The 288,358-nt window shown below is 32.3% G+C and overlaps 2 protein-coding genes across 12 annotated transcripts; one reads left to right on the forward strand and one right to left on the reverse strand.

The window, feature by feature from the left end:
- Positions 1–246: 246 nt before the first annotated feature.
- Positions 247–131,311, reverse strand: LOC143222803 (mitogen-activated protein kinase kinase kinase kinase 3-like). 11 transcript variants are annotated; one of them, XM_076449852.1, is made up of 29 exons: positions 131,032–131,311; positions 99,036–99,093; positions 80,476–80,566; positions 76,263–76,327; positions 69,438–69,584; positions 68,615–68,687; positions 67,645–67,839; positions 66,981–67,062; positions 66,476–66,583; positions 55,458–55,536; positions 54,960–55,012; positions 52,581–52,625; positions 49,082–49,158; positions 47,888–47,926; positions 36,563–36,616; positions 33,404–33,446; positions 30,757–30,880; positions 28,827–28,993; positions 27,459–27,500; positions 26,266–26,350; positions 20,047–20,126; positions 18,123–18,183; positions 16,027–16,132; positions 15,479–15,641; positions 10,469–10,566; positions 9,804–9,970; positions 8,897–8,989; positions 5,808–5,934; positions 247–4,893 (listed from the first exon to the last, which is right to left on the reverse strand). In XM_076449852.1, the coding sequence occupies exons 1-29, from the start codon at positions 131,134–131,136 to the stop codon at positions 4,806–4,808; spliced, it is 2,715 nt and encodes a 904-aa protein (XP_076305967.1). In that variant the 5' UTR covers positions 131,137–131,311; the 3' UTR covers positions 247–4,805. The 11 variants fall into 11 exon arrangements, with proteins under 11 accessions (XP_076305967.1, XP_076305965.1, XP_076305966.1 ...); XM_076449850.1 differs by having other exon boundaries at positions 28,827–28,999; XM_076449851.1 differs by having other exon boundaries at positions 30,757–30,883.
- Positions 131,312–221,753: 90,442 nt separating this feature from the next.
- LOC143222805 (neural cell adhesion molecule 1-like) lies at positions 221,754–277,544 on the forward strand. Its single transcript, XM_076449860.1, has 13 exons — positions 221,754–221,997; positions 236,760–237,086; positions 239,786–239,896; positions 241,610–241,813; positions 243,002–243,298; positions 244,733–245,023; positions 247,447–247,734; positions 248,202–248,498; positions 259,918–260,043; positions 260,480–260,507; positions 262,853–262,962; positions 266,715–266,857; positions 277,299–277,544. Exons 1-13 carry the CDS (start codon positions 221,928–221,930, stop codon positions 277,446–277,448), a joined length of 2,442 nt encoding a protein of 813 aa, XP_076305975.1. The 5' UTR covers positions 221,754–221,927; the 3' UTR covers positions 277,449–277,544.
- The last annotated feature ends 10,814 nt before the right edge of the window (positions 277,545–288,358 follow it).

Here is a 288,358-nt window from a genome sequence, read left to right on the forward strand (position 1 = left end):
TTAAAGTTATGTAGGTATAAGTGTGCAGTTGCCAGTTCATAATCACTTAATGTTCTTGAAAATAAAATATTTTTATACATCATTGGAAATCTCCAGAAAAATTAATTTTACTGAAGTACTAACACCAAAATTTCTTGAAAAACTTAAAATGTTACAGATTAAGCCAGTCTTGTCTTAGAAAAGCCTGATTCCTCACATAATGTTGTTAGAAAGACAGTACATACGTAGGTAACAAAAACAATTATCTGCATCTGCAAAAATTCAGTTTATTCTTTACATCAGCATTTACATATACATTTTAAATATAATGAGTACACATCTCGTAACTAATATGGTTGTTCATTAAAAACACTAATTTACTAATGTATAACTATTTAAATTATTTTGTTGAAAATATATTTAATTATATTTTTAAAGATACCTATATACAACCTGAAAGTTAATACAGAATAAAATTATCTCAGCCATTGGTCAAAGTACTGACATTCATGTTGAAACAGATGAGTTTGTTTTTTGTAGCATTTGCAACTTATACTAGATATTCCATGAATAAAATTCTACCTTAATCTAAGACGTCAATATTCTTGTTCCCTGTTACAACAGATACTACATATTCTAAGAGAACTGTTTACAATTAGTCTAGTAAGTGCTAACATTTTTACTTTTTCTTGCTAATGACAGATACAAATGCTCTGAAAGGAACATTCACAGGTAATCTCAGGAATGTCATCATATTTCTTCTGTTCCCAATTAGTCTAGTAAGTGCTAACATTTTTACTTTTTCTTGCTAATGACAGATACAAATGCTCTGAAAGGAACATTCACAGGTAATCTCAGGAATGTTAACATATTTCTTCTGTTCCCAGTTCTAATAGGTAACTACATATTCTGAAATTCATATTCACAACTACAGAATTTGTTTTATCAAGTTCAGTTTTGCTAACTTAAAAGTTACCTCCATTGAAAATCATGACTTTTGATAACTTTTTAGTAATTACATAAAAAAATTTATATCAATAAATTATATTATATATATTTATATAAATGTAAATTTTTAAGATTTGAAAAACAACAGAGATATTATGAAATAAGGGAAAAATCAAGCAAAAATCTGCATTGTCACTTGAAGTAGCATTTGGACAGTACTAGTTTGAAAAAGTTGCTAAAATGTTTCAATATACTGTGCATTTCAAATTTTAACTAACTAAAAACAATCTTTGCATTTCATATACTTATTTATTTTTGTATTGCATTTGTCATTTTAGTTAGGAGAAATCCTCATTTCATAAAGAAGCCTTATTTTCAAATGGGTTGTATTTAAGAAATTCCATTCCAGATAAACTCCAAATAGTAAAAAAAACCCAACAAAAACAAACAACTATGTTGGTGTTAAAAAATGAAACCTTTTCAAAGTTTTATCAATATGTTCTAAAACAGTAGTTGTATTCTACACAAACAAATAAATTATACTTAACATTTTCAACATTTGTTGATAGAATGAATTACTATTTTTGTTACAAGTAAATCCAACAGTTCTTAACTGTAAATGACACAACAGATGATCAAATATGTTTGTGATTGCACTTTTCTGTAAAAGATGTTTCTCTTAGTTATTAAACTTAAATCAAATAGTTTAATGTTCATCTGATACGGCTGAACTACAAGTGACAGAAGAATGAATACTAATTAACTCTGGTGAATACTATTAGAGAAACAGTATGTTTTTAATTCTTTAAGAAACTATTGCAAGGTTTTGAAATGACTTTCAAAACTAAATAAGGAATAAATCCTATGGTATTCGATAAATATTAATAAATTAAGAGTTATAATCTGATGAATATACAGTTAATAGGTCAAAATTCCTATTGGATAAATATCTAAATAGTAAGAGATTTGAATATAATCTATTTATTGTATTCACACTCTGTTACTGTTTAAAGATTTTGTTGTTAATTATAAATTTTATAATTGCAGCTAGTTTAAAAAAAACAACCCATATTTTAAATGCTTTTTAACAAGCTACAAATTTGTTTAATAGAAAAACCTCTAGTCTCAGAATAATTTCCATACTTGTAAACTATTATACTTAAGATAACAAAAAATACTTTGCAAAGTAAGATTAACACGTTTACAAATTATTCAATACTAGTACCTAATAAACATAAATCTATAGTATGATGCAAGAATGTTTGACAACTAAGCCTAAAACATACAATCTCAATTCACACACAGCTAAATAAACAAATTTCCAGATATCTAAATAATAGTTTATAACTTAATTTTTCTTAAATATAATAGAGAAGCAACTGGGTAAATATTTTTAACATTAAAATTTTCAATATAACTGTTGGAATCTATTAGCAGTTGGTTTTAAACCTGAAGGCAAAAGTAGATTATAAAACCTTAACCACGCACTTAAATTGAATAATGTCTTGTCCACAAAAGTTGAAAAACAATTTGTGTTTGGTTAACTTATGTAAAATGGTACAATCATAAAAGAAATAAAATATGTATCATACAAAAAGTGATCAATCTTTTATGAAAATACTGAAATACCAAAGCTAAAAGCACTTGCAATTTTTTCTCCAGTTAAATGCACTATAAAACATAAATACAATACTGACACATGAATAGTTTTTTTTTCTTTTCAAAAAGCAAACCATAATATTAATCTTTTACCATCAATAAATGTTTTTGATCAGTTTTTAGAAATAATTCAAGGAATATAATTCAAAAAATAGTATTTCTAATTTAAATCATTGGCATAGGTGAGTATTGTTTTCTGTTACAAAATAAGCTGTTTATTATAAACTTCACTCTAAGACATCACTACTTTGGCAGCAACATTTAGAAAACCTCACAAATGTTTGTTTAATAAAAATTCTTCTACTGTTGAACCCTCAGGTGATTAACACATTACAGTTTCAGTATTTGAAGCACACAGTTTTCAAACATTGAGAAATGCAACGTTTATTCTTTAGACATTAGATTGTGTCATATTCAAACACAACCACAGATATGCATCATTACTAAAGCATCCAGAATACCAGTTTAGCTGTTCTTTATCACATTCCTAGCTCAAGGATCTCTTTTGTTTACTTAAGTAGTATTTCAGCATTATACAAATAATCACAACATATATAGTTTTCATAAAATAAAAATACATCTTTTATAAACACAAAAATAAATTACATTTTTATATGTTTATCAAAATGCAGGAATCTTAAAATGTAGAAAGACACTGAAAGCATGGTAAACACAGTCAAAAAAACATTTATAAGTTCCTTCTATCATGATCTATTAAAGTTTGGAGGAAAATTAAGCAGGTTAACACTTCATAGAATTAAATGTAAATTTAAACAGATTATCCATTTAAAATATAATTGACATTCCTCAATGACATGTAGCTGTAGTTTAATAAAAAAAAATGTATAACAGATCTTACTACCTATGTTAACAGAAATGAAAATGGTAATTATGTTCACTATGTAAAAAAATTCCATTTTATATTGTACATTGAACCTAAAAATAAAGAAATTAGTAATCAAGTATACATGTCACTTAACAACCCTTTCAACTTAACTTAGGAGCAGCAATCTAACCATTGTACCTATTCACTTTCAATTTAACACAGGTATGTCTTGTGAACTCAATGTTTATTGTAATTTAGCAACACTTTCAGTTTTAAAATATAGGACTGACATATGTACAGCAATTTGACATCATAAAGCCCATTCAGATGCTTTTTTCACTTTAAAATGAGTGTAACTCATCAACAGATGTTTTATTTTATGGGATCCAGAATTTTTAGATAAAAATGAATATGTAAGGTACATGTAGATGTTTCAGGTCATGTTAACTACTTACACAGCACTTTTAAATTTAGAATTTTGGAACAAATTATGAAATGAAATTTTAGAGATGGTGCCCACTCACAAAATAAATTCAGTTTGAAATCTGGAAATACCTCATAAAACAAAATTTCATGCTTAGATCATACCCCCTCACACAATACCTTGTTACAAATTTTGTAATTCACTATGAACAAGAATTTCAGATCATCATACCCACTTACACAATACTTTCATTTTAAAATCCGAGTGTTACTTGGGTTCGTAGTCATGGTATCTACTCACAAAATAGTTTCAGTTCAAAATGGGTGTAACTTTTGAACATATTTTGTATCATGGTACCTAATTTCATAATACTTTCAATCTAATATGTGTTTGTAACTAACAAAGTTTTAAAATCATGGTATCTACTTGCGAGACACTTAATTAAAAATGTGGACATGCAACTTAGAAGTAGACACTTTAGATCACGGTGCTTATTTAAACAGAATTTTGACTTGAAAAACAAAGCATAAATTAATAAACATTTATACTAACTAAAATTTCATTTTATGAGTTAAATCCAACCTCTGAATGATATACACCAGAAATTATGTTTAAAAAGCAGCTAAAAAGGTAGTTTAATAAGACTTCAAGTTATCAATGATGTAGGATAAGTTTATTTATAAGCAAAATAAATACAAAGGTGTTCATGCTGTAGGGTATATAAACACAGCTAGGTCATTCACAGTTTCCTTTTAGATACCAAGTCTAAACATTAGTATGATATGGTTACACATCCTGTTTGTCAGCAAGCAGTAAAAGATAAACACAACACTAACCACCAGTGATAAGTGTCTGACTGCAGCTTTCACTGTAAGATTGACAGAACAATCACATGTTTGTTGCTCATTCCAGTATATAAAGGTTTATATGAAACATTTAATCCCATAATACTCGATGGCACCACTGTCTTCAATAGCTATTTTCATGACCAGCTAATATGTACAGGTTGGAAGGAGTGTTGGGTTCATCAGTAGGCCTACTTTCTAACACCACTATCCTAAAAGAGAGAATGAATTTAATTAAAAATCATTCCCAACATAAATGCTGAGTTCTTACTGCATGTACATCATATAAAAAAAAAAAACATTAGTTACATGAAACACAGATTATTTAAAAGTAATTTAAATGAGTAATTTGACTTATTTTTCAGAAAATTTAATGATAAAAAACATAAAAGTGATAATAGGAAACATTTATTAAGCATTTTGGAATCCTCACAATTCCATCATCTATAATCTAGAGATACAATACAAACAAACAATATCTGTAATTACAACAGAAATATATACAGAAGAAGTAAACAATCTGAATATACAAATAAGTAAAAAAACAAACAAAAATGTGGCACAACTGAAACACACAAGTTTAAATCTAGTGAAGACAATGTAATATTTAGGGATGGAAAGAGTTTCATGTACAATGTTTCTTTTATAAGAAGTTCAGTACTGTGATTGGCTGCCGAGAGAATTTTGAAGTATTTAAAGGAATTATAATGATTTTGAAACATCTAATAAATGCTTTCTATTATCACATTTATGTTTTATCATTAGTTTAAATGAAAAGTAAAGATTAATTTTGGTAAATGTTTTGTGTTTAGTTTCCTACTACAACTTGAAAATACGTGGAAATACTATCATTTGTTTTAGGTCAGTGTAAGTATAAGTTAGCCAGTTCAAAAACCAACTCCCTGCACAGTAATATAATGTAAAATAGACAACCTTAAATAGTAATGTGATGTACAACACACAGAATTAATCAGTAATGAGAGGTTCAGCATATGTAATCAGAATGTCAGTACCGACATATAAAACAAACAGTTACACCAATCATTAAAAATAACGGATAATTTATAAAGCACATTTTCAGCAATAACAAGTATCGTAGATACAAACTCAAATGAAAAATATTTACCTATCTGATCCCAACAAGCGGAATATCCGTGTGTTGTCATTGATTTCTTGAACTACTTCGTTGTCTTTGAAACTACGACCTTGCATACCATGTTCATGAAATGCTAAAACACTATCTGTTAGACAAACTGGAAAATAAAGCAACACACTTCTTATCATTCTAAACTTGCTATATGTTAATAAATCATTTAAGAAATTAATTGATTTAATCATAATTTTAAGTCAAGTTGTAACAATTCAAGACGATAAGACTAAATGCATTTTTATTCATGTCAAAAGTACATATCATCATCATCAGCAAGAAAAACTAAGTAAAACTTTCACTTTACAAATATACAAAAAATGAAGCATATATACCTAGATTTAAGAATTTTACTTAGCTTTTGATAACAGAATAACCAGAAACACTAGGCTAAATAAATAAAAAGATTTAATTACATCCAAGAATACTTCAATCATTAAAATAAAAACACTTCACATATCTCTAGAAAAAACAAAAGCTAAGTAATTACCTTAGTTACAGTTACCAAGGAAAGGTAATAATTCTTTTTATTTTGTTAGTTAGTTCATTTGTTACTTCACCCCCCATAATTAATTTTTTCCATGTCATAAGGTTTTATTGAATTACATTCGAAATTTAATTAAACTACTTATTACCATGGTAGATGAATACACTTTGCATCAAAACATAGCTAGTAAACTGGTTTTTTAATACAAGTTTTACATTTTTAATTTTATAAGGAAATATTAAACAAAAAATCTTCAGTCTCTCCTACTGTGAAAATTGTAACACTTGCCCTCTAGATCTTCCATCTTCTCTAAATAATTTACCACCTAGTTGATAAGTGAGGAATTTAAAGTAAACTATGCATTATAACCATGATTAATCAGGCAAATCATATTTTATACAAACTACAATTTTATTTGGTTAAAGAGCCATAAACTAAAAACCTATATTATTTATAACCAATAGAAAGCCAACGTTTTAACCTACAAGATGATGCATTACAGTATATTTTTTTCTGTATACAGAATTGTCTTTCACATACAGTTTACACTTTTGTTCTTGCAAAATACACTGACAAGTTTAGCTGAATTTTTAACAGCTCTTTATTACATAGTTAGAAAGCCAGAAATATCATGAAAGACATATTATTCTGTGTTCTTAGATGCATTACTTAATTAAATAAAGAATCATTTGATACATTAGTACCATCAGTACAAAAAAGCCATGATAAGTTTCACCAACATTCAACAGTAAAAACAGTAAAGACATTCCAGATACGTACTATATTTCATTTTTGTACATGTATTCTTTATTATTATAAAATAAGTTAAAATGAAAAAAAAACACTATAACTTATTAGATAAGGTAAAATAAAAAAATATATAATAATAAAACTTTTTACATTATCTAACTAGATAAGGTAATGTAAGCTACAGGTTCTCCAAGTGATGTGCAATGTGTGTGTGTTGGGATTATTAGTTATATACAGTTCAAAGAGTAAAAAAACAATAAAATTTAGTAATATACAGATGTATGTAGTTACAAACTTGAAGCTATTTATGATAAACAAATAGTTTACATTTGAAATCATTCTAGATAGAGAAAAAGGGTGATTTAGATTTATTCCATTTTTTTTTTTTTATGGTGGTTATGAGTTGGTCAATTTGACCAAAAATAGAAATCTTTTTAAGTTAGTTAAAATTTGATTAGGTACAATAAATAATACTATTAATATAATAGAGAAACTCGCAAGGCACTCGCACAAGCAGCTACTGAGTAGAGTAATTCGATAGTGTAGTGTAAGCCACATATTCCCCATGTGATTTACAACTTATAACAGTCCAAATAGTACTTAGACATGGTTCAAAGTGCAATAAAAGAATAAAACTTAAGAATAATTGTATACTGTTACCATATCAAATTACATCATTCATCATAAACTACTTGGAAGTGTACCTTGTTAAAAATTTATTAGAACTAATAATTTTATAATGAGTAAAGAATACAAATATATACTCAAACATACATATACATGCACATACTAATGGTACTACTGCATTAAATAACTTTTTATTTAAATAAATAACACCAAAAAACCAGAATAATCATATGCAAAAAGTGGATAACGTTCCATAACTATCACAATTTTTTTTGGCTTAGTTACTGTGTGAAACAAGCCATTAAAAACTCAGCTAAAATCATCAATGCATGTCCCATGAGAATAAAGTTTGAATTGGAAGTAAAATATACAATTCTCTGTACAGAAAAAAATGTAATGTGATATGCCATTTAATAGAATAAAATCTTGGCTTTCTATTGGTTGCAAAAAAATATAGTATTAACCCCATCTACTCAAGTTTTTTTACTGAGCATGACATCATGCATGAAACAGAAAAGATCCATTTTATATGATAAACACCACAGCATGCTGTATATCAGATATCACTATCCATCCTGGTATTTTGTTACTGTGTAAGACACAAAAATTTAGTGTCTTACAGGATATGCATAAGCAATGCATATATGAAATTGTTTTTCTATAAAGAATCTTATTTCCATATATACACTTTATTTTGAGAGTAATATCCAGATGCAGTTTTATGTAAATGTAAACATGATCATTCAGAAAGAAATTAACTATAAAATTATGAAAAACTTTCATGTATAAAATGCAAGCTCCAAATAGATTAAGCTACAAAAATCAATAGTTTTTGAGGCAACAATCAACCAACTAGAAATTCCCAATGAATGAAGACAAGAATAAATCTTATATGGAGAACATAATCATAAATGTACTAAGACACTATCACACACAACAAAATTAAACAGGAAAGGGTAAAAATATACAAATGGACTGAAAGACCACTTACTCTTATTCGAGTTTACCATTAAGCCACATATCAAAAAAAATCTTGAATAAATACGTAATTTAATAAAGAGTTTAAAATGACTTGCCATATACAAAAATAACTGATATTAAAGGTACCAAACAACTCCAGCTAATTGAGACAACAGTTTGATAGACTAAACAAAAAACTAGTTTGTATTATACTATTCATATATATACTTCACAGATAACGCACCAATGGACTTTACTTGAAAATCAAAATGCAGCTCTGCTGGCTGCCTTCTACTAGACTTCAACTTCCCATGAAGATTCACCACTTTCACTAAATCTGAAAACAAAAAAAATGTTTATAATGGCTGTATTTGACTTCAGCTTTCCATTATATCTAACTTTTCTATGACCTTTAAAAACAATTAAAACAATTTTCTTTTCTTCTTATTTCTTTTTATACACAACATTTTCAAGGGTTTGTTAAAAAAAAATCAAAGTTCTCAGGAGACAAAAACTTTACAGTTATACCATATTTTAAAATCATTTCAGTCTTTTCACAATTGTATTGTAGCAGAATTAATTACATAATTATATTTTGAAACAATATGAAAGTCTCAATCTGAGTTAGCAAAACATTAGTCAAGTTATAGCATTCCAGTAAAATTTGAATAGAGTGCATACAAATACCAGAGTTCTTAAAAAAAACTTAAATAATATTAACATTTTGATTATTAGCTACACATTTATGTTAAATTTATTCTTGTATCATGATAGAAAAGTAGTTTAATTAAATTTTGAATTTAACTCACCAAAACCTCCTGACATGCAAAGAAAAAGATTCCTGTACAAAAATTGTTAATATAATCAAACAACTGTGGTGGTAAGCACTAGTATGCAGTAAAACTGCACATTCCATAACAGCTGAAAATGAATAATCTAATGTTGAAAGTGCTTGTTCTTTTTACTACTTTTATTATACAGCGTATCATTGAACATGTAAAAGATCCATATTACAGAACTGTTTCCTGGATTATAAAATAGCACTTCTAATCTGCTTATTCTTAACAGACACATACAGACAATAAAACCTAATAACAAAGCTTTACAAATCAATTAAAAAAAAAGAAGTTAAAACAAGTTCAAACACTTACTGTCATGACAAACTAAAATAGTATCTTTTTCAAGATGTGCCACTTTAGTGATGTTGAGATAATCATAACGAGGTATAATTGTTTCCATACCATCTTCATGCTCTTCAAACCATCTTGCAGAAGAGTTCAGGTCAATCATCTCTAGTTTCACATGGCTTTTGTCATACCTAGAAATAGATACACATATAATTTAAATGCCACTTACTGAACTTAAACAGTGGTTCTAAAGTTGGTTCAATCAAGCCCCAGGGGTTCGACAGAGGTCAAGAGACACACACTGTGTATGTGTGTCAGTTCCGTTCACCCCACTCATATGATTCGTGAGGTCATGCTCCACTTGGCCATCATTGGCTGCGGCTGATCACGTCACATCACATGGCCTAATAAAATATCCACTTATGTTTTGAATTTGAAAAAATCATATTTTATTTTTCCAATTATGAAGGGTTCAGTGAATGCAAGTACAAAACTCCTGGGGTTTAGTACCTCCAACAAGGTTAAGAACCACTGCTATACATCTATGTGTTTAAGTAGTTTATAGAACATAAAATAACCTGACACAAAAATATTATATGGTACTATTTCAAAGTGTTAATGATACCACACTTCCTGTTCATTACTAATACTTTTTACTTTTGATATAACTTAACTGTATATTTACTCACCCTCTTCTTACTCCTACACATAACAAAGGATATTCCATGCCTGGTGTAATGATTATTTCAAACACGGAGAGGTTACTTGGCAGGAAACATTCAAATTGCTGCAAATAAGAGGTAGACCTTTCCTGAGTTAATAGTCATTTAAGACCTATAGCTGAACACCTATACAATGTACCAAAGAATCATATTTATCACTAGTGATTTGACATGTTAAACAGATACAAAATATAATAAATCTGAAATTTCAAAGAACTTGGATATTTCCTTCTTGAGTATACTCCAAATGTATATCTGTCCTTTAACATATCACAAATAATATATAACTAATGGTAAAATAATGACCTAAGAAAAAGGAACTTGTGCTTTTATTTTTAAATGCCTATTACATCAAGCTGCTAGCCTTATCCAGATTATATGTTATTTTCAAAATATACATTCCATGGAAAATGCAGTAATAAATTTAACCATTGGTATAAAATACACATGTTTGTATACACATTTCCACACATTAAATATTTATACCATAACTTTTAATGCAGTTTGTGTATCTTCACTGGTAAACATTACCAGTTTTCTGTACACAAAAAATAATATATTTGTTTCATTGCTAGTCCTAGTGTGAAGTTATTTTCATGTTACGATTAAAAAAACTATTCTACATTCCAAAAATCTTGAATATCATTCATGTAATCTCTACAACCTTCTAAATACATTCCAAATGTTTGTTTTCAGTAAAACTTAAGTTATTTTTTCTGCTCTAACTATATACAGAATCAGTCAATTAAGTGACTTTGTACCCACCATGAAATAACCATAAATTATGCTTTTTTTGTTCTAGAATGATCACAAATTATAACATGAAAACACAATTGTTTAGTCTAAGTAGATTAAATCTCATATTATATATACATATATATCCATTACTTTTATTACATTGACCTTTCCAGCTTTACCTGGAATGCTACAGAAGTTCCAATGACATGACACACATGCACTCTTATTACCCTATCGAAAAGTATAAAACTGGCCTTTACACAGTGATCTGTCTTGGTTGTGTTTCAGTGGACTGATATTTTGTAAAATACAGTCAGATTTGAGCTACATCATATATGAAAATACATTATTACTATTTGCAAACAAGTTCTTAAACTCATTTTGTTTAAAATGTAAAACAGTAAATAAATAAATATTAAATTTTGCTAATCGAGGATGAGAAATCAAATACTTTTTAGGTTATATATACATAGAAATAACTAAAAAATCGTAAATTAATATATCAATATCACAGAATCCCTCTATTTGGGTCTAAAAAATTATGAAATTTCAAGCTCACTAAAGTCTTAACTTAATGCTTTGAAACTTGTATGAAAATAGAGCTCCATATCTGTATATTTCAATAGGCTGAGAAAGCCACTAGTTATTCACATCATAGGCAGAAGTACGTGTACATAACAATTTCCCAAAAGAATAGCAAAGAAGAATTTTTCTTTTTGTTCTGTTTTGATTAATCTCAAGCAGTTAATTCTCATTTGTAAACTTCAAGTTCATTACACTCAAAAAGAAAAATTCTGTTTAAGAGGAATTCCAGTTTTCTGGGTAACCAATAAAAAGCTCTGCCATAATTTTTAATAACTAGATGGTTCATTTACCCTAATTTAATAGACATTATTGCAGGGCCATTCAAAAACAAACTATTCCTACACACACACACAACAACCATACAGTTTAAAGAATTTATTTTTATCTTGTTAGCTTTTGAAACAAGTTTCACCATAATGTTATCAGACATTTGCTACAAAATGACATTATAGCAATAATTACATGAAAACTTTCTTGATAGAGACTAAAAAGTTAAACAGCAAATTCATGTTGGGATGATAAAAATGCTTTTCAATATTCAAAACATGTATACCTTTAAGTATTGCATCTTGTAAATCTTTCCATAGTAGTCAAGTCAATGCTTTTTGTTTGACTAAAGCTTCATGAGAACTCTTGACTAGCTATGATTACATTTGAAATGACTGATTTAGAGGAAAGGCAGCTAATCAACAACATTAGTTGCCACTTTTGGGCAACTCTAATCAAAGTGGGATTTGACAGTTACTCTTATGATCCACCTATGGCCCCAAATGGTGATATGTGTAATTTTGTAGAAATGTCATGAAAACTATGGTCTCTCAGAAACATAGATAAGCATACAAGCTACTAGTCTATGTCCATCTTAATTTAAATGTAAATGATATTAAATGTTAAAGGTTACCAGAAAAATGAACACTAAGTAATTAGAATGTTTTGAATGAGACAGCAAGCATTTTTGGGATTCATTAAAAAAAACACAAAAAACTACAACTCTTTACTGCTTAACCCTTTAACGATAGGCTCATTTATTTCACACAATATGTAACTATGGTGGTATATGCAATGTGACTCTGGAAGAACATAATGTGTCTTCAGGAATATTGGCAAGGTTTAAGTACATGTTAAATCTTTTGTAGACAAGTAAATGCAACAAAATTCGGAATTAAATATTTTTGTTAAAAACTCTTTAATTTTACAATATCAAAGTGTAGACTGCACTGATTGCAAACAAATATTACTATTAGAGATACTTTTCTTCATCTAAAAATTTCAAATTGTGTTTGAATAACCCCTAAAACATCCCAAATTATACATTCAACTCTTTTTCCAGAAAAACTACATTCTATGTATTCTTTTCTATACTATAACTCTATATGGGTTTGGTGTATTTGAGTGATGCTATAACCACCATAAAGAAAAACAAAAGACTGTACATTGTAATAGGAAACTATAATTTTTTGCCCTAAGTTGCTTAAAGCTTGTAACAGCACACACCTACTTACACTCAATTTTATTGTTTTACTGGCTTTCAAACTCTAAATAACAATTCTACTACACAAGTAGTAAATTGCTCAATGTGCCTGTAGCTCACATTACCTAATCAAAATACATAATGCACATTTTACTCATGAACAGACCAAGTGAAAATGTTTTTAATTATTTTTTATTGTCTAACAAACAAGTTTATAATTTTTTACACATAAAGGATACACATAAACAAGAAATATTGTACTTACCTGGCATTTTATTAGCTTTTTTTTTTTTGCAGTCAACTATCAATGAAACTTAACATAACTTTTTGAATACTAATGGTGCTACTGAACTAAATAGCTCTTTATTTAATTAAATAAAGCTAAAAACACAGTATAATAACATGTAGAAAGACAATATGATTTGTCTGGCTAGGCTTACTAATGTACTTCAGTGAGAAATTTTAAGGTAGAATCACAAAACAGACAATTTTTATTCAGAAAACAATGTAACATAATACATTATTTGACAAATTACAAATTTGGCTTTCTAGTGGTTATGAATGAAATAATGATAGTATAGAAAATCTGAGAACTGTTGGCAATTTGAGAAAGACAGAATGTGACAAGTTGACATGATCAGAGGGATTTAACTTTCTAATTTATGGCTCTGACATCATATAAGTTTGAAGGGTATAAATATTATGTTTTAACTGAGTAACTTTGACTACTGGATAATGTATTAAGTAGATAAATCAAGTATTTATCTACTACCTGTAGGTGTTTATTTTCTTGTTATATAAGATAAAAAAGGATGGAGCAGCATGTGATACAGGGTGGCATCAGTTCAACTTAACTATGATAATGTCTCTCATAATATCAAAATTACTATCAAACTCAAAATTTATGTTCTAACTTTAAGTGTCATTTATTTTTCTCAAAATTATTTTCAAAATAGTCTATAGAAGTAAATTAATAACTAACTTGCTAAAGCATTATAAATGGCAGAGACTTGAGGCACTGGTATTGTTGGGAACATTATACTTCCCTACTGATATTAACTTCTTAACATTTGTGTATTTATTTTTGACTAAATTAGTCCTGTAAATGTGGTTTAGTTTGCAGGAAGAAAAATTATTTCATACTGTTCAACACTTTATGTGCAAGACATTTCTAGGGTATATTACTTTACTTGTAGGTTAGGTTACTGTGTTAATGCCAATGTCATTCTACATCATAACAAAATACAAGTCAGAATGCATAATATTTTTTAATCCACAGTTCAGCTGAATCATCAATTATGAACAACTTCAATTAAATTTTTCATATAATAAAGATTATTTTATTTTGAAAATCTATAATAAATAATAATTTTGTAAAATAACTCTGCAGTATTAATTACAGTTCATCATTTTAGTATTGTTAAAATTTAATTGTCAAATACTTCTGTGGAACCTTTTGGCAAGTTACAAGATGAATGTCTAGTGAAAATCAAACAAATGTTAGAAATAATCACTATTATTCTATTTTAGCCAATAACTTACATGTACAAAACTATATACATCTGTTTTAATGTTAGTTTATAATTAAGCACAAAGCTACACAATGGGCTATGTGTATCAAAATCCAGTTGCTAGCATTATAAATCCTCAGACATACTGCTGTGTCAGTGAAGGATGATACCAAAATTTGTTAAGGAAATAGGTCGGATATGATGGCTGTATGATTCCAGCATGATGTATTACTATTTCATAATGTGGAAAAAAACCAATATAGATTACCAGAACATAGAAACATAAAACATACTACTAACAATCTTGAGCTAACAATATGTAAAGCAAATAGAACTAATTTTCAGTTTTTAATCAACAGATTTGGATTTGAAATTAGACTGAAAAAAGACAAACATCTTCAGGGATGGAAAAAAAAATCATTGAAGTTTTAATCCTCACTGATTATTTCTTTAACCACATATTATTGAGTAATACCTGATGTTGCTTAACCCAAAAATATATCAGCATAGAAGAAAATATTACCCAACTTTGTACACGACCACGAGCACTTGATAAAACCAAAACTTTACCAAGTAATATTTGATGTCTGACCAGTCAAGACACTAATTCTTTTTACCCAACCCCATAGTATTATAATGAATTATTTATATTACATGATAGGATTTCTATACCTTTAATAACATGAATTTATTGAGGGGATTATACCACTGCATAAGAAATAAGCCATTAGGAACAGCTCCACAAAGATACGTATAACCATTGTAAGGGTTTCTTCCCACGCAACATCTTGTACAACCCTTGGTATCAGGAACCTTGGAGGTTGCTGCATATTTTCTGTAAATATATAATCAAATAAAAGCGTAGTAATCTTTGTTTAATGTATTAGTACGTGCCATATGAATTTTACAATGCATGAATTTAAACATTGTATATGTTGAAAATTTACCATGATTTTAAACTATGATATATATATGACCCCATTCAACAGGTAATGAAATTACAGATCACAAAGCAATTATTGTTTGTGCATATAAATATGTAATTCGTATAAGTTGCTAAAATTAGAAACATTATAATGATTATTGTATACATTCACCATAAAAGACTTAATATTATACTGAACAGACAATAAAAGGCACAGAAATAATCTATAACGAAACAGTAATTTTTCTCTAGCTCCTTATTATACAATGTAAATATGTATATTGCCCCTACTGACCTAGGAACAAACCTCTCGGGTATTTTATTCATGGACATAGAAAACTTGTTGGTGTGTCTTCCGTGAAGAATCAGGAGATCATGTCTGTACAACTGCTGTGTTTTACCTTCAGTATTAAAAAATATACACAATATAATATTTTTCATGTTACTTTGAATAAAAATTTTATCCACATAGTGTATACAGATAACAGGAAAAAAATAGTTGATTAGCCAAAAAAACAGTTTTGTTTATGAATGGACACATTTATCATGTTGACCTGTACAATATCAATGTGATTAAAACAAGAAACTTTTCTTTAGATATTCAATGTAAACTCATATTTAATTAACAAGGTGAAATAAATAAATAAAAACACACTGAATTCAGATAACCACTGGACCTACAAGCTTGAGAATTAAATTTGACCCCCGTTTTATTTTTATAATAATAATAATACAAAAAACATTTTTAATCTTCATACAATTTAGTGCTCTTTACAGAAATATGGTGGGTATTAAAGTATCCCAACTGAATTGATGAGACTGGGCATAGAGTGATAGTCCTTATTATCACAAGTTGCAATAGATCTTATGTGGTTGACATATTATTCTTTGTTTACATTGTAAGTTCTTAGAATATATTTTTGTACCTGATGTGATACATCATCATGAAGGATATATTGAAATGTTAACCAATATCACAACATTCTTCACATGCTAAGTTTCATCTGGTTATGCTACAGCCATCAAATTATTAGTTCTAAGTTTCCTGAAGTGCTAAATGTAGAATTACAAATACAAGCATTTTTAAAAAATCCTTTACCTAATTTATACCAATAAACAGTGTACTGGTAATGTAATTTTTAAACCTTTTCATAGGTCAGTTAGAAAGCAAGATGAATTATAGTGGTTTGGGGTACTTGTTTTACTGTCTGTTGATAAAAATGTGTATTTGAAAAGTGCATAACTTAGTTACAGACAACTAACTTGGAAAAATTTAGGGTTAATAAATACCAACTTCTTGAATTAAAAGCTAAAATGTCTTACTTTTTAATGAATAATATAATTTTTTAAAAAAGTAAACCATTAAAGTTGAAATATTTTGCTTCAAGCAAAGCATGAGTAATATACGTATATAATACACTACATGAAGCAACCTGAAATTTTGTTTACCCTAAAATTTCTGTGATCCTACTGGGCAATTTACTACTATTTGCAGTAAGTAGACAGATAAAAAAACCAATAAAACAGTACAACAGAACATAAAGAATTTTAAAAATAGGGTTTCAAAGCTCTTAGAATAAATAATTATAATCGTTTGTTGCAAACTACAGTCATTCTAATCAGATAAAGATTTTATTTCATATTTTTCAATTTCTACTATAGATGATTCTTACAGTTAGTGCCATGATACAGAAAGTAAAAAGGGTATAAAGTTATACTAAAATAAACACTTTATATTCATTTAGGCTTTCTAAGTTATACAATTGAAGTGAAAAACATAAGATGGAATAAAGTATTTTACTCTTAGTCTAAAAATCATCTTTCGCTCAAAGTGATACAGTAAATGCTTCATAAATTCCCAGACAAATCTCTAGTAGAAATACTTTTTTTAAAAAAATGTGTTCCCTTATATTGCTTTATAAAATTAAAACCTATATAAAATCAAAAATGTGTATTCTTAGCTACAATTATATGCCAAGTTTAAGTATATACTATGATAAGAAAGTAGTTTAATTAAATTTTGAATGCAACTCCCCAAAGCCTTGTATAACATGAAAAAAAGAAAATCCACAGAAAAAGTGTTAAAGAGAACTATTGGAACATTAAACAGGCATTTTAAAAGTGTAATTAATTTTTGTTAAATATGAAAGAAAAGAGCTAAACTGCCTTCTCCATACATATGATATAAGGGTCCAATATAAAAGAAATTAACTCAGAGTATGTATGCATTCTCAAATTACCCATTTTCAACTTTCTTTTCTCAGTCAAGAAACAGATGTATTTTACTTTGTTTAGTTATTGAACACATCCATCAGAAAAACCTTGCTACAATGACATTAAGTGCATGTGCATACTCTCTCTTTCATATAAACACACATCCTATATACCTACCTGAAAGAGACATCAAGATATTCTTTATTATAAACATCCATGTGGTTCTCCTTGGGTACAGCTGATGGAAAAATAAATTAAATATTTGCATTTCATCAAAAATAAAAGTTGCAACTATTACTATTTCAACTTTTTTCCTTCATAATTCAATATTATTATATAAAACAAAAATTAAAAAATGAAAACATAATTCTATAGCATAATGTTACCCCAGTGTTCCCCACGTAATTTAAAGATCATAGTGCTGCAAAAAATAGTTAAACATGGTTCAAAAGGCAATAAAATAACATTTAATTATAAGTAGATGTACACTGTTGCAAATTCAAAGCTAGACAGGATAAACAAATGTTGTTTATGTTATGATCTGAAGTTATTCTGGAAAGAAAGAAAGAGTAACGAGATTAAAATTTTTTTTGGTAGTTTAGAGGTCAGTTAAATTGACCAACACTGTATAGAATTATGATAGAGAAAACAGCAGAAAAAAAAGTTTTACTGAAAACAAACATTTAAAATATGTTTTAAAGGTTTTAGAGATTTTACAAACAAAATTTGAGATTTTTGAGAAGAAGAAAAGTATTTTTAATCTTGACATAAAAACAGCTTTGAACATGGACTATTCAAATCAAACACTATGTATTCACAAACATAATCATCAGTTTATTTAAATACTTAGAAAAAAAATTTATATATGAAAGTCTTAAGTTCACTGAAAGACAACCAAATTTTGTTAAGATATACATACTTAGTAGTATCAAATCTATAGACTTGAAACAACTACAAAGAGGCCAAGTGGTCAGTCAAATAGACTGAGCCCATGTTCATGAGCCCAACCTAACTTTAACAATTACCATACTACTGTGACTTGTGATACATTTTCAGTATCTCAATAAAATTTTACACGATTTCAATAATCAATAATAGTCACAGTTCTTAAGTGCAGAGTGCAATTTTTATGCTATTTTTGCAGTAATGAGATAATAACCATTGAACCTAAGGCCCAGTGTCCACCATATTACCTCTTAGATTGTGTTCATATCTTTGCTGCTGCAATGCTTATTAGAAAAAGAATATACATACATACACACATTTTCATATACACAAATTTAACACAATTAAAGAGACTAGCATTGGCATGCAAATGTAATGTCTTTACCATGTAAACAAAGCACAGCCAGTGAAACTGTACCACTGGTTGGCACCTGCAAAAAGGTACGTTTGTATCAAATCCCATGCAAGATGGATGACAAAAATGAACAACACAAAACCCCCAAATAGTGCTTTTGTTGTTGAAAGATGAAGCACAACACAAAAATTCCAAATTTGTGTTTAACTTGGTAAGTGACCAGTAAAATGTATTTTCGTATCAAATCCCATGTAAAATGGTTAAAGTATGGCAGAGTAATTGTCAACAAACCGTAATACTATGCTTTTTTGTGTCATCTATACCCCTGTATAATAATTAAAAATAGATAAGTTACTTTTCTTTTTTTTATTATTATAAATGTGTATTGCCTGTAGAAAAGTATCTTTGTATCAAGTCTCATTTAGTGTAAAGTGGTCAAAATACTGCCAAATAATTAATCAGAACTTTCAAAAATATGTTTTTGTTAGCTCTGAATATGTATTTCTGAGATGTTTGATATATACAAAAAAAAATAATTAAAAAGGCCAAAGTAAAAAATAATGAAAAATGTACATGGGTAAATCAGAGTATGGTATAACCTACCAAGTTCCCAGTTAATCTGCCAAGAAATGATGGAATGGCACTATTTCTTCATCCAAATTATTTTCAATTAAAAAAACAAAAAAGGGAGAAAGAAAGAAAGAAAAACAGTATGTTTCTTTCTGGAGACAATTATTAAAGCAATTAAAAATTTATCTATTCCATTGAAGGAATAAAACATTGAAGTTTTAAAAAATGTACCTGTTCCATTGAAGCATCATGGAGCTGATTCATATTCAAGGTATAAATCCCTTCTTCACAACCAAACAGTATATTTTGGTCTGCAAAACAATACAAAAATAACTACTTAAATTTAAAATTATTTACAATATAGTAGCAGGTTTAAATGCATAAACTAAAAATTATTATTGCATAAGCTACAAAAGCATAAAATAACTATCTCATAATTTTTTTTAATATATTAAGATAAAATTATCCTGAAAAAAAAAGTAGCAGTACTATTTAGGGTAACAATGTAAAAAGGATTGGTTGGTTGATTTAGTGTTTTATGGCACAAAGCAGCTAGGCTATCTGTGCCAAACGTCCAGTAAAAATGTTAAAATAAAGGTAGTAAAATTCATAAAAGGAAATGAAGGTAAAACAAAACAGCATTGAAAAACATAAGTAGCATGAAACCAATGTTGACACCTAGCTACAATGTTAAGAGAGAAACCAGAGTAAAATAGGTTGTAAAAGACTTTCCGTAGCATAATGATAATTATAACCTGCAAGGAAGTCTAACACATAAGTACAAGAACCACTGTCAGTCACCTGAAGTTGGCCTTTCCAGTCCTGGTTTCCGGGTTATGTGTCATAACAGCCATTATCAAAAGGTAAAGTAATAAAGGTTTTAAAAGACATGTAGCAAGATTGTAATAATAACTCACCAAGCATCCTGTAAAAAGGTAAAAGTAAAGTAAATGTAGTAAAATTCATAAAAGAAAATGAAGGTAAAAACATAAATGGCACAAAACCAATGTTGACATCCAGTCTACAATGTTAAGAGTGAAACTATAGAAAGAGAAGTTATAAAGGACTTTCTGTAGCATAATGGTAATTATCATAACCCACCAGGAAGACTAACAGGTAAGTACAAGAACCACTGTCAGTCACCTGAAGTTTGCCTTTTCAGTCCTGGTGGTCAAGTTATTTAATGTTATGGCCATTTTCTAATTTCAAATCGAACTAGAGAGATTGCGACTCTTGAAAGGGAACCACAATAAAAAAGGTTTAATGAAGAAATATAAAACACTTCAATGACATTAAAAATATTAATGGCCATTAAAAAACTAAACTTTATCAAGGTGGACTGTCACTGTCACCAATAACACTGTCTTATGTTATGGACAAACCTTGGTACAGAACATGTTTAAAATAGTGCCATCGTTACGACTCTCAACGATGGCAAGAAAGTACAATGTGGCTTATTGTGATCTGAGTGTTACACAGACTACACACTGGTGCATCAGTTCCAAATAAAAGAAAACGAGTTAAAAAAACTGTAACCAATGCATAGTCTAGTTAGAACAACTTCCTCCTTCCAAAGTCCAATATAGTGTTTTTATTTGGAAAAGCTTGTTTTCCAAGTTGACTGCCAGCTGGCATAGAGCCAAGCCTTGAATACTGGACCATAGTCCATGCATGGAAAATGTACAGTGGTGATAGCGCCAGAGCAGATAGATTTAACTGCTGTGTCTGCAAGCTTGTTCCCGCAAATAACAAAGTGGTCTGGTATTCAGAAAAACTGGATAGAAGTAGATGTTAATGAGAAATGGACCAGTCAGTTTTGAATATCAGGGAGAACAGGGTGTGAACCAATGTGAAAGATTCCAGGGCCAGTAGAGAACTAAGCGAGTCAATATAAATAGTGCAGTTGGAGTACTGCTTAGGTTCAATATGATCCAGGGCAATCGAAATGGCATACAGTTCAGCAGTGAACACAGAACCTGCAGAGGGAATTCTGCGTGCAACCACCAAACTGCAAAAAAACATGGCAAAGCCCACAGAGTCACCTGATTTGGAACCATCTGTATAAATTGGAATGCAAAGATTGTTTGAAAGATGTTCAGTAAATAAAAGATGGTACTTCCAATCGAAAGTATCTATTTTCTTAGATGACTTAAAGAAAGGTCACATTTGGGGACTGTAATAAGTCATGGTGGGATGGGCTGACCAGTGGATTCTGCAATATTATCCAAAGACAGACACAATTCATTCAATTGCGTCTGGACGCAAAGGCCAAAAGTAGCAATGGCAGATCATCTGTTATGAAAAAGTATGGCCCACTGAGGAAGGAAAACACAACCGCAGGCGGAATGCTTTGATAAGGAACAAACTTTTAAAGAATATAGTAAAGACAGTTGCAAACAGCAAAGGTGCAAAGAAGGTTCATGAGATTCCACATATAAGCTCTGAACTGGGGAGGTGCGGAAAGCCCCAGTGCAGAGTCGAAGTCCTTAATGATGAATGGGGTCCAATATCTTCAAGGCCGAGGGTCTGGCAGAGCCATAGACCAGTAGTCCATAGTCGAGTTTTCATCAAATAAGAGCACGATATATCTTTAACACAGAACATTGATCCACTCCCAAACTGGTGGTAGAAAGGACATGGAGGATGTTCAGTGCTCCTGTGCATTTGACCAGTAGCTGCTTTAAGTGTGGTATAAAGGTCAGCTTATGGTCAAAGATAAGCCATAAAAACTTGGTCTCAGGGACCACAGGCAGTGAAATTTCACCGATACAAAGTTCAATATCAGGGTGAATTAAAGCTCTTTGCTGTGGTCCACTCCAGTACACGATCAAGGGCAGTTTGTAGTTGCCGCTCAATATACCTCATGTTTGATGACTGACACAAGATGTGAAAATCGTTGACATAGAGCCCGTTTGCAACAGTAAGAGGGAGTTGTTCAGTGATGGCATTAATATTTATACTGAAAAGTATGACACTCAAAACACAGCCCTGAGGGACCCCAAGTTCCTGTAAAAATGAACGGGAAAGTGTCAAACCCACACAAGCTTGGAATCTCCTGTCCGTTAACAATTTTTAATAAACATGGGTAAATGGCCACACAACCCATATATATGGAGTTCACACAAAATGCCATATCTTCATGTTGTGTCATAAGCCTTCTCAATGTCAAAGAATATTGATACAAGATGTTGTCATTTGAGAAAGGCTTCTCTGATTGACATTTCAAATCGAATTAGGTGGTCCATGGTGGAGTGCTGTCATTGGAACCCACACTGGGTGGGCAGAGGAGGTTGTTTGATTCGAGGAACCAAGCAAGACGGCATTAATTATCCTCTCTTAGGTCTTACAGAAACAGCTCATCAAAGCAATTGGATGGTAGTTTGAAGGAATCTTGGGATATTTCCCAGGCTTAGAGAAAGATAAGATAATAGCCTAGTGCCAGGCATTAGGAAAAACATTCTCCTGCTAGATCTGGTTAGAATATCAAGAGAAGCAGGAGAGATGGCAAAGCATGTCATAGTGTACATCATCTGGTCTAACAGATTTACTGCCAGACCAATGAAAGGCCATTGTCAATTCCACCAGTGTAAAGGGATGATTATAGCAAAAGAGACACTCAGTTCAAAAGGAAAGAGGTGAATGCTCCACCCGAGTCTTGATGGCCAAGAAGGTGGAGGAACAAGCAGAAGTACTAGATACCTGGCAAAAGCTTTCACATAGAGTATTGGCGATGCTCTGGACATTAGCTACCTCTTGGCCATCAGAGAGTAAGATCAAGAGGGGACAGCTTTGTTGTGCCTACTGACTTTTTGGACCTTGTCCCATATGACCTTGGAACTGGTGTTAGAAGATATGCTAGTTGTGAACTTAATCCAAGATTCCTTCTGGCTTTGACGACTTACCCACCAAGCATGTGCACGGGCCTGCTGGAAACGATGCGGTTTGAAAGTGTGGGATATGTATGAAAAGTATCCCAGGCCCGTTTTTGAGCCTTCTTTGCCATGTGGCAGGCAAGATACCACCACGGATGAGGATATATTGGAAAACGTGTTGAGGTTTTAGGAATACACTGAGCAGCTGCTTGTATAATACAGTCAGTTATTGCTGTCACATAGTCATCTATCAAGTTCTGCAAGAGCAGTGAAATCAGACCAGTCTGCCTGATCCAGCTTCCACCAGGGCACGCGGGTAGAGTGGCATCAACCATGGCCAGTCTTTCTCAAAAGTATAGAAAAATGATCATTTCCTAGTGGATAATTGTCAACCCTCCATGAAAAATGGGAGAATAATAATGAAGGGGAGCAAACCGAGAGATCAATAGCAGTAAAGGACTGACTAGGTGCATGAAAATAAGTGGAAGAACCAGTATTGAAAAGGGAAAGGTTGTGATCAGAGAGCACATGTTCTACAGAGCAACCACTTCTATCAATATCAGCACTTCCCCATAGGGGATGATGTCCATTAAAGTCCCCCAGGTTTAGAAAGGGAGGCAGCAACTGTTCAATGAGAGCATCAAGGTCTTATTGATCACATGTCTCTCCAGCTGACAGGTAGAGAGAACAAACAGTGATGGTATGACCCAAGGAAACATGGATGACTATGGCCTCCAAGGGTATGTTGAGTGACAAAGACAGAGTGGGCACATGCTGATCAACCAACAGTGCCACCCCTCCATGTACTCGTCCGTCACACAGCCTGTCATTTCTGTACAGAGAAAACTGTCTAAAGGTGACTGCATTGGCAGGTTTCAGAAATGTTTCTTGTAAGGAAAGACATACAGGATGGTAGGAAGCAATCAGTGTTTTGATGTCATCTAGATTAAAAGGTAAACCTCAACAGTTCCATTGTATCAAGGTGGCCATTTTTAATGACGAGTAGGCGAAGTGGCTGGAGAACCCTTCTGTTTATGACCATGTCTTTTTTCCTTACTGTTAACCTCCATGGATCCTGCCCTGGGTAACATGGGTAGGTCTTTGTTGTTGGAAGGGGATTTCAGTGACTGAGGACGTGAACGAATGATTGTTTTGCACTCTCACAGTAGTTGTGGAATGAAGTGCAGCAGCATACATCCAAGATGAATTGGTGGACAGCAATTTCCTAGTCTCAGGATAAGTAATGTTATGAGTCGTTTTCAAACGCTGCACCTCTTTTTCCTCCAACCATTTAGAGCAAGAACGAAAGAAGGAGAGTGAGAACCATTGCAGTTGACACAATGTGGGTCTGTGTCACACTCACAGTCATTGTGGTCCTTGCCACCACAATGAGCACATGTCAGGGATGTCTTTGAGTGGCCGAACCTGTGACATTTGAAACATCAGTGAGAGTTTGGAATGTACGGCCGTACCCTGCAATTTAGAAAACCTACCTTGATGGTGGGAGGTGCACATGGTGATGTAAATGTCAAAACGACGATATTTGTCGGCAGTGCAACTCCATCTTTGCAAGTGGAGATGCATCTCACTGCAGAAACTCCTTGAGTGGAGAAACCAGCGAGAATCTCCGACTCAGGAATGTTCTTCAAATCCCTCTCAACAATAACTCCTCATGATGAATTCAAGGTAGCATGAGGGGTAACCTCAACAGGTACATCCCTAATTGCCTTTGAATTCAAGAGGAGTTTACTGTGTTGGGTTGTGGATGTTTCAACCATTATGTCTCCAGATCAAAGTTTCTTTACTGACTTTGGAGAGCCAGCCAGTCCCTTCGAATAAAATGGGGGACATTTACTTTAAAGGTTTTTCTGAAAGAGAATGTAGAATAAGAAAATGAGGTACAACTGGTGGTACAGACGTTGAAGATTGGTAATCAGTCTTCAAGATGTGGTCGTTTACGTGTTGACTGTTTTTTCACTATTTTATTTAAATTTTTATGAGGAGGATCCACAGGAAAAAAAAGAAAATTTTGGTGCCCCCTGACCCCACCTACCATGGAGCCCTACGAGGAAATGCACTACAATGTTAAGCGACACTGCAGCAACTCCAGGGTTTCGTGAGCACTATACCCAAACACCAGCATCAGACACAATGTCCATAACACCCGTTAAGAATTTCCAACAATGGTACTTGGTTGACTCTAGCCCAAGTGGACCAGCCGACTGACCCAAGGGGGCCACTCCAAGGCCGTCTGTCTACAGGAATCTAATGCAAAAGTGGTGTGTTAGGGTTGGACCCCTTAACCACCAGGATCCTCTCCTCCCCTTCACAGGTCGCCATGCACGGCAAACATGTGGGTGGATGTTTAGATCCCAGACGAGGTAACCTGAAAGAACAGAACCTTCCCTGGGAGGTCCCCTCACCACGTACAGGAATCCACACCAAGGGGATGTAAAAAGGAAATAAAAAGTTGGCAAAACTATTTTTTTAGTTATATACTTTTTTTTTACATTACTTCAGGATAAACTTACAAATACTTGAGATACACCAGTTTCGAACATTATCACGATGTGCTTACCTCTAGTATCGGGATGTACCCATGAAGCAGTGCAATGAATGTTTAGTGGGCATCCATCAAATACTTTAGAGAAACAGGCTCCCATCTAAAAGAAATATTTTTAACAATTCATTGACAAGAGCTATTGAATACTATGTTTAAAAAAATTTGTACTATGGTCATTTGGGAGATAATGCCTAAAGAATTCACCTTGCATGTTTTATTATAAATACAAGTTTTCTTAAACATTATTTACAGAATTTAACATTACACATTTTACTACTAATCTACTAATAAAATGTGGATTTTTAAAATATTATATAAAGGATTTATCTCAGAATTTACTCATATTTTATCAATACAATCAGAAATGTTTTAACAGCATTAATAAGACAAGAAGAAATGCCTGTTGTAGAACTATCAAGACAATGAGAAAAAGGATTTTATTAAAAATTGAGTTTAAAAATGAGCTATTGTCACAGCACTGAATCACAGAATAGATTTTATTGAAGTATTTCTTTGAGATGCAGTTATCAATGAAAGTTTCTTGCATTTCTGTTGCAACAATGAGATTTTCAATAAAGAAACTATTTTGTGAGTGTTTTTTTTTAAAACTTACTCCTTTTGTAATTTTTATTGTTTAAATCTAAAACATATTTTTGTAGAAATTTCAATTGCTTTATTTAATGCTTAGCCATGGAAATACTGCCTAGTTATAAAAATATCATTCAATTTTAATTGGTAATGATCAGCATGTTTTGTTTCTAAGATCAGAGTTTTGGATTTTTACATAACAAGCTCAATTATAATAAGATACATCACAACTTTTCTTAAGTTTTTTTAAAATACTAATTTCTTGAACACAGTTTACTAATGTAGTAACAGATCTCACAACTGATTTACTTTATACCACATATTTTCTACAGAAATTTAAGGAGCTTTGTTGAAATTAAAGTTTTTTTTATATAAAAACTGATTACATCACATTTTTCCAAATCTTATTTTAACATTTTATAAAACAAATTTAATACCCAATAATAATTTTACAAACCTTATGTACTTTTCATAATATCCATAATATATTTTGTGCTGTAAAGATATAATTATATTAAATTATTTAAGAATGGTGTCTTATGTGGTTCATATGAGACATACCAAATAAAAAGAAATCTTGATTAATGAAATGTAAAGGCAAAAAAATATGACAAACTTACATGAACTTTAGGAGTTGGTGGAAGTCCATTGCTTACTGGTCTCTGATAAATAAACATTATAAATATGAATGTAAGAAACACAGAAGATAGGTGTTTACTGACATATATTACAAACCATAACCATCTGATATAACTTTTAGTTTTTAAAGAAAGAAACTGTTGTTAACATCTCAAAAAGTAACACATTAGTGATAGCTTAAAAAAATATAAAATACTGTCAAACAGCAAAATGTGCTATAACGTAAATAAAAACAAAAAATAATTTTAATTGGAATAATTATCAGGTAGTGTATCCCCTCCCTTATTAACAAACAATCAAAGGTGACAGTCTTATGACACAGAACTGGAGCTTACAGTTGGTGAAAAGTTCTCAATCATTTCTCCTTCATAAACAAGTCTATCAGACATCATTACCAATAATAGAAAAAAATATACAACCTAAAACAAGCTTTACATTTTAGATTATGAGAATGAACAAAGTCAACTTAATTTCAGATTGGAATTTACAAGACTTTCAGAAATTAAGTTCCTTTTATTTTGAGCTTTACTTATGATACAAGTTCCAATTGGCTCAAGCATACCATTCAAAACTGAGTTATATATTTTAAAAACTATACTAAGTGTTAACCAGAAATGCCTTTTATTCTAGTGGATAGTCACAAATAATGATGATACTAACATATTCATTTAGGGAGAAACAGAAAATGATTTGGTAAATATTTATCCTTACAACCAACATCTGTGACATGAAAGGTTCTAAATAAAAAAAATAATTGCAACAAACAACTAGGTCTACGGATATACTCAGTTAAAGATTTCTTTTTTTTTACATAAAAAAATGCTAGTCCTATTTATGATGAAGTGTACAGTAATATTTTATAGCTAGAAATGGCTTAGAAATATGAGATATTTCATTTAAACAAATTTACATATTTTTAAATTGAATACATTTTTTGTGGGAATCATTTAAAACAGAATTTACAGTTGTTAAACACCACACTTCAACTCCTGTTACTCAGTGTTTTGAGAAACCATATACAATATTTTTATTATACAAAAAATTAACTCTTGATGAGATTTATCCAAGATTTTCACAAATTTCTATTTTGTTGTTTTTGTTCTTTAAGTTATTAATTTGTTCATATTTTTAGAAGTTTAATTTTTTTAATATCACTGCCAGAGAAAATAACTTTTATTAAAACCAAATATAACTTGCTGCTGTGCAAGTTTATATTTCTTCTGTCTTCCACTCTAGCAACAAAACAGTTTCATTCAAACAATGAAAAGTTTTCTTAATGGTGTAGGTTTATTATTTTTACCTTTTTTCTTTTACGAATAAAACAATTACAAAATATGAAAAAAACTTACTGGTGGTGTAACTTTCTTTTTTTCTCTTCTCCTGGGGGGTGTTTCTGGTTGTTCTATCTCAGTATCAACACTTTTTTTCTGTGATAGAACAGATATATCAAGTTTCATGATATTACCATTCTGCTGATAACTTGAAACTGTGCTAGGTGGTGTTGAAAAATGTTCATCTGTTTCTGTGAATAAGATAATATGCTGCATACTTAGAAGATCCCAACACTTTGAACTATTTACATTTAAAATGCAGAAAACAACAATAGCAAAAAACAAAAAACAGACAAACCACACACTTAGAACAAATGTAACTTTGTAAGCTTTAAACAGTCTTAATCAAATATGTACAATATTTAATTATTGTAAAAGGCAAGAGAAAATATACTATTAACCCTATCATCATGGGTCAAGGGCCATACCATCACCTTTGTTCAATTGGTTTAAATTTTTTTATCAATGAATTACTATTTTATGAATTTATGTCAACAAGTTTGGTACTAAATGGTATATTATAATTCAAGTTTTAGTATTACATATTAGCTAATTTATTAACTTAAAAGTAAATATTAAAAGACCAACCTAAACATCAATTTTTGTGAGTCATTTGGTATATTGAATGTAACACCAGTTCACATTAGATGATTCTGATGTGAAAAAGTAAGTCTATAGTTTTGTACGAATTAGGAACTCAAATTACCAATATTTCCATGCCAAAATACAAAACAAGAACCTCCTTTCTTTTTTAAATGCTGAGATATTGCTTTATGTACTAGATCAAACATAGTGGCTCTGCTCACCTCTTTCAATGTTTTGAGACACTTGGTTATATAAACCAACTTCTATAATAGCTCAGAATGTTTATCACATGGTTATCTAAGCCGTTGCAAGTTACTTGCATGAGAAATCTATTTTTTAACTCTCAATTTCATATTTTTTTAGACCCAAATAAATCTTAGTTACTAAGTTTGATAAATTATAGTAGAATTCTGTGGTATTAATATAGTAATTTATAATTTTTGGTTATTCAAATATATATATATATATATATAAACTTGAAAACTTATTTCACATTTTCCACATGTAAAATTTGATTAGGCTCAGCAACCTATGGCAATTGGCAAATGAGTACAAAGTTCATAACTAGAATACAATTGTTTGTCATACTTCTTCATTAAGTGTTCTATGTTTTAAGGAAACTAACTTTTGGAACTTATTTGTAAATAGTAATAATCTATATACATATACAATGTATGACAATTGAAATATGACTATTTTACAAAATACTAGTCCACTAAAACACAGCCAAGACAGGCCACTTTTTACTGGTTAGTTCTGGATACAGTAACATGAGTGTATATACTCTTTGTCATTGCAACTTCTGTAATGTTATAGCCAGGTATAACTTGAAAGGTCAGTATAACACAAATAGTAAATATATAAAAATGTATTATGAAATTTAAGATATTTAGACTAAAAATTTGTGTTTTCATGTTGTAATCTACAGTCACTAGTACAAAAAAAAAGCATAATTTATATTTATTTCCTAATATTTTATTATGGTTACAAAATTGGTCAAATTGATCAAACCCATATAGCTAGATGAGAGAAAATAAAATATACAGTTTTACCGAAAATAAACGTTTGAAATGTGTTTAGAAGGTTTCAGAAATAAACTTCTCTTTTCATACCATGTCCATCATGAAAGAAATAACTAATCAGAAAAGCAGCTTAATCTTTTCTTGAACACTACAATCAAAGTAGTACAAATGCTCTGTATATGATCACTCCAAATGTTACCCTTTGTTCTAAAAAAAAAAGAGTATTACATCAGATTTTTAATTGATAAAAAAAGAAAGTTCAACAGTGGGGTCAAACAAAACAGTGACTTTTATATAGTTTAAATTATTAAATAAGGTTCTTGTAAATATGTTGAACTCACCATCACTACTTAGAGTTGGCTCAGTAGTTAAAGTTCCTGATCTACTGTCTTCTTTAATTGAACCCAAGTTCTGGTGTAAGGTGTGTCCATTATTTTTATCTTCAAGCTTCTCAATATCCTTAACCTTCTAAAACACACACACTCATATATACACACAGTTTTCTTATATCAGAACAACTGTACTAAGTGACTTATACAAATCTCAATAAATGACAGGTATCACATTTTAGATTTTAATGTCAACAAGTAAAATTTAATAAATATTAACATTTATTTCTCCTTCAAATGGTACAACAGATAAATAAAGTGCATGTAATAACAACACAATAACAATTAAAATAAATATTTAAACAGTTAAATGTACTACTTGTGCAAATGCAAAGTGCCAGAAAACCAACTTGGCTCCAAGAAGATCTGACATTGCCCTGTTGTATCTTGATGTTCCTCATTTTCCCAAGCAGAACAGTTAACCTTCAACTATTCTGTCCCCTGTATTTGAGGACTGATACCATTCAAAGCTAACTTCAACTATTTCTTGAAACCAATAACACTCATAATTTGAACTAAAAACAAAGAAAATCAAACCTTATTTACTAAAACTTAAAATATCCAGAAATAAAAAAAAACAACAGAAGAAGCTTATTAACTAAAAACAACAATAATTAAACACAAACATCAATTTATTTTGTCTTTTTCTAAAGCTTTGACTTAAACAAGTAAAATAGATTAGAATGGTCTTAAAAATTTGGAAAAAATATGACATACAAACACTGAAGAAGGTAGATTAGCCTTTTAAAACATTAGCTGAAACAATGTCCTATGGGCACATGTTTGCATCAGTTATTTGTAATAGTATTATATATACTTCCTTATAAAAATGTGAACATTGTCTAAGGAAATATTTTTTATGGGATGTACTGAGTGTGAAAAAGTGTTTGGATTGTGCTCTTTGCATCAACTCATTGCATCAACATGATTCAATATACTGAGCTCAAATTTTCATAAATTTTACTGATATAAACTGTCATGCTTTTACACATCCTTTACTGAAAAAAGGTTTTTTTTAAGAACTCCAGTTTTTAATACTACATATAATAAAACCTCACATACAATCATGTTCTTGTAGTGAGGACAGTACTTTTATTTAAAATTGTGTTCTGCTATAAAGATATGGCTGTTGCACATACCATAGTTAGTTTTCTAAACCTTGGATGCTCAAAAGAATATCTGAATAAAATAATATAGAATAATGCTAAAGAGTAACTTGTAAATCAATAAAACCAATTTCATATTACAAACAGATTAGAAGTACTTAATATCATAAATCAATACACAAGAAAACTACATCCCACAATAATTAAATGTATTTCTATGTTAACAATATTTCTCTCATTAAAGAAATAGATTTGTCAGGCCTTCTTAACATAAGAATATGAGATGATCAAAGAGTGCATGTCATGATATTTTCACAGAGTTACATTCAAAATTAACTTCAATTACTTTATTACTAATATATGTCAGGACACTTGGCTTCACAACATACTGTATAATCCAAACTGTTATATTATCCACAATGTTATACTCTAGCATTCTCAAATGCATAGTATTTTGTGGGTAACTCACACAGTGTAAAAAAAGCAGGATAATCAAATTATGTACATTCAAGTATAAATATGCCTACAGGTAAGGAAAAAATAGTCTAAATTTTTCTCCTTTTTATGTATTTATATACATACATATTTAACAAATATGTTAAACAAATATTAAATGTAAAAATTATAAACTTATTATGTTAAATAACCCCCCTCCCAAAAAAACTTCTCATTATCACTCAACTGGTGCAATTCATGTGTTTTGAGGTTACATGATGCAACCTATTACATTTGTTTACTTTAAGCTCTCCAAATGAAATTTAACAACTTAATACTACTGAAGATGAGGGCTTATAGTGCAATAAAATCATTAAGATAAATGAAAGCTGATGTGAAAATGCTAAAAGCTAATAGAATAAAAACTATTTGTTACAATCTGCATTCATTCTACTGGAAAATAAAAAAGAAATTTTAGATTTTATTTCATATTTTATCTTTTCATTTCAATGTATATTGATGATACCACTACAGTTAGTGTTTGAGTATAAAAAATAAGATATAAAAATTCTTCAAAAACTTGATAATCATTAAGAACCTCCAAGAGATTACATGAATGAAATATGATGTGTTAAATGAAACAAAGTATTTCTATTGTTAGCATGAAAATCACCTTTCAATGAGACTGACTCAGTGAAGGCTTGGTAGAGTCAAAGACAAATGTTCAGTAACGGTACTTTATCAAATAAATTTGACTGTTTTTGTGTGTACAACAAAATAATGTTTACTTGAAGCTTGACAAATTTTGTAAAGATACATAGATTTTAGGTTGGTCAAAATTATCTTGAACATAAACAGAGTTAAATTTGCGATAACTAATGAGAAGAGATCAATGTACAATTGTTTCTTGAAATTTGTATTGCTAAACATGAGAAAAACCAGACTGTCCTATCTCAAGAAATATCTTACTAATATTAATCCTTAAATAGAATAGAACAAAAACAAACAAGGTTACTGTCTTCAAAAACAGGTAAATCTATACAAAATTTTTTTTTTACCTTGTCTTCCGAAACCTGAGAATCTTGAAGGGGAAGAGTAGCTCTGAAACAAACAACAAATTATATATATACTTGTACTTTCTTTTATATAACATATTAAAAGTATGTTAAGTGTGTGAACGTTGCTAGTTGCTATTAACAAAACAAAGTGGAAAAAAGGAATGAATATAACTCACCATGTTCCATTACAAATTAAAATATTTTGTAAAAATGATACACATACTTTAGTGTCTAATAATAATAATAAAGTTCAGACAATGAATGATAGGTATATAGCTTATTCTAAGACATTGATGTCTGTGTTGATACTCCAACAACAAACCAGATATATAACTTAAGAGAAAATAAAAAAACTGGAAAAATATATGAGCTGTTCAATTGAAGTTTTAATATTATAGAAGCAACAAGATAAGTCTAGTTTATAAATTTAACAAAAATAAGTTTAACCTTTCTTCCCCCATCCATGAATGAAAAAAAAATCCATAAAAAAGTTCTAGATAAAAGTTATCAATGGAAAATGCTACCTACTAGTTCTACATACATTGCATTAAAATTTGAATATCTAAATTTCCCAAAAATACTACTTGAGAATTGAGTGTATTGAAGGTTTCCAGATTTCAAGAGAACTTTAAAGAATAAAAACTACATACAAATAATTATAAGAACAAACAGAAGTTGCAGATAAACAAAACTTTTGGTCATTGGTTACTAAGAATATATCAATGATGTCCATGGCTCCTGAGATAATGGAAAAAACTACTTTCATTTATTATACTTAAAAGACTCTTGTTGCCATGAATGCTCTTGATACTGGTGAGGATAGTAGTGAGAGTGCATATCACAACCTTTCTTGCTGATTTACAGTTTAAAGTTAATTAAACCACTTTATTAGCATTGTTTATTAATAACCATAACATTAAAATGTAGTTTATATATCAAATTTTTATACTAAGTTTTTAATTTCTTAATTTTTAAAGGAAATATTTAAATGAATTTCATTCTTCACTGTGTCGTGTCTTCTATATTCTGAATTATTCTTTTAGGATGTTCTTTCTTCCCTTGTATGGATTTTCATCTATTAGATATAGATTATAGATAATAACAGTCCAGAAAATAATAAACTGCAACTTTCTCAATTTTCTAAAGTTACTATAAATTCATTATACCAACCACAGAGGGTCCCACTAACTCTTTGTGCTTTTGAAATCATTCATTTACTCATGCATACTTGTTTATGATACATATTTATAACCAATAGAAAAGTCAAGTCATAAACTATGATTCTAACAATACTTTGATTTGTTTTTCTGGTGAAAGCTACTATTTCAGGTAGATCTTGATATGTCTGTGTTGGTGCTCTGAAGAGTAATAGAAGTTTTCATACCTTAGTTAGAAAGTCAGGTTAATTATAATAGTTTTGAAGCATTGTGTTTTAGTGTATAATTTGTGTTTTCAAATACACACTTGTAAATTAGACATATTATTTTTGGACAACAAAAAGTTAGAAAAAAGCTTATGAAAGCATTTACCCAAGTATAAACTATCCCATGGCCATGGTAAGTTCTAAATTTCATTTTTATATATTGTTGTATTTTTTTTAATTAGAGTAACTAAAACATTAACATTAAAAACTTATCAGATCATGTAAGAAAATTAAAATACTTTTTGTAACAACTCTCTAAAAAAACATAGCATTGCATTATGAAATTGTTTACCCTAAACTGTCACACACCCACTTGGTATTATATCGCTTGTTGTGATATCAGACATGACTAAAAAAAAGCAATACAACAATAAAATCAAAAGATGTTATGAAAAGTGAAGAGACCTAAAGCACATTAATAAATTATTAAACATTTCAAATGTTTGTTATACTATACAACCATTCTAGAAAAAAAAAAGTATTTCTGATTTTCATATTTTTCAACTTTTTCTACAGCTAATGTTAGGGTAGAGAGAAATAAGAGGAAAAGTAGTCTTACAAAAACACAAAAAGGAGGGAAGGTTCTATAGCTTATGTAAATAACGTAAAAATTGTAAAAAGTATTTTTATTCTTAAAGTGAAAAATAACCTACCATTTAGGCTGAAAATTCACAGAAATATGTAGTTAAAATCAGAATTACTGTAAAGAACAGACTTGTAATGTCTACTATAAGCAGAGTATATTCAAAGTTAGAGTGGGTGTAATTGTATGGTTACATGGTCAACTGAAATGACCAAACCCATATACTGTCAATAAAGAATGTGCAACACATGAAGCATAGCTCCTCATAATACTAAATTATAAGACTAACATTTTTTATTACTAACTCTCAAGATATTAAAGATAATAAAAATCCAGTAAGCAAATCAGCAATAAGTTAAATACTTAAACTGTCAATACTGATGATGACAACAATAAAACATGCCAAATGGAAAACACTAAATACACCTCATCACAATACACAGCATATTTTTATAACACTGAAAACTAGATGATGAAAATCAAAACATTGATAAAAACAACAAAACAGTATCAAAACAATAGTGTAAATAATTCAACATAATACATTTTACAAGATACGGATATTGTAAAGAGTACAAAAAAGTCATAAAAAGAAGGATAGTTATCCTTTATAGTACATTATTTAGTTTATAACATAATATACTGTTGATAAACAGATGTGAACAGTGGTAATAGTAACAAAGGCATGTGAACTGTCAATAGAAATTAGAACCAAAGAAAATCATAGGTATAGCTCAACATGATCTTTTATAATTTACATTTCACTTTTTTTAACAATTAAATCTCATTTTTTGTATATGGAATTTAGTTACCATAATGATGGTTAACCTGGTGTTTCATATTTTGCAAATATTTCACAAAACTATTTTAGCTGCAATAAGTTTCATAATTCTATTGAAAGTCTCCTATTTTAAACTTACAATAGTTCAGATAAGAAAATGAAATGCACATTAAGTAACTAAACTAACTTGTTTATGAAACATTTTTTAAAGGTTAGAAAGAAATTTTATTTAGCATGTGACAATTTGTTTTATTTGGCTTAATTAATCAGTCGTACCAAAACAATAAACCATTATTAGAGATACAAAGCTTTGTGGTTAGAAATGCACCAGTACAGAGGTTAATCTACAACACACTAACATAAAGAGCTTACTGCTGGGTAAACATGAGATCCTCTTCAAACTCCGCCAAGCTCTCTGGGTGGCCTCTGAAAGGGAAGCCCCAGAAAAGTCAAAAGCAGAAAAGGGTTTTAAAAGATCTGTTTTGGTAGCCAAAAACAATTAAGAGTTTAACAGCAGAGATAAAGCATAATACGAAAGACAGAATATTAAATGCTAAGAGTTGGGAACACTACAATTAAAAGAAGGCATGTGAAGCAAATTGTTTTCAGAAAGCAAATCAATGAAAACAAAGCTATCATGGAAAATGAAACATAAGATGTTGAGATAGTATAATAGTGAGAACTAAGCAGGAGACAAAAAGTAAAACATTAGAAGCCAAGACAGAGAAACAGTAAAAATAGAGCAGAACTAATATGCAAAATATCAACAAAGGCTTAAGATGAAAGATAAACCAGCAATATTAAAACATGATTGTGAAGCACAAAGCACTGAGATGAGTAAGAAGAAAGTTAAAACAGTAGATGATATAACTGTAAGAACAGAATGAAGGTACACAGTAAAATATTAGGAAGTACAAAGTAGGACATGAAATGTAAAACAGCATAACACACAGAAGTGAGAATATAATATGAAATGGAAAGTAAAATGTTACAACCAGAATCAGAGAATTGGATTCATAAGAATGACTTTAAAATTAGATAAACCACAGTAATTAAGACTGATACACAACTTAAAGTGGAGCTTTGTGGAATGGGGAAAAGAAAAATATCACAGACAGAGTTGACTATGATAAGAAAATAAAATCATTTTCCATGTTAAACTATATTGGTAAAATGCACAGCAAAACAAAGTTACAACTAGTAATGAACAAATTCTAAAAGTAAAATAGAATAACCTAAGTCATGAATTAAATCATACAAATAGATATAAATATGTCAGTGGTTAAGAAAATGCTCGTGTTTAAGTGAAAAAAAAAAGTTTGAAACAAGAAATGAAATTGAACAAATAACCAATTAAACATTGAAAATACAAATTATTTACAGAAGACAATGAAATAAACTCAAGTTTCTTTGACTCAGTAAACAAGTAACTGAAAGTAACAACACAACCAGAATAAAGGTAAGTGAAACAATAAAGGAATTCTAATGTTTACATACAAATGACCCACTTTAATCAATTTCACACAGAGTATGCTGATAAAACAAATCGGTCAATAAAATGAATCAGCTACCCAATTTAATTGACTGGTAGTTTGTTACTGATCAAAATTAAAACATGGTTAACAATAACATACATACTTTGAACTAAATTTTTCAACCTAATAGATTATAAAAAAACACAAAAGTATAAGATCTAATAGTTAAATTATTATTATTCAACCAAAAGAACAACTGAGCTTAAATAAAACATACAAGCAGCATAATTTGTTCTTTTAATAGAATTAATGAATCAATTTGTAGGAAATGGTTAAATCTGGCAAAAAGATAAACAGAAAGAAAGAAAACCCTCCATAAGGAATATGGACAGTCTTGGTAGCAAATACAGTGTCTTCATCTGCTGGGTGTACTTTTATTAGCTGGAAGATAACATGAGGAGAATCTTGTCCAAACCTTAACAACTGTAAGTTGAAATCTCTGAAAATATTTTGGTTGGCGAAATTAAGGACATATGTAGTGCTCAAGGAAGTCTAGAAAATATTCTATAGGATTTTTTTTTGGTAAGTTTAGAGTTCTCTACTTTCATTATCCTGAATCAGAATAAATTCTAGTCCTACTATATCTGCAGATGGTACTACAATTAGATCTAACTTTTCATCACTACAATGTTATATATTCAACCAATCCATCAGTAAGATTTGCATGTCCATACTTATGTCTCCCGTTGCAGTTCAGTTATGATTATTTTAAACTGGACATACTGTTCAATTCTGAATCTCAAAAAACAAACTCATTTTTAGGACAAGGAAGACTTGTAGTAGTTGATCTTCCACAAGCTAATGACCAAATGATCAACAACATGCTCACTACCCTTTCAATACGGACCTGGTAGCATTAATATGAGGTTGGTGTTTGTCTCATTAAATACCTTTGAACAAGTTGGACAGTTTGATATTTCAAACAGAGAACCTACACTTGCCAAAATCAGGTTACACTGTCATATAAGTAAGTAAGTAACACAAACCAACTACATACTTTCAGTAAGACACATCAAGTTTATCCACAAATAAGTACCATACAGATTTTTAGAATTCCATGCAAGTATAAATTTTCAAACTAGATTAAACTTCACCATAAGATTTTTAACAACTGCACAATCCTTCAATATTATTATTTTAACATGAGCTGACATTTTAATTTTTTTTTTTTTTTTTTGAATGAAGTCAGTCAGACCTCCAAAACATGCATTTCTAATGGCTTGCAAGTTCTTTTAGGGATCCATCCCACATCTCATTGCAAAAATTACCAAAATTTCACTGAATTAAACAGATGTTATGTATATCATAAAGAAATTAAAGATAACAATTGATTTTGTTACAAACTTAAAGTTCATGAAAAAAAAGTCAAACCATTCTGTTTTGTTCAGACCGCTTGCATGATCATACATGATCTTTAATTTCTCTCTAAAGCATGGTATAACAGTAGCATATTCTACCCCTTTAAAGTAATGTCCTTCACTAATCAAAATAAATCTAATTTAGTGTAATCTATTTTTGTGCTTACATAACATTACTGTCTAGCTGACACATATTTGTTAATAAAATGTAATTTTTGATGAAAAGATGGGAAAATTGTACAAGTTACATTACCACTAATTTTACATCAATCAATGTTTTTTTTTTCAGTTCTTTTATATACTGAAACAGCTGTAAACTAGTCATTCATGAATCCAATATAAAAAAAATCCTCAAATTAGCACTATATGGAAAACAAATAGCTCTAAAATGGCTTAGGTCATGATGAGTAAAACTTATTGTCCTTTTCTGATCAAAATAAATAATGAAAGAAGTTTCTATTGGGATCATTAACATTTTGTAGATATTGCCAAACTGTTGTTGAAAAAGGATTTTGTACTTATTCATATGTCTACTTGTAACAAACTAGCATTACCAAAATCACAGAATACATGGTATAAGAGTTGCCTATATCACACACAAATTGTCCAAAGTTAAAGCTCTTCTTAAATACAATAACCAAATGTTGATAATTTGAAATAGAATATAACAGAAAAAAAAAGGCAATGAGACCAGTAGTACAAACAGAAAAAAAGTCATTACAGGTATAAGTGGGAGAGAGAAAAAAATTGTTACACTACAATGATAATTGCAGCATAATATTCTTTATGGCATGTTAAGAAATGTATTTGAATCTGAAAATGCTATTACTGGTCTATTAGCACTAACAGCCCATAACTATTCTGTACACATTTTATGCCAACATGGTAACATGTCTCTTAAAACATAAACAAAAACTTTGTATCAGAAAGCCCAAAAACATATGAAAAGCATCAGAATTTTCCATCAATCAAAGGCCAATATTCTTATTGAAAATAAAAGGTATAATCTTTGAATTCTAAAACCATTTTTTTCCATCATGCATTCAATGTTTTTAATAACTGCTTACATAAGGCAAATCTTTTAAACAATTGACATACACTAATCAATTATCGCAATGCCATACCTGGAGAGATTAGTTTTCCAAGTTATATGCTTGAAACTCCTACTTTATGTAAAGCACTTTTAATGCATTCTAGCACACTGTAAATAGGGCAGCAACATTTCTTTTCACAAATGTATTTCCACTTTCCTTCATTAATTACTATTTAGAATGTTTCCCAGCTGCTCAATGCAGAGCATGCTAATATTTTTTTAAGTGTCAATTCCACAAGCCATAAAGAAACAGTCCTTCGCAAAGTAAAAACTATGACCTATGTTCCTGGAAACATATTCTTAAAATTCATGAATGAATTAATTATTACACAATGATAATTCAGCTGTGACTTCATATAATCCCATGACATTCCACTGAAACCCCTTTTTAAATAATGCCATGAAGACAATCTTATTAACAAATAATATTCAAAATTTTTAACCTGCTTTATGTTTAGTATAGTGTTAAATTGTAGTTAATAACACTATGTAAGAAAATTTTTACTTTTTTTGTTCCTGGGCAGAAAATGTTATTTCCCAATTGCTTATGCCTAAAGTAAATGGAAAAATACCTATTTTTCTCTTCACACTAGGTGACCTGGGTAATGAAATTTTCAAATTTACCCATTTTCCAGAGCATTCCAGGTAGATTCAGTGCTGAGTAGCTGAAGGAGAATTTTCTTGAACTTACAAGAACTTTTTAGCATGTTGTAGAATTTACAAGAATTTAAGAACTTTTTAGTTTAGTTCTAGCTGCCTAAGTAAACACATAGTCCTATGGAATAAAAAAGATGAAAGCATTCTCTAGAATGTAGACTTTGCTACATATGTGGCCAATTTATCACAATGAACCAAGTTCTCTGCAGGGAGGCAAAATGTCAAGTGTGAACCACTAGCAAACCTCCAAAAGGTGTTGTTCTCATTCTCACCATTGCACATATAATTTGGTCTTATGAAACAATTTGTCAAAACTTTTGATAAGGAGTCTGCAGCCTTAAAGTACCTTTGAGATTTCTTCCCTTCTGATGTCTTCGTTGGACCATAAATAAAGATCCTGGAGTGCACAAAATTCCCCAAGAAGCTCAGTAGGAAGAAAAGAAAAGCTTGGGGCTGCTTTGTCGCAGTGGTTCGGGTAATAACATGGCTGAAAATTACGTGGAATTGGTTGAGGCTCTGGTGAAGAACTATGGCAAAATGAGCTGCAGGGCATCCCTGAAAGTCCATATCCTTGACACTCATCTTGATAAATTCAAGGAGAACATGGGAGCATTTTCAGAGAAGCAAGGCGAACGCTTCCACCAAGACATACTGGACTTTGAACATTGCTACCAAGGAGCATATAACAAAAACATGATGGGAGACTATATTTGGGGGCTGATAATGTGAAAGTGAATTATATTACAATTGCATATCTTGAAAAACTACTCACTTCTAAACATTTTTGTTCATTTTTGTATAACTTTAGTATAAATACATGTAAATCTTGATTCATATGTTGTTTTATTCAGACCTTATATAAATGAATGTTTCCAAATTTGCTCATTTTTATGTAGAAAATAGGTTAATTTCTAACTTTCATTATCCAGGTCACAAAAGCAAAGTTTGAAAGGAATAATGGCCATTTTCTGTACTTTTATAACATAAACCATTAAGAAATAACACATACTATCCAGGAAAAAAATCTGTGTTACATAGTGTAATCCATATTCTAATAATATACAAGTTCTTACTTTTATAAGGCAATAATTTTAATTATTCCAAATTTTCCCAAGTGTGATACTTTCTCTAGGCATCTCCTGTTATCTATTTTATCCAACACCATCTAATAAGTACAAAATTCAATTTAAATTATTCAATATAAAATAGTCATTGTTCAGACAAACCACAATTGTTATAGCCTTCAATTTTGTTTGGTTACAGAGCTATCAAATATAAAATCAGAACCTTCTTGCCACACCCACATGTCGCATCCTTTCTTTCAGGATTTGATAATTCTTTAAGTGTTTTCATCTGTCAAATAAGATATATGTATATGCTGTTTTCTGAATGGAGAACTGTCAATTTTACTGTTAGTACAAGCTTTGTTGCTATGGGAAAGACAATGACTATCTAGAATGATTTTGCAACAGTTTTTGTCATGAGTAATGTAATTTGATAAAATAACATCAGCTCCACATTCAAGTGACTTGACTGACAACTTACAATTTTGTATGTGGTAGTTAGATATGGTTCAAATGGCAATAAAATAATAACATTTAATCATAAATAGATATATACTGTTAGGCATTTAAAGATAGGTAGGATAAATGACTGTTTGTTTGTTTTTCAATTTTGTGCAGTTACTCGAGGGCTATCTGTACTAGCTGTCCATAATTTTGCACAGTAAGACTAGAGGGAAGGCAGCTAGTCATCACCACCCACCACCAACTCTTGATCTATTCTTTTTCCAACGAATAATGGGATTGACCGTCACATTATAACGCCCCCACATGGCTGAAAGGGCGAGCATGTTTGGTGAGACGGGGATTTGAACCCGCGATCCTTGGATTATGAGTCAAACACCTTAACCCACCTGGCCAGGATAAATTAATGTGGTTTCAGGTTACAACTTGAAGTAATTCAAGGAAGAAAAAAGGGCAACTTCATTTTTTTTAATGCTTATGATTGGTTGAACTGATCAACCTGGTATAGAGTTAGAGTAGAGAAAATAAAAGATAAAATATAGATTTACTGAAATCAAAATATCTGAAATGTATTTAGGAGGTTTTAGAGATTATACAGCTCAAATATGAGATTTTCAGAGATAAGGTTAAATATACTTTTCTTTAACATGAAAATGACTTTGCACATGGACTATTCAAAACAAATTTGTTTTGAATAGTCCATTTAAAATACTTCACACAAAATATGATTTCTTGTATGTGAAAGACTTATAATGCTTACTGAAAGACTGCTACATTTTGTGAAGGTATACATACCATATTAACAGCTAGTAGTATCAAATCTATAGTGACTTTATATGAGCCTGTATTGAGAATTAACAAACTTATATTACAACAGCACCATGATAACTGAGAACCTTTTGCTTATCAGTACCTAAATCAAAAACCATCTGTTCAACACTTTGTATGAAGTTTAAATCTATCAAAAACAGCAGCATAAATAAAATTCAATACAATAACAACACTACCACCTCTAAGAACAAACAGTCCAAACGTTTTTACCCAATATTGTAAAGCACCTTTGTAACTACAAATCTCATTTGACACACATTTCAACAATCAATGTAAATTAACAAATTTATAATATTCAGTAATTTTGTCACCAAAATCCCTGGCTGCTATATCAGATTTCTTGTTCTAATGATTTGTATAGTCACTTTATAACTTAAGTATAAATCAAAATTAACCTTAGGCCAATTCCATCCTTCCTGTGGCTTTGCATTTTATTTTCTATTTAATCATGAAAAACCTTTCCAAGAAATCCGTGACCTTAGTTAAGAATTTCTGATACAGTTCATCATTATTACCAAAATGTTACCAATCTATTTGGAAATCAGCTAATATTAAGGTAATCTCCATGAAAAATAATAACTAATCCCAGTAGCTGCAAGCCTATTAGTTTGTTAAACACCCTTGGTATATTGATGGAGAAATTAATTCCAAAGAAATCAAATGCTTACATAGTAACCAAGAATATTATTAACAACATACATTATACAGGCAAAAAATGTACACGAACCACTAACATATTTTGTTAGACTTAAACTATTTATTGTTATTTAAACAAAGCATAAAACTATAACTAATGTTGTTGATGTCCAAGAAAGCCTTTGATTCAGTACAGCAAAGTACATTGCTATAAACTAATTGATATTCATGTACCTACCCATATTGCATGCTGAATACCCAGTTTTCTTACAGACAGAACAAATAAGTTAAGATCAACAATGTGACCTACAGGCCCTTCATATTCAAAGCCAGCATCTTCTGAGGGTTAATGTTTAGCCCAACATTATACAACCTCTTTGTCTATTATATCCAATTCCTTACCTTAAACCATATACTTACATCTCAACACATGGAGATGATACCACTCTTTGAAGTTCTTCTATTAACCTGTGTGCTACAATATTTAGGATCCAACTATCACTTAATTCAGTTTCAGACTGGTGCAACAAGTGACATGTAGCTCTCAACTCATCCAAATAACAAGCTGTAGCCTTTTTTTAGGAAAATAAAGGTGGAAAAATTCTTCATAATCCCCAGTCAATCCTTAACAATCCAGGCACTGATCAGGTAGAATATTTTGCACCTGATCAGCAACTCCATGTTTTCTTGGAGTACTCCCATTTATAGCAATGGCTGAGGCTTACTTCCTCCACATCCTATATCTTACATGTCTCAAAGAAACCAGGATGTACAAGTGTTTAAGACTGAACATAGAATCATTGTGCAAGTTATGCCACACGTGTAATATGCTCAAAATGTACTTAGTATAAAGATGTATTACTTGAAGCACAAGTCCAAGTACTTGTTTGGCATCATACTTATTTTAATCCCTGCTAGGGTATGGCATTGGAAAAGTCACCTCACAGGAAATAGTGTGTATTCACAGTGTGACAAGTTTAAGATGCAAAGATGAAAGACCATATCAATTATAACAACAGACGTGACAAATTATTTGGAGAAACCCAAGCAGCAGCAAAATGATTAAGTGGAATATCCTTTTGTATGTTTCACAAGCTAGTTGATGAATACTTTAATCTAGCATAACTGACTAAGTCTCACTTTGATAATCTGTCTTTTAGGATCCCATCTTTGAGGAATACTGATGTCAAGTGTGTATAAACCTGTCTGGGAGTTAGCAATTTGGTTTTCAAGATACTTTCCTTGTAAAGAGAGTAATATGTTCAACTTATGTTTTGATGAACAACTTTTATTTCTCTGTATCTTGAAATTAGACATATCAGTCAGAACTGATATTTAACCAATCCTATTCTCATCCATGCGACATTTTGGCAGAAGACAACGTTTGCCATTCTAGTTTTATTTACATACACCTGAGCCTAAGGTGAAGATACAGTACCACTGCTTGGGCATACTGGTACTTCTCAGACCAATGACTGTTGTACTCAACTGTGTCATTTTTTGATGGGTGAAATAATGATGTTGCAATCACTCCTCATAATAAAATAATTTGGTTAAATAACCAAATAGTTTGTACATTTATTTAAACAGTTTCAACAAGTTTCACTGGAAATTATGGATACATAAGTAAATAAATAATGACTGTGAATTTCTGGAAAAAAATTAAATTACAGACTAAGCAGAACACAGTAACAGTACTTTAATAACTTTAGATTAATACTCATATGTAAATAGTCATGTTTACTGCTTATAAATTCCAAGTGTTTTACAAAGATGATTTTTTTTAAATGAACAGCATAGTTTTGTCTGGATATGTTCCATGCTTTTTTAAAATTTGATCTTTCAACTTTAAAAACTGAACAAAAATGCCTGAAGGAGAAATCTTGCTAAAACAGTGCCTTCAAGGAATGACAAAATGAAATATACTGATATGAGTGTAGCTTTCACAAGAATGAAAATCACATGCATCTAAACCTGCTAAGTAGGTTATTCTGACTGACAACTAACTGATAAAGATGTATTAAGGAAACAGTACTTGATGCTAAAAACAACTGAAAAGCATATTAAATTATTTTAGTAAAATTAAAATAATTACAATAATTCCTTACAAAAGCCTTTTTCTCAATTTATCATACTAAAAACTTGTTTCAGTTCACTTTCAGTTTAATAATAATTATTTACTCAATATAAGGAAGCAGGATCATATGGTTTAGAAACCACAAAGTTAAACATATTTATAAATAAATGTAAAATTAGTTACTAATAACAGTTTAATAATTTATTTAATTTTTTACTAAAACAAATAAAAACAATTAGTGTTAATACTATTCTATACTATTTACTAAACTTCTGTGCTACCTTTTTACATCTAACTTCTTATTTCTTAACTGTCTATAGTATGTGTTTAGTATATACAAATTCTGTTAATGATACAAACAATTCAACCACAAGTTCTTATTGATACTGAATACAAGCAAAACATTTTTTATAACCTTTATAGTTACACACAAAAATTCCGTGTTGCTTCTACAATTTTTCTTAAGTGCATAAAGTTGTTCACTGTCATCCAGGTAATGAAGTAGGCATCAACTTCACAAATCATAAAAGCACAATGTGATAAAGTAACTTTTATTTAAAGAAACAGTAAACTGAATCATTGCAATTTGTGTACATGCTGGTAAAATGTGATATGTCAGCCACATTTAATCAATCTATTTTAATTGAAACAGCTATACAAAATTTACATTGCTGTTACCTCCCCTGAACCTTCATCCTTTATTTATTTCTATTTTGTAGAATATGTATAATACTACATAATTCTACTATTGTAGAATACTACATTTTGTAAAATGTAGTAACATTTTTCTCTTCAAGTTAACTGATCTTTAACATCTTTGTACCTTTCATTTATTTTGCCATTTTCAATCACTCACATCTCATAATATCAAAGGAATCTTCCACAAAACTAATTGACATCATAATGCAGCCAATCATATTCCTTTGCATATCCAAACAAGCTAATTATAATCATAATTTACTGTTATAATGTCACTCATGATACATTTTGAAGGCATGCATACACAAAAATTTAAATTGCACACTTCAATTTTCTATTTTGTTTGAACTAAAATGCAGGCAAAAAATTAGTTTATGCCAGTGACAATCCAAACAGCACAAATACACAAAATATGCATCTCAGAAGCAACACTGAAAATTGGATTAAATTTATTGTTGTACTTGAATGATTGCATACATTTATGTAATCTGTTGAGCACTCATACAAATCTTGATGAAACTCTAATTCAAATCTTTTCCCAAGTTAATGAAGAACATCTTATAGGTGTTAGAGCAGTGTAAAAGACCATACATGTACAAATAATATTATCAAGGTACCATAAGATCTTCAAGATATGTAAGCATATATTATTATTATAAATTTATACACAACATGAAAACTCATAAAATTGCTTGTTTTTAAAGTGAATTGCTCATTTGTATGAATCCACAGTGTCAAAAATATGTAAATGTGCAATATACATATGGTGTTGAATAAATAAGCATGATAATAAATATTACTTATGAAAATATTCCTCAGTTACATATTTTTATCATACATTCATAATGATTGTTGACCACATAAGCATATTTTTTGCTTTTCGTTTGCTTACAATATCGATCATACTTATCATTAAAACTGTGTTGCAAATATGAATACTTACAAAGTAAAAAAACAACAAAGAAACATTTTATGTTGCATTTTTAGTTATTTATCTGTGATAATTTAAAAGTAAGAAATATGTAATTTTACATTTGTAAGTGTTTCTGAAATCTTCGATCCTACAAAAGTTGTGAACTGAAAATGTTAAAACCTAAAATAACAACAGCAAGATAAAATAAACCCCAAAAATGTTGAACTAAACATGATTATATATTGGACAATGACAAAGAAAGCATGGCTTGACAAGAGGAGGAAAATTTCAGTAGATCAATAACAGACAATCAGGATAATTTAGTAGCTTGAAGAAATAAAAAGCAGGCAAATGACAGAAAGATGTTCATACCTTTGCAGAAGTTCCTCATCTACAATCTCCAATAGACTCCTGAGGATATCATAAAATGTTACTTTAGTGTCAACACAAAAACTTAGTCTGATGAGGATGAAGGTATGTACACTCACACATCAGGTGGGGCTTTTCTCTTTGTTAATTTTTATTTCCTAGTTTTAAACATCATCTAACACAGTATAAATTTTGTTACAAACACACCAAATTCCAGGAACCACATTAATATTTATTGTCTTGAGTATTTAAAATGCTTAGTACCAATATTGTTTAATACAGAATATTTAGGGAGTACATACTACAGTGTAGGGATACCAAACACAGTAACACAGAGAAATCATAAATAAACAAAACAGAGTTAAAGAAATAAACATTAAAAAAAAGGTGTTTCTCTTTTAATACTTCTTGCACAACTATAATACAGGGTTATATTTGCATCTATAAATAAAAATGGTAACATAAAATATCAGGAATATTTTGTATTTTGAATCCAAGTATAAAATACTGTTGATATGTTTTAAAACTTCAGGTATAAGGTATGACAAACTGTGTATGAAACTGCCAGTGGATATGCAAAATGTTCTTTCCACAAATCAGGAAGACACAGACACACAAACACACTATATATAACTTAATAGTATGATTATATAGCAGCTATTCAATATTCTTAAAAAAAATCCAAGCTATACAGAACAGTGTACTACCCTTAAAAATGTCTAGTTTAAAAGTTCTAGGCATAGAAATAAAATTACAGTTTTTAGCTAAGCCTCTCTTGCTTGAGCAAAATTTAAAATTCAAGCTTTTTCTCTCATCAATTCTTCCATTTTGCACTTCTTTTTATATCTACCCAGCAGTTGGTACATTTTCTATTTCAGATAAATTTTGTATTGGTTTATTTTATTTTACAAGCCAACTCTATTTTCAACTCCATGCAAGTTCTTTTACACATTTTTCTTCTAATTCTGACATTTGTTTATGAGTAGACTAATGAGCAGTTACTTAGCTATTAATGTTACTTCTTAACACTGTAAACTATGAATCAAACATGAATGATATAGGATTTAAATGTATGAGCTGATAACTAGTTGAAATATTAATGTATATATATTGATTTTTAAATACATAACGTCACATGAAAAATTTTTTTTTCTCTTTTTTTCTATATTTATTACAGATCTCAAACTTTTCACTTACTTGCGAATAACTTCTGAATCCCCACTCTCTTCCATCCAGGCAGTGGCCAAGTCATAGCTATCTTCCACACTGATCTCCTGTTGAAGTTAGAAAATCTTTATAATATATATCACTGTTTAAGTTGTCATTAACCCTTATAGAAAAACATGATTAAAAAAAACCAACAAATTTAGCTCAAAATATACAAAATACAATTTAATAAGTAATTCATACTGATTTACACTAACTGGTTTTGACAATAAAACTAAATATCTCAATAACACTTTTCAGATTCTAACTTCAATACAGTAACTGTTTCTAGAAGCAACTGTATCTTACATTTACGTGACTCACTGAGGGCAAATGCTCAATTTTGTCTAGACCCATAGGAAGTTTAGTATTTCAAAAAATGATTTATGGATTTATTAATAAGACAATATTGGTTTAATATTCAAATTACAGACTTTTTTGTTTTATTTTTACACTTTTCAGTACTTGTGGGGTTCACATATTACACTGTATTGAGAAATCTTACTTTTTGTCTGTTACACTCACTGAATTGAGTAAAACAACAAGCAAAATCACAAATTGTTTATGTGAATACTTAGCGTATACCAACAGTACTTAATGGAAGTGTAACATTGCTAATGTGTTTATTTAATTTTTGTTTTGAGTGAATCAACATGAATCACAATAATGGTTTGTAATAACAATTGCAAGGAATTACATAAAATTTCAATACAATGTCTGGGCAAAAAGCACTTCAAGAAGTAAAGCTTCAGCTCAAACACCACTTTAAAACCTCTACTACTGACTACTGAGTCTGTCTTGGCTGTATTTTAGTGGAGTAGTATTTTGTAATATATATTCACATTTCAATTATTATACATTATATATGTATATAGATTATTAGTGTTTAGAAATAAATGATTAAAAACTTATTTTTCTTGGAATATAAAAAAAAATAAAGATGTAAAGTAAATAATCATATCTTCTAGCTATTACCTATGAATTCAACTGCTGCTGGCCATAAGATGCTAAGCATTTTAAAATTTTGCATTTAAATAACCACAAAATCATAGATTACTATATCAATACCACAGAATTCCACTATAATTTATTAAGCTTAGTCTTAAAAAAAAAATTCATTACAAGTAACACCTCAGCAAATATAAAAGGTAGGAGGCTCTTATTTTATATTCTAGCTTGTTAATATTGGAAATAAGACTTAGTATTTTGGCATCACAAACATCTAATTTTAACTAGTGCTGCATACAACGTACCACATGACTAAAAAATTTATATTTAGGTGTGTGCTTTTAATATTTACTTTTAAATTAAGAAATTAGATCATGCATAATATTAAAGTCTGAATTATAATAAACAATTTAATACCAAATGAACTTACATAAATTATTAAAATAATAGTCCAATGTCCACTAAAATTTTGAATGCAAGTTAACAAATGCAATAATGTCACCTTTGACCTATTACAAAAGGGTTAAAAGATACAAGAAGTTATTTAAAGCAATGTTTTAGACACGTTTTATTTGAAAAGGCTCCTTTTCAACTGGTAAAATTATATACGTGCATAGTGGGTATCATGTTTTAGTCTAGGTATAATTTGTCCATTGCTATAAATTATGTATAGAAAATATATTTACACAGAACCTATATTCTAACCAAATCTTATTGACAACTTCTAGTTGCAGCTTAGTATTTTTCATCTTGAACTAATGCAATAAAACAGTCAGTAGTTAGAGTAAATCACTGTGAACCATACCAGTTACCTTCTAGCTATGCTTATTATCATTAGAATGTATGAAGTTAGCTATCCTCTGAAGTAATCCTATGCCAAAGTTGAGAATAAAAAAAAAGCCAGCAAATAAATGAATACAAAATTAAAAACCTGGAAACAGGGATAAAAAAAAAAAGTACACAAGGCTGAATATACTGTTACAGACATTATTCATTCAAACTACAAATTCCTATTTTAACCCAACCAAATGTCAATGTAGGTAACAGCTTAGGGCCAGAATAGGGGTTTGTTGTTTGAGTTAATAATGTATACTGCATCTCCAACTGTATACTTCTATGACCACACATGCAGGTTTTAAAATTTCCAATTTTTCATTTGATGATCCATTATCGATTATCACAAGGCAATTTAGAAAAATGTGAATTACAAAAACTGATATGAACTCCAACAGTAACTCTAGGGCCAACTCCTTTATCCCCCCCCTTCTCTGTTTTTTTTTTGTTATAAATAATTCACTTTCAACTATAATAATAATTTTTAAACTCTAGCACTACAACTAACAGTACTGTTAATTACTATCACGAAATTTCATTCAGGAAAATGTATTTAAACTGGAATCTTAGCTTAAAATAATTGTGTTCAAAACTGCAATATTTCAATAAAAAAGCAGAAAACATGATTTACTTTTACTGACTTAAATATAAAATAACAGCTTCTTAAACCCAGTTTTTTTAAATATTTATGTGTCATGTTGCAGATCTATGATTTTATTGGTTATGAGGGCCCTCATAACAACATGCAAGTCAAATACAAAATGTACAACAAAAAATTCCATCAGTACTACAATTAGGCCCACTAATAATAACCACAGGGTCCTTTATGTATTTTCACAAAAAATTAGAGTACCCATCAAATGTTTGATCTGTTATTTACATTAACTACTGAAATATTCAGTATAATGACATAGGAGGTCATTACCAGTAATAAAACCTTGGTTCTATTCTACAGTAGTGATACTGTTGAAAACATTCTAAATTTGGTAAACTACACTGGTAATAGAAGACTGCACAATTCAGACTCACTGGTATAAAATAAAGTAGAGATGTAACAGGAACAGACATTAAAAGGACAGTACCCTTCTTAATTGTTTAATGGTACTTCCTTCTAGATTTGGTCTTAAAAAAACAAAAAGGGAAATATCTGCAGTATTGTAATATTAATTTTATGTCTGAAGATGGACAACATGATCATTATTTTGAAGTCTGTGGGAAAACTCAATATGCTATTTATTTTATGTCTTAAAAACATTCAGACATTCCAAACAATGAAAACAATAAGAAAGCTACAGAAGCATGCTTGCAACATATAAAGGCTAAAACAATGTTTTATTCAAAAAATTTGTCAATGTTTCAATACTATGATGCTGTAAAATTTTTACAATATACATTTTTCTACATATTTTCTTTTCCTTCACAATTTTATAAAATATTGCCATGTAATCATTTATAATAAATGTTGAAAATAAGATATAACCCAGTTATCATTTAATATCCATGTGTTTAATCACAGGTTAATTTTAATAATGTTTACAGGTTTGTCTTAATATATGTATATTTTTTAAGACAAACCTGTGAACATTATTAAATATACACATGTAAAATGTGTGTATAGAGAAAAGCTGACTATTAATAAAATTGAAGTCAAACCTAAGCTGAATGCAAATTAAAACTAATTTTAAAATTCAAATCAACAGTATTTTACCTCTGAGATTCCCCAGGCTTGAGATACTTGGCACTGTCCTGGCCCCTAATTAAAGGATAACAAGCACTGCGTTATAACAGTTATCAAAATCTTTAACAGTTATAAGAGTAATTCTTCAAGTAAACTCCCATACATTGCTCTATATACTAAGATAGATAAAAACTGCCTGAAAAAATAAAAAAAACCAGTATGCTACATTTAAACTATTTTCACATATAAACTTCATCACATAGAACAAATGGCAAACTACAACTATGTTTTTTCGACATACTACTACTAGTCAGCATAGTCTCCCTCTGTGTAGATACTAAAAAGTAAAATGTAAGCTATGCTTTGCAGAGTATGGAAACAATGTTAAACTGTATAAAAATTTAGTTTCCTCTTAGTTCTAGTATGTAGAAAAGTTTGTTTGAAGTTATGGCACAAAGCTACACAATGGGCTATCTGTGCTCCGACCACCACAGGTATTGAAACCTAGTTTCTAGCATTGCCAGTCTGGAGGGTACCCAGGAAGGGGCCTCACATAACCAATTATTTATAAAATTTCCAAAAATATGCAGCTATTTACAAAGTTTAAATGTTAAATTCATTAAACATAATCTAAAACCTTTTAGTTTATGATAATATTGGTGCCTTAAGAGTTGTAATTATGACTGTAGTCATTCTTAGTTTGTTATCAGTGCAAAGAAAATAATAATCATAAATCATTTTATTTATCAGGCAAACACACATTTAAACATCATATAAAACCTAGCAATTTTTTCTACATTCTTCAAGTAGTTTAAAATGTTAAACATAAAAATTAGACTAACATATAATTACTTCACAAAATAAATTTATCTATCTTACAAAGTCTGAAAACCATCAGGAAACGAATATGAAACAATTTCTCAACACTAGCTGCAGTAATACTTACAATACTATCTTACCAGTTACCCTTGAAATTTAGCTGTGTAAAACTAACGAAATTATCAGCACTTTTACATTCAAGAAGGGACTATAATAATATATTATTTTTAATTAATGTTGACCATACAATACTAAAGTAGACAAAGTACAACAAGTTAAAGCAATGCTAACATATATTTTTAAATGATCAGCTCAATCAAGGTGATGGTCCAGAGATTTTAAATCTTGTCTTTATCTCTACAAAAATGGTTAATATGAAAATAAAAACACTTAAACATTTACAGTTCTTAAATTAGAATTAAATAGATATAATTAATTATAATAATACTTATAATGAAAATTATAGCATTGCTAAACAATAATAAATTTAATGAAAATACATCTCTAAAGTCTATAAACAATGCTACTGTCCATTTTGGCTATGAAACATGGCAACCAAAGCGTAAGATCAGACCCTTAAAGTAGCAGGGTACATCTGAAAAACTTTTTCACACAATTAGTTCTACACTGGGTTTGAGAGTAATATCACCAATAAATCTCTATTTTGTCCCAAGAAGGCAATAAATCTTTTAATGTAGTCTGTCAAGAATCACTTAGAGTATCAATAAAGACAGACTGTAGAGATGAATTAGTTACAGTAATAAAGTATCTGTAACACCTTTTCTGTAATGTCAAATACAGGAGCTGAAAACTAAATGTGCAAGATATACTAGGCATATAAATACAAATTCTTGTATTAATTTTTTCGAGCCTACATTGAACTCTTGTGCTTCTGGATTTATAACGAGTGCTTCAGTTTGTACATTTATTATTTAAGAAACAAAAATTGGTGGAAGGACATTTATATCATTTCCACAGATCTGCACCTATTTATACAATATTAAAAAATAGCTATTAATTGCAGAAGAAAGTGGGGTCCAACTCCCCTAGACTTAAAGAACGAAGTTAAGCAATGATAAGACAAAATACAATGTAAAAACAACAACTATTTAACAGTTAAACAGCCAGAGCTGGTGGTGGGGGCTGCTATCTCACTGGCTTCCCTGTAGTGAGCAGTTCAAAATTAGCAACAGTAACAGTTAGCCATAGTAGCTTTACAATAACAAAAAGACAAAGTGAGAAAGTTTAGTGACAATAAGAACCATTTTGGAGACCCTCAAAGTATCTCCTTCCATTATGCAGCTTTGCACTTGACAAAGAACATAATGGTAATATCTTAATTACTTGGATAATTAGAGTAATCACAAACAGTAATAATGAAAATTTGGATTAGTTGATAATTTTTTATTAATTGATTACTTTAAGAAACACTAAATTACAACTTGCTGATAATCAATTACCTTGATTAAACTGACCAGTTGTATTCAAAATATTTTGAAAAAAAGGGTATACATAGAAACCTGATACATAGAGATGTACAAAAACACACATTTCAATGCATTCATAACTAAAAAATTTAGTTATTTTTACCTGATCTATGGACAATTCTGTCAGGAGAGGTGGTTCAAAATTTACACTCTCCACTAAAATAAGGAAGAAAAAAAATGTATGTATGATACATGCACACATTTATAGACACAAGATGTAATTAAGACAATAACACTTATTCAACATACTTTGAAACATGTTTGAATACATCTTCAAACCTTAAATATTAAATACATAAACTGACAACCTCTGTACAGTGAGGTTACTATATATGGTGTTTTAGCTTAACTTAATGCTAATGTAGATATAGTGCCACTATATGAATACTGCAAGTAATATTGTAACATACTTATAAGCTATTATAGACGTTATTTTAGAAAACAATCTGTGCACATAAATCTATCCACCTCCTACAAGTAAATAATCCAGAGGAAGTATTAGCTCTGCAGGTACTGAACGCAAGTATTCACATTAAAACAAGAGATACACAAACTTACCAGTTATTACCAAACTTTTGTAAAAGTAAGGTTCACAACTTACTATGAAGTTCAGATACTGTTCTTTGTTTATTGTGAGCTGACTTCTGAGAGGTAATTCGGTGAGGCACATCAGGTACCGTCTATAAGATAGAAACGTTAGTTTTTTAGCAATTAGTTTTAAACATTTATTCTGAAGTCTTATTAAAACTGTGGGAACAAAATGATTTCATTATACATACAGTAACAGAAATAATTATGGAAATACCCAAATGATTTACATACAGAAGTTGCAAACAAAGATTACTGAAACTATACTGTAAGTTTATTGAAAGTACAAAACATGAACATGTTAATAAATAAGAAATGCAAACATGTTGTACAATAATCTAGTATTCTGTATGTAAGCACTTTGCTTTACAAAAATTTCAACTTGTTTTTTGAGGGCACACAGTTTATCAATATAGGATTATGTAATAGTTTTAAATGTTCCATCTTCCTTCCCACAATTCAACCAAGTTACAGTACAAGCTACAATTCTCAGTTTTACTGAAGTCTGTACAGCTACAATAGTATTTATAAGTGTTCCATATTATTATCAAGATGTCAGAGAACTACATTTCTATATGCTTGAGATAATTTCTTCTAGAAGATGAAAGTCCACATGAAATGTCATAATTAATCAGTATCTTTTTTTATTTTAATGTAGGTCTGCAGTCACAGTAATTTCAGCTATAATACAATATGTTAAAGTTACAGTTAAAACGCTCATAATTTAATATAATTTCTAAATTGGTATTTACTACTAGGACCAAATATCTGCAGCTTTCATTTGGTTCCTTTTACTGAGTGTCTTGTGTGGCCAATGCATTTAATCTGAAATTTGAAAAACTGGAGTGCTCAGAGTATATGATTGACATCTAAACACAGTTAAGTAAATCCAATTTCAACACAAGATTTAAGTTCTTAATTTTATAATGAATATTTAAAATATTCTCAATCTTGCATAATACGAGTAACCATAACATTTCCTCTCCTGGTATCTTCTCTTCTCTGATGTATTAGGTTACATTGTGTTCTACACAAAAAACTGTCTATTATCTGTTTCAGTTCCAAATTTCTTCTCAAAAGAATTATGCTGTCTTTCTTAGTTAAATTTTTAAAGGCTCTTATTGCAATGTTAGAAAGCCAGGAAAATTATGACAAGTATAGGACACCATTTGCTTTTTTGTGTAATTAGTGTTCTTAAGTGCACTTTTTACACTAATGGTATTACTGCACTAAAGAGCTGTTTTTAATTACATAATGCATTAAGTTTCATCAACATCAATAAAAAACCAAAAACAACAGCTCAGGTAAGTACTATATTTTTTGTTTGTAATGTGTATCCTTTTTATAACAGTAACTAAAATATAAAAATTAGAAACTTATTATGTTAGATTAGGTAAGATTAAGAAAAATACTAAAAATTTTTCATGAGGTAGGCTTGTGAGCATCTCGTGTATTATGTAATTCAATACATTAACATCAGTTGTACATTCCTCAAGTGATTTTTGTAAAACTTATATGGTGGGATTATTAGTTAGATAAGATTCAAAGGACATAAAAACAATTTAAGCATAAACAGATGTACATAGTTAGGAGTTTTAAGCTATTTAGGATAAATAACTGAAGTTTCTTGTTACAATTTGTAGTCTCTCAAGAATGAAAAAAAGAAAAAAAGGATTTAGATCTACTTGGTATTTTTTACTGAGGGTTACAAAGTCAGTCAAATTGACCCTAGAGTTAGGGAAGGATAAACATGTAAAATATGTTGAATCTGAAACATAAAAAATAAAAAAAACATTTCATTTATTTAAGAGCTTTTGTATGTTATGCAAATGAAGAAAATATTTTTAAATCTTAACAAGAAAATCACTCTGCACTCAGAGCAGTCAACATTTTAACTCCATACATTTACAGGCAAATTTTTAGTAAGAATAAATCATTAAAATTCTGATTTTCTGTCTTCAAGATACTTGTAATTTCTGAAAACTTGTGAAATTTCATGAAGATGCAAAAGCATATTAGAAATTACAGTATGGAAACAGTTTGGGGTCATAAGCTCAGCTGAATTGACAAAGTCAATAACAAGAGAAATTATTATAATAAATGCAAAGTAATGCACAGGGGGTATCACAATTTCAATTCTGAGTATAATTTTGATGGATATAACTTTAAGACTGTTATGAAAGAAAAAGATCTTGGTGTTTTGCTTGAATGGTCTTTTACACCATCCAAGCAATGTGTTGCAAACATCAGAGTAAATAGGATTTTAGGCTGCATGCCCAGAAATATTAAATGAGAGTTTAAAGAAGATATAATGCCATTGGTTAGGCTGTATTAGGAGCATTGTGTTCAATCTTGGGCTCCTTACCTCAGAAAGGTCATTGATTTGTTTGAAAGAGTTTAAAAGAGGGCTACTGGAATGATAACTGTGATGAAAATGTTATCATAGGAGGATAGGTTAAAATCTCTTAAACTTGTTTTCTCCTGAAAAGAGAAGAGTTAATGGCAATCTGATTTAGGCGTTTTAGACAATTAGGGGATTTACTAATGTTGAGACATCTTTTTGCTTATTTAATGATGAGAATGGTAAGACTAGGGAATACAACTATAAATTTTGATGGGGAAGAAGTTATATTTAGCTAAGACAGCTTTAGTTTTCTGAGATGACGGTAAAACCTTGTAAAGAGTTGCCATCTAATGTGAGGAATACAGTAACATCATGGAAAAGCTTCATAAATATTTGAAAGATAAAGACTGGTGTTTAGGTGTTTATCTTTAGGATTTATTTATTTTACAGGATGAGACAGCCTTGATGGACAAAGGATATCTTATCATCCTTTAATACTGTTTTTGTCAGTACTCAAAATATCAGAGGCTTATATAAATTACTGACACTGTTTGTTTGGGATGCAACCCCAAATTTCTACTGATCCTCAACCACATTTCACTGTAGATACTTCAGTAAGGAAGCACATAATGCTTATATAATAACTGGTTAACAAAGAACAATTTATAAGCATAATGAAGAGTTTTATTGATAGTGGAAAATACTGTGTTTCAACAGAACATTGGTCTGTTTTATTCAGATATTATCCATACTGAACAATACAAGATCTATATACAGTTAGAGTAACAAAAAGACACAAGAATTAAATGTGCTGAAAATTATGTCAGCAGGTGTAAGTGAATACACATCTTCCTACATATGACTGACACTGATAGGGCCTTTCACTGTCTGAGACAAACATTAAAATAACCCTTATTATCTTGTGGAATACTGCTTTAACAGCTTTGTGTAATTTATGGAATATTTCTTCAAGAATCTCACTTGCGCAACAATACATACAATACCTCCGAGATGCACTTCTTGACCAAAAGTATGTGGACACCCCTTCTAGTTAGTGGGTTTGGCTATTTCAGCCACATTCATTGCTAACAGGTACATAAAATCAAGCACACAACCATGTAACCTCCATAGACAAACACTGGCAGCAGAATGGGTCACACTGAAAAGCTCAGTGACTTTCAACGTGGCACTGTTATTGGATGCCACCTTTCTAACAATTCAATTCATCAAATTTCTGCCCTGCTAAAGCTGCCCTTGTCAACTGTAAGTACTGTCATTGTGAAGTGGAAACATCTAGGAGCAACAAAAATTCACTCATAAGGCGGTAGGCCACACAAGCTCATAGAACAAGACCATCGAGTGCTGAAGCACGTAAAAATCACCTGCCCACAGTTGCAACACTTATTACCGAGTTCCAAACTGCCTCTGGAAGCAATGTCAGGACAAGAACTGTTTGTTGGGAGCTTCATGAAATGGGTTTCCGTGGCTGAGCAGTCGCACACAAGCCTAAGATCACCATGCATAATGGCATCAACTGGAGTGGTGTAAAGCACACCGCCATTGGACTCTGCAACAATGGAAACACGTTCTCCGGAGTGATGAATCACGCTTAACTATCTGGCATCTGACAGATGAATCTAGGTTTGGTGGATGCTGTAAGAACACTATCTGCTTGAATGCAAAGTGCCAACTGTATAGAGTTTTGTGGAGGAGGAATAATGGTCTGGGGTTGTTTTTCATCATTTGGATTAGTTTCTTTAGTTCCAGTGAAGTGAAATCTTAATGCTACAGTATACAATGACATTCTATAGAATTCTATGCTTCCAACTTTGTGGCAACAGTTTCGGGAAGGCCCTTTTTTGTTTCAGCATGACAATGTCTCCATGCACAAAGCGAGGTCCATAAAGACATGGTTGGTGTGGAAGAACTTGACTGGCCTACCCAGATTCCTGACCTTAACCTCATCAAACATCTTTGGGATGAATTTGAATGCCGACTGCTAGCCAGGCTTTCTCACCCCACATCACTAATGCTCTTGTGGCTGAAAAGCCATGTTCCAAAATCTAGTGAGAAGCCTTCCCAGAAGAGTGAAGGCTGTTATAGCAGCAAAGAAGGTATCAACTTCATATTAATGCTCATGGTTTTGGAATGAGATGTTCAACAAACACATATTGGTGTGATGGTCAGGTGTCCACAAACTTTTGGCCATGTAGCGTATTTTAACATATCCTAGTAACAAGTGGTAAGACTTTGTTAAATCATTAATATTTTGAACACAAAGAATGATATTATTATAATTGGTTTTAATAAAAATAAGTTATTCATCTATTGTAGTTATTTGCACCCAAACTTTTAACAAAGGTGCAAGGTGATTTTCATTTTAATTATAAGAATATTTTTCTTCATCTCATAGATTTCACATTTCACTGACATAACTTTTAAAACCTCCTAAATGAATATTAAAATGTTTTTAAGATATATGTTAACATTTTATTTTTGATATTCTCTACAATTTCACTAACTCTGGCTATCATTATCAATGTACAATGCAATGATTAAAATTAGGAATTAGAAAAAAATGCACACTGTATAATTATTTGTAGAATATATTGTACTTTACCATTTATTATTCATCTTGATACAAGTTAATGGTGTCTTCAGAGCATATTACAGTATCTGACAAAAATTCACAACCTTTCCACAAAATTTTTGTGCATAGCATGATATCAAAAGCCAATGCAAAATATATATTATACAAAATTTTTAATTGTGCATTTAAAATATAATTAATGCATAGTTAACCCTTTCACAATGGATTTGGTATAACAGACAAGTTCGTCTACACATATTTGTACATATGTAGCATTTGTATTATAAAACTTTTCATACAGCACACACATTGTTATAAAATTTGGTAGGCTTTCAGTAAAGATAAGTTTTTTGTACACAAAAAATCAGATTTTTAATAAAATATCTCAATTAAAGATTTGTTTGTTAAAACAAATGTTTTGCTGCTAGTCTGAAAGCAGTCATTTCATGTTATGATTAAAAAAACTATTCTTCATCCCAAAAACCTCAACTATTATTTACATAATCTCTAAAAACTTCCTAAATATATTTCAAATGTTTGTTTTCAGTAAGACTTGTGTTATTTTCTACACCCTAACTATGTGAAGTCTGTCACTTGATCAACCTCTTAACTGTGATAAATAAAGTGAGGAAATAAATATGAATTATGATTTTTTCATGCTAGAATGACTATATATTATATATATATTATTGTATTTTATTATACTGATCTTCCAGTCATGCCTAGCTAACATTACATAATTTGGAGATGTGTGGTGCAAGTGAACTCATGTTATGTATCCAATAATATAAAACTGACCTTTAGTCTTCCCTGTGTTTCAGAGGACTAGCATATGGTAATATACAGTCACATCTCAATTATCATACACTATATACGTATATAGCTTATTACTATTTAGAAATAAATTATGAAACTTACTTTTTGACCAGAGACCCATTGTCCAGTTTGGAGCAAATGAGGGCACAATAGATCCTGAGCATACAACACTGATCCACTCCTCAAGTGGTGGAAGAGAGGACATGGAGGATGTTCAGTGGTCTTATACTCCTGACATATAGGTGCTTGATGCAATGAATGAAAATTGGTTTACAGTAAAAAATATGCCCCAAGTGCTTTGCCTCAGGGACCACAGAGCTTGGAAAAAGGGTGCATACTCTACTGGCAGCAAAAGTGAATGGAAGCGTTTTTGGAGAGAAAAAAAAAGTAACTTTGTTGTGGCACACTTCAAGAAACTGAGGGTAAACTGAAGCTGCTGCTCAATAAACCTCATGTTTGAAGACCAACACAATATATGAAAGACATCAACAAAGAGCCATTTTGCAACAGTAGAAAGAAGATGTGTTGTGATAGCATTAATCTTGACACTGAAAAGTGTGACACTCATGACATAGCCCTGAGGGACTCCCAAGTTCCTGTGGAAAAGAACAGGAAAATGTAAAACCCACATGAAATTGGAATAGCCTGTCCAGTAAAACATTCTGGATAAAAATGAGTAAATGGCCATGTAACTCATACCAGTGGAGGTCCTGCAAAGTGCCATACCTCCATGTAGTGTCATGAGCCTTCTCAAGTTCAAAGAACATGGAAACAAGGTGTTTCCCCTTAAGAAAAACTTCCCTAATCAATATTTCAAGTCAATTCAGGTGGTCCATAGTGGAGTGCTGTTGTCATAATCCACACTGGGTGGGCAAGAGGAGATTGTTTGATTTGAAACATTGATGAACATTAACAATCTTCTCCCTTACAGAGACAACTTGTCAAAGCAGTTGGACAACAGTTAGAAGAAATCTTCATACTTTCTCAAGTTTAGAAAAAGGGAGGATGAGAGCCAATGCCAAGCATCAAGAAAAACATTATTTTGCTAGATACAGTTAAAAACAACCAGAAGAATACCAAAAGAGATAGAAGAGAGATGGCAGAGAATGCCATAGTGAACATCATCAAGCCCAACCAATGTACTGTCAAACAGATGAAAAGCAAGCTGGAGTTCCACCAGTATAAGGGTGTGATTATAGTCATAGCGATGACTGGCCCAAAAGGAAAGAGGTGATCACTCTGCCAAAAGTTTATGGACAAGAAGATGGGGGAAGAACCATAAGTGCTGGATGCATCAGAAAAGCTCTTGCTTTTTGGCAATGCTCCAAATATCAGCAACTTCATGGCCATTGGAAAGCAAGATCGAAAGGGGATGGGAAGTTCACTTCCCAATGACCTTCCAATTTTATCACATTTGATTTTGGAAATAGTGGTAGGAAAGATGATAGCTGTGAACTTAATCCAAGATTCCTTTTGGTTTTGACATGCAACCTGCCATGCACAGGCCTAGTGGAAGCAATGCAGTTCAAAAGAGTGGGATACCTGCGAGAGGTATCCCAGGCCTATTTGTGAGCCTTTCATGCTTCCTGACAGGAAGAACTTCACCGCAGATGAGGATACCATGATAAAACACATTGAGGTGTTAGAAATAGACAGAGTAGCTGCCTAGATAATAGTCAGCCATTGCTATCACAAAACTGTCTATTTATGAAAGACAGATGACAGCAGGATCAAGTTCCGAAAGAACAGTGAAAAAAGGGCAGTTGGCCTGGTCTAACTTCCATCAAGGAACACAGGTCAGGTGATACCAACCAAAACCAATCTACCTCAAAACAACAGTAAATTGATCACTAACCCATGGGTCACTGTCAACCCTTCAAGAAAAGCAAGAGCACAGTAAAAGGGAACAGATAAAGATCAATGGCAATAACAGACTTACTACATGTGTGAAAATAAGTATAAGAACCAAGTAAAGAGAGGAAGGATATGAGTTGAGAACAAATGTCACACAAAATGACACCTCCCATCAATATCAACACCATTCCAAAGGGGATTGTGTCCATTAAAGTCTCCAAGGATTAAAAAGGGAGACAGAAACTGTTCAATAAAAGCATTACATTAAGATTTAACTGATCACAAGCCTCTCCAGGAGACAGGAAGAGAGAATAGTGATGGTATGACCAAAGGAAACACAGATGGCTACTGCTTCCAAGGCTGTATTAAATGGCAAAGACAGGGTGGACACATGCTGGTTGACCAGCAGTGCCATCCCTCCATGCAGTTGTCCAACATACAACCTGTTATTTTAGTATAAAGAAACTTGCTGAAAGGTGACTATCAGCAGGTTTCAGGAAAGCTTCCTGTAAAGAAAGACACACAGCACAACAGAAGTCAATCAAGCCCTTAATGTCATAAACATGAGAATGGAAATCTCGATAGTTCCACTGTATCAAAGTGAAGATGTTTTACTAAGGTGAAGAAACCTTCAGTTTACGACCACATTCTGTCTTTATTAGAAGTAGGTCTATTGGCCTAAGTGGATCCTGCCCTGCTTCTAGTGTGCAGGTCTCTGTCAGTAGACAGAGATTCCAGAGACTGTGGCATTAATGAATAACTGTTCTACATCTTGAGGGCAAAGAAGGTGGACCTAAGCAAACAATGAAAGGAAGGATGAAGCAGAGACAGGAGTAAACATTGACTTGTCAACTCACTTATCCACATATAGCAAAAGACTCTTTGTATGATGAAGAATGACTGTTTGAGGCATGGAAAGATCTGTCTGCACTCCCACTGTAGCCGTGGAACATTGTGCAGCAGCATGTCTGAGATGGAGTAGGGAACAACAACTTTCAAGTTTCTATATAAGAAATGGTATTAATGGCTTTTAGATGCTGTACTTCTTTGAAAGTAAGAGAGGGTGGGAACCACTACAGTTAATGCAACAAGGTTCTAGATCACAGATGTCAAAGAACCACAACATGATGCCTTTGAATTTCCAAACCTTTAACAATGAAAACATCGAAGAAATTTAGGAACACATGGTGTTACCGAACAATTTAGAAAACATACATTGACAGAGGAAGGTGGACATGGCAATGTAAACGTTAAAATTGAGACATTAATTGGCAGCACTGTTCCTTCCTTGTGAGTAAAGATATGAAGCACAGCAGAAAAACCTTAGTTTTAGAAACCAGTACAAATCTCCAACAAATTAATGTTCTTCAAATAATCCTTCTCAATAATAATTCTTCACAAGAAATTCAAAGTAGCATGAGGAGTACCCTCAGTGAGTATATCCCCAATGGCCTTAGAATTCTGGATGAGTTACATGTATTTTGATGCAGATGTTTCCACCAAGGCATCTCCAAAATGTAGAAACTTTTTGGGAGTGCCACCCCAAATCCACAAATTTATAGGAATATAAGACCAAAGCAGTGTATTAGGGTTGGACCCCTCAACCACCAGGATCCTCTCCTCCCCTTCACGAGTTGCCAGAGATGGCTTAGAAATGTCAATATTTGTAGTATGTGACAACTCACAAAAGATACTTTACTCACTTTTATTAAATGTTTAAACATCTTCAGACCCAATGTCATAATTTTCACATGTGTAGTAGAATTTAACAATTCTCTCCCTTTTTTTCAGACATTGTTAAAAACTAAAATAATAAAAATGACAACTACTATATATGAGAAACTCCTACTCCAACACCATGGCACAGCACACAAGATCTAATCACCACTTATCACAGAAAATATCCTGCTATTTCACCTATGCTACACAATTTTGCACCCACAAAACAAAATGAAACAAAAAGGTACACACACACACACACACACACACACACACACACACACACTTACTAACTGAACTCCTTAAACAAAACGAGTATGTAAGATTAACACCTTATTGCTTGACCCAAAGGAATCCCTACAAAAGGAACAAAAGTAAGGCTTACGTTGTATCCTATGTGAATGTGTAAAGAAATATAGGATGAATGTTGTGCCCTATGAGATAAGGCAAAGAACATTTGGGTGACATCCATAGAGGTAAATTTCACATATCAATTTGGAATAGGTCACAATATACCTTGAGGCAAAATTATCCTCCTACACTAATGTCATTTTCACCATTCTTACTTTGTATGGACTTCAACAATTTAATGAACCTTGTAATTACAGTAAAAAAAATGAAGTAGATCTAAATTAACTTATTTTTCTCTTTCTAGAATATGTGCAAACAGTGATAGGAAACTATTTGTTTATTCTAAAAAGTTTATGAATCATAACAGTTTACATCATTGTACTTAACTTTATTGATATTTTTACTCTTTCAACTATGGCTAACTAATAATTCTGCCATAGAAGTTGTAAATTGCTCAGGAAATGAGTAACAAGTTAATCTACTGAATTACACAATGCACAAGCTATCCAAAAGCATTCTTAGTGAAGAATTATCATCTTTTCATTCTTCTACCTAAAATAACCTAACAAGTTTCTACTTTTATAATTTTAATTACGTTTATAACAATAAACAAATATACATGAAAAACAAAAAATATAGTACTTACCTTTGAGCTATTTTAATACTTATGGTACTAGCACACTAAATGTTTTTATTTTCTTAATTAATGCACATAATAATTCACAAAAAAACAAATAACATCCTATCACTACATATAATGAGTAATTTACATTAAACTCCATACTTCAGAGGGGTGGATAAATAAATAAGAGAAGACCTGGGGTACAAATTATCATGATTCTGATACCAGAGTAGACTGAAAATTTATTTACATATTTTTCTTTTAAAAGTAAGAAATTAAACTTACATAATATTAAAACTTGATTTATTAACTTCATTTTATGTAAAGGTCATTTCTATAAATTTATAAATTAAATAAAACAATTTAACTAAATTTTGAAAGCAGTACTGTAATAGGTATTGAAATGTGCTCTTTTAATCTACCTCCAACAAGAGGGGTAAAATTGAATATCATCATATATATGCACCTTAGTTAACTTAACTTTTTCACATTAAAATATATTTTGTCACACAAGTTAATTTATAAGCATATCCATTCTTTATACTATCTTCAAAACTGTTATGTACACTTGGAGTTCAGTGTAACAAGTTCAGAACCAACAAGCCGTAAAAAACTGTTGTTGTTATTACAACAGCAGAAGTTTGTATATTTTATCATAACAAATACTCATCTCTGAACACACATGAATAAAAAGATTACGATCACAGAAAATGATGTCAGCAAAAACTCCATTACCTCTTCTTCGTCCACGTCCAAATCTGAAAAGTTCTGGTGTGGATTGTTACATTTGTCTAAAAGTTCTTTTGCTAACCTTTTTGTCAAATCACCATTAACAAATGGATGCTGGGCAGATGTTGAAAAAAAAGAAAGAAAGAATATATTAATTCAGCTGTCACAGAGCTACAATGAATAAAACAGGTGGAAAATTGTACTATAAAATAACTGAAATGTGATAAATATTTATTTTCATCATTTCAATAAAAGTCTCTCTACTGGAGTTAGTGTTCCTAGACAATAAATTTTGTTATTGATTAGGAATCAGTTTTGACAAGGCATACTTATAAAAACTGTGAAAATACAGATAATTAATGTACAGCACACGAATAAAGCATTACAGATGTAATTATACATTCTTCTTTACTGTTGAAAATTAGTTAAATTTCATTTCGATCATGATTATGTATTTGCTTTATTCACCATAAAGATTTTGTTTACTTTTTTATTTTTATTCACTTCTTACCTGAAGTAGTCTCTCTGCTGGTGGTCTTTTCTTTGGATTTTTCGTAAGAGCAACTTTAACAAAATGGTGAAAATTTGGAGACCTAGAAGAAAATAATTAAAAGCAATGCACACAACCAAACTACTAGAAACTATATAATGAAATATTTGACAGAATTATCAACTAAATACTGAATTGTAATGTTTCAGTTTTAATATCAACATAGTATTCAATACTCTTTATTAAGTTCAAAATCTAATAAGGTTTTGAAAGGTGAAACCATTTCCAGTAACACTCAATCAACTGTGTTTAAAACTTGGCAGGACAAGGTATGGATCACTTTAAAAATATAAAAAAAACACACTGGTCCTACGTATTTTCTCATGACTGCTTCAATGGCATTCAAATGGATAAAGTAAGGAATATATATATCTGAACAAATTGCACACTACGGTACTTAATAATTTTAAATGTAAATCATTTCAAAATACATAATACATAAATACATAATAAAATCTGAACATACATTGATACAGATTACCTTCTTAATATTCATATAATCAACACCAGTTGGTGCAGTCAAACGTTTTGAAAAAGAGCAGAAAATGTTTAATTTAGATGCAATACAAATCTTGGTAACTTGTTCATACAGCATTACATGACATATGGTGGATTTTGTCACTACCATTTGTTTTTATCCTTAAGTGTAGGAGGTTTGAATCCAGACTTGGACATCAGAAATAGAGCTCTCATTGGATGAAGGTCAAACATTGGAGGCTGAAGTTCTGCCAACTCAATGGCTGTAACACCAACAGCCCAGATATCACACTGCTGATTATAACCACCTTTCCTTTCTACTGCAGCTACTTCAGGAGCCATCCTGGAATAGTTAAACATTTTACTTAAATTACATCCTTCTATAAATTAACTTATTTATGTTCCACAATAAAATAGAATGGACAGCAACTGCCTGTTGTGGAGACAGAAGTGTAGAGGATGACGTTTTGAAAAAGTCTTCCGCCTTTCGCCTTCAAGTCAGTCACAACAGGCAGTTGCCATCCATTCTTCAAAGTTTCATCATGAATATTCTTGCCTAAACCATCTATTAAAAACAAATTACTTTTAATTTAGAATTAAAAAAAAACAATGTTGAGAACCATCATTTAATCAGCAAAATATTATATAAAAAACATTGTCATTAAAGGATAAGTAGGTAGGTTTTATCCTGTACCACACATTCTGCTCCCAGGCATATCTATGAATATAGTCTGGTTGTATTCCTAAAGATTATTATGTCTAAAATGATTCAGTTTTAAGGGTACCTAGCTTCTCCACACAAAGTTTTCATCTAAAAACAAAAAACTTTCAAACTTGCTCCCTTCCATCAAATTATGGAAAGACCCCCTTTATTTACGTAAACCTTCAGAACTAAAGCATTTTACTTGTTTTGTAGTTACAAATACTTTATCCAAGGAACATCTAGTAATTCACTAACATTTCACTTAAGAAGCATAATTCAAAACATTAAAAAATGTTTGCAAAGCCATCTGTATATGAAGTTTTTTTGTTTTTAAGGAGCTTTTGTATATAGTATATAAAGAAACTATAAAGAAAACTAACTATACATGAGTAACCAACCACACAAAAGTATTTACCAGTATGGTGTACCAATGAAAGACTTTCTCTTATTTATAGTTGCTGTAATTTGAGCCGATACCCCAAAGTCAGCTGAAAATAAATATTTTTACTTTGTTGTATGTTATTTTACAAAATAATTATAATTTTAGACTTTACAAAGTGAACTTATATAGCTTTATAAAATCATCCTAAATTAATTATTTTCTAAAAACACTATGGAATTACAGTATGAATGTAAAAAACAATTTTCTTATCACAACATCTAAATCATATTTTAAGTTTATAAAAAATATAAAAACATCACTTATTCATTAATATAAACTGCATTTAATCACCTGTTTTCACATTAGCTTCATGTAATGTAATTATTTTTCCTTGGCTTCAAAACATTTAACTTTTATAAACTTAATTTGTCTACATATACTATACTTTACTCTGTACAACGAGAATTAAGCTACATTTGAATAAAATTGTTTCATTTAATTACTGACTAATATCACCAGTTTGTTCAAGGAGGTTGCCAGCAAAATGTGTTATTTGTTAGTAAAATATTAGCAACTCTGCATTGACCAAGTCTATATATATACTCTTCTGTAACAAGGGTATTAACATATGTGAAGTTACTAGTTTTATATTCTCCCACATCCAAAAAGGTTAGCAAGTATTTTATTTACATCTCTATACTACACACTGAGGAAATCAGAAAATCTGTTTTCACTAGTATCATAATTATGTCCCATACAAGTAGGATACAAGAACATCTTTATTTTATTTTAAGAATGACATTAGTCCAATATTTTACCTTCATTTTTGGAAAGACACTAGATTAGCTGTGCTTACCTAGTTTTACATCTCCATTCTCTGTGAGAAGAATATTAGCACCTTTGATGTCACGATGCATTTTCCCCATTGAATGAAGATAAGCCAAACCATTGAGTGTTTCTAGACACATGTAGGCTATCTGCATTTCTGTAAGTGGTCCTGTAACTATGTATTAAAAAAAATATACATATCAAGCATGCATTACAAATTGTTTTCCAGAAGTAAGAAAATGTATATAGGTACTTTAAAAATTAATCTACAATGAGATTGTCTTATAGTGTTTAGTGACTAAAGCAAATAAAAACATTTAAAGTATTATATACACAGCTCATAACACTTTAATTAGACATCAGATAATAGAAGCACAGTGCCTGTTTGAAGCTTATTAAACTAAAAGGCCTTGATGGTTTACATTAACATAAGAGAAATATTAGTTACAGACTTACCTTTATTCAACCTAATTTAAATAACAGTATCAAAGCTTTAGGTATAAAATATTTTTTACTTTCAATCAATTCAGTATTCCAAAACAAAAGTGCTGATAACTGTGAAGGTAGGATTACCTATATTGATTTATTTGTAAAAAGATTAGTCTTAATTCAATAAGACCCTACAGTTAAAGACACTTCTATGCAACAGCTATTACAAAGATATTCCAGAGTAAAACACTTTACAATTAGTTATTGCATCACACACACAAAAAAAGTTACATATAAACGTATGAAGAGTTACATTAAAACATATCACATGATAATGAGTATACATCATCTTTTACACATTCTGGTATCTATCATGTACATAACAGTACCACTGATTTTACATAATATCATATATGACGTTTCAAGTGAATACTCTGCATAACTTTAAACAGTAAATCTCCAAATGCTTTACTCTATTGTACATACGAGAAACACCAGCATGGTATCCCCATGTAGCAAACAAAAATTAAGGAAGGTCTTTCTCTTGAACAAGATTATAATTTATGCAACACACACATTACTAGAAATTTTAAGTGTCCAGTTTGCTAATTCTAATTTTACTACACAAAACAGTAAAATTCTGTAATTACATCACCACACCTCTATGAATGCTAATGCTTCATGCAAGAAACAGTAGTTCTACACTTAGATATCTATACAATCAAATTTTACAGCACCTCTTTACTACCAAAAGCTGAGCAATCAATGAAATTTGATAACGATTAGCCCTCTCCTACCGGCAGCCTTTTATTGCATGTCATGAGCATTTAATTAAGCCACTTTCTTTACACTAACTAGGTATAGCATAACATTGCAGCTATAATCCATATTTTAATAGGACATAAGTTTTTTAATTTCATAAGACAATATTAACCCTATTGCAATAGGTATTCTTTACTATGTATGACAAGGTTTTAGTATCTTACATCCAAAATTTTATTAAACTACTATTGTATAAACAGGGTGATATTAACAGAGTTTGATAGTTAGAGCAGGAAGTTTTGGTTTTTAATAGGCAGTGTATGTGGCTTTTTTTTTTCCCCTGGCTAAAGCTTTCCATACATTTTCCCTGTGCTGAAATACTCAAAACTGCATTCAACTTGAAGTGGCTGGAGAGACTTGAAAATTGTTTTCATCAAGAATATACCAAAGATAACATAAGTGTGAAAGGCCTCATTGTGTTAAATGTTATGCATGTAGTGAAGATATCTTGAAAACCTCTTGAAACTTGAAAATTTAAACGTAGTGTCACATGTAACAGGAAGAAAAAGGAAATATATATGTAATTAGTACAGAGATGATGATGACAAGGAGAAAACCAGAAATGCAAACCTAGACATACAAAAATGACTCCTACTGGTTAAGAAGAGATATTTGACAAGAACGTAGTTCAAATTCAACAGGCATTACTATTGTCACTGAGTAGTGGATATAATATTCCTCAGTTAACAGAACATAAAGAACTGGTGTGATTTCAATAACCAAAAGAACAGAAAGTTGGTATGTTTTGCAAAACAAGCAATATGCAAGATAGCTTATCCTAAGGATAAGAATGTTGCTGATTTAGTCTCATCCAAGAAAATAAATAGGATTAAAGATGACAACTCAATTTATAATGAAGGCATCAGCAATACAACATTAAGTACCAGAGAAAAGTATTTAAAGAGGTGTAATCATGGCAATGTTATACAAATTGTTACCAACCTGAAAAATAAAACAGTGGATTAACAAATTGGGGGAGTTTATTGTAATATCAAGGTGGTGCTTTGAACACACAATAAATGGAAAATAATTAGTTTCAACAATTCAGTATATTGGTAGATTAAAGAAATAGGATGTACAAGATGCAATGAAGTACACTTCCACATTCATGCTAAAAACACTTCAAACAGAGTGGTACAATATTTCTGGGCCTCACTCGTGAATTTGGTATTAAAAATTGGAAAAATTAATTTTGATAACTTAAAACTCTTAATTTGGTCAGTTGATTAGATGATTTTTTTGTCAACTTAATTATAATTTTGTTTAATAAGTTATTTTTTATGTGACAGTACGTAATCAATGCTTGTATGTAATGAGATGAAAAATAAAGAAATACTAATCACTAAACTTAGTTACATTTGAATATTTCATAATCACATAGAGAAAACACTATAAAACAACACACATTTGCCATTTGGTAAAACACATTACATAGAGAACAATAGATCTATACCTGATTTTGGAAGGACATGTGACTTTGTGGAGTACAAATATATATACATATTTGACTCTTCTTATCATACTAATGAAATCAACCATAACAGTTTCCATTCAATGGGTTGCCCAACAAAAAATAACATATCTATGAAGTTTGGGCCACTCATTCTATGTAATTGGAAGAAATTTCTGGTGATCTAAAGATGTTTCTTTCCTTTACTGCTGAACTGAACCAAAACGTACTAAGTAAAATTGCTACAGACATGCCTTATTACTTCACTCTTGAAAAAAAAAAAAGAGACTTTGGTAATACTTCATACTTGTATAACATCCACATCATCACCACCAACACTATCACCAAGTGTTCAATGTACACAGTTTATATAGCAAACTCAGTTTTGTGTCAAACAGCATAAATGGAAATTTTAGTGAAATGGTGCAAAATGGAATAACAAACATTCAAACAAAATTAAGAACCAAATTAATAGAAAAGGAACATTAGTACTTGGATGAAAGTGGCAGTTAACAACTTAGCAATGATGTGCAACAACATTAAATTGTATCAACACACATCTTTAAGCAAGTCATACATCTGAAAGTATTCAGTTAGTTCAGTGACTGTAATTAATTCTAACATAACATGCTGATCTAAGCATTAAAACATACCAATGTATAAATATACCTACATACTTATAAATGATTTGATTATATTTAAAAAGTTAAGTGCAGAATGTTAAAAACAAAACAAAACATGAAATTTCACATTGCTGCCAACTATAAATACAGCTGAAGATTTCTGAAGCTATGGAGCTTTATTTCACATACAAATCAGTGGATGTGCTTGCTGATTATTTTCTCACATATAATTTGGCAAGATAAGTTGAACTGATAATTTGGCAAGGAGAGGGCAATAGTCAACTGAGACAAGAACAAGATAAAAGGCAGCAAGAAAATAATAACTACATTTCAGAGCACTTTATGAAAAAGTCTACATCATGAATTGAATGGACTTCTATGAAGCAATTTGTGCTCATTCTCCTAGGATCTAATGGTTCTGTTGAGAGATTGTTCCCTTACTAAAAACACCTGGACAGGAAAAAAACCAACCAACCTTGTCTTGAACACTTTTGAATCAATTAAAATAACCATCATTAATTATAACCAGTGACATATTTTAGTTGGGGCTATAAGGGGCTTAGTTCCATGGCCCATGGTTTTGTTGGGGGCCCATTGATAATTTTATTCTGTGTAAAATTACATGGGATATAGGGCCCACAAAAATTATAAGTCCCTGGGAATACATAACCTTATATCTGCCACTGACTACAACGTGTACAATGGTATTCTGTGAAAGAATTGTGAACAAAGACAACGTTTCAATAGACCAACTGAAAACTGTCAGTGGTATGAAAATAAATAACTATATAATTAGTATCTATAGTTCCAAGTTTGTGTACATGCATATAACAATGTAGGCAAACTGAATTACAGCTTATTGCAATAAATTAATTTCTGTACACCATCATAATATTTTTTTTTAAATATGCATACCTAATTCCTCAACAATTGTTTTGTAACAAGTAAACACATTCAGTTTTTAAGGTGGTTAAAATCAGTTGCTCTGTATTAACCCTTTCCTTACAAGTTGGATGGAATCCACTGAGCTCATAACCATGAGAGTAATTATACTACGATTTTTGACAATGTAAGCAATGTTTACAAAATTTTGCAGGTTATTCACAACATTACAAAGCTTTTGTATACTAAATATCAAGTTTTAGAATTAAGATTTAATATTTTTCAGTTACATATGAATTTTTTTTTTTTCAACATGAGTAATTTTCATTTTAAGATTACAAATACTTTTATGCATCTCAAAAGTTTTCAAATTTCACATGAGAAACATTCATAACCTTCTGATGATCAGCAAATTTTTAAATTTTTAAAGAAAAAAAATTTATATTTTATCAGTTACTTTCACCATTGAATCAGAATTTCTGTACATGTTCAACAGAGTTGATCAATCTCATAACTACTACAAAAAATAAATAAATAAATATAAATTGTTTTCTTCTTTGTAGAATAGCTTAAAATTAACTGAAACACACAAATTTTTTAGTCTAAATAACTTAAATGTTAAAACATTATACATTTATTATTTTTATTGTATCAACCTTTCACCCACTGTTGGCCAACAAAAATAGTACGACAAGGTGCACTTGTACTCGTTACCATATCCAAGAAAATAAAATTGACCATTACAGAGTGAACTGTCTCAGCTGTGTTTTAGTGATTTGCATTTTGTAAAATGCAGCCACATTTCATTTATAATACATTATAAATGTAAAAACATTATTATTATTTATAAATAAGATTTTAAACTTATCTTAAAACATAGGACAGTATATAAAGAAGTAAAGCAAACAATTTTCTCTTCTAATTACAACCTTTGTACTCAGGGTTGCTCAGCCCTAAGAAATTTAGCATGTGGAGGATGTGAAATGAAATAATTTTTTTTTAGGTTTTATACATACATTTGAATAATCAAAAACTTATAAATTACTATATTGATACAAAATAATTACTATAATTTTAGTAACTAAGATGTAGTTGTGTTCAAACAAAATAAGAAATTTTGAATAGGCTAACTTACCAGCACAAGATTTGTTTTGAGAGAATTAATTGATGCCTTTATATTTAAAAATGGATGAGAAAACCATTTGGGTAACATTCTAAGCTTTCAATTGGTTATTCACATGCCATATAGAGGTTAACTTGTTTGAAGGACTATTTCCAAAAATAGAAAAAAAAAGAAGTGGTGACCACTGTATTTGATTCAGTACATGAGTGATATCTCAACATATAAAAGAAGGCACAAGTTTCTTATTTTATATTTTAGCTAGTCAGTATCAGTAATTTTATATCCTAAACTTTGGACAAAACTTTGAACATCACAAATATGCAACTTGAACCAGTTCTGCATTCAACATATCACACTACACACAAAAACCAATGTTTAGGTGCATGTTTTTGATACTTACCTTTAAATTAAGAAATTGAATAATGTATAATATAAAAATTTGAATTATAATATACAACTTAAAAGTTAATAACATAAATTCATAAAATAGTGGTTCAATAAAATTTTGAATGTGAATCATCAAATGTGACGACATGGCCTTTCACCTATGATTCATATGGAAAGAGTTAAAGAGTTACGTTTATTTTTTATGTTATCCACCAACTGTGGTAGATGTATGAGTTGAAAAAAATATTATAATCACTTTGAGTAAAGTTTATTTATAGAAGCTGAAGAAAAAGCATTATTTTATTGGAAAACTTAAGTTACTATAACAGCTCACTAGGTTACTGGAGGGAATAATGTTTTTATTTGATATAACTACTGTAACAAACTGATAACAAAGTATATTGTTAAAATTGAGGGATGTTCATGTAATTAATATTTCACAAGTGAAATCACAAAGACTACACATTTGTTAGTGATATCTTTTCCACAAACATCAGTTGATACATAACAGAAGTGGTGCGTGATAGATCTTAACTATATGATTTTATGAATAATGAATAGAAACACTTATTCTAAATGTTAGACTTTATGGTCTTATCAAAAGATAAACACCCAACTAAACACAAGCCTAGTCTTAACATAACAAACAGCTGATATAATTTAAAATGCTAAAAAATTGTGACATACAACTATGTTAATAACATTACAATGGTAACAATAATAAATGTATGAGAAGAATATAAACATGGTGAAGAAAAATTAATTTAAAAGTAGAAACAAAAAGATGAGATATGTGAATGTTCCCTCTAATAAATATATAGAGGTAAATCCTAAATAAAGTTATAATCACTTACACATACACAGTGTATTAAATTCACATTCAGAAATCCACCATTTAAAGAAACAAATTTCTAACCTGTTAACTGAAGGTTTCTTTTAATTAATGAAAAGGAGCTTTTATTTTCTGTCAAAGAAACCATGTCATTTTTTTCTTTTTTAAACATGTTTACACTTCAGTGTAAATTATGCTACTTGATTTCTGATTTTACGAATTACATATGACACAACACACACTATAAATAAAAAAACATGAGCAATTTAAAAATGGGATTTTGCTTTAAATGTGACAATACTTACTATGGTAAATATCTTGCAGAGAACCTCCACCACAAAATTCCATACAAATCCAAAGTTTGTCTCTCCTGCAACAAGAAAAGAATTACAAAGTATTAGTTTATTTTTTATAAACCTTTCCATGAATGAAGGGAGGAAACCTTCACTTTTGTGAAACACTAACAAAAACTAGTCTTTCTAAATCAAGTGATACTGAAATTTGAAAAATAAAATTCACTACTTCACTTTCCAAAACTATACATGGCAATGGCCAAAGTGTAGAACAAAACTAGCCTCTCTTTCCTCCATATATTATACTCAACAAGTTTAAAAAAAAAAAAAATTGTTTTTTCTCTCAGACCTAAGTAATACAAGCAAAGTATTGAAACAAGAGAGATTACTTTTGGAACAGTTCAGGTGGAAAACAAAGCTAACCTCTCCATTCCCCCATGATACTGATATTGATCAGAAAATGAAAAACCAAGTTTCTTCTATCTTTAACCCAGAGTAGCTCTACACCATAGTAGATGAGAATGGCAAAGGATGTAATGAAGCACTAAAAGTAGCATCAGCTTGTGAATAAAGACTTTAAAAAATGCCAGGTTATTAACATCAACTTTCTGTTAACTGTGGGCAGCTTTATCAATAATTGAGCTCAACAACACCACTAAAACTGTTGGGAGTAAGAGTAATCAAAAACAGCACTTGGAAGCACCTGTAAAACAACACACAGCACAGTCTACAGACAGGATGTAAAGACATTCATAACCATCCAAGAATTGAACTATACTGTCACATAGTCACCAAAGGACATATGCTATACATAGATTTATAACACAATTATACAAATTATGATCACATATACAACTTAGAAGTAACTCCACTTCTGATCCCTCCATCAAAAGTTTCAGTATGTATTATAAGCATATGCATGTTATATCTGTAAAGTTATATATAATAAATCTTACTATAATTCTGAATTTATTAGATGCTACAAAATCAGAATATTTGATAAATGATTCCACTAAAAGTTTTGGGTGTGAATTTCCTAAACCTTTATCAAGTTAATCTGATCACAAAGTAATTTTCATGCCAAAAAGAGAAGTGCTTTCATCTTACAGTTCTGTATTTCTTTTGCATAACTTCTAAAACTTCTTAAATGAGTATCAGTTTTTTTTGTAAAAACTTTACATTTTATCTATATCAAAAAATCTATGTGCAAAAAAAAAATCATAAATATATAAAACAACATAATACCTTTTGTGCTTTTTTAACTGAATATGTACTAATAACAATTTAATATGTGTAGGGTTAACTGTAATTGATAGTTGAGAGCAAAACAAAAAATACTTGGTTAAGTATTTTTACATGTTAGTTACTTTTATAAAGTAAATAAAGACTAAACTAAGTTAGTTATGGTTAGATTAGGTATAATAAACAACAATAATATAATAAATATATTACATGAAGCATGTATACAAGTAGCTTAGAGTAGCTAACGGGTAACATAATTCAATAGCATAATGTGAACTTCATGTCCCCCAAGTGATTTTATAACTTACAATGGCACAAATAGGGTTTACCTACAGTTCAAAGGTAATCAAAAGGGCAATAAAATAATAAAATTTAATTATAAATATATTTAAACTGTTACGAATTGAAATCTATTTAGGATAAACAAATGCAGTTTTACACTATATTTGAAGTTATTCTATAAATAAAAGGATAGTAATTTTATATTTTGATTTATTTTTAGGTAGTTATTAGGTAAGTCAAATTGACCAACTTTGCATAAAGTTAGGGTACAGAAAATTACAGATAAAGTTTTATTAAGAATAAACATTTGGAATGCATTCAAAAGGTTTTATATTTTACACAACTGAACTCTAAAATTATGAATAAATGCATATGGCCTATTCATAACAAATATTTCATGTATTCAAGGACAAATGTTTCAACTTATTAAAAATACTTCACAAAAAATTGTGTATGTGAAATGCTTATAATGTTTACAGAAAGACTGCCAAATTTTTCTGAAGATATACACACTATATCAAAAGTTAATAGAATTAAATCTATACAGACTACAAGTACAAAAATGTAGAGCAGTCAAACTGATCAAGCTCGTGTGAAGAGAGTTAATCCTGTTACCTCCAGTCATTTTTAAATTATTTTTTACATATGGAACTGAGTAACATTTAAATTTAATTTAAAAACTTTACTATACATGTATGCCACTGAAATTAACATTACAATTATGTTATCATTCAAATTTTTGTTGTCGAAGTTTAATCCCTTTGTTTAAAAAGAAACATTAAAAAAAATTAAATTGCAGTTTTCTTGTTATGTGATCCATATACTATGAAAAAATCTGAACTTTAGTGGTGTTGGCTCTTATCCACATGAGTGTTAAGATAGCAATGAATATGCTTTTGCCCTTTTGACACATAAGATAGTCTTACAGCTGAATTCACTGGCAAACATAATCTAAGTTTGCCAATCCTTGATGGATGCTGTGTTAACCTTCTATGCATTATCATAAAATGTATAAGCCACATAATACATACTTTACACAAATGTATATAATTGTAAGAAAGATCTTGGTTTATACTATATTATTTCATCACAGGTTAATTTGAAGTTGGCAGCCAGTTTATAAACCACTGGGTGCATGTAACTGCTGTTAGTACTGTTGTCTGCTTGATAAACTATAGCACTTAAGGTTTACTTTTACATTTCAGATAATTATGTATTTTGAATTTTAAAAATCAAATTTAAAGATTTAATATCTTTTATGTATTTAACTTGCCTCCTAGATTGTGAAATGTTATCAACAAAAGACATACACAAGCACCATCTTTTAAGACAAATGTATTTCTGCCTGGAGCCTGCCAGCAATATCTTCATAAAGTCCCATGGGCATCAGACATATTAGCACATATAATAAAATATAAGAAATCTTAAAGGAAAATTAAATATAAACAATGAATGACAAGATAGACAAAAAATTATGCAGAATAGACAAAGAAGAGAATTATACTGAATTTCCAAACAGATGTATGGAATGTACATATTTCCATTTGTTAACTTCAATATTTTCATTGCACTGAATGTTGATGATCGAGTTAGTGATATAATAAAGAAATCTGAAAATGAAATATAAACATTTATTTAAAGAATATCAATATTTATTTGTGAAGTTCTAGTAGATATTATGCAAATTAAATGTGAAAAATGTAAGAGAAAACATATAAAATTACCTTGCAGGTGAACTATTCAGAGTCCAAGTACAAATAGCAACATTAGATAATGAATCGTTTTAGAACAAATAAACTTAAAATGTTTTATTTCTCTGAAACTGAATACTTTTAGATGTGTTCTTGTCAAATTTTAATAAATTCTTAAAACAAAACTTGGTGAGAGTGACATTATCTACTAATAATGTTAATAGCCAACAGTCATGATATTAAAAATTTGGACACTGAACTCAGGAAGAAAAAAAACAGTTTTCAAATGGAATTTAATTAAAAAGTAGCTCTGGTCTTTTAATGTTACTAATGGGGTTGTAATGATATATTTATTTCATGATTAACTCGTATCACAATTCTTTTATCATGAGACAATATTTCAAACCAAAAATATTTCCAAACATCTGATTTGCACCCTCTGTTCTATCCTTTATGAGCCAATTATTATCGACACAGATTGTGGTAATTTGTTTTACATTTTATGTAAAAATTTGATACACAATATTTAAGAAAAACTATAAACCTGACTAACAGAATTTTCATACTGCATTACTAAAAATAAAAAAATTACATTTAGAATGGTCATATAGTACATAGACTGATCATATTTCCATGAAAAAGTCAGCATTTGGTTCTATAAAGCATAAAAGGATGTTAAAAAATGAAAGAGAAAAAAGAGGGTGCAGCACAAATGAGTCATGTATTGATCTATGGTTGATTAACTACAATGAATCAATTTTGTAGAATTATTACAGCCTAGTTACTAATAGTTAAATATTTAGAGAACTACTGGTGAACACAAATACTGTTTAACTGTCTTCCAAACAAGTTTTAATGGAGAAGACAATAAAAAAAAAAAAATAGTACTACACAACTTACTGCAGTCAGTTCTGTTACTAACTTTTGTACATATGCACATATAATATACACGTAAATAAACCAATATTTAAACATGTATATTTTTATAATAAGCTGGAAAATTCACAAACCTCAGGTAACTTCCAAAGTATGCAACAATGTTTGAATGTCGGCAATCCTTCATCATCAAAATTTCCTGTTGAATAATGGAGAAGTCGTCACCTGGCAGAGAACATAACGTATTACAAGTTGGGAATGTTGAACAAAATTTCATATAAAACTTAGAACAAGAATCCTTAAATACAAGAAGTATATAGAATCATTGCCTCTTAGTGCATTTCAAATATAACTGAATAAAAAAATCCTCTTAATCACCTCATTTTACATAAGTGTGACCAAAAATAAACCAAATTAAAAAAATGCTTGAAAATATCAAGTTTTGTTACTTGATTAAATATATCCTAAATTTAATAAAATAGTGTGTAACTGTACCTACTACAGTGTAATACCTCTTCTGTACTAATATAACCTTATACAGCACTATGTCTTCTCTTGATGCTCTTTGCATATCATGAGATTTAACTTGATATCCTTCAAAGTTCAATTAAGCAATCCTGTGGTTAATGTATGCCAATGAAATTAGCATTAAAATTTACATTACAGTTCAAAGTTTTATTTTCCTTAAGGTTTCTTTTGAAATGAAGTAGTTAAAGCTTAAATAAAATAAACTTAATCTTTAATTTGACACAAAAGGTCACAAAACTTTTGAACTTCTTAATTTGATTACTTCTTTACACACTGTAACATACTACAATTTCAAATAGTTGGAAATTTGAATTATAATTTTCAGTCCAGGTTTACAACAAGCAAATTAATTCGGAGTTGATATTGTTACACTTTTTTTGACAGGAAAATTAGCTAGTTGTGTTCTTGTTTGGCCTCACACAGTTTATAAGTTCACTTTTTTACCAAGGAAGATATTTAATGTCCTTGTAGAAATATTAAGATCCAGAGTTACTTCACTAAAGTTTGTAATATTTGAATTCTATAATCTTTCCTGGTCAAATATCTGTAGTTTTCCAATTAATAAGCATTTGTCAAATTATAGCTTCTGAGGTTTATAGTGTACTGACTGCAGCAACTAAACAATAGTTTAAAACTGTTTCTCGATATCTTGCAACAGTTAGCTTTTATACTCTTTAGGTGAGATTCTCAAAAGCTCAACAACATTAAAAAATGTGCTGGTGTTTTTGCAACATATGTATTGTTGATATCTTACTCTTGAGAATCTTACAAATTTAGAGAAAAGGTGAGCCTTGAGCAATACATAATTAACAACATATATTACATGCATTAAACTGAAACACTGATATTAAAATAAATGTATAATAGTAAATCCATTACATCTCCCTCCTACGAGAATTAAAAATTGGCATTAATCAATTTTCAATATACATCTTTTAGTCTGTTATTATCTAAAACAAGCAGAAACAAAAATAAACTTAAAAATAAAAAACAAAAAACACTGCACTAATTGAAAGGATCCCAGGATACAAGTTATTATATGTGTTATAAATTGTACCCTAGGTTTCAGAGGAAGTATGACCCACACTGTGGTGGGGATACATCATCTATTAGTCTTCATTCACTTCTCTTGCAGAAAGAAATAAAATAAAGGAATAGCAAGAGAGAAAGATATACAAATAGAGATTAGAAGAGTGGGATGTTGGTGCTGAAGCCCACAAAGTCCCATATCCAGATCACCTTTTACTGCCTTCAATAGATAGTGTTAATAACATTATTTCAGGATTATTCATACTAATTAAATCATCCATAAATATATATGCAAGTTAAAGTGAAAACATCTGGATCTGTGTAGTTTTCAATAAATATATTCTCATAACAGTAAAGATATAAATTTGTTATACAAGTGGAAGAGTGAGCTCCCATTGTAACTCCTGTTACTTGTTTAAAAACCTGGCTCTTACAAAATATATAATTATTATAAATACAGAAACTTAATATATCTTTTATGTGTTTAGAGCTAAGTGTTCTTTCTTCCAGTTCTATAAAAGGTCAACAGAACTTTTCTATTCAGGAATTTAAAACAAAGGTTTAATCTTTCAATGGAATTGTGTATTTGTTCATAAATTTTGATACTTTAAAACAGGTTGATTATTTATTATTATCCAAAAAGTAAGGGTCTTACTTCCACAGTCACCTCCAAAACCTGGGGTACATTTTATATCCCACATTATAGCTCGTAACCTGGGATCCTTTCAATTAGTATAGCATTTTTTTTTTATTTACTTTTGTTTCAGCTTGTTTCTGAGTAATTATATTAGTTTGTTATAACCAGAGGTTTGGATTTATTTTTAATGTAGTCCTTACTTTTGATTTTGGTTGCTTAACTACCAGTACTAATTTTCTATATGAAAAAAAATGTTCACACACACACAGATTGATAACAATACATTAAATAAAATACATTATCAAACAATTATACAACTTCAATAATCATAATATATAGCACAATCAATACAAATACCATTATGATAATAAAATTACATAGCTTAAACTCAAATGTTATCTCTCTGGTTTAACACAATCGATAATCCCATGACTGAGGTGTACTTCAAAAGCTGGGATACGTTTCAAAGGATCAATGGAAATTTTCTGGTTAGGTTTTCTGACCAATTGACAGGTACAACAATGTTTACAAAACTGAAAAACATCTTGCCTAATTTTTGGCCAAAAAAAATATAATTTTAGCATGCATCATGTTGACATCTAAATGACTCCATGGGAAGTTCATGGACAATTTTAAACATTTCAGAACAATATGCTTTTGGAACAACAATTTGATAAATTACAGCCCAGTGTTCTGAAGTTGGCACATTTGGTGGTCTCCATTTTATCATTAGCACACCATTTTTGGAACAGTAACCATTTGGAACTTCCTCCAGTTCATTCTTTGCAAGTATATGTCAAAATAGTAATGAGATCTGCAGATCCTTTTCTTACTCAGTGATCAGTTTATTTCAAGCAAACAGAACTTCACCAGGTGAACCAGATTTTTCATATTCATCATTGTCACTCCACAATGCACTGTCAGTAGGACAATGCTAACAATTTTGAGTTCAGTGACAACTTTTCACACAGCCAAATCATTTCCAAACAATAATGAAATACTTTTAATTGGAAGAGTAGGTCTTACTTTAACCACAATTGATCCCAAAATTAGGTCTGATGCTAAATAAATGTTGTGAAGAGAAATAAAAACAAAACAAAACACCCTCAATACCCTGAGCACTAACACTCACTAATGGCCTAAAACAAAAATGACTGAATTGCCCTAGTATAAGGTAAAATATGTATGGGTATGGGATTAACAGTGCCATTTGTCAAAGATACAGAACCTATGGATATAAAAGATCTAAAGTCCCCCCTAACAACACCCTTTTTATCAGTAGCCAAGTCAACATTATCAGGTGATACTGTTCAAATGTGGACACAATTACTCTGGGTGTTCCTCCTTACCTTTCTTTTCCAAACAACAACTGAACATAACACGACCATGTTTTTTTACTGAAATGGCATACAGGCTATGATGAACTTTTATCCTATCTGAAGATTTTGAACTAAAGGAACCATATTTTTAGAATAATTCTTAATTTTAGTGGACTGAACAAGTACAAAATTTGCTGAGCTGGAGGAATTTCTTTTTATGAAAAGTGGTTTTATGTGTTAAAGTGTAATCAACAGAAAGAGTTGCTGTTTCCTGTAATGTTAACTTTCTTTTCATCCAAGTAAATTCTGAGGTAGTCACATGTACAGCATTTTAATTACTCATTTAGACATAATTGTCTTTATTTGTTAAAACTGTTGCCAGCATACATACAATTACACCACAAATCAAAATAAACCTCTTTTTCATGGGTGAATTCTATACAAGGTTGATTACCTTACTTGTGATAATGTTGAAACTTTTGACAACAAGCCCCTGGTACTAACTAGTATACTTTGAGAAAAGCTGCTTTAACCTTATCATAATCTGTACAAGTTTCTAGAGAGTAACCAGCATAATCCTCTTGTACTTTTTCAGTTAAAACTGTAACAATAGTGACCATTTTTCCATGGTTTAAGCAACATTTTGAAAATGTTGGAAATATTTATAAACTTTGTTTTCATTAAATTGTGGTACTTTAATTTATTGATTGAGTTCAAAGTTGTCAATTTGCCTGAGTCAATCAGAATTGAACCTAATTTCCATTTCTTTTAAATTTCTTTCTCAGCTTCAATACAAGCTAGTTAAGCATCAAAATGCATACTTTTCCTTTCTGCTTTGATACAAACTTGCTTCTTTTGTGCTTTGATGTGGGCTTATTTTGTCTCGAGATATTTATTTATTCTCTTCGAATTTTGATACGGGCTTGTTCAATCTCAATTTGTTTGAATTTAAACTGGATATCTAACTTTATCACACAATTCTGATTGGCTAGTGTGGACACTACAATATTCACCTAATGCTTCTTCAAACAACAAATCATCATTGACTAATACTTCAATAACATCCTTTGAGTTCATTTTTCTCATTAATTCTTTTAATTTCCAATTCTAAGATTTCGACAATTTTGAGTAATTCGCTTTTGTTATATTTTTCTAGTCCAAAAGAGGAGGGATGCAAGAAAACATTGATAATCAGATACAATGAAATCTTGTTGGCACTGATAAATATAAATTAATTAGGATTTGATTTTTAATTTAGAATGAATCTTGTCTCTGCTTGCGATCTTGGACACAAGCCCCTAGGTTAGTGTTAAATATTATAATTTATCTCAGACAAGTCTCCAATTTATTTTGTTACATACACAAATTATTAAGATTTCAAATAGCTGGAAATTTTAATTTAAGAGTTAATTAAATATCGCTGTGTGTCCAATTTATGATATTTGTCAATACGATTGATACATACAATTTTCTTTCTTAAATATATTTTGATATACACACAATACAATTTATAATAATGGTTATTACAAATGTTTTACAAACTATACTGTCTTTATATGGTCTAGAACTGAATATTTTATTGATGGTACAGGTCCATGATGATCAAATTAATTGAGTTGATGCTGTTTTACTTCTCTTGTTGGGAAAGCTAGCTAGCTCTATCCTTGGTTGGCTCGTTCATTTTATAAGCTCACTTTTAAACAAGGAAGATATCTAATGTCTTCATAGAAATACTAACATCCAAGTTAATTCACCAAAGTTTGTGATACATACTCAAAATCTATATACGTTCCTGGTCAACTAAGTATTTATTACAATTATAGCTTAGTGTATTGACTGTATCGACCAAATAATATTCTAAAAAGTGTCTCAGCATTTTGAGATGGCTAGCTTTTGTACCGATTAGGTAAGATTTTCAAAAGTTTAACAACATTCAAGAAAATTCTTACTTTAGAGTATCATCTACAAATTTAGAAAACAGAATAGACTTGCACAATACACATTTAACAACATAGATTACATGCATTAAACTAGAACAAACAGATATTAAAATAAATGTATAACAGTAAATCTGTTACAATACAACTTTTTTTCACATGTTTGGGCATGCATATACTATGTACATACATAGTGTACTAACTGTTTTGTTTATATTCTTTCTTATATTCTTCTCCTAAGGGCATGTTTCAAGAAGAGAAATTAAACTTCTTGGAACTCTTGTCATATGTATGCCCAATTTGTGCACATGCAGTTGTAATGTTTTAGTCAATCATACTTAGTTGAGCTAGATATTTATGCCCAACAGAATGACCATAATTTAAGATACAATCACTCAATAGTTATTTTGAAATTGGCATGAAAAGAACCTGTCAAACCAATCTTAGAATTGTTGCTACTTTTCTCCTCATAACCAATTCAGAAATGTTTCTCACCTATATACCTATATATACACGTGTTATATAGACAATTAGACTAATTAGGTTTTAGTTTTATATTTTAGTTGTGTGTTATTGATGTTTTAAAATGCATATTACAAAGGTTTAATAATTTTTAAAAATATAAGTTATACTGCTTCAGTTCATTATGCTTGGTGTAGTAAGCAAGAGTTCAACATTTCGACAAAGACCAAAGTGTTTCTGCCTATGAAACCCTAATACTGCTCGAGAACACATGCTGTGTGTTACAATAAGTAATAATGCTAAAGGACAGGAAGTGAAAATAGTTAATCAAAAATGAATTATATGCAAGTAAGTAAAAATTTAAAATTAAGAATATAACTGAAAGAATTTTAAGATTATTTAATGAGAAATTAAAAGGTGCATACATATTTTTCTATTTTTAAACATTTCATTACATATTATATTAATAATACTACTTGAAATATTCAGCTTCTGAGAGCAAACAGCAATACAAAATTAATGAATCTTTATATTTTAGTCAAAAATTTTAACTAATATCTTTTTTTTGTCCCAAATACTTGTAATCTTTAACAAAATCTTAGCAGTTGTTGTGAATATATATATGTTAAAGCTCAGTTATTTTAAGTACTGCTGATCTGTGTGCTATTCTCCATACAAGCAAGCAAATGGATTCAACCAGTTAAGGAAAATAAAATTAAAACCTTGTTTGGAGTAAACTTCAAAACATAAAAATGTACTAACACTATCTTAAGTACAATGTTCCAGAAATGCCAATTTTTCACTCAGGTTGTTTGAAACAGCAGTCTAAAGTAACTTGTGCATAGTATTTAGAAGAAATAACTTGTTATGCACATATAAAAAAGACACACACACACATGCATGCATGAAAAACAAAACAAAAAATGCTTCAGACAAACTAGAAAATGTATTTCCAATAGATGTTTACCTCCTCAGACAAAAACTTTTGACTTATACTGCCCTCTACCAGCACAAATTTTCACTCACTATACTAACATGCATATGATTATGCAGCAACCCTCCACCAATAAGAGTGACACTATCCTTATTGGAAATAATGGGACTCGCTCGTATAGAGTAGTTATAACACAAAAGACTGTACATGAGAGTTTCACCTCAGCCAGCACATGGTGGCAGCATCTGGAATAGTACATCAGGTCTGGAGTAGACCTCTACCTTTCACCTTAAAAATGGGTATCAGCAGGAAAGAGAAGCTTCTAAACCAAAAACCCACTGTTGCATGCAAGTATCTCCAACACAACTAACATCAGATCCACTAAAAAGCAACATCTAGTGTACAGCAGGAACAAGGACCTGTAAGTGGGGTTTATCCCCATTCCTAATTCTGGTGGTACTGGAACATTATTGTCCAGTTCATGGTATAGTGTAGGGTACAATTAAAAAATGTGAGGACTTATGTGGCTAGTCCAGCACCAATAAACATCCAATCCACAAGAAAACATCTATTGGATGGTAGAATGGAAGATGCCTCACCCAGAAGGGTAAACTGCAATAGAAGGTGGAGCAATACAATGTCAGGTCTCCACCAGTAAGAAGAGCATCAGGCCATCTATACCAGCAGAATGCTACTGCTCTACTCTCAACTGAGTAGTATTATGCACACTCAGGAGGAACACTATTATGGAACACTCCATTTCAACAGATCTTGTTACAACCTGTAGTAATTACAGTGTAAGTGGTTGCTAGTGCAAAACTGAGAACATAAAGCATACATGCATGGGCACTGCTTGCCATAAAGTGGGATCTAGTGAAATAAAGGGATCCTGGAAATAAATGAGTATGACTGAGGAGGATATTTCTTTATGGGAAAAGTCTAACAGATGTGGTCAAAATAGCTACTAGGTGCAGTTAAACTATCAAAAAAGAAAATTGCCAGATCATGCAAATAATGAGACAGGAAAGTATTAGAAATAGTCCACATGCCCAATAAATGAACAATCCATTACTAGTACCACAAAAATGAGATAGTACAAGCCACTTAACACTTGAGTGTCCTGACATAAACAATTAGAACTCTAGTGGTCATAAAGGTGAGAAATGATTGACAAATGGATTGGTAGAGAAGAACTTCCTCTTCCCTGGCTGCCTACCAGAGTCTTTGGAAGACCTATCAGGGTAAAGTAGGATAAATGTAAAATGATAAAGTTCTATGCATATGGGTTGCAAATAACTCTAACTGATGATGTCCACAGGCCAACAATGACAAAAATACAACTTAAATGAAATGTGAAACAAAGAATATGAAGCTATGGGCCAAAAAGGAAGATAACACAACACACATAAAACAACTAAAATCTCAATTTGGTAATTAAAAAGGTTGTTTGGGCCAGAGAACATGAAAGGATTTTAGTAGACCTGATAGAACTAAATATTCAAAACCTTCCAATATTTAGAATACCTAAAAATAGCAGATAAGGATGCTTTATATAAAGCCACCTTAGATGAAGCAAGCCTCTACTAAACTACCAAAGTTAGAAAACAGGATACAAAGAGGATTTATCTTCCTTTTAACACAACACTGATGATAAATATTCCATTTCTATTGATAAACTATTGTGGTTGGCTTAGAGAGAGATTCAGTTAAGTACAGAGAAACTTCAGAAGTTAAACCTTTGTGCCAGGTAAAGAACTGCACAACTTTCAAGCATGAAGACTGAGTTTCCAAACATCTGGGTAAAGAATGTCTGATGGTGGTTGTTTCAGAGACTTCAAATAAGGAAGAAGTACAAGTGACATTCCTGCAGATGCTAAAGTGGGAACCATGCTTAAGCTGGCCAATATGGTGCAACCAATAGAATTTTAACAGAGAATAGAACAAGCCATAGTCAGAACCCAGTGGAATAGCTGAATCAACAGAAAAACACAGATTTAAACCTATCCAATCATGACAGAATGCATCTTCTACCAATGCTTGAGGATGAAGTATTGGAGAGCAAAACTGCAGTTGAGAATTTTAAAGAGTTGCAGAGGTATCAATTATTGGAGACTCAAACTGAGATTAAATCCACTGAAAAATCATGATGTATCATTTACTTCATTAGAAAAATCCAGTGTGGTTGAGACAATTATCTACAATTAAATTCATCACTGATGGAATATGAAAAGCTAAAAGACTGATAAGATGAGAATGAGTTCAGCAGTGAAGACCCAAGGTACGAAAACAAAAGTTTCAAGTGTGCATGCATGTGGTCTTCTTGACAAGAAATCCAAGATGCAGCCATTGAATTGTTGGAATGTATCAACAATTTTTCTCCTCTGAAGAGATAGACCTTAAACCCAATGTACTTCAAGAAAATTAGTATGGAAAATACTCATTTTCTAAGAAACTGAAACACCTGACCTTGAAGATAAGTTCCCTATTACTGAAGAGATGCTTTTGTGAACAGATGAGTCTTGAGACAAGATGGTGGAATGGGTGTACCAACAGTAGTATTACTTCAATCCAATCACCATTTGCAATTGATGACATTGCTCATGATTAATAAAACAGAATGATCCAAATGATAAGACTGCACAATCCACTGGTCATGCAGATGACCACTGTAGGGACCTCACATGCTCATTCCTAAGGAACGAGAGAGTCAAAAGATGCCAACATTCCCAAAGAGAGAACAATCCACACAGCAGGAGACAAGAAAAAGCCTGGTGGTTCTTTTCATAATTTAAAGCCTGAAAGGGGTTGGATGAGCACAACTTAATTGAGTATTGAAAACTGCACCCAAATGCACAAGATACTGCATCAGTGACAAAATATTTTTTCCCAATCTGATAAAGTCCATTTTTGTGGCTTCTGTAAGGAGAATCTAAGAGTACAGTTCTGCTAATTGGAGGAATGGTGCCAGAAGGAGCTGGTCATCTATAATGATGTGTGCACAGGCCTAATGAATGCAAGTAATGTAAAAAAGTTAAAATAACTCTGTAGGAGACAAAAGCTGCTGATGCAAGACCAAAGGAAAAAGCCCATAACTGTAGCATCAAACCCCTTATGTACAGATATGAGCAACTCCTAGGAAGATTCTGTTATGGAAATATGGAAATAAGCATTGGTAATACCAAACTTGCTTTAAAGTGAGAAAATATTCCATAGTGATGCAAGGAGGATTTAAAAATTGGCTGAGTTGAGATAAATTGATGATTGGACACCAAACTTCTGTTTTGTTGGGTACCATAAATAAATGGGAATAAAATCCCAGAAGAATTGGATTGACCTTCTCTACTGCCTTTTTGACTAACAATTTTCTTATGGCCTGGGAACAGAGCTCCATTTGTCATGGAGCTGTTAGAGGTGAAAAGGCGGATGAAACAGGTGGGGCAGACAATGGTGTAAGTGATATGAACTGGATAAGCAACTCTGAAGCCAGAACCTGGAGTACCCATTCATTCCTGGTGACCAGGAAGAAGTAATCATGCTCGCACTACTCCCCCCCCACCTGTGAGATAGTCACTGACACCATTCTCGTTGGTCCATCCAAGCTGAAGATCCTTGAGAATATGGATGAATCCTATCACAGGAACCAAAGGGGGAGGGAGGGGCAGGAAACATTGCAGACCAGTACTCCCAAAATAAAGCTAGAAAGAGAAGAACCCAATGATGGTAAAAAAGAATGTAAGGGGGAAGTATCAATTTTGGATTCTAACATCTCTGGAATCCCAATAAAATGTGGAACAGAGAAATGGAGTTTTCTGTAACTTCCCGAGGGCTGAAGATGGTACACAAACTCTTACTAACAAAGTACCAATAAATCTAAACAACAAACCAGCCCCAAAACCAAAGAAAGAATGGAAAACTAACATCTCTGGAATCCCAATAAAATGTGGAACAGAGAAATGGAGTTTTCTGTAACTTCCTGAGGGCTGAAGATGGTACACAAACTCTTACTAACAAAGTACCAATAAATCTAAACAACAAACCAGCCACAACACAAAAAAAAAAGGGAAAAGAGATTCTGACAGAGGTATGCATCAGCAAAATCCCTAATTCATCCTCAAATTCCTGATTAGAATGTTGATAAGCTTCAGACAAAATGTGGGTTGGTAATAAATACCTCAGAACAGTCATGACAGTAAGACAAATCCAATAAACAATCAATCTATTTAAAGTATCACAGTTTGAAATCTAGACCCACATTGGTCAAAAAGGGGGTCATCCATTGAGAATTTAAATAGGCTTCCTCCTGGTAGTGATTAGCCAAAGTATGCTGTCCTGTGTGCTAAAAAGAAAGCAGTACAGTCAAATGCAATAGCAAATCCCCCAAACCTCACAAACTCAAGTAACCAACTGGAAAACAAAGGGACTGAAAATAGCTGTTCAAAATTATCTTTTGTTGAAACTGACCTAGTAAAAGTGAGACTAAATTCTCACCAGTCATTCCCGAGTCACTTGCAAAAGCAACTTCAGAATTTCCCAGAGACTCCATGTCTCCATCTCACTACAGATAATATCATAGGCAGCTTCAACTGAGAGTGACCCCTTCCCTGAATACTGACAAACATCAGAGAGCAGAGCTGGAAGAGAAGAGATCTGTAGTAGAAACATTAACTTGGGAATTAATACCTGTCAGTAAGTATTTTTAATTTTTTGTTAAATTATGCATAATTATAAACAAAAGATAACCATAGAAATGCTCACTGCATTCAAATTCATAATGTAAATATTTAATAACGACATTCCTGTTGATAAAAACCCATGCCACATGCATTTTCAAGAAAAACTGATTACATTATTGGGGTGAGATGCTCATGTGTAGTACCCCAGATAGAGAACACACTGAAGTTGGTGAGGAAATTTTCAAATTAGAATTTGCCCAAGCATTCAAGTAGGGTATAAAAGACTGGAGCAAGCATTCTCAGTACTTAAATGGACAAAATGTGGAAACCCTGGAGATTACAAAATAGCTACAGTGTCAGTAGATGGCAAGTATGTTTTGGAACTGCATTTGTTTATCCAAAGTAGCTTTAAACTCTTTAATAGTATAATATATTTATAATTAAATTTTACTGTGTCTTTGAATTGTGTCTATTACTTGCCCCATGATAAATTGTAAAACACTAGGAAAGTGAAGTTTATGTTACACAATTGAATTACATTATGGATAAGCTACTCCAAACTGCTCTCTTGCATGATGCATGAAATATATTTATTACATTGTTCATTTTACCAATCTACCCTTAACTAAAGGGATCTCCATATATACATTATAAATACTTTTATAATCATACAATAATGGAACTCTTGTTAATATGATACGGAAAATACTTTATTATTACACAAAGTGCAACCCTCAACTAAGCGAAATTTTTATCCTGTGCACATGAAGATTTGCAATAGGGGTCAATTTTCTTGTTTCACGTCCTTCTCTTATCACAGAGAATTTCATTTTTCTCCATTTGAATACTGTTAATGTTGTAATCTTAATCTTTGCTAGATGGAGGTGTGGGTTTCATAGAATAATGAAATTGTTGCTTATATGTCCAATAATGGAAAAACTTTATTATGCAATGTACAATCCCAAACTTTGCAAAATTGTTATCCTGTGTGCATGTAGATTTGCAATAGGGATCACAATTTTTCCCATTTCGTCTGTGTTTCCCATCATGGAGAATTTTATTTTTTTCCATTTGAATATTATTAATGTTGTAATTTAAATGTTCACTAGATAAAGGTGCAGGTTATCAAGACAGGCTTAGAACACAAAAAAATTCCAACAATGTAACATATGGTTTCTTATATATAGTACTGTCTATTGTATAACCATGTAATTAATTTGCAGCATTTAGATGGATCTTTACCCAAATTGGTACGGAGGTTCATTTGGTCTATGTGGGGAGATGTAAAATTTTAAAATGAAAAATTGTATGTTTTACTTTTTTTTTTCTTTATGGGTGTTTTGTTTCATTTCCACTACTCCCTGTAAATGGATTTTCACTAAATTTTGTATGAATGTTCACTGCACACAAGAGAAGATACATACAAATTTTAAATCTTGTGTGTTTTTTCACAATTACATATAATGGAGCAACTTTTCATTAATCACGAATTTACACAATTTCTGTCCAAGAGACAGGTACCCCAATTAGTATTACATGAGTATACTTTTTTCTTGTTGTTGACAATTAACCTTTTTTTTTCTTCTTTTAATACTAATGGTAGTAGCACCTTAAATAAATTTTTAAATTAAATAATTTACCAAAGAACATAGATTAAAAACTTAAAAAGTAGACAATTTGCTATAACAATCACAATTATTGTCTTTCTAACTGTGTCACAAAATCTGTTGTCAATTCATACAAACTAGTCATTGCAATTCCTATTGGAACCAAAGTTGTATTATAAGTGAATCTAACATTTATTTATTCATAATATAATGTGATGAAATACATCATTTAAAAGATGAAAACCTTGACTTTCTGTTGGTTATGGGTAATGTATAATTAAATGCAAGAGAGAACTATTAACAAATCCTAAAAGAAGATGTAACAGATGGTTGTGTCAAAAGAGGTACAATTGTCTATTTGATAGCTTTGTAACAACACAAAATGGAAGGCTCTAAAAAAAATTATGGTTTGTTTAAGCAATGACGGTTTTACAGTTAGCAATTTATGTTTAATTTCAGGAGTTTCTTAGGAAGTGGTAGATAAAACAGATGAAAAATACCTAGAGAAAATATGTCACGTGTATCACACTAGGGAAAATTCAGGAGTTTTAAATATTGTCTTATAAAATTTAGAACTTATAACATATATACTATTAAAAATATGAATTATTAGTTATGATTTTGTGCTATAGTAACTGGTATAGCATAAAAATGTAGTTTACTAAAATGTTGAATATAAGACTAAAATCTTATGTCATGCACAGTGTTTTTGAAGTTTGCAAAAAAAGTTATATAAGGGCTACCTGTGTTAGTTATCCATAATTTAGCAGGGTAAGATTAGAGGAAAGGCAGCTATTCATCACTATCCACTACCAATTCTTGAGCTACTCTTTTATCAATGAATAGTGGGACTAACTGTCACATTATAATGCCCCCATGGCTGAAAGGGCGAGCTTGTTTGATGTGATGGGGATTCGAACCTGTGACCCTTGGATTACAAGTTGAATGCCTTAACCACCTGGCCATGCTAGGCCTAGTCATGCACAGTAAAGAATATACGTGGTGAAAAGGTTAAATAACAAAACAAAAAGTCAATCTGTTATATTTCTGCAAGCCATATTCTCAATGTTTGACAGTACAAATAGTTAGGAAAGAGTTACTTTACCCAGTTTATTTGGATGAAATCATAACTATCATGAATGAATCTTTCAACACAATGCATTAGGCAAATATGTACATAATAAAAATAGGAGTAAGAAAAAGCATATTAAATACACCCAGCAAACTCATTATCACTCGATATCCTACAAGTTGCATTTTACTTTGAAGCTTTCAACCAAACATAAATTTACAGTCTAGTTTTGTTGTATAAATGTATAAATGTTTTTCCCATTGTAGGTTGTCCTATTCTTCCTTTTAACCTTTACTGCATAGGTTAATTCAGCTTGCATAATTTTGTCCAAGAAAAGACATTTATGAAAAAAAAAAAAAAAACTCCATGTGTTCTCATAAAACCTCAAGATTTTGTTAAAGTATTGTGTATGTAAAGAATGGCATTATAATAACATTTCTGATTAAAATGTAATTTACATATAGAATTTGCTTTTAAACTATTAAAATAGTTTATGTAAAAGTGACTTTCATTTTAAGTATAAATAATACTTTTCTTCATTGTATAATTTTCATATTTCCTTTGCACAACTTCTGGAACCTCCTATATTTTCTTGTTTTCTCTAACATAACACTGACTCTAGCTATCATTAATGTACAATGCAAAGAAATGATTACAATTAGAAAATAGAAGAAAAAAACACCTTTTAATTTTTAAGAATATTTTTAAAGACCTTCCTTTTGTTAAATTCACAATTTTAGGTATTTTTCCTTTTCTCATATAGTAACTTTTAATAGTTACTTTTCATTTCTTGTCCTATACTACTTATCCTGATATAATGGTGCCCTCAAGGCATACTATAGTGTCTGACATGCAAAACTCTGATAAAATTCTCATGCCACACATAATAGAATATATGGTGCCTTGAGAACTAACAAAGTATGATGTGTATTAAAAAATGCTTAAATCTACTTCAAATGACTATACTCATGTGTATTAAACATCTACATGTAGGTTATAATGCTCAAATAAATCTGTTGAATGTGGCACCTGTCACACTGAAAAATTTATTACTTGTTTAAACTGTATTTTTTCAGATAACTTTGAAATGTACCAGTGAAAAGGTTATGTAAAATACTGTAATCCAGATGTAATCTATAGAATTGCTACTGTATTACTGAAGGAACAGAGAGCCAAAGTAGAGAATTTCCACAGCTTACTGGTCATATGACAATACATTTGAAATTTTAAGTTGTTTTTAAAAGGTTTCATTTGAAATAAAGAATTAAAAACTTAGATAACAAAATTTTAAATCACAACACACATCTTAATGCTGATTTAATTCACATAAATTGACAGTAAAACCGTTTAAACTTTGAATACTACACAGATGACTTGTGCGGAAAAGTGTTTGAAGGAATACCCATGGTTAATTCTTTCAGCACAAGCTCAATCCCTGGAACCAACCTCATAACCATTTTGTGCTTGTTAGTTTTCATTCCAGGACTTTTAAATTAGCAAGTGTATGTTTATGTAATTTGATAGGTTAACAGAAAACATTAGAATGCTTTCCTATGAAAAAAAATTATTATTATTATTATTGGGTTTCAAGGTTTGTTAAGTGATGTTTTTTCTCATGCCTTTTTTTTTTTTTTTTTTGCACATTGCCTGTCCAACATGCAAAGTAATTTTCATTTAAAATTGAATATATTTTTTATGCATCAGAATATTCTTAAATTTAACATGCCTAATCCTTATAATGTCCAGATAGTTATCAAATACTTCTTACAAAAAAAATTTAATATTTTATGTTATTTTCACGAATGAATATCTGTAAGAGTCTAGTTGATTTAACAGCCTTCATAGCCAACATAAAAAATTAGGAAACATAAATTATGCTTTTCATTCTAGAAAGATTATAACATAACACATTTACACTAAATAGCTTAAATATCATATCATAACATTATACATTTATTATTTTTATTGTATTGACTTTTCAGTTATGCCAGGATAGCAATATAGAAGTTGTATTGAAACAGTACATGCTCACTCGAGTTATCACAACCCACCTTAGCTGTGTTTTAGTGAACTAGAATTTCATAAAAGTCATGTTTCACTTATTTACATGTTACAATCAACTTGTTTTTCTTAAAACATTGATGAGTAAATAGAGGTAAAGCAAACAATCATCTCTTCTAGTTATAGCCTTTGTACTTGGTTGCTACTTGTCATAGCTTGTTAAGCCTCAAAGAAATTTCCAACATGGAGGATCTGAATTATTTTTTTAAGTTCTATACACACATTTGAATAACAAAAAACACAAATTGCGATACCAACACCACAGAATTCCATTATAATTTATCACGTTTAGTAACAAAGATGCATTTAGCTCTACAAAAAATATGAAATTCTAAATAGGCAAAAAAGATTCAACTTAGAGGCATGAATATTTGTCTCAAAATAAGGGGAGGACTGCATTACATTTGAAAATGGCTTATAAAACACTAAAGTGACATTCCAAATTTCCAATTCATTATACACGTGTTGTACACAAAAGTAAATGTATATAAGGCACTGTTTCCAAAATGAGAGGGGGCAAGTGTATTCATTTTAGTATATGACCAATATCTCAGCAAACAGAAAAGTTAGGAGGCTTGTATTTTATAACTTATTAATATTGGTAATTTGAGGTCTTAATTCACACAAAACTACATAGTTTGTATTTTCACATTACAAACATTTAGTGTGAAGAAGTGCTGCATTCAACATAACATTTAACACAAAAATTAATGTATAGGCATATTTTAATATTTACTTTTAAATTAATAATTTAAATAATGTACAATATAAAATATTGAATTACAATCAATAGTTTGATATTAAACGTAATGACAAATACATCAAATAATAGTTGAATAAAATTAGGAATCAGAGTCAACAAATGTGATAGCATGGCTTTTCATCCACCAATGTTTTCAGCTGGATTGAGAGTCAAAATTTTCAGGCTGGTAATCAAATCCATCTTAACAGAAAAAAAAATCAAACCCTTCTACATCAAGGAGCTTGCAAGTTTCATTTACTTTCACAAATCCAGCCAGACTATTCAAATGTCCCTTAACGATTTTCTGTCTGCTGCAAAATTGGAAAAACTTTTAAGCACTCAATTCCCGAAATACTCATCATTCCATGATTGTCCTTGCTTTTTGACATTAAAGACCATTACTTTTGAAGAAAAGCACAAAAAGAATTTTACACAAATTGATGTTCTTGCGGAGAACACAAAAGGTCCTAAAATTCATAGCAACTGAGTACCCAAACTCTTATAATTTTGGAACTTTGGTTTCCAACTTACTAAAGAATGAACTTGCTCAAAGGAACTAACAGCAAGCAACTTCATTCCAGTTACTCAAAATATTGCAGAAAGCCAGAAACCATTTAGTGTTCATTGCAGAAACAGAAGGAACTTGCATCACAAGAACGGTTTAAACTTATTGAGTTTCAAAGCTCTTCAGACAGGGATGTGATGCACGTTGATGTGACAAGTGACTGCAAGTTGTTTTTTTTATTTTTCATATGCTTTGGAAATGTTTGCCTGTTTTGTTGTCAACAAAATGCACAGAAGGAGCTGAAAGTTGTAGCTTTCTTCCAATGTTCCGTTTCAATTCCTCGTCAAAGTTTTCTTCGACATCAGAGATCCATAAATGCTGCTCATCTTTTTTTCAGTAGTTTGCAAAGCTTCTGCTACAAGTTTCACTGATATGAGATTCAAGTTTTTCCATTGCAATGTGAAGATTCAAAGCTTGGAAATTTCTCAAAATATCTGCCACTAGTCTGTGTGTAGTAGAAGCAAAACAAATCTGAAATTGATTCATCCACATGATAACTTATGATGGAATAGAAACAATGTCAATAACACATTAATTGTGAAATAGGGTTGGTCCTTACAGGGCATTATCAGACATAGGAATTTTTCCAAGAGCTTTTTTTTTGTGTGTGTGTGTGTGTGTGTGTGTGTGTGTGTGTGTGCGTGCTTATTTTTATGACACAACTGTACAGGTTTTAATTTCTTATTCTGCTCTTGAATATGTTAAATGGGAATAATCACTGAGGCAAGTAATCTAGGATTGTGGGATAATGCAGTAGAGCTTTGATTTGATTTAACTATATTGCATTCAGAAATAATGGTGTGCAGAACTATCTTGCATTTTGTGTAGCTCCAGCAGTTAAAGGAGTTACACAAGATGTCAGAAGCTGATGGCCACTGTTCCAGCAAAGCTCCAACAGATTTTGTCAGTATATAAGAATTTATTTATTATTTCATACTATAATTTGAGTGTTTTCTTTACTGTATTATTCCAATTAACTTTCAATATTTTCCGTCTTCCCATAATTGCAACACTCAGCACTTACATGTTGGTTTTAATTTTCCTTTGAATACCACAAGCATACCAAGTAAATTAAATTTTTCCATAGCACACATCAAATGAAAGACATAATGAAAAAATAAAAGTTACCTGGTTCCAGTTTAATAATTTTAACAGCAGCCGTCTCCCCTCCTGGAATCCTTCGAGCCTTAAAAAAAAAAAAAAAAGGAATTATTTAATATTAAAGAGCTTCTTTTAAAAGAATACATAAAACAGAATCTTTGTTTCAACATCAAATTATCATAAAGAACCATTTCATGCAAGGTTACAATGTATTTACACTCATAACAAGTTCTCAAAAAGTTTTAAATAAATAACTAAATGAATTACAAAAAATTGCTTACACAGACCTATTGTATAAAAAGGGCCCTAGCATTAACTATATCAAACAATATTTTAATTTGATCCCATTCTACCCTTAAAACAGTATTAACAGAACACTTATGTTCTATATATATATATCTGTTAATGTTAGACAAGAACATATAGCAATTTCTCATTATTGCAACTATCTGATCAAATGCAAACTAACTATATAGTTTTGAAACAATCTTAAAAATAACATTAATGAAGACCTAACCTATTCAATAAACTGTAACTATACTTGAGACTTTGTATTTAAACCATCATAATTTAATTTTCTAGTAATATAAAGTTATCACATAGGTATTCACACTATAGGTATTCAACTATAATCTCAAAATTATCTTTTAAGTTGCAACTTGCTCAACTGGGTCAAAGCTCCCATATCATGACCTTTTACATTCAAAATATAATCAATCTTTATTATCAATATTTTAACACGGCATGAAAACAGTCAATAAATCAAATTATTTATAGTACCCGAGTTATAACTTTTTAATTTAAAAATAAAGTACTTAAAAAAATGGAAATTTTCTTCTTTTCCTAATGCATCTAAGTTCATAATTTTTCACATCAGAATTTTCTGAAATCAAAAATAGTTTGCTGCAGTTTCCAACCAATTACAAACAAAAACTTTAAATTATTACAAACAAGAATACAAAATTTAAACCCACCTTTTTTATTTATTCAAACCCACCAAAGAATCTTTAATCTTCTCTTTCTGATTTTTGAAATTGTTTGCTATTCAATTTTATACAGTTGATAGGTATGTTTATGACCAATAGAAAAAACACATTTTCCTCCACATGAATCTTACAAGTCATAGTTTAATTTTCTTGCTATATATTTTTAGTCATTAAAATTGTTTGCTATGTCAAATCATATTTAAAAGTTCCAAACACTGAAAACAATTAACCTATTTATAACTTACTTAAAAAGCTTGATAAATTAATTTGTGGACATTTTATTCAAGTGTCTGATGTATCTTGTGTTATAAAAAAAATGCATATTTTAAAAGTTTCTAAATTATTTTTCTTCAACATTCAAACTTGCTTATCCAATATGCAAATGAGCTTGAATACATAATACATATTACAAATCCTTGTTTTTGTGAATATACTATTTATTGTTATATACTTTGTTACATAACTAACTAATGTATAAAATTAGAAATTTTTGGCTCAGCCTGAAATCCATCAGTAAAATAAAATATCTGAATTTTCAAAGGCTCAATAAAACATTAAACTAAGCAATCATATGATGTTCACATTATTACAATAAAAAACAGCTAAGACTTCCACTGTAATTTATGGTTTTTGAAATGAATGTTAAAGCAGTAAAAACATGTTATTTAAGAAAACATGTGTATATATAAAGAAACAAAATGAGAGAGAGAGAGAGAGAGAGAGTTTATATGTGTATGGTCATATGTTGTCATCTTTTTTCTAGTCTTTCTTAAATAATTAGTTTCTAAATTTATGACAATTGGTTGATTTGGTGCATTATGGCACAAAGCAGCTAGGTTATGTGCTCCAAACATCTGGTAAAAAGTTTAAATTAAAAAGTGAATTTACTAAAATTCATAAAAAGAAATAAAGGTAAAACAAAACAAAGCTTACAAAAAAAACACAAATAACATAACACCAATGTTTACATCTAGTCTACAGCATTAAGACACACACTACAATGATACAAGTTCTAAATTATTTTCTGTAGCATAATTGTAATTATCATAACTCACCAGGAAATCTAATAGGTAAGTACAAAACCCACCGTCAGTCCCAGTTCCGAGTTATTTAACTTTACAGCCATTTTCCAAAAGCAATAAGTCTTGAAAAGACTTTTAGCAAAATTTTAATAATAGCTCACTAGGATGACTAACAGGGAGTTCAAAAAGCACCATTAGTCACTGAATTTGGCCTTTCCAGTCCTGGTTGAGTTATTTGACGTTACAGCCATTTTCTAATTTCAAATTGAACTAGATGGACTAATTCTTAAAAGGGAACCACATTAAAAAAGGTCTAATGTATAAATTTAAAAACTTAAATATTCCAAAGTCCAATGTAGGGTATTATTTGGTAAAGCTTGTTTTCGTGTTGCTCACTCCAAGTGGACTGCCAAATGACACGGAGCCGAGCCTTGAATACAGGAACATAGTCCATGTATAGAAATGGCACAGTGGTGATAGTGCCAGAGCAGATAGATTTAGCTGCCATGTCTGAAAGCTCGTTCCCATGAATACCAACACGGCCCGGTATCCAGAAAAAACTGGTTAGAAGTAGATGTTAATGAGAGATGGGCAAATCGGTTTTCAATATCAGTAAGAAAAGGGTGTGAACCAACGTGAAGCGATTCCAGGGCCAGTAGAGAACTAAGCGAGTCAGTATAGATAGTGCAGTTGGAGTACTGCTTTGCTTCTACATGATCCAGGGCAAGAGAAATGGTGTACAGTTCAGCAGTGAACACAGAAGCTGTAGAGGGGATTCTGCTTGCAACCACTGAAATGCAACAAACCATGACAGAGCCCACAGTTACCTGATCTGAAACAATCCCTATAAATTGGAATGGAAGGATTGTTCAAAAGATGTTCAGTAAATAAAAGATGATACTTCCAATCAGGAGTATCTGCTTTTCTCAGATGACTTAAAGAAAGGTCACATTTGGGGACTGTAATAAGCCATGGTGGGATGGGTTGACCAGTGGATACTGCAATGTTATCCAAGGACAGACCCAATTCATCCAATTGTGCCTGGACACAAAGGCCAAAAGGAGCAATGGCAGATCATCTGTTCTGAAAAAGTATGGCCCACTGAGGAAGGAAAACACATCCCCAGGTGGGATGATTTGGTAAGAAATGAAGTTTAGAAGAATATAGTAAAGACACTTACAAATGGCAAAAGTGCAAAGAAGGTTCATGAAATTCTATGTATAAGCTATGAACTGGGGAGGTGTGGAAAGCCACAGTGCAGAATCGAATTCCTTGATGATAAATGGGGTCCAGCATCTTTAAGGTCAAGGGTCTGGCAGAGCCATAGACCAGTGGTCCATAGTCAAATTTCAATCAAATAAGAGCACATTATATCTTTAACATAAAACATTAATTTGCTCCCCAACTGGTGGTAGAGTTGATACGGGGGATGTTCAATGCTCTTGTGCATTTGACTCGTAGCTACTTAAAGTGTGGTATAAAGGTCAGCTTACAGTCAAAGATAAGACCCAAGATCTTGGTCTCAGGAACCACAGGCAGCAAAACTTTACCGATACGGAGTTCAGGATCAGGGTGAATACCTGTTGGGGCAAACGTGCATGCAAACAGTTTTAGAGAGACAGAAATTAAAGCCATTTGCCATGCTTCACTTCAGTACACAACTGAGGGAAGTTTGTAGTTGTGGCTTAATATATCTCATCTCGTGTTAGTCATCGACATAGAGCCCATTTGCAACAGTGAGAGGGAGTTGTACAGTGTTGGCATTAATCTTCATACTGAAAAGTGTGACACTCGAAACACAGCCCTGAGGGACTCCAAGTTCCTGTAGAAAAGTACGGAAAAGTGTCAAACTGACACGAACTTGGAATTTCCTGTCCATTAAAAAATTAATAAAAATAGGTAAATAGCCACATAACCCATATTAATGGAGGTTTCACAAAATGCCATACTTCTCATGTTGTGTCATAAGCATTCTCAATGTCAAAGAATATTCATACAAGATGTTGTTTGAGAAAGGCTTCTCTGATTGACGTTTTAAGTCAAATCAGGTGGTCACTGGTGGAGTGCTGTCATCAGAACCCACACTGGGTGGGCGAGAAAAGGATGTCTGATTCGAGGAAACAAACAAGATGAGCATTGACCATCCTCTCTCAGGTCTTACAAAGACAGCTTGTCAAAGCAATTGGATGGTAGTTTGAAGAAATCTTGGGATCTTTTCCAGGCTTAGAGAAAGGAAAGATAATAGCCTGGTGCCAAGCATTAGGAAAAATATTCTCCTGCCAGATCTGGTTAAAAACAATTAGAAGAATATCAAGAAAAGCAGGAGATAGATGGCACAGCATGTCATAGTGTACATCACCTGGTTCAGCAGATGTACTGCCAGACTGATGAAGGGCAAGTTTCAGTTCCACCAGCGTAAAGGGATGATTATAGTCTTAGAGACATTCAGTTTGAAAGGAAAGAGATGAATGCTCTGCCTGAGTCCTAATGGCCAAGAAGATGGAGGAACAAGCAGAAGTGCTAGATACCTGGCAAAAGTTTTCACCTAGAGTATCGGCAATTCTCCGGATATCAGCTACTTCTTGGCCAGAGAGTAAGATCGAGAGGGGGACAGAATTATAGTGCCCACTGACCTTTCAAACCCTGTTCCATATGACTTTGGAACTGGTGGTAGAAGATATGCCAGTTGTGAACTCAATCTAAGATTCCTTCTAGCTTTGACGTCTCACACATCTAGCATGTGCATGGACCTGCTGGAAAGTGATGTGGTTTGAAAGTGTGGGAAATCTACAGAAAGTATCTAAGGCCCGTTTTTGAGCCTTCCATGCCATGTGGCAGGCAGGATTCCACCATGGATGAAGATAAAGTACAAAATGTGTCAAGGTTTTAGGAATACATTGAGCAGCTGCTTGTATAATACAGTCAGTTACTGCTGCCAAACAGTTGTCTTTTGATGGCTGACAGACGATGGCAGAATCAAGGTCTGCAAGAGCAGTGAAAGTGGACCAGTCTGCCTGATCGTTTCCACTGGGGCACATGGGTTGGGTGGCATCAACCACAGCCAGTCCTTCTCAAAAGTATAGAAAAATGATCACTGCCTCATGGATTGTCAACCCTCCATGAAAAATGGGAGTATAATGAAGGAGAGCAAACTGACAGATCAATAGCAGTAAAGGACTGACTAGGTACGTGAAAATAAGTGGAAGAACCAGTATTGAAAAGAGAAAGGTTGTGATCAGAGAGCATATGCTCTACTGAGCAACACCTCCTATCAATAACAGCACTTCCCCAGAGGGGATGATGTCCATTAAAGTCCCCCAGAATTAGAAAGGGAGGCAGCAACTATTCAACGAGAGCATCAAGGTCTGATTAATGATGTCTCTCCAGGTGACAGGTAGAGAGAACAAGCAGTGATGGTATGACCCTAGGTAATATGAATGGCTACGGCCTCCAAGGGTGTGTTGAGTGACAGAGAGGGTAGGCACATGCTGATCAACTAACAATGCCACCCCTCCATGTACTCATCTGTCACACACCCTGTCATTTCTGTACAGAGAAAACTGCCTAAAGGTGACTGTATTGGCAGGTTTCAGAAATGTTTCCTATGAGGAAAGACATACAGGATGGTAGGAAGCAATCAGCATTTTGATGTCATCCACATTAGAATGTAAACCTCGACAGTTCCATTGTATTAAGGTGGCCATTTTTAATGACATGTTGGCAAATTGGCTGGAGAACCCTTCTGTTTATGACCACACCTTTTTTCCTTACTGTCCTTATTCGGGGGAGCTCTATTGACCTCCATGGATTTTGCCCTGGGTCGATTGGGCAGGTCGTTGTTGTTGGTAGGGGATTCCAGTGACTGAGGTTGCAAACAAATGATTGTTTTGCATCTTGGGGTGGGAGAAAAAGATGTATCTGAAGAAATGCCTGTACCTGGAACCAAAGGATGTAGATCTTGGGGTTTGTTGGAACGTATGGGAGGAACAGAGATGGGTGTAGAAGTTGATTCATTAACTTTAACCATGGAGGGCAAAATGCTTTTCATTTGTTTTGAGAACAATTATCTTGGAGGCACAGAGAGATCTGATTGCACTCCCACTATAGTTGTGGAATGAAGTGCAGCAGAATATGGCTACGGCATACCTCCTACGATTGGTAGGAGGTCCCCTTACCATGTCCAAATGGTGGACAGCAATTTCCGAGCCTCAGGATAAGTTATGTTACGAGTCATTTTCAAATGCTGCACTTCTTTTTTCTCCAACCATTTAGGGAAAAAACGAAAGTAGAAAGGGTGAGAACCATTGCAGTTGACACAATATGGGTCCTTTCACACTCATAGGCATTGTGGTCCTTACCACCACAACGAGCACATGTTAGGAAGCCACGACATGACATCTTTGAGGGACTAAACCTCTAACACTGGAAACATCGGAGAGGGTTTGGAATGTATGGCCATACCCTGCAATTTAAATAACCTGCCTTGCTGGTGGCAGGTGCACATGGTGATGTAAATGTCAAAACGAGGATATTTGTCGGCATTTAACTCCATCTTTGTGAATGGAGATGCACCTCACTGCAGAATCTCCTTGAGTGGAGAAACCAGCGAGAATCTCCGACTCAGGGACATTCTCCAAATCCCTCTCAACAATAACTCCTCATGATGAATTCAAGATAACATGAGGGGTAACCTCAATAGGTATATCCCCAATTGCCTTTGAATTCAAGCGGAGTTCACCGTGTTGGGATGTGGATGTTTGAACCAATATGTCTCCAGATCAAAACTTCTTTACTGACTTTGGAGAGCCAGCAAGTCCTTCTAGATCCTTCTGAATAAAAATGGGGGACATTTGCCTTAAAGGTTTCTCTGAAAGAGAATGTAATATAAGAAAATGAGGTACGTGAGCACTATACCCAAACACCAACATCAGACACAATGTCCACAACACCAATTGAGAACTTCCAACACTTCTACTTGGTTGACCCTAGCCCAAGTAGACCAGCTGACTGACCCACAGGGGGCCACCCAAAGGCTGCCAGTCTACAGGAATTCAAGGCCAAAGTGGTGTGTTAGGATTGGACCCCTCAACCACCAGGATCCTTTCCTTCCCTTCATGAATCACCACCCACGGCAGACACGTGGGTGGATGTTTAGATCCCAGAGGAGGTAACCTGAAAGAACAGTACCTTCCCTAGGAGGTCCTCTTACCATGTACAGGAATCCACAACGAGGGGCATGAATAAAGATGGCAATGGCACAGAATGAAACAAAGGAACAACCAATAAAAAAAAGAAAGAAAAAGCTTACAGATACCTCATATGATGCTAAATGCACAAGAGTAGCTCCAAAAATGGAACAAAGACCTGACATTAAATCCTTATTAGAAGTGGATGATAAACAAATGATACAAGACAGTCTCCCACCCCAAAAGATCTCAAGAGGAAAGAAGCCATGTGTGGATGGAAAGAAACAAAGATAGCAAATGCCTTAACATGAGAGAGAAGGAAAGAGGTATCCTAAAAAATTTTCCCTAGATGTAAGTGAAACACTCGAGAAGGGAGGTGTGAGGTAGATAAAAATATGAAGACTAACATCATTAGGATAAACAAAGAATTCCCTCCTTCTCCCCCTACAGGTAACAAATATTCATTATAAATTGAATCAAGAATAAAATCTGCCTGAGGGTAAACTAAAGTTAACTGAAGACTGGAGACTGAGACATGTAAATCTCCACCACCACCACCTCCCCCAAGAAAGAAAAAAATGTTCATTATGAAACAATGTGTGTAGGAGGAGGGGAGATATAGTGTGAAACCTGGATTTAAAAAAAGAGCTAAGAAGGGTCTAGCAGGTTTTGGTAGAGGCTTGGGAAGGAAAGCCATAATAAAGTGCATGAAAATTAACAAAATATAGGTCACCCTAAACAGGTTCAGCAGTTGTAGGAGAAAAAGTAATATAAGAAGGTAGGCACACCCATGCCTATAGGGGGTCCTTAAATTAACTGTGAGAAGTATAAATTATTAATAACTATAAAAATGAAACAGTCAATGTAATGCAAGTTTCAAAAAAGTGTGTAGTAAAATAAAGCTATGTATAAGATATTGTGTGTTGCAAAAGGGAAAATATTAAATTACACTATGTACCAAAAGTTTTACTTTTTCTTGTTTCTGGGCAGAAACTTGTTTCCCCAATCGCTTATGCCTAAAGTAAATGGAAAGGACAATTTTCTCTACAAACTTTGCTTTTGTGACCTGAGAACGTATAACAAAAACATGTTGGGAGACTATGTTTGTGGGCTGATACATGAGAGTGATTTGTATTACAGTCACAACTCTCAAAAAACTAGTCACTTCTAAACATTTTTGTGTAAAACTTTAGTATAAATACATGTAAATCTTAATACTATGTTGTTTTATTCAGACCTTATGTAAATGAAAATGTGCAAACCAGTATTTTACATAGAAAATAGGTTAATTTGTAAATTTCATTATCCAGGTCACAAAAGCAAAGTTTGAAGTTAATAATGGCCATTTTCTGTACTTTTACAATATAAGCAATTAAGAAATAACACATACTATCCAGGAACAAAATTTGTGTTACATAGTGTTATCAATTAATCTGCAAGATGAACAACAGATAAACTAAAAATAACACTTTTTAAGCCTAATCAAACTATGCAGCACAATGTATATCACAATGCTCTAATTTAAAACCTTAACAATAACATGTACAACAAAGGGATAGGTTTGCATGGAAACTGGCTTCAGAGCCCACACAAGAAAAATTAATATGAGGTATAAAAGACAAATAATAACAAAAATGAAAGAAATATTGCAAGATTCATCAGTGTATATTCACAATATGTATGAGATGTGAAGTTTTGTAGAAAAACAATATAGTTAATTCATGATGACAAGAAAACCCACTTGTAGAGAAATATAGTTAATTTACGATATACCAATAAAATGAATTACATGTAATCCTAATATACTAAGAACTCATGTTAATCCTAATTTAGCATAATTGAACCCAAATAATATTAACAGTAAAAAAAAAAACATTACAGACTCATAACAGCCTAACTTTTTTTTTTTTTTTTTAACAAAGTTGAATGATATTTTCAAAATATGAAAGTTCAAAAGTTAGAGCTGAGACCCAACAATGGTGAGATCAACCTCCTGATAAAGCAAAGCCAATAATTCCCTTGACAAGAACTGTCACATGAAGCCTGTGTAAATGGGCTGTTAGAAGATATAACCTAGAAGTAGTAACTTAGAATGTGGAATTCACATTAAAGATGAATAACAAGACAACCATGTTGGCAGAAAGATAAGAAAATAATATTTGTAATAAAGAAAATCAATAATGATAATAGAAAAAAGGCAGAATAGTAAAGAGGGCATCACAAGTCAATGGTTGTGTAGCACCACTATTGGTGGAGGTGTGCTGAATGACAAGTTGCTTGCAAGAATCAATTAACCATCTTGCAATAGGCTCAGTGTAACATACATGAATTTGTCTACACATTTGTACATTAAGCATTTGCAATATAACTTTTGATACAGCATGTGTATCATTCACAAAATGTTGTAGAGTTTTAGTAATGATTACAAGTATTTTGTATAAAAAAATCAGATTTTTTAAATGAAATATTTTAACTGAAGATTTGTTTGTTTTCAGTAAAATATACTTTATGTTATTTCTATACCATATGAGAGGCCTATCACTTGACCAACCTTACAATACTTATAAAAAAAAAAATTAGGAAATAAATTTCAATTCTGCTTCTTTCATGCTAGAATGACTATATATATATAACGAAAATACAAATGTTTAGACTAAGTAGCTTAAGTCTATTAACATTATATATACACATATATATATTTATTATTATTATTTTATTATAATGACCTTTCATTCATGCCTACATAACATTATATAGCTTGCACTGACAAAGTGCACTTGCATTCAGGTCATGTATCCAGTAATATAAAACATATCTTTAGTCTTCCCTGCCTTGGCTATGTTTTACTATTTTGTAATATACAGTTACATTTAAATGATTACACATTTTATGTATATAGATTATCACTATTTTGAAATAAATTGTTAAGCATTTCTTAAAATATAGAACAATAAGTGAAGAAAAGCAAACAATCATAATTATCTCTTCTTACTGCAACCTTTGTACTTGGTTGTAGCTGGACATGGGTTGCTAAGCCTTTTAAAATTTCTCGCATGAAGGATAAAAAAATCATAAATAAGTACACTGGTACAATAGAATTCCACTATAATTTATTAAGCTTAGTTACTAAGGTAGTTTTATATTTTATAAAAAACTTTAGGAAACATGGAGCAGACTAAAAACACAACCTATATCCTTGAAAACTCAGATCAAAAGAACATGGAAACCTTTCCATAGAATAAAATGGCAGCAAAAAGCACTCTGGGGGCATTTTGTGACATTGACTAGTTATTCACATGTCATACTGTAATAGAAGTATATAAGGAACCATTTCAAAAAATGGAAAGAGCTGAATGGGGCCACTGTTTGATTCAGCACACAAGCCATATCTCAACAAAATAAAATAATAAGGTTTTTATTATATATTCTAGTTTGTCAATAACTTCAGTTCTTAATTTGTGTGTAATTATATACTTAGTATTTCAACATCACAAACATTTAATTTTAAACAGCTCTGCATTTAACATACCATGTAACTCACTAAAATATATATTTGAATGCTCTTTTAATATTCAATTTTAAATTAAGAAATTTATTCATAATATTAAAGTTGGAATTATAATTTACAATTTGATTCCCAACTCAAATGACAAATTTATAAAATTGCATTCAAAAATTTATTGAAATACAAGTCAACAAATGTGATGATACTACATTATAACCCTGATCCACTGAGAAAGGGTTAAACTACATGAATTGAGGGGTGTATGGAAGTGAACACCTTGCAATGTGCAAAAACATTTTCCAAATAGAGGCAGCATTGAACAAAAATAGCTATTTATGCAAAAAGAAATGAGGCACTTTGTCAATTTCATATTTTTAACAGACTATTACACATTTTGTTTGTGGTAATAATTACATTTCCTAATGTGAAATAATAAAGATCAACAACAACCCTTAAACACCATTTTCACACCACACTGTTTTTACTTGCTACATAATTTAAAATATATGACATTCAACTACAAGATGTACAACAAGTTAATAGAAAATGTTTTTCAATGAAATATTACAATGGTGTTTTGCCCATAAAATTTAAGCTTTTATTTTGTTTTCATAATTTTGAACACTGCTCACAACTGCTTTGAATATTCTTAATCATGCCTAGATTATCCACTGGTAAAAAAATATTGGCCCCTGATGGTCACTGGTTAAAACACAAGCCTCCTGGTTTTGAGACCCCAGCTCAAATTAATGTCTATTAATTATTACAAGTTCCTGCTATGCCAATGACTTGGGATAAGATAACTGTATATACAAACTGTTTCTAACATGTTGTGAAAACTCCATGCAAGCTATCAAACAAAAGTAAGAATATAATAGTACTTAAGGGATTGTGAAGTAGCAACCTTCTTATGAAAAAAACAAAACATGACAATGGATTAATGTATTAAACTTTCAGAAGCAATAATTTATAGTAACAACTGTTATAAGAAACTTGACAGAAAGCTTCTAATCAACATATGTACGTTTTCTTATAGCAAAGCCACATCAGACTATCTGCTGAGCCTACCAAAGAGAATTGAACCCCTGTTTGAGGGTTTGAAATCCATAGACTTCCTGCTGTACCAGTAGGGGGCTCTAACCAGTAATAAGACAGAAGAAAATGCAACATTTATGTATGATCTCTGATCCCACAATGGTCATAGTAATAAAATGATGTAATCCATAATTTTCTTAAACAAGTTTGTGCCTCCCCATGGTGTTGAGATAGTCAGGAAAAGCATTTGCTTCAACTGTTCAAAATTGTTTTCAACATAAAATATATTAATCTTGAGTTGGTACTTGAAAGAACTGCACTGTAATTTTATACTTCTAAAACTGGCAAGTCACAAAGAACAATAAAAGAAAAATCATGTCATGTATCTTTATTACATTAAAGTTTATAATGCCACAGCCACTGCATAAATTACATCAGACAACTGACAGGTGGACAGGGCCTTGTAAAATGCTAATTAAAAAAACCCACAACTTAGTTCAAACATTACACCAGCTTACTATGTCAGCTTATACTGCATGTACAGTAGCTCAGTTGCTAATCTACTAAGATTTAAGATGATGGAGTATTTAAAAAAACTTTATATTTTAAAATTGTAAATGTATCAATTTAAAACTTTAGTAACATGCATCTCTATTAATAAACCCAGTGTAGATGTGCTGTGGTAGTGTAAGAAAAAAAGTGCAACTTACTGGTAAGTGAATGAAACTTACTTTTATGAATTATTACACTCACTGCAAATGAAGAAAATATCATTGCATATGGCATTTTCAGTCAAAGTGTTATAGTTTTAAACCTCAATAATTAATTTAAGCACTATGTAATTTTTTAAATATTTATAACATATCTTAATTTTATCTCATCATGTAAAAATACCAAGATTAATTTGTATTGTTCATGAGTAACTCTAAGTGAATTACAATAAATCATACAAGCAATGATAGTTAATTTGTGATGTTTATACAAAATCTCAATCCAGATTAAATACTGTAGTTTCTGAAGTAATCTATATAAATATAACAATACTGCCAGTATTATGTCCATGTAACAACTTTCCAGGGTATGGATGGATTTTTCACCAAACCGGTATTGACTAACTTGGGTCCATGTGGAAATGTACACAAATTTTCAGTTTTGCATTTTTTACCACTGCTTCACCCCCACTAATGAATCTTCAGTAAATTTGGCATAAATTTACTGGGTCTATGAAAAGATATATACATTTTTTTAACAAGTCTTTTTAACACTATTTTACCACCTGTTGATGGAACTTCATCAAGTTTGGCATGATGGTTTGTTGGGTCCATACAGAGATGTATGCAAATCTGCAATTTTTATGGTAGTTTTTAAATTTTTTACAGTTACATAATGGTAGCAACTTCATGTCCTTAGATAACCTTTCATTAATAATGAATTTAAAAAAAAACTCCATTCAGGTAACAGGTACTCCAACAATTTATAAAATAAAACAAAAGCAATAAACAATGCCTTGATATACCATGGTATAGCTTTAAGGTAAACATTACCTGACAAGCACAGAACAATTTTGTATTGTCTAACTGCACACTAAATTTGACAGTCAGAATAAAACATTTACTTAAATATATGAACTTTAGAAGCCATAAAAAACTAAAAACTTGTTTATTTTTATCTCTTAGAATTATAAACTAAAGAAAAAGTATATTACCTTGCTAGAATATGGTATTTTCAGGTAAACAAATTTTACTAAAAGTAGATTCAACTAGGAATTGTGCAAAGTAGCTTGTATTTGAAAATGCTAAGTCACTATATTACTAAAATACATTTAATCTCAATTTCCACTATCACAATTAATCTCCACCAAACTAAAAACACAAGTTCAGATGTGGTCTTTTTTTTTTGTCCTTTCAAAAACTTAGAACCAAAAGTGCATCTGAATTCAACAAGTAAACTCAGTATTTTGTCCAGTTGACATCATTACCTCAATTGTAGTTCTCTCACAGCACTAACTGGCTATAACAAAACAATCCATGAGGCAAGCAAAGGATATTACATTCAGTAATTCCTTCAATCCATTCAATTTGAAAACTTTAAGAGAATAACTCACAATATTCCCTAAGGTCATTCCATGTCAAATCATCAAGATTTTGGAAAATTTTCCAGGTAACCCCCTCAGAATGCCTTGAAAAAATTCACATGTACTCATCTACCTATATGATGAAAAATTGCCAAAGATTAGATCAATATCTCTAATAGTTTTTGATTTACAGCCATGTAAAATTTAAGCAATTTTTTTTTTATTTTTGGCAAATTCATTTTTGGGCATCTTTGGTTGCTTAAAGCTGCAAGAGTAATGGTGGTAGAAGGCTGAAATTTGCTATACTGACTGAATTAATCTCACAGAATTCAAAAATGGTCTCAAACCAAGTTTACCTCTCTTATGATTTCCATAGTGAGGCTGTAAAATTATCTGAAAACCCAAACTCGTAAAAAAACATTGGTTTATTTAATAAGCCATAGCTCTAAGACATAATATGATAAAAAGCTGAATTTAGTTTTCAAATTTCCTATAACATATCAGTTGATAAATCAGCAATTGTTATAATTAAAAGTCTATTAGATCTCCTGTAAAAAAAAATGTAGTTGCATGAACTTTTTATGATGTAGCTAAAAATAGCCCTACTTCAAGCTGTCTGAACAAAGCAATGTTTATTTGATGTTGTTAAAGCTAATTTATCACCAAAGCAGTTTTGAAACATTTCATTGTCTCGATTATTGCAGTTTGGTGTGACTATAATCACTGTGCTTTTTATGTCTGATTTACCTTTATATTTATTATATTATGAATCTTAAACTCAGCCATATCTGCATATCTGTAATGCATACACAATATATTTGCATTGCCATGAGATCTAACTAGTTATCCAAATAAACTTGTTCAGAAATGAATTAATTCTTTCTTGTTTCTTACAACTTCATTATTTAACATTGTGAAAGGCTGGTTAGAATATTTCGGTGGGATTTATAAAATTCTGACAGGTATTTTTCAAAATTGTATGGATATATATTTGCACACAGTAAACACACCTGAACTGAATTTTGTTTTAAATAAAAAAATGTATGGTCAGAGGATACTTTAAAAAATTATAACTCAAAAAGTAGGTTGAACACCATCCTGATTTTTTTTTTTGTAGATCATATTCAGAGATGTAAGAATATAGGGTAAAAATTTGAAAAGGCTGAATAACTGGTAACATGGTCAAACTGTGGCCTGAAGTAGGGCTATTTTTAGCTAAATCATAAAATGTTGCATCAACTAAATTTTTTTTTTACAGAAGATCTAACAGACTTTTAATTACAACAATTGTTGATTTATCAACTGACATGTTATAGGAAATTTGAAAACTAAATTCAGCTTTGAATCATATTAAGTCTTAGAGTTATGGCTTATTACATAAACCAATGTTTTTTACAAGTTTGGGGGTTTCAGGTGATTTTACTGCCTCACTATGCAAATCCTAAGAGATAAACTTGGTTTGAGACCATTTTTGAATTCTGTGAGATTAATTCAGTCAGTATAGCAAATTTCAGCCTTCTACCACCATTACTCTTGCAGCTTTAAGCAGCCAAAGTTGCCCAAAAATGAATTTGCCAAAAAAAAGACAACTAAATTTTACAGGGCTGTAAATTAGAAACTATTAGAGATATTTATCTAATATTTGGCAATTTTTCATTACATGGATAGATGAGCACATGTGAATTTTTATCAAAGCATTCTGTAAGGGTCACCTGCAGCCCCCTGGATGATTTGACATGGAATGACACCACATTACTACAAAATTAACTGATATCAACAGCTGAATGACTGATAAAGTGATCCTCAATTGAAGAAAAGACGGACCTTTTACTAACAGTCATTGTCCAAGAAGTAAAAACAATTTTATACAAAATGTTGAAACCAGACAACTGGATAAATTATAAGATGAAAACAAGAAACTTGCATGTGTAGCCATTATTTAAACAATATGTTAGGATTATTGTTAATGAAGGCATTAAAAATCAGTCCATGACAGATATACTACACAGATCTACTTCTTCATAACTTCAAGTGGCAAAAACTAATGACAAAAGGATTGAGAACTCCCAAATATCAATGTTTGATACTGAAAGTCATTTACAGTGACATCAACAATAAACATTTTCATAAAAGACTGAACACATTCTGAGCTGACTTTCTGGAATAAGAACTTGTAACAACATTTGTTTTTTACTGCAAGGCTATAAAGTGGCTATTTGCACTCTGTCCACTACAGGGAATTGAAATCCCAGATTTTAGTGTTGCAAATTCTCAAATGTACCACCTACCAACCAGTGAATTTTAAGAGATTAAATTTGCTAATAATGCAGATAAATGTACAATCTACTTTTTACATTAAGAAAATGAATTTAAGAGCTTTCAAAACATAGTTAACATCTTCACTACAAATGTAGAAAAGGGTTCAATATTAAATATTCAAAGTTGCTGTTATCAATGACAAGCAGATATACCCATCAACTGATGGGTAACATTTAAACTTTATTAAAAAAAAAAAAAAGAAGTTTAACCATATATTTCAAAGTAATAACCTGAACATAAACTTTATCTCAAAATTAACTTATAACATGGTCCCACCCTTGAACACCCTACATCTCATGAGAAAAGCATGTTTGTTTGAGAAACAATTCAGCAGCTTCCATAATTTGATCTTGTATGCATTTAGAATATTCATCACTGTCTAAAGCAGGTGCCAGCAGGCCAGATCTGGCCCTCAGTCCCCAAACAAAATCTCACATTCACCTGGACTATGATGGTCCTAAAAATGAATAAGTTTGTCACTACATCTCAGGCATAATTGTGTGACAAACAGCATCAAGTCTCACACTAATCACTCTGTCCTTTACGACATGAACATTACTTACATAAAATAAACATTATTCATAGTTCATTGTGTTTTTATTATTACCTTCATTTATTAGCGTAAGAGATTAATGTAGCTCTCCATCCATTCACAGACATGGCCTCTGGCTCCTGTGTGGAAAGAGGTTGCTAACCCCCTGGTCTAAAGCATCAACCTGCCAAGATTGTTTGAGATTGATTCAACAGGCAGGGAGAAATTAAACAACAGGCTTTGCAAAAGATAAATAGTATTAAGATCAATTTTTAAACCCTTAGGGAATTCCCCACAGTTCATAGTGCTTATATACAAAATTTGATGAGACAAACCCAACAGGCTTGGAGGTGAAAAACACACTGAACTCTGCATGTACATGCAAGATATATTTATTCTTTCTGTCATAAAAATATAATGCAAGACTCCTTTTTTTAGAACAAATGGTAACATTTGAGATGAGCAGGTACAAAATGTTTGCACTTGTTTGACTGTGGTGTTCAAGAAATGATCAAGTTGCTTTTCAGATTAGTTAACCCTTTCACAACAGGCTCAGTATAAAATACACAAGTTTGTATACCCAATTGCTCACAAAGCACGTATATTCACAAAATGTAGTCTTTTAGTAATGATTCCAAGTCTTCTGTACATAAAAAAAAATCAAAATTTGTTAATGAATTATATTTACTAAAGATTGTTTGTTAAAACAGCATCTGTTTCATTACTAGTCCGAGCACGAAATAATTTGTGTCCCGATTAGAAAAACTATTCATCACAAAAATCTCTAATATTGTTTGTGTAATCCCTTAACTCTTTCAACACAAAATCAGTCTACCTAACCAACAATGTGACCTCTTCATAGATTTAAAACTTTAACTTCAATATAGTACATTTATCTTAACAAAATATAGCGATATTTCACTTGATATTACAAGTCTTTTTAACATTAAAAACACAACTTAATTTGTAGTGAAGTAGTTTTAATAAAATAAAAAGATCTGCAAAGTAAGTTTCATGTTGAAGTAAAAAAAATTTTTTTTTTTCAATAAAACTTAGTAGTTTTACTCCAACCTAACTCAAAACAGGAACGTTAAGCCTGACCAACCTCACATGACCAAAAAAAATCTAAATTACATTTTTTCTCTACAAAGACTTCATCTAATATAAAACCACATTTGTTTATCCTAATTATCTTGGAGTCTGTAATACTTCACATATATTTAAAACTAAAATTTATTGCTTTATTGCCCTTTCAACCATGAGTAATTACTGTCTACAAGCAACCATGTAGTAAGTCATTCAGGGATCATGCCATAAATGAATGGTGCAGCTCACATTACCCTATCAAATTATATTACCCAGAAACAACTACAATTAGTAGAAGCAGTTTCCATGCATGCCATGTGAAACATTATTTTACTATTATTTATTTTAGTTAACCTCATCTTAACCTCAAAATATCATTACTTTTACATTATTTCCTTTTATAATTGTACATAAAAATAAACATGAAAAATAAAACAAAATACTTATAAAATCTTTTTTCTTGCTCTTCATTGCTGATGAGAATTAATACTAATTTTGTTTTTATAATACTACTTATAGCATTGAAATTAATTTTTATTTAATTAAATAATGCTCTAAACAATATAGACTAAGAACAAGCAAAAAGCAGACAAACTCCTTCCTCTCAAAACTTTTCTGGCTTCCTAACTCTGAAACAACAGTCATTACAAATTTATCCAAGCTACCCATTAACTTTCTCATGAGAAAGCTGTTCCTACTATGAGTGAAACTAACATTTAACTGTTCAGAACATAACATTATACAACACATCATTTGACAGATGAAAACCTTTGAGTTTCTATTTATTATAAGCAATATATAATTAAATGTAAGAATGAATTATTAACAAATTATAGTTACACTTGTGTGATATGCACCGAAAGTGTTGTCGTTTTGAAAGAGTATGATCTTCGGTGTCACTATGAAACAAAACATCTATCAACATATTTGAAATTTTCAGGAAAGTTCCATTATGAGAAAATTTGAATCCATGAAACGTGTTTTTGAATCTCAAAAGAATCTCTTCATGAGAAAGTTTGCTGAAAATGAATCTGCCACTTGTACAAGTTACAAAATAGTGCATAGGATGGCAGAGCAATGAAAACCTTTTACTGATGGCATCTTCATCAAAGGGTGTATGATGGAAGCAGCAAATGAGTTGTGTCCTGAAAAAGCCAATTTCTTTGAAAGTATCAGCCTTTCAGCAACTTCAGAAGAACTTGGAGAGAACATCGCATTACAGATATGTCAAAAAGCTAGACACTTCCTGTGGTATTCTCTGGCACTGGACGAGTCTGTTGATCTCTCGAGTACGTCACAACTTCGTGTTCATTCGTGGTGTTAATTTGGACTTTCAGATCACGGAAGAGTTGGCATCAGTTTGCAGTATGCATGGAAGAACAACTGGAGAAGACATTTTCATGGAAGTGCATAAAACTTTGCAAGACTATAACCTTCAGTGGAATCAGTTTAGAGATGTAACAGTTGATGGAGGAAGAAAACATGGCTTGAGTAAAGAAGGGTCTGATCAGGAAACAGTTGGAAGATCTTCAACTCCAAAGCACTGTGTTCATACACTGCATCATACATCATCAAGCACTCTGTGGAAAATACTTAGATATTTCTTGAGTACTGAAACCAGTCATTTCTACAGTGAACTTAATTTGGAGTCATGCACTTAATCATTGCCAGTTCAAGACATTTCTTAAAGAAATTGATTTGTATTTCTGCGACTTGCCTTATCACACGGAAGTGAGGTGGCTCAGCTGAGAAGAGAAATAGATATATTTCTTCAGAGATGCCAACCATTACGATTTGAGAATAATCATTATGATTTTGGTGTATACATTACAACTATATGCTCACACAGACAAATATTACGACTTGTTGCAACTCCCAAATTATTATATAGGCCTATTAAATAGTGATAAATTATTCCCTTAGAGCTTGAAAGGGGTGAAAAGAAAATTTCTAGTGAGATACAAATAGATTTTAATAAATAAAAGACATAGTCCAAATGGCTACTTGCGATAATCATGTTTGTGCTTGAAATAATAAAAAAATATTTGTATCTCTGACGTCTACCAATAATTTGAGTGCAGTGTTTCTCCATACTAGGTACGTGAGGGAATCCAGTTACGTCATCAGTGCTTGTCAGCCAATCAGCGCTAGCGTAGATGGGTATTTCTCGTTTTCTAAGTGGCATAGAAACACCAATGCAATCATTCACAAAATGGAAAAAAAAGAGGCCTCGATCAACAGATTGTCTTGTTTCTGACAAATCTAAAAGGACTAAAACTGTGAATCAAAAATTTAGGAAAGAGTATAGTGCAAAATATCTGGTCATTGTATCAAAAGTCAGTGACAATCATGCGTTTTGTACAGTTTGTCACATCGAATTTTCTGTGGCACATGGCGGAATAAATGATTGTTCCAGACATTCAAAATCGGCATCTCACCAACAAAAGACTGAGGTGAAGACAAAAATAATACAGATAGTAAGAATTCAGAATATGAAAAAGAATTTCAAAAGAATTTTTTTAATTTATTAAATACACAAAACAGTCATAAATGAGCAATCTAAAGCAGTAATAAATAATAATAATAATGATATAATAATAAACAGCTTAGAGACATTGGTCAGGTCTAGTAGTTGCAAATGATAAAGGGCTCTGTCTACAATCATTATGCTCAGTCATTTGAAATAGTTGGCATCTCCGATTTATTAGAGAAATAAAGAGCTGATCCACTTCTGTCGGATCCAACCTGGTTGTCAAAGTTGTCATTTTTCGCTGACATCATATCCCACATGAATGAATTAAACTGGAAACTTCAGGGGAAGAATAACCTTGTCTGTTAAAGGATTTAGGATTTAAGGATTTTAAAGGATTAAAGGATTTTGAGGAAAGCTGTCATTGTTTGAAGCACATTTGGAAGGAGGAAACCTCTCTCATTTTCAGTGTTTCAATGAGTTTCATGCTGGAATCACAGAAGATGTCAACCTGGAGTTTCGGAAAAAGATTATTGGTGATTTAAATAAGCATTTTTAGAGAGATTTTCGGATCTCGACAGAATCAAAAGTGACATTCTCCTTTTTCAGAAACCTTTTGATTGTGTCACTGATGACGCGCCAGTGGAATTTCAGCTGGAGGTCATCGATTTGCAAGTAAATTACTTGTTGAAAGCAAAACAAAGAGAGGGGCAACTTATTGAATTTTACAGCTGCATACCTGAAGATGATTTTCCAAAGCTGAAGCAGTTTGCATCTGATATGGCATCTGTGTTCAGAACAACTTATGTCTCTGAACAAGCATTTTCAAAAGTGAAATATGTGACGTTGGTACATTGATCAAGGTTGACTGATAAACATTTGAAAGCAATTCTAATGATTGAATGCAGCATTGAAGATATTTTGAAAGCCAAATGACAATTTCATAAATCTCACTAACTAAATTCAGATATTTGTTCACTATGTGCAATGTGACAATTGTTTTTGCTAATGTCACCTTCTTTGATAACCTTTTGGTAAATAAAAATGTTGTTGCATTTCTGTATTTCTGTTTGTGTTTGTGTGTGTGTGTGTGTGTGTGTGTATGCGATTCCCACATGGCTAATGTGGCATCCTAACCTTCTGTTAGGTCTTTTACAGAAAGCTTTCGTTCTAGCTTATGAGTATTGAACATAATGATCATGCAGCCCACGCTTCTCATTCCCCAAGTAATGTGGCCCCCTGTGAAAAAAAGTTTGGTGACCCCTGACCTAAGCTAAACGTGTTACTTGAAATTAAGATTAAATCTATTAATAACACAAAACAGTATTGCTATAAAAAAAAAAAGCTTTGAATTGAGTGAAATTTAATCCATACAAGTTAATCATTTACAGAATATATTAATGTTATTTTAACTTTAACTTAGTTAAGTTGCATAAAAATAGTGGTCAACATTTATTTATCCAAAAATATTATATTACTGTGGAAGTCCTTCAGTGTTACAACAACTAAATTTTAAAACTTATAATATCGTCACTATAAAAAATAAAACAATACCAGAGCTGACATGGAAAGTGCAGTAATGTTACTCACTAACATAATGCTATATTAATCAAATTTTCTGGTTTTATTCTTTATTCATTCCATGAAGGGTTTCAGTTTGAAGGATTAAGTTGTGGTAGTAAAAGCATTATTTTACAAAATAAATTGATGTTACTCTAATTTTCATGTTGATTTCAAACACATACAATATGAAGAATATCCAAAAATTAAGTAATAATGTAACAAGTAATGGCTCTCGGTTATTTATGAAGCATTTAAGTGCTTAGTTATAAATACAGTTAAAGCTCCAATACTATTGCACTTATGAGCATGTGAATACCAAATTGTCTGAAATAACATATTTGGAAAAAGGTATAGTTCAACACATAACTAACAAAAAAATAACTCTTTCAGTATTTAACATTTAGAAACAACAAAGCTGCATAACTTGTTTTATGATACCTTTTTATGTACATAGTTTATGGTTAAAATACTACTTTATTCTAAATAATCGTGAAGTCTGAAGATATTTTCTGTGGCTGTTCACATATTTATCATTTTATAAAGTTTTTTAAATAAATTTAAGTCGACTTTGTACATCAATTCTATTTCAACAATTTTAACTCAAAAATAGTTTAGAAATCAATAGTTATTTATTTTACATTTATTTAGAGTGATTTATGGATAAAATGAAATTTATTTTCAACTGTACAAAACTATGAAGTTTTAACATTAAAAAACCTATTGTCCAAAATGTAACTGCTTTACAAAAAGCCTATCATACATAGTAAAGGATACCCATGGTGATGGGGTTAAAGAGTACAACTTGGAGAGAAAGACCAAATCCCTGGAAAAGTTAAAAAAAAAAAAAAAGGCTGTTGGCTGTGATGAAGAGCAAGAAAAACAAAAAACATGTAAACAGCTATGGATCATCCTTGACACCACAAAATGCAGTGTGGTCTCCATTGAAGAATACAACTTGCTTCATACTGTAAACAAGGACCAAAAGTAATACCTTCTTCTGGTGGTCAAGGAGCACATGAAGAAATTCTCTGATGCAAAGAAAAACACCATCATGCAAGCTCTGAAAACAAATGTTTGATTCTGTAAGGGCAGGTAATTTACAGCAGCCATGGCAACAACCACTTCCATATTTTTCAAAATGACTATGATGCCCTCAGAAAATCACTAAAATCTACAGCTGAGATGGCAACCTTTTCGTATCCACTTGGCTATCATGTCCTCATGATATAAATTTGTAATGTGTACTGCAATAAATGAGAATACTATTAGGGATCACAAACATTGAACTTTCAGCCTAAAGAACTATCTTGTTACTAATGATATCTCAAAATGCATGCAACAAAGTGAGGGAAGATTTTGCTTTTATTTACAGTAAAATATTTGTGCACTTTGTTGAGTTATACCACAGGCTTTTAGTAGCAGCAAATAATTCAAACTGATGCTCACACAACCAACCAGCAGAGCTTACACAAAGTTTCACGATGACAGCAATACATGACTATCAAAATCAGTAAGTAAATATATTGGTCAGAGTGAAGTGCACAACACTAAATACTCTTTATAGTAAAAATGCTGATAAAGGAACCAGCTAATAGAAAGAATGCAGGGTCTTGAAACATTTTCCCACGAGGGTCAGAAATTGGAATATTATCCCACTCCCTCATTGATGAGTATGTAGATTATATCCTAGTGTTTTAGAAAATGATGGTAATTTAGCTTGATAAATGTTAAACCCACCAAAGGCTTAGGCCTACAACATTAACTAACTAGAGTTAATATTACTGAATTACAAGTAGAAAGTTGAACAAGGTAACGTGTAACGACATAGGGTTTACAGGTTATGACCATATGGTATATTATGGTGTTGGCCTAGTTTACTGTTTATTAGCACTAGCCTACTTTAGAAATTACCAAAAAAAATACTAGTAGTAGTGTCCTGAAATAGAATGTTGACCTTATAGATCCTTCTATTTTCTTATCTGTCCAACAATATTTTCAAAGGGCTACTGTTTACAGAGCATGCAATTGATTTTTGTCAATCTCAGTTAAGTAGTCAGCTATGCTGGAGTTGAATTTTGTTGGTAAAAAATTGGGTTTTTTAAACTTCTCCTCCCAAGTGTTTTGTATGATCAAAGTTGGATTAAATAACAGAGAGAGATGCATAAAAATTGTATACAATTCTTAGGTCAAAGGTCATTTGGAATCATGAGAGGACAAATGCTAAAAATTTCACAAAGTACTCAATATTTCTATGTATAACACATCTTTATTCAAGTTGGATACTACTGGTAAGTGAACAGAGATGCCTCAAATTTGTTTATGATTTTTAAGGTCATCAGGTGTCAAATCCTAGAAACTTATAAAATGTTTCTCCAAGGTAATTTAATCATTTTCAAAGTAAAGAATGGAGAGATCAGGAAAGGGCAAAAAACTATAAATCTTAAAGTCACAGGACATTACAGATTAGCATACCTCTTTAGGTTTCTAGTTCATTTAGTTTTGAAAGTTAGTAAACTACAACAAAAAGTTAACCAATTGAACTACTGCATCTCTAGGTGCTCTAGTTTTTGTTCTTTTACAAGAAAAGCCTTATTTTATTGAAGAATGCTGTGAAAGCTAGAAAGTATTTTAAATGATCAGTTGGTTGGTTTGGCGTTTTATGGCACAAAGCAACAAGGCTATCTGCACCAAACATCCGATAAAAAGTTAAAAATAAAGTAAAATTCATAAAAAGGAATCAAGGTAAAATAAAACTTTCATTTTTTAATTAAAAACTTAAATAGTGTTAAATTTAATTTTTATATCTAGTTTACAACAGTAAGAGAAAAAGTACAGTTTTAAAGCATTTTCTGTAGCATAATTTTAATTATTATAACTTACCAGGATGACTAATGGGCAAGTTAAAACATCAGCATTAGTCAGCTGAAGTTAGCCTTTCCAGTCCTGGTTTTAAGTTATTTGACCTTACGGCCATTTTCTAATTTCATATAGAAATATATGTATATACTTTGATTCGTAAAAGGGAATCATAATAAAAAAAAAAGTCTAATTCATGAATTAAAAACCTAGAGCATTAAAAAGGTCAAGAGCCTTAAAAAACTAAAAATTTGCAAGATGGAAAGTATCAGCATCACCAATGACATTGTTCAATGTTATGGATAAACCTTATAATAAAACGTCTAGCATGGTGCCATTGTTAAGAGTCGAAATGATGACAAGAGAGTAAAATGTGGCTTATTGCAATCCGAGTGTCACACAGACATCACATTTGTTCAACAGTCCCAGATAAAGGAAAGTGACGAGTTAAAAAACTGTGACCAATGTGTAGTCTAGTTAAGACAACTTCATTCTAATCCTTATGGAAACAAGACAGCCAAAGTCCAATAGAGGGTTTTATTTGGAAAAGCCCGTTTTCACATTGCTCACTCCATGTCAATTGCCAACTGGCACAGAGCCGAGCCTTGAATATAGGACCATAGTCCATGTATGGAACAGGCACAGCAGTGATAGTAGTACAGCAGACAGACTTCGCTGTGGTGTCAGTGAGCTTATTCCTGTGAATACCAATGTGGCCTGGTATCCAGAAGAACTGGATAATAGTAGATGTAAAAGAGAAGTGGGATGGTTGGTTTTAAATATCGGTAAGAACAGGGTGAGAATTAACTTGAAGTAATTTTAGGGCCAGTAGAGAAGTAAGTGAGTCAGTATAAATAGTGCAATTCAAATACTGTTTAGCTTCTACGTGATCCAGGGCAAGAGAAATGGCATACGGCTCAGCAGTGAACACAAACTGTAGAGGGGATTCTGTGCTCAACCACAAAAACACAACAAACCATGGCAGAGCCTACAGATTCACCTGATTTTGAACCATCTGTATAAATGGGAATGGAAGGATGGTTCAAAAGATGTTCAGCAAATAAAAGACAGTACTTCCAGTCAAGAGTATCCATTTTTCTCAAATGACTTAAAGAAAAGGTCAAATCTGGGGATTGTAATAAGCAATGGTGGGATGTGCTGACCAGTGGATACAACAAATGTTATCCAAGGATAGATCCAATTCATCCAACTGCTCCTGGATATGAAGACCAAAAGGAACAATGGCTGACCATCTGTTCTGAAAAAGCATGGCCCACTGAAGAAGGAAAACACAACTCCAGGTGGGACGTTGTGGTAAGAATCGAAGTTTCAAAGCAAAAAGTAAAGATTGACATGAGGTGTGAAAGTCATCAACATAGAGCCCATTTGGAACAGTAAGAAGGAATTGTTCAGTGATGGCACATATACTGAAAAGAGTGAGACTCAAAACACAGCCATGAAGAGCTACAAACTCCTGTAAAAGAGTATAAAGGGGCAATTATATAAAGTCATATAATCATTCATCATCCTGAAAGAAAAGAGGCGATTGAGCTGCCCGAGTCTTGATAGCCAAGAAGGTGGAAGATGAAGCAGAAGTGCTGGATACCTGGCAAAAGCTTTCACAGAGAGTATAGGTAATGCTCCAGGCATCAGCCACTTCCTGGCCATCAGAGAGAAAGATCGAAAGGGGGACAGAATTATTCTGCCATTTCGAATCTTGTCCCATAAAAAAACACAGGTATCTACTTACCTGTATCTCTCCAATAACTATCAATATATTTATGTTTATTCTTTATTTACCATTATAAAATAATTAAAATGCAAAAAAAAAATTGAAACTGAAGTTCAATAAGATTAGTTTAGGTAATCTAATAGAAGAATAATTACAATTCTTAAAAAGTATGCTCATCACAAGCTCATGTATTACATAATACAATAACTTGAGTTACATGTTTTGAGTAATTTACAACTTGTGTATGGTGTGATTATTATAAGTTAGACAAAGATCAAAAGGCGATAAAAACACAATTTAAGTACAAAAACATGTATTATAATAAGCTTTAAACTATTTATGATAAAGAGCATTATTTTATTATTATTATTGTAATTTGAAGACATTCTAGTAATTTTAGTTTAGTTTAAATGATGATTACAAGATCAGCTATATGAAACATATGTATAGTTGGAGTAGAAAAAATAACAGATAAAAGTATTTCTACAGAAAAACACTACTCAGTGCAGTTAACACTAACTATATAGTCATGAACAAATATTCAATAACAATATTTATTTGCACAATCTGATCTTGTCTGTACAAGAGACCAGTAATCTTTATTGAAAGAGTGCCAAATTTCATGAAAATAAATTAAAGTTAAAGAATGAATTTTCTCTCATGGTCAATTTGGAGTTATGAACTTGGTCAAACCGACCAAGCCCAGAGTGAGTGTTAACATATTTTGATTCCTTTAAGATTTTTTCTAACTTAATTTCTGGTCAATCTTCATAAAAGTACAAAAGAAATTACAAATTGATTATTACCTCCCACATAAAAGCTATCTTACTGTTTGTCCTTACATGCTCTCTATGCCCAGTAATTATTTCTTAGCTACTTATAAGTTCATCTACACAGTTAACGTTTGCTAATATCTATGAATTACAGTCATCTTTTACGAATGCCTTATGCTTAACATGTTCTTCTGACCAACCCTTTCTTAGATCATTAGCCTGCATGTACACTAGAAACTGCAACACTGTTAGCACACACTACTAATATAAGCAATAACATTACTCAGTTGCTTCCACTCCAATACCAAAATTAAAAAGATGATTATAAACTTAAAATATCAAAAAAAAAGAAAGGATATTTCTACTGGTTAAAACACAGAGTTTCAAATAAGAACCAGTTCTGAAAACTGTTTTGTTAATGACAGGTGAGCAAGCCTACTTTCATGGGCTGAAAACATTATTATCTCAGCAACTGGAGAAGTAATGATACTGAAATAGTACATTTGATGTTATCATCATTTATAGGTTGTGATTATTTTAACTAGACACTGCAAAAGCTACATTACTGAAGATATAAGATCTAAAATTAAAGAACACCACAAGTGAAGATAGAATTTTTTTAATGTTTTATTTTGAAATTAACAAATTAAAACTAAATCAGTAGGAAAACTTGAACTGTAAACTATGTTCTGATAGCAATGTTACCTACACATACTGATGATAATGTTTAACTACATTTTAAATGTAGCTGCAAAATGTTGAGATACACAATAAACTGATGCTAAACACAATAGACTAATTGAAACTATTATTATACTAATTAAATGTAATAAAGATAAAACTACAACCTGCAATTATTACTGCCAATGATTATTCAAAGTATCCAGTAAGAAAAATCACAATTAAATCAATTTCAGAAAAATAAATCACTATTGCAAACAAACCATTTGTGATGATTGCTGGTTTTGACTATTCTAAGTATCTAGTAACTGAAATATTGCCATTATGACTTTTTAATAATATTATTCTCAGTTGATTCAAGTTTAACTGACTTAACTATGGCCACAAAAATAAATAAAAAATATACTCTTCCATCATTACTACTATCAATTATTCCAACCATTCAAGTAATTGAATTATTGTCATTTTTGTTGTTAATGCAAAGCAGTACAATGGGTTATACATTACTCTGTCCACAGCAGATACTGAAACCTAATTTGTGATATTACTAGTTTTATTTACTCAATTTAGAATATAGTTTTCTTTATGCCTTTTTATAGCTATGCCATGAAAATAAACAATTAATGAGCCAGATAATTAATCACTTGGCAAAATCCATTAACTGTGCAACTTTAATGCTAGGATATATTAAAATGGCTAATATTACATTTTTATTGAAGTTTAGAAATTAACTTGAAAGTACAAAAATGTGTTAGGCATAAATGTTAACGTTTGTGAGGAATGAAGTTGGCATTATTTTTGCCTTCAGATACAAGTATCTGTTGGCACATGACCACTACATGACATCTATTACCATATTATTAAATAGATATTACATTAAACACACATAACTATGTTGAAAATAAATTATTTACATTTTACACTAATATTATGCCTGAAAGCCTAAACTATGATGCAACTCAAACTAATACGACAGTGAACGTACAAGGTATTCACTATTGATTAGCTTGTGGTGCAGCATCATTTAAAGTATTGCAAGTATACTACAAGTAAAAAGTGCATAAATGTCCAAGGTGTTCATCACAGTTGATTGATGTGTGTTGTAGAATCATTTAAAATATGGTAAATACATTGCAACCACAAGCAGTGGTGTATAAATATAAGAAGCATTTACTGTTGACTATCTTACGTTGTAGCATTTGAAGCAAGCATGTGCAACTTTCTCTAGGGCTTGGGTCAAATACCAATTTTTTAAATGTACTTGCAGGTTCATCACACCATAAAGCAAAATTGAAAACATCCTTTGCATTCAATTATATTTTAAGAACTTATCATGGGCCATATGTTGCACATGTCTAATTTAAAGTATTGCAACCAGATCACATTCACAAGTTGTGGTATACAAACATATAGGACATTTATTGTTGATTTACATTCTAGCATTATTTAAAGTATTGCAAACAGGAGACATCAGAAGCAGTGATGTATAAATGCTTAATTGCAGAATAAGATAAATATGGGTTAGTACCATGTATTGAGCAGTTCTCTGTGGACAGGCTATACCATACAATTTACTGGTACCAGAGATAAATGTTAGAAATGAGTTAGGTATAGTCTTGTAGTACTTTGAGTAGAGTAAGTCAATGCTAATGTAGATTACACACAGACCAAACATGAAAGTTGTCATGGTAGTAAAGGATCATCAGAAGTCATTCACTGATTACCAAGTCAGTTAGTTACATATAGTTAGCTCACAGCTGTAAAATTTTTAAAGTTTGTATTTTCACTGAAATACTAGAAATATGAGTAGTACTGTACCTACTAAAAATAAACAAAAAGTTTTTACTAAGTAGCTATTTAACTGTAAAGTTAGGCTTATAATTAACATGGAACTGGTGCATGGAGCTCATAGAAAAATACAACATTTTTACTACTATTATGAGGACTAAACTTTGTATTCTTTTAATTAAATCACAAATAATTACTTTTACAAAATAACGAATAAAAGAAATCAAAATTGTTATTGAAAAATGTTCAGTCCAACTAAACTCTTGTTACAAGTGAAGTGCCTAAGGACCAATGTTTAGCCTTGGCTTTATCTTATTTACATAAATGATATAAAAGTGGAAATAATCAGAAACAATGCTACCTGTATTGAAGATGTTTAACATATCAATGAATAAGACTGCTTCCATTGTTATATTAAAAAAAATATTACTCATGACCTTTAATTATAGTAAGTACAAAGTTATAATAATTTGGACCACATTTTAAAATAGATGGATACACAATTCCTTAACTGAATAAAGATATCTTATCATAGTAGCAATAGTTCACTCAAGCCACTGAAGTAATGCTCTGTTTCTTGTAGTGAAGTCAAAGAATTTCAGGATCTGTTGATAAACACTTATTACAAGAGAAAAGAGAGAATTATTTCACTATATAAATAACTGATTGAGATACTTCAATTATGTGTAAAGTTTCATCTTATTAACTACTAAAAAAGAAAACACTTGACTTACTAAAAATGGTTCAGAGGAGGGCTACTATGATATTCCCAATGACAAGTTATTTTATGGAAACAGACTGAGAACTCTTGAGAAAAGAATGATAACAAAAACAACTAAGATTTAGATAGGCTAAGACAGTTATTTTTTCCTAACACTGTATCTAACAGTATGGGCTACAACTAGCAGCAGTACAAGTTAACAATTTACAAGAGTTTGAAATGAAAGCAGAGTGAAAAATTCCTGAAAAATAGAATGAATGTTAAAAATGATGCAGGAGCTAAATCTACAAAAAGTATTGGTGAGATTTTGTAATCACATTGGTTATAAACTTGAAATACTATAATTGAAAGATAGATGTTATTACCACCAATAAACTTCACCTATTCTACATCATGTTGTAATGTAATTTTTACATCATTCACTTCACATCACTTTTATCACAGGCTACTGTAGCACACATTCTTTTGCTGTAGCAACACCTAACAATATGATGTACATCAAACTACTGTCAAGACAGCATAGTGGCTGTTTATGCCTGATATGATATGATGTAAAAAAGTTATTGCTAGATCAACATATAGTCTGTTTACAAACACCATTCATCATTTTTTGACATGCTGTTCAAAATGGACAGATGTATCTATGTATCCGTTTATGCATTATGTAATACACACCAAAGTTTGTTACATGGCTTTGATTGTACGCATCCATTGGCTAAAAATAATTATGAGTTTCTAAAGTTTTGTATGTGCATTTTCAAATAATAAATACTTTTGGATCCAATGAAACTACAAGACCAAAGTAAAGTATGACAAAAGCTATCATTTAATAGATTACTAATCCTTATTGACCCAGCCAATTTCAATAGACATCCCATTTGTGGTTTTAACATTTATTTGCTAGTTGTGGCCAACTGACAGAACCAATTTACAACTACTGACAGAATGACAGTCTTGAAAGAAATCATGCAAACTCAGCTTATATTGGTACTGTAGATATTTTTAACTTGTTTGACCTACAACAGTTCATATTTTGTTTACGAGATATTTATATATTTGTATCTATATACACGTACTTACATTGCAGGGAACTATAATTATCTGGGACTCCCAACTCACAAGCAAATAACCAAGTGAAATCTCTTATGAAAAGCTATTACTTGTGAGATTAGGCTTATTATTACATACTTGTAACTGGTAAGTTGTAGCTTGTATACAGACAAATAATAATTTTGATAGTAATTAAAGGACTAGATCTTATCAAATAATCTCCAATTTTTAGCTTTTACAAAATAATAGACGAGAGAAAAGAAAACGGCAAACAGTTTTTATTAATGGGGTCCAGTCCAACAAAACCCTTATTAATGCTACTACCAATTAAGTATTAACTTACAACTTTATATTAACCAACTAATCAACGTCCTAAGCTGTATAACAAATTATTTAAAAACGAACCCAAATGTTTAGTTTTTAGAAATTATACTTTTTTCTTCAAGATTTACCCGCCAACACTACAGAACTTTTGAAGAACCGTCGTATTCGTAACAAAAAAAAAGTATTATAATTTATAAATATATACATAGTTTTACTACTAACAAATTTTCTTTTATTTTGGTCTTCGTACCCAAGCATCAATATAAATTATGAGACACTGTGCAAGAATGTTTTAGCTAAACCTAACAAAAGTAACCAACCTTGTAAACATCACCGTAAGTTCCACTTCCAATTCGTTGAATAAGTTCATAGTCATCTTGAGGATTTCTTCTAGATATACTATTGCTAGTAGCCATTTCAGGCATGTATCATAAAGCACTCAAAATAAATCCCATCACTAACTAGGTAAAATATGTTGCTGAATAAACATGTTCACAAACAATTTGTAAACGATTTTCTGAAACTTTCACTTTTTTTAACGACGACTGACAAGTAATACGATTTAATCTATCCAGATCACTTTCCTGTCATGCGCAATGCAACTGGAAATAAAATTACCTTATAAGTTATGCAAATAGCCAACGCCAAAGACAAAAAGTTCAGCTTTCTCACTATCGTTGGTGGCAATTGAATTGTTGTAACTGAAGAGATATTTGTTTAAATTATAGTTTTTACCAGCAATGTGTTAAATTTTTTTAGGAAACGTCCATGATTTTATTTGTTATGACGTATACTATCTTCGACAATATATCAGTTAACGGATCGTCGACATTCGATTAGTTGTGAAAAAGATTACTTTCTCCATGTTAAAATAATAATAATAATAAATGGTTACGTACGTAATAAAATGCCTTAAGACTTGATTGATTGTTTTGAATTTCGCGCAAAGTTACACAAGGGCTATCTGCGCTAGTCGTCCCTAATTTACCAGTGTAAGACTAGAGGGAAGGTAGCTAGTCATCACCACCTACCGCCAACTCTTAGGCTACTCTTTTACCAACGAATAGTGGGATTGATTGTTACATTATAACACTCTCACGGCTGAAAGGTCGAGCATACTGGGTATGACAGGGATTTGAACCAGCCACTCTCAGATTACGAGTCAAGCGCCTTAGCCATCTGGCCATGCCGGGGCTTCTGGAATAGTTCTGCAATTGACTAACATTTAGAGACTTTCCTATAACTTTTAACCTTAGAGCAAATTAGATGACTTAAATTGTCTTGCTATCATCAGTGAAATAAAAAATTAGAAGAAGATAATTTTAAAAACTCTATCTCTCAAAAATTACAACTTTGTTGATATGTCTCAAAACAAAGCCACTTTGAACTATCTGCTGTATTCTTCGTGGAGAACTGAGTCCCCGATTTTAACATTGTAAGTCTATGTACCTCTGCCCCACCAAGGGACAAAAATTACAGCATTACCAACATTGTGATGAAAAATTGTAAAATGCTATTTGACAATATTATTAAGTAGTTTACTCTTTATTTCAATTTACCGTTATCACACTTATTCACAAAAAATGTCAAGAATTACCCCTAATCGGATTGTTTGTTTGTTTTTCAATTTCGCACGAAGCTACTCGAGAACTAAATGTGCTAGCCGTCCCTAATTTAGCAGTGCAAGGCTAGAGGGAAGGCAACTAGTCATCACCACCCACCGCCAACTCTTGGACTACTCTTTTACCAACGAATAGTGAGATTGACCGTACACTAGAACGCCCCCACGCCTAAGAGGGCGAGCGTGTTTGGTGCGACGGCGATGCGACTCGCGACCCTCAGATTACGTTTGTTTTTGTTTGTTTTGGGAATTTCGCACAAAGCTACTCGAGGGCTATCTGTGCTAGCCGTCCCTAATTTAGCAGTGTAAGACTAGAGGGAAGACAGCTAGTCATCACCACCCACCGCCAACTCTTGGCTACTCTTTTACCAACGAATAGTGGGATTGACCGTCACATTATACGCCCCCCACGGCTTGGAGGGCGAGCATGTTTAGCGCGACGCGGGCGCGAACCCACGACCCTCGGATTACGAGTCGCACGCCTTACGCGCTAGGCCATGCCGGGCCATCCCTCAGATCACGAGTCGCACGCCTTGACACACTTGGCCATGCAGGGCCGCCAGTCGGAATATTATATCGTTCTATCATACTTTTAAACAGCATTTGAATTTTACTTTAAAAAGGTATAATATTCATTTTAATTTTACAATTCACATAGGAAGATCTTTTAGATTTCCTGTGATGTAGTCCAAATGTCAGAAAACACTTTTTTGTTTGATTTAGTGGATATCAAGCTATTTTATAGGGTTTTTTTTCTTAACATTCGTACACAAAACTTTACAACCAGTGTGGCATATTCTCTTAATTAAAGGTATCCCTTTATCGTTTACCGTCTTTATCTGTTTGTTATGCATCAAAGCATGCAGACAATATTGGAATGTGGTAAATCTCCCATAGCCACATCATTTCTTTTTCTTTGTTTGTTTCAAACACAAAGCTACGCAGCTACACTATTTGTGTTACGTCCACCGTAGACATTGAAACCCGACTTTTAGTGATATAAGCTCTCAAACTTGCCGTTGAGTCACTGGGAGCCCTCTTGTTGTTAATACACATTTAAGAGTCACAGGATTTATAAAACTGCTTTTATTTTCTGGCACATATTGAGATAGATAATGATAGGTTTTGGAAACAGACACATTTAAAAATTATTTCTGAAACTGCAAAAGATAGAGTTTGCTCAACAGGAAAAAAAAAAACGAGGTTTAAATATATTAAATAATTTACCACTATTTTAAGCAGGTTTAGTGTTCTCATGTAATTCTGAGTTAAATGCCGAGCAGTTGGGTCCGCTTAGCTTCGATTGTGTTTATGCTTAAAATAAAAATTGTTTTCTCCTATGTTTAGCTTATGCCCAGTCTCTTCAGTCTCTTTCTTTGCATCAAACTTAATCGAGATAAAAAAATTCAAGTTTCTGTTCTGCAACAAGCTTCCCATTACTATGTGATTCCTACACAATCACTCGACTGGAAATCAATGCGCCTGAGGATACCATAGAGGAGAGAAGAAGTTAATGTCATAACCACTGTATTTGTTTCTGCAAGGTGTATATTTTCTATGGTTGAGTATATTTACCAGTAACCTTCTGAACGCTTGAGTTATAGTGTTCAAGTTTTGTATTTCAGTAAAAAGCACTTGCATTGAGATGTAGGACTTAAACAACGAGAAAGAGTCAGCTTCTATGGAGCATTGGCTTTCAGAGAAAATTGTCAGAACTAGAAGAAGTCATTATTTGGGCATTCATCAATGTGTAATGGTCCATGATTTCTTTTTGTTGTAGCAACAGACACATAATAACGAAAACATATAGTTCACTCTGAATGGTCAATCAGGTTTAGCCTCATCCCACAGGAGGTATGAATGACTGATGGCTATTTTAGTTATGTGTGAACTGTTGGATTGAAGATTATATAAGGCAGTCTTTATAGTTCTTCAAGTTATTAGACGACCTGATTAGCAGAACCCTGCTCGATGCCCCATGTGATTTGCTGAAAAGGGTAGAAGATATTGCTTGGCTTTATCCATTTTCAGAGAATTTTTTTTTTTCTAGCAAGCGAAACATTGGGCATAAAGAGGTACGTCTCTCCATGACAGGAGATGCGCTGCAAGGGTAACCAGGTGTTAGTGAAATTTCAAGCAATCTCGAGCCAGTATCTTATCATTCTGTAACCCATACGCAAAAAGTTAACACTTCTCTGAATGCACGGATTCTTGCATGAAGAAACTCCACGGTTTCCTTGACATTTAGGATGTTTCAAGTTGAAGTTGGGAAAGAGACTACAGGAAAAAGACTTCTGTTTAAATTACAAGTAGTAGAAATAAAGTCAAAATAAATTACAGCTCTAGCATTTATCAGTGAGGTTGTTTTCAAAGGTTTCGTGCAAGGCACTGGCTGGACTGGGAAGACTTGATGCAGTGTCTGGCTCTAATTTTAGATAGTCCAGCTAGTGGCCCTATTGAGTGTACCTTAGTAAGGCGCAGGTTTGGGGCTGTATTGCAGTTACAGCCAAGTTTCACCAACATTTTAAATAAATGAAGAGCTGAGCTCTCCATTGGTAAGAGTGCACGACTGAAAAAGAATATCCCTTTTTGGTATTTAAGATAAATTGATTTATACAGAAGTATTATGTAGGTCTGCTTTATACTAAAATATCTATGCAAGATAATTACAGAATAAATTTGAATTTAAATAAATGATGAAGTTTAAGCTAAAAAATAAATAAATCGGACAAGTATTGTAAAATGTAAAACAATCTTTTCTAAAATGCAAACTGAAAACAATGTATACATATTTTATATACACTGAACACTTGCCGTCCAAATGGATCAGTGAATCAGACAACAACTGTATTAATAGAAAAAAGTCTTTCTGTCAGTTTACTGAATTCAGGAACCAAGTATAACTTTTTTATATTCTGGTTAAAAGAAACAATCAGCATTAAACAGAAAATCCCAGTTTACTATCAGTAACAAGCATCGCCACATGACTGGACATTCTTTCACAACATACAAAGGTTGTAACCTTTAGATATTGTCATACATAATGTGTGAAGTTAAGTTTCAGCGAAATTCCCATTGGAAAAGCCAATATTATTTATTAGAGAAAATAGATAAACAAAGACAACTGGAGAAACAACTCAATATTTTTGTGAGCCATGATTTATGCCAACATTGTATAAAATCAAACCAAATAAAAGATTAAAAAATTCCTACATTAATAAAAATATGGTGAAAAAGACATCATATATATTTTCTACCATCTATGTTTCATGCTTTTCCTCCTTCTGACAAATAAATTTAACTTCAAAATCAATAATTTTAAACTCTTCTCGTGGTGAATAAATGGGTTAATCTTTTTCATTCCTATGAAAAATTACACGCCACATGGATGACACAAACTTTAAGCAAAAACATATACTCAAATACATATAATAATCCTTTAACTACATTTTAAGATCATACTACATTATAATAAAACATTACTGTTGTTATTGTTTTGAATTAAGCACAAAGCTACACAATGAGCTATCTGTGCTCTTCCCACCACGGGTATCGAAACCCAGGTTTTAGCGTTGTAAGTCCGCAGACATACCGCCGAGCCACTGGGGGGCATAATAAACATAAGAAAGTAAAAGAAAACCATCAGTCCACATAATACTAAGAAATGAAATAAAATTTTAAAAAATGTAAATATACCTTCGTATAATAAAATAACATAACTAAGAAATGAAATAAAATTTTAAAAAATGTAAATATACCTTCGTATAATAAAATAACATAACTAAGAAATGAAATAAAATTTTAAAAAATGTAAATATACCTTCGTATAATAAAATAACATACAAGATATTTTTAACTATGTAGAGCAGTGTATCCCAAACTTTTTCGGTTCACGGCACTCTTAGTGTGTGTGTTTTTTTTTTATAGCAAAGCCACATCAGCTATCTGCTGAGCCCACCGAAAGGAATCGAACCCCCTGATTTTAGCCTTGTAAATCTAAAGACATACCGCTGTTCTAGCGGAGACCGCTCTTAGTATTTCAACAATTATTTCATGGTACCCCTAGATAAAAAGAAAAAATCTAACAGTTCCATTTATTAAATAGTTAGGTCCAAAGAACTTAATACTTGATGAGCATTTATATCCTAACAACTTAGTAGCCGTTTGAAAGAATAATGCACGTAAATTGAAAGTTAAAACGATATTTGTATTTCATTTTTAAATAATCACAATTACTAATGGGGTGTGTACGCTTGCTGGGTACTGTATAGCTTCTCAAACTTTGGAATCAGATTGGACACCGCCACCCTCATATCGTGTTCCGCTCTGGTTTTCGCGAAGTACTTGCTTTTTATCACAGTAAACGCCAAAAACCCAATTTTGCAGAGATATGATGTCGCAAATGGAATTAGGATTCGCTGAGCTTGTACACTTAGCAGCGGATATTCATCTCTTACTGATATCCAAAACTCAGTTCCATGCTGCCAAATTTTGTTTTTAAAGTCTTGTCACAAGACAGCTCAATAATATTTTCTTCTTCTGCAGAGGTAAATTCAGATTGGGCCTTATGCTTGAATGGGTGTTGGAACCATGAAAACTTCTCCATATTTTCTGGAAAGTAATTTTCAAACCAGTCACTGAATTGTGTTAGATGCTCCTCATAAACAGATTTTAGTTCGTGGGTCAAAGCAACTTCATTGGATGTAAAGAAAAACTGTAGCAACAGGGGGAAACAGCCTTTGCCGCCATCTTCATTTGTTCTCCATAGTAGTAACATTTTTCTGAAGGCTGAAACCTTCTCTGCGAGTTTTGGAATGTGCGCGTTCCTTCCCTGCAAAGAGAGGTCAACGCATTCAGTTTTTCGAAAATATCACACAGGTATGCTAATTTTGACAAAAATCAGTACATAAGAAATTTTTAGAACATTCGTGTTCTTCTTCGAGATAAGAGTAGAGTTTCTGTCGTAATTCGAACACACGGGGAAGTACATTCCCACGGGAGAACCATCGCGAGCTACAGTTATACAACAAAGAAGTATGCTCAGATTCCATATCCTCACACAGTTTTGTTTTGTTTTTAAATCTCGCCTTCTGTGGCCGAGATTTTATAAAGTTTATCATTTTCAACACACTCTCCAGGACTAGGTTCAGTGATGAACTCAGATGTTTTGATGCAAGGGCTTCCCTGTGGATTATGCTTTGAGTCCACAGTGCGTCAAGAGCTTTGCTTTGTCTGAGTGCTTGCAATTCTCCATAACAGCCGGACATAAAGCGACCACTATCAGTACAGATGCCAACGCACTTTGTACGTTTAAGTTGTTTTCACACATAAAAGTGTCAAGGATCTCAAACAAGTCTTGAGCCTTTGTACCTGTAGTGATACTTTTACAAAAGAGAAAGTCTTCCACAATTTTCTCACCATCCACAAACCGTGTGTAGCAAATCAAATGAACATCCTTGTTACTATCGGTCGTCTCATCTAGCTGTAACCCAAATTCCTTCCCTTTTACTTTTACAATTCGCTGATTGTTGAGGTATTCGGCCATGTGTTGGATTCTACGACTGACAGTATTGTTGGATAAAGGTACCTTTGAAAGCAGTCTTCCTGCAGATTCACCAAACATAATGTTCACCATATCCACTGCAGCCGGTAAAATCAGTTCTGCGATGTTGTGAAGCTTTTTACATTTCTCAACTCTCAATGTCACCTTGTAGGATGCTAGCAGAGTATTGCTTGGTATTGATGTTGGTTTCAAAAATGTACATTTTTGTTCTTTCAATTCTTTTAACTTTCTGGTAAAATAATCACGGGATTTACGAGCCATGTTAAGATGATTGGTCTCTATGTGACGTTTTAGTTTGCTTGGAAGCATGCACTCTGGAGTCAAAACTTTTAGATATAATACACACTGCGGACGCTCTTCATGATTGACATCTACCAAAATAAAACCAAAATCTAGATAACTATTGCCACATTTTCGTTTCTTCACAACTTTGCCACTGCTCTGTGGTTCGCTCTCCCTTTCTTCACTCCCACACTTCTGGTTAATGTTAAAAAATGTTTCCATTTTTATGCACAAGGATTAAATATCAACAATATAATTCACTGAACTTCGATAGACCTTATCAGACACTTGATCACAACACCTTTCAATTATTTTGATTACTGATAGATTCGGAGAGTCGACAGGTATTTATATACAAAAATCTAAGAAAGGAGAAAGTTCGAGAAGTTACTGACGTAGCCGAAAGTATAAGAGAACAAAACCATATCTCAAACATTCTAGAACGTCAACGAAAGGAATGTGAACTACCTTGAGCTAGTAGTTCGAATGGTGTTCGACAGAAGTCCATATCGCTGTGTTTCCCTCGAACATTTGAAATATCCAGCGACGCACAATTTGGGAACCATTGATGTTGAGTACAAAATAAAAGATAAACATTTTAACAACGAAAAACGCAAGTACAAACACATAGACAAAATACACATTTTAAAAACATTCACTGAAAAGAAAAAAATCTTTAAACACAAAAAAGAAAGTAAAAACCCTTTACTGTGGTTTAAAATGATATATAGTACAAAAATAATACTGTTTGTTTGTTTTGAATTTCGCGCAAGACTATTCAAGAGCTATCTGCGCTAGCCATCCCTATTTCAGCAGTGTAAGACTAGAGGGAAGGCAGCTAGTCATTTCCACCCACTGCCAACTCTTAAACTACTCTTTACCAACGAATAGTGGGATTGATCATCACATTATAACGCCGCCACGGCTGAAACTGTGTACTGTGATACATCTGTTTGTGAAGGAGGACTATACATAATGTTAGAAGGTTGTGGTATTTACCAGATAAACATAAGCATATTTGGTAAACAACCAGGAGATATCTAATAAGTTGCTCTAAATGCTTTCATAATGTATGGCAAGACCACATCCTAGTCAATTTGACCAGGATTAATAAACATGGCAAGCATCCACTAGGTCGTCTGTATCACTATTTCTGCCAAATCATCAGCGCGAGGTTTACAGGGTAAAATGCACATTTTTGAAACATGTACACCCTGGATGAAAATGGATGGGCCTGTCCATTTACTGGAAACTGATATATATGCATTATAGTGCTAGACTGTATGCCACTGGTTAATTTTCAGTATCTGAGTGTGATGGTTCCTCTGAAGTACAACTACTACAGCTTTTGCTGCAGATTTTTTCTTCTCAAATAGTTTATGCTGGGTCATGACAAAAACGTTCTGTTTTAAGGTGATACCTCATACTCAGATAGCACCTTATGACTTTAACAGGAACTACTTTGTTTAGCTTGTCCACGAAGATGACCTCTCGATCTGTTGTCACACAAGACGCAATAAATCACTATGAGCTTGTGAGACATGGTCACTATTGAAGAACAACTCATGGCTCAGACAGGCTCACTTCGCCGTGGTTCATGGTCTTTCCTTTTTGGTGTCTACTGTCTTACCTGCTGGAGAAACAACTCTGATTGGTAGAGATCGATTTCAAGTAATACTTCCAGTCTTTCTCAAGTGGTTGTAGGTGGTCTTGACTACAACTGAGACTATGATACTCTTGCTGGCAACAGCCTAGATCTATTTTAGTGATCGAATTTTAATTTAATCGAAAACCCAATACATACTCGGAATATTCATCTGATAAAAGCGAGTAATCATGTAGATGTAATAAATACACAATCTGAAGTTTTTTCTTCTTAGAGCAAAGAAAGACTTTATGAGCCTAATATTTCAAGCCATAGTTATACAGAACTATCCTAGGCAATAAATAGTTAACACATATCTTATATTCTGTACATCTGACAAGGTTATTTACGAGCCAAAGGCTAATTAAAAAGGATAAAAACTTAGAAAGTTAACGATATTTATTACAGGCCAAATATATCGAAGAGGAAGGAAATTTTTGTTCAGCACCTCGTTGCGATAAAACAGATATGTTTCTTTAGAAGAGTTGGAAACACATCAGAATCTATTGGACTGTATTTTAAGTGAGAATAAGCTATCATCACCTTATGATAAAACATAAAATAATCTGACAACTGGAATAGATTACACATAAACAAAATAGGACAAATATTGAATCTCACATTATAGTCAATCAACTCCGCAGATCACGTGGTGCAGGATTAAAGAAAAATGAAAGAATAATAATAATAATTTCCATCACTGTTTTACTATAAAAGATGTACGTCTCAACGAATATTCGAATTAAATATAACATTCATGTGCTTCTATTGATTATCCTAGGCTAAAAATCTGACTAATAGCTCAGATAAAACAAAAAATTATGAGAAGTCTCAAGATATTTTTACAAAAGAAATGCATCTCTGTTTCATAATTCATTATATTTGTTTACTCTTTATTTTTTCTAATAGTTCATGGCTATCACTGGCTCTAATACCTTATGATTAAGCTGATAATGACTACTTTTACATATTTGTACATATTTTATATTATGTTTTTGTACACACACTGCTATGGCCGAGTTTTCAATATTTTTATTTCTTTTACATATCTAATGCAAACGATATTTTATATTACGTTGGTTTGTCCGTTACAGTCTATTCCATGTCAAAATTCAAATTTATAAATTTCAGTTTTTTCTATTAACTCTCTGCTGTTTTTTGTATTATCTAAAATTTGTTTTATCTTATTTGTCGATTTAAATATAGGATAAAATATTTGTTGATTTTCAACACATTAAATAAAATTATAATTTTTTTTTAATTAAGCACAAAGCTACACAATGGGCTATCTGTGCTCTGCCCACTACGGGTATCGAAACCCGGTTTTTTTAGCGTTGTAAGTCCGCAGACATACTGCTGAGCCACTAGGGGGCAAAATAGTAATTAAACCTGTAACATAAGAGATAAGAAACATTTCTTTTAATGCTTCAATAAAGAAGCACATTAGTCTAATATAACAATGAGTTGGCAAACAACGATGTATAAATATAACAAAGTGATTTAGTTTTGAGAGAACGTACAACACTTTTCGAAAGAGTATTAGTCTGTCTTCTTCACGTATGGTCTTTAGTTCAGCAGTACATGGTTTATATATATGTATAAAGACAAGAGACGCATGAATTTATAGTAAAAGAAACGTTTTTACCAGATGACAGGGATATAGATAAAGGTAAAGAGTGGTCAAGTGTATGATTGGTGAATGAACGCAGCCAAATATGGTTGATGTTGCTAGAGCCATTTTCACGGTTTAAAGAAAGATCGTTTGTTTTGAAGATCTGTATAGAGTCTGAACAATACACATATATATGTATTTAGTTTCAGAATACTGAAGGAGAAAAGTATTTTGTGACCAGATCTAGATGGATGGTATGTTTAAAACAATATCTGGAATTCACCTCTACTCATATGACCTTTATATTCTTTTTATGATTTATTTACAAGAAATGAGATATTTGCCCATTATATTTCTTAATACAATTATATGGGATATTATGTATATGTCTTGCTTTGTTCCTGTACTAGGAGTTATTTAGGGTTAAGTAATAAGGTGTTTACATTACTTCAAGGTTTAATGACAGTGTTCAAGTTATTAAAGAGGCTAGTAATTTCATTAGACATTTCTAGCATAAGATGGTATGTCGATAGAATTGCTAGAGATAATATGATATTTTTTAAGGTTTTGAACTTTAATAAAAGTCTTATTTATAATGTTTGGGCTAAACCTCTAGATAGTACTACAACCGTTAAGTAGTTCAATTCCATTTCTAAGTCTTCTTTGTGGGTATAATGCTGTAATAAAATGTAACAATGAGTTTGTGAATATAGGGTTCTCCTTTCAAAACCCAAAAAATAATCCTTTACTTCATACCTTATATGCAAATATATAAATATATATGTGTGTGGGTGTGCGTATAACATGGAATAATTCGTAAAGATGTTTGCTAGAAGCTTCTTAGAAGTGAAGTTATTAACGAAAACGGCTTTATAATATTTTCTCTTCAGGTTTAATATCAGACAAAGCTAACCATGATGTTATTGAAAACGTAAAATCTTACCTTTATCAATATACCACATTTCTTCTAAGGGCAATCAGTAACACCGTCTACGAACTTCAAGAACAGCCAGTTCATCCAGAGGTTGTCATTCCCAAAAGGTATGCATTGTGAAGTATATTCTGACTCTTAGCTTAAGTGGTTGCTGGGGTACTCTACTCACAATCTGCTGGATGCAGATTTAAACTCCCGTCACACCAAACACACTCACCCTTTTAGCTGTGAGAGAGGGTTATAATATGACGGTCAATTTTACTATTCGTTGATAAAGGAGTAATCCAATAGTACTGTTGGGTAGTGCTGACTAGGTGCTTTTCCTCTAGTTTATAACTGCTATAAGGAGGGTTAGTGCAGATAATCCTCGTGTAACTTCGCGCAAAATTCATAACAACCCAAGCCAAATTTAGCAGTTAAGACGTTATGGAAATCAAGTATCAAATAAATATTTTTAAACTATAAAGGTGTTTTCACATATAGAACACAAACGGGTTGAGAAAAATGTGTAACAGTTCATGTATATATTGTTTTTAGTTGTCTTTCACTCACCTTGATGAACATGTTGATACTTATTACTTATCATCAAGCAGACAAGCTTTTAACATACAATCCAATGGCAAGTATGTAATACAATGATATAATTGGGTTTCATTGTTACTTATATAGTCTATGTACTTCTTGATGTTCCTTGCTGTTTCGCCACCAGACTAACACTAGCTAAACGCTACCTATCATGTCATCTTTGTCTTCAATACCTTGCAAAATCGTTTTCACTTATAATTTCTTTTGGGCTCTTAATTTTGGTATTTGTGAAACAATGAGATAAATTTTAAAACATATTTTATGTAACCCTGAAATAACCATACTAAATTTAGTCGATATTTACGCCACTATATAAATATTCAATCACAGTTGATTTCATTTGACGAACTTCAAACTATATTTTTCTATATATACTATTCCAGTAATTGTTTATTCTAAGTAACATTACTGTGGAGTGTGGGTACGGCAGTAACTTGTGAATTAAAGTAGAGAAGAATATGTCAACTACATTACATCTGATCTACCCAGTATTACCAGGACTCTACAGTTTGACTGGTATACCGCAGATCTAGTTGGTCTTGAATATACTGTAAACTGTTTTGGATTGAACTAGATTAAATTGGTGAATCGCAATATTTATCAAAGTTATCTAAGTTATTAAATGTTAACACTAAGGTAAGGATTTATTACAATGGCACCCTTTATTAAAATAAATATTGAGTTTTATGAGATATCTTTTGTGTAAATATACTATGACAAATTCATTTTTTATAATTATTTCTTCTATTCCAGTGGCTTTGCCCTTTACAAAGGATCAAGCAAGGCTAAAAAGTCACTCAAGAAGATGGTCTAGGGCTTTACAAGATCAGCCAAGAGAGGTCTCCGAAATATTTTCAGCAGAGAACATATTTGTAGACTTTAAAGAGAGAAGCTTATGAGAAGTACCAAAGGAGATACTCTAAACCAGAGTGACTGTGAGTATCACAACTCGTAAATACAAGGTTTTTATGATTTATGTAGGATACTGAATTTTCATACTGCATATACTCAATGTAATGTATTGTATTAGAAGAAGTAAGTTTTAATACATAATTCTATCTATGTAAAAGTGGTCAAGCCATGGACTAACTGGACATATCGTTTCTTAGAAACATACATTTGCGACAACACATAATCATATAATAATTTTTCATAATGTACAGTTTTGATGAAGGTTAAACACTAAAATTTTCGGGATAAGTGGCTTTGTGGAGAAGCTTGTGTGCCTTTTGTATATTTTTCTTATACAAGTGGAAGTCATACTGACTATTTAGCTGTATTTTACCCGGTGTAATGACAATAATTTGTTAGAGGCCAAGTTAGTACTTAAAAGGGTTCTTAATATAATAATCATTATCTGATCCACAAAATGGCCCCAATATTATTTTCGTGGCACTAGTTACCTAAACGAACTACTAATGAGACTAAATGTCTAGAGAGTGAACAACTTGAATATTCAATGGATTTTTTTTTGTATCAAATTTTCGTACATTTAAACACAACTATTGTCTGATTAGAAGTTGAGAGTTCATAATTTTCCAAACTCTTCTGGAATGTCTCTCAATAGCTTGATACTGATATTTCCAACTGATGGGTATTCCATGCTCACAAGGGCTAAATGGCAAGTCAAAAACACCTTATACTGTAGTTCCTAATATTAAATAATTGACCAACCACTCGGCATCAATTACTGTTATAAAAAACTTTACTCAGCTCTTAAGCCCGAACAACGAGACAGACCGTCATTCCTATAACGGGGACACAACTGACATTACTGAGTGTATTTAGATGTATTGTGGCTCTAATTATTGACACTAATAAACGCAATCCCCGCACATTAAATACTAGCCACTGCTGGTCCGTCCTAGTAGAATATAATAAGTATAAATTAATGTTAAATTTCAATATCAGTAAGGATCTGTTTGCAAGAAGCGTGTTCTTTAGATGTGAAAAATGCACCAGTTTTTAACATGACTTTTGGATAATCGATTATTTCTAATTTATCATAAATTTTCTAGTAAACTTTAAATTGTTTGGAGTTTGTATATCGTATATGTTCGTGGGACTTTTAACAACCATGTCGTGATTTTTATATTTCTTACTATCATCCGAATAACATGACAGTAATTGGATGTCTTAACTTTTTAATACATGTTAAGACAAAAGAGCAACAACAATCTGTACATGATGTTAAGCTAGAGAATCGAAATATAAATATAATGACGTTACTGTATGTTTCCTATCAAACCTTCTCACAACTGTCTGCAGACAGAGAAGGGTGATATAGATGTGGGACGTTGTGGGCTTCAGCACTCACATCTTGCTCTCCTAATTCCTAATCTGATTGTGTCTATATCTTATGTGAGACTAGCGAATTAGAGGTTAAGACTGATAGACGGCGTATCCCCACCGTAATGTGGGTCCTACTTCGCAATCATCTCCAAAACTTAGGATACGTTTTATAATCCCACGTTGTAGCTTGCACCTTAGAATTTTATTTTTAAATGCAGCGTATTTTGTTTAATTTTAATGTGTTTTGTTTTGGCTTAAAAATCATGGTTATAATTTATATATGAACGAACCTTATGGTTACCTATGACAGAGGTTTCTGATAAATAAAACCCTTGCAGAGATCGGCCTAATTCTGCCTAATTTTTCTTTAATTATACAGTCTTCAAAATATGTGCACTTAATATCTCCTCACATCAAAGATACTTAATCAATACCTTCACATGTTTAGTCCATTTCACAAATGTATGCAAATGAAATGTTTTACAAGGGTGTGCGTAAGAGGAGCTCGAATAAAGTAACTAGTCAGCAATTATTTCAGGTCAATATGGAATAATAAGGTAGAAGATATACTACTATACAACTTGAATTATATAGTAACAAATACAAATATTACGTTCGTTTTATCTTTACGATTTGCGTGTATGACGCCATCTGAAGTTCATTTTTTGCATTACCAAGCATTTCATAAACTATTTACTTTTCTTTCTGTTCAATCTGTACCATGTTAAATAGCCAGTCTAAAATGCTGCTCGACTTAAAATATTTGTAAGATGATAACAAATAAATTATTTCTGATTAATTAATTTTATTTTCCAGATTTGTTACTCAGAATACATGGCATTTCGAAATGTTCAATGTCATCGTTATTAAACGTTGGTTCTAAATCATGTTCATTTGTTTCACTTTATGATTGTAGTTCATATACGATTTTCCCTCCGGGTGGTGGCTATAGCACAGAAGACCCTCTGTGTAGTTTTTGCTTAAAAACGAAAATTAACAACATATATTGTTTCATTGTTCAACATTGTTTCTAAATATGATCTATTTAAGCAGAACATCGATGCTTAAAAATACAGAAAATTAACAAGATATGCTTAAATGGGAAATAACAGTTATAAAAAAAGAACTGAATCATATTTCCCTAATGTTATGTGATATTCATAATTAGATGATATCCCATAGTGCTATCACTAATGTTTAACAAACGATTAACCTGTTGACTGCCAAGTATTTCAGCTGCTACAATACAACTCTAATGCTTCTTCATTTTGCAACTTTATTCGTGACGCCATTTTGGATCGAAAGTGAACCAATTTGTAAGTAGGTCAAGTGCATATAGGGTGCTGACATCTAGCGTTGAAGTTAGGTATTATTGAGAACGAATTAAGTCGTCCGTGGCACTGTGTTACCGACCGGCTTGGACGAGTTATCTCGTCTACGGCACTGAACAGGTTAAATTAACTTGCTTTTGGGCAAGCTCCGATTGTTTCAGGAAAAAGAATAATAATTAAAATGACAATAGGCTAGAAAAACTCAAGTACTTGTGGTAGTCAAAGAAGCAGTGAAAACGTGGAGTTTTTATTATTTCAGATGAAAATACATTCTCGATGTAATTTGAAATACGTTTGTTAAAAAAAAGAGATAGTTTCGTCAAAGTTTAAACAATACATATACTATAAACATATATTTTTAATCGACACATTTGGATTGAAATATAGAGAGGAACTGAAACCTTATTTAACAAATACGATATTGCTTGATTTGTTTTTGGATTTCGCGCAAAGCTACACGAGGGATATCTGCGCTAGCCGTCCCTAATTTAGCAGTGTAAGACTAGAAGGAAGGCAGCTAGTCATCACCACCCACTGCTAACTCTTGGGCTACTCTTTTACCAACGAATAGTGGGATTGACCGTGACAATATAACGCCCCCACGGCTGAAAAGGCGAGCATGTTTGGTGCAACGGGGACGCGAACCCGAGCCCCTCAGATTACGAGTCGCATGCCTCACCTGGCCATGCCTGGCCAATATTGCTTGAAAAGAACATATTGTAACCATTGAAATCGTTGTATTTTTAATTTACAATGAGAATAATCATGTATCTTTTGAATGTACATTTTTAATAGCTACAGAACAAGGTTGCAACTCTTATAAAGACATTTTGAGAATTATATAAAATATCAACAAAATGTGCAATAGTATCGAACATGAGCAACGGGTTTACAGCATTACAGTAACATTTTGTCTCATTACAGTAACGTGGATAAATTTTATAATACTTATAACTGATACCACGATTATTAATAAGTTCTTTGATAACACTGTAAATAAATTATATTATAAGGACAAATCAATCTGTAATATTTATTGACATTTTTATTTATTTTGAGGTACAAACAATTGCGAATATAGTATAAAATAGTCATATGTTACACAAACTTATGGTATACTAAATAATTAGTATTTACAAAAACACACATATGACAAAACCTGGATTTAATATATTAAACGGAAGAAAGTTTGAGAAAGTACTTCTGTTAGCGTTCAGATAGGAGTCCGTGGTGAGCTAATTTTCGTATAAATTGAGTTAGATGCTACATTCATAGGTTTGGCAAATAGCTTTTAGCATAAACAACAGTAACAAATTAAAATAAAGACATGAAACTCAGTATTTATCAGTACTCAATTAAAACATCTGTATTGAAACTTTAAAAACATATTTTAATTATATATGGATAAACGCTGCATTTTACTTATTTGATTGATTTTAACTTTTACCAAGAACAAATAATTTATACCGACAAAAGTTGGCATAGTGAAATGTTAGAATATATTAGATAAATATTACCGTTAATGTATGCATTTTTATTGTATTATTGTGGCTAAACCTGAACATTATATTTCACACAGTAGTTTTAATTATGTAAAACTACAAGTATGTAATAAAACTTATATGTATTAACCCTGATGAAACCGCAAAGGATAAAATAAAAAAAATCCTTCCATACATATCCCACAGCATAAAGGTCGTTTTTCCACACGGTTTATCAAAATATGCAGTTACAAATTATTGAGATTATTGAAACAAGATATGTTATAATTTAAAATATATTTTTACAACAATATTTGATAGTTCATCTGGTTGAAAAAGGATTAATTTCTAAACAATAAGGATCATGCGGACTATTTGTTTCTTCTAAGCTTAACAAAGTTTCATATTATCTTCGACTTTGCTATTTAACTTGCAAATAGAATTGTTCAACTGAGATAACGTATGTTGAAAATATTGCATATTAGAGTTTGATTTATGAATTAAAATATAATTAGTCGACTGCTAGATTTATTAACTGAAAACCGTTCACCTGTTAACGAAGACAACTAATGAAGCATAACTGAAATGAAAATTCAACTGCCGTAAATGTCTACCAAAGCAAGTGATGCTGATATGTGTTTTGCTTTTATAGTAGAATGGTTATATAGAAAAATGCAAAATTCAAAACAAACCAACCAAACAAAGTCACAGAATGTATGTTCGAATTTCAAAATCTTATACAAAAAAGAAATAAAAGGTGAGAGTTGAAGTCTAAATGATTCTCACCAATTGTAAGATCAACTAATCAAAAGTTTCTCTCAGTTACGTTCAAAGCTAGAGAATACTGAACGTAATTCAGGCATAGCATATAGTAGCACAATGACTTAAAGAGCTGGTGTGTTCAGGTTTCATCCCTTTAAATACCAGTATTGAATTAAACTAATTCGAAAAATACAGTTGAAAGATATGCTATACAGTTTAAGAAGTATCAAATTTGTATTTATATTTTAGTAAGTTCGAAAGATGTTTAACAACCGTTCTACATAATTAATACTCTCTTAACAATACTACATTTTATAAACTAATGATATTTTAGTACTTACACAAATCACTACTAGGTAGCGCTACTAGAAGCTTAATGATATCTTCTCAAAGATGGTTGTTTGGAATCAAGCATAAAGCTACACCTTGGTCTACCTGTACTCTGTCCGCCACGGGTATCGAAACCCTGAGTTAAACTGTGTGAGTTCATAGACATACCACTGTTCCACGGGTAGGGGTGGGGCAAAGAAGGTTAAGATAACGTTCATAAGAAAGGTTGTAATAAATACAACAACAACATTCAAGAATCACATACTGTTTTAGCAAGGTTTTTTGGGTTTTTCTCTGGCAACTGATATTCGTTCTCCTACCTATTAAATCTGGCACGTAGTAAAAATTGCTAAGTATGGGAAATAACGGTCATGAGTAAAAAGTGTTTCAGTCATCACAAAAGTTGGTTGACATTTCACTTCACGCACACTTATGTAAAGGTGTTTTTTCACAAAGTTCTCTTTGCGTGACCGTTAATCCATATATCATAGTTTATTTTGTCCTATTATCATCCATTCACTGCATATTTTGTTAGGCCCAGCCGTGAATTCATTTCAAAATGAAGGTTGTTTTGCATATTAATACATTTAAAGGTATGATTTTGATGTAGAATAAAATTAAAATACATGGCCAGCTTATTTTTTTATATATTTTCTTTATTAAAAATTAAACGTGCCTAGAAAGGAATTATGGGAAAAATCTAATAAAAATTTATATTCCTAAACATTTATGATATTAATGCCGAAAGGTTGAGCAGAGTTAAGATTAGAAATAGAATAAAAAAGGTAATGTTTTGTTTAGTGTAAGAGGGGTGACATATTTTATAGTAACAGAATTGTCCGTAGGTTGTTTGTAGAAGTCACTGTGTAAAATAATATCTTAAAAAAAAACTGTGACGTCAAGAAAGTTAACCTGCGTAGGTGAGTCATCACAGGTAAATTTGATTGTTTTGTGAAAGGAGTTTACAAGTGTGATCAATCCTTCAAGTGGTTTTAGGTCCGCTGTCCAAATCAAAAATAAATCGTCAGAGTAACGTTTCTACACATGAGGTTTTACAGGGCTTAGTCGTAAAAGCTGATTTTCAATTTGCCAAATAAAAATTTTGGCATAACTGGAAGTCATTTTGATTACAATTCAAGTAACGTTAACCTGGAGATTATGATTGATATTAAATTTGAAGTAGTTGAGAAATAAAACAAGGTGGGCAAGACAAGTTACTCTTTATAATTCTGATAGGTTAGAAAAATTTAATGTGAAATTTAGAGCTTCTAGTCCCTTATCATGGAAAATACTATTTTAAAGGGAAGGAAAAACATCCATAGTGTAAGGAAGACAGTTGGGTGGTAACTGTTCGACCATGTTAATGATGTTAAAAACGTGTTTAGTATACTTTATGCAGGAAGGAAGGGTTAAGAAAGCGAGTAGTACACTTCATGTAGGAGGGAAGGGTTAAGAAAGTGTGTAGCACACTTCATGTTGGAGGGAAGGGTTAAGAAAGTGTGTAGTACACTTTAAGTAGGAGGGAAGGGTTAAGGAGATGTATAGTATACTATGTGAAGGAGAGAAGGGTGAAGAAAGTGTATTTTTAAAAAGTATACATTATATAAGAAGGAAGAGATAAGAAACTTGTAGTATACTTTATGTAGAAAAAAAGTGTTAAGAAAGTGTGTAGTATACTTTATGTAGAAGGAAAAAGTTAAGAAAGTGTGTAGTATACTTAATGTAGGAAGAAAGGGTTAAGAAAGTTGCAGTATACTTTATGTAGGAGAAAAGGGTTATAAAGTGTGTAATATACTTTATGTAGGAAGGAAAGGTAAAGAAAGAGTGTAGTATACTTTATGTAAGAGGGAAGGGTTGAGAAAATGTGTAGTATACTTTATGTAGGACGGAATGGTTAAGAAAGAGCGAAGTATACTTTATGTAGGAAGGAAGGGTTAAAAGTGTGTAGTATACTTTATGCAAGAAGAAAGGGTTAAAAAATGTGTAGTATACTTTATGTAAGAGGAAAGGGTTAAGAAAGTGTGTAGTATACATTATGTAGAAAGGAATGGTTAAAAAAGTGTGTAGTATACCTTATGTAAGAGGGAATGGTTAAAATACTATACTATGTAGGAAGAGGAAGTAGGGTGTAAAGATTATGTTGTACTGTTAGAGAAAGAGGAGGGTTGAGAAAGTGTGTAATATACTTTATGTAGGAAGAAAAGGTTAAAAAAGTGTAGTATATTTTATTTAGGAGGAATGGTTAAGATAGTGAAGTACACTTTATGTAGGAGAGAAAGGTTAAGAAAGTTGTAGTATACTTTATTTAGGAGGGAATGGTTAAGAAAGAGAATAATATACTTTATGTAAGAGGGAAGGGTTAAAAGTTTGTAGTATACTTTATGTAAGAAGAAAGGGTTGAAAAAGTGTGTAGTATACTTTATGTGCGAAGGAAGGGTTAAAAAATGTGTAGTATATTTTATGTTAGAGGGAAGGGTTAAAGAGTATGTAGTATACGTTATGTAAGAAGAAAGGGTTAAGAAGTGTGTAGTATATTTTATGTTAGAGGGAAGGGTTAAAAAGTATGTAGTATACGTTATGTAAGAAGGAAGGGTTAAAAGTGTGTGGTATACTTTATATCAGAGGGAAGGGTTCATAAAGTGTGTAGTATACTTTAAGTAGCAATGAATGGTTAAAAATGTGTAGAATTCTTTATATAAAAGGGAATGGTTAAAACGTGTGTAGTATACTTTATGCAAGAGGAAACGGTTGAGAAACTGTGTAGTACACTTTATGTAGGAAGAAAGTGTTAAAACAGAGTGTAGTATACTTTATGTAAGAGGGAATGGTTAAGGAAGTGTGTAGTATATTTTATGAAGAAAGGAAGAATTAAAAATATGTTTAGAATACTTTGTGTAGAAAGGAAGGGTTAAGAAAGAGTGTAGTATACTTTATGTGGGAGGGAATGGTTAAAAAGTGTGTAGTATACTTTATGTAAGAGGAAAGGGTTGAGAAAGTGTGTAGTACACTTTCTGTAGGAAGGAAGGGTTAAGAAAGTTGTTAGTGTACTTTATGTAGGAGGAAAAGGTTAAGAAAGTGTGTAGTATACTTTATGTAGGAAGGAATGGTTGAAAAGTGTGTAGTATATTTTATGTTAGAGGGAAGGGTTGAGATAGTGTGTAGTACACTTTATGTAGGAAGGAAGGGTTAAGAAAGTTGTTATATACTTTATGTAGGAGGGAAAGGTTAGGAACGTATGTAGTATATTTTAGGTAGGAAGGAAGGGATAAGAAAGTGTGTAGTACACTTTATGTAGGAACAAATGGTTAAATCGTGTATAGTATATTTTCTGTTAGAGGGAAGGGTTGAGATTGTGTGTAGTACACTTTATGTAGGAAGGAAGGGTTAAGAAAGGGTGTAGTATACTTTATGTGAGATGGAAAGTTTAAAATAATGTGTTGAATACTTTATGCAGGAGGGAATGGTTAAAAAAGTGTGTCGTATATTTTATATACGAAGAAAGGGTTAAGAAAGTGCGCAGTACACTTTTATAGGAAGGAAAAGTAAAAAAAGTAAGTACCCTTTATGTTGGAGGGAAGGGTTAAGAAAATGTGTAGTATCGTTTATGTAGGAGGGAATGGCTAAAAAGTGTATAGTATACGCTATATAGGAAGGAAGGATTAATAAAGTTGTAGTATACTTTATGTAGGAGGGAAGGGTTAAGAAAGTGTGTAGTATTCTTTATGTAGGAAGGAAGGGATAAGAAAGTGTGTAGAATTCTTTATGTAGGAGGGAATGGTTAAAAAAGTTTGTAGTATACTGTAGGTAAAAGAGGAGGGTTAAGAAAGTGTGTAATATACTTTATGTAGGAAGAAAGAGTAAAAAGTGTGTAGTATATTTTATGTTAGAGGGAAGGGTTGAGATAGTGTGTAGTACACTTTATGTAGGAAAGAAAGGTTAAGAAAGTTGTAGTATACTTTATTTAGGACGGAATGGTTAAGAAAAAGAATAATATACTTTATGTAAGAGGGAAGGGTTAAAAAGTTTGTAGTATACTTTATGTAAGAAGAAAGGGTTGAGAAAGTGTGTAGTATACTTTATGAAAGAGGGAAGTGTTGAGAAAGTGTGTAGTACACTTTATGTACGAAGGAAGGGTTAAAAAAGAGTGTAGTATACTTTATGAAAGAGGGAAGAATGAGAACGTTTGTAGTATACTTTATGTAGGAAGGAAGTTTTAAGAAAGAGTGTAGTATACTTTATGTAAGAGGGAATGGTTAAGGAAGTGTGTAGTATATTTTATGAAGCAAGGAAGAACTAAAAATATGTTTAGAATACTTTGTGTAGAAAGGAAGGGTTGAGAAAGAGTGTAGTATACTTTATGTGGGAGGGAATGGTTAAAAAGTGTGTAGTATATTTTATGTTAGAGGGAAGGGTTGAGATAGTGTGTAGTACACTTTATGTAGGAAGGAAAGGTTAAGAAAGTTGTTATATACTTTATGTAGGAGGGAAAGGTTAAGAACGTGTGTAGTATAATTTAGGTAGGAAGGAAGGGTTAAGAAAGTGTGTAGTACACTTTATGTAGGAACAAATGGTTAAATCGTGTATAGTATATTTTCTGTTAGAGGGAAGGGTTGAGATTGTGTGTAGTACACTTTATGTAGGAAGAAAGGGTTAAGAAAGGGTGTAGTATACTTTATGTGAGATGGAAAGGTTAAAATAATGTGTTGAATACTTTATGCAGGAGGGAATGGTTAAAAAGTGTGTCGTATATTTTATATACGAAGAAAGGGTTAAGAAAGTGCGCAGTACACTTTTATAGGAAGGAAAAGTAAAAAAAGTAGTAATTACTTATGTTGGAGGGAAGGGTTAAGAAAATGTGTAGTATCGTTTATGTAGGAGGGAATGGCTAAAAAAGTGTGTAGTATTCTTTATGTAGGAAGGAATGGATAAGAAAGTGTGTAGAATTCTTTATGTAGGAGGGAATGGTTAAAAGAGTTTGTAGTATACTTTATGTAAGAGGGAAGGGTTGAGAAAGTGTATAGTATACTTTAAGTAATAGAAGAGGGTTGATAACGTGTGTAGTACATTTTATGTAGCAAAAAAGGGTTAAGAAAAGTGTGTAGTATACTTTATGTAGGAGAGAATGGTTAAAAAAGTTTGTAGTATTCGTTATGTAAGAATGAAGGGTTAAAAAAGTTGTAGTATACTTTATGTAGGAGGGAAGGGTTGAGAGAGAGTGTAGCATACTTTATGTAAGAGAGAAAGGTAAAGAAAGTGTGTACTATATTTTATGTAGGATGAAAGGGTTACGAAAATGTGTAGTATACTTTATATAGGAGGAAATGGTTTAAAAAGTGTGTAGTGTACTTTATGTAAGAGGGAAGAGTTGAGAAAGTGTGTAGTACACTTTATGTAAGAAGGAAGTGTTAAGAAAGAGTGTAGTATACTTTATGTGAGAGGGAAAAGTTGGAAACGTGTGTAGTATATTTTTTGTAAGAGGGAACTGTTGAAAAAGTGTGTAATAAAAAATTTTATGCAGGAAGGAAGGGTTAAAAAAAGGTGTAGTATACTTTATGTAACAGGGAAGGGTTAAAAAAGTGTAGTATACTTTGTGTAAGAAAAAAGTTGAGAAAGTGTGTAGTATTTTTTATGTCAAAGAAAATGGGTAAAAAGTGTGTAGCATACTTTATGAAAAAGAGAAGGGTTTAAAACGATGTGTAGTATACTTTATGTCGGAAGAAAAAATTAGAAACTGTGTAATATACGTTATGTAGGAAGGAAGGATTAAGAGAGTGTGTAGTGTACTTTATGTAGGAGGGAAGAGTTGAAAAAGGGTGTAGTACACTTTATGTAGGAAGGAAGGGTTAAGAAAGAGTGTAGTGTACTTTATGTAAGAGGGAAGGGTTAAGAAAGTGTGGTATACTTTATGTGGAAAAAATGGTTAAGAAAGTGTGTAGTATACTTTAAAGAAGAAGGAAGGGTTAAGAACGAAAAGTAGTAACAATTTATGTAGGAGGGAAGGGTTAAGAAGTGTGTTGTATACTTCATGTAGGAGGGAAGGATTAAGAAAGTGCGTAGTACACTTTTATAGGAAGGAAGGGTTAAGAAGTGTGTAGTAAACATTAGGTAAGAGGAAAGAGTTGAGAAAGTGTGTTGTATACTTTATGTGAGAGGGAATGGTTAAAAAGTGTGTAGTATATTTTATGTTAGAGGGAAGGGTTGAGATAGTGTGTAGTACACTTTATGTAGGAAGGAAGGGTTAAGAAAGTTGTTATATACTTTATGTAGGAGGGAAAGGTTAAGAACGTGTGTAGTATAATTTAGGTAGGAAGGAAGGGTTAAGAAAGTGTGTAGTACACTTTATGTGAGATGGAAAGGTTAAAATAATGTGTTGAATACTTTATGCAGGAGGGAATGGTTAAAAAAGTGTGTCGTATATTTTATATACGAAGAAAAGGGTTAAAAGTGCAATACACTTTATAGGAAGGAAAAGTAAAAGTAAAGTACTTTATGTTGGAGGGAAGGGTTAAGAAAATGTGTAGTATCGTTTATGTAGGAGGGAATGGCTAAAAAAGTGTGTAGTATTCTTTATGTAGGAAGGAAGGGATAAGAAAGTGTGTAGAATTCTTTATTTAGGAGGGAATGGTTAAAAAAGTTTGTAGTATTCGTTATGTAAGAATGAAGGGTTAAAAAAGTTGTAGTATACTTTATGTAGGAGGGAAGGGTTGAGAGAGAGTGTAGCATACTTTATGTAAGAGAGAAGGGTAAAGAAAGTGTGTACTATATTTTATGTAGGAAGAAAGGGTTACGAAAATGTGTAGTATACTTTATATAGGAGGAAATGGTTTAAAAAGTGTGTAGTGTACTTTATGTAAGAGGGAAGGGTTGAGAAAGTGTGTAGTACTCTTTATATAGGAAGGAAAAAATATAGGGATGTAGTATGCTTTATATAGGAGGGAAGGGTTGAGAAAGTGTGTAGAACACTTTATGTAAGTGGGACGTGTTGAGGAAGTGTGTAGAATTCTTTATGTAGAGGGGAATGGTTAAAAAGTGTGTAGTATACTTTATGTAAGAGGGAAGAGTTGAGAAAGTATGTAGTACACTTTATGTAAGAAGGAAGTGTTAAGAAAGAGTGTAGTATACTTTATGTGAGAGGGAAAAGTTGAAAACGTGTGTAGTATATTTTTTGTAAGAGGGAACTGTTGAAAAAGTGTGTAATAAAACTTTATGCAGGAAGGAAGGGTTAGAAAAAGGTGTAGTATACTTTATGTAACAGGGAAGGGTTAAAAAAGTGTAGTATACTTTGTGTAAGAAAAAAGTTGAGAAAGTGTGTAGTATTTTTTATGTCAAAGAAAATGGATAAAAAGTGTGTAGCATAATTTATGAAAAAGAGAAGGGTTTAAAACGTGTGTAGTATACTTTATGTCGGAAGAAAGAATTAAGAAACTGTGTAATATACGTTATGTAGGAAGGAAGGATTAAGAGAGTGTGTAGCGTACCTTATGTAGGAGGGAAGAGTTGAAAAAGGGTGTAGTACACTTTATGTAGGAAGGAAGGGTTAAGAAAGAGTGTAGTGTACTTTATGTAAGAGGGAAGGGTTAAGAAAGTGTGGTATACTTTATGTGGAAAAAATGGTTAAGAAAGTGTGTAGTATACTTTAAAGAAGAAGGAAGGGTTAAGAACGTGTGTAGTACAATTTATGTAGGAGGGAAGGGTTAAGAAGTGTGTTGTATACTTCATGTAGGAGGGAAGGATTAAGAAAGTGCGTTGTACACTTTTATAGGAAGGAAGGGTTAAGAAGTGTGTAGTAAACATTAGGTAAGAGGAAAGAGTTGAGAAAGTGTGTTGTATACTTTATGTGAGAGGGAGGGTTCATAAAGTGTGTGGTATGCTTTAAGTAGCAATGAATGGTTAAAAATGTGTAGTATACTTTAAGGAAGAGGGAAGGGTTGAAAACGTGTATAGTATATTTTTTGTAAGAGGGAAGTGTTGATAAAGTGTGTAATACACTCTATGTAGGAAGGAAGGGTTAAGAAAAGGTGTAGTATACTTTATGTAACAGGGAAGGGTTAAAAAAAGTGTAGTATACTTTGTGTAAGAGAAAAGTTAAGAAAGTGTTTAGTATTATTATGTCGGAGGAAGAATTAAGAAACTGTGTAATATACGTTATGTAGGAAGGAAGGATTAAGAAAGTGTGTAGAATACTTTATGTAGGAGGGAAAAGTTAAAAAAGTGTGTAGTGTACTTTATGTAGGAGGGAAGGGTTAAAAAAGAGTGTAGTGTACTTTATGTAAGAGGGAAGGGTTAAGAAATTGTGTAGTATACTTTATGTAGGAAGGAAGGGTTAAGAAAGTGTGTAGTATACTTTAAGGAAGAGGGAAGGGTTGAGAACGTGTGTAGTACATTTTATATAGGAGGGAATGGTTAAGAAGTGTGTAGTATACTTTATGTAGGAAGGAAGGGTTAAGAATTTGAGTACACTTTATGTAGGAGGGAAAGGTTACGAAAGTGTGTAGTATACTTTATGTAGAAAAGAAGGGTTAAGAAAGAGTGTAATATACTTTATGTGGAAGGGAATGGTTAAAAGTGAGTTGTATACTTTATGTAAGAAAAAAGGGTTGAAAAAGTGTGTAATAAAGTTTATGTAGGGAGGAAGGGTTAAGAAAGTGTCTAAAATATTTTGTGTAGGAGGAAAGGGTTGAGAAAGTGAGTAGTATTCTTTGTGTCAGAGGGACGTCTTGAGAAATTGTATAGAATACTTACAGATTGAATGGAGAGAATGGTTAAAATAGTATGTAGTTTGCTTTATATAAGAGGGAAGGGTTAAGAAAGTGTGTAGTATACTTTATGTAAGAAGGAAGTGTTGAGAAAGTGTGTAGTGCACTTTATGTAGGAAGAAAGTGTTAAGAAAGTGTGTAGTACACTTTATGTAGGAAGGAAGGGTTAAGAAAGAGTGTAGTGTACTTTATGTAAGAGGGAAGTGTTGAGAAAGTGTACAATATACTTTCTGCAGGAACGAAGGGTTAAGAAAGACTGTAGTATACTTTATGTGGGGGAATGGTTAAAAGATGTGTATATACTTTATGAAAGAGGGAAGGTTGAGAAAGTTTGTAGTATACTTTATGTAGGAAGGAAGGGTTAAGAAAGAGTGTAGTATACTTTTTATGAAAGGGAATGGTTGAAAAATGTGTAGTATACTTTATGTAAGAAGGAAGAGTTGAAAAATTGTGTAGAATATTGTATGTAGGAGGGAATGGTTAAAAAAGCCTGTAGTATACTTTGTGTATGAGAGAAGGGTTTAGAATGTAGTATACTTTAAGTAAGAAGGAAGGGTTGAGAACGTGTGCAGTACATTTTATGTAAAAAGTAAGGGTTATGAAAGTGAGTACACTTTATGTAGGAGGGAAGAGTTAAGAAAGTGTGTAGTACACTTTATGTAAACAGGAAGGTTTGAGAAAGTGTGTAATATACTTTGTGTAGGAATGAAAGGTTAAGAAGGTGTGTAGTATACTTTAAGGAAGAGGGAAGGGTTGAGAACGTGTGTAGTAAATTTTATGTAGGAGGGAAGGGTTAAGAAAGTGTGTAGTATACTTTTTGTAAGAGGGAATGGTTACAAAAGTGTGTAGTATAGTTTATGTAAGAGGGAAGGGTTGACAACGTGTGTAGTATACTTTATGTAGGAAGGAAGAATTAAGAATGTGTGTAGAATACTTTATGTAGGAAGTAAGGGTTAAGAAAGAGTGTAGTATTCTTTATGTGGGATGGAATGTTTAAAAAGTGAGTAGTATACATTATGTAAGTGGAAAAGGTTGAGAGAGTGTGTAATATACTTTATGTGGAAAGAAAGGGTTGAGAAAGTGTGTAATATACTTTATGTGGAAAGAAAGGGTTAAGAAAGTGTGTAGTATACTTTATTTAAAAGAGAAGGTTTGAGAACGTGTGTAGTATACTTTATGTAGGAAGGAAAAATTAAGAAAGTGTGTAGTATACTTTATGTAGGAAGGAAGGGTTAAGAAAGAGTGTGGTATACTTTATGTAGGAGGGAATGGTTAAAATAGTGTGTAATTTACGTTATATAGGAAGGAAAGGTTAAGAAAGTTGTAGTATACTTTATGTAAGGAAGGGTTAAGAAAGTGAGTACCTTTTATGTAGAAGGTAAGGTTTAAGAAAATGTTTAGTATATTCTATGTAGGAGGGAAGGGTTAAGAAAGTGTGTAGTACCCTTTTGTTGGAAGGAAAGGTTAAGAAAGTGTGTAGTGCACTTTATGTTGGAGGGAAGAGTTAAGAAAGTGTGTAGTGTAGTTTTTGTAGGAGGGAATGATCCAGGGAATACATTTTATATTTTAATCAACAAAAGTGAACAGGTTTTAAGTAGCCATTTTAATGTTAGAAATTATTGGTCCCTTAGGATTGTCTGGTTTGTGTATTTTTGGTAAGAGATAAAATTTATCAGAAAAGCTTGTCTGAGTATCAAGTTCTAAAAGTTTTTGTTAACTTTATTGTTTTGGAGGAGTTCTTTAAGCCCATCAGATATGGTTTTAATAAACTGAGTTGTAGTGTCACGTGAGAGATTTTTGTAGATAAAATGTTTCATGTGTTTGCATCATATTCTAATAAGGAATATGTCAACTATAGCTAAAATATGCTTGGATATGGTTGATAATGTTTATGTAACATGGAATACGTTACGTACTCTTATTTATTTATATTCAGGAATCAATGTTACGAATTCTCCAGTCATTTTTGCAAGAAAAGAAATACCAAACAATTTGAATTTCTGAATATTTTGGTTATATGTCTGGAGACAGATATCTAAGCCTGGCTTTTATCTTAAACCTAACAATTACAAAAGTATCTAATATGTAGAGTAACCATCCTAAATAAATCCTGCACCATGTTAAACATCCTTACCCACCTTACAGTAATACAGTGGTATGTCTACTGACTCACAGAAACTAAGTTTTGATATCCGTGTTATTGTTGTTCGTATTAGTTGTTGAGGACAAAGATATACAAATGGCTATCTCTACCCTGCCCACCACTGGTGAGCAAAGCACTGTGCTTAACTTCAAACAAACAAAAATGTCCTTTATATCGAGTTACAATCCCGTCTTGAAACAAAAAATAACGAAATAAGAAAAGATTAGAAGTTTCAAGGTATTATTTTCTAAGATGATTATATCCTGTACATAAAAGTGATTTCTATTGTTTTATTACTTCTGAACAGATGGTTTAGAGAACCAAGTAAAATGGATAAAAGACCAGATGTTCTTCAAAATAGTCAACTCTTTGAAAGCGTTCAGGTTTTTAAGTCATTTGAAAAATTATCCCCCTTTTGTGTGTCGGACTATTGAAGTTAAAATTGGGCGTAAGTGTTAAAGCTGAAGTGGGATAACCAACGGAGTGAAAACGACTAAGTTAGAGTATTTAGTTTTACGGAGAGACTAGTTCATTCCTTTTCTTTTTTTAACTATAGTACAACACAAAATGTAACCAGAACCAGTTTTAATTTATTCTTCACTATGCAAAAAGTAATGCGTGAGTTGTTTATAGAGAGTTATTTTAAACGTTTTTCTTTCGCCAGTGATATTCGAAACGTGGCGCTAAATTGAAACGAAAGTTAATAATATTAACAAAGATAAATTCTTCAAACGTGGTTCTTATTTATATTTATTTATTTCTGGATTAAATTCAATAGTGGGACGGCATGTGTGTGTGTGTGTGCTATTCACCGGCATTAAGGTAGTAGCAAAGGGGAAAATTGAAGTGGGTGTAAGTGCTTTCTTAGATCAAAGCCACAACGGGCTATCTACTGAGTTTACTGAGGGGAATCAAACCCCTGTACCGTAGATTACCGCTGTACCAGCGGGAGACAAATTGAAATGTATTTTGAAATCGTAAACATAGGAAACTAGATATAGTAAGGGGTTATAGAAGACTGGTGGGACGTACCAAACAAAAAAAAAACCTCTTAAAATTTGACAGCGATCAGAGATCTGGAAGTGGAGGAATACAACAGATAAAGAGTAAACATACAGGCACGTGCTATCTTATAGTATAGAAGTCACATGAGTCGTTGAGAGTGACACATAACAATCATGGTACTGTAAAAGTCCTTCTATTCACTTCTCTTCCTCAAACTCCGTAGTAGAACAGAACCAATGATGCTGTATCAATTATTTATATCACTAAACTTTCATACAATACAATATGAGGAGTTTTACTTCGTAAGATTGATAACAAATATTCTGAACTTTTTTTGAAAGGAATTAGAAAAAATCAAAGCCAAAAACATTCTGTTTTTAACAAAACTTATGTTAATTAAAGAATTTTCTTTCAGCACTAAAACCACTATTGAATGTTGATTTATAATGTTCACGTCTTCAAGTTTTGGCACTCACACTCATTGCCGATATAAAAAAATAAATAAATTTAAAAATAAGATAGATGGGGTGATTTTAGCTAGTTTAATATACTTATGAAGGATAATATTTGTCAATATGTGCTAGATTATGGAGGATTAACGTATGCCACTCTTTCAGATTTTTATACCTTTGATGTTGGAGTTACAAGGCCGACAAGCACAGGACGTGAACATGTTAGAAATGTTTTAAATAAACTGAACGGCGTCGAGATGGCTGCAAAATCCAAGTGAATGTAACAACAGCGCCCTCTATAATTTCCTATATTCATAGTTGTTTTCTTAAAGAAGTGTAGATCCAGAGAGATAGTTATTTTGACTATTTAATTCAATGACACATTATTTAAATGTTCGTGAGAGCTACTTGTCTGTATCCTTCATACCTTCAGACAGCATGTGTCATAGTGATATTGAATAATTTATTTTTCCATAATATTGGCAATGAAAACAATACATTAACTCTAACTAACTAGCTTATCAGTGGCTCAAAATTAAAAGTATCTGGGCTTATGACAATAAGAACAAGATTCCAATACTCGCTTAGGGCAAAGGAAAAATAGCTCATTGTGCAGTTTTGAGCTTTGCGACAAAGAAACTGACCATCTATTACAAAAGTAGGATATGGTATAATCTACAACACACTTGTCAGTTCTATCCAAAACGGATACTGTGTCACCTCTAGCGTGTCCGAGTTACAAACGAAGCCTGTTATCGCTTTTGAGAAACATTACAAATCAAATGTCTGGCTCAATTACCTTAAGTATAGCTAATTTTTTTATGTATTTAGCTACTAATCTTTTCTCAGACCTAAATTATGATAGCAGCCACATGGAAACTAAAGTAATAAGAAATAGCTATACTATCTATTTATGTAAAACAGCAGCATATACATAATGTTTTCTTATACTTTTGTTCAATAAGCATCAGGCTAAAATATATATCTTGTGAAGTTTGTAAACTATGCCCCTATTGTTATAAGTTTTTACCTTTCAGGACTTGGCCTGAAAGTTGAGTTTTGAACCAATTACTTGTAATATAAATAAAGACAATACCTGATAATTTTGAACCTTTGTTTTTGTGGCATCTGGAAACATTTGTACGAAAAAGATTTTTAAAAAATAGCAAAAATGAAGGTGGTTGGACCATGATATTCTCTGTAAATTATAAAGTTACTTCTTTCTCTTATTTTGGGCACCCAGTAGCATAGCGGCATGTCTCCGAACTTATACTGCTAGAAAGCAGATTTGGACATTTTAGCGGGCAGAGCACAGATAGCCCTTTGTGTAGCTTTATATTTAATAATAAACAAACAAAGGATTTCCTTGTCACATTTCCCATCGTGCTTTTTGCTTTCACTCTACTATCACAAATATTCGAAATGTTTTTTGGAGTCCTTCGGTACATAAGTGCTGCAGGTCCATAATAATCTACGATAATTAGCAGTGTACAGTAAGTACACAGATTAGTCATGATAGCCACTCCTAAATGTACCCAGCTGAAAGTTTCTATGGATTTACAACCCTAAAATCAGGGTTTCGATTCCCTTCAATCGACACAACAGATAACCCGATGTGGCTTTGCTATAAAAAACCACACACACTTCTAAATATTCGAAGCACCTTTTGTGATTTAAGTTTTTTAAATCATTCGGATCACTGAGTAAGCACATATTAATATTTTAGCTTAAAATAAGAATGCCCACTCGCTAGTACAGCAGTAAGTCTACGGATTTACAACGCTAAAATCAGGGGTTCAATTCCCCTCGATTGGCTCAGCATATATCCCGATGTGGCTTTGCTATAAAAAATCACACACTAGAATAAGAATACAGTGTTCGAGTTTTAGCTGAGAAGTATTAGTTTCTTTCTGATTTAAGGTATCGAACAAAATTATTAGCTTTATTTGTCAACTGTCCTTTTTATATGATTAAAAATACGAGTCATTCAATTTATTAAGTAATCATATATTAACAACTGAGCTAATAGGCGCTTCGTGTTCAAGTTCATTTATCACATATGTTCAGCACTATTTAACCTTAGTACAACGAATGAATTATCATCTACTAACAGATAAATTAATGATTAATCTTGGTATATAGATATGAGAGTAACTTACTTTAATTAATTGAAAGTGTATATGACTGAATTAATTCGATATTTTTAATAATGATATCATAACACTGTAAATCCTGCCGATAAACGTAATTTGACGCAGTTATAAGTCAATTAAAACACCTTTCTCTGTAATCATAAAACCTATAATATTTCATAAGTTAAAGAAATATCATTTTCCTTAGCTTCAACTTGCCTTAATAAAAGCACCAAGTGAAATTCTCTCGACGCTGGGGCGGACAACGTTGTGTATGTAATAGCCCAGGCATGGCCATGTGGGTTAAGGTGTTCGAGTCGTAATCCGAGGGTCGAATCCCCGTCGCATCAAACATGCTCGCCTTTTCAGTCGTGAGGGCATTATAATGTGACGGTCAATCCCACTATTCGTTGGTATAAGAGAAGCCCAATAGATGGCGGTTGGTAGTGATGACTAGCTGCCTTCCCTCTAGTCTTGCACTGCTAATTTAGTGACGGCTAGCGCAGATAGCCCTCGAGTAGCTTTGCGCGAAATTCAAAAACAACAACAACAATATTGAACAATAGACCTGGTGTTTGTTTATAATCAATCGTATTAAAAAGTAAAGTGGTTTATATGCGTGATATCAAGAGAAGGGCACCTCAAAAAGTGGCACTTTGTAAAGAATACTTATTGTTATGCCCTCTCTTCCCCCCTCCCAGTACTGGCACAGCAGTCTGTTTGCGGATTCATACCGTTAGAAACTAGGTTTCGATAACAGTAGTGTAAACACAGATAGCTTTAGGCTTAATAACAAACAACTCAATGTCTCCAAATCCGTACCCGAGTTGTGAAAAGATATTAAAAGTTATAGGGTGCGACACGTAGCAACCATTATCATGTAATTTTGATCAGACTATGTAAATAGTAAGTTGTTCGGAGACTCTAAGCATAAGGAAGGTAATAGTTAATAAGGTAGACATGGAACATCAGGACGTGTGAGTTGTAGAAATTAAACTGGCATGAGTGTACAGATCTATAGTTAAAAACATTACTTCAGGAAAACAACATGAACTTCAACAAGAGAATAAAAATACGTAAGCAATAGTGAAAATATAGATAGATATAGCAGATATAATCTGCTTTCAATTTATGTGTTATAAATTTCATAATCTTCAGAGTCTCTAATTCAAAATCCCTGAGGAACTGTCAGAACTCAGAAACTCAAAGGTTTGCATTATTTTCTGACAAATATTCATACATATATCTCCTTAATAAAACTACATGACTATTCCACTGACACGTTTCTAGATAAACAACTTCACTGCCATATTTATTTGTATACACACAATAAAATGTCAAAAAAAGAATTTATTAGTGAAGGTTGAAGTAGAAGTATTATCCACTTTTCACAGTAGAAAAAAAATTTCCGAAAACACACTTTATAGGGTGGCATCACACCATATTTTCATGTTTTCATTTGTCAGTACATTATTGGTTGAGGGTGCTTTTTGGTATCCTAAACCCTTACAGGAGCTCATACAGCTTCAAAAATATTAATATTGGGATTTTTTACATACAATCCAGGCAATGTTTGTTAGAGTTCTAACACCATCTATGTCATTAATATATCCTTTTACCTTATTATATTACTATAAGATGAACATGATGCTGTACCTGTCAGCTGTTAGAGTTCCATCAGTTTTTTGTGGTGGTTTAATTTGTATCGATCCTTCCAAGTTTCAGTGCAGATGATATAATTTTATTAAGATACCTTTTTGAAATGTTCTCATTAACTGTTTCTGAAGAGTTCCATGTTGCATTCATGTAAATATCACGAGTTTTCAGTTATCATCATTCCATTGTTTGTAGTCCATTACCCTAGTAAATATTTCGGCTTGGTTATCTCTAATAAATAGTGTTTCGTTACAGTAGTTACACATTCATTGAAATTAATTCATTCCAGTATATATTTCAATGTTCTTGGATTTACTGTAAGGTTGCTGACAAGATCTCTACTTCCTATTCGTCTATCTCGTAAGTACCATTTTCTAAAGTGCTTAGTATTAGTTTTGAAGAAGACCTGGTATGGCCTTGCGGTTGGGGCGCTCAACTCTCAACCTGTGGGACGTGGATTCGAATCACCGTCATAAAAAACACGCTTGTTATTTCAGTTGTGAGGGCGTTATAAGTAACGGTCAGTCCCACTATTCATTATTATAAGAGTAGCTTAAGGTTAACGGTGAGTGCTGTTGACTAGCTCTCTTCTCTGTAGTTCATCACTGTCAACTCAGGGACGGCTAGCGAAGATAGCGCTTGTATAGTTTTGAGCGAAATTCAAACCAAACTTTTGAAGTTTATCGCTTTTTTGTTATTAGTAATGCCAGTTTCATGTATTCTCATCCATAGAGAGTCCTTGACCAGCTAAACTTTGAGCTCTGCACATTTTAAACGCAATACTTCACTGCTAGTACTGAACATATTATAATTACTTGTATTTGTATAGGTTTTACATGTGACTGTTTTTTGGATAGTTCATCTTCATTCATTAAAATGGGTGACATTCCCGTAATATCTGAGTATTCATAATGCATTAAATATTTTATACTTTGTTTGTTTGTTTTTGAACTTCGCACAAAGCTACTCGAGTTTGATATGAGTCAAACGCCTTAACACGCTTGGCTATGTCGAGCCCAGGACAACAACAAACAGAGACAGTTGAAATAAGTGGCGACAATCGTGTAGAACCACAAAACATTATATGATTGAAAATCATTATTAGTCTTAAGTGATTTTGTATTAACTTCTGTGTTCAACATACACCAGTAATATCACGTACAAAATGAAAATCTATAAAATAATTTTTATTTTGAAAGAGTCTTGTCGTAAAGTAGCAAAATCTAACGAGACACAAACTGAAAATCGCAAGTTTTTTTCAGGTAAGTTTCGAAATAGCATAGAATGTTTTAAACTTTAGAAAGAACTAAGCAGAACTAATAAGAATACATTATTTCGATAGGTGCATAACGAGATTGATGAAACAAATATTAAACACCTTCCGTTACAATTAATCCCCGTCACACCACATATGACCGCCGTTTTAATCGTGGGAACGTTATAATGTGACGGCTAATCACACTATTCGCAGGTAAAAGAATAGCCCAGGAGTTGGCGGGGGTGTGATGACTAGCTTCCTTTTCTCAAGTCTTACACAAACAAACGAACCATCAAAATTTTAGAATAGCCTGTACTACGTTCGATTTTGACCATATTAATATTAAAATTCTTAGTTTAACTCAGACGTTTTTCCTTTAGAGAATTGGTTTTAAGAGTTTATTAGCGTGTTAAGGCGTGCGACTCGTAATCTGAGAATCGCGGGTTCGCATCCCCGTCGCACCAAATATGCTCGCCCTTTCAGCCGTGGGGGCGTTATATGTGCGGTCAATTCCACATTCATTAATAAAAGAGTAGTCCAAGAGTTGGCGGTAGGTGGTAATGTCTAGCTGCTTTCCCTCTAGTCTTACACTGCTAAATTATGGACGGCTAGCGCAGATAGCCCTCGAGTAGCTTTATGCGAAATTCAAAAACAAAAGCAATTGTTGTTCTCCACCTTCACCTTTGGGTGATGTGACTAAATATTAGTTTAATGTTTTTATTATCTAATAAGGCATATTGTTAAATGTCATAAATTATACCTAAAAACTACATGAGATTTTACCTTGAACCTACAGAGTAATTTGTATAGCGATCAAGAATTTTAGGTGTTTAACTATTTACTCTGATTAAACATGTGCTTTTAATTTTATCAAACTTCTATACAAAAACAACACCTCCAGAAGCAATCTTGTGTGTTAGCTGAAAAATTACCAAATAAAAAAAATTCAATTAGGGTTGCTTTCTTCAAGATAGCTTTTTGTTGTTGTACACACAACACGCGCGCGCTCGTGTTTTCTTTTTCGCGTGTGCGGCAGATACTACTTTGTCTTTTTTTATTATTTTAATGTGTCATTATGTCCATTTTAACGTATCGTTCAACACACTGTGCATGATAAAAGGTTGAATTAAGAGCTGGTGAGTATGTTTAAATGATAAAACTTTGCATGTTCGTCCTTGAGTATATAAATACGTATGTACAATACAAGAATGTCTACAGTGCGTATGGACGAAAGTTTCCATGAAGTGAATACGTCTTGAATTCAAGAATGTTTTTATAGATTTTCTGTATACGTGAGTCGGATAACATAACAAGATAAGTAAAAGTTGTCTTCTCTCTAACCGTTCGTCTTTAGTTTTTACGTTGAAATTATTTGGGTTGTAATATTACATCCAATCTGTGCCTTTCGTTTGTTCGCATTTGGATACTTACAATATTTACACAAAGTTCTGTAGCCTTAGAACCCACTGTCTCGTTTCTCTTTTCGTTGAGAAATACAAATACAAAACTTGCACTAAAAAGCAGAAAGTTAAATTACAGCCGTCAGTAAGGTAGAAAGAACCTATGTAAAAATAAGACATTAAATTAATCATTAGTGTTTAACAGGCATAATTTAGATACAATGAAATAGAAATTGCATTGTTTACTAGCTAACATTTGACTTATCATAAAGTCTAGTGATATATCGTAAATAAAGACAATTCTCCTAGTTGTTCATACTGGTAACAAACATTTTTACCAACAAAAAATACTAATAAAACAAACGACGTGTTTTTGATCATGTCTGTGTGTTTTTTCTATATTTTTCAACAAAATTTCCTAAAAAAAGGCTGAACGGATTTGGACGAAAGTTGGTATGCATTTGAACTGTGACCCAATTTAAAAGTTATTAGTTTTAGGAGCATCAAGGTCAAATGTCACGTTCATAGGAAGGTCACGAAAGTAAAATAAAAATAAAACCTCTACCTGTTAATACAGAAACATTTTTTTCACGTTAATTTTGCTCTATAAGTTAGTAAAGGAAAGACTGGACTTTGGTGAAACTTGGTAGACATGAAGAATACTCGTCATGCTGCCTAGAGTGGTTCGAGTCTCTTTAAAATGGTCGTTTTACGGAGATATTTTTGTATCTTTTTACAGCATAGAGGTGGTTAGCTCTCCTGTGAATTGTTAGGTTTTGTGTGTATTATTTTCTTGCTAACATGTCTCTAGGCCTATAAAATACAACTGAAGTAGACGATACCTGTCTTTAAATAATTATTGATCTTTCACTGTTAAAACTCTTGCAGAGCTGGTTCTGTGGAGATTAGTTCAGGTAGGTTTAACATATTACGTCATGGCTATGTTTTGGTATCATGCTTCCATTTCCTAAAGTGTAAAAAGAGCACTTTATCGTTTTGGTAGAAAACAAAAACATTCAAAGCTGATATTATGTTGTAATGTCACGCTTAAATATCATTCCATGTTTGTTTGTAGTTAAGCACAAAGATACATAACGGGCTATCTGTGCTTTGCCACCGTGGGTATCGAAACCCGGTTTCTAGCTTGATGAGTTCACGGGCATACCGCTATGTCATTCCAAGTAAACCCATCATATAAGAACGAAACAACATAATTACGTAAGTGTTTTGTACTTATTGCTTTAATGACGACTTCACAATATACTAGTTTCACATCAGATCGCTCGGATGTGTGTCACACAACTAACTGAACACAGGAAGTGAAGCTACAATAGTATTCTTACACTATTGTATAACATTCTGATCCCTGATATTACACAAACCTAAAACAGATTATCAGTTCAGTCACATAACACATATTTATTAAATGACCCTGCAGAATTTCAACCACTTGGTTTTTGATTTGTGTTCAGGTTCTTCAACCAGAGAATATTAAATTCCATTCGTACCTCTTTCTACCGCCCCTCACCTCATGACAACGCTCGGACCCTTTTCCATGGTCATGTCCATGGATTAGAGTTCCAAGTACTTACGTGTTGCGAATCCTCCTGATTTGGTTATGTAAAGTTTTTCACCCGTGAGTTTTCCTTTCACACACAGACAATATTCGAAAAGTGTATTCATATAAAAAATAATAGGTGATCTAATGTCGTAAAACATCTAGCAATAGGTGTCTCGATATTAAATCTAGTATATGTATTACTGGAGAAAAGTACTTGAACTATCATTACAATGTAGTGTATATCTAAGTGTGAAGACACCAACTCATTTTTGGACAAGTTTTACAGAACGTTAACTCGAGAAGTGTGCGTATTTAAATAGGAATTTTAATTTTTTCATCTTGATGAGGATCTGTGATGACGAGAAAACCCACTTGTAAAGAAAATTACATACTTAAAAACGGCTGGTATGGATAGAGAAAGCACCAATAGAGGAGCGAACAACGTTTCGACCTTCTTTGGTCATCGTCAGGTTCACAAAGAAAGAAAGAGTTACTGACCGATAGCTGACCACATGTTTGAAGGCGGTTGTGTAATTTAGTGTAGAAGTGTAAAGGGCGTGCTTAGATGTTGGATACATATATTAATATAGGTATAAAGGTGTTTCTTTGTGTTGGTTTATTTTGGGCTTCTTTACTTTTGCGTTTGTCTATGTTTGTTTCTTTATTTAGTATTTGGGTATTTTCTATGGTTATGTTGTATTTATTTAATTTGCAGTGTTTGAAAACGCGTGAAGGTAACTTTTTGTGTTCTTTGAATCTGGTTTCTATTTTTCTACTTGTTTCTTCGTGGCAATTATCACATTGTATTTTATAAATAATGTTGGTGTTGTGTTTGTCAGTGTAGTTTTTACATAGTATAGACTTTAGTTTTGTGCCTGATTTTTGAATAAATTTGTTATTAATTGAGCTGTCATATGTTGTTACTAGTTCTTGCCAAATGCTGGTTATTTTTCTTCTGATGTCGGGAATATATCTTTGAACTTTGAACTCTAACCTTTGAACTTTGAACTTTTACTTGTGTAACCTTTCAGTATCGTCAAAATGTGTACCTCTGTGGTGCCATACACCAATATTTCTGCAGACCTGTTACACAGTCTACATTAGCAAGCAATTTATTTGTAGACATCAGTTTCCTTTTACATTTGGAATTAAACTTTAATTTTGAACTTTGAAGTTTAACCTTTAAACTTTTGAACTCTAACCTTTGAACTTTCAACTTTAACCTTTGAACTTTGAACTCTAACCTTTGAACTTTTACTTGCGTAACCTTTCACTATTGTCAAAATATGTACCTCTGTGGTGCATATCAATATCCCTGCAGTTCTGTTACACAGTCTACATTAGCAAGCAATTTATATTCATATAACTGACATCAGTTTCCTTTTACATTTGGAATTAAACTTTGACCTTTGAACTTCAACTTTAACTTTTACTTGCATAACACAAAAAGTCACCTACACAAGTTTTCGAACACTGCAAATCAAATATTCGCAACATAACCACAGAAAACACCCATATACCAAATAAAGAAACAAACATAAACAAACGCAAAATTAAAGAAGCCTTACTTATACAACAACTCAAGCCCAAAATAAACCAATACAAAGGAACACCTTTTTACCTACATTAATAAATATATTCAAACATCTAAGCACGCCATGTACATTCCTACACTTATTTACACAACCGCCTTCAAACATGTGGTCATCTACGCGTCAGTAACACTTTCTTTCTTTGTGAACCTGACGATGACCGAAGAAGGTCGAAACGTTGTTCTCTCCTCTATTAGTGCCTTCTCTACTCATACCAGCTGTTTTTCAATATATAATTGATATGGATCTGTGAGCATCAGGTACACCCTGGACCTCTACCTCCTTCATTAGTTCTTAGTGGGGTTTAAGTCCACGTTAATTCTTCTGTATAATTCGGTCAGGTGGTTAAGAAAACCAATTATTACAGCATGCAGCCACTACAATAGTTCGTTCACATACGCGAGTGGCCCTCTACAGGTCGTGTCAATGAATGTAATAAGTAGAGTTTTTTGTATTTTCTTGTACCTACTTCTCTTTTTCGTTCACTGTCAACATATAGTTAACAAACACTTCCTTGCATATCGATGTAAAACATACAGCACTAATGTTATTTTCAAATATTAAAAAAAAACATTTTAAAATAAAATTAACATTATATCCAGCTACCAGTTTGTCCAATATTAGGTAGCCATATCTTACAAAAGGAGTTTACTAGGTTTAGTTATCAGTAATACTAAAGTTTACCAGCATCAATGTAGTCATATATTACATAAAGAGATTACTGGGTTTAGTGGTAAGGGGTACTTAGGTTTACCACAATCAGTTCAACCATATAATATATAAAGACATTACTGGGTTTAGTTCTAAGAGGTACTTAGTTATCGTAATGGTATATTTTTGTTGAGATTTTTTTGTGAAAGTAAATTTATTGATCCGTTCTGAAGTCTGTCTAATCACATGAATATATTTACGTGACGTCGTGTTTGTGTAACTGGGGTCTCTGTATGCTTTAGTGATTATTGAATTTTGTATTGTTTACAGCTAGTTTACGTGTGTTCTGATTACATTAAACCATGTTGGGCAGGCACTCTGCAACTGGACATATTATGTATGTTTTCGGTCCTCTTGCTTCCAATCAGACATCGTACATAATTCGCTCTTTGCCATATTTAATTTTTATTTAAATGTTTAATCCAGTTTATTTTAGAAATGTAGGATAGATCCAGGAATGTGGCTGAACCTAGATAAGGGTTCCATAAAAATATAATTTTGTGGGCTGTTAGCTGTTCCGTTTATTTATTTTGTGAATAACATTATTTGTGTTTTAGGGCTGTTCATCTTGATCTTCATCTGTTAAAGTAGTTTTCTGTTTCATTTAACCATGATTAGATATGTGGCTCCTATAGGTGAGGTATATAAGCTTTTCCAGATATCCATATCATCAACAATCAGGGAGAGCAGAAGCAGGAATCTGGATTAGACAGTGTCATTTCACACATACATGATGAATAGAACTACTTATTCTTCCTTGAGGGGCATCTGTTCTCAGGGTGAAATACTCCGATAAAGTATTCAACACATTAATTCTAGTTTTCCTGTTGTCTAGAAAGTTGGAGAATCAGCGAACAACACCTCGCTGTAGTTTCAATTGTGACAATCGATATTTTAGTTCGTTGTATCTTATAAGGTTGAGGCCCGGCATGACCATGTGGTTAAGGCAATCGACTCATAATCTAAGGGTCGCGGGTTCGAATCCCCATTACACCAAACATGCTTGCCCTTTCAGCCGTGAAGGCATTATAAGTGACAGTCAATCCCACTATTCGTTGGTAAAAGAGTAGCCCGAGAGTTGGCGGTGGGTGGTGAAGACTAGCTGCCTTCTCTCTTGTCTTACGCAGTAAAATTAGGGACGCCTAGCGGAGATAGCCCTCGTGTAGCTCTGCGCGAAATTAAAAAAAACAAACAAAAAAAGAGAGAACAAAATATGGAATTATATTGTATACTCTGTATACATAATAGTACCTATAACACTGTGTAACATAAATTTTGTTCCTGGATTGTTTGTGTTATTTCTTAATTGCTTATATTGTAAAAGTACAGAAAATGGCCATTATTCCTTTCAAACTTTTCTTTTGTGACCTGCATAATGAAATCTAGAAATTAACATATTTTCTATGCAAAAACGGACAAATTTGCATATTTACATTAACGTAAAGTCTCAATAAAACAGCATATGAATCAAGATTTACATGTATTTATACTAACGTTATACAAAAATATTTAGAAGTGAGTAGTTTTTCGAGATTTGCGACTGTAATGTAAATCACTTTCACGTATTTTGCTAAATATAGTCTCCCATAACGTTTTTGTTATACGCTTCCAGGTCACAAAAACAAAGTTTGAAGAGAAAATAGGTCTTTTCCAGTTACTTTAAGCATAAGCAATTGAGAAATAACACTTTCTGCCCAGGAACAAGAAAAAGTAAAAATTTTGTTATACTGTGTTATTATGCTTTTCTTGCCAATATTAAATGAAGAAAAGGAAACTGTTGTATTAGGTCTTAGCGTCAAGTGTTCAGGAACAATACCTTTTATTTCTTACTTTCCTGGTTAATGTGAGAGATACGTGTTCAGTAACAATACATTTTATTTCTTACTTCATGTTCAATACGTTTTGTTTTTCTTCTTAATCGATTTCGTTATCGCTTTCTTGATTAAATTAACTAAGAATTTAACTTTTTTCTGTTGCTAACAAATCTAATAGTGAATTTAATAGTTAACATATAACTAGTTTTCTGGAAGAGATTATTATTACGAGGTTCAAGAGGTGTTCTATTTTCTTATCTTTCATCCTAACGGGCTTTCCTTATAATTTAACTTTCATAAAGTTGTCAAAATAGTGCCAAATAATGTTTTTATTTCCTTACACATTTTAAATTTTGTTAAAATAACTAAAATTTTGGCTGTAAATGATCTTAACGTCTTATCAAGGTGACACGGATAATTTCTTTGATTAACTGCTGGGTATTACTACTACATGAATATTGTTTCGTTTGATCAGTGAGAAATGATATTACAGAATGCTTATGGAAATTAACGACAGACTTATAAATCCTTTTACTTTATAAATATATTTCATCGATTATAAAAGTAATTCAATTTGTTTATTTTAAATTTCACACAAAGTTACACGAGGGCTATCTGCATTAGCCGTCCCTAATTTAGCAGTGTAAGACTAGAGGGAAGGCAGCTAGCCATCACCACTCACCTGCAACTCTGGGGTTACTCTTTTATCAACGAAGAGTGGGATTGACCATCACCTTTTATAACGCCCCCACAACTGAAAGAGTGAACAAATTTGGTGTGACGAAGATTCGAACCCGCGACCCTCAGATTACGAGTTGAGTGGCCGAACGACTTGGCCATGGCGGGCTGAAATACTATTTTAAAGAATAAGTTCACGAATATGTTAAACACACCTCATAGTTGATAATGTGTTTAGATTATGTTGTGATTGTGTTTAACGCTTAGGGATACAGGAATGTTCACATAGATTTTTATAAGCCATCAACTGACTTAAAAAGCCCTTCGTGGCTCAACAAAGGACCAAAGGGTTTATAACGTTAAAATCAGGTTCCGATACTCGCAGTTAGCACAGCACAGAATTGTGTAGCTCTTTGTTTGACAGTAAACAAAATTTGTTTGTTTTTGAATTTCGCACAAAGCTACTCGAGGGCTATCTACGCTAGCCGTCCCTAATTTAGCAGTGTAGAACTAATGAGAAGGCAGCTAGCCATCACAACTCACCTGCAACTCTGGGGTTACTCTTTTATCAATGAAGAGTGGGAATGACCGTCACATTATAACGCCCCCATGGCTGGGAGGGCGAGCAAGTTAGGCGCGACGCGGGCGCGAACCCGACATGACCATGTGGTTAAGGCAATCGACTCATAATCTAAGGGTCGCGGGTTCGAATCCCCATTACACCAAACATGCTTGCCCTTTCAGCCGTGAAGGCATTATAAGTGACAGTCAATCCCACTATTCGTTGGTAAAAGAGTAGCCCGAGAGTTGGCGGTGGGTGGTGAAGACTAGCTGCCTTCTCTCTTGTCTTACGCAGTAAAATTAGGGACGCCTAGCGGAGATAGCCCTCGTGTAGCTCTGCGCGAAATTAAAAAAAACAAACAAAAAAAGAGAGAACAAAATATGGAATTATATTGTATACTCTGTATACATAATAGTACCTATAACACTGTGTAACATAAATTTTGTTCCTGGATTGTTTGTGTTATTTCTTAATTGCTTATATTGTAAAAGTACAGAAAATGGCCATTATTCCCTTAAAACTTTGCTTTGGTGACCTGGATAATTAAATTTAGAAATTAGCCTATTTTCTATGTAAAAACGGACAAATTTGCACATTTTCATTCACATGAAGTCGTAATAAAACAACATATGAATCGATATTTGCATGTATTTATACTAAAGTTATACAACAGTGAACAAGAATGTTTAGAAGTGAGTAGTTTTTCGAGATTTGCGACTGTAATGTAGATCATTTTCACGTATCAGCCCCCACATATAGTCTCCCATCATGTTTTCGTTATAGGTCACAAAAGCAAAGTTTGAAGAGAAAAATAGGTCTTTTCCATTTACTTTGGACATAAGCAATTGGGAAATAACACTTTCTGTCCAGGAACAAGAAAAAGTTAACATTTTGTTACATAGTGTAATTTGTTTAAAAGTATTGTTGACATCAACACAAAAAGTCTTACAATAAATAGTTTGTTGTTTTTAACAAAACGAAAAATCAACAAAAACATTACTGAAAACAAAAAACACATTTAGAACAAAGAGAATGAAATCAGCTCGCAAATACCGTATTAGTACATCCATAAAATCACAGTACGGTTTTGTGTACGTCCTTTTTTTCTACACGGTTAAGATTTCGTTTCTTTTCATAAAAGATATAATTCGCCAAACATACTTTTGTAGCACAGAATGAATATATTCCACTAAACTATTTAAATCTGTATCGATTTAAATATTTTGTTTTGCGGTATTATAATTTTAAAAGTTTCTATTTTTATTAAATATTTTTGACATAGACTGTATGATCTTGTTGAGAGATGAAACCATCAGTGTATATTGTTGGTTCACATCAAGTTCACCCTAAGTATATAAGATGTAAACATCTACTTCTCCAGAGATAACAGACTTGAACAAAAAAGTAAAAAGTGTTTTCTGAGAAACTGAAAACAGAATATGTGTAGAGACTCTCGTTGAAGTAGCGGAAAAGTTATGTATACTCGCTTCACTAAACACGTCAACAGCGTTACAGATCCTAAGCTAAAAAATCTACTACAACCGAACGCTATCTAAACTAAGATAAATTTTCTCTATTCAATGACAACGATCTATGGTACTACTTTATTACAGAAAATAAGAATGGAAAGTTATATATGGCACTACTTTATTACAGAAAATAAGACTGAAAAGCTATATATGGCACTACTTTATTACAGAAAATAAGACTGGAAAGCTATATATGGCACTACTTTATTACAGAAAATAAGACTGAAAAGCTATATATGCACTACTTTATTACAGAAAATAAGACTGGAAAGTTATATATGGCACTACTTTATTACAGAAAATAAGACTGAAAAGCTATATATGCACTACTTGATTACAGAAAATAAGACTGAAAAGCTATATGTGCACTACTTTATTACAGAAAATAAGACTGGAAAGCTATATATGCACTACTTCATTACAGAAAGCCTACTCAAAAGACTGTTGGAAAAGTAAATACATCAAAACTGTTCACGCAAAGAAATTCTATAGTTAATGGAGCCAGTGGTCTGTTAACTATATTCTGTTTATTTAAGTCAGCGTGTAGTTATTCAAACAAACTGTCGTCAAGATGAATATAAATATATTTTCAAGAAGTTTCGATAAACAATAAAATGTTTAATAGTTTCGCTATGAGCTTACTTGCGAGTAAAGTATATTTATAAAGTATATCTTATTACAAGTTACAGCTTTTTACACTGATTAAGATTAATTTTTAGAACAGGTACTGTTCTAAAGCAAAATTTAACTGTAAAAGCTGTAAATTGTAATAAAATGAAACGTTTATTTTACATCGTTTAAGGCAGTAAAGCTTCGTACTTAATGGTGATACGTGTGCGATATTACACAACATTATGACGAAGCAATGTATATCATATGAGGGGTTATTAGTACAGTATGGTTTTCAATGAGAAGCACATATATATATATATATTACAACAGTGAACTGCGTATTGTATTGTTCTGTTGACGATGTCTTTAACTAATAACATAACTCACTGAGATTGCTGGGTTATATCGGATAAAAGGCTTAGTTTGAAACGTAAATTAATGGCAATCGACAAGTCTTGACGTATAAAATCCAAAGATGAAAACCCAAACTGAGCCGGTTAAGAACTGGTTTTAATGTATTATCGATTTTATTGTGATTTTCACCCATCTGGTGTTTGTATTTTCAACCTGAGTGGCACCTATTGCGAAAATTGGAAAAAGCAGTTAGACTAGAAGCTCGTTACGTGTATTGTCATTCCTAATACTTAACTACTAATTAGTGTAAGGATAATTAATTAGCAGCAACTGCTACCAACAATTACTACTGTCAATCGAATAGTGATACTGAATGTCACAGTGTTTTCAGTGATATATCAAACTATTAATCTTCAGTTTCGCAGCCTAGTACGTTAATTCGTAGGCCACAACTTTCCACTGTTATATTATTTAAAAGTTACTACAAATTGGGGCGTTTACGTTATCCGTCGAGGTTCGAGTTCAGTTAAATATCTTAAAACGTGAAAAAATCATCGTTGCACTATTAAGAAAGGGTCAGTTAAAAATGGTGTCATTTTAAAATATTTTTACTAGTTTATTGCATGACTTGAAGATGTACCAATGACATTAAAAGTGTTATTATATTCCGTCAAAAGCTCAATAAGCGTTCTGTATTTTTATGTATTTCAAATTATGCCACTAAAACATAAATTATTTATTTTATTTTTGTGGCAATTGTAAGAATATTTGAGATACATGAAATTATTAAAACCTAACATGAGCAGTACTTAATATTTTTTTTCCAATTATTAAGTTAGATTTTTTTTTTCTATTCTAAGCTACGTATAAACATTTTTCGTAATTATTCAACTCTTCGGTCAAGTTAGTGCAACATATATATGTAGACTTGGATGAATAAAGTAGAGAAACAAATTGATTTGATTTGTTTTGATTTCGTGCAAAGCTACACAAGGGCTATCTGTGCTAACCGTCCCTAATTTCGCACTGTAAGACTAGAGGGAAGGCAGCTAGTCATCACCCCCCATCGCCAACTCTTGAGCTACTCTTTTACCAACGAATAGTGGGATTGACCGTCACAATATAACGCTCTCACGGCTAAAAGGGCGAAAATGTTTGGGGCAACGAGGATTCGAATCCGCGACCCTCATATTACGAGTCGAACGCCTTAATCCACTTTGCCATGCCGGGCTCAGAAACATATTGTACGTAACACTAATTTTTATCTTTATTTTATCGGGTGTTTTATTTGTAGCGAAAATCCGTCCCAAATGCCCTATTTATTGTTTGTTTTTGTTTGCTTGTTTTGAATTAAGCACAAAGCTACACAATGGGCTATCTGTGCTCTGCCCGCCACGGGTATGGAAACCCGGTTTTTAGCGTGTAAGTCCGCAGACATACCACTGTGCCACCGAAGAGCACCCTATTTATACTATGGGCTCGGCATGGCCAAGTGTGTTAAGGCGTTCTACTCGTAAACCGATCGCACCAAACATGCTCGTCCTTTCAGCTGTGGGAGCATTATAATGTGAGATCAATTTCACTTTTCGTTGGTGAAAGAGTAGCCCAAGAGTTGGCGGTGGGTGGTGAGGACTAGTTGCCTTCTCTCTAGTCTTACGCTGCTAAATTAGGGACGGTTAGCGCAGATAGCCCTCGAGTAGCTTTGCGCGAAATTCAAAAACAAACATTTATACTGTGTTAAATACGACGGTCGAGGAAAATGTGCGTTACAAAACCGGAACTCTCAAAGGTATTTCATAAGTACCTTCATAAATTATGATCAACATTCGCACTTCATTTGAAAAACAAAACAACAACGAAAAACTAGTAATGAAAAAAAAACAATCTGATACGCTTTGCTGTCGGCACTCTAACGAAATCTTGTACTAAAATTTGACATTCCGTAACCAAAATCAAGGATTATCTTCTGACGTAAAGTATGTTCTATATAAAGTTTAGGTTAGCTCTGCAGAATTCTGCAGAAAAAAAAAAAAAACGTATTAAAAACAGATTATATATTTAACTAAAAATTGTTCATTCATGTGAAGTATCGTCGTGGAGCGGAAGTAACAGAAATAAACATATGTACTTTCCTTTTTTTTTACTTGAAAGCAGTATCGAAACCGGTGACATGTATGTCATTTTAAAATTAATAAAACTTTAAACTTGTTTTATAAGTCAGAAATCTCTTGACATTCTTAGAATATCTGTCAACATCGATTAATGATGGTTTGCTCCACATGTCACTTAAGTGTTAGAATTTTGGTCGAAACTTCAGATAAATCCGAGAATTACGACATGCAACATGTTAGATTGTTACACAAAAATATATGTGGATGTATGTATTTAAAAAACTAAATCTAAAAAAAATATTATGTCTTTCATTTCCATGAGTGTCAAATAATCTCACGTTCCTCGAGCGTTAGCTCGCGCTATCTCGTTTTATATTTTTCAACCCATATTGTGAAATATAAAGTACATTTATATGTTTCAATAAAGACCAGAATAGCAAAATATTAACATGTAACCTCTTGCCTATTTTCTGAGTGGTTTGCTTTTGCGGGCCGACATGATAGTTGGTTAAGGGCGTTCGACTCGTAATCTGAGAGAGTAGGTTTCGAATCCTCTTCACACCAAACATGCTTGCTCTTTCAGCCGTGAGGGGGTTATAATGTGACTATCAATCCCAATATTCGTTAGTAAAAGAGTAGTCCAAGAGTTGGCGGTGGGTGGTGATGACTAACTGCCTTCCCTCTAGTCTCCCACTGCTAAATTAGGAACTGTTAGCGCAGATAGTCTTATTTATTTTAGAACTGGTTGAATTTCAATCCAAGATCTGGCACAACTGAGTGTATGCGGACTTACAACCCTAGGAACCTGGTTTTAATACCCTTGGTAGGCAGAATAGAGATAACTTATTGCGTAGCTTTGTGTTTAACTACAAATAAAATGTTTTCTCTACTAGCGTTTCGTGTTGTCTACTCCAAAATATTTCAGTTTATTTGCTTTTATGCTTCAAAAGGCAATAATATATTTATTAATCGTTATTAGGACAGGGTTAAGAGTAAACAATTTTGATATATACTTTAAGATATATATATATATATGCTTTTATGTGTCATTAACTATTTGCTTGTTAATATTTTTGATAAATCCAACTGTGTGTCCTATTATTATTTATTATAGTTATATTTCTATTTTGCAAAGCTAATAAGGCTATTTATCGCTGTCTCTAATTTTGAACTTCAAAGTAGAAAAACAGTAGCCAACCAACAGCATCTTACCCTCCACTATTCATGCTAAGGGATTGACTGTCACTCTTGTCACGCAGTCACAGCTTAAAGTACAAGGAATATTTTACATTAAACTAAATATTTATGATAAACTAGATATTTGTATTTATAAAAGCCACGCCTCAATTTTTATCTCAAGAACCTCGTTCTATTTTCCTGAAAAATAACTTTTATGTTTATTTTATATCAATTCTTTTAGCTTCGTGTCAAACGTCTTCTAAAAACATTTCACTTTTGACTTGTCCATGTCTAATCAGTCCTTTAAGTTTCAGTAATGCTAGTGATCCGTGTTCGTATGTTTAAACTGAACGGCATCTTATTCACATAGGTCAGATACTCACGACTTCATAAATCCTTAGTACTTAGCTAAAACTATTTTTAATTTCGAACTATTAATTACAAGGATTACGAACAACCAGTACCGTCTGTCGCTTCCAAGGCTTTGTCTGTTTTGACTGTAACTTGTAAAAAACACGCTGAGTGCTAAAATTGTGGAACGTATTCACGCAACAACAATGCGCCTTGAACGTTGAGCATTCGGATCCGCTGTCTGTTATACTCTCCGCTAGGTGACGCTCAGCAGCTCAAGGTATTTTTATACTTTGTGCTATAAACTCACATTTGTTGTCCTATGTAATTTGACTATAGGTACCTGCACATGACAAAAGCAGAAATATTTATGCTTGTAAACATTCTAATAATGTACTGATTATATATGCTTACAAACATTCTATCGCAAGTTCTAAATCCCGTCGCACCAAACATGATCGCCCTTTCAGCCACGGGGGCGTTATAATGTGACGGTCAATCTCACTATTCGATGATAAAAGAGTAGCGCAAATGTTGGCTGTGGGTGGTGATGACTAGCTGCCTTCCCTCTAGTTTTACACTGCTAAATTAGGGACGGCTATTGCAGATAGCCCTCGAGTAGCTTTGTGCGAATTTAAAAAAAAACAGCAACAACAATAAACATTCTAGCAATGTACCGGTTATATATGCTTATAAACATTCTAATATGTACCGGTTATGTCCACTGTAATCTTACTGATAATTTCCTAAAGATTTATAGTTATTATTTTCCATCGTTATTGACACAAAATGCTGTTTATGAAGTTTTATTTTGTTTGTTTATTTGTTTTTGTTTTTTAAATTTCGCGCTAAGATACACGAAGGTTATCTGCAATAGTTCTCCCTAATTTAGCAGTTTAAGACTAGAAGGAAGAGACATATTCATCACCACCCACCGCTAACTATTAGGCTACTCTTTTCACTAACGAATAGTGAAAGTGACCGTACTTTATAACGCCCTACGGCTGGGAGAAGCGAGAATATTTAGTGTGACATGCATTCGAACTCGCCACCATCTGATTACGAGTCTTGCGCTCTAACCACCTAGCAATTTCGGGCCCTTGTTTACGAAGAGTTTAACTTAAAAATTAGTAAAACATATTGAAACAGCTAACACTAATTGAAAAATTTAGAAAATACGTAACTATCGTCAATTTATTCAGTTGTTTTTAACCTAATTTTACAATATTGACAGATTTTCCGAGTAATATTACAAATTTATTTCTTGGTTGGAATACGCGGTTACATCCTTAACCACAAAACTGAGTTCTCTTTAAAGCAGAAGTACACCTAATTTGAAAGCTAAGTGTCAGATTACTTTAAGATAACACAAAGTATTAAAATCTAACGTATCCACAAAATACGAAATTTGGAGACTATTTAAATGTTTTCAGGAGAACTTCTCATTCGTTTTACCAGGAAGAGGAAATTTCTCTTTATCTACCATTTTATCCATTAGCGATGCTTTTACTGTAATAGTTAAAGTACCAGTACACCACGTTCTGTCTATAGTAAATCTGATTATTGCCTGCTTATGCCACAGATGTTGGTCGTATCACCGCCGACTTAGGTTAGGTTAAGTTTTTAGAATTTCGCACAAAGCTACTCGAGGGCTACCTGTGCTAGCCGTCCCTAATTTAGCAGTGTAAGACTAGAGGGATGGCAGCTAGTCATCACCACCCACCGCCAACTCTTGGGCTACTCTTTTATCAACGAATAGTGGGATTGACCGTCACATTATAACGCCCCCACGGCTGGGAGGGCGAGCATGTTTTGGCGCGACTCGGGCGCGAACCCGCGACCCTCAGATTACGAAGCGCACGCCTTAACGCGCTAGGCCATGCCAGGCCCTCACCGCCGACTTGTTTGAAAGCAATTTCTTATGTTGATTGGCGAAAACCGAAACTAAAATATTAACCTTAGTTCCTCCACAGGGAGGGTCATTTGATGTTTTTCTTTTCCTAATGTTTCTCGTTCTATAACACAAGGAGGAAATTGTATTTTATTTTGTAGTTATAGCCTCTCTTGAAAAGGGAAAGCCAGCTCAATCTAGATAGAACGGGAACAATATTATCTACAATATTTGTTTTTTATTTCTTTTCGTACCAGCGATTATATTACACTTTAATTATATCAAATATTTTATAAGTAAATCTTCCCCCAAATAATAAATTACTAATTATATTTTGTTTAATTTTGCGCAAAACTACACGAGGGCTATCTGCAATAGCCGTCTCTAATTTAGGCACATTGCTTTGGGCTATACTCTTACTAACGAATAGTGGTATATACATATTATAAAGCCTCTAAGACTGAAAGAACAAACATGTATGGTGAGACGTGCACGCGATCCTCAGGTTACAAGAAGAGCACTCTAACCATTTGACGGATTATGTTTTCTTAATTGTATTTTCATGTTTTCATCGTATTTGTAAGACACGTGATAGTTTTACCGAATGTAGAATTACAGTTGCAATACAAATACTTTCAGATACAAATAAACCTTGCTTCTTGTTCTTCATTACAACTACGATTGTTATAACATATTATTATAGCAACTTAAGTTTCAACGTCATTTGTGTTTTTCTGTTTCTTTCGTGTTTAACTGGTACTTTGACATATACTTAATTCTTTTAGAACTATCTTTGCTTACAACAAAATGTTTACTGGATAAAATAAGCCAATGAGATCATCGGTGTATTCTTACTTTTTAACGATTCTCTCTGAACCTAATAACATTATAACATGACATTTACTGCTCGACAGAGGGCGTTTGCCCGAAATATTACACAAAGTAAAACGATAGAAGGTTTTGTTTAAACGTGTTATTATATTATTTTCTATCTTTTATCCAGGTTTTCATTTTCATATCTTACAAAATGACATTTATTCAGGCACTAAAATAGGCACTTATACAATGGAAATACCAAATTTACAAAGAAAGAGTCTTCTAATATAAAAAATAGGCATAATAACTGATTGGACTGAGTTCATAATTCCACGTATGATATTTAACTTCTAATGGAAATTGACAAGCTATTTTAGCTTTATAGACTGTGTGATAACACTATGTAACACAAATTTTGTTCCTGGACAATATATGTTATTTCATAATTGCTTATGTTGTAAAATTACAGAAAATGGCCATTATTCCTTTCAAACTTTTCTTTTGTGACCTGCATAATGAAATCTAGAAATTAACATATTTTCTATGCAAAAACGGACAAATTTGCATATTTACATTAACGTAAAGTCTCAATAAAACAGCATATGAATCAAGATTTACATGTATTTATACTAACGTTATACAAAAATATTTAGAAGTGAGTAGTTTTTCGAGATTTGCGACTGTAATGTAAATCACTTTCACGTATTTTGCTAAATATAGTCTCCCATAACGTTTTTGTTATACGCTTCCAGGTCACAAAAACAAAGTTTGAAGAGAAAATAGGTCTTTTCCATTTACTTTAAGCATAAGCAATTGAGAAATAACACTTTCTGCCCAGGAACAAGAAAAAGTAAAAATTTTGTTATACTGTGTTATTATGCTTTTCTTGCCAATATTAAATGAAGAAAAGGAAACTGTTGTATTAGGTCTTAGCGTCAAGTGTTCAGGAACAATACCTTTTATTTCTTACTTTCCTGGTTAATGTGAGAGATACGTGTTCAGTAACAATACATTTTATTTCTTACTTCATGTTCAATACGTTTTGTTTTTCTTCTTAATCGATTTCGTTATCGCTTTCTTGATTAAATTAACTAAGAATTTAACTTTTTTCTGTTGCTAACAAATCTAATAGTGAATTTAATAGTTAACATATAACTAGTTTTCTGGAAGAGATTATTATTACGAGGTTCAAGAGGTGTTCTATTTTCTTATCTTTCATCCTAACGGGCTTTCCTTATAATTTAACTTTCATAAAGTTGTCAAAATAGTGCCAAATAATGTTTTTATTTCCTTACACATTTTAAATTTTGTTAAAATAACTAAAATTTTGGCTGTAAATGATCTTAACGTCTTATCAAGGTGACACGGATAATTTCTTTGATTAACCGCTGGGTATTACTACTACATGAATATTGTTTCGTTTGATCAGTGAGAAATGATATTACAGAATGCTTATGGAAATTAACGACAGACTTATGAATCCTTTTACTTTATAAATATATTTCATCGATTATAAAAGTAATTCAATTTGTTTGTTTATTTTAAATTTCACACAAAGTTACACGAGGGCTATCTGCATTAGCCGTCCCTAATTTAGCAGTGTAAGACTAGAGGGAAGGCAGCTAGCCATCACCACTCACCTGCAACTCTGGGGTTACTCTTTTATCAACGAAGAGTGGGATTGACCATTACCTTTTATAACGCCCCCACAACTGAAAGAGTGAACAAATTTGGTGTGACGAAGATTTGAACCCGCGACCCTCAGATTACGAGTTGAGTGGCCGAATGACCTGGCCATGGCGGGCTGAAATACTATTTTAAAGAATAAGTTCACGAATATGTTAAACACACCTCATAGTTGATAATGTATTTAGATTATGTTGTGATTGTGTTTAACGCTTAGGGATACAGGAATGTTCACATAGATTTTTATAAGCCATCAACTGACTTAAAAAGCCCTTCGTGGCTCAACAAAGGACCAAAGGGTTTATAACGTTAAAATCAGGTTCCGATACTCGCAGTTAGCACAGCACAGAATTGTGCAGCTCTTTGTTTGACAGTAAACAAAATTTGTTTGTTTTTGAATTTCGCACAAAGCTACTCGAGGGCTATCTACGCTAGCCGTCCCTAATTTAGCAGTGTAGAACTAATGAGAAGGCAGCTAGCCATCACAACTCACCTGCAACTCTGGGGTTACTCTTTTATCAATGAAGAGTGGGAATGACCGTCACATTATAACGCCCCCATGGCTGGGAGGGCGAGCAAGTTAGGCGCGACGCGGGCGCGAATCCACGACCCGTAGATTACGAGTCGCACGCCTTACACGCTTGGCCATGTCAGGCCCTTTATAAACAGTATCAAATAGCGATACAACAGATAAGATGATAAGTTAGGCGTCACATTTATCTATGTTAATATAGTAACACTGTCTGTTGTCTGTCCATGTCATTACGCCACAGGATGGGGAGGGCAGATTCTTCACCAACATTAATATGTAGGTTCATAAGGTTCACGCGGGAAAACATATATATTTTCAGTTTTAGATTTTGTGGTTTTTATAGATGTTTTGGGTTTGCTTGCTTGTTTGTTTTAGTTACAACTGACATTTTTCATGTTCTAAGCTAACGTTTCGTTAATCATGAATCTCTGTCCAGGAAACAGGCACTCCAGCTAGATATATGCTTCTTTGTGAATCAGCAAAATAGTAACTTTGTTTATAATTCTTTTACATTCGTTTCTAGAACAATCGATAAAAATACATCGACTGATCATTTTATCTTGACGCTCTTCTGTGGCATTCAAACGCTACGGGTATTGTTGGTTTCTAATAATGAGTCAGTAATTGGTCTGCACGTGTATACAAGTAATTATGGGTTACCATGCTTGCAGTCTATTTGCTTCTTTTCAACTCAGAGTTTCACAGTGAAATACCTGCGCTCTGTTCATCGTAGGGACCCTAGCATCGGATTTCAGCGTTGCGACGCTATATATTTATATGCAAAGCTTATTTGTAACACAAATGCAAGAGAAAAACACACTAAATTCGAGTGTTATGTATTTCTTCAAACATAACAGTAAGAGTTGCGGTAGACGTAAATTAAAACTCTGTCAATATCCCTCCTAAAGAGTTAAATAAAAAACAAAGCATTATAACAAGACTTAATTGTTATTTGCGATTATATTAGAATATATTACCATTATTTCACGCTACGCAGTGATTCAGCGGCAAGACTAAGGGCTCATGACGCTAGAAAACGGATTTCTATACTAGAAACAGCAAAAATCACCCGTTATATATATTAAGTACAAAAGTATACATTTTTCAATTGTTTACGATCTAGCTATTATAATCACAGTATCCGTTTCACCCTTCTGTTTGTTTTTGAGTCATTATTAGACTGTATCTTATAATGTATTAATAATTCAGGCAAAAACACAGCAAATTAACAAATTAAGAGTTTGCTCAAAGGCTACAGGATATTGCCGATAAAGCTTGTTCAAATTATTTAACAGTGAAATTGACATATTGCTCTCAGAGGTGTTTTATCCGTCACGTGGAGTATCTTTCTTGCACAAAAATTCATGTATTTCTCAACTATCATGCATCAGACTTAAAATTATACTTTGAGGACATGCTATTACGTATATTTGTTACTTAAAAATGAAAAGACAATGTTACATACCCCTGAATTTTGAGCTATATCATAAAGAGAGCACACAGTCAACACTATCTGCGGCTTTATTTGGTGTTTCAACTAAATAATGGGATGGACTGCCACTTTTATAACACCTCGACAGATACAAGAGTCTAGCGGGAAATAGTACTATTAAGGTTTAAATATAAAATCTGCAATTGTAGATTTCTGGTCACCATTTATTTGACGAAAGCACTATAAATAAATATTTGGTAATTTATGATTCAGTATAATTCTTGTTTCACTTTGAAAATCGCCATGCATTAATTTCACATAATATATCCTACAAGTTTTCTAGCTTTCCGATGAATCAGGGCTTAGTCTACGGGTTCATAATACTAGATATCAGGTCTTGTTAATCGCGTAGGACACAGCACATATAGCCCACTGTATGATTATGTGCTGAGAAATAAACAACGGCACGACTGTGTTTATTGAAATGAGTATTTATTAAGTCTTCCTAAACATAAATACGACTTAACACTGAATACCTCTAAATTTTGTTTTCAATTAAAATGTTATACTGAAAATACTTGAGAGTAAAATTACACTGCTACGAGGTTACTCTCTGTAGTTTTTCAGTACTTTACACACAGTTGTAACACATGGTAAAAAACAACAAAACAGAGTAGCAGATGTCCCCTGAGGAAGATGCTTTGTCTACTATGGCAACTTTCTGGTTCCTGTAACTTTTATAAGATATAGAACCTACTGCTAATAAATGAAGATAAAGAAGAAAATAGATCAAGAAAGAACCAAGGCTGCTCCTACAAAGATCATCATTGAAACACACGAAACAATCACATTACAGCAATACGCAATGTAAAACTAGGCATGGACAAAATTTAGGATCATCTAATCACTGCAGAGACAGATTCGGTGAACGTTTACTCTGAACAAATAGATCATTGAAAAAAAAAAAAGACTGGATTTTGTTGGGGGGGTTTTTTCTGACGCTTCAGTGGTATTACGTATACTAAATGTTTGATGGGACGTTTATTTTAACCACGGACACGGAATCTCAAAGAAAAAAACCAAAAATAAAAGCGCCAGAGGAGGACCATTCAGACTCACTAGACAAAGACTTTAAGAGACAAAAAGCGTTTCACATAGCGTCTGATGTGTATATTCTCTAAGCCAGTATTTATCTTTCAGGTTATTTTTTTTATCTAATGTTATTTGTCCGAAGCAATGCAAACGTATTGTAGTATACAGCTAGATAAAACATGTATTTCTGTAATAAGCGAATAGGAGATACACTTTACTATAATTGTTGAAAAACAAATTTGGACCCATAAGTTTATAGCGAAGACTAATGGTCTAATAAATTTAATTTAATAAATTAAAATTTAGATTAAGAAATGGTTTTATTGTTTAAAACATATGAAATCAATATAATCAATTGCTAATCAATTTAAAATCTGTTGATTTTTATCAACATGTTTGTAACTACACATATAACATTAGCGACACACAAAACCAATTTAATAAAGTCATTACTTTCACAGGGTGGTTACTAGTGCTTCTGCAGACCTTGGAACATGTGAAATCTTTGAAGTTATTAAAGGGAAATTGAATAATTAAAAACTTGTTTTCTGTTGAGACTTTAATCAGTTTTTGGAGACCTCAGTTCATAATTGAGTTATTCTACTCCATGAAAAGGCTTAACTTCGAGGAATTCGTTTTGGATATTTCCGTAAGGCTTTGTAAGATATGCCTAAGTTAAAAGTCTCTCCATTTGAGCTGATAGACTAGAAGAAAAGTAGCATTTCAACATCACCCACCACCAACTCTTAGGCTACTCTAATGAAATAATAACGCACCCAAAGCTTTAACATGAGGAGAACAATATTGCAACAACGGATGGAAACCGTGGTTCCAAGGATAAACAGTTCAGCATACTGAAGTATAAGCAAGCTAATCTTCATAAAGAGCTTGTTTGCAAAATATGTTCATGATAGGAATCTCATAAACATGTTTCTCAGAGATGTGGAGCTTGAATTTTTGTTTTATCTTAATACAAAGTATTAGCAATAAATGCATTATAGGCTTGTTTTTGATGTTTAAGAAAACGTAGTACTAAAATAAAAACAAACACTAAGACAAAGACTTTTAAACGTGTTTAAGAACAGAAATAAATTTAACCCAAAATAAGAACGAAAATCTTGATCTTGAATGGTTTTAATTATTAATAATTCTATATTTCCACTTTTGTGATGCGATTTTCCCATTAGTACAATAAGCCATATGCTGTCAACATGAAGTAGAAAACTGTGTTATATTAGTTTGTTTGTATGTTTAAGCTCGAAGCTATACAATAGGTTATCTGTGTTCTCCTCAACACGGTGAATCGAATCTCGAATTTTGGGATTGTAGTAAAGTAACCATGCCGCTAAGTTATTGGTAGGATTTTTTCTAATATTTAATATGAAATTAAGAATATGTCTCACAATATAGCAGTGGTGTTTTATGAAATTAGTTTCCAAATTTTCATATACTATAAGCGCACAAGATATGAATGATACGACTGTTAAACCTTACACTAGAAAACCTACAGTATTGCTGAAACTTACTTCATTACTATACAAAAATTACAGTATTGCTGAAAGCTACTTCATTATTTTACAAAACTACAGTATTGCTGAAACTTACTTCATTATTATACAAAAACTACAATATTCCTGAAAGCTACTTCATTATTTTACAAAACTACAGTATTACTGAAACTTACTTCATTATTATGCATAAACTACAGTATTATTGAAACTTCATTATTATACAAAACTACAATATTGTTAAAACGTAGCTATAAAGATCATATAGTGGCGATTTTTAAAGTGAAATTGTCACAGAATATATCATAATAACAGAGTAAGAAGAAATAATCTGTCTTGTCAATTGTGTTTTAAAGTAATTGAACAAGAATGTGTGGACTTTGACAAAAAGAAAACATTATTTAAAGCTCTGGCTACAACTGGGGTAACCATCAGTTATAGCGGTGATTTTAAAGGGAAATTGTCGCAGATTGTATTGTTTGGAGTGAAATAGTCTGAGAACAGAAGATGTAAAGTGTGTTTTAAATACCACTAATACTGAGCTCTGTTTTAATACTTAAAATGATCATGTATATTTATTCTACTGTACTAAATGTGGTGATAACATACCCATGTCATGCTTGCTTAATTTGATATGCTTTTAAAAGGTACAGTAAGGTTTCCAATAGGTGTTATTTCAAATAATTTAAATTCATTTTTACTTTACAAAGAGAAACTTTGAGACCTAGATTTTACATGAATATGCACATGTTGTTGATATAAGTACAAAACATAGACTGTGGTATTTTATACTCAGGAAGAAATCTTCTCAGCTACAGCTTTTAGGTAACATAAGTATCACAACAGAGAATACAGTGTTTTTTACCCAGGTACAAAACTCTGGTGTGATTTAACACTAAACTTTTACAAGTCTTTAACCTGCAAACAACACAGACTCTAATGGCTTATCAATTAGGTTTAACCAACATTTGATTTCATTTGTGAAGTCCTCTAAAAATTTCCTATTCGAAAAGCAACTACTACAATAAAAATCAGACGTTAGAAGTAGACCAACTAGGAAGCAGTGATTGGGAGAACAACCCGAAATAGCATTGACACGTACTTTATTCAAAATAAATGAGTATTGGGTAATGCAAATGTATTGTATTATCTGTTATGTGAAAGCTATTTTTATTTTTTATCCGTTGTTAACCACAAATGTACACATTTATCTGTGTTGTACATACGACAAGTATCGTATCTTGTTTTTAACGTTATAAAGACTTCAGACCTATTGCTAAACCGCTGTGACTGTGTATATATATAAAATGACATATATTTAGAGAACAAAGAATTATAAAACATCTTAATGTATTGAAATCTGTATAAATCTAATTGTACCATATGTTATCTGTTGTATGGCCATGTAACTATTTCACAAAGTTTGGATTAATCTTCACCAAAATTGAGCAAGTAAAAGTTATAATATAGAAGTGATGGATTTTAAAATATGTAAGTAGTTCACCTAAACAAGATAAACAATCAATAGACACAACTGAATTTTAGGATAGTTGTATGGGATACATAGTACTACAAATAATATAATATAAATTAATAGTTAAAATTGAATATCATAGTATTCGTTAACTACAGACATTAAGACGTGTACATAATATCACTGGTAAATATGTGCAACAAAAATTAGTTATCAGGTAAATATTATGTCAACAATGTATTTAAAACTTTAATCCCACTTTAATGTGATTAGACTAATAGCTCATACTAGAGCTATTAAAGAAAGTTAGGTGTAGATTCTCAGCTGGTAATGATATACTAAACAGAAAATGTTTATGTTATGTATAGAAAATGCTAGTACGTAAATAAAATCATTACAATATTTAAACACATTTTTAATATGTTTCTGTTTGTTTGTCTTCTATCCCTAAACTGTTAACTCAAATTATTAACTTATTTACGTATATACGTTTATATATGTATATACGCAATCAGTTGGACAAGTTCTCCAGATGGACTCACGAGTTCAAAGTTTTCAATTATTTATCTGTAGCATCATTTTGATAAATATATTTCATAAAGTCCAGTTAAAGTAATACATGGAGCTATAAATCACTGCTTATCTAAACTACGATACTAGCACCAAAACTACTAAATGTGATTTAATCAATAGCAGTTTTAACTGACCCAAAACTCACACTATGTATTTCAAGACGGCTGGTATGGGTATTAAAACTTTCATTAAAATAATGTAGGGAATAGCGTTTCAACCTTCCTAGTTCTCTACTTTATTTTAATAAAAATTTTAATACCCATACCAGCCGCCTTAAGATACATTTTTCATCTCAAGTGGGTTTCTGATCATCACGAAAAACTCACACTAGAACTGGAGACGAGGTTTAACAAAAGAGAACCGTATACGTTGATTCACAAAAAAAAATTCTCACAAAGGAACAGAAAATAAGTCTCATACCGTCCGTACGAATACATACTGCAGCGACATATATAAAAAAATTAGATATTATACATAATATATTTGACAAACCATATATAGAAAGACATATATATGGAACTATATAAATTTTAATATTAAAGAATGCCGACAAAATAAGTAATTGTATATAATATTGTGCAACCATGCATTATTTTTAAATGCAACATAAACTTAACGTTGCCACATGAATTTTTACAACCTTATTTTTAACTTTTAACAATAAACCTTCATTATCTCAGAATTTCTAAAAGACCTGATCGTTTTTTGTCTCGAATTCAGAATAAACTACCATCCTGTTTTTACAGTTCAGAGGCTTATAAAGCTTGATGCAAAAATGGCACAGTCACATCATAATATTTGTTTTTTTTGTGCGTCTCTTTAAATTACTGGCAGAGTCAAATACTTTTTTTTTAATAGTCGATGAATCGGGTTTTTTAAAATTACGTTAATCAACTTTCTTACTTCTAGTGTAACAATAGCAGAATAAGTAATCTCTGACGTAAAGGTATTACCTGTAACATTGTCTTGCTGTATCATATTACAAGACTGTAAACATTCTCATAATGGAAGCTTTCATCAGTCCTACTAGTTCGTACTTCCTTCACACTAAAACTATTGTGAGTTTGCCCCTTTCCCTCAGTAGCGCAGCGGAACGTCTGCGGACGAACCCCGCTAGAAACCGGGTTTCGATACCCATGTTATAATGAGTTTCACGAAGAGTTTATGGCTGTGGTTAGTAAGAAATAACTAAAATAACAAATACGCCTGGAGATCTGAAAAAAAGTCTCACTAGATGGTTATGATTCAGTTTGTGGAGAATTGGTGGTTATGTTTATTTTTAAAAAACACAAACGAAACAAATATGTCCGAAAATCTGAAAAAGGTCTTACTAGATGGTTATCAGTAGTTTCGTGGACAGTTGATGCTTAATTTTATTTGCGTAGCAAAACAGAGTTAAGTAAAAGTGCACATGTCTTCTTTTCTCTTTCATCAAGTGCATTAAGAAATTTATCATGAATATTGTGAAGGACAGCACACCGAAGTACAAATTCTATCTACGAAGCTAACAATAATCAATACATCATTGACGAACTTTCCCCAGCGGTTCACTGTCGTCCAACCTAATAAAGGACAGTGATATCTCATAAAACACACATGACATTCATGTTTGTTATTTTTATTTTTATACCTATTCTTCCAATGCTTTCTAGTTTTAAAACGAACGCATGCTTTCCGAAAAAAATAAATAATATAAAATGTATTTGATATTTCTCCGTTTGCGTATACGATCATTGATATTAAACTGTTAAAGTATTCAGACAGAAAATTATGAAACTATTTCAAAGATTTTAGTCTATTATTTTGATTACACACGTTGTGTGTGTTTATGTAAAAGTACAATGATGTTTGTTTTGCATTATGTAGTTTCTCGGTGGGACAGAGGTTCGTCTGGGCACTAATGTCGTTAAAAATCCAGGATCTCTTCCTCACTGTTAATATAGGGATTTTGTTATAAAACAAATAAACAACCATAAAATATTTTACTGTGCCTTCCAGTGGTCCAGCGATATGTCTGCGTATTCAACTGCTAGAAACCAATTTTCGATACCCGTGGTGAGCAGAACACAGATAGCCCATTGTGTAGCTTTGGGCCTAATTCCAATCAAACAAACAAGTCTTTTGCTGTATATTCTATGATAAAATATAGACTGTATATTTCAGTCCATAAACATATTCACATTTCGGAATATGTTTCCTTTTTCAAATGTAAATGAACAAACAACTAGCTAATCTGACGAACTGGATAAATAAGAAAAAGAACACGTGGTATTTGAACATTGGCAGTGATAAAAATTCCTTATATATTGAATACACGACGAAACTCTGGTATCAATTGCTTGTATTTGTTATCAAGACAAATCAAAGCACATTGATCTTACGATGGTCTCTGTGTCATTATTTTAATGTAAGCTGCTTTCATAAAGATAAAAGCTTGCTATAGCTTTCCAGGTTTCTTTTCAATCTTTAGACCGAATAGTTAAAAAAAAATCGTATGCGCTGGTTTTGCGTAATGAATACACATTCTAGAACATTATAGAAACATAAAAGACAAAAACAACATAATTTTAGAATATTTAAAATAAATATAGTAACTCAGCTTTAAATTACTGGTTCCGAAGAAACATTATAGTAAATCGATAATGTAATCAAAGAAAGCTGTAAGGTATTAAACACATTAATTCCTAGGGTAACTTTCTCGTTCTTGTAACTATACAACTTCTATTCCGCACTTGCTACACAAATGTCTGTAGTTCGATGTTTACCTAAGCAATAACAAAGAGGCTTAGTAATGGAATATGCTATGGTTTTGCTGACTTTGAAAATATATTAAAATAATAAATGAGAAAAGGTATAGTAAATAGCAAGATATACTTTGTTTAAAATACTCATAAAATAATCAAATCTGTTTGTTTGTATTTAAGTACAAAGCTACACAGTGGACTATCTGTGTTGCGCCCACCATGGTTATCAAAACCAGAGTTTTATCATTATGAGCTTTTAGGGCTACCACTACACCACTGGAAAGAAATGTTTGTGAAAAACCTACTTTATAGTCAGTCATTTACGTTATTTTCTTCGGTGTAAAATTTATATCTCCACCATTACTACATTTGAATAATAAATATAATGAGGTTTAGTGGTGACTTGGTCTATCCCACTATATAGTCTTGTGGTGACTTGGTCTATCCCACTATATAGTCTTGTGGTGACTTGGTCTATCCCACTATATAGTTTTGTGGTGACTTGGTCTATCCCACTATATAGTCTTGTGGTGACTTGGTCTGTCCCACTATATAGTCTTGTGGTGACTTGGTCTGTCCCACTATATAGTCTTGTAGTGACTTGGTCTATCACACTATATAGTCTTGTAGTGACTTGGTCTATCACACTATATAGTCTTGTGGTGACTTGGTCTATCCCACTATATAGTCTTGTGGTGACTTGGTCTGTCCCACTATATAGTCTTGTGGTGACTTGGTCTGTCCCACTATATAGTCTTGTGGTGACTTGGTCTATCACACTATATAGTCTTGTGGTGACTTGGTCTATCCCACTATATAGTCTTGTGGTGACTTGGTCTATCCCACTATATACTCTTGTGGTGACTTTGTCTATCCCACTATATAAATAAACGGCTTGGAACAATCATAAGCTTATTATTGTTATTATAAAATATTGATCCAGGTTTTTGATTTGATAGGTTCCTGGTATAAAAGTTTTCGGACATAATCTAGTTAAAATAAGTGTTAAATTGGCATGTTAACAAGTGTTGCCTTTAACTCTTGAAGTTAAATAAATTAATTACGTGTAGACAGTAAAGACAAAAATGGTAAAACTATACTTTAACTAGCAGAGTTATCACTATAAGGCTGTAATAAAACTTGGGGAGCATTTCCTACAAGAATAAAGATGAAACTCGTTCTCTTTGACTTTATATATTTGATTCAAGAACATATTTGAATGAAAACAAAAATTAACATTACAGGGAAATGTGGACACTTTTGGCTACATGGTTTCATATCTAAACCATTTTTTACTATTTGAACTAATAGTAGAAGTGAACATTTTATACTATAAGGTTTCACATCTAAACCATCATTTACAGTTTAGGCTACATGGGTTAACATGCAAAACAATCGCTTACATTTTGAAGGAACAGTGGAAGAGAACACTTCAGGTTATAAGGCTTCACATCTAAACCATTGTTTACAGTTTAAACAAACAGTGGAAACGAACACTTCAGGGTATAGGGCTTCATATCTAAACCATTGTTTCAAAGTTGAAAAAACTTGTAAACAATGGTTAAATCGGTCGTTGCTGTTAAAATGAAATTAGCAATGCGTTGGGTGAGTAAATAGCATACTTACGGTCACGCGAATAAAATATTTCTACACGAGAGTGGTATATACCTTTAATATTTTAATACATACTAACGTTTATCAGAGCTCCTTTCAAAGTCTGTCACCGGTTTTGTAATAAATTAGTAGCCTAAGTGAGTCTCCTAGGTTTCAGTTTCAATTTTAGGAAAATATGCTTTTATTTGGTGCCAATAATTTTCAATAACAACTATAAAAAAGCGTTGAAAACTTTCTCCAACAATATATTCATAAGCACAATAGTAATTTGAATAAAAAAAGAAAATTGTTTTAAATGTTTAGGTCTGAAGTGTGATTCCCTCTCCATCAGTAAGTCTGTGGGTTTACGACACTAAAATTTGGATTTCGATACACGTAGTAGTCATAATAAAAATAACCTGTGCTTAACATGAAATAAAGTGTGTTTGTTTCTTTATAAGTTAAACAAAAGCCGCACAACCGGCTATCCTTGCTCTGCCCACCAAGAGTTAAGAAATCTGGTTTCTAACGTTGTAAGTTTACAGAAATATTGCTATGTTACAAGGAGACAACGAATAAGGGATTTTTCTATTGAATTATTATGTACCCGTAACTAGCGTACATATTTCATACAACATTATCGTATTGAATGAGTAAAATGTGATTAATATTTCAAAATTTATTCTACGGTACATAGTTCTTCAGTTTACCTTACGTACTTGTAATTGTAGTGTACATCGTTTCATAGTTTACCTTACGTAACTGTAACTTTAGTGTACATTATTCCTTAGTTTAGTTTACGTATTTTTTATTGTAGTGTACATTGTTTCTCAGTTTAACTTACGTATTTGTAACTTTCTTGTAGATTGCTCTTTAGTTTACTTTACGTACTTGTACGTTTAGTGTACATTGTTCCTCAGTTTACTTTATGTACTTGTGAAGTTAGTGCACATTGTCCCTTAGCTTACCTTACGTACTTGTACCTTTAGAGCACATTCTTCCTTAGTTTACTTTACGTACATGTTAATGTAGTGTACATTTCTCCTTAGTTTATTTTACGTACTTGTAGCTTTAGTGTACATTGTTCTTTAATTTAATTTACGTACTTATAATAGTAGTGTACAATGTTCCTTAGTTTAGTATACGTACTTGTTATTGAAGTATACATTGTTTATTAGTTTACTTTACGTACTTGTAAATGTAGTGTACATTCTTCCTTAGTTTACCTTACGTACTTGTAACTTTAGTATACATTGTTCATAGTTTACCTAAGGTACTTGTAACTTTAGTACCATGAATTTCCATCTTTATACTTCATCTATATAATTAATATACTATAGTATGTAAAACAAATTGTTACTCTTTCTTGTTCCTGGGCAGAAAGTGTTATTTCCCAATTGCTTATGCCTAAAGAAATGGAAAATACCTATTTTTCTCTTCAAACTTTGCTTTTGTGACCTGGGAGTGTATAACAAAAACATTATGGGAGACTATATTTGGGGGCTGATACGTGAAAGGGATTTACATTACAGTCGCAAATCTCAAAAAACTACATTTGTAAACATTTTTGTATAACTTTAGTATAAATGATTCATATGTTGTTTTATTGAGACCTTATGTAAATGAAAATTTGCAAATTTGCTCGTTGTTACCTGGAAAATAGGTTAATTTCTAAATTTCATTATCAAGGTCGTAAAAGCAAAGTTTCAAAGGAATAATTGTCATTTTCTGTAATTTTACAACATAAGCAACGAAGAAATAACATATACAATCCAGGAACAAAATTTGTGTTACATACTGCTATTACCAAATCCGTAATGAACCCAACAACACCATAAATTTCCATCTTTATACTTCATCTATATAATTAATATACTATTATCAAGGTTGTTTTGAACGGCTCTCCAGAGGTACAGGGGCAAGTCTGCGGACTTGGAATGCTAGAAATGGGATTTCGATACTCGTTGTGTTCAGAGTACAGATAGTCCATTGTATAGTATTGTGATTAATTATTAACAAAGGTTTGGAACATCAAAATTATCGTAAAATCTTTCATTCGTAATATAATCGGAAAGTTTAAACTTGAACTATCTCAAAAAGTTCGTATTTTACCATTGAAAGTTTTATACGTCTTTCACCTAAGAGGAATGTCGTGAAAACACCAATTGATCGAGCATACAAATTAACCAGTATGTATATATATACGTATTACATACAGTACTTGAAAATATCAAAAGGTCTTAACTAAACAAATATTTTTCAATATGCATTGTAAATAATATTATTTATAATGACAATATAAGTGTTTTAAGCTTCTAAGTAGGTAAATTAATATTTTAACAAACAAGAAACTCGTGAGCGTTACTATAAATAGACAGACAAACATTTTTGTTTTAGAAATCGAAAATGTAGGATGTGCTTTAGATTAAAACATATTTTGTTAACGTGTAGAAATCGAATGGCTATATCCAAAACTTCAATGTACAAATGTCAAAAAAGCCTAGGTTACATAGCGAAACCACACGTTTAGCTACGCTGTATGTTTAAACACGAATATAGTTTTAAAACGTTCGTGTGAAAATCGAACGGCTATATCTAAAACTTCAATGTACAAATATCACAAAGGCTGAGGTTACATTAGATCCACTACCAGTTAGCTTCTAACTCGCAAATTTGAAAATCAAATCACATTTCAGACTTAATAATCATATTCTAATGAACAAAGAAGTAAAACGCTATTTGAAGTTCCTGCAAGAACAAATAACGTACATAAAGTACAAACTGTTAATCAGCAATCTGCAATCTCAGTTAAACGAAGAAAACAGTGCAGCTTATCCAGTCATTCTCCGCTTGGGCTTTGTTGCCAAGCAAGTTGCTACTAGTGAATCATATCCTGACATTCTCACATAGGAAGATAAAACATCCTACAGGCCCTTAATGTGATTGGATTGGCTAAAAAGCTGTAATGTCTTTTTTGTGTTCGCTACATAAGGGTAGATCTGGTGTAGATTTCCTCTTGGTATATACAGCTAAATGCTGTCCAGTCTGGTCCAGTGAGTGACAAAGACGGGAAATCTAGTGTACAGTGAAATGGTGCACAGAGACTTTCTTTATATCTTCTGATTTATAGTTACAACACTTGCTGTTATCACTGTTTAATCATTTATAATTATGTGTCGTTTGTGTTATTAGAATGATTAATGAATATTCCGTTGATTTTCGTGAGAAGTGTTATTATTATTGTCTGTGATTTGTCTTCACTAACTACAGTCGTATCTTCCCACTTATGAATATTTACATATTCTGGCTATAGCTTATCTATATGTTACATTCAAATGCGACGAAAAAAATTAAGATTTTGTAAAAACAAATCCAATAAAATTATTAATAATATATTCTTCCTTTTTTATATCACTTTCAGTCAAATTTTGAAAAAAGATTTAAGTTACTTTAAACTGACCACCAGTAAGGAAAACGGAAATTTACTGATATAAAATGCTAAAATTCAGGGCTCAGTTCCCTGCAGAGGACACTTCAGACATTTGATATTAGACAGTTGATAGTAGATAGTTAGGCAGTTGACAGTTGGCAGTTAGACAGTTTACAGTAGACAGTTGACAGTAGACAGATTATAGCCCAACGAGTTTTCACTCTAAAATAATAAAATAAATAAACAAGTACTCCAATAATATCATGTTTCATGTTATATTTACAAATACTAAATGGATTAAAAACATTTTATATTAAAGTCACACTGTGGTATGTTGGCCCCCAAACATTTAGCATCATCTTCTGGTTAACTTATTGTCACGTAGTTTCAGAGGCTAAAGCCATTACACTCTATCATTAAATAAAGGAAATCCCGAGTGGACGTCATCAGGGATGGTCGGATTCAACGTTGACATCTTCCTCCCACAAAGGAATTGTTACTTTGTTTGAAATATTACTGGACCCTAAGAAATAACCCTTTTTACATTGTTGCATTGCTTACAATATATTAAATTTTGTACACTGACAGCAGTTTCAATCAGCATACTCCTTAATATATCATTTATAACGGGCAAGTTTAATGTCACATGGATAGTTTTCTAGCAGTTTTATACATGGTAGCAAAGAAGACTATTGACTAGAGTTGGACCAGTGGGAATTCCATCAGTCTGGTCATAAATTACATCAATAACAATGTAATGGTTTAACTTTGTAGAAATGGAAAGAAGTTTCAAAAACTGTTTATTTGTGAAACCAAGACACTCCACAATATCAGAAGATTTTGTTTGTTTGTTTTGAATTTCGCGCAAAGCTACTATAGGGCTATCTGTGCTAACCGTCCCTAATATAGCAGTGTAAGACTAGAGGGAAGGCAGCTAGTCATCACCATCTACCTCCAACTCTTGGGCTACTCTTTTAGCAACGAATAGTGGGAATGACTGTCACATTATAACGCTCCCAAGGCTGGAAAGGCGAGCATGTTTGGTGCGACGGGGATGCGAGCCCGCGACCCTCAGATTACGAGTCGCACGCCTTAACCCACCTGGCCATGCCGGGTTATGTTAGAAGGTAACAGATATGTCTCATCATAAATTGCAACAGGCTTAGCGTAGTGTCAAGCCTGCTTATGTTGCGAATTTAATTATCCAAAAAAAATCTTCATACCAAGATGTTTCCCAACAAGGCAATAGCAAAGAGAAGTGACAGCGCGAAACCCCACGGATTCAAACAGCTAAAGACGAAAATAGCGCTTCTCTCGCGCTTCAATAAAATATGAAATCAGAAGATAACACCACTTGAACAACAATGTGCGGAAAACCATGGCTCCTTCACTACATCAATATGTAGGACATGCCAAACGATGGTTGACAGAAATGACAATTATGATGAAATTTCGACAGAGAAAAGATCGCCTCTTCCTGCATGGGTTTGGCTAACCACCTCTAAAAAGATTTATACTGAATGGAGAGGCAGTTATTGTTAGGCAAGTATGAAATATCCTGCATTATGTCCAGAAAGAGGCTAAAACCGAGTGAAACAGACTAGGAACGGAAAACAATTAAGTTTCAAGAGTAATATTTATTTTTACCAATTATTGGTTGGTTCTTCCAATTTCACTCTTTATTTAAGGCCCCCAGTGGCTCAGTGGTATATCTGCAGACTTACAACGCTAAAAATAGGGTTTCTATACCCAAGATGGGCAGAGCACAGATAGCCCTTTGTGTAGCTTTGTGCTTAATTCAAACCAACAACAACAACTTTATTTAAGTTGTTAAAAAAAGAAAAATACAGATTATTTGTAATAAAGCAAACACTGAGGGGTGATGATGGCATTGTTTACACTAGAATTGTGATCACTAAGGGGTGATGATAGCATTGTTTACACTAGAATTGTGATCACTAAGGGATGATGATAGCATTGTTTACACTAGAATTGTGATTACTAAGGGGTGATGATAGCATTGTTTACACTAGAATTGTGATCACTAAGGGGTGATGATAGCATTGTTTACACTAGGATTGTGATCACTAAAGGGTGATGATAGCATTGTTTACACTAGGATTGTGATCACTAAGGGGTGATGATAGCATTGTTTACACTAGAATTGTGATTAAGAAAAACTACTGCTAATTATTAACAACACTTATAAAAGCGGATACTTCATTTCAAACTGTCGCTTCAGTGAAATTGTTTGACACCATTATTTTTCGATTATCAGGTAAAGAAAACGAAGAACAAGAGATTCACACTTTTAGCTATGATATTTACAGACGTTACTAGAAGTTGTGACACAGTCAATACATGGATATTTTATAAGAGGAAACATCTTATAACGTTGTAAGATTCTGAAGACCGATTGAGGAGATATTTAAGGCCCGGCATGGCCTAGCGCGTAAGGCGTGCGACTCGTAATCCGAGGGTCGCGGGTTCGCGCCCCCGTCGTGCTAAACATGCTCGCCCTCCCAGCCGTGGGGGTGTATAATGTGACGGTCAATCCCACTATTCGTTGGTAAAAGAGTAGCCCAAGAGTTGGCGGTGGGTGGTGATGACTAGCTGCCTTCCCTCTAGTCTTACACTGCTAAATTAGGGACGGCTAGCACAGATAGCCCTCGAGTAGCTTTGTGCGAAATTCCAAAACAAACAAACAAACAGAGGAGATATTTAAAATACCATTTCCATGAAGCATCCGAGTCATCTCTATATAGACAGTGCTACCACATACCTGATATGCTAAAGCAGTGGTTCCCAACCTTTTTTATGCCCCGCACCCTTAAAAAAATTTAATATGTTCTCGCACCCCTCACAGTAATTATTTAGTTAAGAATAAAGGTGAAGGTGGCTAAAACAAATGTTATCTCGCACCCCTGGTTGGGGACCACTGTGCCAAAGTAATCTCGCTAAACCTAAAAAATAACAACAACGTAGCTTAGCCTGGTAAAGGTGAAACGAAACATTTATTTATTAGGTTGTTCTCTCAACCAAACAAACGTAGAAGACATTTCTACCTACTTATACCTGTCTTCGGTGAACAAAATAAACAAGAAGACACTTATCCTGACACATTCCTGTCTTCGGGGAACAAAATAAATTTAGAAGACATTTTATCCAGAAGATAATAAAGTAGGATGAAGAACCTAATTTGATTAGTGAGCACGTGTGTAGTTTGCATGAATGTATATTGATTTATGTATTGTCGATTTTGATTATATACAATGTTGTTTTTGTTCATGCCTCAAGTGGTTATTTTTATATTAAGATAAAGACAGAAAAACAGAATATATTTTTAATTCTAATAACTTTTATGAATATAATAAAATAATCTATGATGCAATAAAAATTTAAATGCTATATTTTAAAACAGCATAAAGGACAAAGAGGGTGACCTTTAACATTTATTGACCTATTTAAAGTTCATACTATATAATTTTGTGTGCGATGATATTATATAAAGGGATTATTGGAAATCTCAGATTTTTTTCTAAATTCTAAATTAAAATTGACTTCTAAACGTATATTTTGATCAAAGTTGGTAACATTTTGTCTTATATTTTGCAAAACTGAGAAAATTATAAATGAGAATTACTTTATATTTATTGGTTTAGTCAATACGAGCTTCTAATATAATATACTCGTAAGCTTCTAATCCTATCTATTTGTTAAGTTTATTACTCAAACTCAGAAAATTTAAAGAATGACTTTTGATTCAATTCAAACGACCTTCCATTAACAAATACAAGGTTTGGGTCCCGTAATATTATCATAATTATTGTTCATTTTATTTTTGACGTTAAAGTTTATAAACAGCAACACTAAATCATTCAAGAATACATTTAGCTCGCTTCATTACACACTGTTTAATTACATTCTCGTAGTTTTACATTCTTTTCGGTTACTATTATATAAAATTAGTTTTCTAACCTTTGACACTCATTTATCTGAAATTGTGTGTCACTTTCATTGTTAAAACATCGATAAGTATTGTCAGGTATTGTTCACTGGTAATTTAAACACATTTTGCTTTATTTAATCTTATTGTATGTGTGTGTGTATGACAGAACTGAGACAAAATACTCCAAATGTGGCCTAACAAGTGACATTTACAATGAAATTATAATTTCTTCAGACTTGTATTCAATTTTATGTGGATACGACTTAAAATTGTATTTGACCTACCACTGGGTTCTGCATGGCCAATCGTGTTAAGGCGTTCGACTCGGAATCCAAGAGTCGCGGGTTCGAATTTCGGTCGCATCAAACATGCTCGCCCTCCCAGCCGTTGGGGCGTTATAATGTTACGGTCAATCCCACAATTCGTTGGTAAAAGAGTATCCTAAGTGTTGGCGGTGGGTGGTGATGACTAGCTGCCTTCCCTCTAGTCTTACACTGCTAAATTAGGGACGGCTAGCGCAGATGGCCCTCGAGTAGCTTTGCGCGAAATTCAAAACAAGACCTACTACTAGCAACAGAACACTTCTTGGATGGCTTTGGAGACTGGTCGACTATTTTCTTCATAACAATGTTAAATCAAAATTGTATTTATAATTCAAATAATAACCACATGTATTGAATTGCATTTATTATGACTAAAACCCATGTGCTATTTATTTGTTCAATTCAGTAAATGATCTAAATCATTTTATAAATCGGTAACGTCCTCTTCACAGTCAGCAACACCCAAAACCTTGACATCATTAGTAAATTTAAGTAATTTATTGACTATTACTTTATCTATATCATCGATATAAATCAAAAAGAGCAAAGGTTCTAAGACTGAGCCGTCATGTAGTCCACTAGTGGTATTAATCCAGTAGCTTGTTGATAAACACTTACTGTTGTGACTAGAAAGAAGTAGAAATATTTACGCGTTACCAGTTTACAGTATAATATACACTCTATGTCTCACATATTGGTACAACACTGTGCTACCAACTTATAACATAATATAAACATTAAATCCCACATGATGACGTAGCACTCTGATAGCTTCTTGTAACATAATATATACAAAATATTGAGTAACTGTATGTTTTTACGTAGCTATTCCAGTTTTCTTTCTTTAACATATATTACAAACGTATTGATAGTTATAATGATAAATTCCTATGATTTGTACAATAAAGTGAAACCTGAAGCCATCTATCAAAAAACGCATACAGATTTGCATAGACGTACAAACTCAACGAATTAGTGCGATAACAAACGTAATAATAGTTCTACATTGTATCTTTAAACCAAAATAACGTTAGAAAATAATTAAACTAAATAGTTCAATGTATTAATATTATTATTATTGTATAAAACAATGTTCACGTGTTGCAACATTGTAAGGTAAACCATATCGTTGCAACCTAGTAGTTGACTAGAATCTCCGACAAGACAAATGTCACAAATCTTAAAACTCAAAGTTTGAACGACGTCTTTACAATTTCTGTTTTATGTCTCATCTAACGTGAACGCAAAATTGAAAACGTATGTCCAGGAATTCGAAAGCTATACCACAGCTACACTCATCAATAAATGTCTGAGTTTTTTAAACGAATCGAATATAGCTTTTGTATTAAATTAAACATTTAAACTTATTTCATATCACTCTTTTTTCGTTTGATTATTTCTTCACAAAATTTTAACAGTTGTTCCGAAGCCTAATTTTCAGTTAATGAACGTAGTTCAAAGCATACATTATATGTGTGTTTGTGTGTTTTTCGTATAGCAAAGCCACAAAGGGCTATCTGCTCAGCCCACCGAGGGGAACATACATTATATGTTCGTACACAAATGATTTCAATCCATGTTAACCGCCTTCTTTTGTTAAAAATCTAGATGATACTGGACATTGGTTCCCTGTTTAAGAGAGCCCGGCATGGCAAGGTGGTTAAAGCACTCGACTCGTAATTCAAGGTCGCGGATTCGAATCACCGTTACACCAAACATGCTCACTATTTCAGCGTGAGGACATTATAATGTGACGATCAATATCACTCTTCGTTGGTAAAGACTGGTCCAAGAGTTGGCGGTGGGTGGTGGTGACTAGCTGCTTTTCCTCTAGTCTTACATTGCTAAATTAGGGACGGCTATCGCAGGTAGCCCTCGAGTAGCTTTGCTCGAAATTCAAAACAAACAAAACCCAGTTTAAGATATAAATACTTTAATTTAATGGCCTTAACTATGTGAACTATATGACGTAATTTAAAACAAATATCTTTCTAACGTCTTAATGTCTATTCCAAAAACTCATATCTCATTGGAAAAAGAATGCATTTCCATATCTTGTAAAGATTTTATTATAAGAATACTTGGAGCTCTTGGGACCCAACTTGGCAATAATTGTTCTTTCTTTCGTGAAGTGGCCCGTACATGGCCAAGTGGTTAGGGCGTTCAGCTCGCAATCTGGAGGTCGCAGGTTTGATTCCTTGTTTCATCAAATATCTTCGTCCTTTCAGCCGTGGTGGCGTTGTAAAATCACGAGCAATCCCACTATTCATTGCTAAAAGAGTAGCTCTAGAGTTGGCGGTGGGTGTTGAAGGAAAGCTGCCTTCTCTAGTCGTTAACTGCTAAATTAGAGACAGCTAGCTTTGCGCGAAATTCGAAAACCACGCCTTCGCCTTCGTGAAGTGTATTATAGTGTTTTGTAAAACAAAGCAACACAATTCCATCCTCCTTAATTATTTTACCATAAAATAAAAATGCAGTAATTACACACATTTAACTTAAATTATTCAAATATTAATGTTCACTACTCCAGAAAGGATAAAGCTACTTCTAAGAGCACTAGAATTTTTTGGCTTCAATTCACTTTCAACATTTCGGCTTCTATATCGAGTCCTTTTATTCGGATAAGTTCATTACAGTAAGAAGAACGAGTGATTCAATGGACATAATGCTTATAACACCATTGAAACAACACTTTAAAATATTTTTTGTCAATTTTCACTTCATTTCACTAAAAACATTATTAAAAAAATGATTGAACTTTTGAACGTTGACTTCTTATATTTGTTTAGAATTTTTGGCGCAAAACTACAAAATTAGTTTCGTATTTTCTACCACAGTATTCTTCACTTTGTAACTACTATATCATAAGTAAGGCAGTAACTGGACAGTACCCATCATCAGTTTTATTTCACTGTCACTTTTATAACAAACCTACAAACCAAATTGTGGCAAAGAGATTCAAGCTCTGAGCCATAGGACTTAAAGTCCGAAATAATAAAGTTATACACTCGACCAGTCTTTGTAACTCCGTATTCCTCGAACTTTATTTATTTTACGTTTATTATTATTATAGTGGTAGTGAACAAAAAACATGCTTGTGAGATGTTACAAGGAAACAAACTATATAACCCATACAAAATTTATTTTACTATTCTGAGGTATTATGGAGTGAGAGCAATTTAAGTCATAGATACTAGGCGTCAGTTTGATTAAAAATAGGCATTTCAACGGCATAGATTTGTTTTGTTTACAATTTTTTGTTATTTAAATATGATTACTGTATCTTGAAATTTTATCTGGTCCCATAAGTAATGATTCTTACATATATTTTCAAGTTCTGTTTTGAGTTTCCGTTTAAATGAACTTTGTCTAGAAGAAGTTGTATTTTTTGTTATAACTTTTTACGATCTGTACCAGAAGATTGAAGTTATAAAATAATCATTGTTGAGACTTAAAACCTTTTTGCTACATTTATTTAAAGTTGATTACAACAAATTATATGTTAATGGGAAACTGAACTCGTTTCGCAGTCAATCGTGTAGTCATTTAACTAATGAAGACTATGAATTACTAACCAGCCTAAATTAAAGGATATTTTTTTTCTGAGAAACGAGGAAACCGTTGATAATTTTAGGTAAATTATCATTGCCTGAGTGAGTCGAATTTGCTTTAATAATTTTAGTCACCATTTAGTATTAAGATAAATATTTTAAAACTTAAACTATACATCACAGTAAATAAAATTTTACGTAATAATCTCATATATTGATAAGCATTTCGTATTTTCAACCTGAACTGTATCTCATACGATGAATTATCTAAATATCAGGAGTCCAAGGTTCAAATTACTCCTCCATTAATTTTAGCTGCTTATCAAACAATGAGCAGTCAGTCAACAGCTTCTGCCATCTACTCTGATAGATTTAAATGAATAATGTAACTGACTGTCGCCTCTGTTCCCTGCTGGTACAACGGCAAGTCTACGGATTTACAACGCTAAAGTCAGGGATTCGATTCACCTTGGTGAACTCAGCAGATAGCCCGATGTGGCTTTGATATAAGAAAACACTTACAGAGCTGACTTTTATCCCGTAACCAGATACACTATATCATTTGGCTACATCCTATCAGTGTTTAAAAGCAAAATAGGTGGACTAGCGGTATCAGCCAGTTTTGGTTTTTATATGATTTTTGTCATATTTTGCACACAAAAAAAGTGCTTCTCTTGCTAAAATAAAATTTTTCCAAAATTTGTTCTCCACCCTTAAAAACGTTTATCATCGACTTAGGTACATTTTTCATTCGAATGTAATTAGTATCAGCATAACATGATCAAAATTATCTGAAAAATGGCCAGCTACAGAATATCTAAAAAAACACTTCTGGAATGATTATCAAGAATTTGATAAAAAATGTGTTTCTTTACACACTTGTCACTGTGTTCAATTCTTATATTATTATCATTGAACAGCAAATTTCGAAAACAACGTTTCTGAAATGTAAATAAAAAGTAATCGTTAGAGAAACATTTGCAACGTTTGACATTCCTTATTCATCATAATGTTATTTTCGAAGTTTTATAAATATTTGTTTAATCACATATAACTCGTTATGGCCAGGTAATTAGGACACTCGACTCGTAATCTGAGGATCACGGGTTTGAACCCTAGTCATACCAAACATCTTCGAATTTCGACTGTGGGGGCGTTATAATGTGACGGTCAATTCTTCTATTCTTGGGTAAAGGAGTAGCACAAGAGATGGCGGTGGGTGGTGAAGACTAGCTACAGTCCCATTAATACTGCTAAATTAGGGATGGCTAACGCAGATAGCTCTCTTGTAGCTTCGTTTGAAAATTCAAAACAAACACACGATTAGTCGCAAGTAACATTTATGTTTACCCTGTTTACAACTGGAGATGATGTAATTGCTGTTTCTCAAGATTATTTTAAATAGTTGTTATTTATTTCATGCACATGAATCCTTTAAATAGCAAGTAACTTTATAATACACCAGAAATGATTTTCATCTGTTCGTCACGTTCTTAATTATATTTGAAAAATACTGTTTGATGATTGATATGACGAAATTGTTTGTCACTAATAGTGTAAGGCGAGCTTTAATGTTATTGTTATATCACACTTTACTTCAATTAAAATGTCTTAGTTGTTGATTAGTGGGTTATTCACTGCAATTTGGATTTCTCTATTGTTAATAATGTTTTCTTTTAAAACAACTTTTCAATAAAAGTATAAGTGTAAAATAATTATCCTCATTTTAATGACTTGCGGCGCTGTAAAACTAGAATGGGTAAAGTGTAATCAAACTAGTTTACCTTTATCCATTTTAGGTAAACTAGTTTGATTACACTTTACCCCAGATAGGATATAATAGTCTTACGTTTTCTTCACTGCGTTATTTTTAAAACTTATTTTATCATCGTATTATCGTTTAATGTTAGTTGCCAGATAATTGTCCTGCTGACATTCATAAGTTCCCCGCGGTAAGTCTACGGATTTACAACGCTAAAATCAGGAGCTCGATTCCCCTCGGTGGACTCAGCAGATGATAGCCCATTGTAACATTGCTGTAAGAAAAAAATCACACAAACGCACACATTCAGAAGACCAGTTGAACGCCATCTACTGAGAATTTTTGCTTAAATTATCGGAATTTCGTGATACTACCAGTTCTTCAATAGTCCCATCAGTGTTTTTTATAATGTTTTTAATTACTTCCACCCGTAAAAACTGGGATTCGTAATCGGTGGTGGGCAGATCACAGATGGCCCATTGTGTAGCTTTGTGCTTAATTCTAAAATACAAATTCTTACACCGTTCTAAACTCGCCAACGTTCGGCTACACGCTCTTACTTCTCGTCATGTTTCTGTCCAAAAATTACTCAAGATTGTTTGAAATGTTGAGTCGATTTTTTGTAAGTTCATAAAAATTTGCAGTTCGTTTTATCCAAATATTTGATGATTTGAACAGTTTTAAACTTGACCATGTTCATATTTTTATAACCACTTTCTAAAATTTGATGATCCAAGTTCCTGAATATTTATTACTGGCATCAGTTTCGATTACTTCAAAGTTTTGAATTCCTGGAATAATTGTATTTTTTATTTCATTGTCTTTCTTGGAGTTTTCTTATTTAAACAATTAACCGCAACAAAAATTTCTCTAATATTTCCAAAATAGTACTTTTTGAGTAACATAGACTGTTTATTCCTTTCTTTTATTTATACTGCTTCCTGTTTTTATTTATTTAAACAATTGGAAATCTTTGGACAATATTTTACCTTCAATTGTATCTATCTTCATTTAACTCATTTAAAACAACATATCTGTGATTCAAATCATACAGGAAATTAAGTGTATTATCATTAAAACATGTACTGTGGAATTAAACCCCCTCAATTCATATTCAACAAATTTACTGTTATACATTTGTTCTTGTATCTACGTTTGTTTCATTTTAATGCATGTAACGTATGTTGTTACATGTGTATTGCGCAAGTCCAACCTGTTCTCGAGAGTAAGAATTATCCATATACTTATGTATATTACAAAAACACGAGCATATTTTTAGGCAAAATGATTTTTCGATAATCTCGCTAAGTGAGTATAAATGTTAGCAATCGAAACTCACGAGGAGACAGTTTTAGAACACTGTTGGTTTGCTACAGTGAGCATACTATAAGTCTCGGAAGTTATAATTGTGATTAACCCTTCTTAATCGTAAAATCACAGAATTTGACCTGGGACGTTTATAGATTTCGAACATTACAAAGTATTCATCTTCAGAGAATTAACTTCGGACGTTAGCGTTTTTTACGAGAATATACGATATTTTCCTAGATAAAGTGTGAGTTTATAAACCGTATGAAATAAACACTCGAACTTGTTTGTTTGTTTTTTGTTTTTGGAATTTCGCACAAAGCTACTCGAGGGCTATCTGTGCTAGCCGTCCCTAATTTAGCAGTGTAAGACTAGAGGGAAGGCAGCTAGTCATCACCACCCACCGCCAACTCTTGGGCTACTCTTTTACCAACGAATAGTGGGATTGACCGTCACATTATACGCCCCCACGGCTGGGAGGGCGAGCATGTTTAGCGCGACGCGGGCGCAAACCCGCGACCCTCGGATTACGAGTCGCACGCCTTACGCGCTTGGCCATGCCAGGCCCAACACTCGAGCTAGAACTAGCTAGTTTCTCCCGCCAAGAGAAGTATAACAGTATTAACTCAGAATTAATTCGCTCGTCGCTGGTCCTGGATCGTATATAAAATATTCAGTTCAAGACCAGATATAATATTGAATATTGTTTGTAAGTGTATTTTTTTTTTGTATATAAATAATTATCTGTAATAACAATTACTAGAAATTGTATTGTTGTTTGCTCATTAAAATATATTTGTGTTAAGATTGCCCCCCGCTAGTACAGTGGTAAGTCTACGGATTTACAACGCTAAAATGAGGGGTTCGATTTCCCTCGGTAGGCTTAGCAAATAGCCCGATGTGGCTTTGCTATGAGAAAAACACAAAAAACATATTGTGTTAAGAAAAAAATTGTGTGTTTTAATATTGTTGGCAAATGTCATAAGTTCAATACATCTAGACATTTGATTAACTTCTAAATTTAAATTCAAGTTTCCAGTTATTTAAAATCGTAATACGTAACGTGCGTAACATAGATCAGAGACTTGTATGAAATAAATTACAATACGTAACATCATTACACTACTCAATAATTACAGTGTAGGACGTATATATTGTAATCATATAAAACGTTGTGGATAATGGCTTTAAAAGAGAAATTATATATATATAACTCAGATAGGCACAAACTGGGGCCTGGCATGGCCTAGCGCGTTAAAGCGTGCGCTTTGTAATTTGAGGGTTGCGGGTTCGCGCCCGAGTCGTGCCAAAACATGCTCGCCCTCCCAGCCGTGGGGGCGTTATAATGTGACGGTCAATCCCACTATTCGTTGGTAAAAGAGTTGCCCGAGAATTGGCGGTGGGTGGTGATGACTAGCTGCCTTCCCTCTATTCTTACACTGCTAAATTAGGGACGGCTAGCACAGATAGCCCTCGAGTAGCTTTGTGCGAAATTCTAACAACAACATAGGCACAAACCACACACTTTAACAAATAAAGAGAAATTATATATCACCCGGATAGAAACAAAACACACAGATGTTGAACAAAAATAAACTTAACTCCGACTAATTTCGATGTATTTTTACTTCTCCAATATAGCCTGTTATTACTTTTTTAAATAGAGTTGATATAGGAATATCATTAACGTACAATTCCAGAAGATAAAGTTAACGTATAGTGTTATAAAATACTTTAATACTATTACAACACAAATAAAAACATGAATTCTAATCTTCTAAATACATTATTAAGCTCCCATTTCTCAATTGCTTTGAAAAATTAATATACGTTAATTTGATCGTATAATTAATATTATTAGTGATGGCTTTGAAAAAGTATAATTTTTTCCAGGAACTATATATATATATATATGTTTTTAAGAAATAAAGCCGCAAAGCAACAGAAAAAAGTGTCATTCTGATTTATAAGATAAACTCAGGGACAGGTGTAAAGGCTTTGAAAAAAAGAGTTTGTGTGAATTGTTTGTACCTAAACATATGTCTATTCTGTTAATGTAAATACTTGTAGATGTTGATCTAGTTTGTTGTCGTTTTTTTCACTTTTACTGGTAAAATTACAAGAAATGTAATTCACTTTTTAAGAAAAACCTTTTTATATCTATGATCTATGATGACGAGAAAACCCACTTGTAGAGAAAAATATGCATGTAAAAACGGCTGGTATGGGTTGAGAATTTTGTTTATGTAGAGGAGCGAACAACTTTTCGACCTTCTTCGGTCATCGTTAGGTTCACAAAGAAAGAGAGAGGTAACTGGCTGATAGCTGACCACATGTTTGAAGGGGGTTGTGTAACAGTGTAGGAATGTACAGGGCGTGCTTAGATGTTTGATTATATTTATTAATGTAGGTATAAGGGTGTTCCTTTGTATTGGTTTATTTTGGGCTTGAGTTGTTGTATAAGTAAGGCTTCTTTAAGTTTGCGTTTGTTTCTTTATTTAGTATTTGGATGTTCTTTATGGTTATGTTGTGTTTATTTGATTTGCAGTGTTCGGAAACATGTGAAGGTGACTTTTTGTGGTTTTTTTTTATCTGGTTTCCATTTTTCTACTTGTTTCTTCAATATAGAAGTCGTGGCAGTTATCACATTGTATTTTATAAATAATGTTTGTGTGGTGTTTGTCAGTGTAGTTTTTACATAGTATAGACCTTAGGTTTCTGCCTGGTTTTTGAATAAATTTGGTATTAACTGGAATGTCATGTTTTGTTACTAATTTTTGCGAAATGTTGGCTATTTTTCTGTTGATGTCGGGAATATATAGTTTGCAGCAGTATATGATTTCGTGTTTTTATATTTATTTTTGTTAGTTGATTTTGCTTTATGTCTAGGTGTGTGCGTTTAATGTTTTCTACTGTTTGTGGAGGAAACTTGTTGATGTTGATGAAGTATTGTTTTATTTTGTCTGATCTGGTGAGCATAGTTTTATGGCTGTGTTTATTTGGTTTCTCAGTATTTTTATGACACAAGTTGAAACACAAGCAATTAACACAGCATTACATCCACCACTATACTGGTACAGATATGTAGACGACACATTTGCGGAATTCACATCTACAAAACACACGCGTAATTTTTTCAATCACATTAACTCTACACATCAATTTAAAACAGAAATCCACCGAAAAACCACCCATACTGGACTGTACATTCCTTGGGATTCAGCACATGAAACAAAACAAAAGTTAAACATACTAAGAAACCAAATAAACACAGACATAAAACTTTGCTCACCAGATAAAATTAACGACGAATTAGATAAAATAAAACAATACTTCATCAACATCAACAAGTTTCCTCCACAAACAGTAGAAAACATTATACGCTACGCCTAGACAAAAAGCAAAATCGACTAACAAAAGTAAATATATCCCACGATTTATAAAAACACGAAATCATATACCGCATACCATATATTCCCGACATCAGCAGAAAAATAGCCAACATTTCGCAAAACTATTAGCCAAAACTAAGGTCTATATTATGTAAAAACTACACTGACAAACACCACACAAACATTATTTATAAAACACAATGTGATAACTGCCACGACTTCTATATTGAAGAAACAAGTAGAAAAATGGAAACCAGATTAAAAAAAACACAAAAAGTCATCTTCACACGTTTCCGAACACTGCAAATCAAATAAGCACAACATAACCATAGAAAACACCCGAATACTAAACAAAGAAACAAATATAAACAAACGCAATATTAAAGAAGCCTTACTTATACAACAACTCAAGCCCGAAATAAACCAACGCAAAGGAACACCTTTATACCTATATTAATAAATATAATCAAACATCTAAGCACGCCCTCTACATTCCTACACACAATTACACAACCGCCTTCAAACATGTGGTCAGCTAACGGTCAGTTACCTCTTTCTTTCTTTGTGAACCTTATGATGACCGAAGAAGGACGAAACGTTGTTTGCTCCTCTACATAAAAAAGCTCAACCCATACCAGCCGTTTTTACATATATCTCTCTCTATATCTTATTACCATATTGCATAAAATCAAATATTTCAATAATATTTTGTGATGTCACATCGTGTGCTGAATTTCCATCATGTTGATAGACTTTTTAAAACTTCGTATGTCTGAGAAAAACATACATCATGATCGAAAGAAAGAAATCTACGTAACACAAGCATTTTTTTTTTCCGAACTGTTTTCTTTTCTTTGACATTTGTTGGATTTGTTATTTTTAATATACAACTATAATTTTCTTAAAATCGTTCCATTTTCAAAGCGAATTTTTAAATCATCACCAACTTTTATGGCCGCGTTATATATATTGTTAAACCGTACCAAATCCACTCTATAATTCTATGGCTACAGACATAAATTCATGTGTATATAAGATACTATTTTCACAGGGCCGAGCTACAGTGCTTGGACTTCGAAAGGATCAAAAGTGATAAATTTCATAAATACTAAAATAGAATACAAACATTTTAATCTAGCTATGATATACTCTATGTTTACTTTTTCGTTCGTCTCTCGTGTTTCATTCATTAATAGTTAACGATTTTAGTTTATTATAAGCCAGATTTATGTGATAACGTAGTTACAAGTATGGAAATAAAAATTATTAATCTTTACTTACTGTGTTAGATTCATGAAATGTGTCAGAAAACTTGACTTCGATAAAGTAAAAGCGTTCATACCAAAGGAAGTTCATTCCAGAGCTTCAAAATATTCTTATTGAGTGTAATAAGGTAAAGTGATACGAAAATCCATCCGCCATTCCGGATATAAAGCAGAGATAATTCATAGCTGTTTTCAAACGAAAGATGTAGATATTTTGGGATGCCCCCAGGCATTTTGGAACAGATGTTTCCACTGTTGGTCGTCCCTCTGTGGGTCAACAGTAAGTCTACGGACTTAAATTGCTAAAAATTTGGGATTTTAATTTGCTCAGCACAGATGGTCCATTGTGTAGTATTGCACGGAAAACAAACCATCATCTGAAGAAATTATCTATAATAACAAAAGAACAGGCTTATAGGGTTAGGTGAAGAGTGTAAGATGAATTATAATGGCTGAGAACTAACTTCATATTAATATAAGTTAAATTATAATGGCTGAGGACTAACTTCAAATTAATATAAGTTGAATTATAATGGCTGGGGACTAACTTCAAATTAATATAAGTTGAATTATAATGGCTAAGGACTAACTTCAAATTAATATAAGTGAATTATAATGGCTGAGAATTATCTTTAAATTAATATGTTGAATTATACTAGCTGAGGACTAACTTCAAATTAATATAAGCTGAATTATAATGGCTGAGAACTAACTTTAAATTAATATAAGTTGAATTATAATGGCTGAGGACTAACTTCAAATTAATATAAGTTGAATTATAATGGCTAAGGACTAACTTCAAATTAATATAAGTGAATTATAATGGCTGAGAACTAACTTTAAATTAATATGTTGAATTATAATGGATGAGGACTAACTTCAAATTAATATAAGTGAATTATAATGGCTGAGGACTAACTTTAATATTCTCTTAAATCCTTTTATACCTCATAATCAGTTCTACTTACCGCCCCCAGTGGCACAGCGATATGTCTCCGGACTTGCAACACGAGAAATCTGGTTTCGATACATTTGTTAGGACAAGCACGGATAGTCCATTGTATATCCGAAGACATTCCGCTTTTCCACTGCAGATCACTTATTTTATAGAGCAATTAGAACAGTTTCGCCTGTACAGTGTCAGCTGGCTGTTACAATTTCCCTACAAATATCATTAGTAGAATATAGAATCGCGCACCTCAAATGGTACCTCAAACAGTGTCATCAAATTGATACTGTTTTCTAGTCTCTAAATGAACGCAAGCAGTTAACAACAACACAAAGAGGCGCCACCTGTTGACTTTAGTTTGCCATAAAAATAGACTGGACAAGACTTCCGCAACCACAACCGTATTGATGTACAGAAGGTTAGCAATAGACTTCATTAAAATCACTGCTTACCAAAACAGTTCTACTGCAACGCTACCACTACTATATTAGATGAATTAAAAAGCCTGGTTGGATAATGTTTTTGTATATATAAGTTCACCTTCACCTGCACCCACACAACAGGAGTGTGATAATTTGGGTGAGAATGTGAAACCAGTTTGATACAGAAAAGTGACACATATATAGGATTGGATGAATGGAACCAATAATGTCATGTACAATAATGGTCACATTTCACGCTGCATTGTGTAGTCCTGGCAAAATATGCCCTGAATTCAATCTAATTAATAATAATGTTGGGGCTAGTCGGAACCCTCATTATTAAAAAAGGAAACTAATTGAATAGAATTGCCAGGACGCTTGCGAGGCTTTAATATCACCCATAATGTATCGGTTGCTTTTAGAAGTTGCGTGATGTAACATCGTGTAATTCCTGAAACCTAAACGTTTCCTGCAAATAGCTCATTGATAGGTGGGCTCTAAACATATGACGTAGTAATTCATCTTAGATGTCTAACGTTACACGGTCGGAGCCTACTAATGGATTTTTATTGGTCACAGAACGTGACGAGAGTGGACTGTGGATTTTTTTTTTTTTTTTGTACATGGCTACAATGATGTCAAATCGTTCAACGAACATTAAACGTACGACATTACTTCAAGCTTCCAACTAATGTTAAATGTTAATACTTTCCGTAAGTAAATTATGTTGAATTACTTTCATTAAAACCATTGGCTATAATATTTAACGTAAGTAATTTTATTATAAAAATTGTTTTGCATCATTATCTTCACATATGGATTAACGATTTATCTAAATCTCCTCCTCAACTCCGTGGACCTCTTGACCTATTATTGGACTTCTATCGAAATTATCATTTGTAGCGATGATACCCAATTGATGAAACAATATTTTAATGTAAATACGTGTAAAAGCAAATATAATTACATATATTAATTTTCGGTTCTTTTTCTCTGAGCAGAACCTGTATTAATAATTAAAACAATATTTTTGAGTATACATTTATATGTTTGTGCGTAGTACATTAAAGTATCTAGAAATGACAACTTTGAAACGTGTTTTTAATGTTGAAATGTATGTACACATTCTTAATAATGAAGACTAATGGAACGTGTATAATGAAGTTGTTTAAAATAAGTTAACGATTCGTGAAGCGACTGTTTTTACTGATAAAGTAAAAATAATACTTGAAACTACCGTTTTTGATGATGAAGTAAAAATAAGTGAATTTTAGACGAAGCAAACTTAAATGACTTGAGAATCCGGCTCATTTTATCGTAAATTCTTTCAATACACTTAAAATGTGACATGTAAATATCAACATACACGTGTTTAGATATATTATTAGCTTCTTTTTTAAACGATAAACTTCATATTAAACGTCAGTATTGTCTGATGAAACTACTGTATTTGGATAAATAACACTCGTCAATATTATGTATGTAAGAACGGCTGATATGAGTATAGAAAGTTCTATGAAGAGGAGCGAACAACGTTTCGACCTTTTCCGGTCATCGTCAGCTCTACATAGAGCATTCTCTACTCATACCAACCGATTTTACGTGTACAATTTTCTCTATAAGTTAGTTTTCTCGTCATCACCAACACGTCAATATTGTCTGATGAAACTACTGTATTCAGATAAATAACACAAGTCAGTATGTCTGATGAAACTTCTGTATTCAGATGAATAACACACCTCTAATGCTTTTAAATTCAGGTTTACACATTAGGCTATCTGCTCTGTGTCTATGACTGAGAATCAAACCTCAAATTTTAACACTCTAAGTCGGCAAACTTAGGACTCACCCCTGGAGTCAATATCATAGTCTTTTTTTGTAATGGATTGAAGTTTAATTGAACTTAAGAAATATCTTACAATATCTTATAACATAATTTACTTTGTTAATACAATAACTTTTCGTAAACAGCTATACCACTCTTCCATCTGGTTTAGATATTTCTACTGAGATCAGGAAGGTATCTATGTTGTCCAACGTGCAGGTTCTGTAATATTATTCCAAAATTTATAAACATATAATAACGGTAAGCCCGTTGACACAAGTTCACAGGGTATTGAAAAATACAGTATTTTAATTATTTCTACAACTTTTCAAATATTAATAAACAACTATTAAATAATAATAAATGAAAGAGTGGGGGCTAAATTAACGTTAAATTATAAGCTGAAATTCTTTTCTACAAGATTATTCAGTTGATAGTAGTCTTATTCCAAAAACCTTTTCAGCACAATACTGAGTTAACCCATTATTATGTTGATTAAACATATTAACAAAATAAACGGAGTTTTATGAAGAAGTAAATGATGTAATTATTTGTGGAATTGAAGGCCTTTAGAAAATCATTCTCATATTTAATTCGATTATTTATAAACTGTGATTGTTTTTCTCTGTTGAGGCGTGGATTGAAAATTTGTATAAAATTAAACTTTAAAATAAATCGGGAATAAATTCAAACCACACATAATACTTACAACGTGTAAATTAAAGCTATTATTATGTGGAGATATAATTGTTGCTCAATTATCTTAAAATGTAATAAAACGTGCCTTAAATATATTGCTTAAAGTCTGTTCAATAAATCTGTTGTTCGTAAGTTTTGAACGCATGCATTTAATTGGTGGAATCAAATTATGTATGTATGTATATATATGAGTACATACAAATTGAAATAGGAACCCCTTATTTCACAATTAAATCTAAAGGGAGTCGCCATTTGAATTGATCAAAATATTTTAACCTTCATAAAACCTTCGAAAAACACAGTACAGTTCTAAAGCCACTAACCAAAGTAAAACAACTAAACCCTTAAAGTACAAATAACACCATGCATAACTGAATTAAGTGATAATGTATATTTTCTTCCTTTTGTATAGGGTACGTTTTCTAACCTACTCCTATAGTTAGTTTAGTTAATTATCACCATTAGATTCCATCTAGGAACATAGGGCCGCAATCGCTTGCGGATTCTTCAACAAGTATTTAAGTGAGCAGGTTGTTAGTCCACTCACAACCTACTCCTATAACTACGTTAAAAATGAAACATTTTCGGTTCTTAGAAATTCATTATCAAGTATGCTTTACGAAAGCCTATAAACAAGCGAAATAAATTATTATAATAATTATAATAACAAATATATAATATATAATAATATACAATAATAATAATAATATATATGACAAATATATAAGGAGAAAAGACGAAGCCGAATTTTAGTGTTTAAAGATCGGATTAAGAGCTGTTATAAGATCTTAATAGAATGTTTTCTCCAGCTCTTCCCAGTGAAATGTCTGCTTGAGTTTGTAGCATATTATCAAAGTTACAAATCCCCGTGGTATTTATTTTTATATACGTTAATAAATTCAGCTCTTCCACTCACCTGAGTGGCACAGTGGTATCTCTGTGGACTTACAACGCATCGAATCGACTTTCCATACACGAGGTGGGCAGAGAACATAAAGCCCTAAACTTAAAAATAAACTAACAAAATCTGGGAAGCAAAACTTTTTGTTACTGACAAATATGTTCTTCCATTGGATATTTGAATGTGAACAACGATGTTCTGTACACTGTTGAAAAAATACAATTATTTGAGAAGCTGATAATAATATATTTAGTGTATTTGTACTTTCTATAAGTCAGAAGCTAGTAATAGTGTATTTACTGAATCTTTACTTTCTGTAAGTCAGAAATTAGTAATAGTATATTTACAATAGCTGTACTTTCTATGAGTCAGAAACACTAGACGTAATTCAAGTCCTTACAATTGCGTACTTGTGTGTTAAATGTTGAAGCAATACTCTGAATGTTGATTAATTTGAACACGTCTAACACGTAGTAATTAAAAATTTTGTTATTCGAGCACAGAAGCTAATATATAGTTATCGTCTTAACAGTGACTATATGGTTTCAATAGTAATGGCATTATAATTCTTATTTTCCCCTAATTGTGTAAGGTGGCTACTAAAAAGTATGAAACATACTCGTTAAGAGTAATTTAAACACAAGCATTAACTCGAATCATATTTCCTGTGTAATTAGCTTGCGTGAGTGGAATATATTCAATCTTACTGAATCTATGAGTTCACACGGTCATCTGAAACTAAAATGAGCATATATACCACAAAGCGTAGAATGTCTAGAAATAATGTGTTTAATATTAAAGGTTATGAAAGAGTGTATTTCTTTATATAAATTGTAATAGTTCAAATAACATTTTTAGACCTCTACACATCTGTAATTATACTATTTTGAATCTTTTTCAAAGAAATTAAGGTCGTCTTTAATATAAAAAATTATATTCAAAATTCTGCTGTGCAGATTTTTATGTTACAAACCATGAAATACTACTATTATTCATTCTATTACAAAATTATATATGATGTTAAGTAGAAATTTTATGTAAAAGACCAATACGTACTACTATTATTCACACAACTCTCTACGCTCATGCCCTTTATGTAATTAAAATTATTAATGGAAAGTAACAGTGTGATATCTTACAGATATATATATGAGGTATATAGGTTACAGTATATAAACACAAATATTTACTTTTACATAAATGCTGGCAGCGCATAAACGAAAATAGTCTAAGGCAATTACCCGGTTCTTTTGTCACTTATCGCCTGTCTGAACAAACTGTCCGATCTCCAAATTGTTGAGCCTATGTTGAAACACAATGAAAATGTAAATTGACTTATTGTCATTACAATAGCTAGTTTATTAAAGATTTGACAAAATAAAACAATAAAAATACTTTAAAAAACAATTTCATATACAGTGATATATATATATGGTAAATATCTGAGCCATGTCGCACGAATCTTCTTAAGCGATGATACAATCTCTGAGCTTTCTTCAGAATTTTCATAGATGTCGCCCTGGTTGCATCTACTGGCATTCCGCCAGACTGTCAGCAAATGATCATTTTCAAATGAAACTCCTTCCATCCATATCTTCTGCTTACTTTACTTGGAGCCAGTGGTCGCACGGAGCACACGTTCTATGGTTAAGATTTCCTCTTGGCTTTTGAGAAAAATCAAGTTAAACAACAATCGAAAGACTTTCAATTTATGTTGTTTTTTTTCTAACGAACACTTAGTAGTATCTCATTGTTGAATGAATCAATGATGTAACTCATCGCTTATACCCAAACTAACGTTTATTATGTCACAGCAAGTGGATTTTCTTTTCATGTTTGTACAACTATTTTCCAGTTTATTTGCCACCAGAACAAGTAAGTATTTTCGTAGATCATTTCCGTTCCATTGGATATCGCACGTTAAGTATTTTCTTTGTTCGTAACGTTTATAACGTATAAAATATTATTAAAAGAGTGCAAAGGAACAGAATATAAGTAAACAACCAGCTAAACTACATGAGAAAAAAGTGTTAATAATATGGTTTTAAAAAACTGTGCTTTAAAACACAATATAAATCTATAAAGTGTAACATAATTATACCAGTAGACTAATACAATAATACATAATAAAAACAGGTGTATCTTTAATGAATATAATACGATATAATTTGTAGTTAAAACACGTTTAACTTAAAACATTTCCACATTTTTGCAATACTTTATTAAACTTTCTGTTTAAATTTTATTCTGTTTCATTTATTAATGATTTCTATTGTAGCAGCTTAAAACCGATTGTTTTGACATGTTTGTGTAAGTACTTTTTATGTTTATGTGGGTTAAAATTGTTCCTAAATATATAGAAAAAAGCGTTTGATTTGTTTTATTGTTACTAAAATGGTGCTATGTGTTTATATGTTAAAAACGTTACTATATGCACGTGTTTATTTAACATCCATTCTAAAATATCATCATTTAAGTATTAAAATAATAATATTAATTTTAAAAATGTTAAAATGCTGACAGTTAAATAGTTACATGTGAAAGATTGACTGTCTAATGATGACGTCTAAGACTCTAAGTAGAACATTTACAAAAAACAAAGTAATTTACGATTATCAGATTCGCAATGTAACATTGAAAATCAATGTTTGCCTAATAATATATACATATGTAAGAGGAACAATAAAAGTTCGTAAATATAATTAATGTCACAAAATAAATCATCTGGTATCTCAGTGTCAAATCTGAAATTTGAGTTTCGATACTTGTACTGAGCACACCAAAAAAAAGCGTTTTGCGTGATTTATGCTCAGTATCAACCAAAAGAACACAGTGGGGGTAAACAATATCTCGGTTTGACTACACTCCATTATATGAAGTGGGATTTCAATTCTACTGAGACCAGTAGATGTGCAGTCTTACTGATAGTATCCGGAGCCACAAACGTGGAAAACGACAAACAGCTTCGTTTAGTGTTATGATAACATTTTTCAACACGTTTCTGAAGTTCTTTTACAGTTGAAAAATTGATTACTATACGATTCTTGTCGTTCGAAAATTACATTAGATAAAAGTAAATACACCCCATTATAATACAATATATCTTTCGGTATATATATGTGTAAGACATACCGTTAAATGTTCTATAAAACTCCTCCAGGTAATTTCTTTCTTGTTTTAAACACAAAGTTGTACAATGACGTATTTGTGTTGTTCCTGTCATATATATTGAGCACTGAACGTTGTATATAAGTCTTTAAGTTCACCGCTGAGTTACACGAGCAATAATAGGTCATATAATAAAGAACTATTTCTGTTCCATATGAATATTTATAAGATTACGTGAGTTATACGCATCACTAAAAAAATTAAAGATTGTGTAAAAAGTAAGAGATTATTTATTCACAAGGTAAGATAATAAGCTGTAAACAGAATTAGTAAACACAGTAATACAACAATTCTCATTAGATTCAAAAAGTTGACATTGAATATATACCATTCTGGACTAGCTTTATTTTCTATAATAAATTTATCAAACATATTTTTTGCGAATTTTTTTAAAATTTGCTGAGAAAGCGCTCGAAAGTAAACTTTCTTTACTCGTTGAATATATCTTTATATAATCTGAATCATACATGTTGTCGAAGGTCTAGAAACGAGTATTGTTAAAAACTGATTTACTTAAATAACGGCCAACAACTAAAACCCTATAAAAGGCCCGCATTCGATCACGTCTCTCTTAACGAGATTTATTGAGCTGGTATATACTAAAACTGGTACTACATGTATCATTTTAATACAATAAAAGTTAGAGTAAAAATGAATTGATGTAAATGCTATAGGCCAAAAAGCTAATACGTCTATATTTGGTAAAACAAAAGTTTGTCTGTTCTGTTTTTCACAAAATTTACACAATAAATACGAAAACTGCAGTATTCTGACACAAGAGGCAAAATAACTGGGTGAACTTATTAGAATTTCTTGTAGCATGTGATTGTTTGGGCTTATTTATATTACACCTTTAAGAATTATGTCAATCATAAATGAAATATTATGTTAACAGCTTATTAATTTTATTTATGAAGGCCAGCATAATAACACAAAGTATATTCTACTACTAGGGAAAACCTTAGATTGATTCAAGTAGATCTTTGTTATCAACAGAGTAAATAACGCTTCTCTTTTATGACCCTTTCACTTGGAATGTTCTCTTTCCTATAATTAAGTGCTTAAATTACCTGGGAATTGTAGTTAGATTTATTGAACATCCAAGAATGTGGAATCTCGTTTTGATAATCTCGTAGTCTGTTCATATAAAGTGTTTAGGGCAAAGATAAACACTGCTCGATTAGAAATCATGATACATAAAAAACAAATTTTCAGTATATTCGGTTCATTAGCATGCGTTTGTAATTTATGACATCAACTAAGTAGTTTAATAACTAGCAAGTTTTATGAAGTTCAATTTGTATTATATGTATCAAAAGTATGGTTTTTTTACTCTGTAAAGCTCTGAAATTTGCAGCTAGGGTCCTGGGTTCGAGTACGTGTGAAGCTACAAAAAATAGTGATTGTCAATCCATTAGGATGAATGTCTGATAGTATGATGCTGCTGTCTGTCTGCCATTCCTCTGGTTGTTGATTAGAATTAAGGAAGGCGGTAGATAACCATGGTAGTTGTGCCATAAATACAAATACTGTTTTAGCATTACCTACTGTTCAAAACACTTGTTTGTTTGTAGTATAGAAACTAACAATATTACTTGGATAATTTCAGAGCATGTGTTCCTTCCAGGTAGAAACAAACTAATAACAAAACTACTTCATTGGTAAATTTCTCGGTTCGTGTTATAGTAGAACTATACGACGATACGTCAGTAGTAAAAAAAAGTTACACTCGATTGTTTTTCTATGTTAACACTTTTTTATAAGAAAACAAACTATTTCACGTTATTCTAAAGAATATAAATGGTTTTAGTATCATTTTACAGGAACAAACGTCGCTTTTTTTTTAGTTTTCGTTTTAACTTAATATTTTTTCATCACATTTCGCAACAACGCGGCGTTTTAGACTGTAAGCTATTACTGCTGTAAAAAGTGTATATTATTGTGATGTTATTAATTGGCTGATGTTACAGTCACGACACAAATTAGCCATTATGTCTCAACTGTGAAACACAATGAACTACATTATACCAACATGAATAACCTTCTATATAAACCAGATTATTTTGTATTCATTCCGCGCAAAGCTACTCGAGGGCTGTCTGCGTTAGCCGTCCATAATTTACCACTGTAAGAAGCCAGCTAGTTATCAACTTTCGAACTACTCTTTTACCAACGCATAGTGGGAGTGACCGTAATATTATAACGTCCCCACGGCTAAGAGGGGGAGTATGTTTCGTCCGACCGAGATTCGAACCCGCGAACCTTGGATTACGAGTCGAACGCCTTGACACACTTGGCCATACCAGCACCTAGCATAAACGTCTATAATACCTACAATAAATAATAATGTAGTTTTATATTTGATCAGGCTGGTTTGAAGAAGTTTTATATCATTGGCCAAATTAAAATATAGTACATCTGTTGAACTAGTTCAGCGTATTTATTTGGATATGTTATGTCATGTCTATCTCAGTGTAAAATATTCGATTATCATCCATAAGTATCGCTTCAAAATCCAAATATTCGCAAAGGAAACAGTACGCTTCTCTCTTTACTCAACCAATGTAAAGCAGTTCTATATAAAAGAAGCTCAGCAGTTAGGTATACACAACTTAGTCTTAACGTAAGTGTAGTATTATAAAATTGAATACATGTTCAAACTGATTGATCAAAAACAGTAATAATTGTTAGTACAAAAGTTCTATAGAAGAAATGTCACAAATCAAACTTCTAAACCTTAACGCTTAAAAACAGGTAAATTAATAAACTGTGGTTGAACTTCGACACATGATACTGACCGCCTCTAGCTACAAGCTAAAGAATATTGTTGGTGGTTTAAGATTATTTTCATCAATTTGGTATTAGAAGATTTGTAGATCTTCTTTTAATGAGAAGCTTCAGGTTTAATAATATTTTTACCAGCAGGTCTTCAGGCTTTTATTAGCATTACAAGTAGATATTCAAACCTTTACCATTACTACACAATGTTGAGGCCTTAACCTTTTGTTCAAAGAAAGCCCCAGGGAATTGAAAAACACCAATATAATCGCCATGTGTATCTCCATGGAAATACTTAAATTCGTATTTTGGGAAATAATTATAAAGTTGGTTCTATTTAATCCATAATTTTAATTAACATATGGATAAAATTTTACATTTTAAACTCTTTAAGTACACGTTGTTTTCTAACGTTATAAATACATATATCTAGTGCTTTAAAATGTAGTACTTTAAAATATAGTACTTTAAAATGTTATTTCGAATTTTGTCTAATCTCCACTAAATTATCTTCACATGTTTCATTTTTACACTTTGTGTATAATGGCAAAACAACGGACATGACATAAAATGATTTGAGGTATAAAAAACAAAAATAAAACCTATAGTTTTACCCGTTGACACATCTGTATAAAAACACGTCTATGGCAAGAGAAAAATGTCAATATAACATGCCGCAAGGCGAGGAGAAAATATGGTATGTTTTATTTCAATTTAAGAATCCAGTAACATCAACACAACTCATAAGTTTTCAATATGTCTTCCGTTCATGTTATCAACAGTTTCCATATGAGGTACAGCATGACAAAGAGCAACAATAAGCGGTTTGAGTAACGAGTAAAACTGAACACGACGTGTTCTCTTTTGTTTAAGTGTTAACCTAGGTTAGTTGTAACAATCGTTCTCATGGATAAATGAATGAATGATATCTGACATTGAACTCACATTTTAACTGCAATTTTTAAACACATCATGTGATCAACAAATAAAGTTCCAAGATGTCATTCAGCACTGGATATGGTTGTTTGTTTTTGAGTTTTGTGAAAAGCTACACGAGGTTTATACGCACTACTTGTCCCTCATTTAACAGTGAAAGATTAGAGGGAACACAGCCAGCTAGTCATCAGTACTCACCGCCAACTCTTAGTCTACTCTTTTATCAACGAATGATGGGATTGATCGAAAAAATTACACCGCCACACGGCAAAAAGAATGAGCATGATTTGTTGACAAGGAGCCAGTCCCGACCCTCCGATTACGAGTCAAGCACCCTGACCACCCGACCATGCTGGATTCCACTTATGATTGTTTTTTTCGTAAGTGTCTTCAGTATGTCACGTATCAATTACATCGTCTATAAGTACGTGTACTTTTTCCAACCAATTTTGTTTGTACCCAAACGTAAATTGTTTTGGCTCTGTATATTCTAAAACATCAAATATCACCGACTAAAAATAATTTTTGTTTTAGCTTCTGTCTTTGCCTTTGGCATTAAACATGATTTTGTTCTTTAGATCTTTTAGTACCTCTACCCCGTGATTTAGCGACAAGTTTTCTGACTTGCGACGTTAAAAATCGGCTTTTGATACACGTAGTGGGCAAAGCCCACATAGCCCGTGGTGTAGATTTGTGCTTAAGAATAATAAAACGAAAAACTTCTACTCTGTTTGACTTGTAAATTCTCATATGATGACTAATTAGATGAACATGTTCTGTAATGATGAAACTTTGTAGAATCGACGGCAACTGCCTGTTGTGCAGACACAAGTGTAGAGGACGACGTTTCGAAAGTTTCCCGCCTTTCGTCTTCAGGTTAGTGTGTGCAAACGTAAACTAATTTGGCAGGGGTTTAGTTCAGAGAGAGAGAAATCTGAATAATTCTCTCCCCAACAGGGGTGGTCAGGAACGTTGTGGTTCCTTTTCGTCCCCTCTCGTGAAAGATTATTTAACTTTACTTGGGAGTTTGTCTTTATTTTGTTTTAACTTGTTAAAGATGAAGAAGTGTGGCGTAGAGTATGAAATTGACGCGTGATAAGATGGACATAAGGAAAGTAAGCCAGACCAGAACCCGTGATCAGAATAGCCTGACGGCTGACGATTACAAAACATTAATTTGAACGGCTCCTTTCAGAACCAGGCAAGCATGTTGCCTAGGTTGAGATCTAGAGATCCAATGCCAGAGATTTAGATGTGTGGGGGAAACGGGAGTACCCAGAGAAAACCCACTTTCACGGCCTGGGTGCCGAAAAATCTACCCAGACCGTGCCCGGAAGTAGCTGGAAAGAATATCATGGTTATTACATACTGGAGTGAAAAAGAAAACTTCTGGATTACGGCAATAGTATACATATGGCTGGTTGGCTGGTAACTAGGAAAACTGCTAGCTGCGGTCTTGTAGAACAGGCAGGAACTTCAGGTTGAACTTGCGTTCACACCTGACGCCCAGTGGTGATGGAGAAAAACGTGAGCTTGGTGGTGAATCGACTGGCTGTTCTTCTTCGGTGAATTGTTCTTTATCAGTCTGGGATGATTTGTTTTTTCTTGTAATTTTCGTTTGTGTCTTCTGAGTGATTGTAGTCCGGTTCTCTGTTTGAACTGACGCGTCGATAGTTGTCATGTGAATGGTCTGAGTCTGGCTGGTGGTTGTATTCTGTGAAACTGGAACTGAGGTCTGGCAGGAACTATCACTTGTCTTCCTTGGATTGTTAAGTCTTGACACGTTGTTAGCAGTGGAAGCTGTTGTCGTCGAAGTTGAGTTGTCTCAATCTGTTTTCGTGTTTTTTATGGCTGGTTCTGGACTCGGCAGTATTTCTGTAGTTTTCTGTTGAAAGTTGTCAGTTGATTGTCTGTGTTGTCCGGGCACTTTGTTTGACCACCAGTTAAAAGATTGGCAATGCGGGCGTTCGGCTCTGAAGTGAAATATGTAATAGTAACACCCGTTACGTAAAATACAGTCAGCACTGTACTTTGATGCTGTCACTATCTTCATGAAGTATGTTGGTGTGTTTGGAGAAAATTCGATGTACGGCATGTATATTGGTCTGGATTTGAGATTCTATGTCTTTTTTATTTCTTCTGGTTGGGTGGTTGGGTCGACGCCCCTGAGGAATGCAGAGAAAAGGCTGACAGGACTTTTAGTTGGGGAACAACTTGCTTTAATTTTAGTGTTCCATGGTTGACATGATCAGTGGGATTAGCGGGCTGGATGAAAATTTCGCCCCAGCGAAGGATTCGAATCCTGGAAGGTTCGATGGTTGATCATGGCTTGGTTTGGTTTATGAACATGGCGATTTGTAGTGACGTAAGGTGTGACGGTAGACCGTCGACAATTACCGGCGATACCGTCGGTATAACTTGTGTAGTTGATCCTTACGTCTTGAACAACATAATGGCAGAGATACATGTGTGTTGGTATATGGTAAATGATCATGTTAGACATGTTTATACACTGCTGGCCAAAATCGTAAGGCCAATGAACATAACTAAAAAATATGCATTTTGCGTTGTTAGACTCAACCACTTATTTGGGTAGAGCTTCGAAAGATGAAAATAAGAAAAGGGAAAATAGAAAACTATTTTAGCATTTAATAGGAAAAATGTGAACACTATGATATTAGCCTAAATACTACCTGGTCGAAAGTTTAAGACCATACTGAAACGAAGCGATAATCGGTAAACACGTAATGAAATTTAGTCGTTTGTGTTCAAACATTAGCGTTGTAAACAGTTTGAACGTGGCAGAATTGTCGAGCTGCAAAAGCATGGTCTCTCTCAACGTGCCATCGCTCGTGAGATTAGGTGTAGTAAAACAGCTGTTGCAAATTTCTTAAAGGACCCTGAGGGATACGGAACGAGAATTTCAAGTGGTCGGCCCAAGAAAATTTCGCCGGCGTTGAGCAGGAGGATTCGACGGGTTATCGGGCAAGACACTAGCCGATCGTCGAACCAGATTAAGGCTCTTACGGACGCAGAATGCAGCTCAAAAACAATAAGACGGCATCTAAGAGAGAAAGGCTTTAAAAACAGTATACGTCTTCAAAGACCATGCCTCCTTCCACACCACGAAACAACTCAGTTAAACTTTGCTGAGAAGCATTAAACATGGGATGTAGAAAAGTGGAAGAAGGTTTTGTGCTCTGATGAGAAAAAGTTTAACCTGGATGGTTTAGATGGCTTTCAACATTGCTAGCACAATAAGGATGTCCCACCGGAGATATTTTCTACACGACACAGTGGAGGAGGTTCGATCATGATCTGGGGTGCTTTTTCCTTTCATGGAACAATGGATCTTCAGGTTATACAGGGGTGTCAAACAGCAGCTGGCTGCATTGGCATGTTGTAGAGAGCATCCTTATTGACTGAAGGCCCTCGCTTGTGTGGAAATGACTGGATCTTTCAGCAGGACAACGCTGCAATCTACAATGCCCGCAGGACAAAAGACTTTTTAATGGCGAATAACGTGATTCTTTTGGACCATTCAGCGTGTTTGCTCGAACTGAACCCCATTAAAAATGTCTGGGAGTGGATGGCAAAGGAAGTCTATAGAAATGGATGTCAATTCCAAACAGTGCATGATCTTCGTGAAGCCATCTTCTCCACTTGGAATAACATTCCAGCCAGCCTTCTGCAAACGCTTATATTGACCATGTCAAAGCGAACGTTTGAAGTTATTTGCAATGACAGCCGTGCAACTCACTGCTGAGACTTCTTGTTGGGCATTTCCTACCATGTTTAGGACTTCTTTTTGGTATGGTCTTAAACTTTTGATCAGCTAGTATTTAGGCTAATTTAATAGTGTTCATATTTTCCCTATTAAATGCAAAAAAAGTTGTTTTTTATTTTACCTTTTCTTATTTTCATCTTTCGAAGCATTACTCAAATAAGTGGTTGAGTCTAACAACGCAAAATGAATATTTTTTCTTTATGTTCATTGGCCTTAAGATTTTGGCCAGCAGTGTATCAGCACGTTTTGCTTGCTCGGTGACTAGCCGACTGTGACTGTCTCCTTAATAATTGTTAGATTGTTTTCGAATTTCGCGCAAAGCTACACGATGGCTATCTGCGCTAGCCGTCCCTAATTTAGCAGTGTAAGACTAGAGGGAAGGCAGCTAGTCATCACCACCCATCGCCAACTCAGGGCTTCCTTTTTCCAATAAATAGTGGGATTCAATTCCTAGGCTACTCTTTTATTAACGAATAGTGGGATTGACCGTCACATTATAACACCCCAAAGCTGAAAGAACAAGCGTGTTTGGTGTGACAGGGATTCGAACCTGTGACCCTCAGACTACAAGTCGAACGCATTAACCTACCTGGCCTTTTTTTTATTTCGAAAGATATATAATTTGATAAACCAGTATGTATGTAGGTGCTGACTGTCTTTTTTAGTGTTCTGGTGGTTTGTGGAGAGCGTGTTGTGGTTGGTTGGATTATCACTGTTTCTGATTGGAGGAGAGATTTCCTGTAGATTCAACCAATGGCAGTCACAGTTATTCACTTCTGATCAGGAATCTGTTTAGTGAAGGTTTAATAGTGTTAATATAAAATGATTATTTGATTTTTTTGTCTTCCAGAATTTGTCTGTATCGATTATTCTAGTTTTCTCCCAGTTTATTCTGCATGTTTTTTCTTTATGTTTATTGGCCTTGAGAATTTGGCCAGCAGTGTATGTCATAGAAACGTTCATACTTATTAAATATCATTAATTTGAAGTGTTTAATTCTTTGGCAAGTGTTAGCGCATAAGGTTATTGTACTAATCAATATGGGATCAGTGAATAAACTGATATATTTAAAAAATAATAGATAACATCAAAGTGTATTTAAAAAAAAAAAACTTACATTTACATTGGCGTGACACTTTATTTAGAATGAGTGGATAAAATTAAGGTGTTTTGAATGAAGTTTAACAATAATCAAACAGGATCAGATCTAGTGATCAATAGACTTTCTAATACGCAGTTACTTTTACTTGCTGGCCTTTGCGAAAATTTTAAAGTTGTTTATTTATAAGTTCATTACACTTACTAAGCGCATGATTCTTTCTCGATGCTTGGATTGTTTGTTTTTGAATTTTGCTATCTGCGCTAGCCATCTCTAATTTTGCAGTGTAAGACTAGAGGGAAGGCAGCTAGTCATCACCACCCATCGCCAACTCTTGGGCTACTCTTTTACCAACGAATAGTGGGATTGATCGTCGCATTATAACGCCCCTAAGGCTGGAAGGGTGGACATGTTTGGCGCGACGGGGATGCGAACCCTCGACCCTCGGATTACGAGTCGAACGCCTTAACCCACCTGGCCATGACGGGCCAGTGACGATGCTTGGAAATGACGCGAATCTTAAATATTTATATTCTTGACCACCTTGTGGTGAATTCACTATAACTTAAATAACGCTTAGAATCTCTATATTCATATACCATATTATAAAATGTGGTATATAAGATATAAGACAGCAATATGTATCAATTGTTTGAATGTCTCGGAATCATCGAATTACCATCTTCAGTAATCCATACATACAAAATAAATATTACAGAAACTACACCACAAGTATAATTTGTAATAAATAGTGAGTAAAGAGTCTGAATGCGAAAACTAAAAGTAAATTAAAATGGTTTCAAATGAATTAGTTTTATACAGAGGGCCTGGCATGGCCGAGCGCGTAAGGCGTGCGACTCGTAATCCGAGGGTCGCGGGTTCGCGCCCGCGTCGCGCTAAACATGCTCGCCCTCCCAGCCGTGGGGGTGTATAATGTGACGGTCAATCCAACTATTCGTTGGTAAAAGAGTAGCCCAAGAGTTGGCGGTGGGTGGTGATGACTAGCTGCCTTCCCTCTAGTCTTACACTGCTAAATTAGGGACGGCTAGCACAGATAGCCCTCGAGTAGCTTTGTGCGAAATTCCAAAAAAACAAAACAAAAAATTATACAGAGATTCAAACTATTCATCTCCTAAAGATGCGAGCATTGGAACATATGAATACGTCTATAGAAACTAGGGTAATATATTAAACCCTTCCACATCTACGAACCCCCCGCCAATACAGCGGTAAGTCTATGGATTTACAACGCTAAAATTAAGGGTTTGATTTCCTTCGGTGGGCTCAGCAGATAGCCCGATATGGCTTTGTTATAAGAAAACACACACACAAACACTCTTCACCTCTAGGAACACAATAAAAAAAAAAAAGGTCATTTGTTGTCTCTCTTAAACTTTAAAATTCTCTCAACAGCCAAACACATGATACTGAACTTCTAATAAAAGAGAAATAAGAAATATCTTCCGTCACGAAATAATACAAAGTTTCCATTTGATTTAAATCCATTTTAATTCAACTGTATTATTCTGGCTACTTACTTTTCATTTTCGCATGTTATAATTTGTGTATTCACTTTGTTTACTTATTTTTTATTACAAATCACATTTCTGAGGTAATTATTGTTACGTTTGTTGTGAACTTCAAGATTACTGAAGATGGAATTTTGAAGATTCCGAGACGTTGAAATAAATGCTTCGTATAATTACACTCGTGTTTTGTTTTAATTTTGAATTAGTTTTCCTAAAAAGTAATCGATTTTGAAAATAATTTCGATCTTTATTCCTAAAGAAATACTGCAATCTGCATACAGGCTTGAAAACGTATCTTAGTTTAACCTGAGGGGTTGTCGCGATGGGGATGCGAACCCGCGACCCTCGCATTACGAGTCGCATGCCGGGCCTTAACAGCCGGCGAAATAGGATCAATCCAGAATATATTTTTCTTGGTGTATTTATGTAATATCAAACATCAGATGTTTTGTATCTTATGGTAAGATGTTTCCTTCAATAGTGGATAATATTACGAACTTCAGTGGATGCTCTATAAGTATGGTTTTGCAAACTTTTCATATTCATCTGGTACAGTCGCAATTACGGTCTAATAATGTATGCTGAATATGCCGTTGTCGTCTTGATGCAATTTCAAAATTGGAATGAAATCAAAGAAGCACTAGAGGTAGTTAAAGTTGCATCTGGTTACCATGGACAAATTTTAACACATAGTCACTAAGTTAGCATTATCACTAAATTAATTTATTATGTTTCAAAGTCATAGCCCAAGACATTCTATAGCAGATAGCCTTAACCTGTTGACTGCCAAATATTTCAGCTGCTACAATACAACTCTAATGCTTCTTCATTTTGTAACTTTTTCGTGACGCCATTTTGGATCGAAAGTAAAACAATTTGTAAGTAGGTCAAAGTTATGTATGGTGCTGACATCTAGAGTTGAAGTTAGGTATTATTGAGAACGAATTAACTCGTCCGTGGCACTGTGTTACCGATCGGCTTGGACGAGTTATCTCGTCTACGGCACTGAACAGATTAACTCTTTTATTGGTGATATATAAACAATGAAACACTGTCTCCAAGTGGGACGGCTTTGAACTTACAGACTTTCCACGCTAAAACCTGAGTTTTGGCTCTCTTGGTGAATACAGCACAGATAGCCTATTGTGTAGATTTGCGCTAAACCCAAACCAAATAAACAATGTTGCAGAGAAAATGATATCTAAACAGCACAAAACAAATATTTCATTGACTATAATGTGATCAATATTCCAAAAGACAATATTTCATTTCGGTTTGTTTGTTTAAACGTCTTATTTCAGGGGAATATGTAATACTGTAACAAGAAGCTGGCCAGAGGAAACTGTCCAATAAAAGAAAGCTTATAACACAAATCGTATTTCGAAACCTTGGTAGAAGTAACTCAGATAGCACATTGAGTAAATTTACTGCTATACTAATGAGAAGTTTGTTCTGAATCCCCCTTTAATTCTAGAATTGTATATCCGATAAATTACCTCTCTTCCAACAGGAGACATTATGGTTGAAGGAAAATCTTGTCCTCTCTAATAGGCGTAAGACATATTGTGATTTTTTATTTTAAGACGTATTAGTATTGTAATGTTTCAATCGTAAAACATATTCATATTGTGATTTTGTATTTTAAGACGTATTGCACTGTGATGTTTCAATCGTAAGATATATTCATATTGTGTTGTTCTTAATTATAAGTCTTATTAAGATTATGGGTATTTTTAATTTTAAGACATTTTGATATTGAGATGGTTTTAGTTGCAAGACCTAATGATATTAAATGTGTTTGATTGTAAGCCATATTTCATAATGTAATTTTTAACTCTAAGACACATTGATATTGTGATTTGATTAGAGTAACATATAATCCAAACATAATCAGAAACTATGATAGATAATGTCCTCATTAAAAGTGACAGAAACAAACCTTTCTCTTAGAATAAGTCCAATTTCAAAGAACACAATCAAGTACCTAAGTGCTCATTTCTCATGATAATTCCCCCTGGCTTGGATAGCTCAACGATGATTTTTATTAAGAAATTTCTAGTGCCTTCATTCAAATATACAAGATTTGGGTCTGAATTAGAATTTCATTAGTAAAATGTGATCTAATTTATTTTACTTATCTGATTGGATGGACTGGATATGTCAATAGTTACTACAAATGGTTCAATTAAAAAATATAATGTCACAGGAAGGGAGGTTTGGTGTAATTTCTTAAATCGCAATGAGGTGCATCAGTACTTCTATTACCCATGTGCTCTCTCGGTCCGTAAAACACGTGTTAATCATAAATAAATGAAAATCCTATAACACATTTACCAGTTTTTCAGAGTTTACTTATATTTTGTTAATTTCTCTGTAAATAAGCACAAAGCTACCTGTGTTCTGCCAGCCATGTGCAACGAAATCAAATTTCTAACGTTTAAGACCGAAAGAATTTAGCGCTGTGTCACTAGGAGGCGGTTTATTTTATTATTTATGGCCTGGCATGGCCTAGCGCATAAGGCGTGCGACTCGTAATCCGAGGGTCGCGGGTTTGCGCTCGCGTCGCGCCAAATATGCTTGCCCTCCCAGCCGTGGGGGCGTTATAATGTTACGATCAATCCCACTATTCGTTGGTAAAAGAGTAGCCCAAGAGTTGGCGGTGGGTGGTGATGACTAGCTGCCTTCCCTCTAGTCTTACACTGCTAAATTAGGGACGGCTAGTACAGATAGCCCTCGAGTTGCTTTGTGCGAAATTCAAAAACAAACAAACAAACTTATTATTTATTTATAGACAGTTTAAAACTTTAATATAAAATATCATAGTGAAACATTAGAAACATATATTTCATTGTAGTTTAAATATTATATTATATACACCTGTATATGAACATTCATAGACGCACGTTAATATTTCTTCAGGGTATCTCACTACCTGAATCTTCTAATAAAATAATAACATAATATTTGTTTGTTTTTGAGTTTTCGCGTAAAGCTACTCGAGGACTATCTACGCTAACCGTCCTTATTTACCAGTGATATGTATATGCCTATGTGGTTTTGACATCATGTTTTTAAAAACTTGTTCTTGGGTTTTTGGTATTTCTTAATAGCATATATAAAAATTATGCGACTGTACCTAATATTTCACGGCTTTTCGTTATTTTTTGCAGTAAAATTTTCATTTAGTAGTTTCAAATTGCTAAAATCAATTGAGAAAAACCTTTGTATATTGACCGTAGTCTAGTACAAATTCAACAGCTTTATTACGTATATATATATATATATATTTCAGTTGTTTGTATATGTTTTGATGTGTGTGTGAGTTGTTTGTTTTTCGCAGTTATATCTGGTCTGGTCGGTGAAGAAGTGAAACTTCCCTGTAACATCACAGCTACTTTACCTCACGACAAACCGGCTCTTGTCCTGTGGTACAAAGACAAATTACCAACTCCAATTTATACCCTGGATAGCAGAATAGGCCCCCTGTGGCAAGCCCGTCATTCATCCAGCGATGGGTTGGCTCCCAGGGCATATCTGACAACTGTTAATAGACCTGCCACACTTGTAATTGACCAGGTGACGAAAGAAGACGAAGGGTCATATCGTTGTAGAGTGGATTTCAACAGAGCCAGAACACGCTACACGGACAGCGTTTTAACGGTTATTGGTCAGTGGTCAGTGTTTAAGGTTGATGTTTAGTTATTTGTATTAGAAGTTTACACAGTGTTATACAAAAGAGCTTGTTTAATATTTTCTAAAGTGATAATTCTATTAGAAAACTAAAACAAATAGACAGAAATTTAGGCTTATCCATTCTATTAAATGCAACAGACAAAAATCTAACTTCCTAGGCTATTCATTTTTCGTAATGTTGTACTAGAAAAGCTGGGAATTGTCTCATGCACAGTACGGGCTATTTTAGCATTTGAAACTACAAAGTATTTCAATATTTTTGTAATACTATCTACATATGGAAAGGCCCGGCATGGTCAGGTGATTAAGGCACTCGAATCGTAATCTGAAGGTTGCGGTTTAGAATTACCGTCACACCAAACATGCTCGCCCTTTTAGTCGTGTGAGCGTTATAATGTGATGATCAACCCCACTATTCTTTGGTGAAAGAATAGCCCAAGAGTTGGCGTTGGGTGATATTGAATAGCTGCCTTTTCTCTAGTCTTACACTGCTAAACTAGGGACGGTTAGCCCAGATAGTCCTCATTTAGCTTTGCGTGAAATTCAAAAACAAACAATACGTATGAAAAATGATAAAAACATATTTTCATTAACATAACTTATTAAGACTTTTGAATTAAATATTAAGTAACAATATAAAACTTATCACTGTCAGTCGTGGCCTAATGGCTAGCGTACTAGACTGTAAACGTGAGGGTCAAAGGTTTGTGTCCTGTTGATACAAAAATACGTTCTTTACATTAGAGCCGTGGAAACATTATAAAAGCGACAGACAAATGCTAGTATTCGATTAGAGTAACCAACAGCTGGCGATGGGTGTTTCTAACAAGATTCCTTATGTTCTATCTTTTTTATAAATATGTTCTATCTTTCTGATAGATATACTCAGCATCAAGTTTCATAACTGAGTTTTGTAAATATTTTAATTTAATTAGTGTTTAATTTATAATCAATAATCACATTTCAAAAAAGTCGTGCGTTTCTGTGAATGAAGGTAGTTTGAAACAGTTGCTTTCAAACATTAATTTCGATATATTTGAATAACTTCTTACGATTCAAAATATGTAATCCTTCAATTTGTTAATAGGTCAACGTGTGAAAACTTTAACATGACATCTTTTCCCTTCTATCATACTTAAACCATTAAAGAAAGAATCTTTCGTGCTTACATTAAATAATAAAGAAGCTTTGAAATGGTGAGAAAACTACATTAACTTATGTTATTTATTACACATTAATAACGCCTAGAAATGGGGTTTCGATACCCGTAGTGGACAGAGTACAGATAGACCATTATGTACCTTTTTGTTCAACTTGAAAGAAACCAAATGAAAATAGACTTGTTATTAGTTAATTCATATTATATTTATTAACTGATTTTCAACACATTAACTAAGCCAAACTTAACAGTATTGTAATAATGTTCGAAAAAAATGTTATATGTTAAGTAAAATGATTACTCTAAATTTCAAATGTAGTTGACTTTTATATGAACTGTAATGAGATCATATAAAAATACCTTAGCTGTTGTGTATAATAACAAGTGATTTGATTACAAAGCAGTAGCCCAAGGTTATTATTTAAAAATCGTTTATGTTTTTATAAATAACAATAATGTTATTATTATTTTCATATTATATTATCAGGGATAAATCTCATTTCCTATCATACTTTATCTGTTACTGAAATAGCGAAGTAATGATTTCTACGAATTAAGGTATAATGTGTATTTTGCGTAAAATTACATGAGAATCAATCATGATTACTCGTTGATATATTCCAAAGTAATAACTGCTGAAAGCGTTTAAATCAAAATAAAATATATTGTAGTTTGGAAAAAATCAAAACCTCAGCTAAAATATATTTCACAAAACGATTGTTTACTTCCTTCCCTCTGTTACAGCCTTTTAACTTATTTTCATATCTTCATATTTCATGTTTTCGCCGAGTATTTCTTCTCTGTTTTAAATACTTTTCAGTTATTTGCATATCAACATATTTTCGTCAACAATGCATAATACACGTGCGTACGCATATTTACATAAAATTAGCAAGATATTTTTTACTTCTGAATAACAGCTACAATACGAAATGAAAAACACGTAACTAATTTTACAATACCGCTATATTTAACAACATATGTTAAATGTTCAAATTATGACTAAAAAAGATGTGACTTAACATTTAGTAATCATTAGTATGGTTGGCACTTTTACTGAAAACGCCAAACTGTTTTTGTTTTGGGGTGCCTTTAATGTCAAATTTGTTTGTTTGTTTCGAATATACGGGAAAAAGTGCAGAACAACTACACGCAACTTATTGTCCCTAACTTCAAGTTAATTGACTAGAGGGATAGTTTACTTAATAAAATAGTGAACTCCAGGTAACGAGATGCGAACAGTGGATTCATAGCTCAGCATCCTTAACCACTAATCCACGTAGACTCCATAAGAGGTTTTTTTTTATAAATTTAATAAACGTTATATAGTTCTTAGAGTGTACAACTCATTCCTTAATAGGTATTAAGTTATTATATTAAAAGGAAATAAAATATAATGAAATATAGAATTGTAATTCAGTTCTTGAAAATACTAGCATATTCTTTATTGTAACAGCACGTGCAAAATACAGATTGGTCAACACACAATTAACAAGTGAAATGTTTGATTCTAGTTCCCCCGTCAAAACTTATTATAAAGGATCATAGGAGACGACCTCTAAAAAGCTTGATTGGTCCATACAACGAAGGAGAACCTTTGTTTTTGATGTGTGAAGTGCAAGGAGGTAAACGTTTTGTGTGTTTAATACTGGTTTTTTAATGTAGAAGGTAAACATTTTGTGTGTTTAATGCTGTTTTTTTAATGTGGAAGTTAAACATTTGGTGTGTTTAATACTGATTTTAATGTAAAAAGTACACATTTTGTTTGTTTGATATTGATTTTTTTAATGTGGTAGGTAAACATTTTGTGTGTTTAATACTGATTTTTTAATGCGGAAGGTAAACATTTTGTGTGCTTAATACTGTTTTTTTATGTGGAAGGTAAACATTTTGTGTGTTTGGTACTGATTTTTTAATGTAGAGGTAAACATTTTGTGTTTAATACTGATTTGTTTTAATGTAGAAAGTAAACATTTTGTAATTTCAATACTGATTTATTTAATGTATAATATCACAAAGCTACAGGTTACCAGCTTAGAATAAATGGTTAATTTTACTCTAAGAGAAGCCAAAGTCGGCTTGACAATATCTTTTCCATGTACTCAATTGAATTTAAAATCAGTAGCTGGACTCGAAAACACAAGACAATGTCGAAACTTATATCTCTATAAATTTGGTGTTGCTCAGTAATAGCATATTTAAGCTGTATTTTAGATTACTTTATACGGTATATTGTATTTATCTATGGTTGTCCTTTCTTGTTTAAACAACATTGTTTTACTTACATTATTTTAATATTTAAAAAGTTATTAAATAATTAATATATTTTTGAACTAATCCCTGAAAAAAAAACCCTAACCATGAACTAATAGCTTCGTATATGTCCTTCCGTGATACGATTTTTTTTCTTTGTAAAATGCATTATATTGCTTTTACGTAAGGATGGTGAAATATAAAATCTTTGTATGATGAGTCACCCGTTAGTTTTAATTTTGTTTTAAGGTGCGATTTCCAACAGATCGACCAAGTAAAGCATTAGCATCTCCTACTGTAGAAGTATGTAACTAATTACAGTCTGCATTAACTGTATATATAAGAATATATCACAAAAGAAGATATTCCTTTCCCTTTTATTTTGACTGGTTGTACAGTATTAAACCTTTAAAGTATTCTTATATGTTGCTTTTTGTTGTTGTTGTTGTTAGTGAGCTTTGCGGGTCACAGTTAGTTAATATATTAGCAATCCACCGTGAGATTAAAATATAACACGTCACCAAGTCCCACAGAAAAAAATATATTAAACCTCACAGTATTAAACCTTTAAAGTATTCTCATATGTTGCTTTTTGTTGTTGTTGTTGTTAGTGAACTTTGTGGGTCACAGTTAGTTAATATATTAGCAATCCACCGTGAGATTAAAATATAACACGTCACCAAGTCCCACAGAAAAAAAAATATTAAAACTAAAACTAACTTTAATTATTTAACAGGATATTGTGTTATTAAATTATGTTTTCGACCGTGAAATAAATCTTTAAATTCAGATTTTCTTCATCAAGTCACATACAATATATTTTCTCAAAATCTAGTCATAAACCATTACTTTATTTTTGACTTGATCGTGGACTAGCTACACTACTGTCCATGGATAGTTGTTTCACACCCATGCAATCCTGTTCGAGCTCATTCTAAATTTGATAATATTAAAGAAATATTATTTTAAAAAATTCTCGGTAAAAACATATCTAATAATGCAATATAAAGTTAAATATATCTATGAGAGTGGGATTTTTTTTTGCTTTATTCATTTTACAAACTAACTGGGATTTCTTCTTACAGGTAGTCCAATGCCTTCTGTTACTTGGTGGAGAGAATCTGTGTTATTGGACGACAACTACAGCTTGAGAAATGATGGTTTTACTGTCAATGAGCTGGTAATTCCTAGACTCCGTAGAAACGATCTGATGGCAGATTTTACGTGCTGTGCCTCGAATAGCAACTTTTCCACTTCCATTTCATCAACAGTAACACTGGATATGAACTGTAAGTGTCATATTTATTTATATATATGTTATTTAAATATCTTATTGCTGAAATGTTTGTCTGGTCAACTCTTAAAATGCAACCATAAGATATTTAAATAATAAAGATATATAATATCTTTAAGATATTTAAAAAATAAATGCTAACCATGTGTTATTTTAAAATGTTCATATTATGGTATTACAGATATTTTATTATTTCAGCTGGTGTACTGCAAACATTAGAAAATACACACTAGATTTTTCTTTCATATGATCCCATATCTAAACATTTTACGCAAAACCTACTTCTGAGATAAGTATGAGGAAGTTTTGGTATTAATAATATTAATAAAACACTTTTATATATTTATGGAATTTTAAACACGTTTATGTTATTTCTTAAAGATAAGATAAAAAGAAACAAATAAAATAGCCCCAACTTGAAAAAATACATCAGTTTTCACGTAATTTAATTTATAAGAATTGCATCATTAAAGTATTCTATTAAACATCCAAATTTTACCTAAGAACAAACATTACATTTAAATATTTTAAGCTGCTGTGTATATATATATATATATGGATAGATACCTAGACAAATCAATTGTTTAAAAATAAATTCATATGGAATATTTTTGTGGGTGTGTATTCTGCGAACGTTTAGCTTAAAACACATAAATAAAACACTAAACAACAATATGTGCGTTTGTTTGTTATTAAGCATAACTCTACACAAAAGGCTCTTTGTACTCTGCCAACCATAGGTGTCAAAATCCGATTCGATTTCCAGAAATATAAGTCTGCAGATATACCACTAGGGGCATAACAAGCATTTTGTTTGATAATTTAAAGGAATAAATGTTATTTTTATAAAACATATTGGGCCTTACACGACCAGGTTGTTAGGGCATTTGACTTGTAATTTGAGGGCCTCTCTTATAATATAACTTTCACTGTTACTATTCGATGGTAAAAGAATAGCCTAAGAGTTGTCGGTGGATGGTGATGACTAGTTGTCTTCCCTCTAGTCTTACACTGCTAATTTAGGGATGGCTACCACAGATAACTCTCGTGTATCTTTGCGAAAATTTCAGATCCAACAAATTAAATACAGCCATGACAGAGATCGTAATATTTTTACCACTTTTTGCTCTAAAGAACACTTTGTATAGTTTCGTTAAGCTTATGAAATATTTGGATTTCTCAGTCAGACCTTTACTACTCGAAATGGAAGGAGGTCAACATCCATTATCAGCAGGGACTCCAACCAAGGTAAACTGTCATAGTGTCGGGTCACGACCACCGGTTGTTATTACCTGGTGGAAAAGGTTCAAGGAGCTCAGAACAGCTAGGACTACAGTGTCCAGTCATGGTAACTCAACCATCAGCACTCTCATATTTACACCAACTGTTGAAGATGATAATCAAATCTTAGCCTGCGTTGCTGAAAACAAATTAATGTCTGGGACTGCATTGAGAGAAGAGCGGAAACTAAATATTCATTGTAAGCATTTATATTTATTACTTAAAATTTATTATATATATATATATATCACTCAATAAACTCTAGTGGCCATAAACTGAACTAAATTATCAATTCCTCAGCAGAAACCACCCCAAGCACATTTCTTTTCTGTTTAATGTTGGAAGTGTTTGTCTTTTAATACTACAACATAGAATACATGTTCCTATATTCAATATAAGTAGCAACCTATTTACTGTTCCTACTGTAGGAAAACAAACATGTAATCTACGTTAGGCGTTCTAGGTTTACTTCGAGAAGATTGAAAAATTCCTTGTTTTAACTGAAATCTTACTGGATAACCAGAACATGTCGAAAATTTTCAACTTAAGAAATTATCTCCACATACTTTCTTCTTCATTGTAAATTAATTTGAATACCTGAGACAAACTTTCGTATTTTATTGTTTTTGTACATAGAAAATTATAAAATTTAATCCAAACGGTATAATATCAGTGAATTTAAAATAAACTTTCCGGAAATTTTGCTACCACGGTGTTCATACATGGAACTGTTGAGTTGATAAAGAAACGCAAACCCGTCGTAAACCGACCTGTGTTGAGGTTTTCTGCAGTGTTAAATACTTCTATTATTTGCGCATGTTCATAAAGAAAAACGTTAACATTGTAGAACTTAAGAAAAAATAACTAATTTGCAAAACTCAATAATACTAATTTTATTTCGTGTTTTTAATTGAGGATTTAAAATAACTATTTCTTTCTTCGTGCAATATACTTGTTCTTGAAATATATCATTTAATAAATGTGTGTCTTAGTATTATCAAATCGTGTTTCTCTTACAAACATATGTGACTAAAAATATTCTAGTAAGTTATTCTAATATAAATATATCAAAATTAAAGTGCCATAGGAGTCAGGTCTTTCTCACCTATCACTAAGAATATAGAATTTATATTAGATAAACCACAAAGTACTGATAACAAAAAACAACACGTCGAAAATAATCTTAATTCATAATGTGTTTTATGTGATTGGATCAGACATGTTCTTTTGTATTGTTACAGAATGTAAAGATAAGTATGTATTTCATCTGATTATTTTTAATCCTAATATATTCAACAAAAATCACATGGTTGGCTGAACGTTGTCCAAGCATTTTGTGAGAATTTAGTAACTTTCTGGAAAGTGTGTAAAGCAAACACTTATCATTCAATTGAGTATCGATATAAGTGTCTGGTATTTTATATAACATCCACGATGGCGAAGTCGTATTAAATATTTTTTATGCTTAATTGACACTGAAATTTGAATTTACGTTAATGTTTAAGTAATTAAGCAATGCAGATTCTTATGTTATTTAAATTAGTTTTTGTTTCACTTATCTAGATGAATCATTACCAAGATGGGTCATTTGATCCATTGGTTATCATTATATTTTCTCATTTTATCCATGCAGATGCTCCACTAGCAAGTCTATGGTTTTCTGGAAATAGAAAATCTGGATCAGTAAGGGAAGGATCTGACGTTTACTTTGAATGTCTAGTTCAATCCAATCCCGATCCTGTAAGGATTTCCTGGATGTTTGAAGGAAAGGAGCTTCAAACCAATAACTCAATGAAAGTTGTAATTCACAATTATACATTAAATGTGAAAGAAGTAAGCCGTTCCAATAGAGGGCGTTACAGCTGCACGGCACTCAATAGTGAAGGAAAGGGGGAAAGTGGCATATTTTTTCTACGAGTACAATGTACTTAAATGAATATGTTTTTATAATTTTATTTCATTAAATATTAATTTAATTTAATTAACATATTTTATCATTTTGTTTTATTAAATACTGCACTTCAAAATATTTACAGAAAAATATCTATAAATGTTAGTTTTCTTGTTCTGAATGAAAAATTCAAGAAGTATTATATATGATAAAATCGACTTTTTTATTATTATTTTTTCTAATTCCTCGAATCGCAACTCGAGTTGTTTACATACATATATATTGGTTGTAAAATACGAAATTCCTGTAGTTTTAGACCGTATTTTGTCATATTTTAAAACGTTTTACAGAATTCAATTAGATATTAATTAACTGAAAATTTTATTTTTTATTTTGTGTTAGACATTGGTAAGGTATTACTGTCTGAAAATATTTTACCATTACGATCACAAAAAATTATTATAATGTTTCATTGCCAAAATGCTTTAGAGCATATAATATTGTATCATATCATTTCTATGAATGTAATAGGGCGTTTAAATTGGTTTGTTTCGAATTTCGCGCAAAGTTGCACAAGGACTATCTGTGCTAGAGGGAAGGCAGCTATTCGTCAACACGCACAGCCAACTGTTGGGCTACTCTTTTACCAATGAATAATGGGATTGGCTGTTACATTATAACGCCCACACGGCCGAAAGGGCGAGCATGTTTGGTGTGAGTGGGATTCGAACCCGCAATTACGAGTCGAGTGCCTTAACCATCTGGCCATGTCGGGCAGTGCGTTTTAATAAGAATGTTGTTGCGTGTTTTACTGATAACATATAGTAAGTTTGAAATCCTATTTATTTTACAAAAAAATGTATAAAGCTTAGAGCACACATCTTTATACATATAGATATCAATGGAATTTGCCCTTAAACTAAACAACTATTCATATGTTAATTTAAAAACTAATTACGCTGTAATAATTTTTGCTCACTGTGAAAAAGGAACATATTGAGAAAAATTATATATTTCCTAATTTTCGATAATTTGCATATCAAAAATAAGTTTCACTCTCAGTTCCACTTTCGAAGTCACATGAACGTGTTTTTTTTTCCTCTTTATCATTCAGATAAGATGCGTATCTTGCATATCAACAAATAAATCAACAAAGTTTGCTAATGAAATCCATAAATATTCTTTCATCATAGCTTCCTTAACAGCGACCCTTGATATCATCCTATTTTTTTGAAATGATACAGATTTGCTTTCTTCATTACTTTGCGAACATGTAACATATACAAGTAAACAGTACATGTATACTGATGTTAAGTACATTACATTGAAACGACTATCGATCCTCACCGTATCGTTAAAACCACACTCCCCTCGGTATTGGGGAGCGAATCTGACCCACTCTGTCACGCTCGGGGAACTTTATGTATTTTGTATTCATTGAGTTGGTTAGATAGTATTACATTAAATATATTCAGGACAGAAAGCAAATAATGTAATGAAATGAGTGTAAAAATCCTTGTTTTTTATTTGATTTCAAGACTATAAGATTTTGTATTTTGTTCTTGTCCATAATGAAGTAGTATTAAGTCTTATCTTAACACCTATCGTTTTGAAATATAATATAATAACACATAAAATTCACATTAAATGAAATATAATATAATAACGTATTAAACTCACACTAAATGAAATATAATATAATAACGTATTAAACTCACACTAAATGAAATATAATATAATAACGTATTAAACTCACACTAAATGAAATATAATATAATAACGTATTAAACTCACACTAAGTGAAATATAATACACATAAAATTCGCATTAAATGAAATATAATATAATAACGTATTAAACTCACACTAAATGAAATATCATATAATAACGTATTAAACTCACACTAAATGAAATATAATATAATAACGTATTAAACTCACACTAAATGAAATATCATATAATAACGTATTAAACTCACACTAAATGAAATATAATATAATAACGTATTAAACTCACACTAAATGAAATATAATATAATAACGTATTAAACTCACACTAACTGAAATATAATATAATAACGTATTAAAATCACACTAAATGGTATTCGCTTGAGTTTTAAAGACTTCGTATTATAATCGATAAATATACGTGTTTTATCTATTCAATGCACATGGGAATTATTTCCAGAAAAATGTTTGCAAAGTAAATCCTTTGATTAATATTAAAAAGAACGTTGTATGGGTTTCCGAATACTTCTTTTGCTTAATATCAGTGCTACTCCACAATACATGGAATTAAAATAATAAGTCATAACTTTCCCAGTTTATATACTTTATGATACTAAATAACGTAACATACTAAAAGAATAGCTTAGTCTTTAGAAGCTGTTTCAATATATGTTTGTCATCCACTAAAAGGTTACTTTAATGTCATAATTTTACTTTCATGAACTTCAGACGCTCCCGTGTGTAAAACTAAGCAGATTGGAACTTTCGGAGTTCCAGTCCACGAGTCTGTTCGAATTGACTGCCAAGTAGATGCTGAACCGCTTGACGTTACTTTTCGATGGATTTTCAATAATACACAGGAAACGTTCGACGTGGTGGACTATGAAAATCACTTAACGAGGAGTCGGGTAACGTTTACTCCTCGAAGTAATGAGGACTATGGCATCTTACTTTGTTCAGCCGAGAATGAAGTCGGACCTCAGGTGTCGCCATGTTTGTTCACCATTACGCCAGTAGGTATGTTTTACCACACTATTTGGTCTCATTTCTTCCGTTTCTCAGCGTCTTAAATTCCAAACATAGTGAGTGTGTTTTTGTTATAGCATAGCTATCGGGTTATCTGCCGTGTCCAACCAAGGAAATCGAGCCCCTGATTTTAACGTTGTAAATCCGCATACTTAGGGAAACTAAGCATACTGAAGTAAATCACAAAGTTACTATTTTTGATTTCTAGTTAAAGGTCGTGTTTTTAATAAAATCTTGACTTATATTCTTCAGTATTTCCTCAATGGATTTTATATTCTCTTTGCATTCATTATTATCCTAAGTGTTTGACAAAAATATACATTGGAAAAAATATATTTATTAGATTAGATTAAGTAAAGCACTTGTTTGGCTTGTTTTTTTTATTACTTGTTTCTAAAAAAAGAGAAAAGTCTTTAGTAACAAATAAGAAATTACTGAGTTACTGACTTCTGTTTCAGGACAACCAGAAAAACCACGTGATTGTATGGTGCGAAATGTCACCATGTACTCTATCCAAATCGCATGTAAGGAAGGCTTTAACGGTGGTTTAAAGCAACACTTTGTTTTAGAAATATATGACAAAAACTTGGAAACGAGTGAAATAAATGTAACTTCAGAGATACCCGTGTTTCTTATTCAAGATTTGTCTTATGAAACGACTTTCGAAGTCATAGTTTACGCTATGAACTCGGAAGGTAAGAGTGAAAACTGGGTCATGACAATCGGTACGCTTTCCAACGTTGTAGGACATGATGGTAAGGCGTTTCGGTTTCATAATGTTTCTTTCTACTATTCTTGCATCTATTTCATAAAGGTTTTTAAGTTTGTTTTTCTTCAATAACATTAGGAGCATATTGAATGACTAATCCCAGTCGGTGAAGAAAGGTTTTTCGGTTAAAAACGTGATAATTTTATAAGTTGTCTTAACTAAAACGTCAGATAACTTAATATTCGTCGTTTAAATGAACGTCATGCTTTTAGAATAAAACTTAGTAATAAATTTATATTGCAACAATTTGATTTTCTCTGGTTCTCGTTATAAAGATAGTTCGAAAAGCCTCCACTGATGTATGTGAAACACAAAGTGTTTAAAATTAGGTTTCCTATAAATACACATGGTAATTATTTATAAATACATTTAGATCCAACTTAATATTTTATACAACCACAAAGCTACGTTTAAGGCAATGTTCTATATATGATTAATTTAGTTGCATAAGTGTAACGTTCGGCGAATGACAACAATAAAAATACGATATATGAACGAATATTGAGAATTATCTAACAATCGTTGTAATGTCAGAGCACATTTATTTACAATTGATTAAGTGCGTTCTATGGACATTTACTTCGCTAATAATTGTTTTATATTTCCGAGCTTACTTTTATTCGTAGCTTTAGTAGGACAATTGAAGAATAATTTGTTAAGGTTCAGATAACAACTGTAAAACACGTATAATAGCAGTATTATAAATACTACCAGCTATATAATTTTCTCTACAAGTGGGTTTTCTCGTCATTACGGATTACCTGATGATCAAAATACTAAACATGACCAAAAGTGTTTACTTGTATTGAAGCAGAAAATTAACAACTAATTTTATTAATGTTTAAACTATCTTTCATTCGTGTAGCAATAGAGATGATACTCTGCTGTTTAATATGTCTTAAAATCAATTATGTTTTTTTAAATTTTGGAGTAAAATTCAAAAAAATTAATTCTGTTGCATCTCAGATATTATCAACTTTAAAGAGTACTTTGACGTAATCAAGTAATAAAGCATCTGGCCACGTGATTAAGGAGCACTCGACTCGTAATCTAAGGATAGCGGGTTCTACTCCCGTCTTACCAAACATGCTCGCCCTTCCAGCCGCAGGGGTGTTATAAACTGACGGTCAGTCGCACTATTCGTTGGTAAAATAGTAGCCCAAGAGTTGGCGGTGGGTGGTGATGAGTAACTGCTTTCCCTCTAGTGTTGCCTCCCAGTGGCTCAGCGGTATGTCTGCGGACTTACAACGCTAAAATTCGGGTTTCGATACCCGTGGTGGGCAGAGCACAAATAGCCCATTGTATAGCTTTGTGCTTAACTCAAAAACTAACAACAACAACCCTCTAGTGTTACACTGTTAAATTAGCAGCTACTTCCTCTGATTCATCTTACATTACAGTAAGATATCATAATGTGAATCTGGTGTGCTATTTACTGATTAGTTGTTTACCACTTTGATATTTCCTCCTTGGCTTTCTTGTTTTTTACCTTTTCTCACTGGAGTCAAGATCTCTTTCTACTTCAAGAGCGTCTTAAATTCCAAACATAGTGAGTGTGTTTGTGTGTTTTTCTTATAGCAAAGCTACATCGGGTTATCTGCTGTAGAGTATTTTCAACTATATGCAAAAAATTAACTGTTTACTGTTCAGAACACCTCCTACCACTGTCCACTCTAACAACACAGACAAATGAACAAGGACTAGTTGCCAATAAGAAATGAGAATGCCATTCTTCAGAAGGGCACACGTTATCCTGTCTAGTATAAACTGCTCTCCTACTAATGAGACGCTGTCCTCATGCAGGATATTATCCTTGTTGCGTATTATCTTGTAACAAGTGAGCATAGTGCAATAGCAGAGTGTGTCAAAAAGTTCTCTCTGTTTTATGATATATTGTCCTACCTGAATAACCTAAGATGTCTGTAAAAACAGTAACCAATAAAAATCTCTGAATGTTATTTCTATATTTCATAAAGGCTATGGTGTTTGTAATGATCACATTGTAAGGATGAATAATGAGAGTGGTATGAAACTAAATATAAACTAACATTGAATAAAGTCAATCATTCTATTTCTGTGAAACTAAATATAAACTAACATTGAATAAAGTCAATATACTACTTCTGCGCAACTAAATATAAACTAACATTGAATAAAGTTAATCCTTCTATTTCTGTAAAACTAAATATAAACTAACATTGAATAAAGTCAATCATTCTATTTCTGTGAAACTAACATCCATAATGTTGGAATTATATTACTGGTAAAACCTGGAAATCCCACAACCAAGTTTAGATTGTGTTCGTGCAAATAAAGCATGCAATAACTCTGTCAAAGGAAGCAAGAAATACATGGAATTGTGCCTGTCCTTCTTACAGATTATCGGATTTCAAAGGACCTTATCTGAAATAATCTGTGCAGCAGTGTCATTATTCATTTCGGTACTTCCATTTGTCTATGAATAGCGCAGGAACAAAAAACGTAATGATGTTAGTCATTCGTAATGAGTATCGGATTCCATTCCATAAAGATTAAAGCTTAGGTAAAGCATTCATGTGTTAATATGTTTCCAAATTAATTATAGTCTCAAGTAACATCGTCCCTTATTTAAGTTACAACTAGAGGTAGATATTGAGTTAAAAGTAACTTGAAGTAATTTGAAGATGGGTATCTTGGTATTGATGGTGTAATAATTTTCATCTTTAAAAATCTCATAAAAGCCAATTTGATGAAATTATTGTCGAAGTATCAACGTGGAAGAGCCACAACAGGCATCACTGAAATACAGACAGATGCTTTTATCCAATTTTTATCCTAATCTAAGTAGGACTACCCTTGTTATAATTTAATCATTGTCCAACAAAACATCACTGCGATATTCCAGAGAAGTTTATAACGGGTTTTTGTGATCCAGACTACATTGTTTTTGTTAAATTAATTATAAGAACTAGTAGTGGGTCTTCTTTTGTTACGTGTTTGTAAAACCACACTTTATCTACAACAACTAGTGAATAAAATCATACGTTAATAGAAAGTATGCATACATCACTATTCAACCATTCTATGAGTGTCATTAACTGGGTTTCATAAGATGGCTGCCTCCTGGCTTTGATACAACGCCAGCTGAGCGCCATCCATATAAACAGATCAGTAAAAAAAAAAACCCATAAATTAAAGCCAACACAACGTTCGACCATATCTGCACTTGTAAGGCGAAAGAAGCAAAGATGGAAGTCATAAATCAACATTCAGAGTAAAGTAGCCTGTTGGACAAAAGTACCACGTGGCAAAGCCAAATAATGGGAAATCAATAGGAAAACCCATTTTTTTTTACCTGTAGCAAAGTAGCAGGTCTCCTGATGCGGGTCATTGCCTCTTGGCACAAATCCTAGGTTTGCAACTCAGTGTCCAAACTGTAGTGGTTGCTGTGTCTCTCTGAGTTGCTGTGTATTACACTCACAATGTGTGTTCTACATAAGATGTTTCGTTAGAGATTTGAAGATTTGCCGTTTCGCTATGGTAAGAATACCTAGTTAGGTAAGAGAATTTATATAATACTTATCTACGGTTTTCCCCGAAGTCACGTATACAGTGGAAAAAGCATTTCTTCTGTTTTTGAAATTACTGTTTAGTGCATATGATTTATCCAAAGTAAAAGTTTTGTTTTTATAGAGAGTGCACTGTATCGTCTTCTTGAGATAACTGTTCTTTTTGAAACGTTCTCACGAAATCTCAGTACTGGTTCTAAAAATGAGTGTTTTGAATGGTTCCAGTTTGGACAGAAAGCAAGTGCAATGAACGAAAATGTATCTGTTTATCTCTTTGATTTTGTGTGTAACACTTACAGTTCGTAGTAAATTCGTGGCATTGTTAATAAGCACATCAAGTTGCACCTAAAAGGTTTTTATTTACGTCAACAGCTCTAATTTATTTAGTTTTAGAAATCTTCCCCATATGTCAATAAAACAAATAGATCGTCAATCCATTTTACCCAGATACATGGTTGTTAAAGAAACATCTGTATTATTATTGAGGGATACTGCAAGAGGAAAATTCCAGAATATTCCTGCTACTAAAGTAAAAGTGAGGTGAACCTAGTAAAGTGTTATTTAACATTTTGTAAAAGTTATTAGTCCATTTGAAATAATTAAACTGAAGTCAGATAGTTACTAACTTTACAATATTTTAAACATTTATTTCTTTGGTTTGGTTTAAATTTCGCGCAAAGCTACATAAAGGTTATCTGGGCCAGCCGTTCCTAATTTAACAGGGTAGCACTAAAGGGAAGACAGCTAGTCATCACCACCAACCGACAACTCTTGGGCTACTATTTTACCAACGAATAGTAGGATTGATCGTCACATTATAACGCCCACACGACTGAATGGCGAGAATATTTGTTTGTTCTAGTTGGAAGTAACTTGCTTTCTTTACGTGATTTCTATGTTGTGAAAGACTCTAAAGTCTCTCTGGCTGTTAACTTTATGAAAAATGAGACAACACCTAACATAGGTGTGATACTATTATGATAAGTTTCATATCCGAAATTAGTTTGTTTTTTTACCGAATATTATAGAATGTTGGGAAATTTTTGGTTCCTTATTTTATTGTTTTTTTTAGTCGACTGTATCCTCTGAATTCTTCCCCTACATTCTCTCATGACTATACCGGTTTGTAAAAAATTACAAATTTACTTTTGCTAGAAAGTAACAAAATAGTTTGTCTTTTCTACGCTTGATTTACATCTTTAGTTTCGCGATTTTCTTTTTTGTTGATTTCAGGTATTTTCAAACTGAAAAGCACAATTTCTTAGCTGTTGTCTAATTCACTACTTTAGGATTGGAAGTGCAATATTACTTGTTATTTTTTTGAATTTGGAACAAAATTAAATCATAATATTATTGATTTTTAAGAAAATATTTTGAACAATGAAATAAAATTTATATGGTTGCATAATTGGGGCGTACTTTAAATTATACATTTTGCTAAACTAAACATCAATAAAACTACATAATTTTCTGCTTAAATAAAATTAAACAGTCATACTTTTGTTTAACTTTTTCACGCTATATAGTAGATATTACTTGCATTGCTATCTTAGAAATGACCCCAAAAACTAACAAGCTATTGTTAGGGTGGGTATGCCTCTTACAAAGCGTGAAAATTGATTACAATTATATTAGACCTATTGCATTACATTTATAAACACTACTTTCTTAGTATAGTCTCATAAGGAAGAAAGGGAGATGCATGCTCGGAGACGGGATTCAATCCCGAGACCCACAGGTTGCAAATTTACTTTCTTAACCACCACCAGGTGAGGTCAGACCTATAGATTTTTGTTTTTTGTATTTTGCGCAAAGCTACTCGAGGGCTATCTGCGCTAGCCGTTCCTAATTTAGCAGTGTAAGACTAGAGGGAAAGCAGCTGGTCATCAACACCCACCGCCAACTCTTGGGCTACTCTTTTACCAACGAATAGTAGGAATGACGGTCACATTATAATGCCTCCACGGTTGAAAGGGCGAACATGTTTGGTGCGACCGGGATTCGAACCCGCGACCCTCGGATTATGAGTTGAACGCCTTAACACGCTTGGCCATGTCGGGCCTACCAGACCTATAGACGAGGAAGTCAGAGATGACGTAGTAGTTACTTTAATAGCTCCAAAGCAACAAATGTTCTTTCTTTAATATTTATATTTTATAAACGTAAAAGTACACAGCTTCAAATATTTTTCTTTCCTATTTTGATGTTTTGAACTAGAAAGTAAATATTCTATCATATCATCGAAATTGAAACTATACATAAAACTTACATTTAGCTTAATGGGAAAAAATGATTTACCATTGGTAAGAGTTGTGACTCTTAGCTTAGAATTTTCAAAATTAACAATATTTTCCTGCCTTTGGAGAAATTAAATAATTGCTATTGCAATGACAGAAATCCTTACCGTATCATGCTCCACATACAATTTAATTGATAAAAAGGACTTATAGTATGATACTTCACATACCCTTTGATGGGTAACAGGGACTTTTAACATCATACATATCGTGTACTTATAGTATGATACTTCACATACCATTTGATGGGTAACAGGGACTTCTAACGTCACACATACGGCCAGGCAAAAATTACTGTTACGATCTAATGAAGCTATCATCTTGAATTTATTATCATGAAATAAGGTATCTGAAGGATTTAGTTTGGATTATAAGGATTATAAAATTATCCTAGGTTTTGGAGGTTACTGCGGATGTAGGACCAACACTGCTGTGGGGATACACCGTCTATCAGTCTTAACCTCCAGTTCACTAGTCTCATATAAGAAAAATAGAAATTAGGGGAAAGAGATGTGGCTGCTGAAGCCCACAACATCGCAGATCTATATCACCTTTCACTGCCTGCAGACAGTTGTGGAAAGGGGGTACATTTTGGTATAGTCAGTTCATTCTTGGATGCAGAGCAGTACAATATGCTTCCAATATTAGGTCATCCCATAAGTAATGTCCGAAAATTTAATACAGAAAGTGCATTATCATCTCTGTCTTTGTAAAAGGCTTTAATGACAGACAAATGAACGAAACTAACCCAACTCCACTTTTTCAGGTTATTAATCAAATAAACTCTTATGAAGACGGATGTGTCTGAGGAGCACATTAGGCATATAACGCTTTATGAGCTCAAAAAAGGCAATAGTGCATCAGAAACTGCACGAAACATTCAAAGCGTTTATGGTGCGGAGTCTCTCAACGAAAAATAAATGTCGAAGGTGGTTTCAGAAGTTCAGATCTGGAGATTACATCTTAAGTGATGCAACACGTTCAGGTCGTCCTATTGAGTTTAATGATGACTTGCTGCTGGCTGCACTTGATGAAGATTATTCTGTAACAGTTGAAGCAGAGAAGCTTAATTCAACCCATTCAACAGTTCACCGTCATCTGCAATAGCTTGGAAATGTGTCAAAACTTGGAAAATGGGTCCTCTATGATTTGAAAGAAATCAACCTTAGAGCAAGAGTGAACATTTGCACTTCTCTGCACTCTAGTGAACTTAACTCACCTCTTTTGGACAGGTTAATGACTGAAGATGAAAAACGGATATTTTTAAAATGTTAAGCGCCGCAGACAACGGCTCAGTGCAGATAATCTGGTCAAAGCACAGCTCAAAATGGGCTTTCACCCTAGGAAAGTCTTGATAAACGTTTGGTGGGATATAGTTGGTGTGATCCACTTTGAGTTGCTGCTGCTGAATGTAATAATTACATCAGACTTCTATTGTCAACAGTTAGAGTGCTTGAATGTTGCACTAAAGGAAAAAGAGGCCTACTTTGATAATTCGTAAAGGTGTTGTGTTACACCATGATAATGCACAGTCCCATACAGCAAGGATCACATCTGCAAAGATTGAAGCGGTAGACTGGGAAAAACTTCCACATCCTCCTTATTCTCCAGACTCTGCCCCATCTGATTATCATCTATTCCGAAGTTTGCAGAACTATCTTGATGGAAAAGAGCTTGGAACACATGAAGATGTCAAAACTACCTTCTTTACATTCTTTTCCTCCAAACTCCAAGAATATTGTAGAAGTGGCATTCAGAAGCTTGTGAATCGTTGACAGGAAGTAATTAATAATAACTGAACATACATTATTGAGTAAATAACATTAAAAGCGTTTGAAATCCTTTCTCTTTTTCAGTACCTAAAATTGGACATTACTTAAGGGATGACCTGATACATACAACTATTCAAACTTCTAACATTGCAAATAAAAGTGTTTCATTGTACTAAATCGTTTCGGCAAACCTTGCACATCTTTGTTTCTGGTACGTCAGTTTTGAAGATTAAAAGGTAACTCCTTTTATCCCAGTTTGGATAATTTTTATTCCTTTTTGTGTGTGTGCGTACGTTTACTTACCATTATTTCTTTGGATATCTTTAGAATTTGACAATTATATAAGATTTTATAGAATTTTAACTCGTACGTTTAATTAACTATAAGATTATTGTGAACATCTTGGATTTCCCAGTTGACTTTCTAAACTAACAGAGAACGTAAACAAACTTTACGTTACATTCGAGTAATTCGTATTTTAAACAGTTCTTAAACTTCCCAGTTTCTGAGTCGTAGTCATCACACCTCCCTTTATCACATCTTAGTTCATTACAAGAAGAAATCGATTATTTGAATAATTATTTATTTCCATCCTTAGACCAACGATAATTTTTATTTTCCAGTCATTCTAGAGTGTACGCCAGTGTTGCTATCATTTAACCGTAATATCAGATGAGTGGTAATACTTTAAAAGAGAAGAGTATATTTATTTGAATATATTTTTGTTCTGTTTAAGACAGTTTTAATGTAACAACATTGTTCTGCTTAAGACAGTTTTAGTGTAACAACATTGTTCTGCTTAAGACAGTTTTAGTGTAACAACACTGTTCTGCTTAAGACAGTTTTAGTGTGACAACGTTGTTCTGCTTAAGACAGTTTTAGTGTAACAACATTGTTCTGTTTAAGACAGTTTTAGTGTAACAACACTATTCAACTTAAGACAGTTTTAGTGTAACAACATTGTTCTGCTTAAGACAGTTTTAGTGTAACAACACTGTTCTGCTTAAGACAGTTTTAGTGTAACAACATTGTTCTGTTTAAGACAGTTTTAGTGTAACAACACTATTCAACTTAAGACAGTTTTAGTGTAACAACATTGTTCTGCTTAAGACAGTTTTAATTTAATTCTTTTTTTTTCATGTATCTTAAAAATTTCCCTGTCACACAGATAGTTTATTGCATGGCATTTAAAACACAATATATTAATGATGAATTATCTTCGTAAACCCCCATGTGCTATAATTATCCAGGTTTCACGATACATAAAAGAGAAGGAGTGAGTAGTTTTTATAGACTAAAAGGTTTATATCAATCACATCTTGTTAGCTTTTATACCAACAAGCACATTTTCCACTGCAGGCAAGATTAAGTAATGTCTAATAATTCATTACAATATCATTGGAATTTTCTTAATTAAACAACACTTCTTTAATTTAAAACTGCTCACCGAGAGAAGGAAAACCAATTTATCAGTATTCTGGACCCATCAAAACATTGTAACATTTTGCTTCTCGAACCTACCTCTAGGAAGTGTTACCACCAAGCTAGAACCAGCTTTTGATGAAAACAGCTAAATATCAATAAAATGATATGTTTAATATAATAACCCAGTTTATTTATAAACAGAAAGCTACGAGACATTGCGGGTATCGAACATCTATTTTTTAACATTATAAGCCTTCGAACTTACTACTGAGCCAACAGGGTTATTAGTTAAAAGCCACAGTTTTTATTTCAAAAACTGAGCGTTTTCAGAGCATAGGAAAGTTTTATGTTCTGCGGAAGTTATATCTTCACATTTAGAGTTTCTATATAAACGTAAACTTTAGTTCTTAGTTAAAAGATACAGTTTTTGTATGTATTCACATTATAAAAAATGAGCGCTTTCAGGGCATGTGAGAGTTTTATGTTCCCGATAGTTGTAGTTTCACCTTTAGAGTTTTTATATACAACATGAACGTTTACAATATTTTAATAAAAACGAAATTTGTCATTTACAAGCACGACCAGTAATTTCTATACCAATATAATAACGCCTACGTATGCTATTTGTTCATTCATAAAATACATTTTCAATATTATAATCGACAAAAACATTTAATTAGAAGTCATATTTTAAAGTAATATTATTTTGTTTTATTGTCTTTGTTAGTCAAGTGTTTTTGATTGTTATGGAGTAAAATAAATTATATACGGAATACAGAAATACCTACAATCAACAGATTAAGTATGTACGTAGACTGATGAAGTTTACGATATGGAAATACTGGAAAAGCAATTTCATATACATTCTGTGAAAAATAATACGCTTTTCAATTTACGTTGAACAGAGAAAAAAAAAGCATTTTTTAATGTCTTCTATAAGGTTAAGCCTGTAAGTATGCCATTTATATTGATCTGACACTATAACAAACTGCTTTTAAAGTGACGTGATTAAGCTTTTAAAGGGAAACCTAATTCTTTTATTTTATATTTGATTTTTTCGAAAACAATAAACACTTTATTTTATTTTCATGTAGGTGCAATTTGATTGAACAAGGCGTTTAAGTTACGAGCAGGTCATGGAGAAGAACAAGGTCAAAATATTTCTATAAAACGTTTAGAAAAAACTATCTTTATACTCCAGCTATGTATATATAATAGTTGTTTTCAATTAACATTTTGCTTTTGCGGTTTTATCAAGGGTAATATACAGAACCCCTCGTAGAATGGTTTTGATGAAGCCGCAAAGGCGAAATGTTGGTTAAAAGAATAAAAATAAAGTTTTATATATAACTGGAGTACTGGAGTACGTGTCATAGGTCGATTTTTCTGATCTTTTTATATAAATGATTAAATCCCTCCAGTACGCACAACAAATTTTAAAATTCAAAATATTCCTGAAACTATTAAGGAGCAGTCAGCAACTAATTCAGTAAGCGATTGTTTATTTACAAATAACTTCAACATGTTGTACTTAGAAAGTGTAAATATAAACATATGTACACTATAAAGGTTTGTATTGTTTTATTTATGTTCGTGTTATTGATCTGAAACTAATCGTTAAACTATCTTTTCATTGCAAACATTGGTGTTAACAAAATTATTTTGTTTTTTTTTTGGGGGAACGTTATCTGAATCTGAACTGTATAATTCTTGTCACTATATGTATAAGATGCATTGAAAACAGTTTATTACATAACCGAAATATTTTCACCGGACTATATTTTTTTCTTTATTATAGAAATGTTTTGAGAAAATTGAGAAACTTTCAAATGAATATACATATTCTTAAGGGAATGTGTGAAGTGATGAAGTTAGAACTTATAAATGGAAAAAAAGCACAAAGTTTCTTTTTGTTCTTTGACATTATGTATAATATAAAGTTTATAAACAAACCCATCAAACACAGATCTTTAATTAGTTATAAAACAAACTTTAAATCAAGCAACTAAATCGTATTTGTAAAATTGCAGTAACAAGGTATTTCACTGGTAAAGTTTTTTTAACAATTACACCAAGTATAAAATAATTATAAAACGTTTCCTTCTTCCCTTATCATAACAAACATGCTGAATGATAACCTACATTTTATTAAAATACGTTTTACAACAGAATATATATATATGTTCTTTAAGATCTCTTGTTTAGATATAAGTTTTGAATGTTGTTTTTATTAGCTTAATAACAAAAGCATTCCATATTATACAACTCATAACCATATTTATTATCTATCCCTTGTTATACACATCCTATTTCATTGATGAAAATGTGAACTGAACTCGTTCTATCTTATTTTACTTTGTTAGAATCCCAGAGGAGTTTTCCGTTCGGGCCACTATTTGTAATTATTGGATTAAGTTTTGTTTCCGTAACAGTGGTTGTTTTCGTTATAATTATTGTTATCCACATACGCCAGTCCCGGAGGAAACCAAGTAAGACTTTTGGTGTTTGCTCTGAAATTTTAGCTGCGATTCTTTGTTAATCTGGAAATTCTCAGAAACTTTGTGTATTCTCTGTAGAGTCGGAAAAGCTACTTATTTAATTAGAATTTTTCAATATCTGGCAAGTCTTAAACTTTGTTATTTAATATTCTATTTACTTTTCATGATCTAATGTTAAAACTTAAACAGTCACTTGAATAACCATATAAGAAAAACTTTTATCTCAATATTACGTATATATACATGTTATTCAAATATATTAATTTCTGTTTCTTCGCTCTCTATAAATTAGAAGTAAATTCTATAACTCTGACGTCTAAAGTATAAAACTTCTTCTACTTAAATTTCATTAATATATTTAAAAGTTTAAACAAGTGATATATCTTTTCTTCAGTATAAAATCATATACGTTTTATTCCTTTTCTAGACAGCCTCCAAAGAGGTGTCTCCACTGGGTAAGCTAAAAATGGGTGTGTTATCTTTATTTACCCTGAACTTTAATTTTATCACGAGCACGCTGCGTTTATGATAATTGTGTTTATTTTACAGCAAAATACTTTGGACTCTCTGTTGTGTTCACTGCGAAAAATAAAACTCTGGGTTTTAATGTTGTTAGCCCGTAAACTTATTGTTGTCTTACAGGGGGACGTGTGAAATAGATTGCATTTAACATAACCAAACCATTCTTAGATAAGTTACTGAAGTTTTTGTTTGTCATAGTAATGCATAATTTTATCAACATTTACGACGTGTTATGTTTCTAACAGCTCGAAATGAGACATCTGAATTTATAAATTTAATAACTGTTTCTCGTTACCAAGTCTTTGAAGATATAAACAGCCTTTAATTATGTAACTTTGGTTTAACAACAGTGAGTGAATCAGTACATAGTTTCAAAGTAATATTGTGAACGAAGGTTAGTTATCACTATTTTCTTAACAAACATAACACTGATTTGTGAGTGAAAGCAATGAAGAAAATATAACAATATGTCAACAGATCTACATCTGATATACCAGTATCGACGAGGCATTACGCATAATACCAAGGTTTTTATCAGGCTGGTTGGGATACGATAGGTACAATAATGGTTGAGGTGCTATTTCTAAATTATCAAATTGTACGTGTAACAATCTTTATGATGTAAAGCAGGTTAAGTTAGTGTTACAATTTTTAACTCATTTACAAATCAGAATCAGGGTCATAACTCATAATGCATTATTACTGATTCATTTTATCACTAATTATGCATTATTATTATTTACTTGAATTAAGTTTACTCGCCATTGGGAAGAGGTTTGTTTGTTTGTTTTTGAATTTCGCTCAAAACTATACGAGAGCTATCTACGCTAGACGTCCCTACTTTAGCAGTGTAAGACTAGAGAAAAGGCAGCTAATCATCACCACCAACTCAGGGCTACTTTTTTACCAACGAATAGTGAGATTGACCATCACACTATAAAAGGCGAACATGTTTGGTGTGAGGAGAATTCGAACCCGCGACCCTTATGTTTCGAGTTGAGTGCCTTAACCACCAGGCCATGCACTCTCGCTATCTTATTTTAATGTTTGTTGTTGTATGAAGAGAGGATTACATTAAAATATTTTACCATCAGATTTCTAAAGGTATTTTAGACGACAGCAAGGTTATACTAGGAGGTTAACTTACTATGTTGATTTATTTATAAGCATTAACTAATATTGTAATAAGTAGAAATAAGCATATTTGAATTACATCTGATAACAGATTATGATTTTTTAAGGTTTTAATGTGACTCTGATGTTTAGAAAGTACAAAAGTTTGAACATTGATGTTCCTCATACTTATATCTCATAAATAAATGAAATATAAGCGAAGTGTTATGTGAATAGTTATAATACAAACTGAATCTAGCATAGTTATAAAACGTACATTATTTACTACTTAATTATAAAAGGAAAGGTTAATTTTCCTTTTTATATACTTTGAAAGTTACATTGTGATGTATAAATTTAATTCCAATATAATAAAATAATAATTTCTCATAAAAATAATTTGAAAATACGAGTAGTGTTTTATGAATTATTAAAATATACTATAAGGACATTATCGAAAATTATGTTGAAAAATGAGGTCTAATTTACGCTTTTAGGTTTATGCTTTTTTACAGACTGAATATCACTTTATTACAATATAGAAAACAAAACAAACCTAAATACATAAATTGAGCAAAAGTGATGGTAATGAACGTAACACCTTACCAGCTGTTGTCTTCAAATACTGATGTAGATTTAATATTCTTTGAACAAAGTAACATCAGCATAAATGTAAACAAGCTAAACTTTCCACAACCCTTTTTAGAAACGTGACCAATGAAAACCAAATAAACAACATCGACAGTGTAACTAAGAGAGTGTGACGTCTGAGATTACTGATACGAATGTTACTATTTGTTTAGGCGTAGAGTCATGTAAGGCTAGAAATCAGTGTTTAATAAAATACATATTAATAAATAAGAAGCTGGCGAATAAATAATAAATTAAATTGATACGTGAATCGTAAAGTAACTATTGGTTCTCTAACGAAATTGTAACAATGTTTAACGTAATACATGCTGTGAAGTATGTCCAACTCAACATGTATATAATGTATTTAATTATTATTATTGATTAATATATTTGTTACACCAAAAATACTTCAGTTAACCTAATTAACAAGCTACTTCTTAGAGATTTTTAACCATATTGAACTTCAGGCATTGAATTACAATTTTATTATCATTCTACTGATTAACGTATCTTATTTATTTACCTTATAAAGTTCAGAGGAGAGATTCGTTCTTAAAAACAACACCGATGAATTTAAACGAACCACATCACGTTTGGAAGATGAAACGTGTCCTGATATTATACCAATGAGTTTACATCAAGGTAAAGCAAACGAATGCCAGTTCAGTACATTTCTAAAAAAATGATAAAATTTAATTTCATATACACATATAATTCTTTTAGTCATGTGTAAGTGAATCAAACAAACACGTGATGATAACACACGTTGTGATTTTCCTTACGTGTGTAAGTGAATTTGTATTCGATGTTTACTTGTGTAAAAAACTAGAATATTAAAATTAGAACACGTCACCTAGCGGCTATAGCTTAAATATATATGTTTTTTATTTAATATTTAATTTTGAAAGAAAACTATTAATAGCATATCTGTAATCTTGTTCTTACAGTAAAAGTAAAAATAATAACAGTAGGATTTCCAATATTAAATATTTAAAATATAAATACTTAACAGCTAAAAAGTAAATACGTTGTTTGTTGAACTGCGTTGCTTTTAAAAGGACCATTCTTACATTCCTTCCTCCTGAGGTATAATGTAGACTGATTCGGTTGGACGAGGTCAGTAGCGCTTTTAGCTAAGCATTTAACTTCTCTCTATCGAAACTTTGTTCAGCTGGAATAATTACTTCAATTCCCCTTCAGTGACTCAGTTACCTTCCTGAAATGACTTGTTCAGCAGTTTAAGTTGGTACAGCCCCACATTTAGGGCACATATTTAAAATAACCGTTTCTTAAGATTGTTTGTTGGGCTAAGAAAATGGGTAATAAATAAACTTAGTATTACGAAAAATGTTTAATCTTGAAGGGAGGACCAGTTCAATCTTCATTTTGATGAACGTTTCGGAAAAGTGCATTCCTCATCGACAACCCTAAACACAAGTTAATCAAAGATAATGAGTCCTAGTGAATAAAAAACACGTTCATACCAACAGTGTGTCTGAAACACTTTATTAAAATATGTCCAGCTTATCTTTGTTTAAATAAATTGTGTACAGGGTTACTGATGAGGAGTTGAATTCTCCTAAACTAGTATAACCTAATAATGATATATTGTATACATGAAATTATTCATGACCTGATGATCTTCGACAAAATTATCCTCTGTTTTTGAAATTTAAAAACCTTGAATTTAATATTTGATATTTATCTGGGTACACACAATTCTGAATTACATTCAGTAATAGTTGCGAGGCTTTTGTAAATTTATATTTAAGACACTGTACGTTTTCAGTTCATTGCTGTTTGTTTTGAATTTTGCGCAAAGCTACACGAGGGCTATCAGCGCTAGCCGTCCTTAATTTAGCAGTGTAAGACTATAGCAAAGGCAGCTAGTCATCACCACCCACCGCCAACGCTTAAGCTATTCTTTTAACAACGAACAGTGGGATTTGCCGTACCATTATAACACCTCCACGACTGAAAGGGCAACAGTGTTTGGTGTAACGACGATTCGATCTCGCGACCCTTAGATTACAACTCGAGCACTCTAACCACCTCATCATGCCGGTCCAGATTCATTGCTTTTAGTATCGGCCATCTGTGCTCGGCCTGCCTGTCACGGATATCGAGACCAGAAACGTAGCGCCTAAGTTTTCCTAAATTTGATTAAATGTAAAACTATCGATAAGTTAAGCTTTAAGTCACTAAAAAAATCGGAACTATACGAAACTTAAGGCTTGTACCGTAGAAAAATAATTACAAGACTGGTCTGTGCTGTCTTTAGAAACACTAATTTTTATTTAGCTCATTCTGGTCCATAACTACGCATCATTAGCTCGAGGTCTAATTTTTTATTGTAATTGGTTGTTGCTAAGAAAAACAACACTAAACTTTAAAAACACATCTGTAGACGATCTTTCCACAAACCTTTTTCTTTGTTTAGCTATCAGTTTCCAAGACAGCTTAAGCACTAAAGATCGTTGGATTTATACCAGGGATCGTAAGTAGAGGATATTAAGTCGAACGGGATTGTTCTCATTCGAGCTTATTTGGCTAAATCTGCTCATGAAAAGAGCTATTAATTTCGAAGCTTTTGAACTTTAAGCTTGTAGGTCTTTGATTAATCAATAGTTTATATTTTTAATACTATCAGACCATGAAAAAATAGATACGATTAAAACAAGTCTCATTACACATAATTATTATTTCTACAAGTAAAATTCCATTTTTATTTACCTTAAAAACATTCATAATACGTGGTACAAAACAAGTAATTTTATCTAGAGACCTACAACCGCCTATCACTCTAAATCAATGGTTTTCAAACTTTTTCATTGATGATGTCCTAAACCCTTTATCTTGATTTGCGAAACAACCCCGCTGCCACATGTAATATTTTTAACAGTATTTTTTATCTTCTAAATTATTCTTTGTTTGGTCATATTTACGCAATCCCTAACAACTTCCCGGGACACACTAGTGTGTCGCGATACACAGTTTGGAATCCACTGTTCCAACTCAGTGAAATGTATTGGAAATGAAGCACGAGTCCATACTTGAGGAACGACGATACGCTCGATCGTAAAAGCTTTAATTGCATTACAATAGAAGTAGACATGACGGCAATATAGCATCTTAATTATTCGAATAATTCTACTGATACCAATTGTTTATTACGCCTGACAACTAAAGTAGAATAACGCTAATATCGTACACATGTTGAAACAATGCGGATGGTTTGTCAACGAGGTCATTGTTATAACAAATTAATACGTCACTTCAGGATATAGTGCATTTACCATATGAGAAATAACGGCCATAACTTTAAGTATACCTCGTTATTAAATTATTTAGTCTAGCTAATCCATACCACGGATAATGTGTTTGTCTATTGTAAAAGCCTTAAGCATAAATATTCATTCAGATAGTTAGTATTTCATTCCTAACAATTAAGTTCGCCCGCGTCGCGCTAAACATGCTCGCCCTCCCAGCCGTGGGGGTGTATAATGTGACGGTCAATCCCACTATTCGTTGGTAAAAGAGTAGCCCAAGAGTTGGCGGTGGGTGGTGATGACTAGCTGCCTTCCCTCTAGTCTTACACTGCTAAATTAGGGACGGCTAGCACAGATAGCCCTCGAGTAGCTTTGTGCGAAATTCCAAAAAACAAACAATTAAGTTCTGACGAAAATCTTTATTATTTTACACGTAAGAGAAACATGACTGTTAATTCAGTTTTTCTATTCAATATTTAGTATAAACGTTTCACTGGTATTCGTGTTCAAAGTGTTAAAAGGTCCTAGAAACACTTCGCTGTGAATGAAGCTAATGAAATCGGGTCCCTAGAATGAAAGATCAAAATTTCTGACCAAAATATAAGCATTGTTTTTATTTATAATATAAATATGTCGAAGAATTATAAAGTGAATATATAAGGGTTTAAATGAGCAGAGACACACATTGAAAGTATTAACCTATCTGACAGGTCTTACAAAGGTAGATTGAGGAACTAGGTTTCATTCTTTGACCTCCTTGATTTACATAAATCTTGTAACAACTGCTACCTTCTAAAAGTTATTGCGCTTTGAGTCCCTAACGCACCTAATTGTCGTTTTACAAAGTCACTGAAATCGCACAGTTTGCCCATATTGCTTGTTGTTTAACAACATGTGTTTTACTAATATAGCTCATATGCCACTAGAATAACAAATTCATCCAGAATTAAAGGTTTAGTCCATTTAACATCCGAGGAACAATAAAGATGTTTTTAAACAGATGTTTTTTTGTTCTGCTCTTGTATTTCTTAATACCATTCCAGTAGCTTTATAGATCGTATGGATATGTTTTCCAATATCTTTCACACCGTTAATAACAAACCAGCATGATTCTTTGTTTCGCAGAAAGCGAAATGTCAGCAGATGGTGAGGAGAAAAGCAACGAAGAAAGTTTGTTCCTTGGAAGACATTCCACAACAAAAACAAACACATGTAGTATTCCTAATGAAACTTCTGAATCTGTCGAGAATTATACATATTTAAATACAGTGAGTATCTCTTACCATTAAGTTATTATGTCTAACTAACGTTAATCATACACATTAGGTTTTGCCAATATTAATAATAAACTTGAAGGTTTATTTGAAAAATATTTAATCGATAATAATAGTCAATTTAATGATATTTTATCCTAGTAAACTTATATTTATATTTGATTGTAGTAAAACAATATTTATATTTTTCATTGTGGTAAAACAATATTTATATTTTTCATTGTGGTAAAACAATATTTATATTTTTCATTGTAGTAAAACAATATTTATATTTTTTTAATGTGAATGTGCATATTAAGTTGAAAAGTCTTCTGAGATATTAAATGTTGGAGTGGTTGAGATTACATTACTTAATTAATATTAATAAAACTATTATTTGTTTAGCATGTCGTACGAGTATACACACTATTTCCTTGAATATTCATGTCCTACAAATAAATATCATACATACATCATATATAAGTCAAGCTCCGTGCGTTTAGGATACGAGTGCGTAACATCAAAAATAGCCAAATTCCCCTGTTTGGTTAGATAAGATTAGTCAAAGATTTGACGGCGGATGACGTTGAATACCTTCCTTCCCTCTCGTCCATCACTTCAAACTTAGGGATAACTAGCAAACATAGATCTCGAGTTGCTTTATTCTAAATTCAAGAAACAAACGAATAATCATCCCCCAGATGTTTATTAAATATTTTAACATTAAATAAAAATGAACAAAGCTGTTTGGATTCTGCCTATATTTCGCCAAAGAAAACTTGGTTAAAGTACAATAGAAAGCAAACGTAGATAATTTCTCATTTACTATACAGAGACGAGCTTGGTATGAACCACTTTTAACACTAAACAGTCGTATGGTAACACACGTTGTTAGTTAATAGAATGATGCTAAAATACATATTTTCTGGCTGATTATTGGCACGAAAACGATTAAAGAAACTTCGCATTGTAATCTGTAGAAGAAAAGGAATGAGAACAACATATATTCAATATTAGGTTCAATTTTTTTATTTACTGAGCACGTAGTTATTTTGGTCACAATTTAATACTAATCAATAATTTATGGCTAATGTTTAAGATTAAGTGTACACTTTACAAACGCTAAAACAGTTGTCCTTCTGTTTCTTATCGGCCTGGCATGGCCAAGCGCATAAGGCGTGCGACTCGTAATCCGAGGGTCGCGGGTTCGCGCCCGCGTCGCGCCAAACATGCTCGCCCTCCCAGCCGTGGGGGCGTTATAATGTGCCGGTCAATCCCACTATTCGTTGGTAAAAGAGTAGCCCAAGAGTTGGCGGTGGGTGGTGATGACTAGCTGCCTTCCCTCTAGTCTTACACTGCTAAATTAGGGACGGCTAGCACAGATAGCCCTCAAGTAGCTTTGTGCAAAAAAACAAAAACAAACAAACAAACTGTTTCTTATCTCTAAAGTAACTTATACAAGTTGTGGTCCAAACCATAGTGAAGCCTAATGGGTAATTGGCCGTCCTATGGAACCAGGTTTCCAAAGTTCGCGTTCCGTTACCATTGAAAAACAAAATCGAGGTCCGCTTTTAGAGACAGTGGGCGCGTTATAAATGTGACTGTCGGATTTCATTATTCGTTTAAAGCAACACAAGAGATGATGGTGTTGACTAGCTGCCTTCTCTCTGTTCTACCACTTCAGGACTAGAGGATGGCTAACACAGGTTGCCCTTGAGTTGTTTATTGCGAAATTTAAAAAATGCTTCCAATAATAACAGTTTTATTAGTTTTCCTTCCATCTTTACATCTTACATCTCTTAGTAACATGACGAAAAATGAAAAGTAAAACTACATGCAGTATTCATTACGACACTTTAATATTTTGAATTTTATTTATTTGAACTTACTTAATATTATTCTCCATTCCAAGCAAGATAAACACAGATTTTTTATCAGAATTTTCGTGTTTTCTCGAACCGTTAAACAAAAGTTAATTACCAAGAATATAGAGAGCTTACAAAGAGAAAATAAAATTCATGATGTCAAACTATAAGCTAGTTTAAAAGAAACGGTAAGAATACAATTTGTAACATTGTTAAAATCAGGATTGTAAAGAGATTGTTACAAACAAAACTGTTGACTACGTGGTTACCAATACTTACTTGAGATGAAGACTTAATACACTTGTTGGCTAGGTTACAGTTGAAATTTTACGTAAAAAACAAGTACAATTAATGAAAATACAGTGATAAAGGTCCAGTCATCCCGATTTACTCACTAAAGTAGCCTTTAATGTTTAGACATTTTTAAATGACTGTTCCCTTATGTACATATATATCAGTTGAACATGAGAAAGCATGAGGCTTAAAAAGAACGCATTTAAAATTTCCTTGTTACAGAAAATTAAGCACATTAGTGTCAGTGAGGAATACTTCCACACAGTGTGAGTGTTGAGAGGACCGTATTCGGTTTCATTGTTAGAACCTATAACTTTTGTTGTTTTGGTTTACGCATTCTAGTATAAAAAGTCTAGCAGTGGATAAAATACGTGATTTAAGAGAAAGAAAAAACATATTAATCAACAAAAGAGGAGGTGTCGGAAGAGAATAATATATACACATGCAACCTTTTCCCTTATATCGTTAATTTTAATATAGGTAATTTCTATACTTGCGGCTCCATTCGGATTTAGAAAGTTGTACACTTTTTGGTTACAATACCACGAACATAATACTACGTGCAGGCATGGTTTTGTTTATTTGTGATTGCATGTCTGTTATTGTTTGTTTGCTTGTTTTTGAATTTTGCGCAAAGCTACACGGGGGCTATCTGTACCAGCCGTCCCTAATTTAGCAGTGTAAGACTAGAGGGAAGGCAGCTAGTCATCACCATCCATCGCCAACTTTGGGGCTACTCTTTTACAAACGATTAATTGTCACATTATAACGCCCCCACGGCTGAAAGAGCGAGCATGTTTGGTATGACGGGGATTCGAACCCGCGACCCTCAGATTACGAGTAAGCGCTTTAAACCTGGAGAATATATACACAGTAGGCTATATGTACTCTACTTAAAGCGGGTTTCAAATCCCTGTTCATGGAGACTTACAGCTTGATCAATGGTGGGCGGGACTTTAATATATGAACAGTTAAATTAAAGTTTTTTAGAATACTTAAGTTCGTATTGAGAGCACAGTTTTAAATATTTTTATGAACAAAATTTATCAGTATTATGTGTGTTTATTCTCAGAAATCCATCTTCGTCTCTTACATTGTAATTCATTTGAATATTTGTAGTTAACGAAATCAGAATTCTCAACAGATATACATTTTATAAATAAAATATTAAGTATTAAAAGATTTTGTCAACAATATTAGTAGCACTCAACACTTGTGTGAAGAGGTATATCAGTACATATATTCCAGAACTGGAATACTGAATAAAAACTTTTTTATAAACTAAATTAATTATTAAAGGTCACCTTTGATAATCTAATGACTTCTAAATAATGCGTTTTTCATAATTTACGGTTTATTACTTAAACTAAATGTATATCTATTATGAAAATAGTAAACAATTGTTTGTTGTATATGTATCCATTATCTTTTAGTTTACTTATGAATAAGGAAACATTATCCATAAAATATTTATTAGTATCGCATATAATTAAGAATCGTTTCATTTGTCATATAATAATCACAATAATCCTTTTTAAAAATAAGTTGGGGATAATATTTTGGGGAGTAGGTAAACTAACTATGGGAAAATTAATTTTTCTTCTTTTATGAAGAATGTTCAACTGAACTCTGCCTTCTACAAGATAAATGCACTTCCTTAGGATGTAGTGTATTTTGGGCGAAAATTAATTTATTTGTTGAAATTAAGTTATGAATGTAAATGAATTGAGAATAAGACATTTTTTTGGAAAATAAACGCTTGTAAAATAGCATAAATTGAAGAACAAATTAGCACTCGTTGGAATACCCACCATTTATTTATAGACCATTTTATTAAAAGTTGTATAACTGTTATAAATGCAGAACTACGCTATTTTTTTGCATTTGATCTGTTTATTTTTTAATACCCACTTATGTTATCAAACAAGATATTAAACACTCTAACAAGGCCTTTTACATTTATTCTAGTATATAGTATCGTAAAATCGTAGGTGGTAATAAAGTTGGCTGTTTTTAAATAATCTAAATTATTTAGGCATTCTATAATTTGAATATTTTTAATATAATCTAAAAAATAATGTCTGAAGTTTTTGATAACACTGTTTTTATATTTTCAAACAAAATGTCTAAAATTTAGTAAGTATATGTAATTATATGTGATAATAGTTCTTGAATAAATTATAATATCTAAATTTTAAAGCATTCTTGTTTAAGGTATAGCATATAAAATGGTAAACTATAATAATTTCTATTTATGTTTCATATTTAACAGCTTTCTTTATATTTGTTATAATAATATCTTTTTAAAGCAGTTTTTTAAAGTAATTGAGGTACTGATTTCAATAGACAAAATTTCGGACTATAATTTTACATACAAAGTCAACATTACACCTTACATTCCACTCAGCTTTATCAATAGGTGTAACAAAAATTATCTTGAACTTTTTAATTCCTTTAAATAGATTAAAGAGCCAATCTTTTCGTATCTAAATAAATGTAAGGTTATTAATTAAATTGTTATGCATTTAATAATATAAAGTCTCCGCTGAAAAGAGAAACACGGTAGGAAGAGTTTTTATTTATTTTAATAATATAATTATTAATATTATTTTTATTTCTTTAAGATTCAGAGTTATATGTATATTTTATTTGAAGTTTAGTATCATTTAAAAAAAATATTTAATTATTTGTGTTATATTATTTCTAAAGTACCTGTTGCTATATGATTGAAAAAATTGTTCCTAAGTTCATTGTTACTACAAATACAATGTAAATGATCTATATCTGAAGGACTAAATTCTTTTATTTAGAAAAATCATGTATTTTATATTTCATGTTACAAAATAATATTACTTGATTACATTTTAATTTATATTTTATTACATCAAATACTAAATATTCGATATAACTATTATTAAGATCAAAATTTAACACATACTTTGAAAAACATCTAATTTTCTTATTTTTTAATTTCATGTAGGTGTTTAGTTACGAATTTTATTAAATTATCAGGTTTATCAAAAGCAGTGTCTAGGTTTCTACAAAACTTTTCAAAAATGATCAATTTACTATTTATTTTTCCTTTTACCCCTTGTGCTAAGAATTACAGGTATAAATTTAAAATAAAATTTTTATACAAATATTTTTACTTGATGTTTCATACTTTTTATAGTAAAAGTCCTGATTTAGTTTGTAGGGATAAAGGATGTTTTCTTTTAAAATATAATATTCTTCTCTCTCTGTTAATAATTTTGTGTTAAATATTGGTCATTTAAAATGGTTATTATAACATTATTGAACGAATGTTTGTTAAAATGATATATTTCTATTTTAAGATAAAAACACTTTTTACTTTGTAAGTTAATCTTAATGTATAAAGGATTAGAATTTAGCCTTACATATATAAGACATTTTACAAAGTACTGTATCTTGTCGTACGTTTTGAATATCCATGGCAGCAGGACACATTAAACATCTATAACTGTTACAAGTGAACGTTTTTGAATATAAGTGACCAGTTCGAAACCCGACAAATAGCTAGCCAGACGAACAAGTCAGTATACAACAAAAAAAGAAATCATAATTAAATAAAGAAAAAAGCTGAAATGCATTAAATTACTTTACAATAAATTCTTTATTGTTTAATAGTGATGATCTAACATTAAATGTAAATATCTATATGTACATACGTTAAATAGTAAGGGTTCCGCACTTTATAAAGCTGGCTTATTTTCTTATAAAAAGCACGAACCATATCTGCTTCGTTATAATATTTCATAGACAATGTGTTAAAATTTGGTATATAACTTAATGGAAAATATGAAAAAATATTCTATTCAGTATATACGATACGTTCTGTCCAAAGCCTTATCAAAATATCCATAAAAGTATCCTTTGACCCAAGTAGAAATCCAGCGGGCTCGGTATGGACAGGTGGGTTAAAGCGTTCGACTCGTAACCTGAGGGTCGCGGGTTCGAATCCCGGTTGTACCAAACATGCTCGCCCTTTCAGCCGTAGGGGCGTTATAATGTGACAGTCAATCCCACTATTAGTTGGTAAAAGAGTAGCCCAAGAGTTGGCGGTGGGTGGTGATGACTAGCTGCCTTCCCTCTAGTCTTACACTGCAAAATTAGGGACGGCTAACGCAGATAGCCCTCGATTAGCTTTGCGCGAAATTCAAAACAAACAAGGAATCCAGCGTTCAACTTGCATAACAAAATACGTCGAATTTTACCCCCGGATAACTTTCCTTTCTAGTAAGCATGGTAGAAATTTCCTATGTAGAATGTTCCCGAATTTAGATCCGATTTAACTGAGAAGCAGCAAGTAACGATAAACTGGTTTAGGTTTCAAATTCAGTACATAAAAATGCCCAGAGAAAATATTATACTCGGCATTTTTGTGGTGTGATAATTGCTGGGGTATTAATGTAAGTTTATGTTAGTATGATAAATATTGTACTATATTTGGGACAGTACTTCTGCACTAAAATTGTATTACTAAGTTAGGGGAGATGATTCTCCTTTGGTGTTGTACTGTTATTACAAACCACATGAAATAACCGCAGTTATATTTGATATTCACTCGAACGGTGTGGTTTAAAACGGAATAATCTTGTGAAGAAGACAATTTGGAAAAATTAGTTATACTTGCATTAAAATTCTTTTTTTTTTTTCTCATACCATGAAACGTAACTTTCTCTTTACTTCAGTATTTAAACCTATGCAATGAGTTATGTTTATTTACTTGTTATTAATTACGAAGCTACAGAACAGACTATCCGTAAAGTCTGCATGACGTAGACAACAATATGTAACATAAACGTAACGCAGCTGCAGGCTAAAATAGGAAACGCATTTTTTTATTATTTTTCATGACAATTGGGTTAGAACAACACAAATTCGACACTAACCACTAGCTTATGGCCGGTTCCGTTCTTTGTTTTAACGCGTGTACAACCATTTAGTGCAGTTGTATCTGGTTGAGAATATGTGACCAAGCATTTCTCAATTACGACATTTTTCAATTTTCGATGGGTATTTCACATGTTAGAACTATGGTTCTTTGTATTATTCCGTGCTCTATGTGTATTTGAAATGTAGTGTATTTATATACAGTCGACTTTAGCTGTAAAGTGACGTTAAAGATTTTTTAGCAGTGGTACTTTGTGTTATTCAATACCATATTTGTATTTGAAATGTAGTATATTTCTCTATATTTAACTTCAGATAATATAAAACGCACTTTCTTAACTGCTACTACGTTTAAAAAAAACGTAATTTTTAATAACTATCATTTAGTTTTGTTTTTAATTATTTGGGTGTTTTAAGTTTTATCTGAGCAGGAATGTTAAATCTAGAGTTATAGAAAGCAAACCAATGAAAGGTTGGAAGCTTTTGGTATCAGTATAGGTTTTTTATCTTTTATCACAATATCAAATTCAAGTTGTAAGTGTTGGGTAAAAACTGTCATTAAAAACCATTTATTTCTGCTGTCGTTGTGCGTTTCTAGCTAATAACCTAATTGGAAATCGTTCGTTACAGTGAAGGTGGAATTGCGTGTTTTTCTGCTTCAACAAGCAATTTTATACGTTACTGTGATACCGTAGCTGAAAGAAGTACAATGAAGCCATTGTAATAGAAGATAAAAAGCTTTTAAATTATTATTTTACGATATAATTCATATGTCAATGCTTCTTTACTTTTTGTCTCATTTTACATCACTTATATAATTTGAAACTTCCTTTAGTAATAATTCACATTGACAGGGGCGTATTTCAGGTTGTGTGAGCCCAGAGGCTAATCGTTTTTGTGAGCCCTACACGGACAAAACAACTGCTTATACATAATAAATATAAAGAAAACTAAGCAAAAGCGACAAAAAACCTGAACTTATACTTGCAAATTTACAATACAAAATACGTAATACACATATGTATCACGAAAATATAAATTTGACTCAAGTCCGTAAACAGCACTTATTTATATATAATTTTAGTACTATTCACAAAAGACACTAGGCCTTCTAACCAGTTTCAAATATTCATACCACAAAACGCAAGTATGGAAGCACCTTAATATAACAACTAACTGTAAAATATGCTACATGTTTCGACAGTACATTGGTCTGAAGAAACTTGTGTAAGCAGTAGTGTTGACGTTAATATTAGAAGAAGTACTTGGTCACTTAACGTCTGGACTAAAAGTGTATTAATGATAACTGCTTCTAACTGGTTTCCTTCAAGCGCAAAATCTTAGTTTGTATTAAATTTTGAACAACACTACTTTCAAGTGATAGACTAGATGGGATGTAGCTTGTCAACACCACCACCTTCAATTTCTGGGCTTCTCTTTACTAACGTATAGTGCGATTGATCATCACATTATAATGCCCAAACGGTTGAAAGAGCGAGAATGTTCGATGAAAAGTTTTGATTTTGCGATCCATAGATTGCAAAATGAGCACAAGAACCAGATCAAATCGTAGAAGGACTTTAAACTTAACCTGTAGAAGTTGACAAACCAAATAATTTTTAATCCACGTAATTCTGATATAAAATGTTCCAAAAATTATGTATAAGTTTTACTGATAGAGAAAATCACCATAGAAACACATACCAAATAAACGAATACTAAAAAATGCAACAAATAATGGAATAGAAAAGAAGTTGTTGGTTTTATTCCACTTACGTTTGAAATATAGTGTCGAAAGAAAATATATTAAAAACAGACAACTCATAAAATTTAGTCGACATAAAGTTTCCGAAGTTATGTCACACTTATTAGATATATTCGTTAAAATAAGAATTGATAGAATACTTTAGAAAATATTAACTGCAGCTAGGAAGAGAAAAGATAAGTATATGCTCCCGGCAATAATTCTTAAATATTTTGTTGTTATTCTATAGAAAAGCTCAAATTATGTACCACAGTATTCACGATAAGACTCTTCTTTATCTATGAATGAAACAAATCTGAGACGAAAAGAAAATTCGGTGAATGGGAAGATTTTTCGATTAAACTTCAAACTTTATTACAATTTTTCGAAAAGAGAGAATAATAATTATAACTCAAAAAAAGAACTTTAAGTACGGTTGTAGAATTCTTAGAAGCACTTCTGGTAGAATTAATTATATTAATGATTTATTTTTAATGAAATGAACAAGAAAACAACTTTAAAGTTCATTTTATTTGACTTGCTTTGTGAAAGTCTCCCGCTGGTATCGGAGTAAGTCTACAAATTTACAACACTAAAATCAGAAGTTCGATTCCTCTCTCAGTGGGCTAAAGCAGATAGCCCAATGTTGTTTTATATAAGAAAAACACACACCCACGCTTTATGAAAGAATACAAAACTTAAATATGTATACTGTATGCTTGGTTCGCTGTGAATCTGAACCCCTTAAGGCCCGATATTGCCAGATGGTAAGGTAGCTTGACTCGTTATCAGGAAGTCGCGAGTTAGAATCCCCGTCGCACCAAACACGTTCGCCCTTTCAGCCGTGGTGGTAACGGTCAATCCCGCTATTCATAGGTAAAAAAGTAGGCCAAGAGTTAGCGGTGGGTGGCTGTCTTTCCTATAGTCTTACACTCCTAAATTAGGGACGGCTAACGCAGAGAGTCTCCGTGTATCTTTGCGCGAAATTTCAAAAAACAAACAACTTGAACAATCGCTGAAAAATTATTTCGTTTTTACTTTTCAAATGGGTGGAAACTGATATAATCTTAGAATTTGTTTGAGAGCATTGAAGTAATTAAATCATAACACTCCTGCTTTAATCTTTAACAGTTACCGACTGATGTTTCACCATAAAATTCACTGGCATGTGAAAGTCGCGATTGAATTATATGAGCAACTGCTTCCTCGTGGCCTGGCATGGCCAAGCGCGTAAGGCGTGCGACCCGTAATCTGAGGGTCGCGGGTTCGCATCCCCATCGCGCTAAACATGCTCGCCCTTTCAGCCGTGGGAGCGTATAATGTTACGGTCAATTCCACTATTCGTTGGTAAAAGAGTAGCCCAAGAGTTGGCGGTGGGTGGTGATGACTAGATGCCTTCTCTCTAGTCTTACACTGCTAAATTAGGGACGGCTAGCACAGGTAGCCCTCGAGTAGCTTTGTGCGAAATTCCAAAACAAACAAAAAAGCTTCCTCGTATATTTAGAAATATTAATTTTGATAGAGAAGATAGAATTTTTTACAAACGAAATAAAAAAACGTTATGGATTATATTTTTTCTCATCACTTTCTAAAATTATCTTTTTTTTTTTCTTGTATCATGTTTTCGTTGGCTTTCGAGGGTTGCATCTCTTCAGCCAGAAGCTCTCTAACAGTTTCATCGACGACGAATGAAGATCAGTGTCACGTCAATAGTTCTGTACCGTCAAAAACGTTACGAAGGATCGTTAATCAGAAAGGAACTTCGTTTGTGGGTAAAGGAGGAACATGAGCCGTTTAAAATAATAAATCTTTGTTCATTAAGTCAGTTAACAATTAATCTTTCAAATTCCATGTATTTTCATTGTAGTCTAGAGAAATTTTCTGAATAAATTAGCTAGTGGTATGTAAATGCTGTCATCGTTCCTTTCAACGAATCCTAGCAGTATAAGAAAAGCGAGTTTTTGTTTTATTTCCTTTTTCAGTTGGAACTTTTATCACACAAATATTTAGCTGCAAAAAAAACCATGTTGGCGTAGATTGATGTGCTTAATACATATTGCTTTCTTTATTGAGTCATAAGCATATATAACACCATACCACACTAAGATGGTTTCTTCTTTAATCAAATAGTAAGTTCTAAATCTAAGAACCTGACATGAAAACCAGCTGCTAACCTTCTCTCTCTAACCTCCAGCTCTACGTAAAGAAATCAAAATACTCTCTTACCCCTTTGAATTCGGATTCCATATAATTTCTAATAAGTTAACATAAAGGTGGTCAACCAGATATTAAACTTTGATCTTGAAAAAGTGGTCAATTAGTGCATGTCCACCTTGCCAGAACTAAGGAAAGTTGTACATTTGTTTCAGTGGTAGAAAAATTTGAATCATTCTAGAATTTCAGAGTTATTTAAAATTTATTTTGTAATAAGTTTTATTTTTGAGAAAACAATCTTTACTGTTCTTTCACAAATTCTAATCATTATATGCTTTCAAAAATACCATGTTATCAAACAAAGTCAATTCAGAATGACAGAAACAGTTATATTATCAATTTTAAGAACGTTAGAAATTACAATGTTTCATATTTATGTTCGGAAATTTTCATTCTTAAAATTTTTATTTTCATTCATACAAGAATTTTGATTCTCTATTTTCAACTTTGCTATTTCAACAATACTTAATAGCTTACAACAGATAGCACATTGTGCTTAGCTGTCAATAAACCAACCAATCAACAAACAAAAGTACTAAGTGAATATCAAATAAGCTGTCTGCACTGGAATTCTTCTAAATTTCGTTGTTCTATATTCATAAAACTGGACTTACGAGGACCCGGCATGGCCTAGTGTGTTAAGGCGTTCGGCTCGTAATTCGTAATAAACATGCCGTGGGGGCGTTATAATGTGACGGTCAATTCCACTAATCGTTAGTAAAAAAGTAGCCCAAGAGTAGGCGGTGGATGGTGATGACTAGTTGCCTTTCCTCTAGTCTTACACTGCTAAATTAGGGACGGCTAGCGCAGAAAGCCCTCGAGTAGCTTTGCGCGAAATTCAAAAAACAAACAAACAACACAATTACCAAATGAATAAAGGTACACAGAAGCTTGTGTTTCTTTGTTATAAATAACTAACCAACTATACCTGTCATTTAACAATAAAATATATACCAACTAAAAGTATGATTTCAACATTAGGGAACGTCAATAAAAACGACAAATCTAAATATTTATAAGAAAAAAGTTTTTGCTCTAAAATTAACACTATATCCCTAAATACTAATATAACGTTTAAACTATAAAATGGGGTAACTACGTGATGGCCAAGGCATTGATTGAGCCCCAGATTTTAGTATTACGAGTCCTAAAACTTATCTCTAAACAATTGATGGGCAAGTTGAAAACGAATAAAATATGGGAAAAGTGAATAATATAAAAAACTAGAGTGTGACTTAAACAGAAATAATGTTCTTTATAAAAACAGTACAATGTTCTTAATTAAACTGAACAATTCAGGAGTAATATAATTTATTATGATGTAGATATCTTGATAAAATCAAGAGATGTAGAGAAAGACTTAGAATTATTTCCTTTCCATAAGAGGAAATTTGATTGATAATCTACTGAATTTTGCGTAGAAATACTTGTTCTCTCTAGCCGTCCCTAATTACAACAGGACTAAATTTTGAGGTAATAGGTTGGTCAACACCATGCACCGTTATCTCGTGGGATATTCTAATCGAAAAGTGCAAGTGGTCGTCAGATTGTATATTTCCTGCAACTGAGAGAAGAGGATTCGAAACCGCGACCCTCAGAGTGCGAGCGAGCACCATAAATATTAAGCTATACCAGTCCGAGATTCTGTTTGTTTATTTATTGTTAAACATTCACACTTATGTAAATCATTATAGAAATAATTAATTTTAGTAGTTTGTTAGGCCAGTCGTGGTCCGTGGTGTCGTAACGAACAAGAAATCATGGCTAGTATCCATCTATTAGCCATGGACAAGTACTATAAATAACAATCAACTCGTATTACTCCATTAGAACAGCCCAAGAGATGACGATAGGTGTTATTGAGAAGTTAGTTACCTATCATTCGTGATGACGAGAAACCTACTTGAAGTAAAAACATATTCTCAAGACAGCTGGTATGGGTATTAACACTTTAATCAAAATAAAGTACAGAACAACGTTTCGACCTTCTCAGGTCATCTTCAAAGATAATTAACCTGAAGAATACGTAGTTACCTATCAGCGCATGGGTACCTTTGCGTGATCATCCGGAACAAACTTACAAATACCAGATGATTAGATTTTGCTTGTCCCACGTGCAGGCCACACCCTATCTTCAAATGTTTTTATCTTCTTTTCTTTACGTGTGTCGCTTTGTGCCTTGAGACCTCTTTATCTGAAAAATAATATATATATATGTATATAAAGGTATATAAGAGGGATATAAACTCACATTTTGCACATTGTCCAACAAATATGCCAATAAATCACCAACGTTCTTTCTTACAGCTCTACTAAAAGTCAAACATATTTCGAAACGTTCTTTTATGTTGTGAAAAAAATCCTAGACATTCATTTCAATATGACTAAAATATTCCAAATTGAAAACGCGTTTCCTCAATAAAGTTAAAATTGTACTTATTTTTGTCACATGATGATTTCTAACATCTTTCCTTTGATAATTTCACCAAAAGGAGACATAAAACCATCTAAAGAGGATCACCTATTTAACCACTCTCACAACTTTACAGTAATGTGTTTTCTGTCAGTCAGTATGTCATAAAATGACATTACAAAAAGGACACTTAACGCTGCAATTTGTACTGTCCAGGCCCGGCATGGCCAGGTGGGTTAAGGCGTTCGACTCGTAATCTGAGTGTCGCGGTTTCGAATCCCCGTCCCACCTACACGCTCGCCCTTTCAGCCGTGGGGGCGTTATAATGTTACGGTCAATCCCAGTATTCGTTGTTAAAAGAGTAGCCCAAGAGTTGGCGGTGGATGGTGATGAGTAGCTACCTTTCCTCTAGTCTTAATCTACAAAATTAGGGACGGCCAGCGCAGATAACCCTCGTGTAACTTTGCGCGAAATTAAAAAAAAAATGTGTTGTTGTGACATCAACAAAAGATACGTATGCCATGAATCATGAGAAGAATTATGCCCTGTAGGCTACAACACGGCATGACATATGACCTTCAAAAGCAAGAAAAATATATATTGTCTATCTTTCACATTTTTTGCTGTTAAAGTAAAATATATATTCTATCGCTCGTTGTGGAAGTAAAAAAAAAATTTGATACATCTGTCACTGTGAAATACTAGCAGTGAGACATTATTTTGAAAATTCTTTAGCGGTGTTTTGTCATTAAAACGTCGGACGACATAAAAGGAGGTCTTCGGTATTCACTCAGTCTGGTTCATTCTTTAAGTTATTCACGAAACGAGAAAAGTATTATGTGAACATATATTCACTCTCTTTACTTTGACAACTTATTTGTACCTCTTTCAAATATTTTCCATTTTTTTGTTATATTAAAAGAAAGAAAAACAAACAGTACATTAGACAAATTAAATGATAATTTAAGTTTAAAAGTTTAAATTAAGAACACAAAATGTTTTTGTTTGTTTCTAATTCAGGTTTAAGGGATTAAACCAAGCTAGCTAGAAGGATCACATTCAAAAGTCGGATACTGGAAATGTCTAAGAACACAACCTAAAACTGACACTAAGCTACAATCTCTGTGAACGTTTGTTTGTTTGTGTTGAATTTCGCGCATAGCTACTCGAGGGCTATCTGCGCTAGCTGTCCCTAAATAAGCAGTGTAAGACTAGAGAGAAGGCAGCTAGTCATCACCACCCACCGCCAACTCTTGGGATACTCTTTTACCAACGAATAGTGGGATTATAACGCCCCACGGCTGAAAGGGCGAGCATGTTTGGTGTGACCTGGATTCGAACCCGCGACCCTCGGATAACGAGTCGAACGCCTTAACACACTTGGCCATGCCGGGCCTCTCTGTGAACGATTGTGTGATATTTCATTTGTTGGTAACTAGCTTCACATGAATGTAACCTTTTTTAAATGAGTCTGAAATAAATACATTTCTTCCATACCCCAGTGGTTCAGTCGTAAGCTACTAATATTAAAAACATTGTTTTGATACTTGAGATAAAAATAGCGCAAATGGGCTATTGTGCAGCTTACCAACAACGAACAAAAATACATATTGTTTTTTTCTAATACGTATTCAAAATTTTGAGCTCAACTTTTGATTAAATAACCCTATTATTGATTTTCTCAGCGTATTTCTACCCAAATAATGAAATTAACGTTAATAAAGCAACGATATTCTTTTAGTTTTACTGGTTCCTAAGAAGTGCTAAAAATCCAAACAACTCATGACTTTTAAAAAATCATTATTTTTTCGAAATCTAAATAAAAATTGGTTTATATAAATAAGGACAAACATCGACTGTCGAAAACAGATGTATTCAGATGCACCCTACGTGTCAAAATATCAAACAAATGGCTTTCGATAAACTTTCATTCACCAGTGAGTTTGTATTTTCTAGTTTGGAAGTAGTCGCTTTTTTTTATATCGTCATTGTTGAAATGCATGGTAGCTGTTTGAATTTTAGATGAAATTGTTTGGAGAGAAAATTCTACGCGAATGGAATGTGTCTTTAGATAGTTTCCGCTAGGAATACTAACAAGCAGAATACACGTAGATACTTCGTCCTTGTTCGAGACAATAGATACTCCTCAGGTACCAACAAAATCAATGGGCTTTAAAGACCGAGGACTGGGATGGATATAAAGCAGTTTGTAAGTTTTATCTGGGAGCTGTAATATGATGATATTGCGTGTGTGTGTGTGTGTGTGTTTGTGTGCGTTTTCTTTTAGCAAAGCCACATCGGGCAATCTGTTGAGCCCACCGAGGGGAATCGATCCCCTGATTTTAGCGTTGCAAATCCGTAGACTTACCGCTGTTCTAGTGTAAGCCCTGATACTATTGAAAAAAAGAACAACTGATGACTGGGTTTAGCGTTTTGTATTAACACTCTGAAGGACAGTTGATTGGTTTTGTTGTTTACCTAGAATTGTGGATCCGTGTTTCTGACGATAGACGGAAGAGTCAGCCAACATGAGTCCTAGTGGGCTGCCCATACCAACCCCATATATTTCTTCATGAAGGATTTCGACAGTTTTCTCAAAGTTGTCTTGCTAAGTCATTAATTCGAATATTAAGGAAATGTTTAAAGGGCTAATCATTTCGCATATAGAGATATCGATATGTAGATATGAAAACTGGCTTAACCTGTTGACTGCCAAGTATTTCAGCTGCTACATTAACTCCGAACCAAGTTCAAAATACAACTCTAATGCTTTTTCATCTTGTAACTCTTTCGTGACGCCATTTTAGATCGAAAGTGAAACAATTTGTAAGTAGGTCAAATGCATGTATGGTGCTAACATCTAGCGATGAAGTTAGGTATTATTAGCAACGAATTAACTCGTCCGTGGCACTGTGTTACCGATTGGCTTGGATGAGTTATCTCGTCTACGGCAATGAACAGGTTAAAGTTTATGCTAAGAAGATAATTTCACAAGCAAATTGAGAAAAGAGTCACAAATGTAACTGGTAGTTCAAGAGACACAGTGGGAATGTGACCAGGAATGTTAATAAGTTGTGGCGTCTTGACCAAAAAGGATAAATTACTTCGAAAGAGACGTCTGTTTGATTTGTGAATAACTGGAAAGTCGTATGACGTATAATATATATAAAATGGTGGATCTGACTTACTTGAAAAGTACAGTTTCAAATCTTCTATAACTTTTATCTGTGAAAATGAAGTAAAAAAACACGTCTTTTTTGTTTTGTTATTCTTGTGTTGTTTTTTTTACATTAAAGTAAACCATAATTTCACTAAGCTCTCTACTTTTGTATGTCAGGTATGTGTGTTTGTATAACTGACCTTTTCACGCAGTATGAGAGATTAATCGTTTTGATTTTTTGTCACAACATGACAACAATTACAGAGCGTCCTTAATCAACACTGCTTTTAAACTTGTTTTTATACAAGTTGTACTGTTAAAAACGGTTTTCCTTTCAGTAACGAAACCTGTTTTCAGTATTTCAGTATCATATATGGTCAGATAGTGTGATGTCACTTACTGTATGTAGGAAAACGTCATCATAAAATACGGTATTAATAACGAAACCCTAGAAAAATTAAAACCCAACGTAGCAGTCACTGAGTATTTTCATTACGTAAATACAGGCAATATAAAAACAACTGAGGCCACTTTGTCTAATTGTTGATTACTTTAACTACTGCTAATTGTTTATTTCTTTGAATATTTGTGCAAAGCTGCACGAGTACTGTTTGCACTATACGTCTCTAGTTTTGGATTATAAGCCTAGAAGGAAGGCAAGATAGTCATCACCACCCACTGCTTTTTTTTGGGTTACTCTTTTATTAACTAAAGGTAGGATTGACAGTAATATTATAACCCTCCGTGGCAAAAAATGGGAACTTGTTGTATGTGACGATGATTTTAGCCCGCTATCCTCAAATTAGGTGTTGCGAGCCCTAACTATCTCGCCATGCCAACTACTACTAAACAAGATATGGAACTTTCATTTAAATACTGTTTGTCCGGTAAAGAACCCTTTCCGACTCTTAAAAATTCACAGTACTCATTTCAGCTAAACATATTATTTTTATTTAATGTTGCTTATTTGTATTCATGTTTTAGTTCACTAAATTGTAAAACAAACCAGTTTTAGAACCATTCTCTACCGTTTTAAACTACCATGTAACATTAATATATACATATATAAATCAACAATATAAACAGCTGTGTTTGGTTGATCTTCTTACATAGAGATTATGTAAATCAACAATATAAACAGCTGTGTTTGGTTGATCTTCTTACATAGAGATTATGTAAATCAACAATATAAACAGCTGTATTTGGTTGATCTTCTTACATAGAGATTATGTAAATCAACAATATAAACAGCTGTGTTTGGTTGATCTTCTTACATAGAGATTATGTAAATCAACAATATAAACAGCTGTGTTTGGTTGATCTTCTTACATAGAGATTACTTCCAAGATTATAGCTTAAAGGTCCAAAGCTGTCGAAACATTAGAAATACCAATAGGCCTAAAATTTGTTACACAGCATGTCCGCTGCACACTTCTTTTCACAGACCTTTTTTATATTTTTATTATTACCACTCTGATTTCTAGTAGTAACAGAAGAAGTAAGAGAAATTAGGAAGGAAAACCCGAAGTGAACTCGGTTTAATAATAGACTATTTGTAATTTTATTTGCAGAGTTTCTCCTCCAGAATTAATTACTTTTAACGACTTTATAAACGTTTCCAGTAACTGTACATTTTTCGTAATTTCTCAGATGATGTAAAAACACGTATTAGAACGTGAAACGTAAATCGGTGTTTTTGTGAGAATAAACAAACATCATAATTCATAAAGTATAGTTTGATAATGTTGGAATATATCCTCTTCTCGTGAGAATCACACAACCCCTAAAGAAATAAAATCATAAGATATTTTTACTTAGAAATTTTTAGTAGTACAACGACACGAGAGAGCATTTCTACAATAATAGGACGCGAACCATGAATCATCGTATTCACCTGTGGATCACCTCAGCAAATTTACACTTATTTCGTGTCATAAAAACAGTTAAACACTAAAGTAAAACAATATATTTTCAAGATACTTGTTAATTCACATATAGAATATCTGAAACAAGCTTTCAACACTCTCATGTATTCCCCATCAGAAGGGAATACACATCCTAGTTGACAGAAATTCACCGAAATAGACGAATAAATCTATAAAAGATTTCTAAAATAATTAGCAGATTTGTTTTTATGATCCTACTTGATTGGTCCTGTGCTTAACGTTTATAGGGTTATTGATATTCTTATTAGTTTCATTATATCTAAAAATCTGGCTCTCTCTGCGGAATCCCAACGCTAGAAAACGGGTTTCGATGTCCGTGGCGGGCAGCTCACAGATAGCCCATTATGTAGCTATGTGCTTAATTTTAAACAAGCTAAAAATATCAATAGCATGGCTACATGTTTTGGTGCTTTCAATAATGTTTACTATTGATCTTCGTCGGGTGTTTTCTTTTTGTATTTCAGGTAGACAGCATAGTTCTCGATTAATTGGTATATCTTAGAGAAGACATTTTGTAATTTATTAAAAATTAATAAGATATATTGTATCTAGATAAGATTTAATTCATGAAGAACATGTTTATCAAAGAGTGATGGTTAAATAAATGAAAAGTGATCCTAAGTTGGGAGATCGATCGTAAAGAAATTAGTGATTGTTTTGTTCATCACGGTAACAATAAGAAGCAGAAACATTACATTTAAACGATGTTTGGTGTTAGAACAATGAAGGCTTTGTGTTTTCCTCTTATAGAGAAAGCTGTATTCTTAAATGAGTTTTTCTCCAACTTGTGTGAAGATTTTGGTGAAAGATCATAACCTTCTCTAAAATTATTGATTTCAAGAAGACCGGTGAAAGTTAAACTAAAGTCAATACCAACTGGCAAAAATTATGTAGAAGTCATGGTTGTCCGAGACTTTAGAGGGTGTAAGTTTTACAAGCAATACAAGCATTAGGGGTTCAAGACCAAAGGTTTTCCAGTTAAACCGGTTACAAAGGGAGGTTAACAAGAAACATTAGATCCTAATCAAAAGAGGTCAACGTACAAACAATAATAACAAAAATATTATATATTCATCCTACTTGACACAATTTCGTTGTCTTAGATCGTGATTACACCTAAAATAAGGAAAGTCGTAAGAAACAGTTGAAGATCATTTATTATTGGTTTTTACTAGGTTCACAAATCATCATAGATGTTATGAGGATATTGAAAAACCATTCATACAGTGCAATTCAAGGTTGACATATAATTGTCCTCAGTAAAAGTAGCCTTACTCTTGGAAAATTTTATCAGCATCAAAATAGCATTTTGGAAGTTGTAATCAGTGATAACGAGAATACCCATTTGTAGAGAAAAATATATATGTAAAAACGGCTGGTTTGGGTTGAGAAAATTTTTATGTAGGTTTGTGAATCTGACGATGACCGAAGAAGGTCAAAACTTTGTTCCCTCCTCTACATAAGAATTTTCTCAACTCAAACCAGCCGTTTTTACATATATACTTTGGAAGTTGTATTGCATCTTACTCGTACACATTGAATCCTTGAAGTTGAACATGAAGAATTGGTCTAACGAAATATCATTGGTTCAAAGTTGCCAACAAAACAACAGTAACAACCCGTCTCTACTTTAATTCGTGATGACAAGAAAACCCACTTGTAGAGAAATATATATATTCAAAAAAGAACACAAAAAGTCACCTTCACACGTTTTAGAACACTGCAAATCAAATAAACACAACACAACTATAAAAAACAACCAAATAATAAATAAAGAAACAAACGTAAAATTAAAAAAGCCTTACATATACAACAATTCAAGCCCAAAATAAACGTATACAAAGGAACACCTTTATACCTATATTATTTTGTTTGTTTGGGAATTTCGCACAAAGCTACTCGAGGACTATCTGTGCTATCCGTCTCTAATTTAGCAACGTAAGACTAGAGGGAAGGCAGCTAGACATCACCACCACCCACCGCCAACTCTTGTTCTCTACCCATACCAGCCGCTTTTTACATATATAACCTTCTCTACGTTGTATTACAATACAAACATTTCGTCCAATAATCCACAGTATCTTGGATTCAGGAACAAACTTTCTCGATTACTCGTACACATGTTATTGACTGAGATATTGTAAAAATACTTAAACAGGTAATTGAAAGAGATGAACTAAACATATGACAATCCTTAGAAATTGTTAAAAACATAATTAACAAAACAAAGATTTAGGCCATGGAGTCATGGAAATCATTTTTTTTTAAATCGTTGTTGTAGTTGTTGTTGTTTCAAATTAAGCACAAAGTTACACAATGGGATATCTGTGCTCTGCCCACACAGGGCATCGAAACCCAGATTTTAGCGTTGTAAGTCCGCAGACACACAGCTGAGCCACTGGGAAGGGGGGGGGGTGAATGGTACCACCGTAAAAACATGTACATAAGTTGATGATTGTTTGTTTGTTTTCGAATTTCGCGCAAAACTACACGAGAGCTATCTGCGCTGGTAATACAAGTTCTTTATTTAAGGAAATTTTGAAACTGTTACTAATTCTATCTCAATTTTATAGCGTCAAAAGAAGATAATTATGGTAATAAAAACACAAGCTATTAAGTTGTTTGTTGTTGTGGTTATTTGTTGAATTTCATTTATTTCAAAGATACTCCAGGACTATCTGCTCTTGCAATCCCCAACTTTAAAGTGATAAACTAGAGGGAAGTCATCTATTTAACACCATCCACCATCGAGTGCATAGGAATAAACAGTGTCAATAACACACCCTCATGGAACATAAGATCAACCATGAGTGAAGAGGAGAATGAGTCGGCGACAAGAACAGTAATCTCTCACTAACAGAGGCCCGGCATGGCCAAGCGTGTTAAGGCGTGCGCCTCGTAATCTGAGGGTCGCGGGTTCGCATCCCCGTCGCGCCAAACTTGCTCGCCCTTTCAGCCGTGGGGGC

This window comes from Tachypleus tridentatus, chromosome 8 (assembly GCF_004210375.1).
Source record: "Tachypleus tridentatus isolate NWPU-2018 chromosome 8, ASM421037v1, whole genome shotgun sequence".
Lineage (NCBI taxonomy): Eukaryota > Metazoa > Arthropoda > Merostomata > Xiphosura > Limulidae > Tachypleus > Tachypleus tridentatus.

Excerpts from the sequence above, each read along its gene's own strand:
- LOC143222803 (XM_076449849.1), bottom strand. The coding sequence starts at position 131,136 with ATGCCTGAAATGGCTACTAGCAATAGTATATCTAGAAGAAATCCTCAA. Across the intron at positions 68,688-69,437 it reads GAATGGAGATGTAAAACTAG|CTGACTTTGGGGTATCGGCT; the intron begins GTAAGCACAGCT and ends ATTTATTTTCAG. Across the intron at positions 10,567-15,478 it reads ATAAATTCATGTTATTAAAG|CAATTTGAATGTTTCCTGCC; the intron begins GTATAGAAATCC and ends TCTTATTTGCAG.
- LOC143222805 (XM_076449860.1), top strand. The coding sequence starts at position 221,928 with ATGTCACAGCAAGTGGATTTTCTTTTCATGTTTGTACAACTATTTTCC. Across the intron at positions 239,897-241,609 it reads GATGTGTGAAGTGCAAGGAG|GTAGTCCAATGCCTTCTGTT; the intron begins GTAAACGTTTTG and ends TTCTTCTTACAG. Across the intron at positions 241,814-243,001 it reads AGTAACACTGGATATGAACT|TCAGACCTTTACTACTCGAA; the intron begins GTAAGTGTCATA and ends TGGATTTCTCAG.